This window comes from Pholcus phalangioides, unplaced genomic scaffold (genome assembly GCF_987345545.1).
Source record: "Pholcus phalangioides strain wild (caught in Gottingen) unplaced genomic scaffold, Ppha-v1.0 ptg000015l_1, whole genome shotgun sequence".
Classification (NCBI taxonomy): domain Eukaryota; kingdom Metazoa; phylum Arthropoda; class Arachnida; order Araneae; family Pholcidae; genus Pholcus; species Pholcus phalangioides.
The window spans coordinates 99,167,059-99,451,108 of record NW_028301608.1 but is presented as its reverse complement, the minus strand read 5'-3'; the positions used below and the strand labels follow the sequence as shown (position 1 = coordinate 99,451,108).

The 284,050-nt window shown below is 37.6% G+C and overlaps 9 protein-coding genes across 11 annotated transcripts; 5 read left to right on the top strand and 4 right to left on the bottom strand.

Annotated features, from left to right (window-relative positions):
* Positions 1-4,727: 4,727 nt before the first annotated feature.
* LOC149077175 (sodium- and chloride-dependent glycine transporter 2-like) lies at positions 4,728-49,184 on the top strand. Of its 2 annotated transcripts, none has more exons than XM_089244909.1 (15): positions 4,728-5,035; positions 10,858-11,002; positions 13,611-13,745; positions 15,416-15,559; positions 18,704-18,914; positions 19,543-19,675; positions 19,793-19,927; positions 20,761-20,864; positions 21,374-21,498; positions 25,302-25,414; positions 33,438-33,566; positions 46,065-46,164; positions 47,957-48,057; positions 48,612-48,776; positions 48,913-49,184. In XM_089244909.1, the coding sequence occupies exons 1-15, from the start codon at positions 4,943-4,945 to the stop codon at positions 49,072-49,074; spliced, it is 1,995 nt and encodes a 664-aa protein (XP_089101035.1). In that variant the 5' UTR covers positions 4,728-4,942; the 3' UTR covers positions 49,075-49,184. The 2 variants fall into 2 exon arrangements, with proteins under 2 accessions (XP_089101035.1, XP_089101036.1); XM_089244910.1 differs by lacking the exon at positions 4,728-5,035 and adding an exon at positions 8,127-8,249.
* Positions 49,185-58,847: 9,663 nt separating this feature from the next.
* LOC149077174 (enoyl-CoA hydratase, mitochondrial-like) lies at positions 58,848-68,005 on the top strand. Its single transcript, XM_089244908.1, has 8 exons — positions 58,848-59,196; positions 60,058-60,255; positions 61,109-61,236; positions 63,878-63,977; positions 64,075-64,179; positions 66,292-66,411; positions 67,660-67,727; positions 67,840-68,005. Exons 1-8 carry the CDS (start codon positions 59,088-59,090, stop codon positions 67,903-67,905), a joined length of 894 nt encoding a protein of 297 aa, XP_089101034.1. The 5' UTR covers positions 58,848-59,087; the 3' UTR covers positions 67,906-68,005.
* Positions 68,006-72,572: 4,567 nt separating this feature from the next.
* Positions 72,573-91,176, bottom strand: LOC149077173 (calcium-activated chloride channel regulator 2-like). The gene is made up of 14 exons (XM_089244907.1): positions 90,609-91,176; positions 88,607-88,901; positions 86,180-86,345; positions 85,659-85,806; positions 85,082-85,212; positions 84,881-84,995; positions 84,540-84,782; positions 80,429-80,728; positions 80,116-80,325; positions 79,859-79,987; positions 77,784-77,937; positions 74,345-74,473; positions 74,024-74,245; positions 72,573-73,932 (listed from the first exon to the last, which is right to left on the bottom strand). The coding sequence occupies exons 1-14, from the start codon at positions 90,774-90,776 to the stop codon at positions 73,112-73,114; spliced, it is 3,231 nt and encodes a 1,076-aa protein (XP_089101033.1). The 5' UTR covers positions 90,777-91,176; the 3' UTR covers positions 72,573-73,111.
* A 1,806-nt stretch (positions 91,177-92,982) lies between these two features.
* On the top strand, positions 92,983-114,283 carry LOC149077172 (calcium-activated chloride channel regulator 4-like). The gene is made up of 14 exons (XM_089244906.1): positions 92,983-93,375; positions 96,005-96,296; positions 97,440-97,605; positions 100,793-100,907; positions 101,110-101,231; positions 101,334-101,442; positions 105,509-105,727; positions 105,814-106,137; positions 107,572-107,808; positions 108,155-108,283; positions 110,510-110,657; positions 111,871-111,999; positions 112,139-112,378; positions 112,482-114,283. Exons 1-14 carry the CDS (start codon positions 93,199-93,201, stop codon positions 113,393-113,395), a joined length of 3,321 nt encoding a protein of 1,106 aa, XP_089101032.1. The 5' UTR covers positions 92,983-93,198; the 3' UTR covers positions 113,396-114,283.
* Positions 114,284-119,434: 5,151 nt separating this feature from the next.
* On the bottom strand, positions 119,435-122,053 carry LOC149077171 (uncharacterized). The gene has a single exon (XM_089244903.1). The coding sequence runs from the start codon at positions 121,941-121,943 to the stop codon at positions 120,900-120,902; it is 1,044 nt and encodes a 347-aa protein (XP_089101029.1). The 5' UTR covers positions 121,944-122,053; the 3' UTR covers positions 119,435-120,899.
* Positions 122,054-122,278: 225 nt separating this feature from the next.
* Positions 122,279-140,566, top strand: escl (embryonic ectoderm development protein escl). Its single transcript, XM_089244904.1, has 12 exons — positions 122,279-122,507; positions 124,808-124,960; positions 125,480-125,569; positions 127,162-127,224; positions 129,970-130,095; positions 130,947-131,028; positions 132,501-132,592; positions 134,087-134,220; positions 135,271-135,376; positions 135,477-135,629; positions 138,318-138,391; positions 140,028-140,566. The coding sequence occupies exons 1-12, from the start codon at positions 122,403-122,405 to the stop codon at positions 140,158-140,160; spliced, it is 1,311 nt and encodes a 436-aa protein (XP_089101030.1). The 5' UTR covers positions 122,279-122,402; the 3' UTR covers positions 140,161-140,566.
* A 4,041-nt stretch (positions 140,567-144,607) lies between these two features.
* LOC149077169 (uncharacterized) lies at positions 144,608-217,155 on the top strand. The gene is made up of 7 exons (XM_089244902.1): positions 144,608-144,798; positions 150,697-151,647; positions 205,560-205,665; positions 207,420-210,341; positions 212,336-212,518; positions 213,297-213,406; positions 216,553-217,155. The coding sequence occupies exons 2-7, from the start codon at positions 151,039-151,041 to the stop codon at positions 216,997-216,999; spliced, it is 4,377 nt and encodes a 1,458-aa protein (XP_089101028.1). The 5' UTR covers positions 144,608-144,798; positions 150,697-151,038; the 3' UTR covers positions 217,000-217,155.
* Positions 217,156-227,819: 10,664 nt separating this feature from the next.
* Positions 227,820-279,604, bottom strand: LOC149077167 (xaa-Pro aminopeptidase ApepP-like). 2 transcript variants are annotated; one of them, XM_089244900.1, is made up of 20 exons: positions 279,482-279,604; positions 261,817-261,914; positions 251,635-251,742; positions 251,484-251,547; positions 249,739-249,941; positions 249,440-249,587; positions 248,517-248,612; positions 248,316-248,397; positions 245,787-245,874; positions 245,501-245,614; positions 245,033-245,125; positions 244,091-244,203; positions 241,399-241,548; positions 241,196-241,256; positions 238,159-238,228; positions 237,928-238,032; positions 236,794-236,868; positions 236,034-236,110; positions 235,011-235,109; positions 227,820-231,538 (listed from the first exon to the last, which is right to left on the bottom strand). In XM_089244900.1, the coding sequence occupies exons 1-20, from the start codon at positions 279,537-279,539 to the stop codon at positions 231,320-231,322; spliced, it is 2,121 nt and encodes a 706-aa protein (XP_089101026.1). In that variant the 5' UTR covers positions 279,540-279,604; the 3' UTR covers positions 227,820-231,319. The 2 variants fall into 2 exon arrangements, with proteins under 2 accessions (XP_089101026.1, XP_089101027.1); XM_089244901.1 differs by lacking the exon at positions 261,817-261,914.
* LOC149077168 (vezatin-like) lies at positions 254,041-258,615 on the bottom strand. Its single transcript, XM_089244899.1, has one exon. It carries the CDS (start codon positions 258,044-258,046, stop codon positions 255,857-255,859), a length of 2,190 nt encoding a protein of 729 aa, XP_089101025.1. The 5' UTR covers positions 258,047-258,615; the 3' UTR covers positions 254,041-255,856.
* Positions 279,605-284,050: the final 4,446 nt, after the last annotated feature.

Below are 284,050 nucleotides of genomic sequence, written 5' to 3'. Positions count from 1 at the left end.
TGTATATATTTTACGCCTGTGTAAAGAGATGATAATCTTTTTTTTCAGTACTCGGTATCTTATTCGCAAACAATGTAACTGAAATAGAATGATGCTCTCTTAAATCATTGGAGACTTTGGCACTGTTATTCACAGCCTTCATGAAAATTTTATGCAAATAACGTTTTTTCCGTATTCATATGGTTTGATTTTTCCAAAAAAAAGGTAGACGAAAAAATAAAAAAAGACAAAACCCTATTTCTATGGGTGATAGTTTATGTTAGTTATGTTATGAAGGGAGGACTTGACAAGTTCTTAGATAACCTGAGATTTGAAAGCACCTACTTTACTCAATTGGGGGTGGAGATAAAAAGTGAAACGATAATTTCTAGGCATATTTTGATCTGCCGCTGGGAAGACAACCACACGTGCAGCTCGTGAACATCATTCCATATGTCTATGTGTATTATTTAATGTATTTATGTGTCCGAGAAGTGCATTCTTCATGCGTTCGAAATATGTTTTTCTGCAATATATCTTCCAAATGGAAAGTGAAAGCGACGGGTATATGACGTACAGCGATCTCAAAAGCGTGATCTCCTGCGCCGGTCCGTAACAAGGGTTTTTGATCTCTGTAAAATTCCGTAGTTCCAAATACAAATATAAAAGGCCACAACAGGCAAATTGCCCAACGAGGTGACTGAGAAAAGATGCCCATAAAATTATAAATGTCAAATATAACCAAAATACAGCAACCAAATACAAAAGCATATACGTAATCACGCGAAAACAACTATTTAATACTATATTCACTGCCTGTAAAAAAAGATTATGGCTGTCTTATCTAAGTATAGATAGATTCTCGATTTATTTTTATATGTTTGTCGAACTTCTTTTCAAGGGTATCAATTAAGTTAGAATTCACGAAACCCGGTGGTGAGCTATTCCATTTATAAACAACCATATTAGAGAAAAACTCCCTCCGACACCATATATGTGGAAATGTCTCTTACTGGTGTCTCCTTGTCTAAGCAGTTGATTGACGGTGGATTAATAATTCATGGTGCATCCTATCCATCCCGTTGAAAACTTTGAACACTTCGATCATATCCCCCCCCCCCGACACCTGCGTTCCTCCATTGTAAACATACTTAAGAAATCGTCTTTCTTTATAGCCCAAACCTTGTGTGCCAACAAGGGCACACACAGCTCTTTTCTCCACCCCCTCAACCAAAGTGCGCGACGCACGCTTTGAAAAACACTGCTTTAAGAAAACCGAAAAGACCTTTTTAAGAATGAACCCGAGCATTCTATTTGTTTTGTCTGGCCACTTCTGAACAATGCTTAGAAAACCTAAGCCGCTTGTCAGTGAGAACAATCAGATCGGTGACCCTATTTGCATCCGGAATAGTAATGCCATTCAACTCGTAAGTGGGTTGTAAACATGGGTTGCTTCGAATCAAAATGAGCGACCATGCTCTATTCATTAATTAAGCCATGCTGCAATAATATTCAAGTTCCTCTGGAGCATCTGTCCCTGTCGCTTGGATTCCCGACTACCCCCATTAGCTTCACGACATCTGCGAATTTGCTAACAATCCCATCGGTACCCTGATCGAGTTTATCGATATAAAGTGAAAACTATTGGCCCAAGTAAGGTGACTTGATAAGGAGGCTGTAGGCCCAAGAACTCTATTTATCTTGCTTTTTGTGTCTTGCATATTATTAATTATAATAATCTAGAGCAGTGGTTCTCAACCTGGGGCCATATGGTCCCCTTGCTGTCCTGGGATATTCTAACGGGCCATGGGAGAAAATAAGAAGAAAGGTCCCTACTCATCTGCAGAAATACGACTTCAAGGGATAACTTAAATACATAACCCAAATTAGGGTACCAGAAATTCTAAGGAATTTCAAATAAATTTTTACCAACCATATGGCATAAATTGCACTACTGTCTCGGATAGGCAGAGTCATGACCCAGGGGATATGCACTGTATTGAATTATAGTTGGCACCCCGATACCACCAATCAAGGTTCCCAGGCTCCCCCAATTCAACACCCAATATCATGTAAGCACTTCAAGAGTTTTTACTATGTTGGACCCGATCGAATGCCTTCTGGATATCAAGATTAACAACTTCGACGTTTTTGCTTTTTGCCAAAGCCTTAGTCACACGTGATCGTAGACGCAAAGGAGGTTGGTTACACATGATTTCCCTTCCCGGGATCCCTTCCAGGGGGCCTACCATCCCCTCATGGTTGTAAAGGTTTCCCAAAATAACACGTTATTTTCGTCTATCCACTTCCTATCACCTACACCAATTCAGTTGACAAACAGAATTGGTTTCGTAACAGCGTTTTTTTTTGCACTATACTTATAAACTGAAATAATTTTTTTACAGTTTTTAATCCCTAATTTTTCCATCCTTGCCCCCTCTCCCCGCCAGTTTTGGATCAAGTCCTGCGTACAGACCAGTTCACGGATTATAAGGGTTACTTACAGGTTTCTTAGTGAGGATTACAGACCAATCCTTAGGTATCAGCAGCGTCGTTTTTCCTGAAAAGTAATAATAAAAAATAATATTTTCAATAGAATTTTTAAATTTTAATTTTTAAAAATAATTCACAAAAATATTTTTATTAAAACAACGGAAGGCGTAAAACAAAAAAAATATTTTTTTTTAATGTGAAAAAAGGCGTGGCTAACAACCCCATAATTTAATATTTCATTATTAGTGACAAAGGTAGCAACACAAAAAGTTTCCAAAAGCAAATTATAATCAGGAAATCGAAGTAATTTTGTGTGACATGAACGGGTGCTCACGACCGAAAAAAGGTTGAAGGCTAAGGTTGGGAAAAGGGGGGCCACTGATATATGTATATATATATATATATATATATATATTTTATTTTTTTGCAAAGTATGAGCACCACAACAACTGAATTCAGGACACTCAGGTTTGGTGTCATCAAAACTACAATGTGATTGAATGCATGTGTGAGACATTTCTTGCAATTTCGCGCGAACGCATCTTTTAATTTTACAAACATTTCATCATTTTTGTCGCACCAGGGTCATTTTCTTCACACTAGGGCTAATTAGACCGGGACCTACAATTTATTGCCGATTTCGAACGGCAGGCTTGTTTTTTATACTCATCGAGAGGTTGGTGCGCTAACCCCTCGGTGTGGACTCACTGCGGTAGCAATTTTTTGTTGTACCCCTGTGTCAGGAAAGTTTTCTGACAAGGACGAACCGGGTATCGAACTCGCGACACCTCTAAACATCCTTTGGTACTTTAGGCGAGTATCTTATCGACCTGGGCTACCGCGCCCCAATTTTACATATCAGAAAGTCGTCAATGTCGAAGCTTCGAAAAGCCACATAAGCATACAATGAAATACTTCGTGTCAGTATTTCTTCTTTATATTTTTTTGAAAGCGAGCTTTAAATGATTTTACTTCAGAAATGACTTTACAGGTACTTTTTTATTTATTTGTTATGTATTTATTTTCTTTCACGAATTCAGTGACCTTCAAGGACTGAAGAACAATACCTCGTGTGTGGTGTGAAGCAATGCACACAAGATACACGTATTACTTCCCATTCATACATTGACCATACGCCCTGTGTTTAGCATTTTTTTTGTTCGTTCCAACTCTTGGCTAAAATATCTCGTTTTGTGTACGCGTATTTTCAACGAGAAAAGCTTGAATTAATTATCTTCACGGCAATCAGCTAATAGACAAATTGCAAGACTTTATAAAACTACACTTTATTGACTCTCTCTCTCTCTCTTTCTCTTTCAACTTTTCTATCTCAAGAAATACTTTCTAATTCACTACATATTTGTGTCGGGATTTTTTCTGTCGGGTCGGTTTGAAATCAAATAGAGTTTATCTTTTTATTTCATGAAGATTGGCAATTTTTCATAATGATTAGCAAATTTTGAAAGTTACAACAACAACTAATTATCATTTTGGTTTAATTGATAACGTCGTTTATTTTTCCCTCATTGCGTACCCCATTGTTTCGTATTTGTTTATATAAAATAATGCTATTCCCCCCCCCCCCCACCCCATAAACCTGTATTTCACACGAACTTATTTTTTGGTGATGATTCGGTGCAATTTTTAGCGATTTTCAGCAACAAATATCAAATAATTTTGCACATGAGTGGGGATATATCGTAATTTTTCGTTTTCAACGAAATATGGTCACCACTACTGCTCCATAAACAAAGGAATGTGCCTTTTCCGCTTCAAAAATAAAGTTTGACATCCATAAAAAATATTTTTTAAAAATGAAACATTATAGCATTCCATTTGCGAAAATGTATAATGTTCGAAAAGAAAACTGGTATTATAAGCATTAGAAATACATAAATGATTCATGCTCTTGTTGATTACTATTATGAGAGCAAAACTGAAGCATTCGCAGGTGAGCATTGGATGATCATAAGAATATTTTATTTCTCATATGCGTATGTGAGAATTGCGAAATTATAATAGGGCGAAAGTTGTTAGTGTATGTATAATGATGTCTTTTTGAGAAAAATAACATACAGCAAGGTCGACAATAGATGATAAAAAATAACAGATTTGAATACCGTAAAAGAGATGAAAAGAAAACGTAAAACAGCTGCTCATCATTTTGTAATGACCGCACTTTTCTATTGTCAAGCATGAATTCGTCGTTTGCAGCATCGCCGCAGTCATCATTTAAAACCATTGAAAGGAAAAATACTTCATGCAGAGAAAGAGAGGGTTGCGTAGTGTACACCCAACAGGTGATCAATCTGTTCATACGCTCGTAACCGATCACATCCCGGTTCTAGTAGAGCGCTACTGGAAATAACATTTATAAGCACCGTCAGCTTCTTGCAATGTGTCGCATCCATATCCGTTTTTTTAACTTATTTTAGTGAATAAATGCGCGTGTACATCATGAAATGCTATCATGACGTCGTTTCTGATATTGGGCTCTAGTTGGAAGAATCCGGCGATGCCTATTTCGGTGGATTTCCCGCCACCCAGTTCTCCCGACAGTCACGTAAGTGTGCACAGATATACGTAATATGTCCGTAATATCATTAATTTTTACCAGTGTTGTCTTTTTTGTTGAACACACGCAGTCACTGACAATAAGGTACCCATCTCGCGTACTTCCATATGTTTCAAAGTGAGAAGAAATTATCAAGTAATGACTAAAAGTATATTATATTGCAGTTTATTATGATATACTTATTGTATAAGAAAGATTTAAAGTAATCTTAATAACATATTAAAAACTGCATCCGCATTACCCAGAAAATAAATATCAAAGCACTTTCCGAGAATATTCCGAAATATATACATCTCGTCAAAAAAGCGTAGCTAAAAATGTTTTAAAGAGCTTCGCGTTGAAGACAGCATGCATTGTTCAAAACAGCATCCTTCAAGTCGCATCGTTTAGAAGTGAAACGTTGTCGAGAATAGCATTGTTTAAAAACAAATCGCTACCGAAAAATACGTGGTTCAAAATGAACGTTTTTTATAAAACATCATTTTTAAAAAGAAAATTGTTGTGAACACCATTTAAAATTGACGTAGTTGAAGACACCATTGTTAAAAAACAACGTTGTTAAAAGAATATTGGTGAAGACAGCATTGTTAAAAACGAAAACTGATGAAGACAACACTTAAAAATGAATGTCATTGAAGAGAGCATTATTTAAAACGAACGTTGTTGGAAACACCCTCGTTAAAAAATTAAACACTGTTTAAAAGAATATTGTTGAAAACAACGGTATTTAAAATGAACGTTGTCGACAACGCATTGTTAAAAGAACAGTGTTTAAGATAGCATTGTTTCAAAAGAACATTGTTGAAGATAGCATTGTCCAAAAGAACATTATTAAAGACAATTGTTTGAGCGAAAGAGTACATTGAAAAGTTAAAAAGAAAATTTTTGAAGACAATGCTGTTTAGAATTGCATTGTTGCAGTCTTGTGCACATTGTAGAAATTTGCAACACAACAGTGTTTCAGCGTTGTTTAGAAGCAAATTGCTTCAAAAAAAATCATTGTTTAAGATGGCCGTCGCCGGCGAAAAGAAACATTGTTTATTAGAAAAAGCGATGCTAAAAACAACGTTCTTAACAATGAATGTAATAAATAAAGTTTAAGTTCACTGAAATCAGCGTCATTCAGAAGAGCATATCGTTTTTTGGAAATACGTGAGCATTATTCAAGACATTATTAAAAAAAGCATTGTTAAACAGACCGTTGTTTAAAAGGTATTTATTATTACCCAAAAACATAATTGTTTTCCAAAAAGACATAGTCAACTAGTGGCGTATTTACGGGGGAGGGGGCTGGAGAGCTTAGCGGACTATAGATCCGGGTGACAAGTTCGGAGGGGGCGGCAGATGTGATCAAGAAAATTAGCGGAATGGGCGGAAAGCGGAAAAATTTGTACTGCCATAAATCCACTTCTGCCTAAGCGTCTAAAGGATGAGGAACAAGAACAATGAGTGACCAAAAGAGTGACTTAGAACGTGTGCAAACATGTGAGCAACCAAAGGAGTGACTTAGAGACAGGCGGGTATACAAGAGCAGAAGCTAAGCGGGTCTAGAGTGGAAAATTGGATAATGAGGGATCCAGAAAATTATTAGAATGCGGAAATGGCGACAAAATTTGAGCAGCTATTTCTGGCTAGAGAGCGAGGGACTAGTTTAGTGAGAGAGATGAAAAGAGTGACTTAGACCGTGGACCCCACAGTCTGCAGCAGGATCCCTAGGCTGGATGGGATCTTAGGCGGGTGGCAGTCCATATTTTCCCATTGGCCCCTGCATAGTGAATTTACAGTGAAAAAAAAGGGAAAAAAATTTCCTGGGCCACGGGCTGGAACCCTGTCAGTACACTCTTGTGGGGGGGGGGGCATGCCCATTTGTGAGTATGGCAATGATCAAAAGAGTGATCTAGAGATTGAGGGACAAGGACGGTGAGTGACTAAAAGAGTCAAAGAAAAGTATGCTAAATGACCAAAAGAGTCAAAGAAAAGTATGCTAAATGACCAAAAGAGTCAAAGAAGAGTATGCTAAATGACCAAAAGAGTGACCTACAGCGTGTAGAAGCATGTGAGTGACCTACAGCGTGTACAAGCATGTGAGTGACCTACAGCGTGTAGAAGCATGTGAGTGACCTACAGCGTGTAGAAGCATGTGAGTGACCTACAGCGTGTAGAAGCATGTGAGTGACCTACAGCGTGTAGAAGCATGTGAGTGACCTACAGCGTGTAGAAGCATGTGAGTGACCTACAGCATGTGCAAACATGTGAGTGACCTACAGCATGTGCAAACATGTGAATGACAAAAACTGTGCAAGCATGGGCGTTACAAAAGCAGTGTGCAAGTATGGGAGTTACAAAAACAGTGTGCAAGCATTTGCGCGACAAAAACAGCGGGCAAGCATGTGAATGACAAAAACAGTGTGCAAACATGTGAGCGACAAAAACAGTGTGCAAACATGTGAGTGACCAAAGAAGTAATCTAGAGAGGGAAGAACCAAGTTGATGAGTGACCTAGAAAGTGTGTGTGAGCGAGTAAAAGAGTAACTTAGAGACAGGCGGGGGCTATACACACGGAAAATTCGGGGAATGACTGTTTATGAAAATTGGCAAGAAATGGAGACAGGTGCAAAATCTGTGCAGTCCACAGGCGGCAAACCCCATAAATACGCTTCTGTGCCAACACACACACACACACTCACACACAAAAAGTTACTACCATAATATTTATTCACGACAAAATATTATTTTCGATTTGCATTTTAGAGAGTTTAAATAAATGTCTCGCCGAGGGAATCGGAAGTATTCGGTTCAATAGTCAATTAAGAATAGATACGAGAAAACGAGCAAGTACTGTAACGAAACAAGGAAATACATTTCCATTGCCACACCGAAACCGAAAATACACACACTCACCATTCATGGAATACTACTTGCCCATATTGACACACATACGCAAAGATGCATGCAATGCAACGCAACGCAAACAGGGCGAAAAGAAAAACGAGTTTTATTCCCAAAAAAAGAAAACGTCACTGACGACATTTTCTTTTCTTAAATCATAGTTTAAAGAAAAGCTTCAAATAAAGGAACGAAACACAAAAATCCAGTTTCATTTTCCTCTTCTCTTTTGCTTCACATTATATTTGTTTCTTTGAACGGATGGGAAATTGTTCAACACGCTATTTTTTGATCAGATCAATCACACGCAAGAATGGTGAGTATTCACGAATTAATTATCATGAGCAATTAGTCTCGAAATTTTGTTCATTTACACAGTTTCACTTCCCATATAATTAATCGGTTCTTATGATTTGTAATTTTTGTGGTTATAATTATTCATATGTTACGGTCGATAACGAAATAACTTGCACAGTTCACGCCGCTTTATGCGATCACATTGGAACTCGGGGTTTGGGGCCGTTCAAGTAATACGTAAGCAAATTTTTAGCCATGTTTGACCCCCTTCCCCCCCCCCCTGTCAGCAAAAGTCAGAAAAACGCTGACCCCCCTTGTCAGCAAAATTTCGTCATCAGCTCTGTCCCACTGAATCCTAATTCATATTTTCATAAAGGGTGGTTGCTGACGTAAGCATTATCCAAACCCCCCCTCCCCCCTTGTAATCAAAAGTCAGCGAATCAGAACCCCCCCCCCCCCATCGATGATGACGTAATACTTGAACGGTCCCTTTCTGATTTAAAAAAACTGAATGATAACTATATAAGAAAAAAAGTCCTGTTTGCAAGTACGGTGACTATACATCCCGTTTGGTCGAACGGGATGTATTTCAAAGCGGGACAACTATATTTTTCTTTCCACATGATTCCTCTTATGTGGGATTACTTAATACAAATTATTCAGTATTTGCACTAAGTAATTATTTGTCATTCATATTGTAAGACAACATAATCGGAAGTTCTGATAACTATTAACGATTTTTTCCCATGTTATGATATTGGTCTGTTCCGTTCTTTGCTGAAGTAATAACAATACCCAAATGATTATATTATCCGTGATTATAATAAGCGGTGTAGGCTTCATTTCGAATAATTATAACTCATATATTGTGGCCGAAAATGAAATAACTGTTTTCAAATAATTATTTTTACCGTTGCTGATAGCGAAATATTATTATATCGATTATTTATCATTCATACGGTGAATAGTGAAATAAGTATTCGAATAGTATAATTACTGTGTAATTTTTCTTCGTGCCGGTAATGGGATAACTATCTCGAACAGTTACATTTAAAATTTACATATAGTACATAAGTTGCGGTCTATAGTGAGCTAATTATATCAAACAAATAATTTTCTTTGATGTTAATAATAAAATAACTACCTCCACCAATTACTGTTACAATTCATATATTGCGGCCGATAATGAAAAAAAGAGTCTCGAATAGTTACAATTATAATTCCTATGTTGTGAAAGATGAAACAATCTCGAATTATTACGAACACAATTCATATATCAGCCGATAATTAAATCTCCAATAGCAACAATTACAGGATGATTCAGAAAAGACGGGAAAAACTTTAAGAGTACACACCAATACAAATAATTGTCATCGAAGAATGTATGGTCTAACATGAAGCGCAAACGCGATAACGCGTTTCGAAACGGTCGCTCCGCAAACGTTAAAACGGCATTCCTGTTGAAATTTATCGGTGAAAAAAGAACACCATGCATGCAAATAATGGGTGAATGATGAATACTTCCGTTTGCAGCTCCGTAAATGAAATGCACATCTACTTTCTTAGTATTACTGAAGTGCGCCATCATCCCGTACGTTACCACTGTTAGAACGGTTGCACGCTGGAATAACTTCACAGAGCTGGCGTCCGCGCCTTTTATTCACTGTGACGCAGATTTGCATACGGTTTCTTCTTCTTGTCCAGGTTACGTTTGCATTCATGGTGTTGTTTCTCTCCATATAAATTTCAACAGGAATGCCGTTTTAACGTTTACGGAGCGGCCGTTTCGAAACGCGGTAGCGCGTTTGCGCTTCATGTTAGACTATGCATTCTCTGATGACAATTGTTTGTATTGGTGTGTACCATCACCTCTTAAAATTTTTCCCGTCTTTTCTGAATCACCCTGCATAACTTTTCCTTATGCCGGTAATGAAATTACAACCTCGAATAGTTATAATTTATGTGTCGCAGAAAATGATGAGAAATAACTAAGAATAATTACAATTATAATATTGATATGAGAAAGATGAAAGAAAACGATTATAACTCAAAATACAAAATTTCGTATTTTGAGTTATAATCTTGGTTTTCATTTTTCTCACTGTGTTCAAAAGGTGTTTCTTTTATATAGTTGATATATTGCAGTTGATAATGGAATAATTATCCAATAATTATGGTTTTCTCTCCCTATGCCTATCCTCTTTATCTTTCCCTATCAAATAACTACCTTGAATAGTTACAATTATAATTCTGTTGTGGAACTTTTATAATAATTGCAATCGATATATTGTCTGATAATGGGATGACTATTTAGAATAATTACAATTGTAATTTTTCATGTCGATTAATGAAATAAGTATTTCGCATCCAACAACTATAATCGTTATATCACGGCTGATGATGGAATTTTACTACAAGTATCTGGAATTTCATAGGAATACGTAACATGATGTATTGCAATCCCTTAGTATTTAAAATAAAGAAAATATATGATTTTTTTTTTTATGATAAAATTTTTTCCACTTTATTTATTTAACAGGAGCTTTTTTTCCACGAGTTCTCAATTGTTAAATAATTCATTTTTAATTGTATTTTGAACTTGTAATTTTCATGTGATTTTTTTGAAGGGTAATCACGACACGAATAAAGTGGCCGTTGTCCAGAGAGAGCAATGGAGCCGAAAAATAGATTTCCTGCTGTCCTGTTTGGGATATGCTGTAGGTTTGGGAAATATCTGGAGATTTCCTTACCTATGCTATCGTCATGGAGGAGGTAGTATCTTCTTTCAACCGAATTCTTGTATAAATTTACATGGAAATCGGAAAATAACATATATTTTTCGACATTATTTATACGAATAAAGCAGGGATGGCCAACTTCTCGCCGTTCAAGGGCCAGCATAATAGTCGGTTGCAGCGTTGCGGGCCTCACCAGAGGTACCACGCAGGCGTATGAGCCGCACCTGGAAAACTCGAATATTTCTGTACCCCCATAGGTAATATGGTGAAACACGGGCAATTTTCAGTCGTTTAACATTCACCCAGAGCTTTATGAAGAAAGGGAGAAATAAAAACTTTACATTTATGTGGTTGCGTTCTCAGCTAGATGCAATGCATCAAAAATCGCAGTTTCTTCCTAAAATTTATTTCATTCAATACATTCATCGCTTAAATTTTACAGGCAAAACCAGATGTATTTGTATGTGATGGGTGTATTCTTTTTTACGAGAGCAGGGCGTCGGAAGTGTTTCTGTGAGTACTCGTCTTGAGCTTTATGTTAGAAATTTCGATTTTTGAATCAGTTGGCACAAATTAACGCCGGTACTCGAGCACCAACAGAACCCCCGGCTCCGCTGCCACTGCACGTGAGTTACCTTCTTTTACCAGAATATCTGATTCGGTTTAAAGAAGTACCAATCTGATGCAACGAGGAATGTCACCAACCTGTCAATTCGAAATTCAGAAGATGAATGCGACCCTATTTTCAGAAGTCATAGTTCCCCTTTGTGGAAGTTCTTTAATCACTGGTACAATATCAACCCACTATCAAATACAGCACATTTTTTTTTGCCCAGAATCTGCGTAGTCAGCTTAAATTTCAAGGTGCCATTGTGACTTGGTGTGCAGTCCCAAAAAGGTTTTGTTGCCGTGAGCAGAACACCGAATATGTATTCAAATACAACAGGCAACTTGCCCAACGAGAGAGAGAGAAAATTATAGGAAAAAAAATTCCCTATAGCAAGAACTTCATGAGCAATTTGTATGAAAAGGTGAGATTAGAGTAAATTACGAGACACAGTAAATTATTTCTGTCACTAGAAATAATGAATGTTTGTTAACCAGGAAGTCTGCGGTTGGAACCAATAGCTCAAATAATGATCACAAATTCAATATGATACACAATATTTTTTCATTGTCGGGGTCACACAAAATCACCTTGTGGGCAGCATGCGGCCCAACTGTTGCCCACCCCTGGTATAAAGCACACAGTGTGTTTCATTAATGAACTTATAATTCGGTTTAGTTGGTTTGTTTCTTTTAGCCAACTTCTGGTTAGGGGTATTAAACTACCTAAGATATTCTAATTGCTTGTGTTGATGGTCTGAAAAGCTTTCCTGCAGCTATAAACAGCGTATTTCCTAAAGCAGAAGTACAAAATTGTGTATCAGATAAGAAATTCTCTGAAATACGTGTCCAGCAAATATGCGAAGATTTTCATGAATGACACCTGAAGAAAGTATATCGTGCTTCAAGTGAAGAAATTGCTGAAAATTACTGAATTATGAATTGGAGGAAAAAGTGATTAAAAATTTTCTTATTTATTTTTTCACTTACAGTTGAATGATAACAGTGAATTTGACGTTGCTACCTTTAATACTGAATTTATAAAGTACAGTCGGCCCTCGGTATTCACGGTCCCTTTCCCAGTTTTTGGGAAAGACACAGTTGCAGTGTCAATTCTCGTACCGGAACAACCTATAAATTCTATGTGGTAAACAAACGTTTTATAAAAGCCCATCCTAAAGTTTTTCTAGTGCTTCTGTAAATGTTTCTAAGGCCGGGATTACACTATAAAAGTCTGATAAAAGTTCTTTCATCAAACTTGAAAATGCAGCCAATAAACGCATTGGTTGTTTTTCGTTTTGTAAAAGATTTTTTATCAAACTTTTATAGTGTAATCCTGGCCTTATAAAGACTGTTTATTTAAATTTTTCTGAACGTGAAAACTTTGAAAGAAAAATTCGAAATTTTGACAGTGGTCAGCTCCCCCGTTGATCCGGCATCAGCGAGTAATACGGTAAGAGCGTACAATAAGATCCATCAAGAAAAAAAGCTGTTCAAATTTGATCAGCCGTTGTTGATCTACAGCTTCTACTACAGTATATAGCCCTGAATCCACATGTCTTTCAAGTAGAAAGTTTCTGAGGGTGCGATAAATAAAAGGTAAGCAAGTATGCAATACATAACTTGGATATTATAACCGTAATTATTAAACCTGCAAATTCGTGAACATTGAAAGGAAAGATTAAGTTCACAGTAAAAGAGAACAAGTTTTCTGTGCGAACAATAGAAAAAAAAGGTTATATTACGTTTTTCCCAAGTAGAAAAATTGGTAGAGCAAGCCTTGTTACCATACTCTAACAAATTGACTGAAATAAAGAAGAAATGGCTGACGGAAATATTATGTTCTTTCAGAAAACATCACCAAAAATCAAAGGACTCCCCCTTCTACTTCTGTCACACAAATCAGATACAATCGAGATGCTTAAAAAAGTTTATGGGGCTTGCGTTATTCACGGATTTACCGTATTTGCGGTAACCCCCCGTGAATATCGAGTGACGACTGTATATTTAATTATATTTTATTATTATTATTTAAGGTGCATTCTTAATTCCTTACGGGATCGTGATGGTGATTTGTGCGCTGCCAATATTTTTCCTGGAACTATCATTAGGACAATACCATGGTAAAGGTCCAGTTTTCATCTTCAAGAACATCGCACCAGCATTTCGGGGTAAGTGTCGAATTTCGAGATAAGACTGTTTCGAATAAAATAGATGATGGTCATTAGTCGAGATTTGTCGGAGGTATTCTATCGCGCAAGAGGCATTTGAGAATTACGTACAGTAACCCTTAGTAGGTCACATTCAAACTTCCAGCGTATACAAATTGTTATTAAATTAGAAAATTTAGAATATACCACCAAAAGCACTGAATTAACAGAATTAATCAAAAGCATCGGAATTAACAGAAACTGGTTAATATGGCATGTAAAGGGTACTTTCTTTCGATATTAATTATTTCACCGAAATATTGTATTTTTTTATAATTTTCGGTCGGCTTACGGAGGGGGGGAGGGCACACGGGTTCCCTGAGCACCCCCCCCCCTGCGTACGCCTCTGGATGCTATAGCTATTTATGAGGCAGGCATGCGGTCTTCTTATCCGATCTTCCAGTCGCGATCATCGATCCATGAACATCGTCATAATCAGAAGAGGAGAACCCAAAAGGCAATTCGCGCATAACTCAAATCCAAATTAATTTTGAATGCAACTTGTATGTATGTAGTATCTACTTGTGGGGTGTCCATCCACACCACGCGAAAAAGAAACCGGACATAAGCAGGGGTGGTCATGCCCCCCCCCCCCCCACAATGGTCGGTACTGACAAGGAGCGGCACAATTCTCATAATTTTTTCGTTTTATCGCGCTATAAATTCACTATAGGGGGGGGGCGTGAAAAGTTGGGACTGGGGGCTCACCGAAAGTCCCAACCCAGGAGCCCTGCTATAGAGTGAGGGACCGGGGGGGGGGGGTGGCTCGAGCTTACCTGCCGCCCAGGTACAAAGCCTCGTGGGACGCCCCTAAAGACGACTCGTGCTGGAGTCTGACCGGGCTTAGCCTAAGCGACCGTGGGATGAACCAATTTTTTTTAGTGCAATGCCGCTCACAATTGTTTAGTAAGCAAAATATTCATGTCCCTATGTCCCCTTTTAGAGAAACTGCCTCACTCCTTGGTCTGGATTATTTTATTATTCTCGATTACGCCAGATAACCTCTTCCCCATTACAGCTCTTATTGATGAACTATCATTATTAGGGGCGGCTCGAGAAAAAAATGTCTACTCGTACGGAACCAATTTTTGGCACCCGCTGTCCACGTTCTTTTTTTTGGGTCGACAAAGCTTTTTTTTCACCCAATCAACTGGAATTTTGCATCCCTCCTAGAAGGGTGTCCCGTGTGTCCAGACGGGTCGCACGGCTTAAGAGCCGACCCTGATCATTACTTACACTTGTTCTATTCCGCCTAGGTGAATCGCACCCCTCGCTCAAGCCGCCCTTGGACATGGGCACCAAACACTCGTGATTTACACTGTTTTCCCCTCGAGCAACAGGTTAAGGATGCTTTCGGTTGATTTGGAGGCCATTTTCATGATAAATATAGTTTTTTTTTAATGTTATTGAATTGAATTGTGAATTTTGTAATACCAAGCATTTCCGATAGAATTTTAAATACAACGTACTTCCTGCGTTTAATGCACCGAACACGCATCTTATTCTCGGGAATGGAAAAATAGTATTATTTATCAATTTTTATTGCCATTAATTTTGATAAAATATTATGGTGATGAGAAAAAATCATTTCAAACTCTCAGTTTTATGATCCATTCCTTCCCTTTCGAAAGGTATCGGCGTAGCCATGCTAGTGGTGACATTTTTCATCACCGTGTATTATAACATGGTGATGGCTTGGGGAGCATTCTACATGTTCGCGTCTTTCAGCAGTTCTCTCGAATGGGAAAGTTGCAGTCACACGTGGAATTCTCCCGGTAAGTAATAATTTAAGAGTTCCAGATCTTTCTACACATAAAACAATAACAAAAGATACGAGTGTATGCTTTTATACAGTAGAACCTTTCGATGACGGCCACTCACGGGGCCGAAAATTCTGCACTCCAAATAGGGGCGTCCGTTAATGTGCAGCGGTTCTCAACCGGTGCTCCACGGAGCCCTACGGGCTCCTTGGAGAATGCTCCTTTGGTGAATAAATAAAAAATAGGCCTTTGGGGCTCCGCCATAGAAATTGCATACCAGGAATGTCTCCGCGAGTCAAAAAAGGTTGAGAACCACTGCGTTAATGAATAGTAAAATACGTTGAGACCCCTTGACGTAATTTAAAAAAAAATGTCCATTAACGGGAGTTGTTCGCTAACGGGATCCGGTATGGGAAGTTCCACTATAATAGCTTTGCATTCGCAAACAAAAATGTTGTGGTGATAATTCTACAAATAATGAAATTGACTGACACTGCTGCGTTATACAGGGTGTCCTGTAAGTCCTTTCGGCCTTTATTCTCATCACCCGTTTGTCGTGGAGAGGTATGGTTCTAGTTTAAAAAATGCTCAAAATATATTTCTTGTAAGGGTTTTGAGAGTAGAAAATTGATCCTTTTCATCCTTTTAGAGCTTTGAGAGTAGAAAATTGATCATTTTCATCCTTTTAGAGCTTTGAGAGTAGAAAATTGATCATTTTCATTGCACACAGGTCATTTTCTGCACAAGAGGGCTAATTTAGACCAGGACCTACAATTTATTGCCGATTCCAAACGGCCGCCTTTTTTGTTATGCTCATCGAGAGGTTGGTGCGCTAACCCCTCGGTGTGGACTCACTGAGGTACTAATCTTTTTCTGTGATTATGTCGTCGTTTCTGTTGTACCCCTGTGTCGGGGAAGTTTCTGGCAAGTACGAACCGGGTATCGAACTCGCGACACCTCTAGCTCTTTAGCATCCTTTAGCACATCCTTTAGCACTTTAGTCGAGTCATTGGATCCTCAGGCATATGAACGAAAAATAAAGAGTTGGTCATCCCACCCGTCAGTCGGGCTGCGGAACAGCCAAATACGTTTTGACGAACCAGAAAACGAAGGTGAGCTGCTTCAGTCATCCACACTTATATACTACACGGATGGATCAAAGTCGGAAAAAGGGACTGGAGCAGCATACGTTAAGACTAAAGGTAAACAAGTAATAGCCCGATGGTCGGTCAAGCTAAAGGATGATAACTCAGTGTTTAAGGCTGAGCTTTTCGCCATCTGCAACGCAGTCTTAGATGCTTCTTTACATCGAAAAGCTGCCCTAATTAGATCTGACAGTCGCTCCAGCATACTGGCGGTCTCTAATCCTCAGTCTAGTCCTGAAATGGCTAGGACAATAAGAAAGCTTCTCTGCAATCACACCAGAATAAGCCTCTCTTGGGTAAAAGCACATATAGGCCAATGGGGTAATGAATTGGCGGATACCACGGCGAAGGAAGCTACCGAATGCAAAATCATTACAGGTGATCTGCTGCTTCCCGCATCACACGCCAAAGCAATCCTATGGAAGGATCTAATGAATAAATGGCAACCGAGGTGGGATGACAACACAGAACCCGGTCGATCAACTCATAGGATCCTGCGACATGTAATGCCTCGGAACCATAAATGGTCACGTGAGATGATTATGTTCGTAACGGGCCATGGTCCATTTCCGGCTAACCTTCATAGGTTCAAATCAATCCCCAGTGATAAATGCTCATGTTTGGCCATAGGCACGCCTCTTCACTACGCAACTCTATGCCCCAAGACAACGGCTTTCCACTTCAGAGAGCCAGCTGAACATTTGCGAATACCTTGGTTTGAGTGCATCCTGAAGCGGGAAGATTCGAAAAGTGAAATACGTAAACTGGTCCGCTTTCTAGAGCAGCACCCTGAGGATATCATAACTACAGTCCCGGAGCCAGAACCAGATAGAGAGCCACCTATGCCAGTGAGGAGATCCACTAGACTACGACGTCAACTACACCCAGACAGCGATCTCGTACATCTGTTTAGAGAAGAGGAAGAAGAAGAGGAGCCTGAGTAGTCGAGAATAGTTTGATCCATGCTGGCTTATCGAAAAGCTGGATACAGGCAGCAATTACTAACGAATGTCTTTGGACCAAATCAAACTACACGGTGCAGCGATTAGATCAACCCAACAGTAGATTGACAACTTTCATTGATGTGATAGTTACAGATCCAATGAAAATCCCTGAAGAGAAGCAGATCAAATTTTATCAAGAACTATTCCCAATTATGACGATTATTATGAGATTTATAACCTGTGATTTACAATTGTGATTTATTTACAGAATCACCATTTTTCGATTACAAATTTTATACTTGTTTACTGGCGAGGTGCGTAATGGCACCTGCCCATGTATGTAATATATCTTTCTCAAGATCAATAAATGGTTAGGTTTCCCCGGAGGCACCCGAGTCCCCAGGGACAATGTGCTTATATCACTGAGTGTGACAGAGCCTGGGTGTCTCTCGGTTCCTATCACTATCACTTTAGTCGAGTACCTTATCGACCTGAGCTACCACACCCTTGAGAGTAGAAAATAGAATGTGTCATAAAATAAAAAAATCTGAATTTTTTGACGTTCCCCCCGTCCTCTAACTTCCGATAAGAATGTTGTTGCCCTATCTCTTCTAAACCCAAAAAACACATGTTTTGAACTCATATTTGAATTCAAAAATCGGGGGAAAGTGGGGAAATAACAGTAAAAACTAACGGACAAAGCTCCTTTCCCCCATTTATGTTGTTCTTTCCCAAATTTTCACAGATTTTTGAATTCGAATATCTCATCGTAAAAATATAGGATTGCTTTTGTTTGACTCAGAAACTACAGGGCAACAACTTTCTAACAGGAAGTTAGAAAACAGGAACGAACCGTATAAAATTTAGATTTTGTTATTTTATGACGCACTGTATTTTCACTCTTGAAACTGGTACAGAATAATTCCTGAACACATTTTGAACATTTTTTAAACTGAAATCATACCTCTATGACGAACGGTTGATGAGATAAAAGCTGAATTAGGACTTGCAGGGCACCCTGTATAGTGAATTCACTCTGTCGTGCCGTCTTCGTTTTTTATTTCTCCCAGGTTGTCATACCAAAGATATGGAAATTCATTGCCAAGCATCGAACCTCACTTTCTGGAATGGCACTTGCAGGGAGGTGAGCGATGTCTGTAAGAGCCTTGGACAATTGGACGGCAATTTTATGGGCGGAGGTCACTGCCTGAACGCCTCTGGATCCAACGTTCCCGTATCAGACGTAGCCCAATATCTCTCGGCGAGTGAAGATTATTATTTGTAAGCAAGTACGAACATATTGCCAAAAGAAGTCGTTATAGAATAGAAACATTTTAATAACTGCAGGGGTTTTAAACCCTTTTTTTTTCGAGTCGTGAGCACCGTCCATGACCAGGGCCGTTTTAAGAGTGTCATGGGCCCCCCCGGGCCAGGTGATTTTTGTGAGGTCCCTCTTCTGTTCAGGCCCCGGGCCATGCCCAGGTAGGCCCATACGTTAAGATGGCACTGTCCATGACCATCGTTATCAAATTACAATGGCCAGTGGGGTCTGAACCGGTGGTGCTCAAGCATCCACGGTAATTTGTGGCACAGGTCAGCAACCAAAATTTCTTACACAAAGCTCAAGACAAGCACCCTCAGGTTCAAAACAATTCCGACGCTTCTGCACACGACAGACTCAAATCAGCAGAATGATTGTTAATCGCAACCCCGTTTGGTTGCTTAGAGTCGATGGAGCGAGCACGAAGTTATCGGATGCAGCTCAGTCTTTGGTGCTACAGCGAGAACCATGGTGCTCACGAACAACAGATTGAAGATGCCTGTACCATTATGTAATACTGAACTTTCAATTTGTGTAGGAAAATATCATATGAACTAATTTTTTTTTCCCAATTTGCATCTGATACAGGCATTACATGCTAGATAAATCATCAGGACTCGATAATTTTGGTAACTTGCGATGGCAGCTCGCGCTGTGCCTATTGTTCAGCTGGACTATCGTTGCGATTTGTATGATTAAAGGAGTGCGGTCCTCCGGAAAGGTATTATAACATTCTTCTAAGTTGCAAATGTTGACGAGCGCTCCCAACGATGCATTTGAGTTAGGTAGTTAAATTTCGATTGTGTGCATCCTAACGTTTGTGTGATATAATCCATAGGTCGTTTACTTCACGGCGCTATTCCCTTATGTTCTCCTCGTGTTCATGTTTATCCGTGCCCTGACACTAGATGGAGCATCAGATGGCATCTATTTTTACTTGGTTCCCGAATGGGAGAAACTCTTATCTGCTCAGGTACGTATCGGCGTTTGTGACGTTCTGTGAACATCTCGTATACATTCGGTTCCCGATCTGGAACCAATATCAGATTTTTTTATCTATTTCGTACCCTTTTAGATTATGCATTTTATTTATTACTAGCTGTAATACCCGCGCTGTGTCCGGGTTTTCTTCAATTAATGTGACAAACCAACGTATAGAAATAAATTATTTTACATACTGGCAGCATTAAAGAAGTGACAAACCATTTCAAAGGCATATACATGCTGAAACGCATCGTTAGGGAACCACGGAAACCAAAGTAAACATTCCAAAAGTCATTGTTGAGGCCTTGGAACCATTGTTGCCCGACAGTTTTTCGCCCATTTCGGGCATTTGCTCAGCTCTGACAAACGTAGAGCTTCTTTTTAAGTAGCCTATCATTCAAGTCGGGCCCCGTTTGGTATATTTGCAAAATTTGGCGACGACCAGTCTAAAATTGTGAATTTGTATAGCGCGCAAAATGCCGGTTAGAAGGTTATGACTGCCCTGTATACAAGTGCGTTATGTACCACGCAGGGGTTTGTGAAAAAATAATGACGATTGATGACCATTACAATTCAAGATACTTACGTTTCTGATATTACTCATCGTTTTTTTACACCATGACTATTATTAATAAATTGTATTATTTGATGCAAAATACAAGATGCATCAGAATTTTCATTATTTCAATAATTATGAAATTAATTATATTTAGTAAGAGAAAAGTTTCTAATAAGTCAAGTTTTTCTTTTAAGTTTCTAATTTAGTTATAAATAAGCGGTTGAGGTTCTGCACAACACATTCACGTGCATTTTTTTTTCCAGGCCTGGGGTGACGCAGCAACCCAAATATTCTTTTCTATTGGTGTCGGGCTTGGTTCCTGGCATACACTGGCAAGCTACAATAAATTCGAAAACAACTGCTGCAAGTAATTTTTCTTCAATATCTTATCCCGCATAGTGACCGCATGTTTCCGATTCCGCAAGTCAGCGACGTTACAGATTGGTTGAAAAACCATCTATAACGTTGGTTACCATCCTAACGTCAAAACCATCTGTAAATTCAGGTACTTTTCAACCGATTATAACGGTGCCAACTTGCAGAATCTGAAACCAGTGTGCACTATGTTCGTACCCTATTGCTAGAACTTTTTCTTTACCTGAATACACTGTAAATAAAAAAAAAATGAAACCTGTTTTCAGTTTTAAAACTCCTCAATAAATTAACAAATCTATTCTAAAAATTATCAGTCAAAGGGGCTAAGAAAAATCGCCAATATGTACTATTTTCTAACCCCTTTCATGACGAAGTTCCGGCAAAATATCAGAATGATAGCCACGTCTTAGCCAAAAGCAATAGGTATTCCCATACAGGAGATGATGAAAATTAGATATTATTGTAGATAGTGTTTCAAATTGTTTTTTTTTTGTTTTCTAGAGATGCAGTGCTGATCGGTATTTTGAATAGCGCCACAAGTATTTTGTCAGGGTTCGTCGTGTTTTCGGCTCTTGGCGTCATGGCACACAGTTTAGGAGTTTCCGTAGACGCAGTTGTCGGATCCGGTGAGTTCTCATTTGTTTTTATGTAAAATTATTTCTTATATGCATATGTCATGAGTCGACATACGTCAAAAATTCGTCCGAAGTGGCCGGCGATTTCGCAAACTGGCCAAGCATTGGACATGAACTTTTACAGTTTAACCCTTTAAGCAGCACAGCAGAAATCACTAAACCCCCTTGAAAAAATGTCACATACTTTTAACCTTTTACAGGCCGAATTCAGATTTATATTGATTTTCATAATTTTTTCCTTTTATGTATTACTCCTTCTGATCCTTTAGTGTAGAGATATCAACCGTAAATTCATGGGGGGGGGGGGAAATCCGGTATTGTTTCTGGACTTGCCCACATGTCCATACAAACATTAAAATTTAAAAAAAAATTAAATTACATTTTTCCGAAATTCGGGCATTGGCAGGCCAGTTCGCGAAGTGGTCGATGATCCCTGGCCAAAGTCTGATAACAAAAGACATGATTCGGGATCATCATCAAGTTGGAGTATTTTATCGAGATAATTATGTCCACGTTAGTTATGGCAACCCATCAAACCATAGTCATAAAGCGTTAATGATTTTTTTCTCTCCAAAATTTGGCAAAAAAAAAAAAAAAAAATATATATATATATATATGTAATTATTTTTATGGTTTTTTTCCTTCAAATTTTAAATTTTTTTCTCTCGTCACATGGAGCTAATCTAATACAGCTGCTATACATAGACATGTATCACGCGTTAGCGGTTTAAAAAATGGATTTGTTCTACCGGGCCGTCTTACATCAGCCGCAAAGCGAGAAATGGCTTACCGAATTCCGAATAATTTTTGCAATTCGGACTTTGGCCAAAACTCTTGGCCAATTCTATCGTTCCAACTGTCCCTTTTCATCCATGACTTTTCCAAAGCCATTGACAGGAAGGTACAAACTGATATCTTCTTGGATTTCTCTAAAGCTACGATACGTCAAAGCTTCTCGATACGTCAGGTATTTTGTCTAGGCCTTCCTATGTTTCCAATAGACTTGACCACCCCAAAAAATTAAAACCTATTTTTTTGCCTCTATAGATTGTTTTAAATTCAGTTTCTTTCCCACGATAAAGTTCCACACAATAGACTCCTCCTTAAACTTTCAAATCTTTGTCTTAATGTACAATTACTCAAATGGTTAGAAGCTTTCCTAAAAAATCGTAAACAATTCGTTCACATTTTGAAGATCATGACTCACCTTTTCCCACTATCAATTCAGGTACTCCTCCTCTCGCCTTTACTGTTTTTAATATAATTATATAAACGACCTCCCTGCACCACTAGATTTTTTTGCTGATGATTGTGTAATCTACCGCGCAATTAATGACAGATCTGATCAAGAAATTCTCCACCGTAATCTTGTTTCCATCTCAGATTGGTGCTCATGTTGGCACATGCCTATTAACCTATCTAAAACAGTTTTCATGTTACACGTAAAACTCTTCCCCTCGAATTTTCGTACTCGATCAATAACGTAACCATATCCCAAGTTTCTCAATTTAAATATCTGAGAGTCATAATCTCGGCTGATCTCCGTTAGAATAATCATATCGATTATGTCTACCAGAGAAATGCCTCAACAAATTTTTTTTCCTTCGCCGCAACCTCAAACATTCTACTCGTGACGTCCGACTTCACTGCTACCAAACTTATATTTCTCCCGTTCTTTCTTATGCAGCTGAGGTCTGCGACCCCCACACCTCTAGTAACATCGACAAACTTGAATCTATCCAAAATAAATCCGCTCGCTTTATTCACAACTGCTGGTCATCCTTTAGTTCAGTTTCCGATCTTTAACTCGAACTTAATCTCCACCTACTCCCTACTCACCGACTTATCTCCCGCTTAGCCATGCTTTACAAAATTGTTCATGGTATTTTAAATTTCGATACGTCAGGTATTTTGTCTAGGCCTTCCTATGTTTCCAATAGACCACCCCAAAAAATTAAAACCTATTTTTTTGCCTCTATAGATTGTTTTAAATTCAGTTTCTTTCCCAATACCATAGTTGAATGGAACAAACTTTCCTCTACTATTGTTAACTCCCTCACGATCTCCGATTTCTTGTCAAATGTTTCAAAGCATATGTGTAATCTACCGCGTCCTCTTGTATAGGCCTTGGGTCAACAATATTGTATAAATAAATAAATAAATGAAATTCGCGAATCTCGGCCGCATTTCAGGCTTTGGCAATAGCATTGGTATAAGTGATTTAGAAAAAATTAAATTTATATGCTGAAATGAATGTGGAATTTTTTCTTTGTATTCAAGTTTGAAATCTCACACATTCAGGGAAAAAATTGGGAACATGGGCTTGGAACATCAAATGGGCGATGAAGCAGTGCCGTCTTAACGCATGGGCACACCCGGGCACGGCCCGTGGCCTAAGGAGAAGAGGGCCTTACAAAAGTGAGGTCCGATTGAAATTTTCTAGAATTTGCATGGTACGGCCTCAGAAAAACCAGTTGACCCGGAGGGGGGGGGCATGATGCTCTTAAGACGGCCCTGCGATGAAGTACGCTTTGTTCCGATATTTTGTATTTTTTTTACTCAAAATTAAGTGTTCCTTACTCTTCCACGAAGCTGGGCTGGAAGAGATCATACTTCAACGGGATAAGTTCAGTTTGCCAAGTTCTGGCATTTCATTCATTCAGCAGGTGAAAACTTGAAGAGGTACACAATATTGGGAAAAGTGTTCCATTGAGAAATCACCTTTACAAAATATCTGGGCTTGGCAATTCATAAATAACAGGCTTTTAAGCAGGTGAGATATCTCGCCAATCACAGCCGCCATTTAGGGTTGTGCGATAGGTGCGGTCTCACCGGGCCCCGCGGTGAAAGAAGTGAAAAAATATACATTTTTCACATTTAAAAAAAAAAAACCAAACATTTTTCCGAAGAAAGCAAAGTGTCTGAGATTCAACTAATTTGAATCTGGAATTTTAGTCAATCTTGGAATTACTTCTCTCATCAATTTTAGAATTATTTCTCTCATTAATTCTGAGTTTCCATCAGTTCTGGGAATTATTTTTCACTAATTCTAAATTTTCATTGGTGATACATATTTTTTAGCATTCCTGCATGTTCTGCGATAGGGCGCGGTATCCCGGTCGATAAGATACTCGCCTAAAGCACCAAAGGATGTTTAGAGGTGTCGCGAGTTCGATACCCGGTCCTTCTTTGTCAGAAAACTTTCCTGACACGGGGGGGTACAACAGAAACGGCGACATGACTGAAAAAAAAATTGCTACCGCAGGGATTTCCCCCATCGAGGGGTTAGCGCACCAACCTCTCGATGAGTATAAAAAACAAGCCTGCCGTTCGGAATCGGCAATGAAATGCAGGTTCCGGTCTGATTAGCCCTCGTGTGCAGAAAATGACCGTGGTGCAGCAAAAATGATCAACATGATATTCTGTGATAATGCATGAAAACTTTTGGATGCCCAACTTTCCTTCCCCTACAAAATACATATATGAAATCATGGCAAAGGAGCCCCCGAAATCATATACTCGCACCGGGCCTCGCGTCTAATAAGGGCGGCTCTGTCGTCAATACCGCTTAAAGAGTTAACACAGTATTTGAGGAATTGAAAATTCACAATATTTTGTAGCATGAACTGTTTCATTTTTTAATTTAAAAATTTGTCTGAAAGAGTATCTCATATGTTTATAATAATACCAGTTACAGTATTTCAAAGTTAAAGTAAATATCATATTATGAGGTACCTAACAATTCACCTTTGTCTTTTTGAGTCCTAATTTTTCTTTTTCTTCGATATAATTAGGTCCTGGATTGATATTCATCGTCTTTCCCGAAGCGATAACAAAAATGCCGTTATCCCCAATGTGGTCTTTCCTTTTCTTTTTCATGATTATCCTTCTCGGCCTGGATACTATGGTGAGTGCAATCATTACTAAAAGTTCGGAGCAACTTTAGTGGCTAAAAAAATTAGTACGTAGTGGCAGGAGGTCGGAAAAATTTTATAACCTCGAATCCACCTCTGCCCAGAGAGCGAGAGACTGGGAGGCAACACCTTCTGTAACAGAAAGCCTCCGCGCGAAGCTTCGACGTCAATGAAGTCGTCCATTTTACCTTTAGCCATTGGATATAACAGGCCGCGACGTATGCGAAATCTTTACCTTTTTTTGTTGTATATTCATTGACTATAGGTGAAATGGACGACTTCAGTGACGTCACGAGATTCGCTTTCTGCTATAGACGGTGTTGGACTGGGTCAGTGAGTGACCTAGAGAGTTTGCAAGCACGTGAGTGAGCAAAAGAGTGTGCAAGCACGTGAGTGAGCAGAAGAGTGACCTAGACCATGTGTAAGCATGTGAATGACGGAAAGAGTGACCTAGACAAACATGTGAATGGCTTAAAGAATGACGCAAAGTGTGTGTGTAAGCATATAAATGGCTGAAAGAGTGACCTAAAGAGCGTGTGCAAGCATGTGAATGGCTGAATGAGTGACACAAAGCGTGTGAAAGCATATGAATGACCAAAACGGTGTGCAATCATGTGGGTGACTGAAACAGTGTGAAAGCATGTGAATGACCAAAACAGCTTGCTACGTACGTGTCAATGGCCAAAAAAGTGACCTAGATAGTGTGTGAACATGGGAGTGACCGAAAGAGGGACTTAGAGACACTGGCATAATTACAGGGGGGGGGGGGACCAAAGCGGGTTATGACACGGGGCGGCGAAGTCGAGGAATGAGTGGTCAGGAAAAATGAAGTAGGAGGGCGGCAAAATTCGGGTATCAAAATCGTAAATACGCCTCTGTGATCATTATTCATTACACCACTATATTCTGAATTTTTTTTGTCCTCATTCAATGAACTAGCTTAAACCAGGGCTGGACAAAACCCAGGTGCCAGGTGACTAAAAAAATTGGTATTGGTAGCTAAATTTTTAAAATTTTTTTTTATTTGCGTGTAGTTACTAAATTGCAGACTGAGAGCAGTACAAAATGTTTGGAATTTGTGTCAGCATATTTGCCAACATGAAATTGGATCGCTATACCCTCATAAGAAATCAAAACAAGCATGTAAAAATTGTTTTGGCGCCTAAAAATTTTTTTCTGGCACGTAGATTTTTTTTTGTGATTATCCACTCCTGGCTTTAATTGTGAATTGTAATCTCTTGTTAAATTGTAATTTTTTGGAAACATCCTCAATCCAGTGGTTCTCAAAAATTTATCTTCCGCGGCTCACTCGCCCAAGTGGACATGTATCTGCGGCTCTCAAAAATAATCTAACAAAGAATTATTTCGTGGTATTGAATAGGTGCACATTAATACGGACAACTCACCGTGGCGCCCCGACAAAGGTTAGTAGCAACGCACACTTGGAGAACCACTGCCTTAATCCAAGCAAATATTGTATAACAGGTTATATGCAATAATCACCGGTTATTATGCATAGTCACGATCATCTCTGTAAGCTTGATAAATTTCAATTGATGATTATGCATAATAACCAAGTGTCATTGGTAAATTTGATAAATACTTGAAATTCATCACATTTATCTGTGATTGTTTATAATACCCAAGTGTAATTGGTGAATTTGATAAATATGAAAAAAATTCCAAATGAATGTAGTACGTGTGATGAATATAGTCGGATCCCGATACAATGACAAAAAATTTTACGATCGTACCCCGATATAATGACAAAAAATTTTACGATCGTACCCCGATATAATGACAAAAAATTTTACGATCGTACCCCGATATAATGACACAATACATGTACGAATTATTATGCATAGTATATCATATAGCACGATCTATCATGTTTACCAAAGACACTACGCTTGGGCAGGGCCATCTTAAGAGCATAATGGGCCCCCGGGCCAAGTGATTTTTCTGAGGCCATACCTGACAAATTTTCGTAAATTTCAACCGGTTCTAATTTCTCTGAGGCTCGGTTGGGCCCATGCGTTAAGACAGCATTGCGCTTGGGTATTATATATAATCGCAGGTAAAAGTGATAATTTTTTATTACTTATTAAATTTACCAACAGCGCTTGGATACTGTTCATAATCGCCTGTAAAAGTGATAAATTTAAGGAAATTGATCAAACATACCAAAATGCTCAGCGATTATGCATAATAATCGTTTATTATGTATAATAACCGCATTTATCACATTAAACGTAACACGTGTAGTACATATATTTTGCCGTAAATATTAAATTAAATGAAAATTATTATTTAAAGGATAAAACCAAATAATTAATATCAGTCTCGCAATTTTAGTTTTTCCTCACATGTGTCAACCAACTGAAGTTAACGCGCACAATTCTGGTGAATTTAAGTTCTTTCTTACGTGATAAACCGTATTTGTTCATCACGTTTACCAATACGATCTGGGGATTACACATAATTACCAGCGAATGCGATATACAGTAGAACCTCGAGGTAACGATACTCTGCGGACCAAGAAAAAACATCGTTGTAGAAGGATTATTGTTATATCGAGAGGCAACATTATCATCAAATTTACGCAATAGTTGTCATCTTTGTAAATCGGATCAGTAAATGTGCTTTTATGCATTTATTCGCCGTGAGGAATTGCATTTGATCAGTTGATCAATAAAATTCAGTTCTGTTGAGGCTTTACTACGATTGAAAAATAATCATAACCTTTTCAATTCGACAATTACAATTTATATTTTATTCATTAAAATTGAAAATACTTCGACACCGTGAATATTACTCGATACAATTTACATGAAACATTGGACACTCTCACTCCACCAAATTAAACACACAATAATTATTTATATAATTTGAATCACTCACCGTCATCTCGGGGCAAGGTTTCCTGCGTCCCCTACATTGAGGGATCTCGACCCGGGGTTAGGAGGGGGGAGAAAGAGTAACTTCACGACTCTTCAAGCGCGACATGTTGGTCGTCCAACCTCCCGCAATACTTCTCTCTCTCTGTCTCTCTGTGTAAAAGCCTCGCGTTTTCCAAACCAAGTTGAAGACCCTCTGCTATTGGTCAAAGGCAATCGCCTGATTTCTGTAATTGGGTTTTCATTGGCCCAGAGGCACAATGTGTGTGTCTGCAGAGTTGTGATGTTATGTAATACGTACTTATTCGGTGCTCAAGTGCGTCTTAGAAATACCTGGTGAGGGAAAGGAGAGCACACGTGTTGCATCCCATGTATGTATGTATGATGTGTGGTTTGTGGTTTCTCTAAGAGAAGACGAGAGGGTGAGAGAGTGTGTGTAAGATGCAATCGTAACATATTACCTACGGGAAGGGGGGAAAAATTTTACGAAGTAAAATTTTTCAATATGAGACAGGTGAGAGACCCCTACATATGGCACGAGAGAAAAGGTGAGAGTGAATCGCATACATGACAACCATAATGTAACACTGTAACCATAATGTGTACAACAAACACACAAAAAACATGAAATGTTATGCAACAAACAGAGTTCAACAACAAAAAAAAAAAACGTGGTGTATGTGCGTGTATATGTATGCATGTTACAACTGAGCATCAGAATACGTCAGGAAGAAAAACAAAATATATGGCAATAGTATCATAAGTTGTGCAATACATAATCAACAGTGTTATACCAAATAAAATATACAAAGGAAAATTTGAAACAAACTTGTGCTTCGCAGTTGCCAATGAAGATATAATCAATTAGAAATGTCCATCTATGTACATTATCTCTGCTCCAGGAAAAAAAAACAATTTGACATTTCTCTTTTTTTTACAAAAGAATGAATCACAATTCAACATCACAACTATATATCAACAACTTCAAAAAAATAAATCAAAACTACGATAACAAACTTCAGCATCTGGCGCCAAGAATCTAAACTTCCAGCCTAAAAGAAATATGCTTCACAATATGACATCAACACTAGAACTACTTTTCACATGAAAACCCAAAAAAAATTTCACCTTCAACCAGGAGCAGTATGCACAAACACATATCATCAATGACATAACCTCAATGTTGAGAAAGAACAAGGATTCACTGGAAAGAAAAACTAGGAAAAAAAATTAAGAACATGCACACACATACAGCAATATCCGAGACATACACACAATACTTAATTATATATAAACATGGGGGAAGGTGTAGGAGATGACGAGTGAGTGACCCAAAAGGTGAGTGAGAGCGCCTGTAACAACTTAATGATATACCAAAGTGTTAGAGACAATTTAACGTATACATCATAAATGTGTAAAGGAAACCTCAATGCTGAAAAAAGTAAATTCAAAAGCAATTAAAAAAAAACACGTTGAGTGAGGGGGAAAAAATGCAATGACAGATAAACTTTAAATGCAGAATTCAATAGTTTATGGTGGAAAAGGAACAATGGCAGCGACAAAATTAGATTTGCTGACCTGAAATGACATTGAATACTGTTAATTCAGAACAATAACCTCATGATAAGCGAACACCCCTATCAGTCTCCAGATGTACCATAACACATATAAAACATCAACGGGATCAGTCACCATTATCAGAATGGCCCGGTAACCCAACCATAATAAATCAAGGGCGACGACAGAATCTGTACTTTTTTACGCCAATTATAAATTCTCAAAATATTCATCAATAAATCTCAAAGACAACACAAGGTACAAGGGAGAAACTGATTTGTCACAGATGAGTCGACACACGAAAAATCATTGATCTTAACAAACATCAAATCATGGGAGATAGCACTGAGAAAAGAACATACAGTGGAACATAGCAAAAGTCTAATGCGGTCTGACGGACGAGTAGTATGCCTACCGAAGTAGTATGCCTGCTAGCGACAGGTGACAGTTCGACGTAGTGCGGATCCAACGTAAAGTTCTGAAGATAAGTGAACGAAGATGACAGTTCAGGAAAAATGATGACAGAATAGCACTGAGTTCAAGTTAAAGCAATGAAGAAACAGTTACGATGACCATTCGTGATTCACTCTTTAGCGTCATGAAGAACAACAGCAGCAACAGGAGGAAAACCGAAAAATATTTCGAGTGTGAGCATGTTGTAACATATCATCGGCAACGAGGCAGGCATCGCGGCTATGTTGACAAACAAAATCGATGACATTGAGACGGCTCTGACCACGATCCAACAGAGAAAACTAATTCCCTTTTTTCCACAAGTTCCAAGAGAAGATGATGAGCACACGACGAGACGAAGATTTCCCATAAGGCAGTGCGAGCAAGAGGCAAAAAAAATTTTTTTTTTTCTCTGACGACGTGAGCAAAGGAAAATATTTTTTTTCCCACATAAAATCATGAAAATGGCTATCCGGCTTTGTTATACACAATCAACATACTATGAACTCGAAATCACACCGTCGACAATAATCGGAATTCAACATGAGAGAAACACAAATTATACGTTCAAAATATGACTCAAATCACACTCAATAAAAGGAAATATTTTAACAAACGATAGAAACACAATCACATTAGGTTTTTTTTTGTTTTTTTTTAATTATGAGAACTATGGAAAAATACGCTAACACAACTACGTTACAACGATTGAAAAATAATAATTACGACAGTTCAGTATAGTTACGCCAAGTTACCACAGATTCGCCGGTCGACGGCACCACTATATGTTGGAGCTTTACTACGATTGAAAAATAATCATAACCTTTTCAATTCGACAATTACAATTTATATTTTATTCATTAAAATTGAAAATACTTCGACACCGTGAATATTACTCGATACAATTTACATGAAACATTGGACACTCTCACTCCACCAAATTAAACACACAATAATTATTTATATAATTTGAATCACTCACCGTCATCTCGGGGCAAGGTTTCCTGCGTCCCCTACATTGAGGGATCTCGACCCGGGGTTAGGAGGGGGGAGAAAGAGTAACTTCACGACTCTTCAAGCGCGACATGTTGGTCGTCCAACCTCCCGCAATACTTCTCTCTCTCTGTCTCTCTGTGTAAAAGCCTCGCGTTTTCCAAACCAAGTTGAAGACCCTCTGCTATTGGTCAAAGGCAATCGCCTGATTTCTGTAATTGGGTTTTCATTGGCCCAGAGGCACAATGTGTGTGTCTGCAGAGTTGTGATGTTATGTAATACGTACTTATTCGGTGCTCAAGTGCGTCTTAGAAATACCTGGTGAGGGAAAGGAGAGCACACGTGTTGCATCCCATGTATGTATGTATGATGTGTGGTTTGTGGTTTCTCTAAGAGAAGACGAGAGGGTGAGAGAGTGTGTGTAAGATGCAATCGTAACAGTTCCATGCATTGCCCCTATAAAGTTGTTTACCGCATTGCACTTTTTATTGTTCAAGGCCGGCATTACACTGTAAATGTTTGATAAAATCCCTTTTATAAAACTCGAAAAATTCAACCAATAAAGCTTATAGGTTACATTCGAGAAAATGCAACCGATAATCTTATTGGTTGAATTTTTCAAGTTTTATTCGTTATATAAAGGATTATTGATATAAAGGATTTTTAGAAAACGTTTATAGTGTAATACCGGCCTAACACGCAGAAAGTAGCAATAGCAATAACTTCTTCAGCGCTTTCGAGAAATTTCACACATGATTTGAAAAAGTATCGTTACAGAGGGATTTATCGTTATATCGGGTATCGTTGTAGCGATGTTTTACAGTATCAACAAAATTTTTCAAACTTATGGTCGGCGAATATGCAGTCATTGGATTTATCACATTTAATTTAACATAGCAACAATTAAAAGGAAAACAAAGAGCAATATTAAGCAATGTTGGCGCAATCAAGCTGAAAATTAGCACACAAGCTGAACTTACCTTCAAACACAAAACGTATTTTTGGAGATTTTCACACCATGGCCGTCTTAAGAGCATCATGGGGGGGGGGGGGGTCATATTGGAAAAACTGTGCCTCTTCACCCCCTCCTCACCCCCTAGCTGACTAGAAATGATTGCTCACCAATTTACATGCTCAAATATCGAAAATCTTAACGAGAGCTCATTATCATGAGGCTCCCTTTGCACTTGAGGATCCGGGTGGGGCCCATACGTTAAGACAGCACTGTTTCACGCACACCGTTTCACCAGAAAATACTTAAATATTGATTTATAACCTAGGCGCTTCATAAATGAGGCTTCTTACTATGTACGTATAATAGCACCCAATCACTTAATTATCCAAACCGATATTTACACAACACTGAGATCGATCCACTATCACAAGTAACGGTATTTCAACCGAGCTCTCTTTAACGTGGTCTAAACCGACTCTGTCAAGTTAGTGTATAGAAATGGCTCTTCTCTTTGGGAAAAGAAAATCAACGCGTAACTACTCTCTCACAGGGATTTCATCGTAAACAATCGGCACAGCCAAAAAAAAAAAAACCATCTACGACTACAACCTACACGTATATGGTCATTATTTGAAAGGAAAAAGAAGAAATAAATGAAAAAAAAGAGAAAATCCATTGTTACCCGTAGCATTGTTCACGGGGAAAAAAACCCATTGTTATATGTGGCGCATTGTTTATGAAACCGGATAATAATAATAACAACTCTTCGAGAGCATTCTATACGTGCTTGTTGGTTTCCTCATTATTGACCCTCGACGAGTTCACGGACGCAAGACGGGCGGAGGATATTTGGATATAACATAACACAGGTACGAAATGACAAAGGGGAAAAAGGTGAATGGTCATTCAAGTATGATGATGATGAATCGGACAGAAGAAAGTAATACACAAAAATATATATTTTGATTTCTTTAAAATAGGACTCGTTAAAAAAAATAAGTAAACGTATGTGGCTTTGAACATATATAACAGTCTCGCCGTATTTGTTGGTTTTTTTTTCCAATTATTGGGACGTACGTGTAGTGTGTGTTGTCGTTTTATATTGTTGTGCCTATGTATTTTTTATTTATTTCCCAATGTATTTGTCTATAATTTTTCCAGTTCAGTCTCTGTGAAGCTTTGGTAACGGCTGTTAAAGACTTGCGGCCGGAGCTGAGAAAATACACTCCTCAAGTGACAGTTCTGCTTTGTGCGGTTTGTTTCTTGTTCGGATTGCCCTTCTGTGCTCAGGTATATGAAAGAAAGACAGAGGTTCGAAAATTAGATGTAGCTACTGAAAGGTGGCACTTGCGGATGTTCAATTCAGACACGGATTCGGGGTGGGGGGCTATCGCCCGTCCCAAGAGTTGAATAATATGAGGAAAATTGGCCTGTCTCATAAAATAAGGGGACAGTATAATCTACATACACAATAAACCACCCGGTATAACACATCGCTCTGGATCCAAGCCCGGTCAACATTTCTTCGCTTTGACACGTTTCTCCCCCTTCACTCTAAAATAATTGAAACTGTGAGGGCTCTTGTCCACAGAAAATTTTTCTTGACCGCCATCAGCGGAAGATTTCACAGATTCGAAAAATCACGAAATTTAATGTTTTATCTTCCAAAACAAAACCTTATAATTTTTAGTACCTGATACAAAAACAAGACACAGCTCTGGATTCAAATACAGCCAACCCTCGGTTTAAGAACTTAATTAGTTCCTGAGGTCTGTTCGTAAACCGAATTGTTCGCATATTGAAGTAATTTTTCCCATAAAAGCCAATGTGAAATGAATTAATCCGTTCCTGGGACTCCGGAGATTTTCAGAGTGCTAACTTTTAATGCTGCTCCTGTGCATGACCAATATGGTTATTATTAAACCAATGCTGAAAAAATTACCATAATTAGAAAGAGATGAAATGCAATGAAAACGATTCCAGGGCAAAGTCTGGTTTCATGAATGTGTACCATCTATAATCTCAGTGTCTAAGCCAGTGTTTCCCAAAGTGGGCAATATCGTCCCTTGGGAGCGATGGAAAAGTCAGGGGGCGATAGAAGATCTGGGTTTAGTATAGAATCCTATGGATTGGTGTGGATTAGGGGCGATGAGAAGAAAAAATTTTAAATTAGGCGATGGATGGTCTAAGCCAGTGTTTCCCAAAGTGGGCAATATTGCCCCCTGGTGGGCGATGGAATGGTCCAAGGATGCGATAGAACCTACTGATTTAGCATAGGATCCTATGGGTTTACTTGAGTTGGGGGGCGATGAGAGGAAAAAATTTCTGATGAAGGAGGCGATGGAACAAAAAGTTTGGGAGACTATGGTCTAAGCCCTCAAAATCTCCGCTTGCAATGCTATCTGGCCACAAAATATACTCTAGGCCGAACACATACTGGGGATGTGAGCGGAGAGGTACGAAATAGCGGTGAAAACAAATGTACTGTTTTGTTCTGCGCCTCACATACTCGGGCAGCGAGACGAGGAGGAGAAAGAGGCGGCTCAAGAGGTACGCGATTCTTTCAAGCCGGTTTGTTTTCATCGCGAGGTAAAATCAGACGCTATTTGGGGATTGGTCAGTTTTCTCCCCCTTTTTTTTTTCCTCACTCTCTTGGAAAAAAAAGAGAACTTCTGAGGGGGGATCATCATCATCACCACCCATTTGGTTTGGAGGGAGTGCTTCGGATGTTTTTCCACTTTTGGCGCTCTCTCTTCTTTTCGATTCCCATTTTTTGTGCTTAATTTAAATCCTAATTAATTTTGTCCTTAATTTTCTATCCTAATTTAAAAGTTTGACGATTGTTGTGGTAGCATTTTACGGATTAATTCCCCCCGTCATTTTTTTAGACGTGAATATTTTTCAAAATTTTACTGGACTAACGAGATAGATATTTCTCAAATTTCCGCCCATCCCATTGCGCTTTTTGCATGGAAAACTACACTATGTGCAAGAGAACTAACTTCCTTCTGATGAACGGACAGTGCTGCAACTAGGGGGTGGGGTTGGTCTGGTTTCCTGGGCGTAGTATCAGGAGGGGCGCAAATTCCATCTTTTCAATTGTCTCTGAATAGCTTTTAATAAGAAACGTACTGCCGTACTGCCATGGGACGTAGGCACCAAAACATGGCGGGGGGGGGGGGCTATTTCAACCCCCCCCCAATAAATTTTGTGTTGGGGGGCTGAGAACCCCCTTCCCCAATTAATGAATAAATAAAGCGGGGCACTGCATCATTCTACATACGGGCTCGAGGCTCGTCACGGGACGACTGGAAACTTTCAGCCCTCTCAATGTTTTTTCATGCCCACGCCTTTGCTCTGGGCTGCAAAATGTAAAGGGTGGCAAATTTCTGTTGGAAACTGGAAAACCACTATAAAATCATAAGTTATATATCACTATACATCATTATGCAGTCGCTGGGGCGGAAAAAACCTGTCCTCCCCACAAACACATCAAAAATCTTTTAGAAAGAAAACTTTATCTATGTACTGTCTACACCAGCGGTTCTCAACCAGTGCTCCACGTGCACTGGTTGAGGGTGCTCCACGTTCACTCAATTGAAGTAAAGTGAATCAGTAAATTTTATGACCAAATGAAAAAAAAAAACGTGGCGTACGGGGCTCCGTCGTAGAAATTATATTCTAAAAAGGGCTCCGTGACGCAGAAAAAAGGTTGAGAATTGCTGGTCGACATTAATTTTCTACTCAATACTGAACATGTTCTTAGAATTTCAACGAAAATTTGTAGAGATTTTTCCAGGAACGTCATTTCAACGTTTTCCAGGGAAGGGGGCAGGCAAAGAACATGAACTCAATTTATGTATATCTACTCTATAATATAAAATCACAAACTCGAAAAGGGCCTGTTTCTAAGCAACCGAAATTAGTGACGATTTTATGTTACGGAAGTGAGTGACGTTTTTTGAGTGATGGAAATCGGTTACGATTTTAGGTCAAGTATTCATTTAACTCTAGCATATTCGGGACCCATTTAACCCATCGGGACCAAGTTACGTGCATGTACTGAGAGGCTCCCACATCCTACAGCAGGGCCCCTAGACTGGAATAGATGGCGAGCCCCCAAACCAGCTTTTCGGGGGCCCTCTGTGGTTAATTTATAGTGTGAAAAATCAAAAAGTGATAAGAATCGTTCCGGCCCCTGTCAGCCCTGCCCTTGTGGGGGAAGGGGGGGGGGTCATGCTGAGAGGTATGTATATGTATCATATACATATAACACCAGTGCTCCCAACACACAGGGTCGGGGTACCCGGGGGGATTGCACATATACCTTAATGGGGAAGTTAAAAGGTTTGATTTCCAGGGCCCTTGATGGATCTCGTTGTTTTCTTGCTGCTTTAACATTGAAAAATTTGCGATAGCGGAAGCTCAAGCTATATCCAGTCTGGGGACCCCATAAAATTTGCGAATTCGGTCACGGGTAATTGGGGGGGGGGGCTGGAATTTATTCGTTGGTAAAATGAATACAAATGAACATTTGCCGTGGCACTCACAGGGGGGATGTCGGATATTGGGTCCCTGCTGCTGAATGGGGGCCTTGGATTTCATTCGTTGTAAAATTGATAAAAATTTAAAATTTTCGTAGCTCCTCACCGGGGAGATATCCGACAAGTCTCCAGGTCGGGGCCCCATGGAAATGTTGACAGGTTTCATTTTGGGTGTCCCTTGATGAATCTCATTGATTTTTGTTGTTTAACAATGTAAAATTTGCAACACATCGGTAGCCCGAGATAAATCCAGTTTGGGCCCCACTAAAATTCAGCGAATTGGAGTCTGGGGACCCCCATGGGCAAGTTTTCTGGGGGTACTTGATGAATCACATTTGTTTTTTGTTGTTTTCTTATTATAAAATTCGCTTCTTCAGTAAGCTGGTGCTTTCACATGTCCCTTTCCATAGTACGCTGATGAAGTGGGACGAAATAAACAAGATATGTTGTGATGAGAAAAGGGGGTTGGGGGTTGGTTGCCAAAGGCGACAGGGGGGGGGCAGAGCCCCCCTAGTATATATATATATTTGTATGTATATATACCATTTTTAGTGTATTTTCCAAAGCCCCCCCCCCCCCCTCGAATGACGGCCCCGTATTTGTCAACACGTTGATGGATTAGCAGGGGTTCTCAAACTGTGCGCACCAACCTTTGTCAGGGGTGCAGTTTCGCAGTGGTCTTGACAAAGGTTTTTCAAAGAAATGCTTTTCTTAAAACTGCTCTTCACGTAGACGTACGCAGAATTTTCTCGGGGGGTGGGGGTTCAGATTTGTTTTTCCTTCTGGGGGGGTTTACGTTTTTTCCGGCAAAATAACACTATAATCTTGGCTTAAGGGGGGGGAGTGTTAGAACCCCAAATCCCCCCTTTGCGTACGCCAATGGCTCTTCATAAGAGAAATGGGCGGCGCGGGTGGAAAATGTTTGAGATTGAGAACCCGTTTTTTAGGAAAACGGATAAAACACCGTGATGATTGCTCATCGCTTACTAACATTGTCGAAACACGGTTTCTGTTTTTTTCTCTTTTATTTTATTGTACTGAATATCTGTTATTTCCGTGGATTTTAATTGGAATGTCGTGTGTTATGAAAGAGGCACAAGATTTTTTCTGATGCAAATAATGAACATCTTACACGCAATACATATTTCTGTATTTCTTAAAAAATCGAAACCAGTTGATTGCAGCATCCGTGCGTTCATTGAAATTGGTTATGCACAGAACATGGCAGTTATAAGCAGTGCCGTCGTAAGGCATGAGCCCACCAGGGCAAGGACCGTGGGACCTAAAGATAAAAAAGGCTTCACAAAAGTGAGATGTGGTTGAGATTTTCGGGAATTTGCCTGGTAGGGCCTCAGAAAAATCATTTGGCCCTTGGGCCCATGATGCTCTTAAGACAAGACAGCCCTGCATATAGGAGGAATCTGTAATTCTGGGATTTCATAAATAATGGATCCACACTGATAATTTGTGCTTAACGACCACGTATACATTTATCGCTAATAACAATCATTTTCATAATGATACGGTGGCCATAAAAAAATTACGGTTTCATCATCGAGGAGGGGTGTATGGATAACTTCTCACTTCATCTCATTAACGGTGATATTTTGTTTAGAAAGTATCGAAATTATCTTCTGCGGATTATAGGCATGTATTTTTATTCAGTGTCTAACTAATTCTGTTGTCTCTATCTTGATTGAAGTGTAATTATTTAAATCGTTATGCAATAATATTATAATATAATAACATTATGCAATAATAATATTCGAAACAACGGTTTGATACAAGAAGTCATTAAAAACATATATAAACAGGACTTGTAGTCTTTTGAGGATTAATGGGTTTATTGCAGCGCTTCTCAACCTTTTTTGACCCACGGAGCCCTTTTCCGGTATGTAATTTCTATGGCGGAGCCCCAGACGCCTATTTTTTTGTATTTATTCATCAAAGTTTCTGACTTATTTTTATTATTCAAAAATATTAATTATTTTTTTCAAATTTACTGTTTTTTTTTATTTATTTTCCTCGAGTGGCCACGGAGCCCCTGGGAGTTCACACGGGGCCATAAGGGCTCTACGGAGCACTGGTTGAGAACCGCTGGTTTATTGGAATCCTCCAATATTGCCAAACTGATTGATTTGGCATGAACAGGCTGGTAGGGTTACTAGTTGGCGGGATGTCACTTTTCCCGCTCAAAGGGTTCTCTTCTTTACCCTTCGGAACGCCTGCGGTCATTTTCGCTCTCTCCGTCTCGTCAGTATGTGAGGGGACATCGAGATAAGCATCGATGTATTTTCTCTTTTGAAATCGCTCTCTTTGTCGTCTCCCCAGTATGTGTTCGGCCTAAGGCCGAACACATACTGGGGATGTGAGCGGAGAGGTACGAAATAGCGGCGAAAACAAATGTACTGTTTTGTTCTGCGCCTCACATACTCGGGCAGCGAGACGAGAAGGAGAAAGAGGCGGCTCAAGAGGTACGCGATTCTTTCAAGCCGGTTTGTTTTCATCGCGAGGTAAAATCAGACGCTATTTGGGGATTGGTCAGTTTTCTCCCCCTTTTTTTTTTCCTCACTCTCTTGGAAAAAAAAGAGAACTTCTGAGGGGGGATCATCATCATCACCACCCATTTGGTTTGGAGGGGGTTTTCGGATGTTTTTTCACTTTTGGCGCTCTCTCTTCTTTTCGATTCCCATTTTTTGTGCTTAATTTAAATCCTAATTAATTTTGTCCTTAATTTTCTATCCTAATTTAAAAGTTTGACGATTGTTGTGGTAGCATTTTACGGATTAATTCCCCCCGTCATTTTTTTAGACGTGAATATTTTTCAAAATTTTACTGGACTAACGAGATAGATATTTCTCAAATTTCCGCCCATCCCATTGCGCTTTTTGCATGGAAAACTACACTATGTGCAAGAGAACTTCCTTCTGACGAACGGACAGTGCTGCAACTAGGGGGTGGGGTTGGTCTGGTTTCCTGGGCGTAGTATCAGGAGGGGCGCAAATTCCATCTTTTCAATTGTCTCTGAATAGCTTTTAATAAGAAACGTACTGCCGTACTGCCATGGGACGTAGGCACCAAAACATGGCGGGGTGCCATGGGACGTAGGCACCAAAACATGGCGGGGGGGGGGGCTATTTCAACCCCCCCCCCCCAATAAATTTTGTGTTGGGGGGCTGAGAACCCCCTTCCCCAATTAATGAATAAATAAAGCGGGGCACTGCATCATTCTACATACGGGCTCGAGGCTCGTCACGGGACGACTGGAAACTTTCAGCCCTCTCAATGTTTTTTCATGCCCACGCCTTTGCTCTGGGCTGCAAAATGTAAAGGGTGGCAAATTTCTGTTGGAAACTGGAAAACCACTATAAAATCATAAGTTATATATCACTATACATCATTATGCAGTCGCTGGGGCGGAAAAAACCTGTCCTCCCCACAAACACATCAAAAATCTTTTAGAAAGAAAACTTTATCTATGTACTGTCTACACCAGCGGTTCTCAACCAGTGCTCCACGTGCACTGGTTGAGGGTGCTCCACGTTCACTCAATTGAAGTAAAGTGAATCAGTAAATTTTATGACCAAATGAAAAAAAAAAACGTGGCGTACGGGGCTCCGTCGTAGAAATTATATTCTAAAAAGGGCTCCGTGACGCAGAAAAAAGGTTGAGAATTGCTGGTCGACATTAATTTTCTACTCAATACTGAACATGTTCTTAGAATTTCAACGAAAATTTGTAGAGATTTTTCCAGGAACGTCATTTCAACGTTTTCCAGGGAAGGGGGCAGGCAAAGAACATGAACTCAATTTATGTATATCTACTCTATAATATAAAATCACAAACTCGAAAAGTGCCTGTTTCTAAGCAACCGAAATTAGTGACGATTTTATGTTACGGAAGTGAGTGACGTTTTTTGAGTGATGGAAATCGGTTACGATTTTAGGTCAAGTATTCATTTAACTCTAGCATATTCGGGACCCATTTAACCCATCGGGACCAAGTTACGTGCATGTACTGAGAGGCTCCCACATCCTACAGCAGGGCCCCTAGACTGGAATAGATGGCGAGCCCCCAAACCAGCTTTTCGGGGGCCCTCTGTGGTTAATTTATAGTGTGAAAAATCAAAAAGTGATAAGAATCGTTCCGGCCCCTGTCAGCCCTGCCCTTGTGGGGGAAGGGGGGGGGTCATGCTGAGAGGTATGTATATGTATCATATACATATAACACCAGTGCTCCCAACACACAGGGTCGGGGTACCCGGGGGGATTGCACATATACCTTAATGGGGAAGTTAAAAGGTTTGATTTCCAGGGCCCTTGATGGATCTCGTTGTTTTCTTGCTGCTTTAACATTGAAAAATTTGCGATAGCGGAAGCTCAAGCTATATCCAGTCTGGGGACCCCATAAAATTTGCGAATTCGGTCACGGGTAATTGGGGGGGGGGGGCTGGAATTTATTCGTTGGTAAAATGAATACAAATGAACATTTGCCGTGGCACTCACAGGGGGGATGTCGGATATTGGGTCCCTGCTGCTGAATGGGGGCCTTGGATTTCATTCGTTGTAAAATTGATAAAAATTTAAAATTTTCGTAGCTCCTCACCGGGGAGATATCCGACAAGTCTCCAGGTCGGGGCCCCATGGAAATGTTGACAGGTTTCATTTTGGGTGTCCCTTGATGAATCTCATTGATTTTTGTTGTTTAACAATGTAAAATTTGCAACACATCGGTAGCCCGAGATAAATCCAGTCTGGGCCCCACTAAAATTCAGCGAATTGGAGTCTGGGGACCCCCATGGGCAAGTTTTCTGGGGGTACTTGATGAATCACATTTGTTTTTTGTTGTTTTCTTATTATAAAATTCGCTTCTTCAGTAAGCTGGTGCTTTCACATGTCCCTTTCCATAGTACGCTGATGAAGTGGGACGAAATAAACAAGATATGTTGTGATGAGAAAAGGGGGTTGGGGGTTGGTTGCCAAAGGCGACAGGGGGGGGGGCAGAGCCCCCCTAGTATATATATATATTTGTATGTATATATACCATTTTTAGTGTATTTTCCAAAGCCCCCCCCCCTCCCTCGAATGACGGCCCCGTATTTGTCAACACGTTGATGGATTAGCAGGGGTTCTCAAACTGTGCGCACCAACCTTTGTCAGGGGTGCAGTTTCGCAGTGGTCTTGACAAAGGTTTTTCAAAGAAATGCTTTTCTTACAACTGCTCTTCACGTAGACGTACGCAGAATTTTCTCGGGGGGTGGGGGTTCAGATTTGTTTTTCCTTCTGGGGGGGTTTACGTTTTTTCCGGCAAAATAACACTATAATCTTGGCTTAAGGGGGGGGAGTGTTAGAACCCCAAATCCCCCCTTTGCGTACGCCAATGGCTCTTCATAAGAGAAATGGGCGGTGCGGGTGGAAAATGTTTGAGATTGAGAACCCGTTTTTTAGGAAAACGGATAAAACACCGTGATGATTGCTCATCGCTTACTAACATTGTCGAAACACGGTTTCTGTTTTTTTCTCTTTTATTTTATTGTACTGAATATCTGTTATTTCCGTGGATTTGAATTGGAATGTCGTGTGTTATGAAAGAGGCACAAGATTTTTTCTGATGCAAATAATGAACATCTCACACGCAATACATATTTCTGTATTTCTTAAAAAATCGAAACCAGTTGATTGCAGCATCCGTGCGTTCATTGAAATTGGTTATGCACAGAACATGGCAGTTATAAGCAGTGCCGTCGTAAGGCATGAGCCCACCAGGGCAAGGACCGTGGGACCTAAAGATAAAAAAGGCTTCACAAAAGTGAGATGTGGTTGAGATTTTCGGGAATTTGCCTGGTAGGGCCTCAGAAAAATCATTTGGCCCTTGGGCCCATGATGCTCTTAAGACAAGACAGCCCTGCATATAGGAGGAATCTGTAATTCTGGGATTTCATAAATAATGGATCCACACTGATAATTTGTGCTTAACGACCACGTATACATTTATCGCTAATAACAATCATTTTCATAATGATACGGTGGCCATAAAAAAATTACGGTTTCATCATCGAGGAGGGGTGTATGGATAACTTCTCACTTCATCTCATTAACGGTGATATTTTGTTTAGAAAGTATCGAAATTATCTTCTGCGGATTATAGGCATGTATTTTTATTCAGTGTCTAACTAATTCTGTTGTCTCTATCTTGATTGAAGTGTAATTATTTAAATCGTTATGCAATAATATTATAATATAATAACATTATGCAATAATAATATTCGAAACAACGGTTTGATACAAGAAGTCATTAAAAACATATATAAACAGGACTTGTAGTCTTTTGAGGATTAATGGGTTTATTGCAGCGCTTCTCAACCTTTTTTGACCCACGGAGCCCTTTTCCGGTATGTAATTTCTATGGCGGAGCCCCAGACGCCTATTTTTTGTATTTATTCATCAAAGTTTCTGACTTATTTTTATTATTCAAAAATATTAATTATTTTTTTCAAATTTACTGTTTTTTTTTATTTATTTTCCTCGAGTGGCCACGGAGCCCCTGGGAGTTCACACGGGGCCATAAGGGCTCTACGGAGCACTGGTTGAGAACCGCTGGTTTATTGGAATCCTCCAATATTGCCAAACTGATTGATTTGGCATGAACAGGCTGGTAGGGTTACTAGTTGGCGGGATGTCACTTTTCCCGCTCAAAGGGTTCTCTTCTTTACCCTTCGGAACGCCTGCGGTCATTTTCGCTCTCTCCGCCTCGTCAGTATGTGAGGGGACATCGAGATAAGCATCGATGTATTTTCTCTTTTGAAATCGCTCTCTTTGTCGTCTCCCCAGTATGTGTTCGGCCTAAGCCAAATTGATGGTTCTGCGTGAAACTTGCTGCCAAGCTTCGTAAATAAGAAATTATATTCGCAATTGTAGGGTAATAAAATAATTTTTACAGAAGCTACTGCACGTGTTAGGTCTATGTCAGATATTATTACAAAACACCTTTGAAAAAGTTCTTTGCAGAGCTTCATAAATTTTGAAATGACCTGCTGATAAATGGGCTAAGTGAGAGGGGGAGGGGCGTATTTAATGGCAGGAATTTTTACTCCGATGAAAAATTCCGCAACCAATATTCCTTCAACCAATTTCTATATCGAAAAAAGAATTGTATAATCTCAGACTTCTGAAATATATTTCTTCCGGGATTTAGACCGTTTTCGTGTGTTCGTAAGCTGCGACTATTCCGTAAGCAGAATTGTTTGCAAACCGTATATACAGTTAGAGTATGATTAGAGTATAGTAAGTTAGAGCTGATTGCTTGCCAAATGCAGAAATTCGGTGAAATAAGTCACTGTCTGATATACTGTATTTTCTTTTTTTTTAAGACGTTTATTTTCGTTTCGTTAAAAATTATAAAAAAATATTCTCTAGTTCTTGTCCCGTAAACTTCAATTTTATGTGAATGCGGTCGCTCGTTAACCCCGCTTTTAGTGAGGCAGCTTAGCTCAGATAAATGCTAGAAGTCTGCACATCTGGCTACCAGCATGAAACTTGGCATGTTTATTGCTTATGATGTAGTGAATGGAAAAAATGCCGGGAGCCAAACTGTGTGAGACTAACTGGGATGGCGTAATTCAAGATGGCGTCCTAGATGGTGGCTAAAATTAAAATATTCGTTATTTGATGTCTTTGGGATAAATTTTAATGTTTGTTGGGTGCATTGATTTGAAAAAAAAAATTAATAACAGGTTTAGTGGATATCAGAAGGTTTTAATTGAAGTTACATCACCGAAAATGTAATTTAATATCAATGAAATGAAACTTTCTCCATCAAAAGCAACACATTGGATTTGATAACAATTTTCTTTATATTCTAATAATAAATACATAGACATAAGATTAACTGGTCATATTATATCTACGAGTAAATATCAGTTAGTCAGAATTGTATTGTAATTCCTCATAAAAGCAGAAACTTCATTGTGCTTTATCACATACACTAACCATCACAGGTACAGGGAATTGTACAGTCCAGGTTTAGATGCGAGCATTTATAAATCTTTACGCACATGGTCTTGCATCGGCAACTAAGTAACTCTTAGCAATCTGAAGAAGCTTCAGGCAGGGTTGTCCTTGCAGCAAGGTTCAACTAGAGCCAGGAGCGTCGGAAGTGTTTTGAATTTGTGGGTGCTCGTCTTCATCTTTACGTAGGAAATTTTGATTTCTGCATCAATTCTGGGGGGTGCTCAGACCCCATGCCATAACCATTACCGTGGGTGCTTGAGCACCCACAACACTTCCGGCTCCGACGCCACTGACTAGAGCAGCGGTTCTCAACCTTTTCTGACTCGCGGAGCAGGCCCGTCATTTAGGGGGGAAGCTTTTGAAAATACACTAAAAATGGTATATATATACACAAATATATATATACATACATTGAGTACATGGTACATGTGCTTTGCCCCCAAGGAAAAAGGTGAAATGACTGCCCTGCCGCTTTTCTGTGTATAATTTCTATGACGGAGCCCTTTTTAGTATATTATTTATGCGGCGGTATCCTTTAGGCCTTTTTTTTGTTTGTTTATCAAGTTTACTGATTTATTTTATTACCCTCGAATAGCTTGGTATGGTTATACCTCGAATGGTTGAGAACCAGAGAATCAGAAACACGTTTCCATCCCCCAACTAGTAATATCTGGGATTGCCATCTGTTTCTGAAGACAATTCTTCCAAATATTTGCTCGCAGAACTGATCGTTTGACTTGCTGACGTAAGGCTTCCAACGTGTTTTCAACTGCCCAAAATTTTTCTTACTGAAGTGAACTTTCAAGCACTCATCAATAGATGTTGCGTTGCTTGTAGAATCGTACATAAATAACAGTGAACTGTTCAATAGTCACTAAATTCAATAGTCGAAGTCACTACTGGAAATTTGTTGACAACCGTATGAAAATTTCTGACAAAAGCGTCAGTTTTTTCCCATGCATGTCATGCTTTCATTTTACCGATTGCACATAAAAGGATGAAACCGTGTTGCAGTCTGTGAGAGCATGGAAAAACGGTAGCGCACTACACACACACATCAGATTATTTGAGATAAAACAAATGTCAAATTCAAGAAAGTTGTCCGCAAGTGCCCCTGTCCGAAAATAGTCGAAACTGCACATGAATTTCGCATGCGTATTTCTCCTTCCATTTTATTTTATAAAACTGACACTATTTATATTCTGAGAGTGTTTTAAGAATTTTCTATTATACAGGGAGGGATTTATCTTTTCCAACTGATGGAATGGTATTCCGCGACATGGTCGCTGCTGATTATCTGCTTGTTTCAACTCGGTGCTGTTGCCTGGTGCTATGGTAAGGATGCATTATTTCTCGCATTAAATAATTAATAAATCATTACTGGCCTTCTAATTCCTATGACATCTCCGGGGAGGAAAAACATCTTATTTTTTTAGTTTTGCAATGAGAAATCTGAATAGTTTCAAGTATCAAAGACGGATTCCAACTCGATTACGTCTGAAGAGTAGCCATTTGGTTAGCAAGTAGATTTTACTAGCTGGTGATTGCAAAGTAATAATACGATGCTCTTATAATAATACGATAAGAGACCATAATACTTGAAGGGACCATTCAAGTATTACGTAAGCAGATTTTTAGCCATTTTTGACCCCACCCCCCTTTTGTCAGCAGCTTAGAATATTTCATATCTTCAAAAAGGGTAGTTTATGACGTAAGCAACCTTCAAATTCCCCTCCCCCCTTGTCATCAAAAGCCAGCAAATCCCAACCCCCCCCCGATGCTGACATAATACTTGAATGACCCCTAACTAAAAGCATCGAGCAAGCTCCTGAGCCGCAAGTGCGATCCGTCAACTCGGCTTATAAGACTTTCTGTAAATAGACACGCCATGATGATGTTTCGCTGCGAGGGACTTACAGTTGAAAGCCGAGTGAGTCTAGACAGCCACAAAGATTATCTCCATATTCCCTAGCTGGAATTGAAGCCCAAGTCTGTTGTGTATGCTAACCACGAGTTTTTTCGGATCATGATATTTTCCTTCACAAAGATCAGCTTTAAGGACACACAAACCGCATCAATATGGCGACTTCAATCAATACCACCTATAGAAGAATGCCTCCGCACGAAGCTTGTGACGTCACTGAAGAAGGCCATTAGATATACTGCAAGAAAAAGGTAAAGATATTGCATGCGTCGACCTGCTATATCCAATGGCCTTCTTCAGTGAGGTCATGAGCTTCGCGCGACCTTCTTCTATAGGGGTCATTCAAGTATTACGTCAGCATCGGGGGGGGGTGGTTATGGATTTGCTGACTTTTGATGACAAGGGGGGAGGGGGGGGGTTTTGAAGGTTGCTTACGTCATCAACCACCCTTTTTGAAGATATGAAATAATCTAAGGTGCTGACGAAATTTTGCTGACAAGGGGAGGGGGATGCGGGGTCAGTGTTTTGATGACTTTTGCTGACAAGGGGGAGAGGGGGGGGGGGGTCAAAAATGGCTAAAACTCTGCTTACGTAAAACTTGAATGACCCCATAGGTGGTGTTGCATTAACAGGGAAAAAAATTTCAAAGCTGAATTGCTTCGACCCATACAATTCCATATTCAAAAAAATGCTTCGGCCGAGGTTGAAGACTTTCCTCGATGTAACCTATGGACACTTGGAAATTATCTGGTTTGCGGAACGTCAACGTAGACATTTAAAGACTTCGACGATTACAAAAGTTTGGAAGAAAAGGCTATCAGGAGGTCCTTGCCAATGTCTGCAGGGGTCCCCGTGACAGATTAACATTCAGAAAACTCTGATATTAATCTTTCCATATCTAATTTGCTCACACCAGGGCATTGCATTTGTTGACCCTGCGTACTTATGGCACTGCTTCCAGGCACAGCTCAAGCATTTACGGATGCTTGTTTCCAGAGACGCAACTAGATGCTTGTTCAGCCGGGGCAAGCATGCATTTTGGCGCCCCCACATATTGTTGAAGGAGAGATTAAACAGTGAAATTTGCGCCCGCTCTAGTACGGCGCCCGGGGCACCAGATTCGCCTGCAACCCCCTAGTTGCGGCCTTGGTTCTTTCATCGTCAGCTTCTACAAATTGTCTTATTATATTTTCTCACACACAGGTACCGAGCGGTTTTCTCTCGACGTGAAAGACATGATCGGAAGCAAACCAAACGTCTACTGGAAGTTTTGCTGGAGATATTTGTCACCGGTCGTTTTACTGGTAGGTCACAATAACATATTTTGTATGTCACCTATAAAATAACTGCTGAGATCAACTCTAACCTTTATAACTGCTGCCGCCACAATTCAATCAGACCGTAGAGGGTAAATGCAGTGCCGTAACTAGCCATTGCTGTACAAGAATTTGCATTTAGACCCATTCTGAGCCCCTCTTCCAAGTGGGCCCTGTGCGGGTACACCTGTTGCACCTGCCTAGTTACGGCACATTTACCCGGCTTCATTACCCGTACTCCTGTTTTGTTTTTTCTACCTCCCCTAAAAGTTTGTACGTGGAGCTTTGAATCACCCTGTATATTTACGTATATCTGTATGTGATTGACAAAAAATTTGTCAATATTATTTCTGGTCATTGAGCTCAAGAAATATCGAAAAAACGGTATTTAGAGCTGTTTTTCTTCAAAAAAATACCGTATTTGGCTCCTTAGAAATTTGGCTGGTCCGTAGTTATCATTATTTTTTTTTAATTGTTGAGTCCCGTTGTACATGGAATTTTTCTCTAAATTTAAATTTAAAAAAAACACTTTTTTTTTTCAGGGTGTTCTGCTCTTCAATATCTACAGTTACACTCCAGCAAGTCTAGGTAATTACGTATTTTCCTACAAAGCCAATGCTATTGGATGGTTGCTGTCTTTATCATCAGTTCTAATAATTCCCATACTAGGCATCTACGAATTTTACAAGGTCCTCCGGGGAAAAAACGTAAGTTAAAGGACAGTATGTTTTTGAAAAGATATGGACAAGATTATTTTATACATAGTCGAGAAAATTTTATACAGATTAATTGTGGGAATTACATGAAACCGCAAATAATGAGTCTGAACTAATTCTTTCCCAGGGAATATCTGCAGTTTTCAGACCTACAGATGATTGGGGGCCAGCAACATCCAGTCTGCCCATGTCCACAGAACTCAAAGATGCTCCCATTATATGGATTACTGATGGACCCACGAACACTGCAAAATATAATCCATGTTTTGTGGATGAGTTAAGGACTTGAAAATTGTGCAAGAAATAGTCTCAAATATTTCAAAATGTTGGCGGAAATTGTATATTTTTAAAGTGCATTCCATTTTATTTTTTACATACAGTATTAAAAAAATTTACTGTCCTAAAGAGAAGTTTTATTAGTGGTTATTGTCTGAGCCTATCTCCCCATTGAAAAGTCTCGCCACAGAGAGTAACAGGCCTACAACGGTACAAATGGCCAATCATTTACACTTCACTCATAGTTTGAAAAACAGATGGCAGCACTATAACAAGCATTACACAGAAACTAACTTCATGTTATGTTCACAACACATACACGTCCATTTGTTAGAGGTTCCATAGAGGGAATATAAACGACGTGCATGTATGATTTAGCAGTAGTTAGTACTAGTGGTTATTATCCAATTTTCATCACTTCTTAAATTTACATTTCTAATCCATTGTATAGGATATTAATTACAGGATTCCATGAAATATCTATGCATACCTTAAAAAAAAGGGTTTGGGGAATCCCAGGAGAAGGTCACCATAGCAACTAAAAGCATTGGTGCATAAATTTTTTCATGTATGATAACTGACTCAGACATGTCAGCACAGCATTTTCGGAAATTATGTGAGCATGTCTGCTGGCATGGGAAAAGGGGTAACAAAAGTAGATTTGATATATTACTTCTAATTGTAAATATTTTTGACTTTAAAAGAAGGATGTGAGGTTTGGGTTTTGGAATCACTGCGTAATTTGAAGGCTTTGGGGGGGGGGGCGTCTTAAAAGCATCATGAGCCCCACACCAAGTGATTTTTCAGAGGCCAAACTGGATGAATTCCCAAAAACTTGAACCTGTTCTCATTTTTGTGAGGCCCCTCTTTTCTTGAAGTGCCCGGGTGGGCCCATGAATTAAGACGGCACTGGAGTGGGGAAGGTCGCTTGAGGTTCTTTTTTGGCAGCTCTCTGATTTTCCAGATTCACCCATCCTCTGCAATACAAGGAGGGAACTGCAATACAAGTTCATTCTCCTGTGTGTAGCCCCCATATACTAGAGCTGGACTCCTAGGCGAACACCTTTGCCTTCAAACCTCTTTACCAGAGGACATGGATTGCTGCTCTATCTCAAGGAAGAGATATGAGCAGGTGGTGAAAGAAGAGACTTGGGCCATACTACTACTACTAAAAACTACACATATACCTCATCCACATTCCTCTGCGGAACTTATAATGAATTAGTACATGTTGGAATGTGTGTGTATGTGTTGTGAACCTAACGTGAAGTCTGTTTCTGTGCAATGCTTGTTATGTGTAGTGTTGCCATGCTGGAAAAATGGTCCTCATACCAGGATTTTTCACAGGTCTCTCTATTGTAAATTTATGTGAAAAAATATATACATTTGTCCCATAACCCGTGTCAGTCCCCGACCCCTGTGGGAGGCCATGTTCTCCTGTATCTCAAGGGTGGAATTTTAATTGTCCTAATTACTTCTAAGTAAAATTCTGAACAAATAATGAATAAATTTGACGATATACTCTTAAATTTAAATTTAATCGGGTTCATTATGCATGTATAGGGTTACATAGAACAGACACTGATTCTGAGTCATCGTCAGAAGCCTATTTGAACACAGACCCCCACAAGAAATTCGATATTTATATATCAACCATTTGCTTAAAAAAGGAAGTAAAATACTGTATATTCTTCAGAAATCACAAATGTTTAAAGTTTAAATGGTACAAATAGAAAAGAATTTTATTAAATTGAATACTAATTCAGGATTATTCAAACACACAATTGATCTGCATCTGGAATTTTTAAAATTTACAAAACATCTATCTCCGCATTTACATCCAAAAATAAAACAAAGAAAAACCACTTTTTTTCCTGCTAGTTTATAAAGAGAAAACTCCATTGCTAACATTAATCTGGAAACCGCTGCATCGGTCATCAGTGACTAATACATTGACTACAATAAATAAGCGCAGACATTTGCCAAAAAAGGATAAGCACAGTACAGTCAATTCGAACAAGTCAAACTCTAATATCTGTTTAAGTCAAAATTTTCACTCAGCCCTAGAAATTCTTCCATATTTTAGTATTAGAATTTTCTCCTAACTCAAAGTTTTCATCTTTCAAGTCAAATTTCAGAAGTGAGAGAGACTTAAAAAATAACATATACAAGTCGAATCCCATTGTAATGAACTCCAAGAGATCGGAGAAATCACTTCGTTATAATCAAATTTTGTTATGAAGGAATTCCAGATTTTTGCATTGTTCCTATGTAAGCAACTCATCTGATGAGGGATTAGAAAGTGTTCGTTAAAACAAGATTTTCACTATAACGGTATTTGACTGTAGTAATAGAATTCAGCATTTAGCAATAGAATTTAGTAAATCCATTAGTCTGCTTGAAAAAAGTGAATGACTTCCTCACAAAAGAATGTCAAAAGAGAGACAGTGAAAAATCACTACTTTTTTGACAGAAATAATCTTGTGTAGGCTACACTTTATTTATAATGTTTCCTTTATACACAAGTATCATGTATATGTCCATTTCCGTAATATAGTATGTGTGTACATCTAGTTCAGGGTTTCAGTTCATTGCTTGGCACTTATGAAATTTTGCTGGAGCCAGGGGCGTCGAAAGTGTTTCGAACCTGTGGGTGCCCGTCTGGAGATTTATTAAGGAAATTTCGATTTTTGAATCAGTTCTGTGGGTGCTCGGACCCGTTCTACAAACTTCCGTGGGGGCTCGAGCACCCACAGCTCCGACGCCACTGGCTGGAGCTAAATATTTTTCAATTTGTCCTGGTCCAAAAAAAATTTAATTAAATTTCTAAATATTCTCATTCAATAATTAAATACAATTAAATTAGAATAATTGTTTTGAATTTCTTCATCTCTAGTAGTTTAACATGTTTTACTGATACGATATTCACAAATAGAGCTGTTATTTTTTATAAATATTCCTCCCCCCCCCCCCCCCCACCTTAAGATTTCCAATGAGTTGAGCTAACAATAACTCAAAAGTTTTTTCCTGGCCGCTGCACAAACGGCATATTGAGATTTAACTAACTATAGTTACAAAGGAAAAAAAAATTTCCTCACCTTTTTACCGATATTTCTTTGACTCTTGTCCCCTTCATCTACCGCCTGCATAAAAGATTCGCCAATATGCTTGAGGGTCAATTTTTTTTTTGTGAGAGAGGGTTTCATACATCCAAGCCAAAACAACAACTGCTCAGCCCTTAACGTGTCGATAGTGTGCAAAAAGAAAATAATGCAAGAAATTATTTTATGGTGCAACAAATAAGTTAGAATTATTTGTCCGGAAATCGTCTAGAATAGCAGAAATTGCTAAACAAAAAATACAAACAGAGTGACAAACACTAACATGTACAGTAGAGCCTCTTCATAACAAAATTTTCTATATAATGAAGACTTCAGCACAAAGAGCAGCCAAAAGCGAAAGTAAAATAAAATCTAGGAATCCTAACATGGTTTGACATAGGCCTACGTATGTTGCATTGTGCTAAGATTCCGGTTTTGTTTTTAAATTTTCTTTTAGCGCTGGTTCTTTTTCTTAACATCAGGCAAAGTATCCTAATTTTCTCTACTAATTGTTTTTTTATGATAATGCTTGCATTTTCTTCACATTGAAAGTTGAGCTTATTTTCAAAAGAGAATATCTCCACTTTTTTTCGAAACACAGTTTTCAACGGTTTCCTCAATCTTTGGGATGATGAATCTCTGACAGATTATGCAACAAGGTTTATTCAAATGGGAATATTTTTGGTCAAAATTACAATGTAAAATATGTCGTTTTCTACCAAAAGGAAACATAACTAAGCAGTTGTCCTATTGGCATTGGGGGATTTTTTTTTCAAACCAGTATATTTTCGGCAGCACTTTCAAAGTCGCATTCCTTAAAGCAGAATGTTTTGTATTGTTCTGCAACGAGCCCTCGGCTGACTAGAAACATTTCTGCAGTAAAAACCCCATAATAGTGTTTCCAGCACTTTTTTTTGTTAATTCTTCCAGATTGTTCTGCAGTAGCACTGATTGTTCTGCGATGTACACCACAGATTTTGTCATTCTGCTTTGGGGATCACATTCTACAGTAAAACTTCTCTATAACAAACTCCCATGGGACAGAAAATTTTGTCTGTTAATGAGGATTGTCCATTAAAGGGTAGTAAAATACATTGAGTTCGGTCAACGTAATTCAAAGTGTCCGTTGGTGGAGGCCCCAAAGCAGAATGTTTAGCACTGTTCTGCGACGAGCCCTCCTGACTGGAAATGTTCTGCGGTAAAAATTCCCATGCATGTAATAGTGGTTTTTTTTGCAATTTTTCTTAAATTCTGCAAAATTGTTCTGCAGTAGCGCTAATTGTTCTGCGACATACATCACAGATTTTAGCACATTCTGCTTTGAGGGGGTGGAGGTGTCCGCTAAAGGGAATGTCCAATATGGGAGGTTCCACTCTAGAATGATTGTGTATCTTATATGCTATTCATGAGAGAGTAGTAAGGATACCCCTTTCCTTGGCTAGGTGAAACCTTATGGAATCAACAGGTAGGGTATAAACTTCCAACTTTTCAGACTTGAACTAGCTCCAATTTTAACAAAAAGTTAACATTCCCACTTATTTACTTTCAAAACGGAACATTTCCAAAATTTAAATGCACATAACTCCCTTGAATGTTGATCAAGAAACATAATATTTGAATATTCTTACACCGCTCCCTTACGCTACCTGTTGGGCAATTTTCTACTTTTGTAAAAGCAGCCTATTCCAAAAAAAAAAAAGGTTTTTACTTTTACTGTAAATTTAGCAAAAGTGAAAAGCTGTCTTTTGAAAATGAGTTCCTCAGTTATACCTTTATAAGAAAATTTTGTGCATAACAAACTATTACACCGAACTAAGGGACTTTGCTATGCAATCAACCCGGTTAACGAAGAGCTGTTTCCAAAAAACTTGGTTTGCGAATACACAAGCCTTAACATGCAAAATGAACAACTATCATCTTTTGACGTATATAAGAAACAGCCTGATTTTTTTGGGCTTACAGTTTGGAAAAAAGGTTTTCAAAGTTTCACATATCAAACTTTGGCCAGGGATCTCTGGCCAAAGTCAGAATCATTTCTGAAAATTGGACTTTGGCTAAATCTCTTGGCCATTTCACAAATTGGCTGCACTTCAGGCTTTGGCAGTAACATGTACAGTAAATCAGAAGTCTGCAGGATGGCGATTTTTTTTTTCTCATTTGACAGAAAAAAAAGTTGAAGAATTGAATTTCATTAGAGTAAAGTTTCTGCCACCAGATCCAACTCCTCTTATTCAGCCCATTTGGATCAGCAAGTCATTTCAAACTAACCAAAGAACTTGGAAGATGTTTTGCAATAATTTTCAAAAAAGAAATACCACCCAATGACTAAGAAAACATTCTAATACCCTAAGTAGCATAGTTGTTATTAACAGAGCTTGGGAAGTGTCTTAACCATGTGAATTAGGTTCGGAGGATATTGTGGCCAGATTGTGTTGTGAGCAGATATTTTTTTTGGGGGGGGGGGGTGACTGCATATATGGGCTCTGCTGAATATAAATAAAATTTACATTGAGTTACAGAGCACGTGCCATATATTTTTATGATAATTAATGAATGAAAACATAGCATTTATGACAAGGAATATTAATAGCAAAAAAATCAAAATCATTTATTTTTTGGGAACATTCGCAGTACCATTCACGATTTTGCAATGTTTTGATATACGTCATATACTTCTCTTTCTCGAAAACCCTATATGTTGAAAAATGCAAAAACCCTTGCATTTACTGTACCAAATCACTGCATTTTCATCTTTCTCAAAATATAATTTTCGAAAAACTATCTCAAAGGTCAAGCTCTGATGATAACAAAAGGGGAAAACTCGGACATTCCTTTTCTTTTCTGTAATATTTTTTTCCCCAGAGGTGAAAGTGACTGATAAAAAAAGACTGTGTTATAACTGACTGTGTTGATGGATGTCAATCTAACGTAACTACCTCTAATACGATCTGGCTTTTTAAAGGCCTTCCTTTGCATTGCTCATATTCACTTGTCATATTTCTCTTCCCCCATTTTACAGATTATTTCATTGAGATAACACCGCCATAGTAAATTTAACTTAAATTTCAACATTCAATCATAACTAACTTTTAAACCTTTATTATCAATCTTGTCAATCATAGGCAGGTTCTATGATTGACGGGAAGGAGTAAATGCCATGTTCAGCATGGCAAGAAGTCCGCCAACAGACAATTCAAAATTGCGTCAAAAAAGCTGGGTTTGGAATCAGTCATCTCGATGGTAAAGGATCAGATCTGGTAGTTCACCCCCCAATTTCAATGATTCCCTCAACAATGCTGAAGATGAAATTTCAGAACATTAAAAAAAACACTTGAATTTCAAAATTTCATTTTCCACTTTTTTTTTTTAGAAATGGACGACAAACATTCACTACAAACTTATGAGGCATCTAAACTGATACCGAAATTGTTGAATGTATGACAGACTTGGGTGACGAAAATATAGGAGATGTTCCAGAGGAATGAGTAAAAAGTACTAGTGACAAATGCTGCCAGACAGTTCCTCAATGTATGGCGGAACAAGAAATGCGTCCATTCTGAGAGCACATACACTTTAGTGACAAATGAAGGTTCAAGGATTAATTAAATTAGGACTCTGGCTAGCATCTGCCACTGGTCCAGGTTGTAGAACTGGTAGTACAAAAGTTGGTGGCTCGAATCCTAATCATAACTTCTGTTTTTTTTCATCTTTGATTTTTTGGGTGATTACCGATTTCTTTGTTTTCACTTTTATTCAAAGCTGATATTAAGCGTCCAGCCATTCCTCAAGGCTCACCTCGGCACAACCTTTTGTGGAAATTGATTCATTTTTAATAACTTATATTCCGGGGTGGAGGGTCATGATGAGCTTGGTGCATGGGGTGCTAGATCACCGAGAGAAGCATGCCCACCGGCCCGCATGAGCCATCATGGCCAAATAATATTGAGATCACATTGTGCTCACGATGTGATAATTGCGTTTTTTCACAGCGACATAACTAAATTAAATCTGTCATCATTGAAATAGATGTCTGGTGTCACCAGTCCCAAAGCCAAATTTGCCACATACATCACAAAATAATCAGTGCTACTGCAGAACAATCTGAAAGAATTTTAACCCTTTAAGCAGTTTTTAGAACTTTCCTGATCCACATTAAAACTGTCACATGGAAATAAAATGATGGTAAGAACCCGATACATTTCGGGATGACTGAAATGAAGCAGATCAAGTTTGACGAGACATCTCAGGATCGCCGTTGAAAGGGTTAAGAGAAATGTAGAAAACACTATTATATGAGAAATTTTTACCACAGAACATTTCCAGTTAGCCCGGGGGAGAAGGGGGGGAGGGGACCCATTGCAGAACAATGCAAAACATTCTGTTTGGGGGGGGGGGTCGGATGTGCCTAAAGAATCTGACAGGGAATGTCACGTCACTTTCAGCAAGTCTTCCGCCGAAGGAATAAACGTTGTGCAGTATAGCCTACGTATCCTTTGCCTAAAGGAAAAACGTTTCGAGAAAAAAAAGAGAGAAACTATAGTTCACAATAGTATTTTCATTGCAGTTATTTTCCCAATAAATAGAGCCTACAGTCAAACTTACTCAAATTTCTGAACATCTTAAATTAATTTTAAATTATTGTGCAATATATTTTTCATAATTAAAATTTTCTGACTCAAAATAACATAAATTTGTTAGTCCATTAGCATTATTTGGCAGTATCTCGTAGTATATTGAATCTAAGTCCTCATAATGCATTTGTGTATTTAAAAAAAAAGACAATTCTAGACCAACTGAAAATGTTCACACAGAAAAACAATTTACAATGTTCCAGACCAAACGTCAAAAATTCTAAATGCTTCATGTACAACACAAATTCAACATTCACATAAAATATATATATTACACTTGGTTGGTGGGAGAAGGTTTGAGGTAGATACTTGCAATGTCGCTGAAAGTACCGATGCGATAATAGATATCCATGGCACGAATAGCAAAATGATACCGTCGGCCCTCAGCAAACTGCGTCAGAGTACATGCCATGGGCAAGGGTAACGCTTTTACTTCACCCACTTTCTTCCACATGCTGGTATCAGCAGGACCATTGGTTTCTTCATACCCATAGAGCTGGTAAGTCTTTATCGGCGCATGATTTCTGGTGATTGCTAAATTCCACGATAAAACAATGCCAGCTACTGGCTTTGATATCTTTAGAGTAGGCTTAGGTGGTATATCAAAGGCAACGGCCCGGCAGCGTGAAGGAGGTTTTGGCTGTTCAGGTAAAGGAGCCGGATGGTTGCTCATATTTGACGGCATAGGCAGTACGACTCTCTGCTCCATTAGATTTTGTGGGGGCAAAATACTCCCCGGTATCTTTGATCTGACGATTATAGCACCACTAGGAGGTGCAACACCCCTAGTCGCATTTATAACCATTGGATTACTGACAGGTACTCTTGTATTAGCTACTGCAGTGGGCACAGTATTCGGTCTTGTTGCTTGAGACGTGCCTTGAGGAGGGAAACCAACACTAGACTGAACCAGATAAGTAAAATGTTGACCCGCCGGAACATTTCTAGCAACAGTTTTGGGAATGTTTGCTTGGGGCTGCGCGATGACATTACCGCTAGATAGCGTGTTCAACTGAGATGGGGTTAACTGGAACACTTGCGGTAGGGCTGATGTTGGAGGCAGAGTAGAGACTGGTACTGCGGTGAATTTCGAGGGGAACGCTGTGTTATCCTGGATGAGAACTGGCTGAGACTTGCTGTTGATAGGTTCTCTAGTTAAAGCACCAAATAACCTAGTGCAGGCTTTATCGACAGCAGCGAAAGTCTTCAGCTGCTTGGGGTTGGCTTTTTCATCCTCTGTCAAATCGACCACATCAACAGCACTGCGTTTAACACTTGGCGTATTTGTCTTGGTAATTGGCGCGGGAGCAGCAGTAGTAGCAGTGGCAACATCTGGCTCGCTTTTAACTTGTACTGGAGCGGGATTACTCTGAAGAGCTTGAATTATAATGGGGGTAGGTTTGACGTTGGTTTTGGTGTCAGGTGTCGAGCCGTTACTGACCACTCGCGGCACGATATTGACATTTACACCGACTGTTCTCTTTGGGAGGACGTTGGCTCTGTGCAGGAAACTCTCTTGGTGTCTTATAATCACGTCAGCGGCTCGGTTTAACGTCGACGTCTGTTCTTGAGCCTCGTCGATCATCGAGTCCAATTCTTTCATTTTTTTCTCCAGATCCTCTATCGGGCCTTCCATCCTCTTCAAAGCCGCTTCCATCTTTTCATATAGAAGAGCACGGAAAGCATCTTTGGACAACATCTTGTAGCGTTTATCTGTCTTTGACTCGACCATCTCTACTTTCATATTGATTTCCTCACAGCTGTTTGACAATAAAGAGTACGTTACGGGGACGTACTGTACACAAAACACAACATGGATGCGACGGTATTATGATGATTACGTTGCCACTCCTGTCTAGCTTAATTTTTTTAAATCAAAAGTACAATTGAAAGTATGTTCATATCTTGATTATAAATTTTGGTTTTAATAATATTTTCATGTTTAATATTCCATTCTTGTTATTAATCCATTTTTGAATTGAAGCATAGGATAAAAAAAAAATCATGTCGATATCATGATGTCATAAAATGTGATCAATCGTCAATCCCCAACCGATTTCGTAATCAGAGTTCAGCCTGCGATGGCCAATCACTTCACAGGGATTTTTCTTGAAACCCTTGAATTCATCGAGGTTATATTACCGAGTAATTATCGAGTAATATAGGCTCGATGTTTGAAATATTACATTTTAGACCACGCCCATATATTGACGTCACAAAAGTAGTAAATATATCACGGCTAAAAAACCGTTCGACTCTGATCCGACATAATTATTGGGCAACAGTAAACAATCATGGCTCGTACAATTACCGCCGGCGTCTCTTTATTGAAAAATTTATGTCTACCATCCATTTATCAATCCAACAAATATTTCATCGGAAGTGTGAGATTATGCTCATCGGGTAAAAACTTTTTGTTTACATTAAGATATTTGCATTTTCTTTAAAAAAAAATTAAGTTGAAATGTACCATGATGGGAAGAGGATAATGAGATAAGACCTCAGAACTTCCTTTTAATATTTACCTTTTTAATCAGTGCCGTCTTAACGCATGGGCCCACCCGGGCACTGCCCCGGGGGCCTCGAAAGGAGAGGGGCCTCACAAAAATGAGAAGCGGTTGAAATCTACAAGAATTTTCCAGGTAGGGCCTCAAAAACATCACTTGGCCCGGGGGGCCCATGATGCTATTAAGACCGTCCTGTTTTTAATATATACCTTTTTCTAGTTGTGAGCACTGTCTGTGCCTGTCATCAAAAGAAGAACACTTTTATGACACGTTTGACTTTCGAATGCATGAAATCAGAATGATTTTGATCCTTGAATATAAGTTTTAGGAGGAGGTGCTTAATTAGAATGTTTATCAAGTGCGCGAGAACCAAATCGGACCGAAGCAATTAGCTCTCAGGGTGACTCGGAGCACCATGGTGCTTTCGAGCAACGTGTTGAAGATGCCCGCACCAGGGTGGTGATTAAAGGGTTATGCATTTGTTTTCATTCTAGAAGCATGAGCAGTGCCGAAAATTCATTTCAAAACTATTTTGAAATAGTTAAATATATCAATCAACTATTAATAACTATTAAATATGTTCGTTCAGAAGTGAAGGTGTAATGTTGATGGTTGATTTCTTTTTCTAACAGTTTTATTCGATTGGTATTTCAAAAAAATCTTTTGACACATTTTCATTATTAGGTACTTTTTTAACGTTTAATCATTGCTTTTTACCCAAAAAAGTTTCCTAAAAGTTGTTCTTATGTTTTATTAGCGAGTGGTTATGAGCACATCAAGTCGGAAACAAAAGGAGAGAAAGGGAATGTTGGGTTGATTACTCTCAATCGGCGTAAAGCATTGAATGCTTTATGTGAGGGCTTGATGTCTGAAGTTGAAGCTGCATTGAATAAGTTCGATAGTGACAAGAGCATAGGAGCAGTCGTTATAACAGGAAGTGAGAAAGCATTCGCGGGTAAGTAAATTTGAATTTTTGAATTTGATAAAGAAATTTGTCATTATATCAACTCAAATAACGTATTTTATCAACTTATTCATCTGACTATTGAGTCATCAATGTAATAACTGCTTTAATGTCAGTGGTTTTCCCACATTTTCAGGGCAGATTGGAATACACTATCAGCAAAGCATTTGGGATGTAAGGGTATGGTTAATGAGATATTTCTCTACTGTACAAAAATATATCTTCGAAATCTTATGAGATCAAATCTCACTCAGTCCTTCTCAACACCATGCCCCCTCCTCCCAATAGAGGTAGGGCTCCACCCAGGGGGCACACAGGATTATTATCTTTATTTTTTGCATTATAAATTCACTATAGCGGGCCCGCCAAAGATCATAGCTTAGGGGAACTGATACATTTTCACAAACTAGGATTCCAGTCCCAAAAAAACATGACATTTTTTTTTTTTTTTAAATCTCCCACTTTTGATTTGATGACAAATTCATTGTTCAAGTACATAAAAATGGTCATTGACTGTATGATTGACACTTATGGAAAAGAGATGTGACTCAGGTGGCCGCACAGCATATTGTTATTGCAACAATTTCCAAAACTAAGTGGTCAATTTATAGTGTGTCTAATTAGTGTGTCAACTTCTCTGTCAGAAAAATTGAAAGAAACACTATTTAGAATTCTGAGGACCATTTTTGCAGGGCCGTAACTAAGACTTTTGCTGCCCCATAACTTTAAAATTTGATCATTTTATAACTGTTGTTTGTATTTATAGATTTTTCAAAAATATTCAGTTAATTATTTGAAATTGGTTTTTTTTTTGTTCCATTAACAAATGTAATTTTTTTAATAGCTGGTGCAGATATTAAAGAGATGCAGCATAAAACTTTCTCAGATTGTTTCTCTGGAAAATTTCTAAGTTCATGGGATTGTGTAAGTCGAACTATAAAGCCAGTTATTGCTGCAGTGAATGGATATGCCGTAAGTACATATAGTGATGTTATAAATCAAATGTTTGTTGATATATTTATCAGAAATTAATGAGTTTGTACCCTCAAAGCAGAATGTTTTGCATTGTTCTGCAAATCATCTCTCAGCTAACTGGAAATATTCTGGGGTAAAAATTCCCGTAATATTGTTTTCTACACTTTTCTTAAAATTCTTGCAGATTGTTTTGCAGTAGCACTGATTGCTCAATGATGTGCGCAGGGCTCCCACTCGTCCTACTTTTTGGTAAAATGTCCTACTTTTGTCCTATTTTCTCGGTTTTGTCCTACTTTTTTACCAAATCCTGTCGACAAAATTTGTGTAATTGATTTTAATTGAGCAGGAAATTATTGATATATTGCCAAATATTACAAATGTTGGAGAACGCAATTAATGATTCTGCCAAAGCAGAAATTGTATCATTTTTAAGGTAATTTATAGGGGGGGGGGGGTGTATGTGGACCATTTGATTTTATTTTTCATTTGCTTAGTTTGAGGGTTCAACAAGTATAGTAGTTATTAAAAACTTATGTCGGGATGGAAATTTTTTTTTTATTTATTACTTCATGGTCTTGGACAGTAACTTTCATCATTGAAAATTATGGTGCAAATAGGTGAAACAACAGTTTGCATTTCAAAGCAGTTGGATACATAGGCCTATTCTAGGCTTGGTGATTCTGATGCTACCTAATAGCATTCAGTTGTCTTCTGTATTTTTAAGGCATGAAGAGGCATAAACAATATTTACAATGCTCAGCAAAGAGCTAGAAATGGAAGTGCTTCATTTGTCAAAAATGATTACACTGGCATTGAACAGTAAAATGTGAACAAAACAGTAAAATTTAAAAAATGATGAACAATGCAGTAAAACTATCTGGTTCACCTTGCTTTTTTTACGTCGGATCTTGTAATTCACACATTGTGCTTTCGAAAGTGGTCTCGCAGGTGCCTCATTCTTAAAAAAACGTACGTCTTCGAAATTTGCTGTGCCTTGTCGAAGAGAGTTGACAAGCTCTTCACTTTGGAAGACTCCAAAAAAGAATGTAATATATATGAGGAGAGACAGCAAAGAATTATCTGTGGTTGTGCACTGTTTTGGCCAAAAATTGGTTTTGTAACCAAGTCATCTGTCATTTTGTTTTGGCTTGACTGAAATAGTGCTAGGGAAAAAAAAAGTTAATTCAAAATTAAAAAAATTTTTTTTTTTGCAAAAAAGAATTATTTTAGGGATTTTTTTCCAATATTCTGTGATTATGTTGTCTAAGGGGGGTTACCCTCCCCCATCCTACTTTTTAGTCCTGTGTTTTCCTACTTTTTCTCATTTTTTGAGTGGGATCCCTGCGTGCGTCACACCTTTTGGCATATTCCGCTTTGGGGGTTTGTATGTGAATTGTAAATTATGAAAATATGAAGCAAGTCATAAGTACGGCAATTTGTTGGTTTTTTTTTCCATTTCAAAAAATGCTTACAAGTTTCACTATGGACAGTTTCGTGTGAGAGTTCAACCATATTGTGATTTAACCAGTGTTTCCAGTACCAGACACATTCTCTATTTATTCCGTGGAATAGTATGCTATCCTTCAAGTTCTCCATCATATACGACGCAAACGTCACAGACAATGCATAATCTATAGTTACTCTCTAAGCACATCACGAGCACTGTGTTCCTTAACATTTCACTCTCATCCATTTATTCATGCCATTTTTCATGAAATACATTATCTTACACATCATGGTACCACAATAAGATTTTACTGGGTACTAGGTCATGTTGGAATACCAGGATAAAGCAGACACTGCAGCTCGAACAACATCTAGCCTTGACAATAACATTTTGATTAGCCAGTGACCACCTCTCAATCCTCCAAGAAGTGATGCATTGCCACTTGTAGGATCCTTGGAATAATCAAACTAATAATAAATTACATTCCATGAAGCCCATAATCGGCCATTAACGTTTGAGCTGCAGAACCAACCTCAAACAGAAAGTCTGCTTGCCTGTTTGCATCTAGGCCACAATCGCCTCACACAATCATACCTTCTATTATGAGAGAGTCAACCGTAATGTCCTCATTGCCAAAGTCCATTGTACATATTTTTAGTTGTACACATCGTCGTCATCATTTTACGACCACTTTTGGTCATAGTCATCTTTCATTTCATGACATTATAAATTACCAGTGCGATGCGTTTCACATTTTTAATTTCATCAAAGCCAGTGGTTTATACGACAGATTATTGGTTCTTGCAATCTCTATGTCATTGTTTTACATTTTATGCATCATTGTTTTTTTTATCAAACATGTTTTTTCTTTTCTGACATGGCAAGAACAAATTTTATCTCATTTTTAATTGATCATTTGTCTTTGCACAGTTTTATTTAATGGGTCCTTGCACCAAAATCAGGATTCTGCTATGTTTGATGTTGTAATGTTGGCTGAATTTTAACATTCATATAATAAACAGTGCAAAATGTCCAAGTTTGTATTTTAATGAGATACAGGGTAACAAGGAGCCAACTATATTTTAATATGCAAATGTCTTCAACTCTTTATCAAATTATTCATGAATTTTTTTTTAGTTTGAATAGACTTTTTCCTTTTCGTATTTTGTCTGAATATTTATTTTATTGCAGCTGGGTGGTGGCTGTGAATTGGCCATGATGTGTGACATAATCTACGCTGGAGAAGGTGCAAAATTTGGTCAACCAGAAATAGCTCTAGGAACTATACCAGGTTAGTTTTTGTGAAAAGTGTTAGACTTGCATTGTATCATAAGAGACAAGACTCCTGTTAACATCATGTTAATTATTTTCAATTTTTGCTTATGCAGGTGCTGGAGGTACTCAACGTTTAACTCGTGTTGTGGGAAAATCTAAAGCCATGGAAATCGTACTCACCGGTAATCAGTTTACTGCAGCTGAAGCTGAACGCTGGGGTATGATAGCTTCCATAATTGTGATATATCTTTTTCTATGCCATTTCTTGTATAGTTTTGGCAAAGTGGTGGTGTGGTCTTTGTTAATCAGAAGCGAAATTGAATAGTATATCATAATAGTTCATACAAAATATGATTTGTTGTACCAAGATTCTATTTATTAACATATTTGTGCTCTTTTTTCTGTAAAGTTTACATTTATCACTTTAATATTGCATAGCTGCCAAGGCTCCAGAATTTTTACTCTTCCCGGACTCATGAGAAATTAGTATATCTCCAGAATTTCAACCGTGATTGTAAAACATCCCTGCTTTTAGTTGGGGGAGAAGAAATTATTCCCAAACAAGTTACCCTGAAAAACGGCTGTCGTCTTTGTTTTAAATCCACAAAATCTTACCAATGTAATGTAAATTGTCCCCATTGCGTCAGATCATGAAAAAATATTTTATTTTCAGGAGGGTGGGGAGACAGAATTTGTCAAACAGCTAGCATTAATTCTGCCTTTCTGAAATTGGCAGGATGACTTGCATTTTCTTTGACCATATGTCCTGTTAAGTCAATGTCCTGTTTCGGGCCAAATGATGATTTTTTCTTTTGGGAGTGATTTGTCATGACGAGAGTAGTAATGACAGTTAATTGAACCTAGTGGTTGGCGATAATTGGTGACTTTGAGCTAATCAGCAATGGCTTGCAGATGTCATTGTTTTGCCGATGGGAAAATCTCTACAATTTTACTTTCTTTAATGAAAAATCCCTACATTGTTTTCTTAAAAAAAATCCCTTTCATATTTATTTTTGTATAGAGTTTTGATCTGTGCGAAAACCTCCCCAATTCTCATTCTTCAAAGAGTTGACAGCCATAGGCGTACAGAGAATTTTCTGGGAGGGGGGGGGGTGTTCTGATTTTTTCCCTTTCTGAGGGGGGGGGGTTAAGTTCTTTTCCTGCAAATAACACTTTAAGCTTGGCTCAAGGGTGGGGGGGGGGGGGGGGTTATAACCCCAAAAAGCCCCCTTTGCGTACGCAAATGTTGACAGCTGTGATATTTTTCTTTACTGTTTGAATTATTCTATATGAAATCCAAGCCCCTTGAGTGTTCTGAAAATCCTGTTTTTTTTAAGGTATACATTCCTGGGGGGGAAGGAGTCAGTGCATCTGGTTTTTACTTTTCCTTATTTTTTGCCCTGCACTCACACACAACTAGTTGCAACTGTATCACCAGTCTTATGCCCATGGGCATATCATAAGTCTCTTCAAATATACTCACTCTGACAGGAAAAGAATCAACATGAGTTATTTCATTGCTTATCTCTTAAATAGTAATCTGTCATTCCATTAACATTGTACAGAAGCTCAACAAATAACCATAGTCCTCACGAGAATGGGCCTGATAGGGTTCCAGCCCGTGGGCCTGGGATGATTCTTTTTCTTTTTTGTTACTATAAATTCATCCCACCAAAAAAATCCCAGCCTATGGACCCTGCTGCAGGATGCGGGGAAGCATGCAAATAACTCAAGGATAATAATTTATCCTACATCATATGTGATGTAGCATAGCAATTTCACAAAGACATTAGAATTTTTGTGTAATGTTAAATCTTAAAAACATGAAATTTTAAAATGCTCTTCTTTTCTTTGGAAGTCATACAACAATTGGGCGTAGTAGCCCAGGTATATAAGATACTCGCCTAAAGTACCAAAGGGTGTTTAGAGGTGTTGCGAGTTCAATACCTGGTTTGTCCTCGTCAGAAACTTTCCTGACACGGGTACAACAGAAACGGTGAAAGCATGACCACAGAAAAAAGATTGTTACCACAAGGAGTCCCACATCGAGCGGTTAGCGCATTAACCTATCGATGAGTATAAAAAAATCTGCCATTCAGAATCGGCAATAAATTGTATGTTCTGGGATTTAATCAGCCCTCGTGTGCGGAAAATGACAGTAGTGTGACAAAAATTATCATAGAACAGTTTCTGTCATCAGTTAGCTCAGTATCATTGAAATCTTAATGCAAGTGCTTTTGTTTTGAAGCTGTTATTTATTTGTAAATAATCGGCTGATTCTCTGTTAAGTTTAATCAATTAAGTAACACTTTTGCTTTCAATAAATTTAGGTTTAGTGAGTAAAGTTTTCCCTGCTGATAAAGTTGTAGATGAAGCTATAAAACTAGCCGAAAAAATTTCTTCTCACTCCAGCTTAGTGGTGGCTATATGCAAGGACTCTGTTAAACATGGCAAGTTCTTATATTCATGGTTTTTTGATTGAATCTTCCATTTTCAGGTTATCATGAGATTTAACCAGTCCTCTAGCCAGTTAATTTCTTTTTTTTCCCTTTTTTAAAAGTTTGAAGTTGATAAAATATATTTTCCTGATTAAAAATTTTTATGAATACATTGAAACTGACTTTCACACACATATGTTCTTACTGTGTTTTTAAATCGTCAACAAAAAAGATAATTTAAATAATTACTAATTTTTAAAAATTGACATAATTATATTGAAAATTTGTACGTCCTATGCTATCATAGCCAGATAACTAATTAATGATTTATGTATTTTCATTAAGATTATGATTATGGATTTATGTACATATTTCTACTGTTAATTTAAAATTTTGAAACTAATCTTTCTTAAAATATTTATTTTCTATTAAAAAAAACAATTATTTAAAAAGAAAAAAGAATTTATATAGGGGTTCAGAGCCCCTACTCTTAAACTATTTTAAATTTTTTCACACTTTGAGCATAAATGAAAGTTTGCAAAGTTATCAAAATAATAATAGTAATCTAACATATCTATAAATCTGATAATGATGTCAGTGGGTAAAGGAATGTTCCAGACTCTGCCATGAAGCTGGGCTGAAAGAGATCTCGGCAACGGGATAAGTCCAGTGGCAAAGTCTGGTGTTCATTCATTCATTCAGTGGGTAAAAGAACCAAATCAAAGTTTGAAAATTATTACAATAACCTAATAAATGTAATTACAGTACTTGGAAACTAATTTATCATTTCTTTAAAATAACAATTCGTTGAAAAAAGGAAGGAAAATTGTCAAATGTGGACTCTGAAAAATATTGTTGCTGAAAAAATTAATTATATTGTATAAATCTTTTTTTAATAAGTAATATGACGCAGGAGATGAGGGATTCACCCCGGTCGGCATTTAGACATAAGATTTTGAGTCCGCGATTGAATGCTGGAATGACCAGTTCCAGCATGCATTCCTAACTACAATTTTTTGCCTTTACACACACACTCTTGAAGACAGTTTTGAATTTGTTTACAGCTGTCGTGTGCGCAAAAGCATATGTGTAAAGGGGCCTTTAGTAGCATGTGTACTACGGGCTGAAAATTTATGTTTTGACAATAATTATCTTCTGTGTTCTTTTAATCTCACATGAAAAAAAAATTAAGCCATATTCAATTTCTGTATTTGTTTTTTCATTGAAAGCTTCGTTTTATATTTTCTGATTTACTTTCAGCTTATGAAACAAATCTTAGCGAAGGATTGGAAGTGGAAAAGAGGCTTTTCTACTCTACTTTTGCAACAGTAAGTGGTTGTTAAAGCTATAGGTTAGGATCATTATCCACCTTGATTTATTTTAAGTGGTTCTCATAAGACCTTTCTATAAAAACTTTTTGTGTTTTCCCTGTAATTACAGAGTGATCGTATGGAAGGCATGTCAGCATTCGTAGAGAAAAGAAAACCAAATTTTACAGGCAACTAAGAACTTTAAAGTGAAAAACCAGTGGAGAATATTATATGTTACCATGCATAAAAAAATTTTTTAGTAATAAAATTCCTATATTTTTGTTTGAAAAGTGAAATATTTGGTAGCATTGATATGCTTGTTTTAAAATGTGTATCATTTTTAATTTTATATTTTTATGGCGAATTTGAACATTTTTCATGGAGCATTGTTTAGAATATATCTAATGATCATTTAGATTTGATGCTATTGAAAATCAAACAAAAGTAAATTAATATCAGTTTAAAATAAAATTTTAAAGCCTTAATATTCAAAACCGGGTTGGGAGTTTGGACAGGACACGGAAAAACTGTCTAAAAGTGTCAGAAACCAAAATCCAAAACCTTGCAAGTTTCAAAATGTTGTGTAGAAACCTTTGGTCCCCCCCAGCCAACTCATATATAAGCCGACCTCTTCAGGACCACCAAAACTGCAATAAATTGAAAACCCGTGTATAAACCGACCCCAAAAAAATCTGTGCATTTCAGAGAAATAAAAAATTTTACATTTTCATGCAAAATGAATAGTTTATGGAAATTTACAATAGAAAGTGATTCAAACTTTTTAATCCATTTCTTCTGAGTCTCCAAGCTCATCGTAATCCATCAGATCATCATAGGGGGTGCGGCATCTTCGTTTTTATCTTCATTTGGGCTGTCATCGCCATTGCATTTTCAAAGAGAAAATAATCTTCATTTCCTTCCATCGCATTGCTGACGCAACACTTTTTGAAGGATCGGCAGAAACAGAATTCCACGCCCCATGTATCCATTGGCGCACTAGGCCAATGTCAGGTTTCTTCAAGGCAACACTTTTTTGTACTTTCTTTATCATCGAAACTCATCCATTCGATCCACAAATCCCTCAAATAGCTTTGAAAGGCTTGTCGATGCTCATATCTAAAGGCTGTACAATCAATGTTAGCCCACCTGGTATCAAAGTCAATGATGTTTTTGATTTCTTTTCCTTGGCTTTAACATTATCGGTTCTGTGGGGTTTGAACATATCTCATACCAATGATACCGGTTTCTAGAACACTGCTACAAAAATTACTACTGATTGTTGGGGGGGGGGGGGGGTTGATATTTCCTCATCAAAAACTGACCCGAGTATAAGCCGACCCCCCCCCCCCCCCCCACTTGAACAAATTTTTCCACAAAAAACTCAGCTTATACATGAGTATATATACGGTAAATCAAAAATATTTAAAAAAGGTGTAATTTGGTTTTTTTCTAAGTTAATTGTTTCACCAAATTTGTGGTTTTAGGCTGGAAATCTGATAGTAAATTAATATCACTCATATAACTGTTTAAATAAATACTGTTTTCAATTTTTTAGTTTGTTGTAAATGTTATTTTTACTTCACATCTTATTTTTCATGTATGATAATGAAGCAAGTACTGCATTTAGGACAGTGCTTGTTCAAAACCCTGCCGAATCTGTTCAAACATTTATCTTTAAAAAATACATTATATTGAAGGTACCAAATGCACAGTCAGTTATAATCATTGCATTATTGTGAAACTAAACAAATATTTTTATTAGATACCAATATAATGATGTGAATAAATATCAATGGTGTAGTGTTTATTTAATGCAAATTGTTCTATTTTAACTTTTCAAACTTTTTTCTTTAAATTTTCGAGAACTTCCTATTTTACGTTCTCAATTTTTAAAAACTAATTATAAATAAAGGAAAATATCTGAAGAAAATGAGGCACTATGTAGCACCTACACATGACTAACAGAACACAATTTCACAAACACTGATTACGCCTACATGATAAGACTTCAAGACCCAAAATTTTTGTTAAATTTAAATTGTTGCTCTTATGAGGCTAGAAGCTAATATTTCCCCAAATAAATTCAAGCTATATTTACGATTCTATCACATGAGGAGGGGGTGGGGAGGCTTGCAGCAATAAGAAAAGCACAGGAAGATGGCTTATCAAAAGACTGTATTTAGCATTTTTTTTTATTTTTGTGTCTCCCAAGTTATGCATCAATTGAAAGAATATTTTCAAATTTTATCTTTTCTAAGGCACTTATTTATCTTTTCTAATTATCTTGGCACAGATAAGGCTGCTTAATTAGTTATGTGTTATCAAATGTTAAAAGGTGCAGCTGCGCTTGATTATTAGGGTTCGATTATTACTTAAGTTTAATTTCATTCTGTAGTCATATCTATTGCTTTTTTCTAATTTTCATGTGACAAATTTTTATCCCATTCTTGTATCTTTCCATAAATCTAATATTTAACCTCAAGTCAAGTCAGCTTTGCACATATTATTTTGAATTTCAAAATTTTATTATATTTAATGTAATTTTAATATAATTTATATAATATAAAGTTTATTATTTGATTATAGAAGTTACCTCTTCATCAAATTGCAAAGTTTTTCACTTATAGTTATAAATAGGAGGTTTTAGACAGTTTAGGACAGTACAGTACCATGGTTTTTACCGTACTGTCCAAAACCTTGCCAACCCTGATTCAAAATATGTATACAGTTGATTTTTTAAAATAATTTGAACATTTTTTTAAAATCAAAGTTCATAAATGGGAAAGCCGTTTAAAAAAAATAGCATATTTTTCAAACTAGTTTTGCAAAAATATGCCAGTATAAACTGGAGGTTTGTAAAATATAGTGAATGTGGTTATAAATTTGGTAGAACTAGGTTTATCAAGCAAATGAGCTAGAATCAATCATATCTGTTGCGATTCTTCAATAAGGTTAGAGCATAGTTCTTTTTCACCAAGAAATACTTTAAATCCACATCTTGCTGTTGTACATCAAGGCCTTTCCAATCAAGAATGTATATTGCTTAGATTCAGGGTTAATGGATACTTTATGCATTATAAGGCCAAGATTACACTATAAAAATTAGGTAAAAGATCTTTTACAAAACTTGAATATAACCAATAGGATTATTGGCTTTTTTTCCAAGTTTTGTAGAAAAACTTTCACCAAACTTTTATAGTGTAATCCCAGTCCAACAATGATTTATTGATGAATCCAAAGCAGAATGTTTTGTTCTGCAGCGAGCCCTCAGTTGACTGGAAATGTTCTGCAGTAAAAATTCCAATAATAGTGTTTTATGCATAGAAGAGTTTTTCCTCCTTTTCTCAAAATTCTTCCAGAGATAGTTTGGAACATTATTAAATGTTCAAAAATCATTATTTTTGGTATATTGTTCATCTTTTTGGGGTTGATGAAGCTGAAATCTAAATTCTCTCAATCTTGTAGAAAATTTATTTTTCATTCCCCGCCAAAAAAATTCTTAAATGCAGTCATGGATCAATGGTAAGCATCCATCACAATATACAGGGTGTCCCAGAAGTCCTGATCTTTCTTGAAAATTTTTTTTTTAAAGTTATTAAAGATAGAAACAAACAGCTTAACAAATTTGAAAGAAAAGATTTCAAAGCTTTTTTTACGTACAACAAAATTTCTAAATGTGCACCTCTTAGTGATGCTGGGGATTTCAAGCCTACATATTTTTTGCCAGGTTATTTGTAACGAATGTTGCAAAAAATAGAAAAACTTTTCTATCTATATATTTATCATACATAAGTAAAACAGTTTTTTTTTACTTCCATTCTTTGTAACATGCATGTTTCAAATAACGTGACAAAAAATGATATGTAAGCTTGAAATCCTCCGCATCACTAGAGGTATGTATATAGAAATTTTGTAGTAAGTAGGAAAAAATTGTTGAAACATTATTTTTCAAATTCGTTAAGCCGTTTGTTTTAATCGCTTTTTTTTTTTTTTTTTCAAAACAGGTCTTCTGGACTACCTTGTATATCTGTAGAATCGTATCTTTGTATTGATGCGCTTATATATGTTCTTCACTGTTGACATAGCTCTGTAATAGTTGATCTATTTTAGTATGCCATCATTGGTACCATGTACATAATTTTAGCAAAAAAGCCTTCTTAGGCGATTAGTGCTTGACATGTCTAAAATAAAATTGGTACTCTGGAAATAAGAATTTAGAAATGAGAAAAAGCACAACAGGGTCCATTGTGCATACAATCCTAGCAGCTTTTATAAATTCAAATTGATTGATTTGTTCATATAATTACTACTACTAAACCACACATGCACCTCGTCTATATTCCTCTGCGGAACCTCTAACGAATTGGTGCATGTTGGAATGTGTGTGTACGTGTAGTGAAACCTGACGTTAAGTTTGTTTCTGTGTAATGTTTGTTATGTGTAGTGCTGCCAACTGTGGACATCAAGGTCTAAACTTGAAATGTTCGCTAAAAATGCAGCATTGGGTAAGTTTCTCTGTTTTATTTTCTTTGACCCATTGGCAAGAATTGAAATATCCATCCAAAATATCCAAATGATTTACATAAATTTGAATAGTATGAAAATGTGTCATTTATTATTTACTAACTTACTTTTTTTTTTAACATTGTCTAAGAATGCACAGCAATGTCTCCTTCACACATGGTATTTCCCTCCAAAATGCAAGGGTCAAAAATCATTCTTGCTTGGCTTGTCAAGAAATAGGAGACATGTAACTTACCAGCCATCTTGCTGATAATTATTGGAACCTGATGAACAGTTCACAAGTAAAAATAGAACGTTTAGGAGTTGCTTAGAAGAGCATCAAATGCCAAAACACAAGTTATAAATATACAATGCCTTTATTTGAAAAATACAAGAAACTCATGTGTTGCTTGAGAGCAACACGACTAAATAAAGGGTTAACACCCAAATTAAAAATTCAGTGACTTTCAGAGGGATTAAACATGCTATCATTTGTATATCATAATTATCAAAAGTCATCTGGCAGTCCAGTGGTTGGGGAGCTAGTTTCTGACTATGCAGGTCTGGGTTCGAATCCTGATTCGAGCATGGATGTCTACTAACACACTAACAAATTTCCTGGACAGATCTTAAAGATCTCTTGGGAATACGTGTGTGTGATGATCACGTTATTTATTAAATACACACAAAAAATATACATATTTATTTATGAAATTAGCTTTATATATTAAACCTACATAAAAAATGACTAGGATTACAAGACAGGCGAAATTTTTTTTACAAATGTTTGAAACATGTAAAAGTTTGAAATTTTGTAAAAATGAGACACGAAAGTGTCTTATTGAAAAAAAAATTACATCATATAAATTTAGTTTGTGATAACATCTGAAAATTTTCAATCACACACTTGTTATTTGTCTCTTGAATTCCAAGTAATTTTTTTGCTGAACATTAACATTTTCTGCTGCTGCTGAATTATTTGATATGATCAAAGCATTTGGTGGCACATGCTTTTGCAATTTTGGACTAGATGCCAGAGCAACAACTCCATCTATTGTCACTTTTGGTTCTGTCGGCTCTTGGAAGTTTTCCAGGGTGAACAATGGAGGATCCCTGTTGTTCCTTTTGGCATCTTGGACCTGTTCATGATGTTGCATAAGTACAGCGGCTGGTACTGAGCTGATTGGACTGATTGGTTCAAGGTGCCAATCGCTTGCAGCAATGCTGCCATCATTTCTGTTGTTGAGAGGCTTGTTTTCAGTCTTGGTTATTTTCACGATTGGCTTGTCTGTGTCACTATGTTTGGAGTTTTTGGGTTCCCTACGTCTGACATGAATACAAAATATTGCACAAATAATTATGATCAACAAAATAGCTACAGAACAAATGATTATGATAGTAGTTAATGTTGGCCCCATTGAACCACCTTTGATGTCATTCGTGGATGGTGTAGTAGTTTTTCCTGTGATAATGTCTGTTATAGGTGAGATGTATATCTCTGCAATATTCGATATGCTAAACTTGTTTTTGCTGTTAGTAGCTTTTAAAATGAAATAGTAAGATGTGTTATATTTTTTCAAATTTATTGTCACATCCATAGACTGTGTCATACCATACTCTGCAGGCAGAACATTTTGACTCTCAATATCTGTGATGCCATTGCTTTCACCATTAACAGCTGCTTCATGGGATTTGAATGCTTTGAGAATATACCTTGAAGCTGGATTGAAAAAAAAGTTACATTTAGAGACTGAAATAGATCAATAACAACATGGCAATATTTAAAATTCATGTCAGAGTATGTAATTTACCTTTGCCATCATTCTTTTCTCCACCTGGAGCAGACCATTGCAATGTGAACTTGAATGTTCCTCTAACAGCAGATACACGAAGGTCATTAATGGTTGAAGGTGGATAACCATGATTCGATGCTGCACTGATTGAGGTAAAACTGAGCTTAATATTTCTGGAAAATGGTTCAATGTTAAACTCTATACCCTTAGGACCTTTGCTTCCACAGCAAGTGTTTCGACCTGATGAGAAATGAGAAAAATATTTTCCTCAACTTCCACGTATTTGGTTTATCATTGATAAGTTAATGAGCACCAGTAAGACTAAAATGTCATAATTACCATCTGATTTGATTATTCGTGCACTTTTGCTGTTGTCATCAATTTGCATGTTGATTTCATATTCTCCAACTTGTTGGAATTTTATAAAGTAGATGCTGTAAATGCCATCATTCTGGGTGATGTCTGGATCTTGAATGAAATACAATGAATAGCGAATCAATTCGAGGGATTTCAAATTGCAGTTCCTCTAAACTCATTTTTTCAAAAAAAATCGAAAAAACTTTGATCAACCTTCCCTTAAATATTTACTTAACATTTTTAATGTGTGTAGTGCCAACTTTCACGACCATAAAATTAATAGCCTGAGACTTGAGAAAACTTGATAGAGCGTAACGCCTTGTTGTGTCCTTATAGAAGTTGCAGACTGACCGAAGATTGAAATTAACATCTTCAAAATCGGATGAATGAGGATTTACAAGAACGTGAGAAACTGAAGATCTTTTTATTTTACACTGTACACAAGGAGAATGTCCAGATTTCAGTTTGATGCCTAAAGAGTCTTGCACTGAAAGAAAGCGCACTCTGCACATGGATAGCCTTTTTTTCAATGCATATTCTACACTGCTGGCCACCGAAATTGCAACACCAAGAAAGACAAGAGATATCGCAACAATATTTATTTTGTAGATAGCATGTTGACCAAGCATCAAATGATTAAATTTATAGACTTCTGTGAAATGTGGTTCCTGCCAAAATCAGTAGCCAGAGTAGCCGCCATTGTTGGAGATCACCGCTGCCACACGCCTCGGCATTGATTCAAAGAGACTTTGGATGTGTTCTTGGGGTACAGCAGACCAAGCAGCTTCCACGCGTTGCCAAAGTTGATCTGGTGTGGCAGCTGGGGATGTAATCTGGGTCAATCGTTGAGCAACCATGGACCACATGTTTTCTATCGGCGAAAGATCGGGAGAGCGAGCTTTGCCAGGGAAGCAATTCAATCTGGCGATTGACGAAGAACCTTTGGACAATGCGTGCCACGTGTGGTCGCGCATTATCCTGTTGAAATATGGCTGTGGGCAAGCCCTGAAGGTAAGGAAGGACAACTGGCTCCAACACCTCGGAGATGTCGCGCTTGCTTTTTAAAGTACCGGCAACGCGTACTAGAGGAGTGCGAGAGTGATATCCAATACCGCCCCATACCATAATACCCGGTGCAGGACCAGTGTGGCGGTGCATAACGCAGCTGTTCAGCATCCTCTCTCTACGGTGTCTCCAGACTCGAATCCGACCATCGTGGTGTTGCAGACAGAAGCGTGACTCGTCAGTAAAGACAATTTCATTCCATTGTGCCGTCCACATCCTTCTTTCATCGCACCATTGGCGGCGGAGACGTCTGTGGTTCTGCGTCAAGGGTAGACGAAGCAATGGACGTCTTGCGGACAGACCACTCTGCTGTAAACGGCGTCGAATGGTACGCGCAGACACTGGATGATGCGGTACAGACTGAATGTGCTGTGCTATGGTTCGTGATGTGGCTGAGCGATCCGTCACTGCCATACGCACAATACGCCTGTCATCACGTGAAGTGGTGCACTGAGGTGGACGCGATCGAACACGTCGGTCCGTCGTACCCTCCTGCATCAAACGATCACATATCCGGATTACAGTTGTTTGGTTTCGTCCAACACGACTACCGATTTCCCTGAAAGATAATCCACAATCTCGGTAGGACACTATCCTTCCTCTGTCGAACTCGGATACTTGATCAAAAGATGATCGCTGTTTTCTACGAGGCATAATTGATCGTCTTTTTGAAAAAACCACAAGAAAAACACAATTGCCGTACTTCAAATCGTCGAAATCTCCAAGCCTTAAATAGCGCTTTGAAGTGGCGCCACAGGCGCGCGTGATGTGCGTCTGCGCTGAAATTCTAATCATTTGCATATCTCACCTCCGCTAATGCATGTTGTAAATTTCATATTATTTGCATGCTTCCTTCAGGGTGTTGCATTTACGGTGGCCAGCAGTGTATTAGCTGAATCTTTCATTTTGCATGAAATGGTTCAAAAACTTTCAGAAATAGAAGTGTAGGCACAAATGGGAAAAGGTTCCGAGGTGGACATGAATTAATCGGGCTCTAATGACAGTAATTTTGATGTGTGATGATTGGTGCTAAAATTCATCACACGACGTGGCTGTTTTATGTTGGCGCATAAATCTATAGCTAAAAATGTTCGTTAGCCGCAAAATTCGTAAACCGAGTCGTTCGTTGGCCGAGGTATCGTGGTATTTAGTGTTTTGTGCGTTTTTTTTATCACTGCGGTCTACATTTCGAATTGTGAGTGAAGCGTAATGATTGAATATTTGTACCATTGTTGGAGATGCGCACGCGGTTGGTGGAGGGAGCGATCAAATTGAACAACTTTGTATAATGTTTTAACCGATTTCTGTTAATTTAAAATACATTTTGAAGGCTAGTAACAAAATTTCTCTATAAGAGATTTTGTGCCCCCTTTCCTCCACCCAAAAGGTTGATCCTGCGTATGAATGTGTGTAAAATATGGAAGCTTCAAAGTGTGAACCGTGGTCTCACAATATAGATTAATGTAATTTTACATCGGAATTACGAGATTGAAAGGAGCGAAAATTTTAATTATTCTGAAGAAAATAATTTATTATTCCCCCGAGTTGTTTTCCATCAAAGCAAAGACTTAACAAGGGATGAAATAAATATTCGACTTAAGAATTAATGAATTAACAGCATAAATAGTACAGCACCATATAGGACGAGATCGTATTAGCTCGTAGTTACAGCATCTGATACCCTCGGACATTCAGATGTATAACGATATGATCCAGATATATTGTATTATGTCGTTGTGCTGTGCTACTGGGGTTACTACCGAGTGAGTTATGCCAGAAGTGTGTGTACCTACAAGTCTGAGTATGTATTTAGTGTTGTGTGAATTTTTTTTTTTTTTGTTTTTGTTTTAAGTGCTGCGGTCTATATTTCGAATTGTGAGTGAAGCATAATGATTGAATATTTGTACCATTGTAGGCCTGTTGCTCTCAGTGGCCGGACTTTTTAACGCGAAAATCGGTTCGCATTCGAGCATCGAAGGTGGGAATCACATACACAAAACTTCAGTCGACCAGTGCTGCTGCAGGAATCGAAGTCGTGTCCTTACAATGCAAGTCTATCACAATCCGCACAGTGGCAAGGTTCAAACACAAACACTGTTCCATCGTCGGCTGAAAACGTTTTTCTTTTGTTTTGTGGCGGAGTTATTTTTTAAGGCCCTCCTTTACCTGGCTAAAATTTCTTGCCAACCAATTTACATACTTCCGAAAATTGTGATCCAGATCTTATTGTGTCATGAAGCCTGAGCTTTAACACGGCACTTCATATATGTCTAATATAATATAGTGTATTAAGAGAAATTACATGAAGAATATTCTAGTAGAATTAATAGTGTAGATAATGTAAGTTGGGCCTTACCACCCAGGCCATTGTCCAGCAGCTTTAAACTGATTCGTTCCCTTCCATCTGGTAAAGTAACTTGCGCTGTTACATTTGCATTTATAACTGGGTTGTTGTCTCGGAAAACGCTTGCATACAGTATGATGGGCATTTGAATCGAAGTGTCTTTTTCCTTCAAATAAAACGATAGCGTGTTTTAAATAGCTTATAATATACAGGGTGTTCTGTTAATGGACAAACCCTCAGAGGGTTGTTAGTAGGCATCAAGAGGAACGAAAATTGCAATGGAACATGGTGTCGCAAATCACGGTGAGAGAATGAAAATCGCAGGCTCAGTCCAGAGGAGACGAAAAATGGATATCAGTTGATGGCTGACTGCGTTCGCTCACCATATATGACGTAAGCAGAGTCGCGAAACGCATGCGCTCGGGTAGGATCACGCGCTTCGGAAGACGTAAAAATAACGCTATTGCGGTAGTAAGCACGTGCAGCAGTTAGTTGTCTGCTTCGAGCGCGTCCGGGAACCGTTTTTACGTCGTTGTAGACTGTGCAATGACGTCAGCGGCCGCCACTTCCAACAAATCTCGTTTTTGCAGTTATTATTGTACTTTTTGTCGTTCCAGCGTGACGTCGAAACCTGCACGCATTTTTCGCCCTCTCAACGTGGTTTGCGACACCATGTTCCATTGTAATTTTTGTTCCTTTTGATGTCTACTTCACCAAACACCAACTCTGGCCATATCGCTATAGTGCAATTTACTGCCATTAGTGAGATGGGTTGGAAGTGAAGGCGCTGTCTATCGGTGGTCGCCTCGAGTTCGTTCGGGAAAATATCTTATCAATATCCTCCCTTGGGTTCGAACCCGGGACCCTGACAACAACCTTCACGATGGTAGACGAGCATCTTACCACCAGGCCACTCGGACACTTTGATGTCTATTAACAACCCTCTGAGTTTGTCAGTCCATTAACAGAAACCCCTTTATATATGCACTTAGAAAAAATTTTAACCAAGCCATATTTGACTTCATTCGAGACATGAGAGGAAATAAAATTCTAAGTTCATTTTTAGACTTGATTCAGCTCATGTTAATTTTTTTTTTCAAACTGATAATTTTTCTCCGTAGTTGATTAGAGGTATAAAATGTGTGAAAAATCATTTCAAAAAATCTATTTCAATTGTATTGCTTATTTTTTTTCTTTTTCAGTAGAACCTCACATTTGCGGACACCGGCGGTACAAAAAAATTCGTTCCTGAAAAGAAAGGGTGACCGTTAATCAGGGGTTTGAAATGCATACTTTTATTATACAAGAGGAAATTATTATTTGGCCGTGAAAGAGGGGTTTTACTATACAGTTTCTTATTGAAGACTTACCAATTCTCAAAAATCGCACATGAATTGAAAGTACATTTGTTTTTTTAAATATATAACTACCTTCTGCGTAACTCAAACTATAGTAAGGAAAGAAATTGGAGTTGCAAACTTCAAAAAATGCGAAAAAAAATGCAAACAAAACATTTTGACAAATTAGCGAAATCACAGCCACTGCAACAAACAGAGTTGTTGTCTTTAATTGGGACATCTACCAGCAAATCCAAGGTATAGAATGGGAAGAAAATGACCTCAGTTTATGTGCAAAATCGATTCTGAATTTTTATCTTCAAACTGGCTGCGGTAATGAACGCTTAAAGTATGCATCTTCAACCCGTTGCTCGCGAGCACACACCATGGTGCTCCCTAAATCATCCAGAGAGCTCGATGGTCGTATCCGATTTCGTGCGCGCGAGCACTTGATCAGCGTTCCAATTAAATACCTTGTACAAATCGCATTCAAGGATTGAAATCATCGGGATTCTATGCATTCGTATGTCAAACTTGCCATATATTGCTCTTTTTATGATGGGTACAGGGAGTGCTCGTGACTAGAAGAAGGTTGAAGACCTTTGGTTTAAAGGACCCTTTTGCATATATGAAAAGCTACGCACATCTAAGGGTTAAGTTCATTTAGATTCATTAGACTTCAAACTTCAAATATTAAACTCACTTAATCAAGACAATTCATGTATTTATTTTGGTGACATTTGAACTTACGTTCCTCGTGGTATCCTCGAACCAAGCATTAACGTCTAAGATGTCTCTCTGCTTTTCGAAAGCCATCACTTTCAGAAGAACGGAGTCGAAATCTCTCGACGGACGGAGTGAAAATGTCCATTTTGATGGCTGAAAATCCAATCGTTAACGTAAAAACTTGTTGATAGTTGGAATTAAAACGAATAAAAATACCATTTAACTATTAGAGATATATTAGTTTAAATTAATGTGAATATTTTCATGAGATGAGCGCTCACCTGTGCATCCCATATCTGTACAACATAGAAATTGAAAGCAGTGGTGACTCTTTGTTGTTGGAACGATCCTTCAGACGTTATGTCTATAGATCCACCTATACGGAATATGTCCACCGTAGTATGCCGTGATACCCATATGGTGAAATTTTCGTAGCTCTGGTCTACGGTGAAAGTGACGGGATTTTCGACGTCAACTTCTGCCAATTTCAGCTGAAAAAATATAACTAAACATCAAAATTCCCCTTTTTTTTCCCCTCGTTCTCACAAGGAAGTCAGCCAGCGATTATTTCTCCTGAAATAAGTTCGCACTTACCATGACATTTCTTTGCCCGACGAAAGATCCGCTGCTTGCAACATTGTTTATAGCTTCGAAAAGCAACTTCATCGTCTCGAGCGTCGCTCCTTCGGGTACTGAGATGGCTTTGCTGCAACCATCGGTGCCATCTAGGATGTCTCTGAAGCCGTCGGAACTCGCTCCGGGAAACGTTATCGCAGTCAAACAGAGCTGCGAATTTCGCATGGTCATTAGCAACTCCTTTCCGACATTTGTGGGGTCATTGGCTGTCATCAAGATTATATTCCCCGGATTTGGTGAATTACTTGGAGCTAGTATCTAATGAGACAGACAACAATTATGTTATAAGCAAACCTAAGATTGTATACTATATCCATGCCTCCCACGGACCGGAACTAGATTGGGCGGGGGGGGGGGGGGGCAACTGCCCCTTGCGGCAAAATTTAGGGGGCGGCAGTTTTAGATGGGAACAAAGAACACCTTTACAAAATTATCGAATTTCAAAGTTGTGGAGGCAGCAAAATAATTTTTGCCCACGCTGCCAAAAAACCCTAGTTACGGCCCCTCCTCCCCATGAAGGGGAGGCGTTAAAATTCGCTTAACCTGGGGACCCAGAGGAATCAACCGTTAGTAAATGTAGTCACCTACAACATTTGTATGCCCTGTAGCCCCGGTGATCTACCTCCTTAATGTCCAGCAATTTTATAAATAAATTGCAATTCTATAAATAGATTTCTGGAACTCCCCACAGACTAGAGACTCGTTAATCTTTCTTTTGTAGGCGGGGGGTCTGTTGAATTTTAATAAGTAACCACACTTTTTCCGACAATATTTCTATTAGATGCCTCACATCTCTTATTTCACAGGTCTATGTTGGTTCCCTTAATTACTAGTCATTGCTCACTTGTTATTTGTTTCCCACCCCATTAGAATATAGCACGGCCTCAAGGGAAAAGGGCTTATGGCCTCTTGTTCAGAACCACTAGTCTATGGAAAATCAATTGGGGGGGGGGGGAAGATGAAGGCCTGACACTCATATTTTATACGAGATATTTTAAATTTATGGAATTTAGTATATATATATATAAGTATTTTTTAATGTTTATTTTAGTATACAGGGTGTCTTGTAAGTCCTAACTCGGCCTTCACCTCATCAACCGTTCGCCGTAAAGAAAGAGTTCCAGTTCAAAAACTGCTCAAAATGTATTGTGTCCTGTACCAATTTTGAGAGTGAAAATGCAGTGTGTCGCAAAATAAAAAAAAAATCTAAATTTTGTATGGCAATGTTTGTAATTGCAATATTCGTTTAGATATTCGAATTAAAAAACCAAGAGAGTTTGTAAAGAACAGCATAAATGAAGGGAAGATGCATGGTTCGTTAGTTTATGCTGTTCTTTCCCAACTTTTCAGCATTTTTGAATTCAAATATCTCAACGGATCTTCACGTGGAAACGTGAATTTTTTTTTTGGCCTCAGAAAATATTCTGAGGGCAACAATTTCCTGATTGGTTTTTTTAGGAAAGGGTGCCCATAGAAAAATTTGTATTATTTCCTTTGTGACACACTGTATTTTCACTCTCAAAACTTGTATGGTGGTTTTCGAACACATTTTTTGAGCATTTTTAAATTGGAACCATTTACCCCCAACGAACGGTTCATGAGATATAAAGGCCGAGTTAGGACTTACAGGACATATTACACTGTTCAACAATTTTTCATTTTTTGTTTTGTTATCAAAATGAAAGTAGTCGTGTCGGAGAACAGGATAAATAATGGGCTCCCTACAGTTGTTGTACGACTTGTTCATCCACCCTGAATGCTTGCGTGCTTGGGAGGAAAAAAAATTTCCATGCATTTTGTTGTGTTCGCCGTTTGGCGTGAACCAATAAACCATAACACCGATTGCTATTTCTGCATGGTACCGTGCTTGAAGAAAGGAATTAATACGAAGAAGAAGAAAAAGATCGAATATATCATATCATCTGTCATTCGCCCGGTGGTCTATGGAGAAGGATTGCCAGTCCCCGATCGCCCCGCTAACATTTCGACAGACAGTGATATGGAGGATGATCGAGGTAAACTTGATGTGTTAGAAAGTGTTCCAAGTACCAATGATGCAGATCCAACATTTTCACCGACAAGTACCTCCTGTATCGTACACTGTATCACACAATGTGAACTTCTTGACCTGATTAGGGATTTAGAACTGCCAAAGAATAAAGCTAAACTCAGCATTCTGATTGCAGCAGTGGTACCTCCTGGTGGATGCAGTTAGAGTGTCTGCACTTTGCGATCTTCAAAAAAGAACTGTCAACATTTTTCAGCAGTGACGACGACTTCGTATCTTGCAATGACGTTGAAGGTTTGATGCTGAAACTGAACATTCCGTACAAAGCAGACGATTGGAGACTGTTTATAAAAGATGATAGATACCTCAAAAACAAGGCTGTGATATTGCGTAATAGTAATGAAATATCATCATCAATCCTTGTTGCTTATGCAGCTCTAGGTAAAGAAAGTTATCCCATGGGTCGACGCCTTCTGGATCTTATAAATTACAATCAACGTAAGTGGTTAGTATGTGGTGATTTCAAAATGATAGCCGCGCCTTTTATTTACTGTGACGCAGATTTGCATACGGTTTCTTCTTCCCCAGGTTACATTTGCATGCATGGTGTTCTTTTTGTCCCGATAAATTTAAACAGGAATGCCGTTTTAGCGTTTGCAGAGCGGCCGTTTCGAAACGTGGTAGCGCGTTCGCGTTTCATGTTAGACCACGCATTCTGTGCTGAAAATTGTTTGTATTGGTGTGTACTATCACCTCTTAAAGTTTTTCCCATCTTTTCTGAATCACCCTGTATATGTCAGTGGAATAGCTGCGCGAGGCATGCCCATTACGAACAGAAAGAATGGCCTCTACGAACAGCTTTGGCGCCAGACACTAAAAACGTTTCATACGAACCTCTAGTGAACCCTAACAACATTGTCCTACCACCGTTGCACATAAAACAGGGACTTCTGAAGGCATTTGACAAGGCTGTTAACAAAAATAAACGTTCATTTGAATACTTATGCCAAACGTTTTTACGTCTAAGTACGGGAAGATAAAACGGGGGGGGGGGTGGGGAGGGGGATATTTATAGGCTCCGAGATACGCAAGCTTTTGCAAGGCAAACAGTTTGAATACTATCTCAATCCTGGTGAGCTAGCTACATGCCTGGCATTGTTTCCGGAATGTTATTACACAATTTTTGGGCAACCTTCGTGCTGAAAATTACAAAGACCTAGTGGAAGAACTTATATGTGCCTACGATAAAATTGGATGCAACATGTCACCAGTGCTGTCTTAACGCATGGGCCCACTCAGGCACGGCCCGGGGGCTTCAAGAGAAGAGGGGAGGCCTCGCAAAAATGAGATCTGGTTGAAATTTTTGAGGGTAAACGAAAATTTGTCAGGGAGGGCCTCCGAAAAATTATTTGGTCCGGGGGGGGGGGGCCCATGATGCTCTTAAGACGGCCCTGCATGTCACTAAAAATGTACTTCTTGCATTCGCATATTGATGTCTTCCCAGCGAATTGTAGCGCTTTCAGTGACGAAAAAATAAAGTGATTCCATCAGGACATTTCTACAGTGGAACAGCATTACAAAGGAAAGTGGTCAGTTTCAATGTTAGCAGATTTCTGCTGGATGATCCAGAGAGATGCTCCGGACGTTCCCCACAAGCGACAGGCAAAAAGACGGCGTATATAAAAAGGAAAGTTTGTTAACTGTTATTCGTACTATTGTGTTCCCATCGCGTTATATGTAAAATTTAAACAATGAAATCACTCAGAAACCTGAGCCAGGAGGCAATTTTAAGTGTGATTTTCGTGTTCAGCGACCCGAGATCTATGAAGGATGGATATTTTCACTTCTGTAAAATTTTCACTGTTGAACAGTGTTATTTATATTTTAAAGTGTAAGCTTTGTTAGCAGTTTGTTAAAATCGAATATTTAAAATATTTTGACCAACTTCTACGGCATTTTATATTTTGTGGTTGGATTTGGTGAGACTATTTGCTCCTGCCAAAACCGACCCTCGGATCGTCCTTACGATACTTTCGACGACGTACAATCTAAAATCCTCACCTGCATAGCTTTGAGAAGAGCGCATTTGACGCAAGCGTCGGCACTCTCGTTGCGGCTGTCCGGCCTCATTTTCAACACCAACTTGTTCCTCTCATCGATATCATGTGGTATACTTAGAAGATCGTCGTTGCTGTTCTCGATCACGCGTATAACCTTTGCCGTCTGTTGGAACATGAGATATCCAAATTCGGATCCGGGAGGTAAAGAATAAATTAGATCAGCCGCAGCGTTGTATAAGATATCCTACGGATGGTAACGAAAACAAAATTTTATTGCCACCTAGAACAGAATATCAAACAAAACTCACTAAAGCGTCTGAAATTTTTTTTTTAACAGTTTACCTGAAGATGATTCATCTTGTTCGAGTAGTCTATTGCTAAAACGACTCTTGGCGGTCTTTCTTGTACGTAATGAAAGACGGGCGTGTCCGCCAAGTTCGTGCCGTCTAATTCGTTACTGAAAGAAGATCAATTATTTAAATAAGTTTCTAAAAAATACTGCAACTCCTCATTTCTCGAGTGATTCGAAACTTTTCGTATTACTTGTTCATCTGACGGAAGTCATTGTGCTGCTCCAAAACCTCGAGTATGCTCTTAGTTCTACAGAGCGTATTTTGTTTATTTGGAGATTTCACATTGTGTCCGTGACTTGCATCTCCGCAGACAAACTGCACCTGGAAAATATGAAAAGCTTAAATTATGAATGCTGAATTCATAACTGAATAAATTCTGAAAATTTTGAATGCTATAACAGGATTCTCATTGATCTGAAAAGTGAGGGAGACGAAAATATTTGGCAAAAGTCAGCGATGTATGTAAACATATGATGAGGTAAATGCTTGCATGTATTCCCGACTTTTGCCGAGTAGACTGCCCCTGCCTTTTGCCTTACTTATACTGCTAAGTATAAGGGACACATAAGTATAACAGGTACACATATATATGTATATGCCAAGTATAAGAAACATGTCGAAATAATTCTGTGAAGGAACTAAACTGAAACTCAACAAACATTTGGAAAGGTTGAGATTTTGCATTATAGTTCTTTCTTTGGGAATTTAGGTCAGGAAGATGGATCAAGCAAATTTTGTTGGTAACTCTGCATAAACGCTTTCCTTACCGAAGACAGAAAGTTGTGAGAAGATAACAAGGAGGAAGTTACACCACTGTTGGCTTGAGGATCGGGTAGCATTCTGCATTGTGTACCAGTCGTTGGGCGGCCCTTATTCATATCAACTTCGGGTTCGCAGCTACTGCCGTCTTCGCTCCTAGAAACAAATATCATCTTTTAATGGTACAAAAAACCATCGAAAAAATCATTTATTTAAATTAAATAAAACGTTATGAAAAATTTGACGAAACATGTACGACATAATACGAAGTGAAGTAGACTATGGGTCTTGAACCATTTTACGCGTCTCGAGCACCGTCTATATCCATCATCGGGAGGAATGCATTTGCACGACAGCTCTAACACATGCTCAAATTCAAATCAGCATAACGTTAATTCTTGAATGTGTATTGTATAAGGTTTTAGTCAAGGAGTTTATTAATAGGAAGTGAGAAGGAGTGTGAAGTTTTTAATGAGCACCACAGTGCTTGCCCTATTTCAGATAAAAAATACAGTTTATCATAACTCACTGGTTCTTGTAAGCAACGGGCACATCAGCGCAATCTGTTACATGTATGTTTTTCTCTGCATCTCCAGGCACGCTGTAGAATAATGGATACAAAGGATCATCTGGAAAACCACCTTCGCTAAAAACGCCATACCTGTATTTCATCCATTCGACCGCCATGATTTTAGCTGCAATGTAAGCCAAAGGATGGGAAAATAAAACATGAATTCTCAGATAATTATAAAAATGTTTTTACTAAGAAGAACGGCAAAAAAGAAAAACTTGGCCCAAAGCACAGTACTCTCAATTTTTCATGTTGAGCGACATTTTTTTTCAACTCAGCTTGAAAGCAAAATTCAAAAGAGAGACCCAAAATTTCAAAGAATTTGCATCCGGAAGTGTTTTATGTAAGAGCTAGGCACCGAAACCAAGATCAAAATCTACATAAAGAGGATGGTCCCGTAGGTGTGAACCAGAGGAAAATCCGGTTTCAATGACTTTCACTATAGGCAGGGGCGTAGCCAGAAATTTCGTTCGGGGGGGGACCACTTTCATTTCGGGGGGGGACCAAAGTGACAGAACAATAGATTTGGCCATCTTTTTCCCTTTTTTTCGGTCATTTTCTCACATTTCGGGGGGGGGGGACCAGACCCCCAAGTCCCCTCCCCCGGCTACGCCCTTGACTATAGGCGTAAACTTGCATCGGCCCCAGCCCCCCTCCAACACACAATATTTACCGAAATCTACATAATATCTACGGTATAAAAATATTATGTTTCAGCTCCCATAATATATTATTGAGCCCTAACGATATTTTAAATAACTTTACGCGTGTGCCCCTGCTCGCTCTCTCCCCTCCCTCCCTTTCTGTCTTAAAAGTAGATGAATTTCTTTATTATGTGAAATCCTTCATAGGACTGAATGATTCAAACCCATGCAACGTCCTGAAGCTCTCGTGCTTGTGGCAGCATTCGATTCCATAATTGTGCGAAAGACTGTTCCGAAAGCTCTGGAACATTTTGTCCGGCTTACATAATACCCGCTTGCACCGAACCGGTGAACACACTTGAAATTCGGAGATTAGATAGTTGTCTAGTCACAAGTCGAACATCATACAACCAGGACCGTTTCAAGGGCATCATGGGCCATCACGGACAAGTGATGCTCTGAGAACCCATATCTGACTTGACTTACCAGCGTGCGTTTCTTGCTCTCGAGTACGCAACATACTTGCTCTCGAAAATCGTAGTACCAGCAACCAGATCTGATTTCCCCCCTTTTGTGCACCTGAGGCCCCCAGGCTGTTTCTTGGTGTATGTGTTAAGAAAGCACTCTACAGTAGTGGTTCTTAACCGGGGCGGGGGAGAGAATTCTTGGGGGTGCGAGATAGAAAAAAAAATTACAACATGTTTGACTGATTATTCAGGAAAAATTGAAATGATAATAAAAATTGAATGTTTCGATTCTTAAAAAAAGATGAATGAAACCGATATATTTTGACACTTCGTCTTTTAACTTTCGTTTGTACAAATGTTTTTTTTTTTTTGATTAGCGTTCGTACTTGTTTTCCAATTCTGATTGGGAAAAACACCATTAATATTAAAATATTTCTTAATTTTGCTGTACCTCATGGTATTGGCATGCTGTGCTTAGATTTGATACTGTCCTTAGCATGACGCAGGAAATACGTCAGAAAATTTTATCAAGTGCTGAAGAAACATATATACAGGATGTCGTGTAAGTCATAACTCGACCTTTGTCTCATCAACCGTTCACCGTAGAGGAATAGTTTCAAAAGTATCGAAATGTGTTCAAAAATCACCCTGTACCAGTTTTGAAAATGAAAATACAGTGTGTCATAAAATAAGAAACCTAATTTTTTATACGATCCCCTTGTCCTCTAACTTCCAATTAGAAAGTTGTTGCCCTGTCTCTCCTGGAGCCAACAAAAAAAAATTTCACGTTTCCAAGTGCAATATTCGCTGAGATATATTTGAATTCAAAAATTTTAAAGAACAGCATAAATGAGGGAAAGGAGCATTGTCCGTCAGTTTATGTTGTTCTTGATAACTTTTCTCTGATTTGTGAATTCAGATATCTATACAACGTCGTATTGAACTGTGGGTGCGGGAGAGAAAAAAAGGGTTAAGAACCACACTGCTCTACAGCTTTGAGCATCTCTCTCCACATAAATCAGATTCATTTAGTTCAAAATTCGTTTAGCAATGCATGTGGTTGAAAGTCTGAGAGGCGAGCAACCGAAATACCGCTTTCTACCACCCGGGATGCAGCATTCCTGAATGCAAATTATTTGAAAAGAAACAAACAAATTTACATTCCCCCCCCCGTCATAAAATTTTGCCATCATTATGCTGTAATTTATAAGTATTTTAGACACATTATGCTTAATGAAGCTCTCTTTGGATCTCAAAAAGCACATGCAACTTACCATTATCTCTGGAGGCACCCTCATTATCCAGCAAAAACTGAGCAGGTACAGTTATTTTATAGCCTTTTTTCCCGCATCCATTATGCTGCAGGGCGTGAGGCCCGTTACTAAACGCAGTCCCACGTGCAGTCACTTGAAAATCCGCGGACGAAGCTGTTTCAAAAGCATTCGGATCTCTGACTTCACCTGGAAACATCCTGGTTAGGTCCCACGACTTTGGAAACAGGAAAGTGACCCCCTTCATGTACTTTCCGATAGCTCTGTTCAATTTCTTCGATGTTTCTTTGAGTAAGTCCTGAGAACAATTCACGACAAAAAAAAGTAATAATAATAATAACACGATTAAATCCCGGTACTCTCAAACCATCGAAATTACAAAATTTCAGACTTAGCAACGCCATGGGTTCTCGAGAAATGAGATTTTCTGAGGGAGAGGGGGTGTCTTTTCCATCCCAGACCCAAATGTCAGACACCCTAGTTGAAAATTTCATATGACACATTAGAATTTTTTTTGCATATATAGTCTCGTTAACATGAGACTCCCTATCTGTCTACACACTACCTAATACGCCCGAACTACCCTACCCTTAAAAAGGCTTTTTGACGGACGCCAGAGTTAAGAGTTTTAGCGGCACACGAAAATGATTAATGTATTTTTATTCCAAATAAAAATGTTTAAGGAAACAGTTATTTTCCGGATATTATGCTGAGTTGAACTCGGAAAGAAAAGTCATCACGTCTCCGCCGGGACACGAGCCCAGGCCTCTTACATACCGGGCAAGCATGCTACTATCTACACCACAAGTTTCTGGCAAGGACGAACCGGGTATTGAACTCGTGACATCTCTAAACACCATTTGGTACTTTATCCTAGTATCTTATCGACTTGGGCTACCGCACCCTTTGAGTTAGAAATATTGTGAATATGAACTTTGGGGGCTTTCATCAGAGGGCAGCACTTGAAGTTGAACTTTCAGAGGCTTTTTAAAATGCCTTCCAGTAGAAACTGCCTCCAGGAAAAGAGTCAATGCAGAAACATCCTGAAAATTCCAAAAATGAATGCTCGGGTCTAAACGGGCTACACGCTATAGTGCTAGTTATTAAGCTTGTGCCGTATCTTAAATTAAACCTTTTCAATTGAGTAACAAAGACGAAGATAAGGGCTACAATTCTCGATGCTTCGCAACCACGATTAACGGTAACGGTAAAGCAAAGTGATATATATTTTGGGAAATGTCGTAAGCGCGCATTTTTTCTAGTAGTATTCGTAATATCTTCTAATGAATCAATAGAATCGAGCATTTCTTTTGTCTTTGCTCTCTTTTACGGATCCGTGGTGGCTTGTCTTTGTTTCTTATCTTTGGCGAAGGTCTTTTGAAGCTTCACAAACCAAACTGTTGTGTTTTAACTTTGACACCTCCATCAAAATCATAAACTTTATCTTCAGTCAAGTAGCTCGCACAGAATTTTTTCAGGGGGGGGGGGGTTCACAAACTTACAAAATTACAGAAGTAATCAACATGATCGCTTTTGGCTAATTATTAGAAAGAAGAACAGTATAATCTAGGTGTGGGCCTTACACTTTTTTGGCTGGAGCGTATAGATTGGGAGGTCCAGCCGGTGAGAGCCGATAATATTGGCCTGTATTAACCGGCCAGAGGTTATTGTTCCTCTTTGTTATTGGTTAAAAGTCGTCATGTGACTACTTCTGGTATTTTTTGGAAGTTTGTGAACGAGACAGAAGAGTATGAAAGTGTTTATGATATGACGGCTCTCTAGTAAAAACACAACAGTTTGGTATGGGGAATTTCAAAAAGTTGGGGGGGAGGGGCCCATGCATCGAGACGGCCCTGGGCACAAGTGCGTTTTTTATCCGGTCTGCGTATCGCTTTATTCAGTTCTGCCTTAACCATTCCGTCTGTTCTAAAAAAATTACCCTCGAACGCGTTTCATTTTTCGACCCTTATAAATAATTAAAAGAAGAATTAAATGTTCTACTCACCCGCGTTGCTAGTACGGTGGGCAGACGGTTTTCAGTGGCAATGTCCGGTTCGAAGGCCACCACTATACCCATGTATCCATTTCCGTCCATCAGGACATCACCCGCGATAGGACAGCATCGTGCGACGATGGTGATGACGAAGAGACATGCCAAAACGGGACGTAACATTACTGTTCGTTCGAGTTATTATTTTGGCGTGGTCGAGCGTTCAAAAAAAAAAGAAGAGTGACATCACACAAAGGCTTTTCTTTTTGTCTTCTCTATATCCACGGCTACCTTTACTCTCTATAGATTCATTTTTTTCCCCCTTTCTCATTCCAATGCTGCGGTCAGGTTACAGACCCTGGTCAAATCTCATTGCCACGGAAGTGATCCTTCACACTTCCACACAATACTTACACGGGGTTTCGAGTTTCAAAAAAGCCGGTCACATACAAAAATGGTGTTTCCGATGCGAGATTGAAGGAGACGAGATGGATTTCATTTTGTGTTGTATATATAATGTTTTATCTGGATTTTCTACACCTTGTCCGACCGACCCTGTACGAGACTGAAATCTCTTCTTGATATATTTCAACGGTTGCGCAGGGCTTTTTTTTCTGTTATCTTCGTTGCTGTTAGTAACAAAAACCTGAGATAATAAGAGTCGTATCTCTCAGAAATAAATAAAAAGAGAGAGGAAAAATGTCAGGAAATGGTAATAGGTTGCCCTATAGAAAAAAAGTTTTCTCCTATTTTTCACTCACATTCATTTCAATTGAAGCTTCCATGTGGGAATTTGTCAGACGTGGAGTTGATAGCAAAATTTACAAACAGGCAGGGCCGCAACTAGATGCTTGGTCAGCCGGGACAAGCACGCATTTGAGCACTCCCTTGGAATATTGAAGGAGCGGTTAAAGCGAGAAATTTTCGCCTACTCTGGTCCGGCGCCCGGGCACCAGAGCTGCCTGCTCCCAGTTGTGGTGCAAACAGGAGTGTATTAACAGCATCATTTGGCTAAAAGGACGCTCGGGGGCTAAACCTTACGACACCCGAAATATACCAGCGACACCAATCTTGTATTGTTGAACGTTACTTTTTCCTGCATTTTCATTTACGCTAGAAGCAGGTGCGGATCCAGGACGATATTATGGAATGGGCTGGTTAGGCTATATAAGTTCGTTCGTCACCCGTATTTTGCGTGGACAAATTATCCATATTATTCGGCTCTTGGGAGGGGCGGTCGTTTCCATCCCCCCCGGATCCGCGCCTGAGCAAAGACAGTCATTTTCCGCTACGATCAGAGTGGACGCAGGCATCTTCAAATTCGAATGGAGTAAAGATGAATATCCTCAGCTGCGATTGAGCCGAGGCTGATATCCTCAGCTGCGATTGAGCCGAGGCAGATATCTTCAGCTGCGAATGAAACCGAGGCAGGTATCTTCAGTTGCGGATGAAGATGAGGTAAACGTCTTCAGCCATAGGCCTAAAGTTATTGGAAGGGCTTAGCATTATTATTGGAGTGAGGGGGGGGGGCGGCGGCTCAAAACGAATATTTTCATAGGTTACCATGGATATTGTGACAAAGGTTGGGGGGTGGGGGCTTTCGGGCCCACAGGCCAGATACAAGTTTAAGCCTATGTCTTCAGCTAAGAATGAAGTGGAAGCAGATATCTTCAGTTACGAATGGAGGGGAGACGAACATTTTCAGCTGCGAATAGAGCGGAAGCAGACATCTTCAGCTGAAAATGAAGTGGAGGCAGGCTGATCCAGGGATCCAAGACGATGTGTCGGAAAAAAGACCAATTGTGTAGGTGCATTGAATCATTCCGCATTTTGCGGGACAGAAACATTTTCCGCCATATTATTTGGCTCTTGGCTCACTCCCATCGCCCTTTTCCGTATCCGCGATTGGTTAGAATAGTCTTTCAAAAACTGACGATATAAGTGGAGTGACGTTGAAAGTTTTTGATGTTATACCGAGGTCTTACTTTATTTCCCCCACCCAAATGATTCCGAAGAAAGAGAAATGTGCTCGTTATTAGGTGCTAAAAAACCTTCGCGACCGTCCACATGAATTTTACGACAGACGTTATCTCCTCCAGTAACTTTTGGCCCGAACACCTGAATAATCAGTCTTGTTCAATAATATTGAACTTGGCCTGTACCAGCTGAAAGTTATAAAAAGCGATGTTTTCTTGGTAAGGAAACGAAATAGGTTTCTCGTACATTTCTCCTCTGTTGTTTTGTACTGATTTTTTGTTCCGGGACGCAGTGTATGTTTGTTTTTACTTTTTCCCCCTCGGCCCTCCCTTATTACCTACAGAAAGCGAAAGAATCAGTGAGATAAAAATTTTCGAGTCCGAAGTTCAGCACGTGATAACCGGGCGAAATTACTGAAGACATAATCTTCGTCACAGCCTTTGAGTCATTCGTGGACGTGGAAATGACACTGGAGTGAGTAGACCGCGTTCGGACTCCACGAGCTGCTAATTACTGTTGTCACTTCCGGACGTGTGACATTTATGACAAGGTGAGACATGCCAAGAAAAACGTGACACGGAATTAATCGGACTGTAATCGATTCTGAGGAATACTAAAAAAAAACAAAATGGCTTCTTCCTTGACAAAAGAAACTCTCTTTGTATTGACTGTAATATTCATCAGTTTCCATCCTTCGTCGAATGCGATCAGCATCGACCAGAGAGGAGGATATACAGACATCGTGGTCGCGATCTCACCGAAGATCGACCAATCGGAGATCAATGATATACTCACGAAACTTGAAGTAAGTGATAGTATGTTCAGTGCAGTGATCTAGATGCGTGTTGACGCTATAGATGCGCATCTAAATCCAATTCTACTACTCCAAATTTCGTTGAGAAGTGAAAATATTTCTTTAAATTTTAGATTTTTTTACACTTAGAACTAAGACTTAGTTCTCTGTTTTTAATTTTTTTTTTTAAACGAAAACGTATTTTTTTACAAATTACTCCTTTAAATTTTGGAGAGGAGTGAAATTACTATTCAAAATTACTTTTTCTGATAACTCCTGTGAATTGTATCATATTCCAGAGCTGCGGTTCTCATAAAAGGGGTAAGTAGACTTCCAGAGACCCCGCTTTGCTAAGAAAGTCCGAGGGATTTGTTTCAGGATAAACCAGAAATTGAGAATAAATTAAAAAAAATTAAAATAATGTAAAAAAATCAGGAAAACCCTTGGCTTTTTTTCGAAACTATGAGAGTGCTGAGGGAGTCTTTGGTACTCTTTACCGTCCGGGCAGGGCTGTCTCAAGAGCATCATGACATGACCTCCCGGGCAAGAAAGCCCATGTCCAGTTGAAATTACCAACTTGCCAGTAGTGCCTATTTCTCGCATAGACAACCGGGGTATGTGCCCAGGGCTCACAAATCTTCAAGGTCTCGAAATTGGCCACCTTTTTGTATTTCAGGCACGAGCATATCTAGCCAGCCTACCTCCCACTTCATACGCCTCTACCTCTATGTGTAAGGGACGAACTTACAGGCACTGCTTGTCAGTTTACATACTTACTTTCGAAAATCATTAAACCAGATTATGGGGCCCTCTTATGTATCCGAATTCCCCGGAGTGAACCATTAGCTCCTAGATACACTAGAACCTCTCTGGGAAGTAATGGCTCGGGTTGGTCCATGCGTTAAGATGGCACTGGATCAAGAGTGCTCTCGGATGAGTGTTTATTGAAAACACTACTTTTTATCAATGTAACTTTTTTTTTTTTTTTTCGTTGAATTCATTCTCGCTTGATGTCTGCGACATTCAAGCAATTGAAATACAGCAAATAAGGGTGGGGGAAGAGTCGGGGCTGTAAAAAAAAAACCCCAATTTTTAATGTCCGGAGAATTTATTTCTTATATCGTCTCTATTCAAATGCCACCTCTCCGAAGAATTATTTCGAGACATGATGCCATCTGTCTTCCGTGTTGGAGGATAGATCAACAGATGCTTGAATTTTCATTTTTGTGTAAGTATCGTGTTGAAGGCCTGCATGTTCTCTACTGAGTTTTTTTTTAAGGGGAGACCGGATCAATACGACTGCAGACGTTCAACGCACAAATCTAACCCTCACAGCACCATGATGGCAGTGACATCGGAGTAACCTCATCGAACCATAGCATTATGTAGCACGGGACCGAGCACACATTAGATTTAATTAAGAGATCGAATTCTGTCACATGAAGCTCAACCTAGGTAGGGTTTCATAATGTTACATTTTTCTCAGACTCTGACTAATGTATTAAATGAGAAAAGATATTGAAATGGATACACATGACAGTTATTCGAATGAATTATTATTGAAGTGAAACTTCTATAGCGACATAGAGGGAATTCCTGTGAGGGAAAGGAGGTTCATCACAAACAGTGAAACACTTTTTTCCCCTCAAAAACTCAACTTCAACTTTCTTTTTCCTCTAACTGATTGTGCGATGAAGATCCGAGAAGCAGATTGGTTGTGGTGGTGGGATGTCAATTGAAGTTCGGCAGTCTGAAAAAAATAAAGTTGGGTGTGGAAGGATTGGTTTGTATTGGACAAAGATAGTATTCCTATACCTTCCCCTACTCCCCCCCCCCCCGGTCACTCGAGCATATATTTCGTAGGCGAATGTGCCAGCCTAATTGGCTGCGAAGTCATAACGCAATTTCTTCTATTTAGAATAATAACTTTCATTCAATTAAATTGATGTCGGATTATTTTATCATGCGTGCAAGCTGTTTTTAATACATTTTTTAAACTTTATTTGACATAATTTATATTATATATTCACATATTTATAATAATTAAAAATTTTCGAAAATTCGTGAATGTAGTCCTGTCAAACCGAGAAGTTTATGAATTTAATTTTCCGTTTCATCAGGAAATTACAAGTAGTAAAAACGATGTTTGTTTTGGAAATTTTCTATCTACTAGAAGTGAGGATTATTGGATGGCGGAATTTGCGTGTACTCTACGGGACACCCAGGCCAATCTCAACACATGAGTTCCACCCGGGCACGGCACGGGCGGGGACCTCATTTGCATAGGGGCTTCCACGATAAGAATCTGACATCATGATTTATGACAGCAAATATGTTAATTAAGAGGTGATGCCTAAGCCCTCTTTCATTTTGCCCTGGAACTATGATACTGTTGAGACGGCAGTTGGGAACAAACTGTTTTTTTGAATAAATATTCGAAAATTTGGTTGAGTTCCATAGAATAGCCTCATTATCATCAAGGGTTCCGCGGAACAGTCTCATAACTGTGAAGGGTTCCGCGAGAAGTTTTACGTTGGAAACCCCTGATCTCTACATTACATCGGATCAATTCACATGTTTTCTTATGAGACTACCTATTTCTGATTAACCCTAAGTTATTTATGTTTCATCATGCAATCAGGAAATATTTATGGCGTCATCAAGTCTCTTACATATTGCTACAAGGAACACATCTTATTTTGAAGAAATCATATTCTTGCTTCCGAGAGGCATCAGTGGAGATATCTTAGTGGGTCGAGATTTATCAAACAAGTCCGCCAACCACAAGCCGGACATGATTGTTCTCCACGACGAAGGAATGTTCCACGGTGAGCCCTACACCATACAACACTCCAATTGCATGGCTCCTGGGCTTAGGATCAACATTCCTTTGGACTTCTTGAAGAAGGAGAACTATGACTTAAACATCAAAGGTAAGTTTCATCGCTTGGATATTGTTCGCTTTTCCATGTGTAATGAGTCTTATTTGTTGTTGTGTTTTTTTTTTTGCTCATGAACGCGTGGAGGGGGAAAAGTGGGAAGTGGGGTGGTTAAAAAGCGTTGATTGCTCCTCTCCGCCTAATCTGAAAAGAGGGGCAAGAGAGCATGATGTTCTTATGGTTTCGATTATCATCTGTCACTCAATAACTCTTTATCGTCTCAAGATATCTTTCATATCTCATATCTGTATTTTTAGCGTTAGGTAAACAAAAAAAGGTTGAGAATATGTTAGAGGCCTTTACGGGTTTCCACTCCCTTGCCCTTTTCTTAATTTTTGACTCCTTCCTCAACCATTTCCGAATTTCAGACCTATTTCTCGCTCCTTGCGGAATTTCAGACCAATGCGTCACATTTTCCTGAATTTCAGGCCCCATTCCTCACCTTTTTTTTTTTAAATTTCTGACTCATTCCTCAGCATTGTCGGAATTTTAAACCCATTCCCAGGCATTGTTTGAATTTTAAACCCATTTCTTGTCCCCTTCTGAACTCATACCCCTTCTTTTTTGAATTTCTAACTCGTTTCTCGCTCTAAAATTTGAATTTCAGATATCCCTTTCCTCTTTTTGAATTCATGCCCTTCTTTCTTTTTTAATTTACACCGGAGAAGTGAGTTTATACAAAGGTTTTTAACAGCTGGCTGAGAGAGATGAGAAGATATATTTTGTAAAGAGAGAAAATTCAACTGCCCCTGCGGGGAATCGAACCCACGTCCTTTCACTTTCCGGGTGAACGCCCTAGCAGAGGCAATGAATATCTCAATCTTTCCTAGGAGCTCGTGTGCACTGAACGGGACCGTACATGGACGGTCGGACCTAACTCAGGCCAAAGCTCACAATGCCACCAGATGGTGACTTATCCGAGGATGATTTCACTCTCCCGCAGGGGCAGTTGAATTTTCTCTTTCCAAAATATATCTTCGCATCAGCCAGCTGTTAGAAACCTTTGTATGAATAGGGTAGAGTGGCATCATCCTCGGAGAAGTGAGTGTATTTCAATCAAATGAACGTCTATTGGAAATAAATACGTAGGATGAATGGAAAAGGGAAAATGATATTTTTCGTATTTTGTCTCTTTAGCGAAGATGATGGTCCACGAATGGGCTCATTACCATTACGGAGTGTTTGACGAGCATGGCTTCGCAAATGATGAGCTTTATCCGTTGATTTATTCGATACCCGGGATGAATAAAAGTTCCCGTACAGTGACCGGATGCACTGACAAGGTTGCCAAGTATGAATTCAAGTAAGTAAGCGGAACTCACATTTTTACATAAGTATTTTGTTTTTTTTATTCGTTCAATCCCAACTATGCACGTGAGAAAGCTGAAGAGCTGAATTTTTTCTCTTGTGATTTCCCGAATCGGAGCCAGTCTAGAATTGAAAAAAGAAAGAAAAACTCTCACCATAGGGGGTACCAGACCCTCAATAATAATACAGTAATTACAACCTTTCTGAATCCAAGGAACAGTAAAATATCTGAGACAATTCGACGAACCTCCAACTAACAGCATTAGTAACGTGACCATACGCCTCACATTTTACGGGACATTCCTGTTCTTTTGTCCGTTTCGATTTCATACAATTTTTTATACCAGTTTTTTTTTCAACTTTCGCAACATAAATTATGATGTGGTAATTATGACGAAAAAATATAAATACAGTAAAACCTGGATAAGTCGCCACTCACGTTCTCGAAAAAATATGACGGGTTAAGCGGAGTGACGACTTAACCGAAATTTCAATATACCGTGTTTCCCCGAAAGTAAGACCTACCCCAAAAATAAGCCCTAGCTTAAAATCGTCAATGAGACGCATTTAGCATGTCGTTGCAACACGATAATAAATAAATGATATTATTGAAATTTATTCTTGAAATAAGTTATAATATAAACAAAAATTAAATTTTCGTTAACACCCAAGCAGGCTTCTTTGGACGATGACGACATCTACGCAAACAGATATATTTGAGACTTTCACTTTTATCAAAGAAAACGAAGAAAATTACTACTCACAAAGTTTCTGATGATAGATATGGCCGTCTTGCACTATAAAAGTTCTTGTGTAAAACAAAAAAGGCAACCAATATGCGTATTGGTTACATTCGAGCAACCATATAGGCTTATTGATTGTTTTTAAAGTTTTAAAAGTTTTATATAAACGAACTTTTCTAAAACTTTTATAGTGTAATCCCAGCCTATGACGTATTCCGCCTATCCAATGAATGCAGTTGTCATAAGCCGGAAATGCACTACAAAAGTTTTGTGAAAGCTTCTGATAAAACTTGAAAAAATGTAACCAATAGGCTTATAAACCTATTACATTTTTTTCAAGTTATTAAAGAGCTTTTTATTAAAATTTTACAGTTTAATCCCGACCATAAGTAAACAGCCGGTACAGTCTTTTATTTCAAGACTCTTCAGCAATTTTAGCAAATTTGTCATAAATTGTAATTTTTTAGTTACAATTTCGATTGTAACTAAAGAATCGCAATATTAAATATGAAGTAAATTTACTTCATATTTAATATTGCGATTTTCAGTATTTTCTTCGATTAGATGTGGTTACCCTAAGTGTGAAGGTCAAATTTTTTATTTGAATCCATAAGAATATCAATAAAATCATTTAGTTAGAATAATCAAGTCTACCTGCCGACCACCTGTACCATCGTCGTGGACGATGGTCTGCGGACCATAGGTTGAGAAACGCTGCATTACAATCACTAAACATTTGTGATACAGATTGCAGCATTCCCCATGGCACCTCTTCCTATACATCTCGATTAGGCGTAGATCTGAGTAGAACAATAGTTTTTTTTTTTTTGAAAGTGGTCCATGGAACCCTCGGGAGGGAATGGGCTTACAACCTAATAAAAATTAGGGTAAAAATATGGCCAGAAATATATGGTGCAGAGACAGCCGAGGGGGAACCTTGTTGGTTTCTCCGTTGTTTGACCAAGCGGGGTCTTCGGGTAAATGCTAATTGAAAAACCACTGGTCTAAAGTAGGTGCTGCCGTCTACCTTTCGAATCAGCAGCAAAATCAAACAGTGCCGTCTTGACGCATGAGCCCACCTGGTGAGGGCTGGGGGGGGGGCAAGTATAGAGATGTCTCATGAAAATGAGATCTGGTTAAAATTTTCGAGTGTAAGCATGTAAATTGGAAGGAAAATTTTTTTTACCTGGCAGAGAGGGTCTCAGAAAAATCACTTTGCTTTGCCTGAGGGACCTTACGACGCCCCTGGAGTAAATGTGTGTAACTAACGTTACGAATGAACGAGGTATTTCTAAACTAGTACATTCGTAGCGCCTTTGGGAATTTTAAATATCTCATGAGACTTCCCGCATGATCTCGAAACTCTTTCGTGGCACTGTAACTTATCGCTAGAGCCCGGATTATATGCAAATGCATATGTGCATATGCATTTTCATATTTTGGCCTTTTTTAGTATTAATGCATATAAATGCATAAAATCAAAGAATTTCCAGTATAAGTGCATATTTTTGAAGGTTTACTTAAACTCACTTTTTTTTTATAATTTTCCAAATAAATATTGTTCGTAATATTTTCATAACATCGATTTTTTTTCCCGGTATGTGAAATTTAGTGAATTAATACATATTTATAAAGTATTTTACGACTACTAACAGTTTTATTGTAAGGCTATTTCTAGAGATGTGTCAAAATGTTAATTTTGTTTTTAGAAATAGTGTCGAAATTCTTTTATTACTGCTATTTTCGTTATTGAGCAGCTACAACAAACTGAAAACTAAAAAAATGCCTGAATAAAAAATATGTAGAAGTTATTTGCATATGCTGTATACATATATATGAGGGGATATTTTTTGGTAAAAATGAAATACATATGCACCAATAGAAAACATGTATTTTAAAAACACATTCGCTTTTTTTGCATGGTGTATTTTTTAATGCATATTTTCTCTTTTTTAATGCATATTTTCCCTTTTTTTATACATATTTCGGAATTTTTGACTTTTTCAAGATTTCTAATGCATATTCTGGGGTGTTTAATGCATATTTTGGAATTTTCAGTGCACATTTTTTATTTTAAGTGCACATTTTGTATTTTAAGTGCTTATTTTTGCATTTATAAGTGCATATTTTTGCATTTTTAAGTGCATATTTTCGCATTTTTAAGTGCATATTTGCATATTTTTAGAGCATATTTTGCCACTTTTTTAGTGCATATAATCCGGGCTCTACGTTATCGCTAACTGGAAATCACAGTGTTCTACATCAATCATGGTTTCAATCTTTAAAATATCTCACGGTATCTCTTACCGATTTCATGACATCCTACGGCGGTCTGTGATAAACCGTTTAAGAAACATTGCTGCAATGTTTCTACGTTCACCACATAATTTAGACCCTGTGGATAATGAACTAAGGTTAATGAACCTCTCTACGATCCAGGAACGAATATGGCGAAGAGTGCAAAGAAGAAGAGACGAACTCTGGGAGTTGTTTTCCATTTCCCTCGGACTCAGAAATATCCTCATCTCTGATGCACAAACCATTCTTTACGAAGGTAAGGCGCTATCTCAAAGCAGCTTTCTTGTATGAGCTTAGTATTCATTTAAAGATCTCTCCTAAGAAAGTCTTTAAATCTTCGATAAGCGAAAAAGACAGATTCTCTTTATGATTAAATATCATGTCAATATCCTCGATTGTATCATTGGACGAAGCTTCGTCAATAGTTATGCGTACATCGCTGTTTCTTTCGATTACAGATGGACCAGTTTTGCAATGAAAGCACTTTCGTTCACGACCGGAACTCACCAACAAAGCAGAACGCCCTTTGCAGTGAGTTGAGCACTTGGAATGTCATCGCTCGTCATTTCATCTACGAAAAGTAAGAAAGGAAGATAAATATTAAGTGTTTAATATCTTTGTAATTGAATCTTAACCTTCATGTTGCATGATTTGTCAATCTCTGTTTGTATTACATTTTCAGAATCTACGAAAGAAAAGTTACACCAAAAGCGTTGCGGTTCAAATACGTTGTTGAATCGCATCCACAAATGATACTTGCACTCGAGACAACGGGAAAAATGGCTTTCAAAGTAAGCACGACGTGAAATTAACCCTTAAATGCTCAATTTTCTACTTTTTCTTGAGCTGATAATTTTTTTCACACTTGATGACACATATAGAAAGCTGGGAAAATATCATTGATTCCGAATTTTACTGCTTGGGGGGGGGGGGGGGGGTTATTCAAGTATAGCGTCAGCATCGATGGGGGGATTCTGGGTTTGCTGTCTTTTGATGGCAAGGAGGAAAGGGGGGGTTGTTTGAATGATGGCTACGTCATCAACCACCCCTTTATAAAATTATGAGATATTCTTAATGGCATCTTACTGGGAGTGCCAAATAAGGAAAAAAACTTTTCCCTGGTTTGTGAGCACCTGAATTAACGTTCTCCCTATAGATATTGATAAGTCCTCTATATATAGAATCAATTCAGTGATCTCTAAATGTCCCGCTGATTCTTCAAGTGATCTGGAAATGTGTCAGATCCGCTCAAGTGTTCTAGAAATGTGTAGTCGGCCGCTTAAGTGCTGTGGAACTGCGCCGCATAAGCAATCTCTAAATGTGCCGCCATAGACTTCTTAAGTGTTCCGGAACTGTGCCGTGGGTTACTCAAGTGATGTGTAAATGCGTCGGAGGTCACTTAAGTGATCTGTGAACATACCACGGGCTTACTTGAGTGATCTGAAAATGTGCCAGGGCCTACTTGAACGATTTGAAAATATGCCACAGACCGCTTAAATGCTCTGGTATTGTGCCACGGGGGATTTAAGCGATCTGTAAATGTGCCGCTTAATTCATTTTCGCTTAGTTCATTTTTACAAAATTAAGTTTCAGGTGACAGTCCACATCACATAACCCCGAGGGCTACATTTGGCCAGTTGGCCACACGTTTAGCATATATGGCTTAAAGGGTGGGTCGTAATGAAATTTTTAAAGAAAAACTTTGGGTTCTTAGCCAATGAATTTAACATAAATTGGTTATATAACATATAAAGCTACATTATTTTCTTCCGAAATATCAATGACGGGGGGGGGGGGGAAGAGCAGGGCTGTCTTAAGAGCATTTTGTGAGGCCCCTTTTTCTCTTTAGGCCCCCGGATGGGCCCATGCTTTAAGAAGACACTGGACGAGGCCCAAAAATCTGCTGACGTAATACTGGAACGGCTACGGCTCTTGATACGGGGCTTCAAAGAAGCCGTATAGAGCCTCAAAAATCGCCCATGAAATAAATGTATTAAAGTAATATTGCATACAAATATATAACTACCTTTTTTGTGATTCAAACCATAGTAAGAAAAAAAATTCAAGTTGCAAACTTCAAGGTAAAAGAAATGCAAACAAAACATTTTAACAAATTATCGAAATAAGACACGCATGTTCTGCAACAAAAAAAAGCGTTGTTGTTTTTAATTGGGACATCTACCAGCAAATTTAAAACTTAAAATGGAAAGAAAATGACCTCACGTTATGTGCAAAAATGGTTCTGAATTTCTATCTTTAAACTGGCTGCAGTGATGAACGTCTAAAGCAGTGATTCTTAACCTTTTTTTGCCCGTGGCCCCCTTTGGATAATTTTTTTTTCTCGTGGCTCCCCTGTATTACCCTGAGTTTTCGACCCTCATCTAGAAGCAAGATCCTTTATACGTATTGAATTGATTTTTTAGTGAATTTATACTGAACGAAAATTTTTCAAATAAGGTTGACCTCCAGACCACTGGCCTAGAGTTTATTGAGCTCCCCGCTAGTCCGAGTTCTATTCAGGGCCGTCTCAACATCATGGGCGTCCTAGGCAAAGTGATGCTATGGTAGTCCCATACTTAGCTGGAAATAAACAGCCTTTACATATTTCCTACTTATTTTCAAAATTTATCGTACTATACAAAATATCATAAGGTGGGGTATTAATATGTGGTATCAACCCTATCCTTATGGACATGAGACTTCCGGGCATGACCCCTCACAAGAGTAGGACTGACAGAGCTGCAGCCCGGAGCCTGATATGGTTTTCATCATTTTTTTGTTTTTCACACTATAAATTTAATATAGAGAAGGGGTCTGTGAAAAATCCCATCCTTAGGGAACTTATTGCAAAATGTAGGCGGTGAGGCCCGGGTGGGTCCATGCCCTAAGACGGCCCTGGTTTTATGGGTGGTTTTGTTTTATTATGTATAGTAACTAATATAAAAGCTTTATTTCTTCACACCTTAATTTTTCTTTTCAACTCTCTGTAGCCCTCCAAACCACCTGTCATGGTCCCATGGCCCCCACATAGGGGGGGGGGCTGACAGGGCTCTAGCCCTGGGGCCCGGGACGATTATCATTTTTTTTTGCTTTTTCACGCTATAAATTAGCTACAGAAGGGGCCCGTTAAAAGCCTGACCAAGGGGCCCGCAAAAGATCCCAGCCTAGGGGCCCCGCTACAGGATGTGGGGGCCATGCATGGTCCCTTTTTCCATTTTCTTCCGTGGCCCCCTTGAAGTATCCCAATACCACTAGGGGGCCATATGGCCCCAGGTTGAGAACCACTGGTCTAAAGGACCCTTTGCGTATATGCAAGGTATGCATTTAAAGGTTAATTTCGTAGCTAGTTGCTTTGTCATATCATCAAGAAAATATATGACAAAGCAAGCAACTGCAACGATTCGTTTGGATAAAGGAAAGGCAAAAATTAAACTCGGGAAAGGAGTCAGACAGGGCGATACTATCTCACCAAAACTCTTTACCGCTGTTTTAGAAGTATTATTCAGAAAACTGGATTTGGATTAAAAAAAGAATTATAATAAATGGAGAATTTCTCAACCATTTGCGTTTTGCAGACGACATTATCAGCAATAATCCAGACGAACTAGAAGAAATGATACAAGAACTGGCGAAGGCAAGTATTCAGGTGGGCTTGAAAAATGAATCTGCAAAAGACTAAAGTTATGTTCAACCCCTTTGCGTTGAAGAGGACAATCTTGTTCAACAACACACAGAGATAGAAGCAGTAGAAAGCTATGTATACCAGAGACAAGAAATTACCATGGGCAATGGAATCATTAATGAAATAAACAGAAGCATCAGGATTGGATGGAGAACTTTGGGCAAAAACTGTGTAATTCTGAAGAGTCACATGCTATTATGCCTGAAAAGAAAAGTGTTTAACCAGTGTGTGTGCTACCAGCACTGACTTATGGGGCTGAAATATGGACACTCACAAGCAGGACGATACAAAGGCTACAGACAACACAAAGGGGCATGGAAAGATGTATGTTAGGTACCACAAGGAGAGACAGAGAACGAATCACTTGGATAAGGAACCACACAAAGGTATATGATATCATGGAAAGAATTAAACGTTTGAAATGGAAATGGACTGGACATATTGCAAGAAGACAGGACAACAGATGGATCACATGTATTCTAGACTGGTACCCCCGTGGTGTTAAACGTCCGAGAAGGCGTTCCCACGCAAGATGGATTGGCGAGATCAGGAAAGTGGCTGGAGTCAACTGGATGGCTAAAGCATCAGACAGAGCAGAATGGAAAAATTTAGAAACCTTCATCCAGCAGTGCATTGAAAATGGTTGTTGATGATGATTGTATCTCTGTGGTTCAATCAGGCAGAGGCGTACGCACAGGGGGAGGGGATCTTAAGAGGGCTGGTGCACCCCCTCCCCAAGCCAACCAAAAATTGAGAAAAAAATTAATATTTGGGTAAAAAAAAAGGTTGAGAAAATCCAAAGAAAATACCTTTCATATGTTGTTTTAACCAATTTCCGTTAATTTGACTGCCTTTTGAGAGGTGGTAACTCAAAGTTTCTCGGGAAGAAAATTTTTGTGCCCCTCCAAAGGTCGATTCCGCATACGCTCCTGCAACCAGGTGCTCTCGTTTTTTTATTGCCAAAACTGATTGACAAGTTGCGATGTAACAGTGATTGAAATACAATTTTTGGCAATAAATTTGGACATTTGCGTCCTTGTGGAAAAAATACACATGTAGGAAATAAATACACTACCCCTACGCACAGGAAGGTTGGGAACCACTATATGTACCTACTGAAATGCGCTATATGTATCTCGATGATGAAACACATTAAACATAGTGAAATTTCATAGGGTCGCATGAATTTGGTGCGTAATGCATTCAGTTACTTCCTGCTGTACGACGCTCGAGATGGTTCCCAAATAGGTTTGACGGACCTGAAAGCGAACAGTCCTCTTCCACAACTCATTGGTCTCTCGCCATCGTCTCACCAGCGAGTCTTGAATCTATTCCCAGAAGCGTATGGAGCGGATGAAGTTTGCGTGCACTGCGCAATACTGAGAGCGACTGAAGTAAGATCCTACCTAAAGCGCATTCTATATTACTATTTTTGTATGTCCTTATCTTGGAAATTCATTCCGAGTTCGAAACTTTCCAGGTTTTCAGCGGAGATAACGGCAGCGGATGCATAGTAATTGTGACGACGCAAGACATAGATTTCGACCGATTCAGATTCGTGCAGAAATCGATGGCAGAAGTGGGTGCAAAGCTATTTGTGATTTTCTTTCAAAGTCCGGATGATCACCAAGAGCCACTGAACGCGTTAACTCGTCTAGAACGACTGGCGGCGAGCAGCGGTGGGAAATTTTTCATGATAATGGAAGATTCCGTACACAGGCAACTCTTTTCTCGGGCCGATCTGTTCGAAATATTCAGGTTGATCTACAAATCATTTTCTTGGACTGACAGAAACAACGTTCTGGTAAGCGAATCATATGCGCGTAAGTACAAACACCTTTCGACTTCAATGAATTATAATGCATCGTTTTTCTGTTACAGATACAACTGTTCGCAATATACTGTATATGTTACGGAATGGGTTCTCAAACATTTTCCACCCGCGCGGTGTCCCTTTCCCCTAATCAAAGCTTATTCGCGATTCACCATAGCAGTTTAGCAAACAATCTCTTCGAAAAACCATTGTCAGGGCCGCCTTACCGCGGCACCCCTGGCAAAGGTTGGAGGCGCACCCCTGAGTTTGAGAACCCCTGTGTTAAGGTAAATGCCCGAAGACTCGTAAGACCTAGGTTTTACCAAGGCGAGTTGGTTAAAGGCTGAAATACGCTTTTTCATTTCGGGCTTCAATCATAAAGAACTTATTCGTTCTTGACGCTTATCAATTCATTAATAATAATTATACTTATTTAATAATTAAAATTAATTAATAATTAACTAATTACCGACTGAGCACTTATCACTTACTGATGCTAAGTAGCTAATAATTAATTGACTAATAATAATTAATAATTAAAAATATCATTAATGGTATTAATAATTAATTGATCAACATTGATTTAGTAATAATTAGTTCATTGATTTTGAAGTTAATACTGTTTGGAGTAAATTAATTAATTAACAGCAAAAGCCCGTTATTAATGAATCAATTGGTCATCGTGAATTTATTAGTTCCTGACGCTTAAAAAAATAATTATAATTATTCATTAAGTATAATAAATTAACAATGAACTGATGAATTAATTAACTACAATGAACTTATTATTTCCTGATGTTAATTAAGTAGGTGTGGGGGATGATGCACTTGCTGCTCGGGATTATTATAATAAAAATTAATTATAATTCAACTATTAAATATTTGTAATTACTAATTACTTCAAATTATTAAATAATTATAATTATTAATTTATTAATAAGCATTGGAAACTAATAAGTTAGTGATGGTAAATTGATTCATTAAAAACGGGCGTTAGGGGTAAATCAGTTAATTAATAATTGCTTGATCATCAGGTGGTTTATTAATTCATGGTGGTTAATTAGTTAATTTGTAAGTTATTAATTAGTTATAATTATGAAATATAATTATCATTATTTAACAATTACTAAGTGGTTAGATTGATTCATTAAAAACGGACTTTGACTTAGGAATGAAAGCGTGTTTCGGACTTTTCCCCAACTCTCCTTGGTAAAACTCAGGCCTTACCATTCTTCGGGCTTTTACCGTAACAGATATATTGTCAGACCTTTGTCAACATTCTTGCCCGAACGAAAAAAAAAAAAAATGATAATTTGTGCCCAAAAAACAAACATGAGAATATTTTTTCAACATCATTAATTTTTTCACGCTTCCGTGCTTCAGCGATGGCTCTAATCTCAGCTCTTTTCCACTTCTTTATCACAGATCGATCAGAGGATATTCTATAATGATTCAAACACCGCAGTGTTATCTTTCGACGTGGACGATACTGTAGAAAACCTGAGGGTCATATTGACTGGACTGAATTTTAATAACAGACCTCCGGTAGTGAAACATTCGATCTCACTTCACAGTCCTAATGATACATACTCGTTCTTGCATGAATCATTTTCGCACAGGATGGAGATATCAGCTTATGTATTTTCTATCGACGAACCACAGGTTAGTCCAAAATATATTTTCCATACAAAAAAAACAATAAAAACGATTATTAGGAGTAAAATGTATACATATATATGTATGTATATACGGTGAATCTCTTTCAACTCGAATAAATGAAAAATAACGAAAATCCAAAAAACTGATCAATTAATATTAATCGGTTATTAAATTATCATGTTAGTTATATCTCTGGTGTTTTTTTGTTTTTCATAGAGTATAATATTTATTTTAGACGTTTATTTGTGTAATTTCGTAAATGCACGCACATGGTTCTTGCTCCTGCTAAAAATGAACTGTTCTCGTAGGACCGAGGCTTCATTTATTGTACTCTTTTTTTTTTTTGCAGGTTGGGAAATGGAACCTGACGTTTCAGAGGAAACTGGACAACGATACACCTGTGGTGGCAATAATTCGTGGAAAGTGTTCCAGTGAAAATGAAACTATTAATATTGACACCTATTTAACAAGGGAAAGTGTAAGGGCACAGCATATTTTCTTTCTTCTTTTCTACTTTCCTCTTGCATTTATTCCGTTTTTCCTCATAGATATAATATATAGTAGAACCTCTTGGTAATGGACACCCATGGGACCAAAAATTTTGTCCGCTAAAGGGGGGGGGGGTGTCTGCTAATGGGGAGGTACGATTTACAGTACAGTGAAGCCTTGTGTTTATGCGACTTCCACATTTATACGACGTTTGGCTTTGGTCGCAATTAGTTCGTATGAATATTAATGTTAAAATGTATATGCTACCGCGTGCTAGTGTAAAAGTGTACACCGGTTCGGTAATTATACATAATCACCAATTGCTTCAATAAAGAAAGCTTGATTTGAAATTCCACTGCATTCATCACTTTCGCCTGCGATTATGCATGATTCCCGAATAAAAATGGAAAGTTTGGTAAATACGGAAAAATTTATAACCTTTCTTCTCTACATTGAACCAATCAATTATTTCTACCCGTATATGATACGTTCATTACACATATTTTGCAATAAAAATGAAATTAAAATAAGATGGAAAAAGATAAAACATTCATAACAACATTATCAGTCTTGTAATGTTGGCTTTCTTCACATGTATCAACATGTACAAACAAAACTAACATTATACCATTCAGAATCACCAACCAGGACCATAGTTCATTCTTCAGTTAATCAAGTAATTTATTGCCGGATAATCATATTTACCAATACGAGCTTGGGATTATACATTATCACCGGTGAATATGATAAATTCTCGATTTATGAACACAAATTAATAAATTAGAGTATGGAAAAAAATCTGATTTTACTGTCCGCTATAGAGAGTGTCTGCTAATGGGGAGTGAAATACATTAAAGCCCTATTCCACTGGACTGGGGATAAGAACAGTGTCCGCTAACGGGAGGTTCCCCCTGTAATAACACCTAATGTCATGTCTATGGTTTTTCTATTTTCTTATTTTTCGTCTTAATTTTCTCTGTGATATTTTTATACGTTCCTCTTTTTTTTCAAACTTTGCTCTGCTCTTTCCAGTTTTTGTCTGTTTCTTTTTCTCTTTTACGCTGTTTTCGTTTCTTCCTTTATCCTTTTTCTTCCTATACTTTCCTGTTCCTTTTCTTCCTCCTTTTTCTCGTTTTTATCTTTTTCTTCATATATTTTCTCTCATTTATTTTTTCCTTAGTGTCACATTTCTTACTCTTCCCCGCTTTTCCCAAAATTTATCAATTATTTATATGCTAGTTTTTTATTCCAAGAAACTAGATTATCTTGCACTTACAGTAAGGAATTTTGTAAATTTAATGTTGGTTTAATTTTTTTTTTGGTAATCACCCCCCCCCCCCGTCCATTATTATCGTTTTATTATGCTCGCAATATCAAAAACGATTTCTTTTATTCATGTCAGGGCTGCAATTAGATGTTTGGTCAGCCGAGACAAGCTCGAATTTCGGCACCCCCTTGCAATGTTGAAGGAGCGGTGTTGAAGAGTGAATTTGCGCCCGCTCCTGTTCGGTGCCAGGGGTATCAGACCCCGCCTGCTCCCCCTCCCCCTATTTGCGGCCCCGATTCATGTAATCCTCTTTTCATTGGTCATTTTCTGCACACGAGGGCTAATTAGACCGGGACCTACAATTTATTGCCGATTCCGAACGGCAGGCTTGTTTTTTATACTCATCGAGAGGTTGGTGCGCTAACCCCTCGATTGGGGACTCCCTGCGGTAGCAATTTTTTGCTGCGGCCAAGTCGCCGTTTTTTGTTGTACCCCTGTGTCACACAGGAAAGTTTTCTGACAAGGACGAACTCGCAACACCTCTAAACATCCTTTAGTACTTTAGGCGATCATCTTATCGACCGGGCTACCGCACCCAATCCTCTTTTCAAAGAAGGCGCTTGAACACATAGCCAATTATATAAAAATATAATTGGTATATAATTTACCAATATTGGTATATAAAATAAACAAATAAAAATATATATCGGTAGGTTAGTATTTCGAGCCAGGCGGGGAGGGGGGCTCAGAACATCAATTGTCCTGTCACAACAAAGAGTGCTGTTGAGACAGAACTGAATAATCAACTTCATGTTGATTTGAATAGTTTCAAATTAAGCAAGTGTAATAACAGAAATCAATGAATTGCGCATTTATTCCAGAAAAATTTCCATAAATAAAATTAATGCTTTTCCAATTAATTTCTAGTATTTTTTTAAATCACTGCAGGGGAGCTGGAACAAAGGAAACGTAATTTATGCGGAAATACTGAAAAACAACGGCCATCCATTACGGGGTGCTGATGTGAAGGCCATTTTCCACCATCATTCAACGGGAAATGAGGTTTCGCTGGAGCTTTTCGATCACGGAGAAGGAGGTGAGTGCGATATTGCTCACATAGAAAACCTGAATACGCTTTGATGTGCATGATGAGACATCTCTCTTATATAGTCAACTCTCTGTTTTACTAACGGCTCGGTTTGCGAACTGGTTTTGGTTTACGAACATTCAAGAAGGTGAAACGCAAGCCTTACAAACATCTAGAGCTAAATAGACTTTCTCTAGCAAAATAGACTAAATCCCGAAAAAGCATATTTTATATTTCTGTGGCCACATGTCGATTATTTTTATTTAGCAGAAGAGTTTTGATTAAATAATTTAATTTCATCAGAGCAAATTCCCCCCCCCCCCTAAATATGAGTCCTGTTCTCCACCTATGGATCTCTACGGGTCATTTTAAACTCCAAGAAGCTCTACACGAATTTTTTCAAAGATGTTTTGCAATATGTAGTATAGAATTAACTAACACTCAAGAAATTCTGAAAACAATTATTTAAATACCCTGCATTGCATAATTCTTATTGACAAAGCTTGACAGCAGAACCAGGAATTTGGCTGGCAGAGATTTTGAGTGCTTTTTTCGTTACTGAGATTATAAATGACAACCAACATGCCCTGTCATATAATTTTCATTTCATTTATTTCATACCTATAGTTATTTTTTCAGTGTTAGTTTAATGATTTTCAGTGGTTTAAACGTTATACCCAGGAACTGGTGTCAAAATTTACACTAGAGATTTTTGGGGTCCAAGGAACGGATTAATTTAATTTAATTAATTCATTTTATAAGGGAACATCGTGTCGGAGGTGCGTCTCTTTTCCGGGATGTGGCGGAATATCCCTAGACACTTGATATTGGAGGGGTGTCCAATTTATACACGAAACAACGGAACTTAACGAAAAAGACTTTATTTCGAAACACACTCAAAACAGACAACCTTCCAGGACGGAAGCCACATCACGTTCTCCTCTCTTGGAAGATAGATTTTCTCTTCTCACCTTCTTTTAACAACGTATAAACAAACAAAACGCATTATGTGCTGTAAGGCCACAGAGAGTTAGTAAAAATGTCCATACTGGAAAAATAGATTCGTTACAATTTTACATTGATTCCTGTAAGAGAAATTGTTTTGGTTTGCGAACAATTCGTTTTACGAACGGACTTCGGGAACGAATTAAGCTCATAAACGGAGGGTTGACTATGTATAATACGCATTTCAATAACGATATATAACTTCACCTTTTTTTAGATCCGGATATTACAAAAAATGATGGCGTCTACTCGAGATACTTGACAGGGTTGAATTTATCTGGCTACTATACAGTCGCTATCAAAGCTCGCAGTGATCCCGAGAACGCTTTGTCGACTGAATTACACAGTAAATATAGATACCATTATGTTTGTAGTTTTTTGAAAGCTGAGGGAGAATGAGTGTTTCCTTACAGCTATTTCAGTTTTAATTCTTTGATAATTGATGGAAAAGATTTACATAGCAATGATTTTACAACCCTTTCTAGGACAATGGTCTCACTGCTGTGGCAGCGTTATCAACTCTGAATACGAACACCCAAATATGTCTCTAACAAGAATGGAGATGGTAGGCACTATCTTCATTACAGAAGAATTCGCCAAGAAGGATTTTCCTCCAAGAAGAATCGTAGACCTACGAATAACTGATGTTCAAGTTACTACACAAGGAATCAGTCTTTACACGTTAAAGTGGACTGCACCTGGGGATGATTTGGATAGAGGAATAGGTAGCCTACTGGGGGAAAAAAAGCTCAATTGCAATTCATTTTGTTTTAAATGTGAATGTTCGTTGTCCACAACCTAATTTTACATTTATTTCTTTATTTCCAGTCGCTGAATATGAAATAAAGATCTTCAGAACTCGGCAAGAAGCTCTAAGAAACTTTGACACGGATCACTTGCTGCTGATTGATTATCGTAAGATTCATGGACCATTAATACAACCGAAACAAGCAGGCTCTATTCAATCAGTAATAATCGAGCTGAAAAACCTGACAACCGGTGTTTATTATTTAGCTATCAAGACTACAGACTCGAATAACATCTCTGCCGATGCGTCGAACGTTGTCGAATTTTATTACAACGAGCATGCATACCCTCCAGATGATGGGACATCGTCGTCGAAGAGCTTCACTATCTCTGTCAGTGAATCCGTTCCGACAGAAGGAGTCGAAGTGACAACGAAACAGTCATCGTCGGGACTCGAGGCAGATATCGGTTTCATAATCGGTTTGAGTTTCGTTGGCCTGTTTTTTCTCTTTCTAATCGGTGTATTTCTCTTCGTTTTTCTAAATAGGCACAAGAAGCTCCATAAAAACAGATCAGCCGATATTTCCACGCCAAGTATCATTCAAAGGAGCCCTTTTTCAAACAGCACAGCTCATATATACTCGGAGTCGGGCACCCTTGATGTGAACAATGGGGAAGCAGCAAATAAGGATCCAAGCCATGTGCAAACGGATCACAAGAAAGCTATAGCTCCTCCAAACGATACCACTCAAGGGTATGGTTTCGTTTTCAAGACGGGGAGTAGAAACAATCTACCCGTTGTTTCTTCAAGTAATACTTCATCGATATACACAATAGGGAATGCCGCTTACGAAAATGACGATTCGTTATACGACATTCCTTACGCCCATCAACATCAGTATAATATGAACAACTTCTCATTCAATCCTTCATATACTTCATCACTCGGAAGATCACGAGAAAATAATCGTTCTAAACTTGGTACTGATGTATGAATGTTACTCAACTAATACCGTATTTTCCTGCGTATAATACATAAAAAAAGAGACTTCTCTGGTGTGGATTATGTAGGTTGATTCTAAATTCATGGGACAAACTTTAAGAGGTGATACAAGACTCCTAAACAACCCTATTTGGTCATAGAATGTGCTGTCGAATCGCAATAGTAAAGGTGGTAGAGGGTGTTTTTAGAGTGCATAACAGCACTTAACCAAAAGCAAATATCATATTTTTCTGACGGATTTGCTACAATATAAGTGCAATCAACCATTCGAGGTGAGCAGAATATTGTAATGTGGCAGGCCTCCTCGTGGTGCAATCTGGGTAACGCAAATTCTACCACAAGCCATTATACAGCTTAATCATTGTTGGCGCAGTATAATCCTGATGGTTCTTGCTTCAATAAAAAAAAAAACAAATTCCAATCCAAGATAGCACATATCGCAGCAAATCCGTCAGGAAAATATGATACGTATTTCGTTTTGGTGAAATGCAGTTGAGCATTCTCTAAAAGCACCCTCTACCGTCTTCGTTATTGCGATTCCACCGCACATTCTATGATCAAAATTCTTCTTCATGTATCTTATATCACCTCTAAAAGTTTGTCCCATGACATGAATTTAGAATCACCCTGTATACCACTGCGTCGATCAGGGACGAAGTACCTCGGCCCTGCGTCAAAAGAAGAGGTACATTCGAGCTCTCTCTCCTTTCCTTCAAAACTCTTCATTGTAACCCCTACCCCTATGAAAGGACTCTTCCCCTCTTTCACCAATAATAAACTTTTATCTGCGGATTTTGCTCAGGAAATCTACGGTGAATACATATTTCTTTGTACCGCGTACGTAAATTATTTATTTCTCAATAAAGTAATTCAAATCTCTTTACTTTTCATTCTTGTTAACACTGCACTAAATGTCTACACCAGGGGTCTTCAACCTTACTCGAGTCGAGAGCACTATCTATGTCTATCATCAAACGAAAAGTAACCCCCCCCCCCCCCATTACAACAACTTCGACACATTGTTATTCATGAAATCTGCATAACTGCAATCCTTGAAAGCAATTTTTACACGGTGTTTAATTGAAGTAATCCAGTGCTCGTGAGCACGAAATAGGACTCGAGCAGTGGACTCTTGGTGCTTCGAAGAGAACCATGGTGCTCGCGAGCAACAGGTTGAAGATGACTGGTCTGATGAATGCTGTCAAAATTGAAATTTTTATACAGCTCAGTGTCTCCCATAAATGATACTGTATTTCGTAAAAATTATATATACACAGGGTGTTGAAGTGGCGACAAACTCAGAAGGATGATATTAGGGATCAAGAGGAACAAAAAATCGCCATAGAACATGGTATCACAAACCACGTTTCGGCGGCGAGAATCGCAAAAGTACTTATGAAGGGGGTGTGACGTCGAGTGAGACAAAAAGGCCAATAATAAGTAGAAAAAACATTTGTTTGACAGCATGATTATATAGCATTCACTGGTGTACAAAATAAAGAAAGCACAACAATAAAATAAAAACCATTTACTTGACAGCATGAATTTTGTACTTATTTTGCATTTATTATTGTGCTTTATTTTGTACATCACAGGCTGTGTTGTAATCATGCGGTCAAATAACGGTCAATGATAGACATACGGTTTTTTCTACTTATTATTGGCCTTTCTGTCTCACTCGACGTCACATCCCCTTCATAAGTATTTTTGCGATTGTCACCGACTGAGCGTGGTTTGCGATATCACGTTCTATGGTGATTCTTGTTCCTCTTGCCGCTTAGTACCACCCCTCTGAGTTTGTCGTCACTTCAAGGCAACAGCCTGTATATATTTAATGCATTGGAGTGTTAAAAATGTGAAAAAAAAAATTCCTTTATTCTGCAACAGAAGCTGAAGTCGAAAAATCTGTTTTGATGAGAAACTGTTTATAACTGGGTAGATAATCGGTTGTCTAGCCCTGAGAGCCCCTAAACCTTCAAATGCCTGGGGACGCACTCGCAATTTTTTCACTGGAAAGTGAACACTTGTTCATATTTATTGCCAAATGACAATTCTTTATGACTACGAAGTAGTTTTACACTCGTTCTCGAGTACCAGAGTACTCATTTACACCCTGGGGTATGCATTTTCAGATAACGAATATGTCTAAAATTTAGTGTTTCATAACTCGGTCAATTCACCCTTTAACTGCTTTTTCTGCATTGGACAAAGTATCTAGATGTGACCTTGCTCATATACAGAGGCGTATTTACTCGTATATGGTTTTACCGCCCTTCTAACATGCTGTGTGTGTGTGTGTGTGTGTGTGTGAGAGAGAGAGAGAGAGAGAGAGAGAGAGAGAGAGAGAGAGAGAGAGAGAGAGAGAGAGAGAATATATATGACGTGTGTGATTGTTCATTCATATATACATATACACTCACATATAAGATCAGTTGGCTCAGTTACTGACGTTAGGAGCGCCAATGCCTCCCCCCTCCGTATCTCCGCCCATGGCCACCCCGCGCTATAACCCACTTGGCCTACCCCTCCCCCCTCCCTCCTGCAAGTACGTCTGTGCCTCTAAAGTCACTTTATGGTCTTAGTCACTCACATACTTGCACACGCTCTAGGTCACTCACTAACCTAGTCCATTGCTGTCTGGGCAGAGGCGGATTTATTGAGCGTTATACAAATTTCGCCGACCTTCTCTCATTCTATTAATTTCCGCCTATCTGAACTTGCCATCCTAGGCCCGCTATATAAGACCCCTCCCCCCCGTAAATACGCCACTGTTCATATAGGCCTACAACATATCGACTAAGTCTTTCCACAGATTTTCTTCTTCGCAACCGTCAATCATAGACTTCAATTGAAAATGAATGTTGAACAAAACATTTGTTTTGTGGCACTTTTGCATGAACAAATTAATTTCTTCAAAAGATTGCAAAATCTAACTTTTTACACTTATTCCAAGGTGTAGACATGTATAGAATTTTTTCTTCTCTGTATCACCATTTGATAATCATATAATCACCATTTCGACCAAAAATTTTAATTCCAAGCTTTGCGATTCTTTTGCTGCTTAGGAGCAGGGCCGCAACTAGATAGCCTACTTTGTCATCCAAGGCAACCCGGCATTTTGGCGCCCCTTGTAATGTAGAAGTAGTTAAAGGGTGAATTCGGCGCCCCCTTCTGGTTCAGAGTCCGGGGCACCAGAACTGCCTGCTCACCCCCCCCCCCCAGTTGCGGTCCTACTTAGGAGCATGGACAAAGGCGGATTTATCCTAGATAAATTTTGCTGCTTTTTTCACATTCTTATCTAATTTTCTTGACCACATTCTTCAGATTTTCTACCCTAAGCCTGCTTAGTGCCCCCCCCCCCCGCTCCCAGTAAACACGCGCCTGTCTCCAAGTCACTCTTATGGTCACTCACATGCTTGCACACTGTTCTGCTTACTCGCATGCTTGTACGCTCTAAATTATTGTTTCCTCAACTGCCGGGCCGCCACGGTCCAGTACTAGACAATGACATCAGTGAAACCGAGTCGTAAATTTTCTGGTATCGTTTCATTTTCCGCCATTTATTTCCCATTAATCGTGTTTATAAGATCCGAGCTTTCATTTAAAAAAGTACTCAACTCTAGGTTGAGAACCACTGATCTGAATCGCTCTTTTGGTCACTTATCGACATAGGCGTAAGCAGAATTTTCTCGAGGCTGAGGGGTTTCAATTGTTTTCCTTCTCGGGGGGGGGGGGGGGGTTACTTTTTTTCCTGTAAAATAACACGATAATCTTGTCTTGAAGGGGGTTAGAACCCCAAACACCCCCCCCCCTCCTTCCCAATGTTCGCCGACATCGTCCCTCGATTTCTAGCTCACACCCATGCTCAAACACTCTATAGGTCTTTCTTTTGGTTGCTCACTGACTTAATCTTACTCTCTAAGGTCACTCACATGCTTGCAAACTCTGTAAGTCACTCGTTTCGTCTCTCACTGACCAAGTCCAACGGAAGGCACTTATTAATGGTTTTACCGCCATTGATTTTGCCACCCTTATTCCATTCTACTCTAATTTCCTTAACCGCTCCTTCCTCAAATTCCTCGCCCCCTCCAAACTTGCTGCCCTGGGCTATAGCCCACAGTAACCCCATTCTCGTAAATACATCTCTGAGCATGGGCGGAGATGGGGGTGGCGGCTCAACATTAAAAAGATGTGTACTTGTCATAAATATGTGCGAGATCATAATCAAATCATATGTGAGTGTGCAGTAGAAATCGCTTATATTCATGCACAATAATATAACGAATAACATAATATAACTACCAGGGCCGCAACTAGGGCAGAGCAGGTGGGTCTAGCGCCCCGGGCAGAGGGGGCGTAAATTTAACCCTATAACTTATTTTTCAACATTACAAGGAGGCGCCAAAATGCATGCTTGTCTCGGTTCACCAAGCATCCAGTTGCGGCCCGAATAGCTAGAATGATATTCGAAATAACAATAAGTCCCTCAACAACGATATTCTTTTAATGTATTAACATCATTATCATCATCGCGCTTCCTCCCCCCCCCCCCCAGACCTTCATTTGGCAATTTTTCAGAGATTTTTCTCGTAATCGGCAATTTTGTTCATCTTTGGCATCATTGCTGGTGACAATTGGCATGAAAGAATTTGGCAATCGCCCATGTTTTCATGTATTACATCCTCACTAACAGAATGCACTTCATTTAAATGTTCTCTGTAATCACTTAGTGTTCTAAACTTTGCAGAACAGTTCTCTTCAATGCAAGAAATGGACCCTTCACATAAAATTTTATGAACATTTCTTAAGTGTTTCCTTAATTGGAATTTGTTTTTGAAATCTTTTTTGCACACCCCACAAATTTCTCTCGCCTTTATGTCACCAAAGCAGGACAAGTCACCGTAAAGCGAGGAAGAAGGGTTGGGGCGGGGGGGGGGGAGGGGAACATCCCTCTTGGTGACGTCATAAAATGCTGCTTTCTCATTGGTTTCTGGTTTTGGGTCTACCGCAGGCTAAGACGCCTTCATATATTGTGTATTAAGGAGTTCTACCGCAGGCTCTAGACGCACGTCATGTTTTCCCTTATTTTGATCACCAAATTTTCTTGCGTTCCGGGAACATATGGCCAGCCCAATACAAATGAATAGAATTTGAAATATCGCAGCTCTTGCTGCCATCTATTCAAAAGATTGAGAACTGCATTAATGAATCAAAACAGAGAAGTAGGACTTATGCTGTCCTCTATCATTCAGAAAGCAAACTAAAAACGTACAACTAGTACCATTTCTGAATCATAGATGACACTAAATCCATGCATTAAGGTATTGCAACTAACTTTCCCATGAGTTACCATCATTGTGTGAATCTCATTTTCTTTTGTTATAAATACTAGATGGCAGCAGTTGCTGTATGATTGGTTTCATTTCACCAGATGCAGTTTTAACATCTGCCGATAGATGACACTACAGGGTCCGTATGTTTAAATTAGCCGTTCTTAACCTTTTTAGACTCGCGAAGCCTTTTGTTGCATATAATTTCTATGGCGGAGCCCCGTAGACCTATTTTTCAGCAAAATTACTGATTTATTTTTTATTCTAAAGTAATTATAATTATTTTTCCAAATTGATTTATTTTATTTTCCTCGAGCGGCCGCGGAGCCCCTGGGGAGCGCACAAGGACTCCGCGGAGCACCGTTTGAGAACCGCTGGTTTAACGGATGAATTTATATCACAAATACAACGCCACAACAGGCAAAATGCCCAACGAGGTGGCTGATATTCTAGAACTGTGCGAAAAGAGATTGGTACAAACCCCCCCTTCCCCAATAATTTAGTGGCCTTAAGTTTAAACACATATTCAAGGGTGACTAACCAAACATTTTGAGCTCTATAATGTGGGAATCTGCTTTCTCCGCGCCAGAAAGATGAGCCTTAAAGGCCTACACACCCAGGCTCAAAATTTTTTAACCCTCTGTATAAAAGATTCTCATGCCTTTCACTTGTTTGTAATGATTTTTTTTGACATCGGCAGAAATACTGGGAGGGTAGTATCAAAGATGTAGCGAGTGATCTTTTCTTTTAATGTATACGGTAGGGCAAGGGTGCTCAACTTTCCAAAGAATGCGAGGCCACTTCACTGGTTGAGAAACTTCATCTGGTCATGGCTCCAGTCCAGTATCTGGATGATTCTTGTCATTTTGTTTTTCCATATTATACTGGACCCTTTCAAAAATGCTACCCTAGGGACCATGCTGCAAGCCACTTAAGAGCTCTGAAAGTTCTCAAGTCGTGGGTAACTCAAGTTAACTTTAAATGTGCTGTGGGTCACTTGAATGATCTCAGTACCTGTAAATATGCCACTTAATGGTGATCTGTAAATGCACAGCTTAGTTAATTTTTGCAAAATTAATGTTGAAGTTGCGGGCCACATGTTGAGCATGAAATACAGCATATTAACACATGCAGGATTTTCTCAAAAAGGGGCGAGAGTCTACTTTTTTTTTCTTTCCTGGAAGGTACACATTTTTTACTCCAAGAATACATCTTGCCCCCCTCCTCAACAGCATCAATAAGGAAGCCGACTGATCTAAATGTCAATGCATATGTAATAGACTCAGTAATTTGACCGTGTGCTAGTCTGACTTGTCCAGTAATTCAGTGTTTTTAGGTGGGTTTTCTTTGAGCATAGGAGAGGAATGCATGTGTCGCTGCATTTCTGTGAATAGACGTTTATATTATTTAAATAGGCTGCTCAATTAACTTCCAGTAATCTGGAAATCTTTTCATAGTACGGCACACCCTGGTCTGATATGTGCCAGATTAGCAGAACATCATAATGCCCCCACCCTTCAAGTAGTATTCAGGGGTGATCATCCTTCCAAGAGTTGAATGATACAGAAAAAATTTGTACTTTCCATAAATATGAGATTATCCAATGCACCTACACAATAAGTCACTCTTCTGAGATATCACCCTGGATCTGCATGTCTCCGCTCCATTCACAGCTGAAGATGCCTGCCTTTGCTTCATTCAAGCTGAAGATATCTGCTTAGGCTCATCTGCAGCTGAAGATGCCTGCATCTACTCAAATCGCAGCTGAAGATGGTTGCCTCTACTTTGTTTGCAGTTCTTCACTTAGACATGGATCTAGAAAGGGGCAATGGGAACGACCATCTCTCCTAAAGCCGGGTGTTCCTAGGAATAAAATTTCAGCGCCGCATGCAGCGTGAAGGAGGGGATTGGTTAAAAACCTGAAAATCAGGTTTTTTAACCAATCAACGTTTTCATGCTGCACATGTCCTAAGAGCCAAATAATATGGGAAAATTTTCTGTCTATACGGAACAATCAAATTAACTCTCACAATTTGTTACTCCCACCACATTGCCTGGGTCTGTGCATGCCAGCCTTTTCAGTTTATTTTCGCCCAGATTAAAAACCTTTGGTATAAATGCCTTTCAGCTAAGAAACATTGCTAGTTCTTTATAAAGATTTTAATCTTAACATTCTAATGCTTCTTTCATATCTTGTACAATATTTGATTCAGTTTCAGTTGTAGATGATTCAAAAGGCACCAGATTGTTCTCACAGTTTGATTTAAAATTAGATTTCGACCCGTCTTTCAGAACAGCACCTTTCCTCTTTGGAATCACTTCGAGGAACGCTTCCTCCCATGACTTCCCTTCCGAAACTTTCAACAGAATAAGATAAACTTGATCGATGGTGAGCACTTTGCGACTGTCCATTTTTATATACTCGTCCAATGGAAGTTTAGCATGATTCACTCCCAATTTCGTAGCTTTCTTGTGACACACACCTTTGAGTCTGTTATGATCAACGAGGGCACCGATAACATAAGCTTTATCTTCGTCAAGAGTCCGAAGAGTATTTGAAGATTCGCTGCTCAAATAAATCACTGAGTCATTCTGCAAAACTTTTTCGAAGGGGTCCTTGATCACGTTGGCGTCCCAGTTTAAGATGCCCAATTCACTCATGGTGCTCTGAGACACATCTGAATAACCTGTGATGTGTATTTGTAGAGGAGCAGGTGCTCTCCTGTTGAAAGAGTAGCACCGGTTCAATTGCTTGAAGGTTTTTGAAAGTTCAAATTCAGTCATCACCGAGTCAAATGATAGATCGAATACAACTCTTATTTTGCATGGCGAGTCAGCCATTTTCTTAATTTTTAGCATTTTTCGGGAAGGGCCCAAGGAGCTCTTGCCAGTTAATTTGGCCTCTTGAACTTTTTGACGGCGCTTTTCCTTATCTTTGGCTTTTCTCAGGGGTTTCATCTCCAACCATTTTTGTTTTCTCGCCAATTTCTTCCGTTGGTTTTTTGAAAGAGCACCGTCTCCGACGTCAATCCTCTTGCTTTGAGCACCGTTTCCATCGTCCAATTCGATAATCTGGCTTTGAGCACCACATCCATCGTCCAATTTGATTCTCTTGCTTTGAGCACCGTCCAGTGGTACACTGTTGGTTTGAGCACCGTCAAGTTTGAACCTCTTGTTTTGAGTACAGTTTTCAGGATTCGAGTCATCCATTTATAATTTTCCAGTTTTGACAATAAATCCGTTAACTATAAAAAAAACAAAGATAATAACTATAAAAAGCTCACTTTCGTTAGCACCGTGCGACACGTTTTACCTCGGCCACAACCAAAACAATAATAAACGTGCTAACTGGAGGTCGTAGTAGTAGTAGTCGATTAACAATTAATTATTTCCAACAATAATACAATAATTTAGTAATTAATAAAACAAAAGCCAAAATTTTCATTTCGACAAGTAAATATTCTGAATATATATTGAGATAAGTATAGTAAATTTCTTTCCTCTTTTTTTTTTTTGTAAATTTTTACTTCTGCGGTGAAAAGACCGTTTCATCTTTGGCTGTCTAAAATATCTGAACGAAATTAGGCGCCCGATGAATCTATTGTTTATTGCGATAATTTGACTGATGTTGGTGTTTTATTTGTGTTTGATCACAAAAAATATAGAGAGATGTCCGATTTAGAAAACAGCTTCCACGTGCTCCGGAAGACCAGAGTCGCTCAACACATTCAACAGTCCGATCAATCTAATCACGAGGAATCCGGTGATGATATTGTAAGCGTTTTGTGTATGTGTGATAGACAGTATATTATTAGTTTAAAACTGTGTGTGATACGTGAGTTTTTTATTTAATTAATAAAAGAAAACTCAAGTTCGTAAAGTCTTTGTGGAATTGCTTTGTGATGCATATCAATGAGAATTGGACGATATATTATAATAATAATATAAAGGATTTTTTTTTTCTCTCAGCTATTTATTATGTTATGCTATTGAATGAGATACAGTGAAACATCTAGTTTCTATCACTGTGGCATTAGTTTAAAAAACTGCAGAACAACTATAGCATAATCCCTTTTGGCGATTATTTTTTCTTTTTCGAGAAAATGCCTAAAAGCACTGCGAGAAGTTGCCAAGAAAGAAACAGATTCATGCTTTCAGACGTCTTTCTTGCTAATGGAAAAATATCGTCAAAAAGGGATAACACCATGACTGTTAAAAGATAACATTAGATTAAATAAGGGATCCAGACACATTCCATGAAAAAAGGGGGAATAACACTATGGCTGTTAAGCTATAGAATAAAAGCCAGAAGAATAAAAATTAAAAAATTGTGACAACACACCTCTCTGACTCTACCCTTTCATGTTGGCAGATATGCTGCTATAAATTCCAAACACTTTTCGCTGCTTTCTGCTTGCAATTTTAACTACACAAAGAAAATTTTACGCACCGATATCAATTTTTTAGTTGACATGGAGACCTGGTGCTTGGGATTTGTCCAGTCCTGGGCAGGGCGAAAGAAGCTCTCTGGTTGTGGTGAAAAACAGTCTCTGGGCTCAAAAAAACATGATTGCAATATAAAAGCTAAACATGGTAGTATGCAAACAATTAATAAAAATGTAAATATGAAATGTGCAACCTGACAAAATGGGATATTCCAACAAGAAAAACAATGTAACATGCTAGAAAAACGATATTTACGATACAATGAATAAATGAACCAAAAAACCTTTGAAATGCTAATAGATTCTAATTGAATGCAGGCGCGCCGCTCTATACAAAAACTTATTACAAAGCTGAGTTAAAGTCAAAACTGCTTTGGCCTATTGTTAGTATCGTCCTCTAATGGTGAAGTCACCTTCAGATGATAACCAACAGCAAAAAAGGAAATGGCAAGCCAGAAGAATAGGCTAATAATGATAGCCGACAGAAGAAGAAAAATGCCAACAGAGGAAAATGGCGATTATCCCTGACCAGGAAGAAAAGTGCCAACAGACTAGAGAGAAAATCGCCAAAGAAGAAAAAGGTTTATACTATAGCTTTTCCCGCGGATAATATTACCATTCGGGTATTGTTATAGCTACATACCTACTCAAGTTTATGTAATCTATTTTTTTTCTTTCGTTAAAGATTTTTTCCCCTTTTTGCATATTAGAAGCTAAGATTGAACCAGTCTCTTTTCATCTCTGTAAGTTATCGTTATCAATGTGCAAGACTTTGTGGAAGGTGCTTTGAGTAGGTGCCCTCTCCCTTGTTAACAAAGATTTCCATACTCAGTTCCCATAATCAGACCACTATTATCCATGTACGTTTAAAGCTGCTTTACATACAATAGTCTCAATAATCCGAGATAGAGACTGAGGCCACCTGGGATTTTCAAAAAACTCAAATTATCTGAAACAAAAAAACACACACACAAGCAAAAGCAGTATTAGCATACTTTCTTAAATAAGGTAGCTATAGATGAGAATTTTTATTGCTTGAACAAAATTGTTTTTTTTTTTTTTCGAAACGATGCTTCTTTTGTTAGCAGCAACGTCTAACAATCCTTCAAACTTAGCTAACACAGAAACAAACTTTCTTTTATATGTATTTCTTAATCTTTTAGTAATTTTGCATCATCTCGTGCAGATCACAAACAGAGTAGAATGACATGATAATTTTAAAAAAGAAACAAATATGAAAAATGTGCAAAGAGATGAAAGAGTGCTTGAGAAGAATTGGGGGTGGGATTGATGGCGAACGATGCAAAGACATTGATGACTTTCAGCTGCCTTTTCAATGATTTTGCATAAGCAATTGGGGGGGGGGGAAACTTGAATGGCTGAAAGTTAAAAGACTCTATTCAAGGTAGTCTAATGTTTGTTTATACCAGCTACCCATTATAAGGCTGCCCAGTTCCTTTTGAACTGAAATTATTGTATAATACATATGTACTATGTAGCCTAGTATTACTGGGGAAAAATAAAGAATTCTTTGAGGAAAAAAAGAGCAAAAGATCTCAAGAAGGTGTGCCTGAAAACTATTTGAAATTCTTGTGTTTTTAGTTATTAAATATTTCATTGTTTTTTCAGGATGAAGTGTCGAGTGTAGGTAGTGCATCCACAGCAGATAACACTTCCCGTAGTGATACGCCTACATTTAGAGGTCGTAGGAGAGGAAAGGGAAGATGGAAATTGAAATACGGAGCCTGTAAGTTGCAGTACAAGTTCACAGACTACCTCAAGGTAAAGAAAACCCATTTGCTACTTGATATGAAGTTTCAAAGTAAAATTTTATAATTATTATCAATATATGATGATTGAGATGTATGGATATTTTGTTATATATAATTTCTTTGTTTGTTATAACTGTTGCTGTTGGCACTCCTCACACGTGGGCACCATCTTTATTAGTGATTCTCAACAGGGGGGGGGGGGTGAAAGTAAAGTGGAAGAGGAGTCACAAAAATTTCTGAATAAAATTTTTGAATGTGAAAGAATAAAGCTTAAAATTTTGAGGCTACTTACCTTGATAAAAAAAAAAAAAAATTATAGAGCATGGAAAAAATTAAAAATCTTGAATGCAAAAAGTTTTGAATCTCCTTGACCTAAATGACAGCCAAATATGAACAACCGTAACTTTGACTGATCGTTAAATCAAATTTCAATTTCAGTATGATAAAAATGTCTCAACATTTTGAAATGTGTATTATGTAATGATTATCGTAGAATATATTTATTCAATTTCCTTTTTTTTAAATACAGGAAGATCATGGCTCACCACTCTTTGGAGTCCAGTTCAATCCGTATATGCCTGAGGGTGTTAGTATTTTCGCTACTGTTGGAAGTAATAGAGTACGTTTTTTTTTATTGCTGTCATTATTAACTCTTTACTGATTTCAGAAAATAAAATGCTTAAAGAAAAATTTTTCATCATGTTTTCCAGTAATATTTGCTGCTAATTTTTCACTAATGTTTCCAAGAACCTGAATCTTAAGTCAGTAATGGACTGTCTCAAGCACAACTGATCTGGACAGTGTGAATCAGCCGCACACATCCACATATATTTTTTGGTTTTGAAAACACTGAGTCACACTTGAGTGTGAATATTACAGTGATACCTCAGCTAACAAATGTTTCAGTTCACAAATTTTTCAACTAACAAGGATTTATTTCATGATTTTTCTACCTCAGCCAACAAACATTTTCGTTGATATGTACTTATGCATAGGCTAGCTTAAAATTTTTGAATTTTAGTGCCAATCATCATCAGAATTACATTCACTCAAGCTCGATTCAACTCATTTCCACCTCGGAATCTTTTTCAGACATACCTTCCCTTTCTGAAAATTTTCAAATCATTTAATGTAAAAGATTCAGCTGATAAAAAATGTATCGGATAAAAAAGTTTTCGGAGTATGTGTTATTTCAGTGTAAGAATCTTAGCATCAAACTGAACAGTCTGATTATTCTAGGAGTATATCGTTTCCATCTGCATGTGTTGCTGACAGTATAAGTCATTACTTTTGAATATGCTGCTCTTTCAGACCATACATACCAACCTTGGGACCAGGCCTCTCTGTAGTGGTAATGTTTGTAGATGAAGGAGCTCCCCCTCCATTCTTCCCCCTCATGACTATTTTAAAAGTTCAAATAAATTTTCTTATTTTTATTTTCAGTTTGACCATATTGGGCATTTACTCAGCTCTGACAAACATTTTAGGTAGCCTTTTGTTTAATTTTAGGCCTGTTTCTGTGAATATTCCTCACAAAATCAATGAAAGTTTAACTTTTCTGAGCAAGACGCTATCATTGCTTCGTCGTCATTGACATTCCTCTTCTGCTTTCTGTGTAGAAACTTATCCATGAAGAAACTTGATAAATTATTAAACTTCTGCTCATTCATTTTTTTCCCCTTCGATTCAGCAGTTAAAACGTTTTCATATAAGGGCCCGCCTGGGAATTGAACTTGTGGATGTGCTGACAGCAAACAAAGCAAACCATTACAGCGGCTATACAAATACAACGCCACAACAGGCAAAATGCCCAACGAGGTGGCTGAGAAAAAGATGCCCATAAAAATATGGATGTCATATATTTCAAAAATATAGCAACCTAATTAAAAATACTATCAACAATGAGGTTACTTCACTTCATTTCAAATTCGGCTCGATATCCATTCTTTGGAGTATGACATCAGGTCTTTGCGTGACATCATTTTGTACCCGATAAGATTGTAGAATTAGAGAAATTTCCAATCTAAAACAAATACTTTTGAAAAAAAAATAGGTTTCCATAGTTTTTGTGATTCACTGTGATTCTATATTTTATTGTAGACATTTGTAGAAACTATAAAGGTTCCGTAGTGGTTGGCAAATAAACTCAGACATCCCATCTTTATGAATATTGTTATAATATTCAATCTGATTGTTTTTCTAATGTTTCAGGTTACAGTTTATGAGTGCAATAAAGAGAAGACAGAGTTGGTCCAAGCTTATTCAGATCCCGATGTATCCTTTTTTTTTAAATAATGGCATGAACTTATTTTTAGTATGAGTTACTTCTAATATAATCAATACAAATGCACATATTTCTGTCAGTTTTTGTTATACAGTAAAATCTCCCTACAACGCCCACTAATGGGACTGTGAAAATATGGCCACTATTGGAAGAGGTGGTTTTATTCCTGCAAAAACAAAACAACTAAAATTTGTGATCCATATTCATAGCATGTGAAATGACAATCCATTCTGTAACTGATTACGATAGTTATATAATTGATTATAATATAAAATATATTATATTTTGATATATAATAACTGATTAATCTATCTACAGCACTATTATGACATTCTAAAATTCAGGCTTGCATAGCTGCCAAGTCTCCCGAATTTTATCTTCATCGCTCGATCTCCCGAAAAGATCTTAAATCTCCAGAATTTTTACAAAAATCACAAAAATCCCTAATTGTCCCTAAAAATTCCATACTTCATTAAAAAAATCCCCACTTATGAAAATAATCCCTAAGGAATTTCTTGTGGGGCATGAAGCCTCTTTTTTTTCCCTTTCGAAATGACGTCACACGTCGTAAATGGGGAAATTCCCTTTTTAAGGAAGTTTTACAAACCCTCTGATGGTAAAAAGAAAGTTGTTTGTCTTATCGTGCAGGGAAATGGCTTAGCAGCCAATAGTCCTGGATAATAATTGAAGATTATGGTGATGCACATGTGGTCAAAATTTTTTTTTGTTGAAGTTATGTACGTGCGATATAACAAAGCATGAATAATGATAAGCAAAAACATATTTAATCAATTTTAAAGATACTTATTCCGATGAATTTCCTTTCATCAAACGTTCCAAAAGAGGGCTGACTTTTCCTTTTTGTACAAGTTGTGTTACGGACATAAACATCGGTCATGGAAAGACTGCCATCATCAGTCGTGAAGTGAAAAAAAAACATCAAGCAAGTGTCACAAAAAGTCAGTGTTCTTCAAAAATTGACGGTGTTTTCCTTCATCTTCCGATGATTTTGGGGTCATTGCGAAGAATGTTTGTTCACAGCGTTTCTGATTGAACACAATATTTATTTTTACATCATTGAAGTTTTGGCCTCCAATTTCACTTGTTTTTTGCTTAGGAATTTTATTCCCAAGGGTTTAACTTCCATGTGTGTAAAATCCCTATTTTAATTTGACTTCAGTTTTTGAGTAGGGATTTTATTCCCTACGCTTCAACTTTTATGTTTGGAAAATCCCTATTTTATTTGGAAAAATCCCTATTGTATTTATTAGGGAGTGGTTTTAGCATAAAATACGGGTGTGCGCGAAAATCTCCAGAATTTTCATTTTCAAAAGTTGGCAGCTATGGGCTTGCAGCCCTCAGGTAGAACACAACAAGCGGGAAAAACTGATATGGACCTTGACGATGTATCATCAACGTCAAATAAAGTTCTTTGTTCACACTGGACCTTTAATTAGACCGGTGTTCCCAAAGTGGGCAATATCACCCCCTGGGGGTGATGGAATGATCCAAGAGGCAGTAGAAGCTATGGGTTTAGTATGGGATCCTATGGGTTAGCTTGAGTCGGGGTGATGACAGCAAAAAAATTTTGATTGGGGAGATTGAACAAAAAGCTTAGGAAACTGAACTAGACCTTTCCAGGGCATTTCCGAGTCCAATCCAATAGCTGAAGACATAGGGTCTGACATATGTTCCTGTTAGAAAAAAGATTGACACATCCCTGTCAAAGAATTAATACCCTGCACATTTCTATTCCTATTTGTGAGCACCATTTTTTTGGATGGCGCCATCCCTTGGACTAGGGAGTGCTGTGAACTTGCATATCCCTCCCCCATTAGAGCTGACAACAGGTCTCTTCCGTTATCCCCTATATTATCTCTTCAAGATTTTTTCCTCTCCACTACCTTCAATATACTCATCTGGCATTTGTACCCATGAAAAGAAAGCATACATAATCTCTTCTCTTTCCCCCTCCCCCCATAAAGCTCGAGGAATGGAAAAATCTCTTAAAAATCAGCTTGAAAATTATTTTTCTCATAGCAATATACATATTTTTTCCCCGACTCCATGCCCAAAGTGCCCGTTATTCTGAGATCATTCTGATGTTTCTTGTAATTTTACTGCATATGTTCTCACTGAAACGCCTAAATTCAGATCTTGACAAATCCAAAAAGTACTTAGGTGCCAGCCTGATGCATAGTTTTTGCTTGAGATAAACGGTCCTAAATAATTTTTTTTTAACTTTTCAAGGACTTAACTCTTTCCAATGTCAAAAGACGTGCTGTAAGTTTTGTTTCAACCTCAGACTACAATTTAGCAATCACTTGTTGAAAATTTTAGACACATATACAAATTTTCCGGTCGCCATGGAGACCTTGCACCTGGGATTTGTCATGCTATGCTTTAATTGAAATTTTTCCCAATTACAAGAACACACATTATTAACCTCAAACCAGCGTGAAGCATTTGACCTTAATCTATTTAGGCTCCATTTTCTATGACAAAGTTTAAAAGTGAAATATATGGTCAAAATTGTTACATAAGTTGGAAAAAAACATTGTTTCCATTTTTAGAGTCAGAAAAATGACACACCAACGCGTTTCTAATCAATGGTAGAAGTGAGCATGACTACTTGAACATTTAAGTATCAAAATATACCTAACTATAATAGTTTGTGTATGAACTATGTACTTGTTTTTTATTGTCTATCAGTTGAGGTACTTGACACAGCATAGGCAGATGAAAACTTTTATACTTGTGCATGGTCATATGATGACAACAATGGCCACCCGCTGCTAGCAGCTGCTGGAACGAGAGGGATCATACGTATCATTGGCCCTGCTGTTCAGAAATGTCTAAAAGTTAGTTTCAAAAATACTTTGTTATAATATGCAGTTGATGCTCATTTATACAAACTCGTCTGGACTTAAACCAATTAGTTTGTTAAAATGGAAGTTTGTAAATCAGAAAGACATTTAGAGAAATGGTATATTGTTTGGGACTAAAAAAGACTAGCTCATAAAATTGAGCGTTGACTGTATCAATTTGTTTGTAAATGTAAATTTTAAAAATTGGCTTCATTTTTAAGAATATGTTTGTCCACCTTTGTGCGTGTTTTTTTTTTCTCCCCTCCCCCCTTTTTTCAGAAAACCTTTTGAATTTCTCTCTTGTTAAAATTTTCTTATGAATTAGGTCCAAAAACATTTTTTTTTCATTAATAAATGATGGCTTCAGCATTTATTTCAAATCAATCTTTTTGTTGCAGATGAAGTTTCCCAGTTAAAAAGAAAAAAGATAATATTTATTTACGGGAATCTCAAATGCAACTTTTTTCTCCTTATAAAATACATAGTTCATAACATTAGATTCAAGTATAGTTCATCAGAATGTAGTTAATCTCAAGTATTTTATCAAGTGCATCAAATTAAATTTCAGTAGAGAATCAGTGAAACACTTGCAAATTTGTTTCGTTGTTTTGTTTAAAATTCTATCCTATTTCTTAAAGGTGTATTAATTCTAAAATTATTGAAATGAAATTTTCAATGATTTGGTATATACTGATGAGATTATGATTCAATGCTTGGATTACAAAATGGCTTATGAATATTTTTTTGAACAGAAGTACATCTTTTTCTCCAATGAAGTGTTTCTTATTATTAGAAGTGTTATTTTCATTGCATGTATGATTATTTTTTATTTTTTTAATTTCCAGCATTATGCAGGGCATGGGAATGCTGTTAATGAATTGAAATTTCATCCATTAAATTGTCATTTACTACTCTCTGGTAGCAAAGGTAAACAAGTGTCCATATGTTCATTTTTTATAATGTTCAGTTTATGCTAATTTGAGAGGAGGTTCTCTTAGTTGAACATGAAGGGAATTTAGGACCACCTTGTGTTATGCAACAGCATATTGTGATATGAAAGTGTTTGAATATGCAATACATTCTGTAAAAGAATGATGTTTCTTGGTCTAAAATTTAAATCTATATATATAAAATTGATTTTCTGTCTGTGTGTGTGTGTATCTTCTCTATACAAATCTACAATTTTAGATCGATCGTCACCAAATTTTGCATATATACCAAATGGGACCCGACTTGAACGATTGGCTACTTTAAAATTTCATCAGAGCAGGGCAAGTGCCCCAAATGGGCAAAAAACTGTCGGGCAACAATGGTTTTTGGGCCTCAACAATCACTTTCCGAACGTTTACTTTGGTTACCGTGGTTTCCTAGCCATGCGTTTCAGACGTGTATATGCCTTTACAACGGTTTGTCACTTCTTTAATCCTGTTAGTATATGTATAATAGTTTATGCCTTTATAATGGTTTGCCACAGTTTCAATACTCCCAGTAATGAGGCTTTTTGAATAGACATCACAATCATCATCAGCATTGCTTTTGGGGGTCAGGAAAAGGGTGATCCTCATAAAAATCAGTGTTAAAATTGCAGATTTTACTGTAGAAATGCGGAAATTTGGTGGGGTTTTCCGCCCCCATCAATAATTTTAAAAATTGTATTGAATTCTAGATTTTTGAAATATTCAGTTCACTTAGAGATATACGAAGCCCGGGAGATTAAATATTAAGTAATTAGTCGGACCTACTATTGAGTTGGATATTCATGCAATAACATTGATTTCAACTTTTTATTTATATCTTCTCAAGCATGAAAATTAATGTCTCCGTATTGTCTTTTAATATTCAACTGCATAAATTCATGTGGGTTAAGAGATTTTAAATTTAGTTATGAGCCCGTAAAAAGTGGATCGAAAAAATTCCACAGCTTTAATTAAGCATTTTTTGAAAGCTGAAACAGGCAGATGGGTAACTTGAAGTTCAGGGGGTGGAGGTTTATCGAAATACCTAGCGCCCCTTAAAAAAGGAAAAATATATATTCATTTCTACGTTTCTGTAAATCTAAATTTGTTTATTTCATGAATCACGCAGGAAGTCGCCATATTGGTTAACTTGGACACGGTTTGTATGTCCCTCAAGAAAAAGAGAGGGAGATACGTGATCCAAAAAAGCTTCATTGAAGAAAACCCAGGCAGCGCCGGGTATTACAGCTAGTTGCCTATATTGCTGAAATATATTGTTAATATTAGATTAATCGTTTATTTTACATTGACAATATTGTGTCCATATTGCCAATATAAAATGTATTACTAATCCAGTTATAAGGTCACCATGCCCATATTGCACACTATAAGAAAGTTAAGTATTTTGACAGCAGATTATTAAAATGTTTTTCCCGATTTCAGATCATGCAATTCGCTTATGGAACTTGAAAACAGACCAATGTATTGCAATGTTTGGTGGTGTTGAAGGCCACAGAGATGAAGTCTTGAGTGCAGTAAGCTACAATTATATTAAAATCAAAATGTTAACAGAAATGTGGTTATATGCTGGATGCTTGTGACCATGCTGTACTGCGACTGGTACAATCAGTCCCAAATGTTTTCCTATCCATTCTATGTATTTTTCATCTAATATAATGAACCTACAAAGACCGAACGCTGCTCTGTCCCACCTTTTTTGCAAAGAAATATTTAAAATTCATTTTTTATTTTTCCAAAATTGTGTTCAATCTTGATTCTTGATATTGGAGAATTTGGTGCACAGGAATGTACATATGCATTTTCACTGCAACTGCTTACATTACAGTAAAGCTTATCTTAAATGGAATCGTGAGGGACCAGGATTTTTTTTTCGTTGAACACAGGTTCCACTTAATAAAGGCTTAACTGAGTAAAGTGTAAAATTAGGTTTCCTAGCATCTGTATAAAACTTCACTCCACACTGTTCTTCTGAATTGACATTCAGAAGAACAGTACATACTGACAGTATTATAAATGTAAGCATACTGACATGTTCATTATTTTTGATTTTCTCTGAAATATTTTCAATGAGGATGTCAATATCTGTCAGATTCAGTTGTACATTTTTTTCTATGTTTATGTATTCTTTAGCACCAGGGCTATAACTAGGATTTTCGTGGGGTGGGCGACATGATTTTACTGCCCTCTATCACTGAAAAATTCAATGATTTTATAATAGTGTTTCTGTTCCCACCTAAACTTTCCACCCCCTCCCAATTTTGCCACCTGCGCAGTTGCGCCCCCCCCCCCCCCCCGTTCTGGCCCTGTTCAGCACTGTGATAACAGGCATTAGACAGGGGTTCCATTTAATCCAGGTTTTTTTTTTTTGCCTTGAGAAGCTAATTTTTTTTCAAATGTTTGATATAATATCTATTTTTTGTGGAATTAGGAGAGTCATTAAAATGAACATTGACTGTACTTGAAGTTTGGAAAAAAGAAAAACAATTTAGAATCATAATTTTTGTACTATAGGCTTTTAAAGTGAAAATATCAATAGAAATGTTAGATAATGTTTTCAAAATTTGGCACATCTTTTATTCTCAATATATGTGTGTGTTTGCTCTTGTCTTTAAACAATAAATCCTGTCATTACCATCTTAGAATTTTTGACTTCCTAAAGCTGTAAAAGAACTCTTGAGCGTAGTCCTTGGTTCATAAATTTCTAATTTATGTGCATGTTTCTATGCTTTACTCTGTCAAGCATCAATAAACTATATTTTTCTAATTGTAATTTTCCATGTGCATTGCAAAATGTCTTATTATATTTCATCCACACAAAAATGTAATTTTGTGTGCTGATGCAAAACAGATTAGTTTATTTGTTACATTTACCAAATCTATTCATAGTTATCAGTGCTTGTGTGTGTGTGTGCGCTCGTGCATGCGCTAATTTCTTACTTTCTGAGAAATTTCATTTTCTTACATTTTGCTTAAAATTGTCAGTTTGAAAGTTTCTATATCACATTTAGGATTTTGACATGTTTGGAGAAAAAGTGGTGTCATGCGGTATGGATCATTCCCTGAAAGTATGGGATTTGAAAAATGAGAAAGTTCAAACTGCTATCAAAGAGTCATATGAGTACAACCCAAACAAAACTAACAAGTAATATAATAGTTTTCTTTAATTTCAAATCATGCTTATTGCTTATTTTTTTGAATACTTGAAAATTTTTTGAACTAATACTTATACACGCACACTCTAACTTTCATCCATTTAAAGTTATAACATTCAAAGTAATTTGTTAAAGAACTCTGAATCTGTTGATTTGATACTCGTGTGTTAAAGCAGCCTTTGTGAATCTTATTACAACTACATTACATTGCAGTTTTGTTTCATATTATTTTATTGTATTACAAAACAAAATTTTTTCACATACTGTTCTTTCTTTTGTTACCATTATTGGCATTGATTTTCTTGCAATACAACATAGTTTAGTATGTGATACCTGTGTTTAATTTTGTTACTCGCTTCACTGTATTACTGATTAAGACAGCATTCAGGCAGATGCATCATAATGCCCTGTCCTAACTCCTTCTGAGAATCTTTGCATTGGGAATTGACAGCATAAGTAAGCAAGACAGTGTAAGCAGCTCCAAAAGTCAATAGACCTTGTTTCAACCATCAAATCACATATTTAATCTTTCTTTCAACCATCAATTTTTCTGACTATGATTGAATAATTGTACTGTTGTAAACCTGTTGCTCTCTGTGGCAAGACTTTTTAATTGGGAGATCAGCTTGCATTTGCACCTCAAAGTTGGGAACCACAGAAAAGCAACTTCAGCAGATCACCACTGTGGCGATGGTTGGGTTGGTTGCTTAGTAGGCTGTGAAATTGCTGATCAATGATTTGCAATATGGGAAGAAAGAATATGTTTTCTCTTGTGCTTAGACTATTAGTTTCATATTTTGAGAATTCAGCCTCACAGACTTACATCACGTTAACATATTTAATCGTGCATAACCTTAAGCTACACGAAAATGTCTCTGATTATTTAATAAGATTAAATTATTTAGTAACTGTGTGTGTGCATGCATGCTAGGAAATTGAATGAAATCAAAATTTTTCTGACTATTTTAGTCTTGGTTTCTAATAACATGAATTTGTGAAATTTTCAAATTATATTCAGTTTAGCTGTTTATCTTCAACAGACCTTTCAATACATTAAAACAACATTTCCCGGTGTTCACAACCAGAGACATACACAGAAACTATGTTGACTGTGTCAGATGGATGGGAAAGTTTGTACTTTCAAAGGTATTCAATTTGATTTTAATAGTGTGAATTTTTCATTTTTTAGATTTGTTTCAATATTAAAGATTAATACTAAAAATTTTATTGTATTTTTTTCTTCCAGTCTTGTGAAAACTGTATAGTATGTTGGAAGCCAGAAACACTAGATCAAGGCTCAGTCATATCTAATGATAGTTCCGTCACAATTATTCAACAATTTGAATTTAAAGAATGTGACATTTGGTTCATGCGTTTTTCTCTTGATGCAGGACAGAAAGTTAGTTTTTTTTTTTTGTTTGTTTGCTAGTGAAACATTTACAGAATATACGTTTTTCATAATAGTAAAATGAGATAAGTGATTATACATTTTATGGATGTTACTCATATGTGGTTTTCAATTTTGATTCTTAACTTCTTTGGCCTATTTAATATTGTGACAGTAAGTGCATCAGCCAGCATACAATTTAACATAAACATATATATAAATATTTAACAATTGAGACCAGAAATGTTTAACATCACCTGTCTTTGAAGGAAAGAAAAAAGTAATTGAAATAGTAAATTATCATTCATTTAAACATAAATGAAGTTATCTTGGTGGGTCTATGGCTTCATAAAATCCTTAATAACTCGTCTAAGGTCACAATTCCTATTGTTTTTCTTGAAAAATAAACCTACTGAAAGAAATGTTATGTGCAGTAAAACATTGATTATCCGAATACAGATCAACCAAAACATTGATTAACTGAAAGCGTTCCGATCTGCAAAATCAAATTTGCATGCTATGTAGAACTTCCGCTAGCAGTCGCTAATGCTTTCCTCCTCCCCTGCAACCTAACTCTTTTTCCTATACTCTTTTCTTAAATTGTAGTAATAGCCATTTCGAACTTGTCAAACTAGGCTAGTCAGTTCTCTGTATTATTTGTAAGATGTGTGATACAAAATATATAAAATTTTGTTCTTAATATCACAGCTTCCTTGTTTCTTTACATTGCTCCTATAGCACGGTATAATTTTTTTCCGTGAATGATCGGTTATCCGAACATCCCCTGTACCCAATTGTTTTGGATAATCGATACTCTACTGTATATAGCAAGCTTTTACTGATTTTATAACATTTTGATCCATCAAAAAAAAATAAGTTGCTTTTGTTTGGAGACAAGAAATCAACTCTCACCTGTTGATCAAAATCAGAGTGGTTGACAGGTAACTAAAAGCATTCTCGATAAGGAGTATCACTGTGAATAGAACTTCTTTTAAGACTGGTAATAATGTTTAACTTCCGTATGCACTGATGACCAGATCACACTAGACTTCAAAAATATGTAAGTTGTTACCAAAACTTTCAAATTTCATTTCCAGATTACTGAGAAAAATTGCATCTTTATCTGCTTATCCAGCAGCTCTGAAAAATTTGCTTTGCGTGGTTATTGACGGTATTCTCATTCATCTACGCTAGTGATTCTTTTCAACCTTTTTATACCTGTCGGTTAAAAATTTTGAATAATTTCACATCTGGGCTGGAATTGAGTAAACAATTCATAGTCCTGCTGATGGCCAAATAAACGAAACTGATATAGAGATGTGTTTTATTTGTTAAATCTGAAATTATGCAGCAGCTATCAGGGCTGTCTTAAGAGCATCATGGGCCCTGGGCCAAGTGGTTTTTTGAGGCCCTACCAGGTAAGTTTTAGAACATTTCAACCAAATCTAAATATTGTGAGGCCCTCTTCTCTTGAGGTCCCAGGCCATGTCTGGGTGGGCCCATGTGTTAAGACGGCACTGGCAGCTACATACGTTGGATGAAATGTTTGACTGACTGGGCGTCAATTGTCTAGTATAGTACAAAGACCACTGTGCTTGATTGTGACACTAACTGCCTTCCTCTCAGCAATAATCTTATGATGCTTACAAATTATGCTTGAATTCTAGGACTGTGCATTTCTCATAGGTAATTGTGCATAAGTCTGGGTTTGCGTACATTAGGATATTGCTATAATTTTATCATTTCTGTGATTTGATTCAATACCTACCTGAGGCATTACCATCTATCTTAACATCAGAGGCCTTTAGGCAAAGTGGGGTCCTGAGCTTCTACCTAGCTGGAAGTACAAACCTACCAATTTTCATATTTACCCTCTTGAAAATCATGCCATCATGTCTCATTATCAGACTCGTATGGGCCCCTGTGTGCCAAGACATTATGCCTATATATATGTGTGTCTCCTTTGGAGATTACTTATAGCTTGGTGTATCATGTCCTGTCAGTTCTCTGCATTATATATAACACATCAAAATCCAATCGAGGCTTCATCATAATTGTCAGTGTCATTAATAGTTTGTGCTTTCCTTTACAATCATATTTTTCTTGTTACTATGAATTGAGGTTTCATTATTATGTATTCAGAGTTACGAACTTTCTGGATTTAGCCCGATAATGCTGGATTTCAAGATATTTTCAGGGCTTCTTGATTATGAATTTATATTGTCTGTTTTTCAATTATTGCCATCTTCTTAAAAAATAAAAACATGAAAAAAAAGGTAGAAATACATATTGAGTTGAGTCGATGAGTGGGAAGGTCTTGAGGGTTTCTACAAATCTCGGCCAATTATAATGTTTTCAGGAGATAAAAAAATGTTTAACATAGTGAAAATCTCCAGTAAATACCAGAAATTCATGGAAGCATTATTGAGAAAACTGGACATTGCCTTAGAAAGTCAGATACCAAATAATAATGACAAATACGGCTATGTATCCATATAAAATATGGGTAATATGGTCGCCTTAAGTATTGCTACTTATTTTGATTCTTATTATTGCCCATAAAAATTCTAAACATTCAAAGATACCTTTGCTAGATTTTTAAGTCAATTTCTGGATTTTTTTAATAAAGTTATAGGATTTTCACCTTTTGGAGGTTAGCAGTCTGTGTATTGATATTCATTTTTATTTTGTTGAAAACAGATTCTTGCTCTTGGGAATCAAGTGGGAAAGACATTTGTTTGGGATTTAGATGTTGATGATCCATCGTCAACTAAGTATGTATAATTATTGTTGATTCAGAAGTTTCATAAACTATTTTTATATTTATTTTTTCCAGTACATTCATATATTCCGTCATCATTTTTTTTTACTGCTCAAAAAATTAAAAAGTTGAAAGCACCACCTTAAATCTGATATAATATTGCTTCGTTAGTTTTAATGAATTACTGATTGAATATACTTTAATTTAAACTTTTGGAAACCAATTTTTTGATCAAGGTATAACTACACAGAATCCTTTATGCAGCACGCTTCATTCTAAGTCATTATGCTTGGTTTCAATTTGGAAACATCTATTTTCCTGCTTGGTGTTACTACATACTACTTTTGTAAAAAAAAATTCAAACTGGTGGACCACTTTAAAGAAAGGATATCTAACAATGGTGGGGGGGGGGGGAAGTCATAATGATTGACAAAAAAACAATAGGCCCACTAGTGAACATTTTTTTCTCTTTAATGGTGAGCCAAAAACTCCACCCATTAATGTGTTAAAAAAAAAGGTTTGCTACAGACTATATTTAATGTATCAATGTCTTCTAATGCGTTGTGTTAAATAATCATTTCCTCTTGCTCCAAGAAATCTTGAATTAATAATATTGAAGAGGAAAAAAGTAGGACACGTGCATTTATATTGATTAATTTATTGATTTCTTTTTCACATCGAAGAAGCATAAATAGTTTGAATGTATAAGCCATTTAGAGTCAGGAAGATGAATTTCTGGACTTATATGGTGCAATGCACATTAAAACCTCTATTATTCAACCTTTGTTTATTCAGAACTCTGTTAACCAGTGTCAACTCCACTGTGATAATTTTTTTTTTGGGGTGAGAAAATCATTTAAAACACTCGGGGGAGGGGGGATGAAAATGAAGATTCCACTAAAGGTGGAGAGATTTCAGAAGTGCAAATTAGAGACAGTGACTTTTTTAGTGGTTCTTTATTTCACACTGGAGGCATTAGAGTAGCAAAGGGGTGGATGCAGCAATCATTAATAATATTGCTGAAAAAAAAGTGGTACATATGCAAAGCAGAGTATTACCAAATATTAATATGTTAATTGAATGTAAATTTAGTTACAATCAGTGTAGATACTACTACTAATAAACAGTACGTGCACCCGGTACACATTCGCCTGTGGAATTTCTAATGAATTGGCGCATGTTGGAACATGTGGTGTGAGTATATGTATATGCATGGCCCTATCACATTTATGTTGTCAGAGTTGTGCTTGTTTCATGTTCTTGCTGATGCTGCCATCTGTTTTCCATATTTTGAAGTGAAAGTGGTAAATGCTTGAATTTTCATGTTATATAAGTATCTTGTTGAAGGTCTGCTTGCTCTCTGCAGAGAGACTTTTTCAAATGGGAGACAGCTCACATTCACTTCTGAATGTTGGGAACACAGCAGAAAACTTCAGCTGTCCACTGCTGTGCTGCAACAAATCGGTGTAGATACTGGACCTTTCAATTGGTGCATATTCAATTATCTCGGAACTTCATTTCACTGATTTTGGCTCAACCCAATTAAGGATAATTGAGGTTCTACTGTTTGAAAATATAATTTTGCTTTTCTAAGAAAAAATCAATATTGTACTGTTTGATCTAAGATTTCCTTTTTTTTCCCCTCACAGACCATTAGTGCTTACTCATCCAAAATGTGCAGCACCCATTCGTCAAACCAGTTTGAACAGAGATGGTTCCATTCTTTTGTGTGTTTGTGATGATGGAACACTTTGGAGGTGGGATCTCATTAGCCGATCGTGAAGGACTTTGTATCATATATTGTACCATAAACTGTTGTACTTTATGTCTCATTTCATCATTACATTGTGTGAGATGGTGGCATGCGAATGCAGACCACTGATGTAATCATTGTATAGATTGGTAGAACTTGAGAAGTCTGACCTTTTATGCATAATCACCCTTTACTAAGGGCATCGATTCCACTTGTGAATTTTTCTCACAGAGTTTACCAATTTTTTTAAGGTCAGTTTCGAATACAACACAATATGTTTGTGCATATCAAATCAACATTTTATCGGAACAAAACCAAATGCCACTTTTTAATTTGTAAAAATACAGTATTATATTCTATAAAATGGTGAAAGTGATTTCTCACATCTTTTTGTGCCGATCTCATCCAAATAAAACTCATAGAATTGACTCATCATTTATTAGAGCTTATTCGTGGTATCATAGTACATGAAATTACTTTAAATCTTAGATATGGAAATAAAATTTAATGTGGGGCAGGGAAGTATTTTGTAATGAATTAAAAATTTGTGAATATAAGAGGCAAGTTTCTGTTGAAGCTCATTTTGATTCATATTTACGTTTTCATATTCATTGGTAAGCTATTTAGGCTAAGTTTTTATCTTGATTGAGACTTTTGATTTTTGTTAAAGTATTTTGTTTTATGTGTATTTTTGAAATTTTCTTAAACCTAGTTTTTTTTGCTGATAACAAATAAAATTAGGTATGATCACTAATTACTTTGATATTTGCTATACTATACATATAGTGTATATGCTCCTGAAACAATTTTTTTTGTTCAAAAAATGTGTTTCAAAATTGGGGAAGTGGTGGGCGAAGGTTGACTAATGTACAGGTCAGTTTTTGCAGAGGAAAAATCTTGACCAACATTGCAGTTTTAGTGGTTCTCTAGTGTGGAGTGGAGAAGTTGGTCAGCTTATATACTAGTGTTTACGGTATATGTATTTTCAGTGAAAATTTGGTAGAATTATAAAAGAAGAAAGTGAGAGAGAGAGTAGGCACATTTATTGTCAGAGTATTTAAAACTATCATATCTTTCCGGGTTGCTATGCTGTGGTCTATTTGCTGTTTTGGTTGGCATTTCAACCTTCTACCGTGATGGACATCCTGTACTGCTGCAGTAGTGGTGGGACCCTAACTACATGCGGGCAACACAGACAATGCCCTAAGCTTCAGGGACCACTGAGGTAAGTTAATCAGCTGTACAAAGATTGAAATCAGCGACTGAGTTTAATCTACTCTGGGGCAATCTGTGATACGGTTCTGAGTAGCAGACGAAATTTCTGCTACTGACAGAGGCGTATGCTGGGAAGAACACAGGGAACCTATGTCCCCCCCCCCCCTCAAGATGATCAAAAATTAATAAAATTTCAATTTTTTTTTTTTTAATATCAAAATAAAGTACCTTTATATGCTCTAATCAGTCCCTGTTAATTTAAAATACTCTTTGAAGGATATAGTAACTCACTTTCTCTGGGACACATTTTTCATGCCCCATACCAGGTGTGCCTCCTCCAAAGGCTCACCCTATACAATTTGATGTATGAACAATAACCTGGAAGGATACAATAATGCCCGAAGTAAAATTCAAATGCATTATTACAGTTATGATCCTGTAATCAAAAACAAGTTATTCTGTATATTTATTACCTATGAAAAACCTACTTATAAAGGAAGAAGGCACACTGGTGTGGATTAGAGGCTTATAGGAGTGGGGGGGGGGGGCATATGAAATCTCTTCTAAAGAGGTTTTGAGTTACGTTCTAAAAATGCATATGTTTGCAAATTAACAAATTAGATTAGAACAACACGTGGAAGCTTTTCTTACAATATAAATCTTTTTAAAATGAGACCGCCTTAGGTATGCGACAGGTGCGATCACACCAGGCCCTATGCTTTGTGAGGTCCTGGTCTCACAGTAAATTAATAAAGGCTTTCACAATCCTTAAATTATTATTATTATTATTATTTTTATGTTAATTTATATTTAATTGTTTAAAATTTTTTGTAGGGATGTTTCTCAGCGATGCTGTATATTCCGGAATAATGAATGTCGATATTCTCTGCCACAAAATATATAAAATCAGCATAAAGAGAAGCCTGAAATGTTTGTTGAGATGCACCGGCCCTTACGTCTGATAAGGGTGTCCCTGTTTAATACAAAAATATTTTTACCTTTTAGATAATGCGGGGGGGGGCTCATTACCCCTCCGTACCCCAGGCACCTCTGATGTGGAGTTTATATTTTCATAAAGTCAGAGGCGTGTATTTTGATTTTGCTGCCCTTCTAATTTTCTCGAGTACTCATTCCTCTGGTTTGCTGCCATGGGCCATAGCCTGCTTAGCTCACACCCTTTAAGTGTCTCTGAAATTGGCAGATTTACAGAATGCCAATTATTTATTTATGCCCTGTAAATATGCCTCTATCTCTGAGTCACTCTTTTGGTCACTCACATGCTTGTGTACTCTTTTGGTTTTTCCCATGTGCACACACTCTTAAGGTCACTCGTTTGGTAATTCACATATGTATACAGTACTTTAGGCACTCACGTTATTGTACACTTTTTTGGTCACCACACTCCAGTGCTCTAGCATTCTCTGGGTCACTCATATGGTCATTTACATACCTGTTCACTCTTTTGATCACTCTCATGCGCCTACACTCTCTCTCAGTCACTCATTTACCTGATACCTTGCTCTCTCAAGGTCACTTTTTTTTTTTGGTCATTCACTTGCACACGCTTTTATCCACTCACATGCTTACAAGCTCTCTATTGGTCTTATTCAGGGCTTTCAAGGCTGGTGTTCAATGAGTTACTAGCAGTTTCCGGGAAATTAGGCCATGGTTTGAGATAGCGGTTCTCAACCTTTTTTGACTTGCGGAGCCCTTTTTGGTACATAATTTCTATGGTGGAGCCCCGTAGGCCTATTTTTTATTTATTCATCGAAGTTACTGATTTATTTTTATTACTCAAAAATATTTATAATCCATTTTTTTTTCGAATTTCTGGGTTACTTTTATTTTCCTTGAGTGCTCGTGGAGCCCCTGGAAGTTCGCATGGAGCCCCAAGGGCTCCGCAGATTACCTGTTGAGAACCACTGGTTTAAGACATTGTCTCTATAAGTCATTCTTTCATCATTCATTAACCTAGTTCCTTGCTGGGGGGCAGAGGCAAATTTATGGTTTTACCACCTACTACTACTACTACTAGTCAGACATGCACCTCGTCCATATTCCTCTGCGGAACTTCTAACAAATTGGTAAATGTTGAAATGTGTGGTGAAGATAACGTGAAATTTGTTTCTTTGCAATGCTTGTTATGTGTAGTACAAGTATGTTGCCATAATTTTTCTAACTATGACTGAGGTATGATGATTTAATATAGTTGCCATAATTTTTCTAACTATGACTGAGGTGTGATGATTTAATAATTATCATTGTAGGCCTGTTGCTTTCTGTGGCGAGACTTTTTAATGGGTAGATCAGCCAGCACCTCCTAGAGATAGAAGGCCTCCGCATGGGTTGCCAAGTTCATCTGTAAAGTCATTAAGACTACCTAGCAAGTTTGCCACATTTTGAACCACAGCATCCTATTTCGTTTCTTATTTTGGCGTAGAATCTTCCTGGTTGGCGCATGGTGATTTGATGTGGGGCATAGGAATCACCAAATTCTGAGCCCAATCGTTTCTTTTTCGCACAACGATGATACTGTCACGAGCAGCGGAATTCCCCTTTCCCCCCCCCCCCCCCCGAATATAAATTCCCTGATCGTGCCAGTATCATCGTTGTGAGGAAAAAGAAATGATCGGGCTCAGAATTGACGATTTCTGCCTCACATCCAATCACCATGCAGTGTTTGTGAACCAACCACCAGAAAGATTCTACGCCAAAATAAGAAACGAAATAGGATGCTGTGGTTCAAAATGTGGCAAACTTGCTAGGTAGTCTGAATGACGTTTATGGCAAACACTACCGAGGCCTTCGTGCTGGATCAGCACTCATTTGTTTTGCCACATGTGGGGGAAGAGCGGCTGCACAAATTTTGCTACCACCTCCCCACAAATACACCACTGGATATAGGTAAAAAGCAAATATTTGAGAAGCGCCGATATTCGCTACGCCAATCATCCTTATTTAAAAGCTTTCAATATCGCCACTAGAGGCGTGTTAAACAGTAAGTTTTCATTCATTTTTTTTTTTCCGAATCGCATCGAAATTTTACATGATAGTGAGAATAAAATCTGCTTCATAATTATTACGTGAATGTAGAAATACAGTTGAAAAATTAATTTGAAATTATTACTATTATTTTCAATGATAAACACGTAGTGCAAGGACGGGGCATTTTAGGATCAACATTCTTTCGTGCGTTTCGTGGAATGGCAACGGTCGAAAGAATGCTGTTTTTATTTCTGCTGTGTAGTATTTGGGCCCAATGGCAGTTCAGTGAAGGTTGAGTTGCTTGAGTGTTGTTGAGTGCCTCCTCCTCTTTGTGGTGGTGATGAATCGAGGAAATAAAATTAACAGGGGGCGCCAAAATTATATTGCTAGCTTCTCCGTCGGTATTATGGGATCGCCATCTATTTGGAATAATTATAATATCACCGAAAGGCAAATGAAGATTCAAGGTAAGGTCGTATTTCTAGTCTTGGCGGCTGAAGATGACATTTAAAAAAAAAAAAGTATTTTTATTTATATTTTGTGTTTCTAATCAAATAATCGGAAAATATTTAGTTTTCTTTTAAAATATTCCGTTATAATTTTAGTTTGTAGTGCATTTCAATGTGTCCACACAAAAACGGTGTCCTAAGGAAAATCATAAACAAAATTTCATGTCAATAAACGGTGGGGTTTTTTTTTTCCCGTACTCCGTGAAATTTCGATATAACGATAAACTGCGGACCGAGGAAAAAAATATCGTTGCAGAGGGATTATCGTTATATCGAGTGGCAGCAGTTCAGCATCACAATATAGGCATTTCCAACACGGCAAAAAATATCGTTATAGATGGATTTATCGTTATATCCAGTATCGTTGTAGCGAGATTTTGCTGCATCTTAATGGGGGGAAAATATATATAATGTATTTCCTAACTTATTTTTTTTTAAATTGCTCACTAATAAAAACAAAACTAATATTTTGTGTGTAGTTACTGGTCAGTGATACTAGTGTTGAGGCAGCTACACATTCCTCTGGTGTGATGGGGGAATCATGTCACATCAGAGTAGTGTGTAGCCAGCATTTGCATATATGAGGTCCTTTATTTAAATGTTTAATTTGGGAGTAATATTTAGAGCAAGCATGGTGAACTCCTTGCGTGATTGAAATTAAGATTATGGACCACTTTTTTGGATAAATATTCAATATATTATTTAAAATGGAGCTTACAGACCCTTCTCCCCCTGAATTTGTTTCGAGGACTGCAAGAGGTCTATGAACCGTTGGCTAAGAACCACTGATTTCATCAAGTATTCAAAATCTCAGAAAAGGACACTTAAGCATTTAATTTATAAATCTTACAGTGTGCTTTGCTGGGCATTGTGCTGCAGTGTTATAGTAAAGATCCAGGTTCAAATCTTGTTGACGGTACAGCAGTTGAAGGCTGAAGTGTTGATTTTCAATGGTTTTCCAACTTGGAGGTGTAAGTCACAAGCTAGTCCCCCATTTGAAAAAATCTCTCAGCAGAGAGCAGGCAGACCTTCAACATGATACTTACATAGCATGAAATTTCAAGCATTTACCATAAAATATAGAAGATACAGACATGACTGTTGACCGTTCAGAGACACTATCTTGGAATGGTTTGCACTCTTTCCTAAAGGGTTGGACGTCTTGGAGAGTACTATAGAAGACAGATGTCAGTATGAGTAATAGCTGGAAAAACTGGTGTCAGTATGAGTAATAGCTGGAAAAACTGGTGTCAGTATGAGTAATAGCTGGAAAAACTGGTGTCAGATGGCAGCACTACACATAACAAGCATTACACAGAAATAAACTTCACACCAGGTTTTACTACATGTACTCGCATATTCCAACATGTACTAATTCATTAGAAGTTCCGCAGAGGAATATGGACGAGGTGCATGTCTGGTTTAGTAGTAGTAGTATGAGCAATAGCTGCTGTGGTAGTCGAGTGGCCACATTGATGAATTCACCTGGCAAGGAACAAGGTTCGAACCACACTGTTGTCACGGCGGTTGGCTGAAGTTGGTTTTCTGTGGCTCCCAACTTCAAGGCGCCAATGCAAGCCTATCTGCCTGTTAGACAGTTTCTCCACAGAGAACAACAGGCCTGCAATGGTAAAATCTTCAAGCATTAGACAGTAACAAATTTCACGTTAGGTTCACAACACTCACACGCACATCCACATATGTACCAGTTCATTAGAAGTTCCACAAAGAAATATTGACGAGGTTCATGTATGGTTTAGTAGTAGTACAAGGAATAACACGAAACAAGAACAACTCTGACAACATAAATATATTAGGGATCAAACTTACACTCAGTTCACATATTTTTTGTATGGTTAAGTAGTAGTAGTGTGTTTTACTTGTTGAGAATCAAGGTTCTCTCTTCTATGATGGATACTGAGGATCTGTAATAGCTTTAAAGTGATGCCACTGAGAGATACGTTTCTTTGTAAATTTTGCATTGAATCATGGACTTGAAACAATTTTTTATTGTAAGTCAGAAGGTTATAGGCATCCATATCTTCAGTAATATGAAATCATTTGTAAAATTCTTTTTTAACCACGATTTGTAGTTCACAGGGCAGCAACTAAGGAAGAGCAGGCAGGTATGGTGTGCCGGACCAGAGGGAGGAGCATCTGGTACACTCTTCTTCAACATTACAAGGGGGGTATCAAAATGCCAGCTTGCTTGCCCCTGCATCTAGTTGGGGCCCTAGTAGTTCATTCCACTTCAAATCACAAATCAAATTCAGAGCTTACAACATTGACTTCTTGAACTGACTAGGAATAACGATTCTTCATTCTAGTGTTTATAATGCTGTAAAAACCAACATTTATTGCTGTGTAATAAATTTTTTTTTAAATTTACTGTACCAGAACACTCTTCTATTTGTAGTTTTCTGTATTGTATCCAATTTTGAAAAACATTATTCCCAAAACAAACATCTTTGAGATACACCACTTTTTTTGACATGCGGCAGTTTTATTATAAATTCTATAGAGGTGTATGTGCGCTTGCAACCTAGTTATAATGTCTTAATTTTAAATGTGCTCTATTATTTAAAATATGCATAACTTCGCCATTATGAATACAGCAAGATCACATGTATACATGCACACACGACTCTCTCCTAATGCATCAATAATTAGAAATTTCCCAGAAGAATGTTTATGAGGTATGTGAACGATTTAGTAGTAGTTGTGTACCAGCTGAAGTTGGTTTTGTACGGTTTTTCAACTTTGAAGCATGAATGCGAGCCATGTCCTATTTGAAAAAGTCTTCCTGCTGGGAACAGGAAAAAAAGTTGTAGCCAAATGAGAGATACCTTAGCCAAATTGATGTGTCAAAGATTCCAAAACAACGTATTTCAAGTTTAAGATAGAAAAAGAAATCAAAACGCAAATCATGTACAAATAAAATTTTTTTCATAAATGTAAATTGCAGTATAAAAAATATTTTAATTCTCGAGAATCTGCCACGATTTTTTTGCTGGCCACAATTCACAATAGCATTTTCAAAATTGAATTGTTGCCTGCTGGGATCATTAACAAAAATACTGGTATTTATATTTTTTACATCTATTCCGTTCCGCGATGGTTTTTTAATGAGATTCATAATACTGAGAGAAAAAATTTTTGGGGTAGTAAAAAAGGTTCAAATAATGGGCTGTTTTCAGCATGTAGGTTCTAGAGGAGTGTGGCCAATTAGTCGTGGTTCCAGACAAAGTTGGTCTCCCCTGTCAACCCTCCCCTCTTGAACTCCACAAAAAGTCGCTGAATATTGTTCACTATTGGCCTATGAAAATTCCACTTCCAGATTTTTGTGCACACGTCAAATGGCTGATTCGGCCATCAAGAACCAAATGGGTGAACACGATTTGGTTAATTCAATCTTTTATTTATTCCTCAAATGAGATATTTTATCACTCAATGGCGAATGGCAGCACGAATCCTATAGGTACATGTTATTAGAAGTGATGTATGTTTAATAAAAGTGTTCATGTGTGTGTGTGCTATGAACCGAATGTGAAGTTTGCTTCTGCATAATGCTGGTTATATGCAGTGCTGCCATCTGTCTTTTGGACTATGAGTAAAGCATAATGATTGATATTTGTGTCATTGTATGCCTGTTGCTCTCTGTGGTGAGACTTTTTAACGGGGAGATGGGCTCACATTTGCACCCATTGGAAGTCAGGAGCCACAGAAAACCAACTTCAGCCTAACCAGCAGTGAGCACTGGGTATTTTGCTTTAATAACACTAAGGTGAAAATTGCTGGTTAACAAGTAGCTGTTCTGTGAAATGCAGAAGTGCATATAATTTAAGGTCCATAAATAATAAGAACCTATATTTGCTCCCGAAATTTTCTATCTGCCAGTGTAACTTTTGTTTATAGATATTAAAAGAAAATAATAAAGAAGACGTACATTTTTATATGAAAATTCAAGAATAGGTTTTGAATGTTACCGCTTAATCGTGTATCATCGGTGAATCATCTTGAATGCAAATTTTTCTTTTAAGGCAATTACGATAATTAGCTGAAAATTAACCTATATGTACATCAAGACTTGCAAATCAAAAAAAATTTAGGTGCTAGCCAGGTTTATTAGGAGCCATGCATGGCTTTTACTCAGATGTGGATTTAACGGCAGGCACACTGGGCTCTCGACTTCTGAAGGGCCCCAAAAACTCAACTTTACACTTTTTTCTAATTCAAGGGGATCAATGTTGTCTCTTGTACCCGGGGTCTTAACGGACTAAAATCTCTGCTTCAGCTTTTACTTAAGAAAAACTGCTCTGAATTACGTTTTCTTAAATTATTCTGCGAGTTGATATACCCATTGGTGCTAATGCTTCCAATTCTTCAGCCTTATTGAAATCTTTCAGTTAGAAATAATATTCTTCCGATTTTTCGTATCTTCATAGACAAATCCCTAAAAGTACTCAAATTGTGCTTTGTTTGAATGGAAAATCCCTAAAGGAAATGCTCTTTCAGTCCTTGCAATTCCAGGCTGACCACATTTTCTCAGGAAAAATATGGGGAATCAGGATTTCAAGTACAAAAAATTTGTAATTGTCACTCGGTATGATGCTAAAAGCAAGCAGAGTGGCCAGTTATTGCTAAAAAAATCAGGACAGCAAAAAATGCATCCTGGGAAAAAGGATTTATATATGGTCACCCTCTTTGACTTCTAAGAAAAATCCCAGAGTTCTCCCTTTTATTTGTGACATGTTTTCTTTGATGCGGAAGATTTCATCACGTGATAAACTAGTCTGTGAATTGACACCTATGTATCCCCCTTTCCATGTTAAAAATTGCAGTAATGAAATCAGAAAATTTCATATCGTCCTTAGACTCTAATTCAGCAATCACATGTAAGAAAATTCTGTGGGCGCCAATGCAGATTTTCTAGTCGCCATGGTGACCTGGCGCCTGGGATTTGTTGAGCCCTGATGTACATGATATGCGAAGGCTGCCAGGGCTCTCTCTATTTTTAAAGGGAAAGTTTTCGTTTATATCACATTTCTTGTTTTTGAAGTCAAATATACATTGTACTTCTATGAATCTGACAGTCAATGCATCCCCCATAATTGATTTCTGAAATGAGTATGAAGATAAGCAAAATAAAGCATTAGTTTAATTTTGAGTTTGCTGAGCTATTGAAATTGTAAATTTTTGGATGACGTTAGTGATTTTCAGTCCTTTTCACCTCATAGTAAACTTAAACTTATTGAAAAAATTCTGTGAAACACCTCATAGAATTTTGAAGTTTTTAATGTATATAGTAAGTTATGAAATATTTTATTTTTATGCTTACCTCTGTGGACACCACTTAAAAATCAATGCATCGCATCAGAGCTCGACAAATAATTTAGGCGCCAGCCTTTGAAAATCTTTCCATAGTAATCTTTATTTTGATTTTTCTGGGACTTGGTGACCCCATTTCTGAGGTCGGTATTCGTCAACATGCATTCTGAGAATTCTTTGTGCCCTCAGACATACAAAACTTGACCAATAACCAATTTTTCAAGTTGTCACGATCACCTGAGATTTGTCATGCTCTTTGTGATGTCTTAATGAAAATTTACCATTGATAACCTAAAAGAAGTTTCGTTGCTGCGTGTTGTCTTTTACAATAATTCGTGTTTAGACATTTTAGGTTACGTTTTAAGGTTTTTAAAAATTCTTTGTCGAAATTGAGAGCATTTATGAAATTTTTAGTTTAATTTACTTTTATACAACTATAGTTTTCTTTGATCACGTTTTTTTTGTTCAGATTCATGCATTAGTTTTTTTTTAATTTGGTCTGGAATAACCTTTTCTTCTTTATTGCAGGTGTTCTGACCAGTTGAGGTTCATCTTTGTGGAAAATATTTTGTGATATTTCATTTTGTGCCTGTGATTTTGGCTTCAACTGTGAGCGGAAAAAATGTGCAGAAAAAATCATTATAGTTGATAAATATTTTGTAAAGGAAAGAGACATGTCTTTCCCCTATATGTTTAGAGATGTGAAATTTAAAAAAGTGCCTAATTCAGCAATGATTTTATTTTCATATTTCTTGAAGCAAAGCATTGTGTCGAATGACAACTTGGTGGGCAACTTTGAATGTTGCTTTGTTTACTCATACTGCACAGGCTAAAAAGTGTGCAGTTCCGTTGAGACTGGGTTGTTGACCTATGATACATCACGAGGAGGATACGAAGACGAAATTCCTCAACCAGAATGTTGCTGCTCACCACAACGGAGCCCATATTCAAAACGTCGTCCCCCATCAAATGATACGTGACATTGGCGGCCATAATCATCGCAGAGATGTCGGTGCTCCAGTCTCGTGTGCGCGTGTGACCACAGAATTAGGTGTGTCAGTCGTATCGGCGACAAGTGCATCTGTGAAACGTGCTGAATCTCTCCACCGCAAAGCGGAGTGCAATGGTTTCCCAAGTTCACAACCGATCGGTGTCAGTGGTGTTGGTGTTACGACTGCAGCAAACAATAGTGGGGGTGTTTCGTCTTCCGCGGTAAAGTCCTCCCGAGATGGATATCGAGAAAAAGCTCTAGAAGAAATACGGAATAGCCTCAAACCATATGCAACTTCCGATGCACATGGTGAAGGCATTTATGATTTCAGCAGTGCTAGCAGTAGCACCAGTGGTGAATCCAGTAGTGGTGTAAGCCAAAATGTTGGCAACTGGGTGAACGTCCATCCCCAAGGTCCTAATGGATTATCCAAAAATTTAAATATACAGCAAGCTTTGCAGCATTTAGCTGCCATTGGACATAATGAGGTAAGAGCCTTGTTCTTTAAGAAATGTAAATTTTTAATTGTGTATATGATGGTTGTTTTCTTCCAGTTTGGTGAGTAATGTTAGATTGATTGTTTAGAATTTCATGCCCATTAGTTGGGTGGAAAATAATTATTCTTTTGTTTTGTTTGAGTTGATTTTGGTAAATATGGGATGCTTGTGCTAACTGATTATTCTTATAACACGAAAAGAAGATGCATTCATTCCTCAATATGAACTAGCTGTTGCTATACAAAGTATTTTATTGGTCAAATTGTATTTGGTTATTTTGATTTGGTAGTAAAATTACTTATCAGTTTCTGGTATCAAAATTTTCAAATCGCTTGTGATTCGTGCTGATGAAATTTATGTAGAATTGTGAGAAGTATAGGCCTATCTACTCTTTCACCTCCATATCATTTAACTTATATATGTTACTAAATGCCACGTTTAGCTGAATTAGGAATGTACAGACAATGTGTCAGCTGTGTTGTTCGATAAAAGTGTGATGTATGTAATGTGCAGCACGGAGGTTAAAAAGATTGTGTGAGAATTGGTATTTAATTTTTCCTTGTTCAGTTTCTAGCTGGATCAAACCATGCAGATGAAGTTTTTGTGTTTTCACTTAAATTTCTAACATTCTGTAGCAGAGTTTTGCTGTTTGTTTTAGCATCTCCTCCAAACTTTGTAGTTTACATGCATAAGGTTATGACCAAGTAGTTTTTTTGGAGGTACAGTTGTCACTTCACTGTTTGAAAACTACTGCCTTATCCTATGCAGGACTGAATTGATTGAATTAGAAAATTCAGGCTCCAGTCCAGTAGGAGCCAAGTATTAATGAAATGGAATTTACTTGCTTTGCCCGAGGAAAATACCAACAAGCTTAATCTGTCATGTGATTATCATTAATAAGACAATATTACATTATATGCTGGATGAAATTCCACTGTTTCGAGTATTAAAATTTCGGGTAGTTATATAGTTTAATTGCTATTGGAGGGGAATTCTGCATCTGGAACTTCGTCTATCCCCAGCACGACTGAGATATAAATAAAAATTTAGGCACCCTCCAAATTTCTTTGGAGCCAAATATGTATATTTTTTTTGCAAAACATTGTCTAAGATAGCCTATTGGTTTTTCTACTTTTCTGGAGCTTCTCTCTATGTTGCAGACATGTTAACAAAAATTCTGTAAATTTTCTGCTTTTCATAAACTTCAGCTGAGAAATTACACATAGAAAATATCGGGCACCAACTCCAGTTTTGTAATTGTCATGCTGATCTGAAGCCTGACAAGTCTGTCAACCCTTGATTAATGCCAATCACATTATTATATGAATCGCTTGATATCATAGAGGAGGAATATGGGAATAATATATCTCATCTTTAGGTTGATATGCAATCACAAAGAAAATGAAATAGTCTGGTTTTTCGAACAGAAAGCTTAAAAAAATACATTTCAAAATATTTGGGGTGTAAGAGTTATCCATTCATTTTGCTAGTAAAATTTTTTTTTTATTTTGTGTTATGATATTATTAATTTGCATATTTTTTCACTTTACCTTCAATTATGAGAAAAAAATCTTCTTTGACGAGAGAATTTGGTTCTGTGTTTTTATCTGTATATTTTTAAAACCAGAAATTTAATTCAATTTTTCAGTTTGCCTAGCATATTATTTAATTGGAACATTCTGGTATTATGATATTACATAAGGGAATGTTCTTTATATCAACCTTTATTTTCCGGCAGTGAATATACAAATTTCTAGTTGCAGTTGCTATGTATAAAGTTTTTAAATGTGATTTGCTCTTGATGAAATATATTCCCCTTTTATTCTAGACTTCATGTCCGCGTGAAAAGATGATTCGTTACTTAGTTATAGTAGTAAGAATATTAAGGAAACAGTTATTTTCCGGATATTATGCTGAGGTGAGCTCGGAAAGAAAAGTCATCACGTCTCCGCCGGGACTCGAACCCAGGCCCTCTTGCATACCGGGCAAGCATGCTACCATCTACACCACTGGAGACACATGAATCTGCCTTCCAAATTTCACGCACTGTGTCGTGAGGCGCTGAAGTAGAGGCATTAGTAGCCTCTCTTAACTTCAGGAAATGGCCCCCGGGTGGGACGGTTTAGAGAGATATAGATGGCTTTTTTCTCAGCCAGAGATATCAAGGAAACAGTTATTTTCCGGATATTATGCTGAGGTGAGCTCGGAAAGAAAAGTCATCACGTCTCCGCCGGGACTCGAACCCAGGCCCTCTTGCATACCGGGCAAGCATGCTACCATCTACACCACTGGAGACACATGAATCTGCCTTCCAAATTTCACGCACTGTGTCGTGAGGCGCTGAAGTTAAGAGAGGCTACTAATGCCTCTACTTCAGCGCCTCACGACACAGTGCGTGAAATTTGGAAGGCAGATTCATGTGTCTCCAGTGGTGTAGATGGTAGCATGCTTGCCCGGTATGCAAGAGGGCCTGGGTTCGAGTCCCGGCGGAGACGTGATGACTTTTCTTTCCGAGCTCACCTCAGCATAATATCCGGAAAATAACTGTTTCCTTGATATCTCTGGCTGAGAAAAAAGCCATCTATATCTCAGTAAGAATATTGTTTGCTTTTTTTTCTATATGGTGGTTAGCTATCACAGATCTGTAGTGTAGGCTACTTGTGATGTATTCAGATTATAAGATGACTAATTTTTGGGTATTTGATTTTGGAGGTCTGAATTCTATCTCTTTGTTCTTGAAATCGTTTTATGACGTGTATTGATTCAAATTGAAAAAAATTTGCGATGTCTGTTTTTTTCTTCTTTTCCTGCCTTCCTTCTTAATCATTTCTGGCATGGAGAGAACCTCTCTCTCAGCTCAGTGAGAGAGAGAGGTCTCCTTCAGAAGCTAAGTTTAGCCTTCCCAGACATTCCAGGCATTCCAAGAATGTTTTCATTCCTTCTCTTCCCCCCCCCCCTCCCCTGCTCTTCAGATTAGCTCATTCCAGCTGACTATTTCAAATTCCAGTGAACTCTTAAATCCTCATACGTCAATAATTAGAGACGAAAGCATTTAAATTGTTTGCTTGATGATTTCGTTGCTATGTTAAAAAAAATTACCTCTAGTTGAACTCTCGAGGAAAATCGGAGCAGCAATTTAAAATAACATGATGATATATATATATATATATATATATATATATATATTTTTGCTGCGTAATACTTTCAAAAATTTCCATCGTTAAAAATTGGGCTGTAAGGCCGAAACAGTTTGAAGAAATTCGAGGGATTTTGAATCAGTGAATGAACGCAATTAAAAAAAACGGGATGGGTGTCAATTTCAACTCGTGTTCTAATGTATTCGTGTTTTTCCTCTTGCATAAGTTATCTTAAAAAGGCATCTCTGATGAAAATTCGAAAATGATTGCTTGAAATATATGAGAGCTACATCGTAAATCGATTCCTATTTCTTGTTTTAGTAAGTCATAAGTTGTTTGTATGGGCCAGATAGCCTATTACTTGCTTGTAGGTGAGCTTTACTTGCAGACCGTTCAAAGTATTAAATGTGAATTGTGCGTAAAAGTTCAAAGATTTAATAACTGTGTTACGTGATATTTAGGCTTGAATCTCCAACTCGTGAACTCAGCGTATTAAAGAGATTGGGAGATGCTGATACGCGTGTTTTGATCTGCGAAAAACGTTAGTTAAATAGACCTCTTGCTCATGATAGTGAGCTTTGCTGCGTAGCTAAGTTTTTTTTTGCATATAATTCTTTTATGCCGTAGTAATGTAACCTTGCATGTTAAATGATGCAATGTGCATTTTTCTTTTCTTCTGCTCAAGAATTCCCAAAGCGTACGCATATCGTATTGGTTTATTCCCTTCCACCCCCAGTCGCTTTCATTCTTTCCTTATCAGCTTTTCTTGTTCTTCATTCTTTGTATGATAAGCTTGGAAAAAAATTCCTACGGTGTTTTTTTTTCCTCGTAGCGTATTACTTGGCAAATCGCCACCGAATTCCTTTCCAGTCATTGTGTCGGTTACCCCCGTCGAGAGTATGGCTCTTTGTTAGTGATCAACCTTTTAATCTGTCGGTATTTTCTCTGGTCAGAATGACCTTGAATACATACAAGTATACATGTATGAAATTATAATTACTCTTTAGATCTGCAGATTTTTCAGCGCTACAAAAACCAAACCAAATTATGAAGGATGCTAATTTGTGGGAAATTCCATTATAGTCGTAATACAAGGGTGAATTTCACAATCAGTTACTGTGTATGTGTGTTTTTTTAAAGATTTTTCGTGAGTTATTGTTCAGAAATGCGATGTGTTGCACTCGCCGAAAGTTTTTTTTCGTTCTTCTCTAACAGTAAGCTTATCGCAACGTTATCGTTAACGTGAATGTGTTTATTGGAAAATAATTAAGATTCCAACAAAACCCACTCTTATTTGAAGAAAAACAAGATCAACAATTTCAAGAGGTGTCTTTCCTCACCGCAATGTTAGTTTTAACCATTTATAATTGGAACTACGGAAATGGGGCGGGGAGGAAGATATCTCTTGGGATAATCAGTTCGGCGAGTGAAATTGACCATATGTCTCTAAAATTATCTTTTTTTTCGAAATTTTCTCTACTTTTAGTTGATATATAGTTTATTTTCAATGATGGCAGCAGATGACTTTGCAGATATTTTGGTAATAAATCAAAATTTGCGCGAGTAAAACTCCCACATTTTATCCCCTCTGCTTTTCGAAAAATATGGGTGGGAAAATAATTTTTTTTATGTACCACTATACATGCGTGGTCGTGAAATATATAGTAACGATTCCTGGCACAAAGGAAAACGATTACTGTAATTGACGGGGGAAAATCCGTCCAAACGTATTGAGAAAGACATTAAGAAAAAAGTTTCGTAGAAACACTGTCTTCGAAAAAGCCGTGCATAATTTTCATTCAAGAATTTAAAAAAAAAAAACACTTTTGAGTATAACACTAAATTTTGAACGTTTAATTTACTTTATTTTTTCGTATAATTAATCTGATCTTGAAATCTGGTTGGGGTTTTTTTTTCCAGCTTTTTAAACAAGTGGCCTACTACTGGTACACTTGCCTTAATTGATTCTCGACTGTCATTATTCTGGAGTGAAAAATTTAATTTTTTTAACAGGATCAATAAGAAATGCTGATGAAAATTCATTAGGATCCCTTGAAGTCAGAACGTCTTAAAAAAATTGATTGGATGATAGGTGGCTTTGATTTTGCCGCACAAGAGCTAAAAATTAACTTTTACAAATACAAAAAAAGCTATATTTTAAAGCTATATAAGTTCGCGGCTTTTTATTACGGTAATTGCATTCTCGGAAAGGGGGGGGGGGTGGAAAAAAGTGATTATTCATATTCAGTGTGTACGAACCCGTGATTTCTACAGCTTCCCGGGTGCTCTAAAAACCCATTCTTTTCTTTTGGAACCGGGCTGTGAATTTCGCGAACTATGGTCGGAATTTTTAGAGAGATATAGATGGCTTTTTTCTCAGCCAGAGATATCAAGGAAACAGTTATTTTCCGGATATTATGCTGAGGTGAGCTCGGAAAGAAAAGTCATCACGTCTCCGCCGGGACTCGAACCCAGGCCCTCTTGCATACCGGGCAAGCATGCTACCATCTACACCACTGGAGACACATGAATCTGCCTTCCAAATTTCACGCACTGTGTCGTGAGGCGCTGAAGTAGAGGCATTAGTAGCCTCTCTTAACTTCAGGAAATGGCCCCCGGGTGGGACGGTTTTTAGAGAGATATAGATGGCTTTTTTCTCAGCCAGAGATATCAAGGAAACAGTTATTTTCCGGATATTATGCTGAGGTGAGCTCGGAAAGAAAAGTCATCACGTCTCCGCCGGGACTCGAACCCAGGCCCTCTTGCATACCGGGCAAGATACCGGTCTTGCCCGGTATGCAAGAGGGCCTGGGTTCGAGTCCCGGCGGAGACGTGATGACTTTTCTTTCCGAGCTCACCTCAGCATAATATCCGGAAAATAACTGTTTCCTTGATATGGTCGGAATGTTTGGAATTCCACTGGTAAAATGGGCCTCCGGTATTAAAAAAAAGTAGCAGTGTCCAAGTAATTGTGTGAAATACGAAAGAATCCCTCTATCCCTTCTGATGGCCTCCTCCCTCTTTTGTTGTTGAGCAGTGCTTGAATGATGAGGGTTGGCGTTAGTAGTTATCTGAAAAAAAAAAGTTTTTTTTATATTCTTTTTGACCTTCCTCCCTCTCTACACATAAGCGCTAAAGCACACGCGCGCGCTCTCTTATACAAAAGCTTTGTCAATTTTCACCATTGAAATTGGATTTCAGTTTTACTCAGGCTCTCTATTTGTCCCCCCCCCCCCATCTTTCCCGAAATGATTGTCAGTGTATTGGCTCTTTTTTTTTTTTATTCCAATAACATTATCATCAACCATAAAGTATGCTCAAGCTTTGGGGTGATAATATAAAAAGATAAGGCAAGTAGTTCCGATGTAAAGGCAGCATTTGAAAAAAAAAGAAAGCAATCTATTTTTTACTCGCTGCTGTTAATGGGAGGAATTCCAGAGTTATGACTACGACGCAAAATTTCTGAAATATTTCCGTCTCCAAATGGTGTTTGAGGAATGTGGGATTTTTTAGTACTTTAGCACGTTTTATTTGTGTTAATATGTATTGAATATTTCTCATGAATTCTGCTTCTTGTTTGGTTTTTGTTTTGTAATGATGAGATAGGACGAATATTCAGTATTCGGCCAAATATCTGTAATTCTAAGCACAATAAAGTAGGTTACATAAATTAAAAATTAACTGATTACATTTTATTGTGTGGTGTATCCTCCTGTGAAAAGGCTTATATCAGGATGAATTTCTGGGATAAGTAAACCATGAAACTGAAAATAGAATCCTACTGCAATTATACAAGTTCACAAACTGGAGGATGTACCTAACAAGAAACGTATTGAGCTAATGAAAGAGGTAAAGAACATCTAGAGAGGAAAAAATAAGGCAATGAGTTGTAAATTTTATATATATATACTAGCTATAATACCCGGCGTTGCCCGGGTTTTCTTCAATGAGGCTTTTTTGGATCACGTGATATCGGCCTCTTTCTTTGAGGGACATGCAAACCGTGTCTAAGTTAACCAATATGGCGACTTCCTGCGCGACTTCATGAAATAAACAAATCTAGATTTAAAGGAACATAGAAACGAATATATATTTTTTTCTTTTTTAAGGGGTGCTAGGTATTTCGATCCCCCCCCCCCCCGAACTTTAAGTTCTCCATCTGCCTGTTTCAGCTTTCAAAAATGCTTAATTGAAGCTGTGGAATTTCTTCGATGTACTTTACGGGCCCATAATTAATTTTAAAACATCCTAAACTATGAATTTATGCAGTTGAATATCAAAAGACAATACGGAGACATTAATTTTTGCTTGAGAAGATATAAATAAAAAGTTGAAATCAATGTTATTGCATGAATGTCCAACTCAAAAGTAGGTCCGGCTAATTACTTCATATTTGATCTCCTGGGCTTCGTATATCTCTAATCGAACTCAATATTTCAGAAATCTAGAATTCAATACAATTTTTAAAATTATGTATGTGACAGAAAACTCCACAAAATTTCAGCATTTCTACAGTAAAATCGGCAATTTTAACACTGATTTCTATGGGGCATCATCCTTTGCCTTACCCTCAAAGTGATGCTGATGATGGTGTCTATTCAAAAAGCTCTCATTACTGGGAGGATTGAATAAAGTGGCAAACCATTATAAAGGCATAAATATTATACATATACGTACAGCATTAAAGAAACGACAAACCATTGTAAAGGCATATACACGTCTTAAACGCATTGCTAGGGAACCACGGTAACCAAAGTAAACGTTCGGAAAGTGATTGTTGAGGCCCAAAAACCATTGTTGCCCTACGGTTTTTTGCCCATTCGGGGCATTTGCCCTGGTCTGACGAAATTTTAAAGTAGCCTATCGTTCAAGTCGGGTCCCATTTGGTATATATGCAAAATTTGGCGACGATCGATCTAAAATTGTAGATTTGTATAGAGAACACACACACACACACACACACACACAGAAAATCAATTTTATATATATAGATGATGTATTACTAGTTCACAGTAAATAATGGTTGACATTTTCTTAATTATGTAAAATTGGTAACAAGTGTTGAAAAATAAATTAATTCCGTAAGCAATAGTAAAATACAATATATCATTAAATTTGATTGTCAGTATCATGACAATAAAAATCTTTCAATTACCAGTTTTTATAATATTTATTTAAATAAATTGCATAATTAAAATTATTTTTAATTAATAATAATTTTATTTTCAATTAAAAACAACAATTTTATTTATAGTTATGATGAATTTTAAGAAGATTGATATTCGGCCGCCGAATATTTTGTATTCGACTAAATCACTATTCGTCCCATCCCTAATGGCAGCCTGATGTGACGTTTGAATTCTTTCTTTCAAAAATATAAAATGAGGTGCAGAGAAGGAATGAAGTCATATTTTAATTTCTTTTGGATATATTTAGGGTTTCCTCCTTCAATATTTATGATTAAGTTATGTTCGACTTTTGAGAAAACTCAAAATGCAGAACTTCTTGAACTTATTCCGTGATTTAATTTCTCTTTCTTTAAGACTTCAACCTATAGTAAAATCTCTCATACACAGTGAAACTTAATGAGGGGCATTCAAGAGACCAGACTTTTTGTTCCTGTAGAGATGTCCCTTATTTAGAGGTAAATGAGTTCTTGACATGAATCAGGACACCAGTCCCTTAAGTAGAGGTTTGATTGACGTGAGGGTTGAGAGGATGTACGCGGGTTGTGACCAAAGAAATTATACAAATAATTTGTGGGTGATGGTATATGCTAATGAATTTATAAAAAAAAATGCTTAACTGAAACGAGTTTCTTTTTTCCTACAATATTTAGGTCTACAGATTTTTATTTTTAGCCCCCTTTGCTCTATGATGGTAATTGATCATATCTGAAACAGGTTCAGCATCCCCGTCCTTATAGAATACACGTGGGTACAGGGGGAGTTACTAATCGTAATTTGACTCATAATTTTACGAGATTTTTTTTATAATTCTTCATAGAAAAATTGCAAGAGTCTCACTGGGACTCTGCCAAGATACTTAGGCTACGTTTGGCAGTACTGAAGATTTTGGAGATTTTTTTTAATGAGATTTTTGTGAAAATTACTTTATTATTCTCGATGCAGCATTACTTGGTGCAGTGAGTCAGGCAAATTTACTTCATGAGATCATCTTTTATTATCGCTAACTTGCCTTGTTTATCTGATACGAGATTCGCCAGATTCTTATCGAAGCAGTCACTGTGACAGATGGATTGCCGAAACTGGGAATGTCTGTCTCATCATCAGTACAACCGAGTTTCACCTAAACTAGCTTTTAGGGGAAAAACGATAATTTTGCTGCCTTCTCCCTCCAATCAAAAACACAAAGAAAAGAATTGAAAAAATAGGAGCCACCATTGTGTCTGAGAAAGGACATGATTAATATAAAAATAAGTGAGTTGTCTGGTGGTCCAATAAAAATTTCTTGATACATCGCAACTGGGATATTGTATCGCAGGTGTGTTTTTAGTGCGAGATGTAACCGATGAGAAGTTTTTGGATTTTATGGAGATTAGTATGTTTGTGTTTTTAAGAAAATGTGATTATTATAAGTGTTTGAATTTCCCGTTTTTTTTATTTTATTTTTTCGTCGTTCAATCCATCAGTGAATCAGAATAAGGTGGGGAGGAAAAAGCAAAGAGTTGGGATATAGGGAATCATCCTAATTGTGTTAAGTGGGGGAAAAATCTTTTCCCTGCGTATTCGCGGTTTGCTCACTGCGGGAAAGGAGCGAGCACAAGCAGCAGCAACCAGCAATATGATGATGTTGCAGCCGCTGCCTGCCGCCGGTTTGGCTGTCTTGCTTGCTTTTTTAACATGTCTTGCTGGACCACATTCCACAGCTGACACGAACACTTCGCCGATGGGGGAAAACTGACGGTGGAAAGCGTGCTGCAAAGCCCAGGGAGGGAGGAGTGTGCTAAGAAAGAGAGGTTTGGAACTTATATCGTCGACTCACACGCCCTTCAGCTCTCTCTCTTCCCTACTTCTTTTTCCTTCCCTCATTTTTTTTAGTGACTTCATTCCGATGCATCCATATCAATGATACATCAGTAGAGAAGATGTGCTTGCATGTTTTTCTAGTTATTGGAGTGTTTTATAGTAGAGAATTTGCAAGTTCTTGCTGAGGGGCGTGTTTGCGTGTGTATTCTTCACCCATTGAGTCCTTTGCTTCTGTTTTTTTCTTCAATGTAATTGTTGGAGCCAGGATTTCTGTGACTGCATATTTTTTTTAATGATTTTGCATGTTCCCCTGTTTTCACGCGATGGAGCATTTTATATGATTTTTAGGCATATTTTTCACATTTTTTGAGCATTTTCCTGCATATTTTGTTTTTCTAGCCATCTCAATTTCTTACTGAAAGACATGCATTATTCAGATTAAAAGTGGTAGATCTTGGTGTTCAAGACATATTTTGTGTATTCATCCTATGATATTACAGATTCCTTCTCTCATACTTTGTTTTTCAAGTTAGAAATCAAATGTTCAAGAACGGACTTGTTGCAAGTTATAGTCTTGTACTCTACTCAAGGCTGCCTACTACTGAACCATACATGCACCTCGTCCATATTCCTCTGTGGAACTTCTGACGAATTGGTACATGTTGGAATGCGCATGTACGTGTTGTGAACCTAACGCTAAGTGTGTTTCTGTGTAATGCTTGTTATGTGTAGTGCTGCCATTCGCCATCAATTTTTTTAACTATGAGTGAAGTGTAATGGTTGAATATAATTGTATCGTTGTGATCCTGTTGCTCTCTGTGGCGAGACTTTTCAACGGGAAGATCAGCTCGCATTCGCGCCTCATAGTTGGGAACCACGGGAAACCAGTTTCAGCCGACCACCACTGTGGCGACGGTGGGGTTTGAACCCGGATCGTCGCCACAGGCTTGAGGCTGCCTGGTAGTATTCGAGGTTCCTTCTTCCCACTGTCCTCTTCCCCTGAATGTGCGCTGTAAATTGATTCATCATTTAATCGATTCTGGGTGGGTCACGTAGCCACCTTCCCCCCCCCCCCCGCCGGTTACTTACTGGTTCTGGTAGTTAAATAGTTGAAACTGAAGAGGTTGTGTCCAAGCAACACAATTGATTTTTTTTAAATAGTATGAATACATAAATATTTCTCTTTCTCATGTCAATTTTCTCAAATTTTGTTATCAGAAATGGAAAAGGAAAATTTTCGCTTTTTTGGCTTTACCAGGCATATTTTTTGGTTTTTATAGGGCATAAGTGCATTTTTTACCAGTTCTTAGGGCGTAAAATCTTAGCCATAATTATTTCAGATCAGGTTTTTTTTTTTAAAATTTAAATATTTTTCAGTGTCTATGGTCGAAGATATTTTAATATTGAGAGATGCTTCAGAGAAACTCATCGTTTTTTTCCCCCGAAATTGAAGGAAAGAGTTTATAAAAAAAAGGGCAAAATATATGGAGTAATAAAATAAATAATTTGTCGTTCCACACATCAAACTGATGACACCACACCATTATAGACTAATAGCAATTCATCCACATTAGTTGTATGTGAATTTGTGTGATTACCAAATACAACAGTTCAGTGTTATATATGAAGGAAAACGAAAAAAAAAAATTTTTTGAGGGCATAATTTTTTATCATGCAGTATTTGTCTTTAAAATTTAAGGCGGAAACATTCTGTAAGTATTTCACATTACACCTTTTGCTTTTTTTATGGAGCATTGGAAAGACGTTTACCAAAGAGACGACAAGCTCGAATATCTTTGTAATGCAAATGTAAAAATTATTTGGTTGCTCTGTACCAGGGCCGTAACTAGGATTTTTGCCGCCCCCAGAACTTTAAAATTCGATAATTTTATAACGGTGTTCCTTGTTCGCATCTAAAACTTCCGCCCCTTAAATTTTGCCGCCCGGGGCAGTTGCCCCTCCCTCCCAGTTCGGGCCCTTCTCTGTATATATAAATACTGCATTTTTTCCCTCAAACTATTCGCAGTCGCGGCTCTTTTGCCCCCGCCCTTTGTGATCATAGTTGTCTCACTAGAATTGCTGGCCATATAATAGCTAAATTATTTCTTCGCAAAACCTGTGAAAGTGAATCAATGAACAATACTAATACAGTCAATTTGAACATGTTTAATGTTGAGGTACGATAGGCCTACTTGATGCATAGCTATCACTGCAACAAAATCATCATAATACCATGTGATTCTATTTCGCATTCATATTTTATTATAAAAGAGCCAATATTTCTCTAAAGAATATTTTGAAATAATGATACAATTTTTGACATTACTTTACGGGCCGTAATTTGTGCACCCATGTTTTAAAATATCGACTGAACGCATATCTACAGTGCATACTAGACTAGGTACGGCGCCCTTGACAAATTTTGTGGATGCCTCCTAAGAGCCACGATGCACGCTTTGAGAACCACTACTTTTGTTTTTATTATTACCGTGCTGGTGATCTTGTTCTTATCCCGAGAGATTTTTAAAAGATCACCCCTTGAGAGAGAGTGTATGTACCGTCAGTGCCTCTCCCAAGAGCCCTGGACCAGACTCAAAAACTATGCCCAAGCCCATCCATCATCTTCCCAGCGCGGACGAAAGCCACTTTTAGATGGATATCTCCTGTACTATCCCGCGATTGACCAGAATAGGGCTCACAATCTACTGGTCGATCGCAGACCATTGGTTTGCATTATTTGTAAGTTGGAATGATGTGTCTTCCAGATACGATCGTCAGTGTGTCTTGCGAGTTTTTTTTAAACATTTAATCTTTTTTTACCTGAAATTCCCTAAACACAGTGCCATTCTTTTGATTCCGTGAGGTGTTTTGTGAAATATTAATTCGTTTTTAATTATTTTCCCGTGTGAGACCAACTAAAATGGTTTAATTTATTTTTCTAATTTCCGTAATTCCATTCAAACGAAAGAAAAAAGTCTCGATGAAGTTTTAGAGAAAAGTCTATACAGATATTAAAATTATTTCATTAAAATTTCTCCTCACTTGGAGCAAAAAAAAAAAATTTCAATTAGACGTTTACACAATGTTTATGTTATAATGCAGTACGGTATAACAGACTATACGTTAAGTAAAATAAAATATTCGATACGGAATCTCTTTCATTTAGTATTTTGAGAGAGATTCCGTGTAGCGGGAAAAAGAAGCTATTCGTTCATTGCATAACTCGTTTTAATTTGAACTGGTTTTTTTTTCTTTTCCTTCTTCATCAAGTGAGTAAGAAGCAACATTGCTAGTAATGAAATGGAAGTATATGTATATATTATACAAAAGAAATGGTTTTTTTTTTTCACCTTTTCCTTTTCCAGAAATGTAACGGTAGGAGGTTGTCAGCCTTTTTTTCGCGAGTTCTCTACTTTTTAATCATTTATTTGAATAGATCTCTTCTTTCTTTTTTTTTAATGCTCTCGTGGCTCCCTTATTTGAACGACAAAGGAAGAAGAAAAGATTAAAAAGTTCAAATAAAGATTGTAACTGTGGAAAAGAAAGAAGCTATGCGTATATTCCTCTCTATATGGTTATTTTGTTTATTTTTGCTATTCGGGTCACAAAACAAGAGGACACGCACGTTTGTTCGTGAGTAATTTTGAGATTGGTGTTTTTTTTCCTTTTATTTCCTGTCGCTTTTGTGCGTGTATGTGTGACTTTGTGAGGACGAATATAAAGTAAGAAGTGGTGCGAAAGGAACGTTTCTGGAATGTCAAAAAAAAACAGAGCATTTGTTCCTCACAGAACAGCTACGTAATGATGATAATGGTCGTCCCGTGCTAACGGTTTTTATTATTATTATTTTTCTTTGAAGGACTTTTATCTCTCATGGTCGTATACATACTACGTATATGCAGCATTACGGCCCCAGTCTTTTCTTATTCCGTCATTAAGCATTGCTGAACGGGGGGCGTACAGAGACGCAAAGGTTGTGACTTCAGTGTCATTACGCCGCGTTCATTTTTTTTCCAAGTGACAGACCCGTGATTTTATAACCGTTTTAATTGATATAATTCGAGTTTCCCTCCCCCCCCCCCCGCCAAATCGTTAACCTCGTGTAGCCAAACATGGCTGGGTCGAGGTGATTTCTTGCGATTTCCTCATTATTCGAAACGTCAACTAAAAAAGAAAAGCCAAAAAAAAAACCCCGGTGTATAGAAAAAGTAATGGAATATTTTAGACGTAGACCTAATGTCAACGTGTAAAATACAATGTTTTATATATTATTTAAATATATTTTTGAATTGTTTGCAAAGATGATGCACAAGAAATAAAATGTATTTATTAAGCACGTTATTTCTCCATGTTCAGATAAATGTTTTCAAAGTAACATCACTACTAATTTTATACAGTGCATAATTTTTTGCTGTATACGGACTTATAATATTATATTCGAAATTATATCATAGGAAATATGTATGGTAAGATGTTCTTAGGTTCTTAGTTGTCCTTCCCCCCCCCCCCCCCCCCCAAAGGAGAATGTTTTACATTTTTCTGCAACAAGCTCTCGGTTGACTGAAAAAAAATCCCCATAATTGTGTAACACAGAAGTTTTTTTTCTTAAAATTCTTACTGAGATTGTTATATTCTGCTGTGGGGGTTGCTTTAGTTAAGTGATTTACGAAAAGTACCTCGATACATGGGACGTCGAGCTTTTCTTATTAAAAAAAAAATGCGATCCCCCCCCCCTGGTTGTCCATTATTTAGATACATGAAAATTATGAGGGTTGTGTTCGGGTGATATGCCTACCACAATTTAAGCAGTCTCAGTGGTTCTCAAACTTATGTACCCCGCGGCTGCCTTGTTTCAATTTATGGTTCATCTGCCAAAATAACCACTTTAAAGCACATACAGGCTCATAAATCAATATTAAAATTAATTATTAAGAAGGTGCTACCTAGGAAAAAGTATCTTTTTTGCAATGATAAACAATAAAGTAGTTTAAAATTTATGTTTTTTCCGAAATAATTTGTTTCATAAAGGGACTGTATGGTTAATATTGCCATTTGTTGTGGATATTATTTTCTTTTCGGCTGGCTTATTGGGAAATTTTATCATTGAATTTGTATTTGTTGGAGATGAGTCTAATGTAATGATTTCCTTTTTAAAAAAAATACTTGATTTTTTTTTTTTCTTTGAAATTTGCAACTTCCTTTTTTATTTTGATTTGTTATTCAACTGTGACCGGTAGCTGCCAAGTCTCCCAGATTTATACTCTGTCTCCCGGACTCCTGAAAAAAATTTCTTATCTCCCGAATTTCGCTCGTGATTGTGAAAAATCCCTACATTTAGGGGAAAAAATTATCCTCGAAGAATTTACCCGAAAAAAAAAAAGAAACTGTTGCTTCATAAACGTTGTGTAAACTGTCGCTATTTCGTCAAATCACAAAAAAAAATTTCATTTTTGGGAGAAAACAAAATTTGCCAATCATCGAGCGTCGATCCGGCCTTTCGAAATTCTGAATTGGCATGATCGCGTGTATCTGCTTTATCCATATGTGCCGTTTCGGGCTTTCGACGGAGATTTTTTTGGTTTCCGATATTTGATTTTTGAGAGGTAATTTAAATTTAACCCAAGGACTTTAACCTACTGGTTGGCCATGATTAGCAATGGCTCGCGCGGTGTCACAGTTTTTTCAACGAGAAAAATTCCTAAAATTTCCCTTTTGCTAATGAAAAACCCCTAAAATATTTTAAAAGATGCCTTTTACATTTATTTTTGTACGGAATTTGGATCTGCGCGGAAAACCTCCCGGATTCGCATTCTCCAAAGTTGGCAGCTCAATACCGATTTGCGTTCAACTTCCTAACTGGAAAGCTTGATATTTGCCTCATTTGTCCGGATATGTTTCAACGTGTGTCACATTTCGTGGGAAAAAGTTTTTTTGCTGGCTTTTGTACTTTTTTTCCAATTTCCTCTTGTTGGTTGGCCTTTTCCCGAGAATTTTCCGCACTCGAAGCGGTAGTGAGATTGAGTAAAAGCCGCCTTGTGTGTTACCTATACTTTACATACTACACTCGAATAATAGGAAAAAGAAACACATGGTTGCATTTTTACGGGGAAAAGCAACCATGCGATCCCAAGAATTCGAGAGAAGGTCGCGTCTACCATTCTTGACGAATTATACAGGGGAGAAATTTTCCCCACGAGGTTTCTTTGTATGTTTTTGTTTTTTGGAAAGGCCGTCACCTGATGTTGAGGAAAAGGAAATGATTTTTTTTTTCTTTTTGCACCCATTGCTGAAAGGTATTTAATTTTTTTCCATGGAAATTCCCTTTCTTTCTTCGAAGACACTTTTTTTTTTCTGCATTTCTAGACTTGTGTTCAACTCCCATTAAGCATGTGTGAACCAGGTTTGTTTTAACTGCCTTGTTTCCGCTTATGTTGCTAATAAAGGTATGATCAAACTCATAATTATCTGAATGCCTATTTTGTTTTTTGTTGAGGTCAAATTCTTTGGTCTTTGAATTCACTTTGTCTTTTCCCCCTTGAAAATTTTATTTCTTAAAATTTTTGGAAGTATATTAAGCTTATAATTCGAAGAATAATTATACAGTGTGTTGCGGATACATTGATTTCTGAAAAAGCTGTTTTGAGCTGAAAATAGTTGATTACACCGTGTTTCTTGGAATGAGCACTGAAGTGTTTACGTTTTTTTTTTTTTTAAATAATATTTTCAGGTGTGTTCAATACGTTAATTTTTATTTTGGAAAACAAAATTTTTAAGGAATTGGTTGTGAACATTATCATGTAACTTTTAAATGTCAACTAATCAGATTGCACCTATTCAAAATTTGTTCTGAGCATTTCACAAATATTTTCCAACCAATATTTACTTGCAAGAATACAAGAAAACATTAGCTATATAAAAATTAGAATTCATTTCATTCCGGAAAGATAATCTTACGTTAACTCCACTAATATATTTTTTATACTTTTTAAACATTGCGGGGCTTTATTTCGGTAGTGTTTATAACAGAAGCTAGTTCTACATTGGCGTACGCAAAGGGGGCGGGTTGGGATTCTAACCCCCCCCCCCCCAAGCCGAGATTATAGTGTTATTTTGCAGGAAAAAATGCAACCCCCCTCCCCCGAGAAAAAAAAAAAATTGAACACCCCCCCCCCCCCCTCAGAGAAAATGCTGCGTGCGAATATGTAGTTCTAGGAATCTTATTTTTTTGTCACTAATTTCCTAAATATTGGAAGCTTATTCGTATGATATTATTGATTTATTATATTATTATTCGTGTTCTGAATATTATACTGAATATTATTGATATTCTTGCATCAAAATAATTCAACGCATTCTCCATTACCTAGTTTAAACCACAACTTGCTTTGCGAAGTATCCACACTTCATTGAGACTTTTCTCCCCCTTCTTCTTTGGGCAGTTTTTAATTTACTTCATGGATGAAACAGCTCTTCCTGGGGGCAAAAGTAATCATGTCGTTGATGTCCTCTGGGTGGTGCCCCTTAAGTGCCCCCCGACGCTTTCCCCCCTCCACCTCTTTGGTTGATGTCCCCAGTTGCACAATTTCTCTGTGAGAGCTATAATAACGTGGAGAGATGAATTGGCAGGAGAGATGCCCCGAGCGGTGTCACCTTGTCTACTGCTGCATTCCTGTGGAGAGTCAGTCCATCTACATATAGCCACTACTACCACCAGCTCTATTGATGTGTATTAGCTAGAGCTCAGGGGAAGGCGTCTTTTTTTTTTCATTGAGTGTACGCAGGGGGTCGCAACGAACATCCTCCCTTCCAACTTTAATTGAATAGCTCTGTATGAAGTAGGTGAGGCATAGTATGTCCCCTTGTTGTCCGTGATTCTTGATACATCTCTCCTTCATAGCGCTGGAGGGAATTTGGCTTGTCCATTGCCTTCTACGCACAACCGAAGTTTATTAGGAATGCGTGGCCTTGAACTTTTTTTTCGAATGTATATACTGTATGTTTTCGTCGTTAAAGGTTTACAGTTTTCCCGAGAAGAAGGTAATGGTGTGTGTGTGTGGAAAGGTCAGAATAAATTTTCATTCAGATTTTCGTGTTACCATCGTGTCTTTATTTATTTTTTTTCGTTTCTTGCTGGGAGAGGTTTTCCCTTCCCTCCCGAACCCATGCATGTCCTTGAAAAGTGGTAAGTGAAAAAAAGAAAATGATGACAAGTTATACAACGGTGATTCGCGGAATCGTTTGGGGGAAATGTGAAGAAATACTAGATAACCTCAACGAAAGTATTTGAAAGTAATGATTCAGTGTATACAACTTTACTGTACTCTCTTCGTAATTGAGTTTACTCCATAAAAATTGGATATACCGTAATCTTTCCTATGACTCCGATAATCGAACGATAGCATAAAAAATATCTTAGCGTCACGTCGAAGAATTTAAATAAGCACAATTTCTAATCTAATGAAAGTCACCGATTCATGGTCTCGAAACAGTGCGGTTTCTTGCCTTTGTAAGATGTGTGTTCATTCGCACGGAGCTAACAGGTAGCGAGATCGGCAGCGCAGTTATAGATCTGATCTTAAAAAGGATCAAAATACCTATTAGGTTATTTCTCTCTCTGTCTCCTATTTTTCTTCTCCCGACAACCTCGTTGCTCTGTTGTCGGTTTCCTGTCGGACAGGTTTTCCAACAGCTTGTTCAGTTTTAGTTATCGTCGCCGCGATCGCTATCGTGCCGTTCGCATTATTAACTAACATAGCAGTGGCTTCGATTGAGATACAAGATCTCTGTCTATTGCAGCCACAGTCGACCTCGTAACAGCGCAGCGGTTTTTTTATTTTTTACTTTTATGCAGTAGCCTTTGTTCGTGCACACATTTATTTGTTTAGAACCCAGATTCCACAACTTTAGCAAGTTCAAGGTGATTCGTATGTGTACGAGCTTGTGTTTATAGCTTTGTTTGTGTGTATAGGCCTATATAAACAGAATGGATTTTTTTTTAAAGATATTTCAGTGTACGGTTTGAAGGGAATGTTATGACCCTTCGTGTAATAAGAAATCGAAATTCGAAATATTCTTATTATTCTGTCTCTTACATTTTTAGATATGATCATACTCAGAAAGTTTTTCCGTCTTGAGAAGTTAAATTATATTATTTTCATAATGTTACACAATACAGCGTTGACCCACTTTTTTTTGCAGTTCGCATAAATTCGGAAAAATTTCTTGGTGTTCAGTAATTTCTCTGTTGCCGTGTGATGATCAGAGAAAACGTGATTTTTTTTTTTTTTTTTTTAATTTCTTCCTTTGATAAACGTCTGTTTCCACCTCATGGCATGCGGAATAGTAATTGAAAACATCGTTGCAAAAAGTTAATTATAGGTGTCGCTATCGGTGTGTCATCTCATGTGGAATTTTTTTTTTCTTTTTACTTGAATTCATAATAAGAAAAATGGCAGGTAACATACTTTTGCATAGAAAAATTCCGGATTTTTTTTTTCCCCATGCGGCAGGTTCCTCGCAAAACTCGGACACTAGCAGGTGCATGCATGCATTATTGAAAATAACTGGTTAATTGCATGCAATGCATGGGTCTTTAGATTAGGCGAACACGTGAGAGTTGGAAAAAATAAAACTGACTGGTTTTTTCCCTTCGCTGCTTTGATCAGCTTCATGGCTGGTGTGTTCTTGGAAATTCGTTTCAAAAAATTGAGTCCTTGCTCAAATCGAAAGCTCATGCGACTTCAAGAACAAACAAATGCATTAAAATGAGATAAGAAACGGCAGGCATGGATGATGTTTCTCCCCTTGTTTCACTCCTCACCCCTCTTATGACGAACGACTTTTCTTCCGTTAACAAGGATGTTCAATCGTGTTGGAAAAATTACAGCTGCTATCTGTTTGGTAATAAATTCATAGCGGCTTGTTGGCTTTGATTTGGTATCTTCCTCCTTGAAAGATCAGAACCGAAAAGGTTCTTTTATTTCTCGCGAATTAAATAACTTATTCTCATTCCTATCTCCCCCCTCCTTTCCTTTTTCCTCTCGATTCGCGCAAATGTTGCTCAGCGATATATTCCAAAGAAGGGAAAATCGTCAGTTTTCTTTAACGTCGGCCTTGGATTTTAAGACAAAGAAATGCTGCTCAATTAATGAGCGGGTTGAAAAATGTAGTTCGCAACTCAGGCGCCACCTCCCCCCACTCCCCCAAGTAGGGTTTCTCAATTTTCGGACAATGTTTTTATCGATGCATTAACGAGTGTGAGCCTTCGACCTCATTCGTGCCATATGAGGCGTTCATTTTTTTTAAATTTCAATATACGACGGGCATTTATGGAAAATGACACGTGACGAGTAAAACATGCATTGTCAAAGGTTATTACGCTTACTGATACTGAATGTGCATCACTTTACGTGATACTGAATGTGCATTTATTTGCTTATGAGAGAGCGTGGTATAAAGAAGATGGGGGGGGGGGCTATATTTGTGAATCGTAATTAATTATTTATAAAAATTGAGTATGTTAGAGTTTGTTTTTATGCCGTAGGTAAATGGCGCCATGTCACAAAAGGGAAATTTTACAAGGGAGCAGTTGTGAGAAGGTTTTTTTTACTGTGTGTGTGTGTTTTTTTATAAAGTAGATATCTCTTACTCTGTTTACTGAAATAGGACTTGGGATTAGTACACTCTGTAGTGCAGTTGGTTCTCAAATTTTTATCTCCCGGGGCTCCATTCATGATACATCTGCAACTCTCCAGAATAGTTGGGAGCGAGAGTAGATATTTTCACTTATAAAAGAACCACTTCAAAGCATAAGTAAGCGCACAAATCAATATCTCCAGCTCGCCGCGACGGCCGATTTGAGAAATACTGATGTAATGTACGGAAGTACAGCAAATTAATAACGTTATAGCGTTATTCTAATATTGACAAAAATGGGTTTTGTGCCGTTTACCTCGGGCATACAGCCGAGATTTAGCCTAGTTTTAAAAAACAAAAAAGATATCTATAAAATTGACTCATTCGTTGGCATTGTGTATTACTGAGCAATAAAAGATTGACTTTTGGGAGACAAAATTCATGTTTCTATAACTGTGGGGTTTATTTTTCAAAATAATTCTTTATCAGTGAGGATATATAGAATGATGATAATATTTAATTAGAATCTTAGAATCTTTTAGTTGTGAAGTTTATGTAGATAAAAAAAGATGGTGAGATCCGTTCATCAATCATTCAAAAGTTTTAGACGTGAAAAGAAAAACAAACAATGCATCGTACAATGCAATTAAGGGATTGTCTTGTATTTCAAGCCAGGGTTGTTACGCGCTCCATTTAATCCGGGAATAAAAATAAACGCACACGCACCACATACGCTTGATGGATGTATCAGCTTAATAAAAATGATGGTTGGAGATGCTGAGTTCAGATCGCACATTTTCTAAAAGCAACTCGAAGAACGCCGGGAATGCTACTGACACTTTTCTTTTTTTGATGATTTCGCTCATCCATCAACAAGTAGGTGGATCAGGACATGAGAAAATTGAAAAACAAAAATTCCTCTTATTAAATGATGAATATTGTAATATTTATATACTAAATATGAATGGGTGAAACTTGAGATCGTTTAGTTTTTAATATTAATTTTTTGCCATTAAAAATTTTTGGATGCAAGATTCAGATTATAAAAATTCCAACTCCCTTTTCTGTGAGGATTTTGGGCCGTGAAATCATTTGATGTTTATAACGGCTTGAAAAGTTCAAAAAATTATTTAGGTGTCAGTCAAATTTTTTAGGAGCCAGGCATGGTTTTTGTTTAAGAAAAATGGTCCCAAATAATGTTATTTTCGACTTCTCTGGAACTTAACTTCTTCCCATATTACGAGGCGTACTGTAAGGAAATCCAAAAATTTTCATTTTCAGACACCAATTTAGTAATCACTAGGGTTCGGATTTTTTTGACTGGAAGACAAAATGTCGTTGCGGATAAGTTAAAAAAACCTGAATTATTAGCCTACATATGTAGAAAATTTTAGGCTCCAATGTCGATTTTCTAGGTCTTGACTTGGCGCCTTGGATTTGTCAAGACCTAGTTTATGATAAATAGTCAATTGTTCATAATGAAATCCAAACAATATTGAGAAGTAGATAATGATCTACCCCAAGTAGGCTTGATAAATCTCAGGCGCTTGATCACCATGGCGACTAGAAAATCTGTATTGGCGCCTAAAATTTTCTATTTTCAGGAGTCTGTCCAACCAAAATTTGGGTCCGACAAAATTCTGGATCCAAAAAACGGGCCTTTCAGAAAATGAAAATTAATAAAACCATAAAAGAGCCAGCACACACACACACACACACACACAAAAAGAACCTAATCTAAATGCAAATTGTTGAATACAAAGATGTTTTTTTTTTGTAATTTCTCATTTCTTTTGTGATACATTAATTAGATTGCTTTTCCTCCCATAAAATTACTTATTTTTCACAAAATTAATGATCATTTTCACAAAAACGACCCTACAAAAAAAAAAGTGTGGTCTGGACAGACCCCAGATTGCTATATCGAAATCAAGGATGACAGAAGTTTTTGATTTCATAACTTCCCATGTTAAAAGGAGTAATTAAGTCCTGGAAAAGTCTAAAAACTTTATCTAAGACTGTTTTTTTTCTCGAGCGAAAACAATGATTGGCTCTTAAAAATTTTGGCTGGCTTCTGGATTTTTTTTCCAATTGTCAAGCCCTGATCCCAAGTTTTTATAAGATAGTTGGCTATCCATTACTGCTCCGTTGAAAATCCGTGATAACTGAAATTCATAATTTTTCCTACAGTACTAAATTTTTTATTAAATTTTGTTGAGAAAGTGCTATGAAAATTCCTGCATAGAGAATGGAATGTTTTGTTTACTGCTTTGTTTTTATTCATTTTGTAACAGTCGTTTACGCAGCTCGACGGTAATGATATTCGCCTCTGCAAATATCTAAGACAGGGAGACACAATGTGCAAATATTTGTAGGAGGAATAAGAACAACGGCGATGCGGCAGCTTGGTGCTCGCGAAATAAAACGGGAACGTAGGCAGTAGCAGAATTCAAAAAAAAAAAAAAATTATTCCTATATGTGTACTATAGTTTTTTTTTTTTCCTTTTGCTTGTGGGCGTCGTGCGCTTTCTGTTGTTCTTTCTTTATGTTTTTGCTTATGCAATGCGGCTGTTCCGCCTTCGTGGGAACTGCTACTTTTTTCCACGAAATGAAGACCCCGGCATGTTTTTTTTTTCTCTTTATATGGGGGCATATATGTGAAGGAGTAACGTTTCTTAATGATTATTCTCGAATTTTAAAATTGCGTTGAACAAGTAAGGTACACAGTGCGCGAGTTTTTTTTTTTATCCTCGAGTAATTTTTCTTTGTCCTTGACATATTACGAATTTTCACGTAAGGGGGCGTCACTACTCCATCATGCGATTTTTCAAAAATTATTTTGAAAAGTACTCCATTTTGACGCGAACCAAAATGCGAAAAAAATTCGTATCAATCCGTTAATTTTTTCGTCTAAAATCGGTGAGAAAAGATATGAAATATAGTGTAAATGTATTAAATCGTCATTATGGGTACTTAACCAATCGGCTTGGTACGCTTGATGAATTTATAACTGTTACCAGCGATTATGCATAATACCCTAGTACATGCATAGTTTCCCAAACTTTTTGTTCCATCACCCTCTTTGCAGAAATTTTATTCTCTCATCGCCCCCCCCCCCCCGGCCATTCCATCGCTCGAGAAACAGTGCCCTAGAGTAATTAAAGAATTTGATAAATATTAAAAAATTCCAATGAGTCTCATATGTGTGAAGAATATAGTCTGATCCCGATATAACGATAACAAATTTTACGATCGTACCTCAATATAATGATACAATACATGTGTAAATTATCATCTATATTATTATAATCGTGTGTGCATATATATTATTATGTCTCGCAGTACGATTTATCGTGTTTACCAACGACGAAATGCTTGGATATTATGCGTAATCGCTGGTAAAAGTGATATGTTTAGGGATATATTAGGTGATAAATTTAGGGAAATTTATCAAACTTACTAAAATGCTCTGCGCTCATGCATGCAAACCCCCATGAACGTGATTTTCTCAGATTGCAGTTTTTGATTTTGTCCGTAAGATTAAAGAAAGAAAAACAAAACAAGTGCACTAAAAAAATTTCTGAAATTTTGTATGAATATTTATACGACATAAAACCTGAAAAGTCGATTATTCGTTAGAATTTAATGAATTTTTTAAAGTTCATAAAAAAAAAAGATGAATGAAGAAAAAAATGTGGTGTTTTTTGGATACATTTTATACCAGTTATTTCTTACTAAGTTCATACGTAAGAAAACATTTTTCATGGTTTCAAACGTGGAAATAACTTCAAAAATTCAAGATAAAAAATTATATATATTTAAAAGTCTATAAAATGCTTTGGATGTTAGGATGCACGTTACGTTCTTTTTTGTTGTTGATATATGCATAATATACATCTTGCATACTGTAAAATCCCCTCTTTGCGGACAACGATGGGACGAAAAAATTCGTCCGTAAAAGAAGGGTGACCGTTAATCCGGGGTGTGAAATGCATACTTTATTATACAAGGTATATTCATCATTTAGCCGGATTAGAGGGGGTGACCGTGAAGAGTGGTGGTCTCTACTAAGCTTCCACAAATCCAAAAAACTTTAGGTATTAGTTCTATCAACCGAATTTCTTGGGATATATATATATTTGTTTAATTGATAATAACGATTAAAAAAAATAACTGGTTTTATTTTCATTCTGAAACTTAATGATCCCTTTCAATGTTGGTAGACGTGGAAATAATTTCTGACAATTTCGTGTTGTCCTCCACTCCAATAATTACACATAGAAAATTTTAGAAATCAATGCCAATTTATATATATATATTTTTTTGGATCAGCATGGCTTCCTGGCGCCTGGAATTTGTCAAGCCTTGGTGTATACTGAGTATGCTCCTATACCTGTCAAGTTGTTATAAATCAATAAAGAAAATTCGTTCCTTCCGGTTGGATGATTGTTGAAGGTGAAAATTATTATTTTTCATTTTTTTTTTCCGTTATGTTACGAGGGCCCTTGAAAAGAAGGAAAGTTCTACTTGTATGTAAGAAAAGAAAAAAGAATGAATCTCTTCCATGTGTAGTGTCGAATTTGTTTTTTAGTATAATGTCATATATTATATAACTTCAAGACAGAATACCAGTTTTTCTACACTGTTGGGGGGAAGGGGGAGTTGGACTAAGACGGTTAAGGTTGGGGAAGAAAAAAATTACGAATGGAAAACACATTAAATTGTAAGTGGGTAGGTATTGCCGAAATATGTATAGGAAATTCACGTAATGAGCATTTGGTAATGTTTTCTGCGAATTGAGTAGACAGTAAAGGAAAATCAGGAATAGAACACAAGTGATTTTTGCTTTCGCCGGAGTCTAGTTCAAACCACCATGTTCGTGATGCTGAATGTTAAATAAACTTTTTTCCGTAGTTTTAGTTAGGGATATGATCACTTAGATTTCGCTGAGAACCCTGGACTCAGAATTGTTGAATTTTTCTTCCAAAATGGCCTCGGAAGCCACTCTCTCTGAAAGATTCAATTATCTTGATATGATGAAAAGTAGATTCCACAACAGCCAGCTAGCAAGACAATGCAACCAAAGGAAATTCTACTGGAGAAGATGGAATCAACTGACAGTCAAAAAATAAAAAAGTGATCCGAAATGTATTTCTTAAATAGCCCGTAAGAATACTATTCTACGTTTATGATTTCTTAGCAGCTGACCAGCACCCGCCCAGACGCTGTTGAAATACTTGGCAACAAAATTTGGATATTTCTGGAAAACAACACAAAAATAGGAGATTTATACTGGGTGTTCTATAAGTCCTGATGCGGCCGTTATCTCATCAACCGTCTGTCGCAGAGGTATGATTCCAATTTAAAAAATGCTCAAAAAGCATTAAAAAAATTTCCCTGTATTTTTAGAGTGAAAAATACAGTGTCTCAAAATAAAAAAATCTAATTTTTTATACGGTCCCCTTGTCTTTCAACTTCCAATTAGAAAGTTGCTGCTTTGCTTTTTCTGAGCCCAACAAAAAAAAAATCCTTTGCTTTTAACTGCAATATTCCCTGATATATCTTATTTCAAAAATCGGAGAAAAGTTGGGAAAGGAGAGCATAAATGAGAGGAAAGAGCGTTGTCCGTTAGTTTTTTGCTATTATTTCCAAACTTTTCTCCTATTTTTGAAATAAAATATCTCGGTGAATATTGCAGTTAAAAGCATAGGATTTTTTTTGTTGGGCTCAGAAAAGGCAGAGCAAAAACTTTCTAACTGGAAGTTAGAGGACAAGGGGACCGTATAAAAATTTAGATTCTGTATTTTCTGACACACAATATTTTCACTCTAAAAACTGGTGCAGGGCAATTTTTTTAACGCCTTTTGAGCATTTTTTAAATTGGAATCGTACCTCTACGACAGACGGTTGATGAGATAAAGGCCGCGTTAGCACTTATATGACACCCTGTATATTTTTTTTTCATGCGACACGTGATCGTCTTTTAAACAATCGAAATCCGTTTCTTTCGGGCCCGCCGGAGCCCAAGTACCCGAAGAACGTGTAGTAAATTCTTTTGCACTTTTTATTTGTCGAAACCGAAAAGAGTGAAACGTGTATAAACTAATATAAGAATCTCTCCCTCCCATATTCTTTCTGTAATTCCATTTAAAAGAGAAGAAAATTCCTCAGTGTCATTTCAGATCGTGGAGACGACGCATCAGAATATTTGATTAGTCTGTCGCCATTCTGGGGCAGGTGCTCTTGTGTTTTCTGCGAAACACGCCGCTTGTATACGTATTTTATCTTGGCCTTTATTCTATACTGTTTCATGCAGACTTGTGTGATTAGGTGTGTGAATATTTTCTTCTCTCTTGTCTGCGTATCCGTTTTGAGGAAGTTTTTTGCGTTTTTATTTTTCCAACCTGTCCCTGGAGAAGAGATTGGCGTCCGCCCAGGGATGCATCTCTCAAGAAGGATGCAAGGTGCTTCCCCACAAGTTCCCAGAGGGGGTTTGTTTTTCCTGCAACTTCCGACAGGTGTTGCAGTAGTTCTCGAAAGGAACCTTCTATCGACCTCCAACTGTCCCCTCTATTTTTGTTAGCAAGTATATATTTTTTCCACCTTTTCATTTCTTTGGACATAACCCGAGGTTCTCTCTCTCTCGGGAACGCGACCTTGATCGATCGTTGGCCGCCTTTTTTTTTTTTTTATCATCTCTTCCTTTCTTCAAGTTCGTCTTTGTGTATCCACCCGGTTTTGACCGCGGATTTCCGTTTTCACTAGTGAAGGGTTCTCATCAACAGAGACATGTGAATGAATAAGTCTATAAATGCGTCCACATTATTCCCGTGTCCAAGTTTGAGGTGGCCATTTTTAACTCTCAGCAATTAAGAGAGAGAAAAACATCTGGCGACGCATAAAAAGTACGATTCTTTGGGGAATTCGATGTCCATTCAGCTGTCGTTCTTAAGAAAGTGAATTGCATGTGACGTGATTATATTAGGTGCTATAGCCATTCCAATTATGAGTCATTGCCAGGGCCCACAAATATTCAGTTCCCCAAAATTGGTTTTATTTTTGTGTGTGTTTTAGGCCACGTGCCCTCTTTCTCTACATACGCCTCTGCCTTAAAGCACAGTATATACAGTCGATTCCGCTTACAACGTCACCACTTAGAACAGGAGTCTTAAACGCATGACCCGCCGATTACTTTTTAGAAAATGGCTGAAACATTAAAAAACGATTAATTCTAGGAAATTATAAAATTTCTGAATTTCGATGAAAAAAATAATTCTAGAATAAATAAGAGAAATAAAATTCCAAATTGAATTGACGAAAACGCGGAATTAATGAAAGAAATAATTCCAGAATTGATAAAAATTCAGAATTACTGAAGAAAAATAATTTTATCAACAAATAATTTCAGAATTAGTGAAAAAAACAAAAGAGTAATCACATAATTATTGAAATTATTTCAAGATAGATTGAGGAGGAAAATAATTTCAGAATTGCACCGAAGTAAATAATTAAAAAAACATGATTTCAGATTAAAATCTCAAAATAAAATTAATTCTACCAGTTATTAATCAAAAACTTTCTCATAATTTTGTGAAAAAAATTACTTCAGAACTAAACAAAATTGATAATTAATAACAATTTCAGAATAAATAAAAGTCTGACCCCTTCTATTAAGAAGTTACTGAGTTACAGGAGTTGGTGGTCCACGGTCTTCTTGAGGAGTTTCAATTTGGTCCCCGTCGTGTCCGAAAGGTTGAAGACCCCTGACTTGGAACGTTTTCCCGCTTAGTACGACTCATTTTCATGGTCCCAATTATAATTCGCATTGAGATTTCCCGTTTAAAGCTTTTCCCCCGCATACAATGCTTTTCATGACGGTTTTTTGAAAAACGTTATAAACGGAATCCGTTGTATGGGGGGGGGGGGGAACAAAAATTCATATCTGTCTAGGATGCGAACTAATGAAAAACAGAGACGTGGGGGGGGGGGGTCGATTTTTTTTCACCAGAGACTACATTTCGGAATGTGGACTGACCAAACTAGAAAAGCATGAATGAAGCAATGATATCGATATGAGACAGCTGGGGGTTCTTTAGTTCAAGAGAGATCCATGCTTTTGAAACTGTAACCCACCATGATTGACCCTTTTATCGATGTTCCATTTCTTTCGAAATTAATTTTTTTGTCCATTTCTTAAATTCTTCATGGAGGTACTATATAAAATGTCATGAATCACATGTAAGATTTCGCAATAAAATATATCAACAAAAACTGGAATTAACGAACGTTTGACTTGATAAGACAGCATTTGTTTTTTTCTTTTTAAACTGCCTAATTTTTAGTTTTTAAATATGTATTGTTCTTTGCAACATTAATCGGTTCGCTGAACTTTTCTTTCTCATCCGGTTCAAATATGCAAAAAAATAACATTTGAACTGAAATACGCGTACCTATGTCTCCTTATTTCGATTATTTCATCGATCATTGAATTCTGATAGCTTCACTTTAGGGAAGTCTGGGAAATATTAAAATATTTGATAAATGTCAGAGAAATTCTGTGAAGGGAAAAACAAATTTAAAAAAAAAAAAATCTTACGGTTAAGATCAGGGTTTGTAAATATCAAAAATATACGATATTTTGATGTATACCCGATATTTTCGATAGAATAGTCAATATATTGTTGATAATGAACATTTTCAGGCTTGATATAAACTAATAATTAGAACATATCCCTTAACCTAAGAAACATTCATCTGATATTTTTGAATAATGTGTGTGAGTAATGTTTTTTACATAACTTCTCGCATTCAGTGTAAAAATTGTGATCTGATATTTTCGGCAGAATAGCCAATCTAATATAGATTATAAATATTTTCACAAATGATGTAAACTATAAAATGTAGAACATTTCTAACTCGACATCAAGATTTACATTTCATAATCATTAATAAAATATTTAAAAATTTTCACATTTAACTGAAGTATCAGGCAAAATATGATATTTTTTGAAAATATATGTACTTTTTCCTCTCTCTTCACTCAAAGTACCAGTTGATTCTTGACTGAAAATGTCAGACCATTTACAACTGAAAACATGAGATTGAAAATATCCCATTCGTAGCTGAAAATGCCAAACCATTATGACTGAAAATATCAAAACACCCTAAATTAAAAATATCAAACCATTCTCGATTGAAAATATCGGCTTATTTACGACTGAAAATATCAGCCCATTCGTGGCTGAAAATATTAAACCATCTTCAACTGAAAATATCAAACCATTTTTTCTTGGACGAAAAATATCAACCCATTCTCGACGGAAAAAGTCGGCCTAGTTTTGACTGAAAATATCAGTCCATTTACAACTGAAGGTACCAACCCATTCTCAACTGAATATTTTTATGTTCGGCAAATCTGTTTATTTACATGATGAAGTAATTTATGATTGAAAAACCCGTGAAAATATAAAATCATTTTCTTCTGAAAATATCTATGATAATATATTATATTTTTAAAATAATTATCGGATGTATAATCAACGAGCCCTATGTGTGTCTGTGTGGTGTTAAGATTTGGGGATTATTGTTCTTTTTTCAGGAGTTTTAGTCAGGGCAGGATAGAACAAATTTGGCTAGAAACCTTGTTGCTTACAGTAAAGCAGGCAAGCCTACAGAATCTTCCATTGGATCACCATTAAAAATATACCGCTCCCTGGTAGGCTACAGCCTCTTCCTGTCGTTGATCATGACTTCAGCAACACACTGCACAGGTTTTTGAAAGTCAATTTTTTAATCACGTTTAACTCCCCGTTCCCTTAAAACAGCCATCTTCGACCTGTTACTTGCGAGCACTATGGTGCTCCCCGAGCTCTTGAGTTCTTGCCTAGTTTATTGTGTACCAGTTTTATCTTGTTCTGTGAATGCTTCCAGTATTATTGATATTTTGATCCCTACTGCTTATTTTGTGGATACGTGATGAGTGTGCTGATAAATTTTCGTTCTAAATTTCCAGCGATGTGCAAAATTTTAATAAAAGTTGTAGTTTTTGATACTCAAAGACTAATGTGAATTCTTCCCCCCCTCCCCCCCCAAAGGTGCATGGAGTACTTACGCTCAGTGCAGTGTGTGGTGAATGCGCGTTTTGTGTTTTTTTTTTTATGGGAAAGGCTTGTTTTGTATATCATGATACGTTTTCACGAGTGTCTGGAAAATCGTTCCCTTGACTTAATAGAATTTGGAAAAGAGAAACTTTGACTGTTTCACGAGGGGTGCAGCAGAAGTTGAAGCTGGCTCTCAGAGGCGCTCCTCCATCAAGGGAGACGGGGCTGACAGCAACTTGGCAATGAAAGTATATTTCGTGTAACAGCGAAGGCGGCTTTCGTCTCCTTTGATCTTCTTAGCGGCGCATCTCGAGAATCCAGCCAGGCTTCCCTTCGGTACCTCTCTGCTCCTCCCAGCCCATATGTGCGGTAGACAAACTATACTCAGCAGCCACACGACCCTATTTTGTCAGGCAGGTCTTGTTGCTCGTGTTTGGTTCAGGGAAGAGAAGAAATATGTGCAACTTTGCCTTGATGGCTATTCGCGACGGACGAATCTGAGCCGCGGGAGGTTTTCCTATGATGTGTTTGTGTGTGTGTGTGTTTTTTTTATAGCTCACTTTTTATATCGTCCCTTTCCGCCTGTTGCGCGCGCGCGTGTCTCTGTCACTTGATTGTTGTTGGTCGCTCCCGGCCTTGAACGGGTGAAACGTCTCCCTGCTCCAAGAATTTCAAGTGAAGAAGATGAAGGACTCTTCTTACTTTGCTTTCCCTCCCCCCCCCCTTCGCCTTAAGTACAAACCAGGAGGGGGGGGGGGTGATACCTTCCAGTGTGATTGCCGCCGATTTCGCAACTTACGAGTGCCTTCCTTTTTTTTCCGCGTACGTCAATGCGCTCTTCTCTTTATAAATTACATGAACGCGTAAGAAAACGTTTACGAGCGACGCGACGTCCAATTTTTTTTCGCATCTTTCGTCCGCCGTGTTAGTAACATTTCCACATACGTATAAGTTTTTTGAAAATTTTTCTATCACGAGAGCTTAAATGAATGCCGATCTTTTGATCGATGATGAATGTATAAAGTTTCTGCCATCACTCATTTGAAATTTTTGCGCGCGTTTTTTTTTTCTCTGCTTTTCTTGTAACTGAAATTACAGGACGTGTTATTTACCCGGATATAGCAGTTGGAATTTCTTATGCGTGACATTTGAGGTCCATTTATTGCACTTCTTTCAGATTTTTCTGTAGCCCGTTCAATGTTTTTCTTTCCTTTCTTAGAAGATACATATGGACAGCTTTCACACACACAGGCCTCTAAAAAAACCGTCGTGATAGATTGATTCAGCTGTATAAATTTACTTGGTTACTGTTGATACATTAGGGTTGTCATGTTCGACCCGCACTTATTGGTAATGTCAGTAATTCTGAAACTGTGCGTCATGGCAGCTGTGGATGTTGCGAACGAAGGCGTTGTTTAGCACATTGTCTTCAAAAAAATAAATCGGAGCGCTTTTTTTCCAAGTAAGCAAGCTTAGGCTAGGATTACACTATCAAAGTTATAGAAAAGTTATTTTTCATAAAACTTGCAACCAATAAGATCATCAGTTGCATTTGCTGGAGTGTAATCGATGTACTTATTGGTTGGATTTTACAAGTTTTATAAATGAGCTTTTATCAAACTGTTATAGTGCAATCCCGGCCTTAGCTCTATATGTTCGTGCACTTTTTAAAGATGAATGTTCAGAAAGTTCTGGCATCGATTTTTCAAATTGAACAATTAATGACAGTGGAGCAAGTTCAAGAACCACTGGGTTAGGCTATTTGAGTGAATTAGTAGAGTAATTGCAGAATGTTTTGCATTGTTCTGCAACGAGCTCTCGGTTGATTGGAAATGCTCTGCAGTAAAAATTCTCACAATAGTGTTTTCTACACTTTTTTAAAATTCTTCCAGATTTTTCTGCAGTAGCACTATTCACTTTGGGGATTGCTACGTCACTGACCATTCTTGAAATTAAATAGAGGAATTCATGCGTATTACGTATAGCCAATTTTTTTGCTTCCGACTTTGTAAGACAGCAGCACTTTTCGAATACATAGCACATACTAAAAAAATCGCCTTTACGTCACGTAGACCGTTACATAACACTTTTTGGCATGCGCCGATTCGTTAGAAATTCTTCAAAAGAATGTTTACGTGGTGTATGTGAGCGTTCACAATAGTACTGCAGTAAAATCTGCCGGTTTTGACGCCGTCTATATCCTGGGCAACTCCTTACATTGTGAGATTTTGAATGGAACCGGCCATAACCTTTTTTTTTTTCACAATGTTCACAATACTGTGCCTTTATATCTTGGACAACTCTCCAACTTGGAAAGATTTTAAATTGAACGATAGATGTCCAACTTAGGTGTTACTGTGATAGTCAAATGATGGAGTGTTCCAATTTGTAAACTCCTATTGAATACCCCTTAAGCCAACTTGTAGATAATTTTTCTGTATTTTTTCAAAATTCAAGTGTTCCTAGTTTTGTGTTGACGTTTTAGTGTTCCAGTGGAGGAGTTGGAAGAGCCATTAACCAGCCAGCGGGTAGGTCACAGGGAACTTTCAATAATAAGTATGCCTTCTCTGGCGTTGCTCTTTTATTTTTTTTTTCCTCCCCCGTCTTTTCGTCGCCCTTCATGGAAAAACGCATACAAAAACATCGAGATTGAGCCAGACGCGCCTTCTCCCTGGTTTTTTTTTCTTCTGGTGTGATTGCCCTCTGCTGGATAACTCTGCTAACTAGCTTGACGCACGCTGTCGGTAAAGTGCCTTGCTGTTTCGACCATCCCCGCTGCTGTGTTCCAGATTTCTCGTCTGTTGAGCTATTTTCTGCTAAAACCGTGGGAGGGAGAGAGATTCCCTTCACTCATATGTACTACACACACGTATTCATGGATATTTCTCCTACTTCACTGTCTCTCTGTGTGCGCGTATGGGTTGCTCCGAATGAGGCAAAAATTGGGAAAGAAAATTAACTATAGGATTGCAAATACCTTCAATATAAGTGTGACTTATTATTTCGTGTCGATTGCAAATTTTAAGTTTCGGCCGTTGTAAATTACACCATAGTAATTATCATTACGATCACATGCAAAAGTGTTTCGTACAGTGTGATTTTATGTTATTCAACCCAGGAAGCGGAATAGTCACTTGCATAGTCATTTTGGTGTATTTATGGTTTTGCCGCCTGTGGACGATACAAATTTCGTCTCCCTTCTCCCATTCAAGTCTAATTTCGCTGACTCATACTCACGGTCCTGAGCCGTAATCCTCTTGGCCCTCGTCACTGTAAACACACCTCTGTCTCTAGGTCACTCATATGCTCACACACTGTTTTAGTCACTTTACATGCTCACACAAATTCTAAGTTATTCTTTGTTTTTGTTTTCAAATTTCTTGGTCGCTCGTTTTCTAGGTCACTCTGTTGGTTATTCACATGCTTTCAAAACGTTTTGGTCGCTCATTAACCTGGTCCCTTGATCTCTAGATCACTCTTTTGGTCACTGAAATAATACCTCGCTTTCCTGGTAACTCTTTTGGTCATTAACATGCTTGCACACTATTTTAGTCACTCACTGACCTAGTTCCTTGATCTCAAGGTCACTCACGCCCAGACACTGTTTTTGGTCTGTCATTGACCTCGTCCCTCGCTCCCTCTTTTGATCCTTCAAGTGCTTGCATACTTTTTAAGAATAAAATATAACAACCATACTCCTTTGCTCACTCGCTTGCAAATCCTGCAGTTGGTCACTTACTGACCTAGTGTCTCGCTCTATATTTTTTTACAGGTAGAGGCAGACTTATGGCGTTTATCGCTTGTGCACTATAAAACTTTTTACCACGTTTCTCTCATAATTTTCTTCACCGCTCATTCCTCAAATTTTCCGCCCCTCCAAACTTTCCGCCTTTGGCTATAGCCCCCCCCCCCCCCCGTGTCTGTGCATAGTCGGCCTACGTGAAAAATCGTTTCTTTTCAGACTGCAGACGAAAAATACATGAAGTGCGTCTGAGCGCATGGGCACAGCCCAGGTTCTTCTGGAACAGTGGGGGGGGAGGGCATGATCATAAGATCTTTCCCAGATTTTCGAGATTAAACATGCAAATTCGTAAGCAGACGAGGGGGGGAGGGGCGCTAAGAAAAATCATTTCTTACGAGGGCCTAGGATGCTATTAAGACGACTCTGTGTAGGACGGGCCTATTCTGTTGCATTTCATGTTCTTTTGCGTACTTATTGTGTCAGTATGGGACCGTTGGCTAATTTAAGTGGAGAATGCAAATGGTTTAGGCAGGGCCGTAACTAGGATTTTTGCCGCCCCCACAACTTGCAAATTCGATACTTTTGTAATTGTGTTCTTTGTTCCCACCTTTGTTCTGTGCCCCCCCCCCCCTAAATTTTTCCTCCCGGAGCAATTGCCTCCTCTAGTTACGGCCCTGATTTAGGCAGTGGTTCTCAAAACCTTTGTCACCCGGCGGCTCTCTTTCCCAGTTCGTGATATAACTGCGGCACAAAATAGTTTAGCAGCTATTTTCACACTTATAAAAGAATCACTTCAAAGCCACAAATAGGCATACAAATCGAAATCTCTAGCTCGTCGCTACTCCCCGACAAAGGTTGACGACGCTCCTAAGAGCCGCGACGCACACTTTGAGAAATACTGGTTTAGGTGTATGGGTCGCGATTTTGATCGTAGGAGTTCCCGGCATGGATTGCACAAAACCCACTTTGTCCTGTCGTAAATACACTCGTTGCGCATCCGGTTCCACCAGTTTTGAAAACGAAACAGACACATAGGTTCCAAAATTTATTATTTCTTTGATTCTGAAAAGCATATAAAAAAGGTTTAGTCCCTGGTTTAAATGGAGCTAAAACCCATTGATATCCCTGGATATCCCCCCCCGCCCCTTTTTCTTTTTGTTACACCTTATACGTCACGTTCGTGATCCAAGCGTTGGAAAGCGCCGTGTTCGTACAAATTTCCAGATTATGACCGGGTAATTTAAGTGATGTGTATTGCGCGCACTACAACGATTATAATGCTGGCCGGATGCTGCGGCAGGGTATTCCTCCCTCTTTTCCTAAAAATGCGGATATCCTAGGCTCAATCAGTTCTTTTTATATTACAGTGAGTTGTGGTTGTTGCATTGTTTTTGCGGTTGCAAAAGGAATTTTTCGGTTGCTCGACAAACTATTTCAGACATTTTTTCTCTGAATGCGAAACCGTCATTCCGAGACTTCTTTGGATCTTTGGAGCATCTACTTCCATAACTTCTTAAAAGGGAACTTGGGGGAGAATCCGTAATTTATCAAATTGATGCTTGTAATTTGTTATGGGCATTTTTTTTTTCAGCCACTTCGTTGGACATTTTTCCTGTTATGGCCTTGTATTTGTATTAAATATTATACATGGGTTGTTTCATGGCTCTCACATCTTGCAGCTGGGACCCCCTAGCTTGATATATTTTGCTGGTCCCAAGCCAGAATATTTCGTGGGGGGAGGGGTGTGATTTCTGAAATAAGTTTATAGTGTTTTCGGAAAGCAAAAAATAGGATTGATCCTGGACCCCTGTCAGCTTCCCATATGCGTATATAGTTTCGAGAAATGTTATTCGCATGGCTCACCTTATAAACAAAAGAGAAAAAAAATGGTCCATGCTGACGAGGTTCCCAGCGACCTAGAATGTCAGGGAATTGTGCAAATATTTTGATGGAAGTCAGCGGGAGAATTTCTGTACGGGGGGGGGGGGGAGGGACATTTGGAAGGGTAAGATTTTATGAGTTATACACGTTGGACGAGAAGTGATGGATACATTTTAGAATATTTATTATGGTCTAGATTTTTTTGATAAATTTAAAAAAAGTTCAAATTTTACTCACGGGTGGCGCTGTAAAATGAAAAACTCGACGTAATACATAAGATGCAACACAAACAGTGCATAATTTAATTTTTGCGGCACATAAAGCCACCACATTTCAACATGAGCACCTTTTCACTCCTTTATATGTAACCTAAGCTAAAAAAAAGTGCTCATATTAAAATGTGATAGTTTTATGCAACGCAAACTGTCATAACATTAAATATGCACTACTTTGTTGAATTTTATGTGTTACGTCGAGTTTTTCGTTTTATAGTGCCACCTATGAGTGAAGTTTGAAGTTTTATTTTTAGTCTATCAAAAAAAAAAAAAACTATTCCATGATAAGTATTTCAATGCAAACCGAACCCTTTTGTGTCAATTTGTTGATTTGTCATTTTCTAAAATGTGTCCAGAACTTCTCGTCCACCTTGTATTTCTTTCTTCAGGAATTTCGGTCAAAAAGCAATCAAATAGATTTTACTCAGCATCCCTTTTTGAAGTACTTATTGCGGTTTATGATAAGATTCCGGCGTTTCGAAAAATATCGTGCCATGAAAAAAATTCTCACAAGATATTCAGTTAATTGAATTTTAATTATGTTTGATATATATGATAATTCTGATGGGAATAAGTGAAATCGAAAATGGGTGGGGGGGGGGGGTAAATCGGCTGCATCGTCATCTCGTTATTTTCATTAATTTTTGAGTTAAATGCATGCAGCCATGTCTTCTATTCGGACATGTTTCTTTTAGTGAAGGATTCTTTTCTTTGCTTCGAAATCGGACTGACACTGCACAGCTTTATGTTAAAATTCATTTCTTTTGCTAACCCCGAGACTGTGTGCTACATTTGATTTGATGTATTTGTACATTCGATCAAATATTTGTTATTTTTGACAAACTCGTCATCTGCAGAAAATGGCCGGATTTTTTTTCCTTTTTCATGGTTATTGGCGCGCACTTCAACGTTTTTCTCGGACTGTGGATATAGATTCCCCCCTTGTTTTAGTAAATTTCCGGATATCCTGTTTGCCATTTTGTTGCTGCGATTGTGTGTAGCAGTGGGCGTTCTTATCTCCGAACTGTTGTTTGTTAGTGAAATTTGCGGAACTTCCGGTTGTTCATTCCGGTGATTCATTTGGAGAGGGTTTGTAGCAACCGCTCTCACTTTCCGAGAGAAATGCCGCCCTCATTTCTGACTAGAAGAATGTAACAGTGTCCTATAATCACACCATACGCTGAAGAATTTTACATTTTTTCAGATCTGGGGGAGTTTATCTGGAATGATGCACGCGCGGATGTTAGAAACGGTAAACCGATCGGCTGAAGAACAGCCGTAAATATTATTTCTTTCGTTGATTGCTTTCTTTCTCTGCATAACGTTTTAAATGATAGAAAGTGACAGGCGTTATACCAGTGTATGACGCCAGTTTTGCCTCATAATTCTTTATTAATTTGTTTCCATATCAGTGTATAGAAAAAAGATTGATTCGGTGTCAGACCCTCACTTCATGTACCCTGCTGTAGAGTGTAATAAATACCGTAATACAGTACTGTATTCATTTTGAATACTTTAATACCCTGCAGTGCTCAAGGTCATTTTGAATTTTACGTTTTTCGCTTTTATTTTTAACTGTGAAACTACCAACAATTATTTTCTATCATCAGATTGAGTGGATAAGTTACTACCAAATGTTTATAATTTAAAACTAATTTTGAGGTCTCAATGACAAGCAACACGTGTGTCTCCCACAAGCGACACGGGGATTGAGGAGGATATATTTCCCAACACACTAAATTCCAAAATACACTACTAACCGTACACGAACCCAATTTAAAAACTTCAGCCGACCACCACTGGGGTTCGAATCCGGGCTTGTTAGTGACGCGAAACCACGACAAAGCCACTTCCAAAATTTTTCTGTGGACTGTACGAGGCATGTAAAGTACAGTTTGTTGATTCTAAAATACAGTCGAGTACTCTCATAAGATACCACGGATGTTAAATACGGTTTCGTAATCCCCGAATTTTGTCCCATTTCAATACATATTCATTTCTATTATAACATACACTGTGGTTATAATATGCGGATTAAATATAAGGGAAAGCTAGAACCCTTAAGCTACCCTTAAGCTAGAAAATAATTCGAATGTAACATACTGCATGGGGAAAAAAAGCAAAACAAAAACAAACCGAAGGCTAAAAAATGTAGTAAACAACATACGACTTCATAAGAACAAAATACGCATTTTCTGTGGGCTATCCTTTGAGCCCAGGGGCAGTGGTTCAACTTTTTAAACCGTGAACCTCCTTTTGACAGGAAATTTATCGGCCACCCCTATACACAGGGTGACCATATGTCCTGGTTTTTTGTTAACAAATGTACTGCCTCAAAAGCATTTTTCGGAACGCCTTTTTCCTCTCGGTTCTAATTTGTGCAATTAGTGATGAATGCAGTCGAATTATTTTCGATATTTAGTTGACAGTTCCGTTTTATTATGAAACTGTAAGTGTAGTTCCTGTAACTGTAAATGTGTATGTTCCCGGATTTTGATAAACAGTGTGATTCAAATGAAAAGGAATCATCTTATTTCAAAATAATGATTCTGCGCTTGAAATCGACCATTAACAATTATTGTTCATAATACGTAGACATTTCCCTCTTCCTAATAGCATATTAATTGTTATTGTTTTTTCGATTTTAAAAAATACCTTTTATAATTTTAAAATCGGATGATTCTATCTCAGTCACTCTGTACAAGTATTAACTTTTGATACGTATAAAGATTAAAAATAGAATTTGATAAAATTACATTAGTTGATTTTATCAAAGCGTTGAATTGATCAATTGAGTCGTCGTTAATTTTAGCGTTGACAAGTGCAAGGTTGCTCATTTTGGTTCGAACAACCCGATTATATGAATAGAAACAAATTAATGTGTACCTATAATTTGCAGTATATTGTAGAATAACATATGTTTTCGAAATTTTTGAGACGGTATCGAATAAATATTTTATATATGTTACTATCGGTCATAAGCGGATATAAGCTCTTCGAGCGGGAAGGCTGGTTGTATTGTGGGGAGGGGTGTATATAAAACGGTTGATCCGCATTTAATCCTTCCCCCAACTTTCCTCCATTTTTCTAATTCGAATATCTCAGCGAATATTGCACTTAGAAACGTGGAATTTTTTTATTTGTCATAAGAAAAGACAGGACAACAAATTTCTAACTGGGTTTTTGGGCACACGGCGGGTTTTGTTGACAGCATAAAAAGTTAATTTTTTATTTTTATAACTAAACAACCCCTTGCAGCATGAGTGACATATCTGAGTACTACACGTTATTTGGATAATTTTTTTAATTAGAAGTATGGCTGCAGGACCAACGGTCCCCCGGTGAAATGTCATATGCCCTGAGCCCTGTTACCTATGCACCCTGTATGTATGTGTATATGAGGAACAAGCACCAACGCATTGATAAGAAATGACATTCAAGAGTGAAATGCAGTCCCGAGTGCCGACTTGCTTGACGTTAGATTCTGAAACAAAACTGCCCGGGCAAAAGGGCTGGACTAGAGGCAACTAGAGGTGCGAGGTGTTAATAATATAACCAAAGTGGCGTGGTGGTAAGATGCTCGTCTACCACCGTGAAGGTTGCTGTCACGGTGCCGGGTTCGAATCCAAGGGAGAATATAGGTAAGATATTTTCCCTAACGAACTTGAGGCAACCACTGATAGACAGCGCCTTCATTTCCAACCCATTTCATTAATGGCAGTAAATTGCAATATAGTGATATGGCCAGAGTTGGTGTTTGGTGAAGTAGAGGCAACTAGAAGAAAATCTGTATTGGTGCCTAAAATTCTCTACATGTGATACCTAAATCAGAGTTTGAGGATGAAACAAGATTTTATTATTGCATTTTTATCTTCTAACATGGGGGGAGGGAGTCCCGGAAAAGTAAAAAAAAAAAAAAAAAAAATCTTTAGATTTTCTAATTTTCTACGAAAATATACTAGGCTTGGCTCTTAAATTTGACTGGCGCCTAAATTTTTCTGATTTGTCAACACTGGTTTATCCCTACCAATGGAGTAAGCGCCCCCCGCCCTTGAGAAAGTCACACATACTCTACTGATCCCAGTGGTCCGAAATCTGGGCCCGCCACGCTTTTCTATGACGCCTGGAAAGGACCAAACAAAATTGTCATGTTGCAACTAAGGAAGTAGCATATTTGCGCAACAAATTTGAATATTTGCTTAAGCACCCACCCACCCCCTTCCTTCTTAACACGCGCCCTTGAGCACGCAAAGTTTGGGAATGCCCAAAAGATTTTGAAATGAGTGGATGTTGACCAATTTGAGCTCCCGTTGAGATATTTGACTTTGCTCGGTTTTTTTCCCCCCCTCCTTTTGGAAAAGTTGATATATGAACGTGATTAGGCATGCGTTGTGGCGCCGTAGGCGGAGGGAACGGGGCACTCGGCACGTGAGGAATTCCGACCTCTCTCTCTCGTCCCTCCCGCTATCAAATTACAGTGATCGTCTCGAAGAAGGACGACGCCACGTGAACAACGTGCCAGACGGTCCACTTCACTACGGCAGGTGGCCACCGTCCTGCGTTCTTGAATTTAGTTGGTGTGGGGAGGGGAATAGCTTAACATTATTGTGGCGGGGGAAGACCTCTTGATCGTGTGTATCCTCCTCCCTTTAATTTTTTTTTCCTTCTCCATATATTTCTTGAGATGAGGGAAGAAGGCTGGATCTTTTCCTGCAGAGGGTGGGGTCACTATATTCTGTTCTTCTTCGATGATGATAACAGCTGCCCTCTTGCTTCCTTCACTAACCTTTTTTATTTATTTTATTTTTTCCTTGCTTGTGTATGAAAAAGGCGCGATCTACCTCCCTCTCTACACCCTGAGCCGATGGAATGCCGGATAACATGTGGAGACATAGACGTCCTCAATTTCTTCTCCTCACCCTCCATTTTTTTTTCTCTCCGTAAGAATCACGTTCTCATTTAATTGGCAACTATTCGTGATTTTGGCGGTCATTTTATTTTGCCAATTTCGGATCTGTTGTTTTACTTGGATGCAAGCAAACTGTACTTAATATACAGCAGAACGATGATTGGTGGGGGGGGGGGAGAGTAACTCAAGTATTGCGTAAGCAGAATTTCGTCCATTTTCGACCCACTTCCCTCCCTTTGGCAGTAAAAGTATGCAGTGCTCTGGGCCCCCTCACCCCGCCCCATTTGCCACCAAAGTTAAGTAAGCTGGATCAAAGCCTCCTTAACTGGTACGGATCCCAACCAAGAAAGCTTCCGCTGTGCACTCCCCCCCCCCCTCGCTCCCAGAGGAGGACGTGGGGGGGGGGAATATAGGAACCCCGTGCTCCACAACAAATTTTGAAATAAACTTCGAAAAATTTCCTTAAATTGTATTTTTGATGAAAAATTCCTTTACGTGATGTTTCAATTATTTTCTGTGAATCTTAATATATATATATATTGAAAGCTAGTAACTAGCTTATCCCATTAAATGGAAGCATCATCCAAGGAGAATGGATTAGGCGAATCTTGATGAGAAGGGGGGTGTGTGTCTGTATGGTTCTATAATAGCGTGAGGGCTCAATTAACAGAAAATTTTAGATAATTACGTGTTTGGCTCTACCTATGAGGTATTAGAACTTCTTGAAAATGAATAAAGCTATATATGTTCCGAGATCCGACTGATGCTAAATTTTTTTTTTTCCAATTCTGATTTAAATAAAATTACTTCATATTGCCACATCCTATTGATTACGTAATCATCATTCAAAACCCTCGCCTTGTCATCGAAAGTTAGCGAAGGTGAAACCCCTCCCCCTTTTCACCCATCGGTGTTTACGTAGCTGCCTCTCGTCTGGTTAACTACCGGCCTGAGTAATAAGACTGGATCAAATCAGCCAGTTTAGAGAAAAACTTTGTAATAGTGTTTTATTGAAGTTGTTACGCATGTGTATTGCGCTTCATAGGGGATTGGCGCGTGATCAAAAATCAATATTCAAGCTAATTATTGCTATTAAGAATTGTTATTAAAGATTGCATTCTATAGAGTCTATTGGAGACTTCTTACAAATCCTTGCACTTATACCAGGGCTGGAGAAATCGCAAAACAATCCAGACGGCAAAACAATTTTTTAGTCGCCAAAAAACTTTTTACCCGAAGAAAAAGGTCCAAAATAATGCTTCTTTTGACTTTTTCAGGGTAGTGACCCTCTTTCATGTTGGCATATATGCTACTACAAATTACAAAAAAATTTTGTTGCTCTCAGCATGCAATTTAGTAACTACACAAAGACAATTTTAGCCGCCAATACCAATTTTCCAGTCACCATGGCGCCTGCGATTTGTCTAGCCCTGAAATATACGAACTATAGTAATATAATCAGGCCATTTATATAAAACATCGATCCACTTAAAAAAACTGATTAATACGGGGTTTTTTTTTCAAAGCTTTTGTAGGGAGAGATTTGGTTATAAAATGGTCGGTTATTAGAGAGATTCTGCTATATATCTAAGCATCTTTTAAACTGTTGTTCTTTAGAGCCACAAAGCGCACTTACACTATATTGTGCCCGATTACCTGGAAAACCGGAGAAACGAAAAATAGTCAGGGAAATATTAAAATATTTGATAAAAGTCAAGAGAAAAATTCTTTGAAGTGGAAACAAACTCGAAAACATTTGGGAGGTTAAGATTTTGAATTTTATTTCTTTCTTCAAGAGTTTTGGTCTGGAAAGTAACCAAGCAGAGATATTGCTGTGGGAACCCGCACTTACCCGTGAGGAATTTACATATCGATCTCTCTCATTCAAGCCAGACATTTTTTTTTTTACTTTTTTTTCAACTTCTTTAGAATGCGATTATAATTTTAAGTGTCACTCGTGACATCGCTAGATCGATCTCAAAGCTTTCCGGCGGAACTTCAAGGGCGGTTACACACTCGGCCAATACGATATGCAATACGACCGGCAACGCGAGACGGACTCTATCTCACGGCACAACGTTTGGAAATCACTGATTTGTATTATGATAATTTTCATTTGCTCAGGTGTCAGTTGCTGTATGAGTCTGGTTCTGATGAGATACGTAGAGGCGGTGTTTGCTATTCGAAAAAAGTGGAAGACCTCTGACATGATCGGTCGAGCCCTCTAAAACCGGGGGGGGGGGGGGGGAAAGGGTTTCTTCAACGCTTGGCCTGCCGTGCTCCTTGGTAACGTGTGTAGTATAGCATGATGGCCCGTGGATCGAATGAAAACGTGAAATATGTCCCACGCAGCGTCAACGGTTAACCCCGGCATTGATGGAATATCGCGCCTTAAGAGGCTTTCATTTTAGCAATCACAAGCCCAGATGTTTTGTAAAGCTGATTTCTCAATTGGAACACATTTGCCAATCTCCGTCTTTGTACTTGCTAAAAATCGGAAAAAATCACACTTAAAGAAATATATGCCGTTTTACGGGGAGGAAGGGCCTAGTGATTTCTGATAAGCCTGTTAAAGGCTGTAAAACAATTCGATTTTGTCATGAATTTCTCCCAATAGATGATCTAAGATGATAAGTGTTGTTTTTCTGTACTAAGGTAGGCCTATTTACTAACTACAACTGCAAACGATGCCAGTTTATGCGAAATACCGAGCACTGAGCTCTCGTCTTCATCTTGGTTTCTCTACTTGTTGGTAGATATATATTGATCTGTCAGTCATTGGCAAGATTGGTTGCTAGGAACAGCCATCGGTGATTTTTATTATTTAAAAAAAAACTCCAGTTTACTCGAACCTTAAAAATAGGAGTTTTGGGTGAATTTTTTTTCTATTTTTGCACTCTCATCTTAATCAATTAAATTTTAATTTCCAGCGTCCAGCTGTGTCTGTCCACAGTTGTGCACTTTTGCATATGTGCTTGCTTGATCCATTTGTTTATTTATGACAAATTGATTTAGCTTTAAATACAACTACATAGAATCCCGTTATACGGTGTCAATTAGATATGTTGCGGTCATCATGTTCCCCGTAATCCACTTTTATGTACCTCTTTATAGCTTTGTTGAAGAAAACTATGTTAAGTTTGCCTATTAATGTTATAGATATAAAAACGTAAATTAACTATATTCACCCAGAGATTTGAAAATGTGGGCAGTTTTCAAAAATCGATCTTATATGAATGTATGGGATGGCAATAGTATATAAAATTTTGTATCGGTTTGCGATTCTAATCCGTAATTTTCATGAGCGTGGATACTTCTCTTTTTTTTGCTCCAAATCGATCCCAACTGATTTACCTATGATTCATTTGGCACGGTCTGTGATTCGCTTTCATACAGCCCATATTGTGCTTGATCTAATAAAAATCGATGGCCTATATTGATGAAGCCGGGCAGCAAAGAATTTATGAAAATGGGGGCTCTTCGTGCGTCCGTTACATCCGCACGTTCTTCATCCAAGAACCTCTATGCTGCATTTCTGTTTCCTGTATATGCGTTCGCCCCTCTTCCTCCAACTGCTTTGGAATTTAGCCCCCCCCCCACGCCCCTTGTGCATTTGCCATGTGTGCGTATGTGCTAGTGCTGTAGAGGAAAAGCAGATGGCAGCATTCCAAAGTGAGCGAAACGTTCCTCTCTTGTTCGTTGTGTGAATGTGTCCGTCCACATACACACACGTCTCTCTTCCTCCTATGTGTGAGCAGCTGTTCTCTTTTTTCAGCTGCTACTCCTGAGTTTTTGTTATGTCTTGAACTTTAGGATTCGAACCAGAGACATACAAGCAAGATAAGAGATATGTTCCGCTTTTTTAACCAAACTATTATTTTGACCATGAAAAATTTTATCTCTTTCCCCCCTCCCCCCAGCTCTGACCAACGATAAAAATAGGGTATTTGGTGTGTGTCGCTTACATTAGCTGTGACATTTGATGACGTTTTCTTTAGGGAATGTGACGTTGATTCTTGGACCTTTGTTTTCTTTTTTCACAATGAAAGTTCATAATTTGGACTTACTGAATTATATTTATTTATAATATTCACATGCAATTAATAATAAGGATAGGATGTCCTGCAAATTCGCGAACAAGTTTAAAAATTCATTAAAATTGAAGAAATTGGTATATTTGAATGCCGTTTGTGAAAAAGTTATACAGGAAAAAGTTCAGATTTTTGTTGAAAGAGGGTACAAGATAATACACGGAAGAAAATCACAAAATATTCACATCAGAGTCCTATAAAATGCTAGGTGTACGATTAAACATGGGGTTTACATTGGCATGTTGACATTGGTGTTATCCAACATTTAAACGATCCGTGACACATTTAGAGATCCCTTGAGTGACATGTGGCACAGTTTTAGAGCACTTAAGCGCCCCCCCCCCCCCCAGTGTGGTTCTACATCACTCAAGTTACCCGCGGAACATCACCAGATTACGTAAAATGATCCGTGACACATTTTCTGAGCACTTGAAGGATCCGTGAAACATTTAGAGATCACTAAAGTGGCTCTGTAGGGGACTTATCAATAGGGAGAATGTTAATTCAGGTGCTCAATAACTATCGAAAGGTTTTTTTTCCCGTTTTTGGTGCGCCGAATAAGATGCCATTAAGAATATTTCATATCTCCGTAAAGGGTGGTTGATGACGTAAGCATCATCCAATCCTCCCCTTCCCCCCTTGTCATCAAAAGTCAGCAAATCGGAACCCCCATCGATGCTGACGCAATACTTGAATGACCCCTTAGTATGCTCACGCCCATGCTAGAAAATACTGTGGGTGCTCGAGCACCCATAACACTCCCACCCCCGGATCCCCCCCCCCTCCAATATCAAAAGCTACAAAACGTTTCATTGATGGTGATATGAAAAAATAATCCATGTGTTTATTTAGGTTCCTCCAGTAATAGTCTCGTAACCATCAAAGGCTCCACGCAAAACTATAAACGTTGAAAACGTCGGACATACCATCTCTCTCTCCTTCTATCCATAGTACTGTATATACGAGTGCGCGTGTGTTGTTACCTTTTTCTTTTTACGCCTTCAAGAAGTTGGCCTTTTGGATGAACTTTGCCCCTTTCTGATGTTAGACCTCTTTTATCTCTAGAGATGTGGCGCGTGCTTTTCTCTCTCTCTCTCTCTCTCTTGTTCTAGAGGCGCTGCGCCCTTTTTGCCATTCCCACTTGTTTCGACGTAAGTATTATATAATATACGCATGGGAAGGCGAAATTCCACAGCTTGAACTCGCGTGCGTGCTCACGTTTCCCCCACTCCCCGGGCAGTTCCATATTCTATGTTTTATTTATTACTATTATTTTTTTCTTGAGTTTGATCAGGTACATACATGAGATGATGGAAGTGCCGTGTGCTTTTTTTTTTCCACCCCATGGTGTTGAAAGGAGTGGTTATTCCTACAAGGGAGTGCCGGTTTTTTTTTTCTGAATCCATTCCTTTTGAATTTTTTTTTCGTAATAAAAAGAATAATATTGATAAACGTATTTGCGGAATTTTATTTCTTTCCCCCCCCCCCTCCTCCCATCTTTTTCCGCGATTGGTAATTATTGTGTCGTGGAAGCGATTTTCTCGAGGGGAAAGCGTGAATTTCTGCGAAAAATATGAATTTATTTTAGATTGAACTTCGATTTAGAATCGGATTACACTGTCCTGTTTTTTTTTCTTCCTAAATTGGATGATCATCTTAGCTATTTGTTAGAAGGCTGATAAAACGAGTTTCCCCCCCCCTCTTCTGATCAATATCAATTACTATGTTGACTTTCAACTCAAACAACGAATCAATGTAAAAATGCCGAAATGAAATGATTAAATCACAAATGGGATTTAATTTTTTTAAAACTAAATTTACCTGTTCAATATATACAGTACAAAGTGCATAGGAAAGTCCCCTTTCTCTGCACCAAAACCCAATTAGAAAGTTGTTGCCCAGTCTCTTCTGTTGCCAACTGAAAAAAAATTCCACATTTGGGGTTCATTCAAGTATTACGTAAGCAGATTTTCAGCCATTTTTGAACTCCCTTTGTCAGCAGCTTAGAATATTTCATACCTTCAAAAAGGGGTGGTTGATGACGACATAAGCAGCCTTCAAACCTCCCTCCCCCCTCCATAAAATGTCAGCAAATCCGAAACCCCCTCCCGATGCTGACGTAATACTTGAATGACCCCTTTCTAAGTGCAATATTCAGAGAGATTCGAATTCGGAGACATGTGGGAAGAACAGCATAAGCTTACGGAAAAGCTCATTCTTGCTGTTCTTTCCTTCATTTTTCAGCTTTCCGTGTTAGCGTTTGATTTCCGATTGCATACGTATTTTGTGATCTTGCAACTGATTTTATCCGTAGATTATGATCTTATACTCGTTGTATGATTCATTTTTTTGTATTTTTCATCACATTTGTATTCATTCAATTTTTCATTCAATATGATTAGGTAAATTATACTAACATCTTTTCGAATTTCATCTCCAATAGCTTGACATGTTTTACCAAGGGTTCCGCCCGCTCTACTAAGCTTTTGTTAATTTACCAGAATTTAGCACATTTTATATGCAACGTTATGTGGAGAGTCGGAGGAACCATCTTCGCCCTCCCTTACGTTTCACTTGTACTTTTTCACTCATCAAAAAGTTTTGTTTAACATTTTCTGTGTGGATGGCATTGTAAATGTATAATGTTCAGGAAAAATTCCCGAAATGCACAGTCATGAAATTTCGGAAGAGAAGGCACACTAGTTAGCTGCGAAAACCAGAGCCGTCGTGCTGAAACATGTTTTAAAAATAAAAATTATGAGGCGATAAATATAGGATGACCGTCTTAAAGGTTGCGTCTCATCACCTCACGATTTCTGGCTTCAGCCGTGTTTTTGTCATTTCGCTGTTACCTGGCCCTCAGCGAAGGAAGTGAATCTTAGGTATCTCTGGATTTGCTGACCCTGCTTCTGGCAATCCTCCCAGTATTTGGGAAAAGCACGCAGTATGTATACGGGTGGTGGCTCTCTAGCTTCATTTTTTTTTAAAGGGAATAGAATCCATCAGGAACCCATGAGATCGCGCTCCTCCATCGAAATGAATCGCACAAGCAGAAAAGAAAACGCAGCCACCATATGACGTGGCGCGTTGCGTAGGCTATCCCCCTCACCTCACTTCTCTTGATGTTTTCCTTTCCTCCTTTTTTTTCCCAATGGCATTGCATGCTGGTTGTATGTACGCAGCCTGCTGCTTGTCATGTTTTTTTTTTTTTTTTTTCTTTCTTTCTTTCTTTCCTCTGAGCTCTTGTAGTACTTCTCTCCAACGGCCCTACGGTCAGAGAATGGCCTGAATTCCTGGCATTCCTCCATTTTCCCACTCGCTCTGCCTCCTTTTTCTTCCTCGTTATTACCAGCTCGCGTTCGTCTCTCTGCTGGGCTCTCTTATATAGATTATAGACTTCTTTTCTTCTCCTTCTGGGAATCGACTACGAAAATCAACCAGCATCGGCAGAGAAAGAGTTCAAAGTTCTGAAAATCGTATTTCGCAAAATGCTTCTTCTCGCGGTCGTGCGTCCAGAGGAGAAAAGGAAATCGCTAGCGAGCAGAGTATTCTCTCTCTGTACGCATTCTAATTTACAATAAGTTCTTGATTCATCTCATATATATGTTATACGCTTTTTTTGCAATGTTTTATCCGTGACCGTGAGATTAAAACCCTAGCAGAATCCTCGTTACTATCGCGTATTTGCAATGAAATGACATTCGGGTTATCATTCACAGTGAAACCTCGCTGCAACGATACCGCATATAACTGTAAATCCCTCTACAACAATAGAAGTATTTTTTTCAAATCTTGTTTGGAATTGCATGTAGTCTAATGCAGGACTGGACAAATCCCAGTCGTCAGGTAGCCATAACGACTAAGAACCACTATGTGTGGTTTTTAGAAAATTTTGTAACCTGAGGACAATAAAAAAAAAATTGGAATTGATATCAGCGTATCTATCAATAATCAAGGCTCACCATGTACTGGAAAAGTCGAAAGAAATACTATTTTTTACCTGTTTTTCGTGGGGAAGAAATGTTTGGTGCCAAAAAATTGTTGGGGCGCCCAGAGCTTTTTGTAATTTGTCAATTACGTGTCTTTTTGTTTTTTGTATATTGCGCTATCCACCCTCTGAAAGTTACAATGATAAAGTGTTGCCGTGAGGCTACTTTCTATGTATTACACAAAAGTGTTGTACAGTAAACTACTTTACAGGGTGAAACAACCAACAGAATCTTATCCATCAACTAATCAATTAAAAAAATTTGCCGTGAATAAACACTAAATGCATTTTATGGGCATACTAACAACGCCAATTCAGTAGAGATGCCAACAGCAGCATAAATATGGCGGTGTCTGGTGATAATGCTACCTCTAGATATAACGATAAACTCTCTACAACGATATTTTTGATATTTTTTTTTATTGGTTCGCAGAGTATCGTTATGTCAAGGTTTCACTGTATATGTGGACGTTTTTTTTGTTTTTGCAATGCTTTATCCGGGACCGTGAGATTAGTTAGAACTCCTGCAGAATCCTGATTACTATCGCGTGTTTACAATAAAATGACATTCGGGTTATCGTTTTATTAAGTCTTGACTGAGGTGAGTTTTTCTCGGGCCCGCGTTTGTGCGTGCATGCGTGTCTAAATGCGGGTCATTTTGGCACTTTGGGAAATCCTCGGGGGAAATTATCTTTGTAGGTATTTTTTTTTTTGTTCGAACGCCTTACTTTTTTTTCACTAGAACGAGATGTAGGAGATGGAAAATTAACTATCATGTTTTTGTTGGAAATGGGCACGAGCGTTGGTGTTTGAACTTTCGTAAATTTTGGTGCTCCAGATCGGAAATCTGAATATAAAGTCTCATTTAATCATAATCTCAAAATGTGTTTGGGTCAAAGTGACGAAGTTTGTATAAATGTTAAATAACCGATTTTTTTCTCTGCCAAGAAATGATCAACTCCCGCCGTAATAGTATAATTTAATATGAGCGTAAATAATTACGTAGTAATAAGTGCGAGCATTCACCAAGCCGTGTTTGGTTCGCCTTGTAATAGCAATACAAATTTCACGCTTTTTAAGAGCGCTCAAAATAAGTTCAGGAAAAAAATACGAGAATTTTTTTCCCGGTATGAGCAAATTTTTATTTAAAACTCTTATTGTTATGCGTATTATTATAATAAGCAATTACGTATTTTGTGCACGTGTTATTACAAAAATTCTTGCATTACCATTTATTTCAAGTGTCTAACAGAATCCACTTAGATATTTTTGTTACCACGCCAATATGACAAATTTTACAGCAGCTGATACTGTAGGACCGTTGAAAAGCTGTAGCAAAACCCAGAGTTCCGCAGAACATCATTTGCAAACCTATGCTCATGTCAGTACTTCCCAAATGTATTTAGATTCGATTTTTCAGGGGATAAAATTATATTGAACGTAATAAAGAACTGGCTTTCAACCAGTGTGTCACGGCAATTTATGATGACACAGAGTGCCTAGAATATCCTGGGGATAAAATTATATTGAACGTAGTGAAAAAGACTGAGGGCGCTAAAAGTATAATGGTTTGCACTGATCTGCAAGAAATGTTCTGCATTCAAAATTCCATAGTAGTGTTTGGAACAGGCATCTTCAACCCATTGCTCGCGAGCACCACGATGCTCCCTGAAGCCCTCGGAGCAATCAAGTGCTCGCGAGTACTTGTTCAACGTTCCAATTAAACACCTGGTACAAATTGCATTCAAGGCCCGCGCATTCGTATGTCAAACTTTGCCGTAAGGGTGCTCTTCTATTGATGATGGGGAACAGGCAGTGCTCGCGACTGGAGAAAGGTTGAAGATCTCTGGTTTGGAATAATTCTTTGAATTCCTGAAGAATGAAAAACTTTTCTTAAAGTTTTTACCAAGATTGTTCTGCGAAGTACCTCGCAATTTTCGGCATATTCTGCTTTTGTGGTACTGAGATCTCAACTCGTGTGTGACAGCAATTGATGATGATACCGAGGTGTATAGCGTCTAAAGATACGTACAGGCTCATCAAGCGATAATGCTGATGTCACAGCCAGTGCTCGGTAATGGCGGATATGATGGCTACGCATCCGCTGTTGTTATACATAAGCTATTTTAAACCATTATCTCTTAAAGTTTTCGATTTATTATTTTCTGTTCTTAATATTAGTGCGTGGACGCCTACTAGATGTTCTCGTTTGTGTGAAGTAAGCGAAATTTTAACCATTTTTTTGTACGATTTCTGAGGCATCATCGGCCATTACCGGACTCACAAGGGTTGCCACTCTTAATGATGAGCCCGTTAGTATTTTTAGGCTTCCTACCGAGGTGCTCCTAGAAATTGCGTAGGAGTGTCGCGAGATATATGAAATTCCCAAGGGTGCCGTGACTAAAAAAAGTTTGAAAATCCCTGTTCGGAGTTGTTAGCCCTCGAAATCCGTTTATTTCTTTCTCGCTCTCATAGTAGATGTATTTTCAATACTTAAGATTCTTAGATGTTTCCGATGAAAAAAAAAAACCAAGTGGATTAATAGAATGTCATATGCATTAGATAAATACAATTTTGTATTGTCTACAACGCTTTAAATTTGAATACGTCTTCATCAATTACTGTCTGTTGGGAAGGAAAACGCCAACTGTTGGTGTTGTCATTAAACCCTGTCTTTCCATTCTTTTTTCAAGACAGGCTTTTGATAATTCTTCATTTTGGACGCATTCTATCCGTTGCAGTGATTCTCAACCTTTTGTGCTTCGGCGACCGACTATAAATGCTTGTGTGATTCGATTGTTAACCGATTGGATCCTTACTTAACGCTTTGCTTTTTTTTGCTTGCCTTTCTTCCATCATTGATTATTTTTATTCTGTCCTTCAGATGCCCATCACGTACTATAGGGGTATGCGTACTACAAGATGGGAGCTATTTCTCAAATGCTTTAAAAATATCTTTTTTCGTTAAAAATTAACCTCTAGTTGTTGGTTTGATTCCGCGCCTCAATTCTCTCTCTCTCTCAATATAACAAATTATACTGTGCATTGAATTGGGGATTCGCCTTTTCCAATGAGTTTTATTTACATCTAGGACAGTGCATCTGAACCACATATTTTTGCATAGCAAAGGGACATTTATACTTCAAAGATCCCTAATTGATCGAAAAAACCTCAATAAAATATTCATAATACTGCCAAAGACTGCCAGGAGTTTATTTATTGGTTTACAAATGCAACTATTCATGTCCCTGTAATGGTAACGAATTAATTACTAGCCATGTCGAATCCTTATTTTATTATGTACAAATCACACGCGAGTGTTTCAAAATCTGATGAAGATAAGTGAACGTAATTGGATGTCGTTGAGTTGATATCGACAAAAAGCCATGGATTTATTACAAAAAAGAATATCTATCACTTGCCTACAATTATGGAGTTATCGATTTGTTAATCGCATTTCAATTACTCAGTGATCCAAGCATAACTTTATTTTTCTTTTTTTTGCAACTGAATTAATATTTACTTATCCATTTACGACAAATTTTTCCTCATTTTTTTGTGCCTTTCCTCAGTTCTTGGTTTATGTATATTATTACTTTTGTCTCCTCCTCTCTTCTGTTTTTCGGAGCATTAATTGCTTCTCATGGATGGAAAAAAAATAGATTCTTTGAAGCGTAAATAAACTTTACAGCCTTCTCCTTACAGGAGGCGTGACACTCTTTCCTTCATTTTTATGTATCTTTTTTTATTCATTAAATCGCCTTTTTTCCCCTTCCTCACACATACACTATATCATGGCCCCCACAGGGTGGAGCGAACGGGTTCTCCAGCCTGGGACAATTCTGTTCATTTTTAACACTGTAAATTCACCGTGTAGGGGCCCGTTAAAAGTGTGGCTAGTGACCCCCCCCCCTCCAAAAATCTCGGTCCTGGGAGCCCTACTGCAGGGTGTGGAGGGGACTTGCATGATATTTCTCAAAACATAGATAAGCATCTATGTTCTTTCTCCTTGAGATCCCAAGAAATATTGCTTAATTTTTTTTCTCTCTCAAATGAGTTATGCGCATATCACTGAAACTTTTTTCATTTGCTTTGCAGTATGAGATTCTCATCACAGTCAAATCACTAATTATTAATATTGATATCTTATTTGTAGGAGCTGAGCTCTTACTTGCTGAAAGTGCCTGAAAAATGCTCGAAAGACCCATCAGAAGAATCCAAGAGTGAACTTCACAATGGTGCTGCTAAAATTTCCCATGCCAGTGAGTATTGTTTTCATCTAACAAATTCATGGTAAACCAGGGCTGGACAAATGAAAAAAAAAAAAAAATCTAGGTGCGGGAGGAAAATTTTTTAACTGAAGAAAAAGGTCAAAAGTAATGCTTCTTTTTACTTTTTCAGGGCATAGTGACCCTCTTTTGCATTGGCAGATATACTGCTATAAATTCCAAACATTTTGTAAAACCCTCAGCCTGCAATTTAGTAACTACACAAAGAAATTTTTATGCGACCTTGCGCCTAGGATTTGTCCAGTCTTGTGATAAACGTAAAAATAACTTGCTTCATTAAATATGTGAATACCATTCGTGAGTATCTACACAATATCCAATATTGAGCATAACTAAAGCAATTTTTTAGGCCCATGTTCGAACAGGAGCCACCATCTACAACATTTATTGTAGATAATGCTAATGCTTCCTTTAATGAATTCATTTATCAAGATTATATAGACGTTATAGTGACGGACTCGCGATGCGAGGATCCGGGTTCGAACCCCACAGTGGTGGTCGACTGAAGTTGGTTTTCTGTGGTTCCCAACTTCAAGGCGCAAATGCTAGCCGATCTCCCCGTTAAAAAGTCTCGCCACAGAGAGCAACAGTCCTACAACGATAAATCATTCAATCATAACACTTCACTCATTGTTAGAAAAACTGGTGGCAGATGGCAGCACTACACATAACAAACATTACACAGAAACAAACTTTACGTCAGGTTGCACTACACGTACACGCACATTCCCGCATGTACTGATTCGTTGGGGGAGTGCATTTGTGGTGTAGCAGTAGTAGGTAGGGCCTCCAAAAAATGGCTCGGGGATCCATGATGATCTTAAGTCAGCCAACTCGTTGGGCAATTTGCCTGTTGTGGCGTTGTATTTGTATTACTTCAGAGTGATCCATTTCTATCTTTTTCAAACTGGAAATGACTTTAAATATTTATATTGCTTTGTTTCGCGTTGAGCTCTTAACGCATATTGAAATCCTGTTTATTGGATGTAATTGATGAACTTAAACTTAGTTATCCTAATGATTTTCACTACTATTACTTAACTGTGCTTTTACTACTACTTAAGTTGCCTCATAAAATTATATTTATTGATTATCTCATTTTTCCTCTATTTTATTCCTCTATGTATATTTTGTACCTATTAGAACCACTGTTAGAAATTTAATTGATTAATAAATTAAAATTAAATTAAATAAAATTAAAATTAATCAAAATTAATTGAAAAGCTATCCATTCTTAAATGAAGAAAACCACTGTTTATGGGCAGTGCATTTATATTTTTCTTGTGGTTTTTAGTTTTTCACGAAAATTACTCTTATTTTGGGTTGTCGTATTCCACATCCATATTTTTATGGGCATTTTTTTCCTTCTTTTCTCAGCAACTTCTTTGGGCATTTTGCCTGTTGTCACCCTTGAATTTGAAAAAGGAAATATATGTTGAGAGGGTATCATCAATACATATGGAGATATGGATGGATGACTATGTACATTGCTACATGTTACATAGATGAAAGTGATTGCAAATTAATGCAACTTATTAATGTTTATATGATGGATAGAATGATCATAATAGTCCAGAATTTTTCTCTCATTTTGGTTATCTCCATTGTGTGACACAAGTATAGTTCGGGAATCTTATCAATTTTCAGTTTGAAATGAATTTTTACAATTGTTATACCTGAAAAAATTGTGAACTAATTATGATATTAATTTTTTAAAATTGTTTCAGATTCCTTCAAGTACAGATGTCAACAAAAAATTTTAGATGCACATGAAGGTCTTAATTCAGAGAGCTATGCCTCACAGAATGGGTTCCGTACGTTGGATGGATCTCGACAGGACACCTCAAATGTGTGCATCACTGGCCTTAGACATAAGATCTTTCCAGATCCTCCAAAGTTGATATATGGGAGCTCCTTAGCGAACTGTGAAGTGACTTCAAACTATGGACACAATTCATCAAAACTACAACAGCCTGTGCTTGATTATGCAAACAGTGATGTGCCTCCTCCTCTCCCTCCACCAAGAGGCACAGTACAACCACCCCCAACGCCACCAAGGGGAACTCCCCCTTTGTCTGTTGGAAATACTGTCATTCAGCAACAGGATATGCCAGCAAGTAATTCCGTTGCCGGGGCAATGCAGAGCAAATACCTTAGAAGAATGTCACCAGTGCCAGCATCATCTAGACAAGTTCTAAACTATACATCTTCAGCTAGTTCTACACCTCAACGTGGTACAAGTCCTATCACTTCAGGAAGAACCCCATTAATAGCTTCCAGTAACGCTCAGCTGCTAGCACAGCAACTTCAGGCACTGTCTGTAAACTCTAACAGTTCCTCTGTTTCTTCATCATCCAGGAATGAAAACATCTATGCAACTAACTCGCAGAATGGAAATCCATCTTGGTATTCTTCACCTCAACCATCTTATGCTTCTTCCAGCTCTGGACGACACAGCCCAACGCCTACCATCAGCAGCAGTGAATATTCTGTACCCCCAGTTTTTCAGGTAAAGCGTACTCCACCACCTGCTTACACTCCTCCATCTTCTTATTCGTCTTCTCCCCAGACTGTTCCGCCTCATCATTCACCATCTCCTGCTTCTATGATGACTTCTGTGCTTCCTCGCCCTGCACCTCTGCAAGCTTGGAGTTCGAGGCAAGCAAAGTCACAATCTCCTATAATAATGCAGTCAGTGAAAAGCACCCAGGTTCAGAAACCAGTTTTGCAAACTGCAGTGGCACCCACGTCGCCTCAAACTCCATGCACTGTATCTCCTGCTACCTGTCAGCAGCAAACTGTTGTCTCCAGTCCACCACCTCCACCTCCTTATCCTGTTCAGAAAAACCCATTAGCTGCAGCAAAGAGTAATGAAACAGCAACTTCAAATGCTGTGCCATCTCATATCAGGACTGTTGATGCTCCGTCTAATCCTCCTCCATTGTATCCAAGGAATCAGAGCAAGCCGCCGTCTCCTATGACACCTGCTCTTCCTTCTGATCCTCCTCCTTATCCTATGTCTTCTAATATTGTGCAGCCTACTGTTCCTTCTTCGCCTCCACCTCCTCCTTACAATACTAATACTGCTTGGCAAGGATTACAGAGCACTTCACAAAATAACAATAGTACTCCTGTATCTTTTGGTACTTCTTACAACCAGAAACCTATCCAAGAAGTTGTCGTAAAGGAATCTTCTTCCTCCATACTTTCACCCACTGATTCTAATCAGAATAAATGGCAAGCAAGTTCACATCATTTGCCTTCTAATTCTGAAGTATCTCGTGTGGAATGCTGCACACAGTCTTCTGTACCAACCACAGATCCTCCAAGCTATGCTTCTAGTGTTGCTGCTATGATGACAGCTCAAAGAGCGGCTGCCCTCATTACTAGGCTGAACAATAATAACAATAATAACAACAACAATGTGCCAACTGTTATGAATAATGCTCCGACTTGTACATCTTCATCCATGATGCGAAACTATGCTGAACCAACAGAAAGCAGTAGTGTTGTTACAAAAGCATCTTCTTTAGTTAACACTGTGGAAAGTATTTGTACGTCACAAATTACTGCTTTACCTGGTCCATGTATGAATCCTAGCAACACAAACATCAATGGTATGCTAGAGGATCCATTCTCCTTTCACGGCCCTCACAATCACAACACTGTCATTCGTAAACCTTCTCCTGTTGCCATGGATACAGCAAGTTCTGCCTCACAGTCAGCTTCTCGTTCTGAGTCACCAGTGTCCAGAGCCATCAATCAGTCACCTGTCTCATTCATGTCCACTACTTCAACTTCTTCGCCATCCACACAATCCGATTCTACCCACGACTCCAACAAGCAGCTTGTCCTACAGAAAATTACTCACCAATCACCACCACCACCTAGAAAGATTTTGTCTAAGGAAAAGGAAAACGAACGGAGGGAAAGCAAAGTCAGAAATTATTCTCCAGCAGCTTTCAAGTTTTACATGGAGCAACATGTTGAGAATGTCTTGAAATCCCATCAACAACGAGAAAGGAGAAGGCAGCAGCTTGAAACCGAAATGGCGAAAGTTGGACTGTCTAAAGAAGCTCAATGTGAAATTCGGAAGATGCTGCACCAAAAAGAATCCAATTATATTCGACTGAAAAGAGCTAAAATGGACAAATCGATGTTCGCTAAAATTAAAGTCATCGGAGTAGGAGCATTTGGCGAAGTAGCCCTAGTTAGGAAAAAAGATATCCATCCTCCAAAATACTATGCTATGAAAATACTTCGTAAATCTGATGTTCTGAAGAGGAATCAAGTGGCACATGTGAAAGCAGAACGTGACATCTTGGCAGAAGCGGATAATGAATGGGTAGTGAAACTCTATTATTCTTTCCAGGATGACGATAATCTATATTTTGTTATGGATTATATCCCAGGTGGTGATTTGATGTCTCTTCTGATTAAACGCCAGATTTTCGAAGAACCACTCGCTAGGTTCTACATTGCCGAGTTGGTGCTTGCTGTGGAGAGTGTCCATAAAATGGGATTCATCCACAGGGACATAAAACCAGATAACATTCTCATAGATAGAAATGGACACATCAAACTGACTGATTTTGGTCTTTGTACAGGCTTTAGGTGGACTCATAACTCCAAATATTACCAAAGAAATGGTGAGTGTTACGGATGGGCTACTACTTTCTTTCATACATTTTTTGTTGTACAAAGTTGATAAGTTAATTACCATAATACCCTGATTTACTTCCTCTTGACTTTAATCACCCATCATCTTATCCTAAAAATGTTTTTTTTAATTAGACACGCTTTGAACAAAACTTGAGATGTTTTATTCATAAGGCAATAGAAAAATCCTCCTTCATGGTACAAAATTAACTGCAGTGCACACGAATCAGAATTATGCAAAAGTTTGCCTTCATCAAGTTCTTAAACGCTACCACTAATGGAAATCAAAAATAAATACATACATTTGGAGTTATTATCACTCACATTAAGTTATCTTTGAAAGATAGCTAGCAATGTCTGACTCATGGCTCTGTCAGGGCTAGCCTGTCACTTCTCCACAGGTTGCTCAACAGAAAGAATGATGATGCATCAGATCAAACCAGACTTAGTATCATTAAGTGTAAGGTCCACCTTAGTGTCCAACTTGATTAGATGCGCTATTATTATGTCTTAATAATAGATTTAAAAAGTTAGGATGGATTAAGAAAAATTTTTGGTAATATATTTCGTAATTTCTTGTTTATAATTTGCTCGTGTAAGTTTCTGATAGCTATCAGTATGACCACTAATGAAATCCTAAATAATGTCCGAGGGGAAAGGGGGGGGTCATTTTTTTTTTAGTCAACATATTCTGATCCTACTAAATTGCATCTGTGCACCACCTGATTCCTTTCAAAAATATTTATTTTTATTCCAACCTTTGTCAAAAAAAAACCGTGCAGATAATGTACAGCAGTCTATAATCTGTAATTAAGATTTTTTAATGTATTGTGGGACTATTTCATTGTGCAACGCTATTGTAGTAATTTTTACCACATAACATTTTCAGTCAACTGAAAAGCTCTTTGCAGAACAATGCAAAATATTCTGCTTTAGGGTTAAGTAGTAGTAGTAATTTATATGAAGAAAAATGGATAATATGTGTGTGTAAAAGTGATATAAATTCAAGGGATTAATTTGAGAGCTTTCTTTGAAAAAAAAAAGTGTTCTTATTGACCAAGATATGCTTAAACTTTTCAATTGAAGTAAAAGTAACCTGGTATGGTGTGTATGTTACTGATATGTGGTAAAGTTTGTGATTAAAAGAAGTATAGATCTTTTTGGGAGTAAATATAGACTTGAACTTAATTCCTAGATACAGTGCAGGAAGAAAGCTGCTCCATTTCTAGATTTTGTGCATGGAAAAAAAATTGCAGAAAATATAGGGAGTTGAACTAAGCACTTAGTTAACCTGTACTAAGTATTTTCAGTGAATTAGAATGCATCACTAGGGTTGCACTGATTAAAAAACAGAAGAATTATTTTTTGTATAAAGCCTTGCATTCTATGCCCTAATTGCTAGATGTTGTACCATCATGAATATCATTGGGCTTTCGACTTTACTTTTCGTATTAAAATTTTGAGTTTACTCGTTTTTTTTCACCAAAATTCATTATATCTGTGAAAGAATAAAAATGTGTAAACTATTAAGCAACATCATGCAACTTGGAAACATCCATTTATTATGCAAGAAACAATCTTGCCAATGGAATTTGTTTTATTTAGTTGATACTGGATGGCCCTTTGGCTGTACATCTAGTGAATTGACATGTCTGCACCAGATGTGTGATACTGAGTTGCCACCACTCATTCACTTTAATGGAGGGTGGAAATGTCTTTGCACCCCTGGTTTACATAATTCATGATCTCTGCTGACCACAAACTAGTGTGACCATACTCATTGTGTTTGGTGCATTGATATTTCTCTCTATGAAACTCTTTGCAGGTAGATTGTGTATCCCTGATATAAGCCAGTGTCATTTGATGACTTTTTGTATTCAATTTACAATTTTTATGAAAAATCAAAATTCTCTTCCTGTTATAAATTTATCATTGCTTTATTAGATTTTTATATTAATGTAATTTTCTGATGGCGTCGTTTCAGGAGAGCATAACAGGCAAGATTCCATGGATTTGGATGATCAGTGGAGTAATGAGTGTCACTGCAAATCAAGTGCCAATCTGAAGCCACTGGAAAGGCGCAGACGAAGGGAACACCAGAGGTGCTTGGCTCATTCTCTTGTAGGAACTCCCAATTACATCGCTCCAGAAGTACTGCTCAAAACTGGTAATTGATAGTTCTACTGAATATGATAAATGATTTTTTATATATCACAAGAATTCAAATGAGATGATGTTAATATCTTTACAAATATACTTTTCAAATGTATTTGAATTTAAATTATTAAAATGTATTTTAATAATTTATTAAAATGTATTTTGCCTATCAAAATCAAGGTATCAAGGTAGCACACTTAATTTGGAAAACTTAGTTTGAAAACTGTAAATGATACTTAAATTAATGCTATCATGTTCAATAAAGCATTAAACAAAGTATACTATAAATAATTTATCTTCTGCTAACACCCCATCAATTGATGCAACAGCTCTGCGATCACAAGTATTGGAACCATTAAAAATTAATGTAGCTATGGACTCTGACTGATATCACATTGTGCAAGGCAGTGTTGGGTTTTTCAGTTTCTTAGAAGTGTATGACAAAAGAAAAAGCAAATAGTGCTCTTGTACAAAATTGTGAAGCAAGGAACCTCGAAAATATTTTTTCCTTCTGCAAAATGCTATGATATAAGGTTAATAAATGCCTTCAAAATAATAAAAAAAACACATTCGCAGAGGATAAAGCAGCTTGAGAAAATTCCAGATGATGAGTAGTGTCATCATTCTGGCTGGCTGGTATGATAGAGATACTTGTGGAACAAATGACATTTGAGTTTCCAGTATTTCTTGTGGTAAAGTTTACTTTTTGTCATGTATCGTATGAAAAATGTGTATTTTGACTTAATGTATTAGTTCCTTATTAATTTATGTTAATTTGATTTTCTTAGGTTACACACAACTTTGTGATTGGTGGAGCGTTGGTGTTATCTTGTATGAAATGCTGATAGGCCAGCCACCTTTCTACTCTCCTCTTTCACCAGCTGAAATACAGTATAAGGTATGTGTTCATAATATTATGTTTGATCATTAAATAACTTGTATACAATCATGCAGATTTGTTTTTGTATGAGTGCTAGTGAAGGTTTTTCGATCATTCAGATCATATTAAGAACCCAGTATTTTGATTCCTGAAAAAAAGTTTCCTTTTTTGTGGTAGGGCAGTTGTACTCACTATTTTCTCATGATTGAACAGTGTCATTCACACGAAAAGGAGAAATGATCATACATACATTGAATAATTAAACTCCTGCATTAATAAATGTAAAATTACTTTTGTCATTTGAAATAAGTAGTTCGTTAAATCAGGAAATCTGCTGCTGGAACCTTAGCTCAAATAATTACCACAAATTTAATTTTATACACATACTTTTATGTTGCCCAGGCAGCACAAAATCACTTCACGGCCCGTAGGCCAGTTGTTGGCCACCCCTGACCTTGAGCATCTTCTATGAGTCTTTCATTTATCTGCATGGGATTTTGCAACTTATGATCTTATTGTGCCTCTTTTTTTCACTTTGAAACTTGTAGACAATTTACTTTATATGCTTTTCTGACACTCTGAGTAAATTGTGACCATAGGTTCCACTGTAAATATTGTTCGTCTTGATGCTCACCCCTTGAATTTTTTCTAAATAGTTTACAAACACCCTGAATGTAAGCTAATAAGTTTCTGGTTGTGTTAAGAAAATGATCACACTCAGGTCCGAGGCATGACAAAAACCTTAAAGCCTTGTAAAGAGAGTAACTCTAAAGGCAAAGATGGGGGAAAAAGTGCATTGATACAGAGTTTGTTCACTTTTTGAAAATCCTTGGGAAAAAAAGTTCATTTTCAAGACTTTGAAAATCCTTGAAAAATCTTTGCAGTCCTTGAAAAACAAAATTATAATAATTTTCAAGTACTTGTGTAAGTGTTGTGCAAAATGTTTTTACGTAAATTTCTTCCACTAATTTTTCTCTTTCCGTCCCCCACACTATGTTCCGCTGAGACGAAGATGAGCAGAACAACAACAATGAGTTACAGGACAATATTCAAAACAAAACATATGTTCATGCATATTTGAGGTGTTTCTGTGTTTAAAAAGGTGTTGCCTGAATCTGGCAGCGAAATGCTGCACTTGGAAATATTGCTTCAAAATATAGTTCAATCTATTAAATTATAATGAATGTCAGAGAGTTGCAGCCTTTATCACATCAGCCATTCATTGTAGAGGTATGATTTCAATTCAAACATTGCTCAAAGTGCGTTCAGAAATTAATCTGTAGCAGTTTTGAGACTGGAAATGCAGTGTGTCACAAGATAAAAAAAAATTAACTTTTTATACTGCTTCCCCCCTCCCCCATCCTCTTACTTCCAATTTATGCAATTGTTGTGTTATTTTTTTTCGAGCCGAAAAAAAAAACCCCATGTTTTTAACTGCAATACTCACCAAGATATTTGAATTCAAAAATCGGAGAGAATTTAGGAAACAAAAGCCAAAACTAAAAGACAATGGTCCTTTCCCTCCTTTATGCTGTCCTCTCCCAACTTTTCTCTGATTTTTTGAATTTGAATATCTCAGCGAATATTGCACTTATGAAGTTGGAAATATATATATATATTTTTTTTTTGTTTGGCCTCAAGAGATACAGAGCACAGAAGTTAGAGGACAAGAGGAACATATAAATATTTAGATTTTTTTATTATGGGACACACTGTATTTTTATTCTAAAAACTGTTACAGAGCAATTTTTTAACGCCTTTTGAGCATTTTTTAAATTGGAATCATACCTCTATGACAGAGGGTTGATGAGATGAAGGCCGCATTAGCACTTACAGGACACCCTGTATGACTGTGCTGCTTTCTGATTTACTTTTAGAGTTTGAATTTCAATACTGTTTCAAACATTAAATGATTTCTGCTTTGATGTCACTTGTACGCTAAACTGTGATGACTTTTTTTAAAAGCAAGACGTTTAGAACTTTCATATTGTCTACAACAGCGGTTCTCAACCGATTGTCCGCGACTATGACGTAGGGGTCAGCAGGTAGACTTGATAATTCAATTCTAACTGGATAGAAAATTAATTAATTATTGTAATTGATGTTATAGTAATATCCATTATTGATTCATAAATAAAAATTGTACCTTCATTCTAGGTTCATGATGCCTTGTCAAGGAAAAAGCAAGAAATCATGATCTTAAACACAGGATATCACTAATTTTTGCAGCCCATAAATGCAATTAATGACAAATTTGCTAGTTACTGCAGAAAGAGAAGGGTAAGGGAGGGGGAAATAAAAGATTGCTACAAATCGCAGTAAACAAAGCTTTAATGGAAAAAACATTCAAATGACCCAGTTACTATATAAAATGTGGGACGCCACCAGTTGTCTTTAAAAACATTTCCCATAAGTCAGCAAAATCCCCAATTGTAGTTAAAATTGCTGAAAAATTGAAAAAACAGTTTAACTTGAAAATGTGAGATGAATATTTGTATTTATACCTAAAATTATCATAAGTTATAAAAACGCTGTTTATCAATGATTTTAGTGAACATTATAAATTTAAATAAACATAATTGAAAAAAACGGGACAAATGTATAGAAGAAATTCAGAACCTCTATGTCCTTGGGTTCAGAAAGGTTGAGAAACACTGGTCTACAACAAGGGCTGAGCTCTACAGAACCCTTACGTCATTTGTGCATTTCTCGGGTGCTCTGCATCTGCTCCAGGACAGTAAAATAAATAGGTAAATTGGATGAATAAGGAAAAGAGATCCTACAGGTCTCTGCCATAGAAATTATAGGCTAAAAAGGACTTCATGAGTCAAAAAAAGGTTGAGAACTGCTGGTCTGTGGCCCCGTTCACATTGTAGCTATAACTGTTTTAAAATTTACGAATCTTTAATAAACTAGCATTTCAAACTCAAAATAAAAAAAGGGAAATTAATTTGATTTTTTGAAAAAAAATTGCAGTTTTTATTGACAACAATGAAAATGAATTTTTAAAGAGTTGATCCTTAAAGTGCTTGAATACAATTTGAATTTTTTTTTTTTCTTTCAAAGGGTCGGAAGCATGTTATATAGTTTAATGCATGTTGTCTTTTCTCCATAAATGTGTTCTCATCTTTGTATTATTAAATTTTTTTTTTATTTTGCTTCAGATCATAAATTGGGAAACAACGTTACGCATACCTAAGAAGCCAGAAATATCAGTGGAGGCAGCGGACCTGATACTGAAACTATGTTGCGGTTCCGAATTGAGGCTGGGAAGAAATGGGTGTGACGAAATAAAAAGGCATCCATTCTTCAGGGAGATGGACTTCACTAGTGATTTGAGGAGGCAGCCAGCGCCGTATGTTCCACAGATACGCCACGATACCGATACGTCGAACTTTGATGAAGTCGATTCCGACAAGTTACGCAGCAGCAACTCTGAATCGAGTGATGAAGGTAACATGGACGATCCGAATGATAATAAGCATCCGGAGCATGCTTTTCTTGAGTTCACGTTCAGGCGATTCTTCGATGATGGTGGCCATGTTTATCCGATTAGGACTAATAATAATAATGATGAACCTGAAAAACAGAGTTCGCCGGTATATGTCTAGTTTTTTTTCTAATTTGTTTTTTTTTTTCTAAATTTTACTGTGCCGCAGTTTTAACGCCGCAAACTTTCTCTAGTAATATGTTTTATAGTAAGTGTTTTTGTATATATATATTTGTATGTATGTATATGCTTCAACCCGAGTCTTTTGTTTCTTTGGAAAAAAAATAGATGTACATTACATCAGTCAAAAAAATCGCCTCAATTTTGGGGGAATATTAGAAATTCTACGACGAAGAACGTAATATATGTATGTTCGTGTGTGTGTGTGTTCTTTGCTTTTAGGTGGTAACAATTTATAGCCAATTTCTTAAGCCTTTGTACAAACTGGGAACACAGCTGTCTCCATGGAACGATACAGGCACTAACCATTGTTCTTTATTATTTTATTGTGTGTGTGTGTGTGCGTATGAACAGAAAGAGGGAGCGAAAGAGACATATTTAAGCTTGAAGGAACGTTCACAGCCATTAAAAGCGATTTTCCCGGTGACATCATCTGGCACCACCATCACCCCCATAAAAGATAAGCACCCCTTTAATTTCTCTCCTATTTTTATACATTATATCATAAGTAAAATCTTCTAAAATAATTGATATTGATGTTGTAAATCAATATGATCGCACTCATGGTGATCCTTAAAAGATTTATATACATATCAGTGTTTTTCATCAGGAGATATCATTAGTTTTCCCAATATAAAAATAGTAGTGGCACGTATTTTCATTACTGTTTTGGAGCAGTACTCTTTCCTCTACCCTCACATTTTTTTCTAGTGGTGTACCCTCCCTAGGTTGTCTTGACTGGGGGGGGGGGGGTTGTTGCTCACATCTAGGAGCTTGATAGTGTGTACTTATTAGATTGATATTAAAATAAATTTATATATGTGGGGGTGGGGGGGTATGTGACAGTTTTAACAAATTGGCGGATACAAGGGGGGATTGATGTGCCCTCCCTTCAGGGAAAAAATTGTATTATTGACATAGGCAGAAGGGCCAAGGTGGACATTCCACCCCCCTCCATTCACTATATACACCCTCAATGATTTGCCTCCTCCATTTGAGGAGCCTGTAACCACTTATGAATTTTAGAAATGAAGGGTGAATCTCTGGACCCTCGGGCTGGAGATTTTTCAGTGTCTTGGAATTCCCATTTCAGAATGAGAATTTTAAGAATTGTTAAACGCAGCGCCCATATTTTTACTATGTTTTTTTTTTTTTTTTTTTTTTTTTTTTTTTGTAATATCAGTTTCTTCCCCCCCCCCCCTTTGTAAAGCTGCCAGTGGCTTTTTTAATGTCTTGCTGTGCCTCCAACCCTTTATAATGTCCCAAACAGGTCACGTAGACCCAGGTAAAACCATCATTCTAAAGAAACCCCTTCAGTGCAAAAGTACCTTGGAACTTTAATTTTATATGACGGAAAAAAGGTTGAAAAATGCTGATATTTATATATGTATTTAGAACCAAATGAAATCAGTATGCGGTGAAACCTGTCCAAGACAGACACTGTAAGAGACGCAAACACTGAATGAAATCAAAAGATAGTTTCATCAATTATTAGTGCTTAGACATGACCTTTATAGAACAGTAACCTGTCTGAAACAGAATATTATTTCTCTCTCTTGACATTCTCTTTCATACAAGTTACACGTTTGTGCTTAAAATACAGTCGGACCCTGCCATAAGCGAATTTTCAGATATACCGAACATCATTTTTTCTCCCTTCGTATTTCTTATGCTTACAATGTTATTTAGCCAAATCTCAAAAGGTATGGAAATGGATGTAACAAATTTTATTCATGTCTGCAATTACAAGTTTATTCAATTTTCTGTAAGTTTTCCTTGGATTTTTACTAAAATTGTTATTTTTACATAACATGGAATACAAATATTTTACTTCCCCAAATTCCCGCATTCTTGAAGAATACTGCTCTATCGGCTAGAATGTATTATCAATGACCACAAAATAAGACCCAAATGTATATAATCATAATTGCAATCAACCCGTAACATCATTAGGTTTTTCATGATTTTGCATGATATTCTCCATGTTTCTTATGAGGTTGGTTATAGCAAACCAAATTTTTGGCCCCTGGAAGTTCATTATGGAGAGTTCGACTATAATTGGCTTGTTTATTTAATGGTAATGAAGAGTCTCGTGAAGAAAACTTATCAAAAATATGCACAGGGCACTTCAGCAGGTCTGTTTGTATCAAACATGTGAATTTCAGATGTACAATGGAAATACTGGGTGAAAACATGACCTGTTCTGCCAAACGAAAGGGTGCGATAGACGAGTCCAAGTGGAGCATGAAACACCATACCAACCCGGTCCTATTTCGTACCATTTTCGAGTTATGGTGGATAATTGATTATGGGGGGGAAAAATGTGTCGATACTGAAGAAACCCAAATTTATGAAGTTTCTGAGAGACTTACACGCAAACTAAGCGCATAGTTGGAAAGAGCAGAAAAGTCTTATAAGGTGACACCACCGAATTTCACAGAAATGTCTGGATCAGCGCTCGGGCAAGCCACGAGTGCTGAAAGATTGGCGAAGTTTGAAATTTAATTTTTGCCAAAATTTTGAATCTGCAATTCTTTGCAAACAGCCTTCTAGCTACAATCAATGAAACTCACCAAAAACTTGTCCATTTCACCAGTTTTTGAAAGAGCCTACGGTAATCTGGTTCAGAAGAAATTTAGTCTTTTGTTTGCAATATATAACAGAAATATGCGTTTGTGAAAATTCGGAATTGGTGGATAAAGATTTTGGTTAAAATTTGATTTTGCAGAAAAAATCCTGTAAAGTGACATTACTTCTATCTATACGATTTTAATGGCGAGCTGCAAGTGCTGAGAGAGATCAGTGAAAAATCTAACATTGTCACCAAAACGTACTAAAATGACTTCAACAAATGCAGATTTCAATGATGTATTCATTGCAAACAAAGGACTATATTTCTACCGAACTACATCACCGATATGGTTTATTGCAAGCTCTTTCGAAAGCTGGTGCAATGGACAAGTTTTTGGTGAATTTGACCAATTGTAGTAAGAAGAGCGTTTTTGCAGACTCTGCAATTAAAAAATTTTGGTGACAAGAATTTCGCCAATCTTCCAGCACTTGTAGCTTGCCATTAAATCCAGATATTCTAATGAAATTGGTGTTACTTTATAAGATTTTTTTCTGCTCTTTCTCCAAGTATGTGCGTAGTTTATATGTAGGTCTCTCAGAAACTTCATAAATTTGGGCTTTTTTTCAGTCTTAACACCTTAATCGATTATCCACCATAACTCAAATGGTTGAAGATAGGACTGGATTGGTAGGGCGTTTCATGTTCCACACTTGGGCTTGTCTATCACCCCCTTTTGTTTGGCACAACAGGTCACATTCACCCTTTATATTTTGTCTTTTCTTTCTCCACAGTGTATTAGTACTTATCTTATAATGATGGCTCCTGTAAAAGCGTTATTCTTCTGATGTGGTTTTTAAATGCTTTATAATCAGATTGATGTGAAAAAAAAATGTTCTGTGCATCTCGAAGAGTTTTGATTTAGAATGAAATTGAATATTTTTGCTAGAAATATTTGTGGGTAAATGAGCATTGATAATTCGCCTTGACATAAGTAACTAATCAAACTTTACAGAAATCTCTGATGCATTTAACATTTTAAATGTTCGATCGAATAATTGCATGTACAGTGAAACCTGCCCCGAGATGGAAACCTGACTTAAACTGAATCAAAATAGTCTGTTCAATGATTAGTGCTTTTATTTGCACCTTTATAAAACAGAAATGTGTCTGAAATGAATATTATTTGAGTCTATTGACGTTCTGTTTCATACAGGTTTCACTGTACTAATAGGTTTGTAAGTCACTCAATAATTGGCTTTCAACATTCAGTGCCTTTAACAAGATTCAGATTATTTCTTTTCACATTGATCGCCTTAACACCTGTGCCTTTCATATGATACTTATACTATTGATAATGAATGTTTGAAATAATATAACATTCTGGAATATTAGTTTTATAAAATTTTATATAACATTTTATGTAACTCCCCTATATTTAAAAATATATTTTGTCGATAAAATTCGAATAGAAGCAATTATATTCTCATAATTTTTTTTTTTTCGATTCCAAAGCTAAATAATTTTGAAATTTATGTCGGGCAGAAAGTCAGTAAAAACTAAGGAATGGAAAAATTATTGTATTGAGGACAAAAAGAGTTGGCAGTATCGTCAGTGCAAAGAATTTTTCATGATACAAAAGAAAAAATAACTACAAATATTACCAGTAGGTGGCATTGCCTTAGAAAGGACAAGTGATAAATATAACAGTCAACAATGAAAAATTGATGGCTCATGTTTCGTCATCAAGAGTTCTTGCTTTTATTGTTCTCATTTATGGTGGTTGCATCACCTGTTGGCGATTTCATCAAAAAATACTGGGTGAGCGAAAAGTCCTAGACATATTTTAAAATTTATTAAAAAAAATATACCAATCAACAGAAATAGGTGTGGTGTGCACTAAAATACTTATGGCCTAAGTTTCTCTTTCTTTTTTTTTTAATAACTCGAAAAACATTTAAAACTCACAGATGGCACAGTGTAATGAAAAACTTTCATAACACAGAAAATGCAGCACAAACTGTGCATAATTAATCTTTATGAAAATGCATGTTACATAAAAATGCCATATTTCCTCAATATAAGCAATATACCTCTTCTAGCTTGGATTATATCTAAACGAGTGAAAGGGTGCTCTTGTTCAGAGAGAAATATTGGAGTTTCGTGTAATGCAAATTGTCTTAAACATTAATTGTGCACTTCTTGTGTTGCATTATATGCGTTATGTTAAGCTTCTTGTTTTACAGCGCCACCTGTGAGTGAAAATTTTGAACCTTTTTTTCCAATTTATCAAAACAAACTCTAGGCCATGGTAAATATTTGAGTACCAAATGCACCCTTCTTTATGTCAATCGGTTGATTTGTTATTAATTTTTAAAATGTGTTTGGAACTTTTCTTCCACCCTGTATATCCCAGTGCTAACAGTACCAAATCCTTAGTTTTTACTGACTTCACCCCCCAATATATCACGATACTGTTTTTTTGCCATCACACATGTTGCATTCTCTTGAAAACAAAAACTTATTATTAGAAAAGCTGACGATTGATAAACGTTTATATTATCCGTATTGTCTTCCCCACCCCACCCTTCGTTAAGAAATAAATCATGTGCAGTACCGGAACTCATTTCATATGTGTTTGTACAGGTTATTTATTTGATATTTTTAAAAAAAACCATTTCGAAATAAAGCTACTATGTAGCGTAGGGGAAAAAAAGATATACGAACCTGTTATAATCGAATGAGTGTATAACGTTTCTTTTACAAAAAATATTAATATTCCTTCACGATATATATATTTATTTGCATTTTTTTTTTTTTTTGCTCATTTGTGCAGGTATTTAATTGATTAATCGATTGATTAATTAATTATTTTTAATGCACTGTTACTTGTTCTGTGTAACGCAAGTGATTTTTGTTTCCGCTAGGTGCCAGTTTGAAGACGCTTGATTGTGAAAATTTAATTTTTTTTTCTCTGTTTTTTTTTGTACATAAAGTTTTCTCCGTACTGTCGTCTTTCTTTGAGCCTTGTATAGCGAGAGCCTTTCTTTTTATTTTTTTCATTGATGAATGTGAAAAAAAGAAACATTAAAAAAAAAACAACAAATGTACATAACGATAAGTTCGAGAAAAAAAAGAGATAGGTACGAAATTGTTGATAGTTTTTTTTTTCGAAGGGCATTTGATTACCCTTTTTTCTTGTATAGGTTTCGAATAAAAAAAAAACGTTTGTTTTTATGATTTTTGTGTACGTGTACTTTGATGTTCGGTTATTCAGTCTATAACACTGTGTAACACGATTTCTGTCCTTCATTAGCAGACCATATTTCCGTGACTTACAACTAAAAAAAGAAACAGAATACAGCAATTTTATGCTTTAAACCAGGGGGTGGGCGGTAGGGCCATAACTAGGATTTTTGCCGTCCGGGGCAAACATTATTTTTGAGCCCCCCACAACTTCAAAATTCAATAATTTTATACTCTTCCTGCTGCCTAAATTTTGCCACCCGGGGCAGTTGCCACGGTATCATTATCGGCTCGCGAACTCTTTCCAAAAATGAAACTATTTCATTTCTTAAAATCAAAAAGATTCTCACGAACTTTTAAACAATCTTTATCTTATAAATGATGGTCTTGTATAGGATGCCAAACCTACTCTTAAAATAATAACTGTGATGACTTTCTATTCAGTGTTTCTGTTAGTTTTTTCATCTTTGGGTTATACTTGCTGTATGGATCATCCACACGGGGGACATGCACTGTATAATACAATTACATTATATATCCATGATTGCTTGGGGGGATGGCTAACCCCTCTTACAAAATTTATTGGAGAGGGTGCCAGAGTCGTCAGGTTCTGGATGTCTCTGCCCGACATGGTGTAAGTAAGGTGAACTTCTATTGATATACAGAGCACATCCATAAGTAAAAGACCTTATTTTAAAAAGTTGCCTACAGGCAAAATTCAGTCATCAGAAAAGTGTGAAATTTTATAGAGGACTTCATGAAGTGATGAGAATTGGTTTCAGGGGGAAAAATTAGTTGCACATGTCGCCTCCAGAAGCCGTTTCACTTTGAATACCTGTAGTAAATTTGTGATGTCATGCAGCAGCTGTTATAAAAAATAGAAGCATTTGTGCAGATCTTGTTTCTCAATGTGTTTGCTGCTCACAATGACAAGTTTACAAGATCTCATACTTTCTTGGTGAAATTGTTTTACCAAAACAGCAATTCCGCAGTAACTGCTCTTCCGAAATATCAGACTTGGAAGCGGATTCAAAGAGGTCCACACAATGAATGTTAAAAACCTTCAGAGTATGCTAACGAAAAATTTTAAACCACAGGTTCGTTGACCGTTCGTCCTGGAAGAGGAAGAAAACCCATTTATATAGATGTAGTACAGGAAGTTTCGCTTCAGGTGGAAGAGGACAGAGCTTTAAATTCTCATGGTAGTGTCAAGCGTGTAGCACAGGCGTTGGATAGGCCACGTTCAACTGTCCATAAAATCATGGGAAAATCCTCCGATATTATCCATATAAACTTTCACAGGTTGCTTAGGGGAATGGTCATAGTAGCCAAAAAAAGGCCTGTATAATTATTATTGCAGCGGTTGCTTTTCGACATGATTATGATGCACTCCGATTCTCACTGCAATTTTTAACTCGCGTTGAGGTCGATTCAAAATGGCCTTGGAATATCCTTTGGAGAGACGAAGCGCATTTTCAATTGGACGGGGCAGTCAATACTCACAACTACCAAATTTGGGAACCAGAAAATCTGCACGCTATCTTTAGAGATTCCATTGCATTTACCAAAAGTGATGGCATGGTGTGGATTTATACTGCATCATTTATCGTCTGTCCCTACTTCTACGAGGAGTTACGTTCCGCAGGTCCAGTGACATGTTCAATCACTGGGAAGCGATATGCATTGCTGTTACAGAACGAAATTGTTCTGGCTTTGCAAGCATGTCATTGTCTTGCAGACACAATCTTTATGCAAGACAGAGCTCCTCCACACATTGCAATTTGTGTAAGAATGTTCTTAAAACACATTTTAAAGAAGAATATGTCATCAGCCGGCACTTCCCTACTCCATGGCCTCCTCGATCCCCGGAACTTAATCCATATGATTTTTGGCTTTGGGGGCATTTGAAATGTCTGGTAAGTCGCGACAATCGAAGAACTTTACCTGACCTTGAAGGCAGCATTTTACGCCACATGCTGAACTGAACATTTCCCCGCACACACTTCGGCCAGTTGTGGAACATGCCATCTTGCGATTTCACATGGTATCTGAAAATGCCCATAATGTGGAACATGTTTTGTTGCAGTAACAATTGTAAAAGTGTTTAACAATTGTTAAAATTGTGAACGTTTGCCTTAATGTGTCATTTCTTAATAAAATGCCCTCTGATGGCAACATGTGCAACTATTTTTTCCCCCAAAATACACAAATTCATTACTTCATGAAGTCCTCCATAAAATTTCACAATTTTCTGATGACTGGTTCCACCTGTAGGCTATTTTAAAATAAGGTTCTTGATAAGGCTTCAAAAGGCTATACTTTAAAGTAGGGTCTTTTAATTATGGATACCCTGGCAAGCTGAACATTTTCAAAAAAATAAAAGGACATCGGAACAATATTTTGCAGCAACGGAAAGAATCTTGTGACCTGTATAAACCGGACGTATGGTTGGCATGTTAAAGTTCGCAGAGCGACACACACATCAAAACAGGGACAGAACTAGGGTGGAGCAGGAAGGTCTCGTGTCCCGGGCTGTAAACCCGAGGGGGGGGCGCAAATTTCATTCTGAAACCTCTCCTTCATTACAAGGGGTTGTCAAAATGTGTGCAAGACACAGGTGACCAAGCATCTAGTTGCGGCCACGATAAAAATAATCTAGGTTATGGTATGACTTGGAAAAATGTTGGCCACCCCCCGGCCCCCCACTCTTTTTGCTTTTGCGGATCAGGAGGGTGAATTTTTCGTTATCTTGTAAGAGGGGGTGAAATACCCGAAAAGCAGGACTAGTGAGTTGTAAAGAAATACAGTAGAACCTCTATATAACGTTAAATAGACAGAGGCATATAATAAATATGAAGTCGAATAACAGACTTTTTTTTTTTTAATTGCTTTCTCCTCCCCACCGACCTATATACAAAATATTATAAAATTCAATGCATTTAATTGCATCTCCAATTCCGTTACAAAAAATATTTCAATTATACATGAAGGGGGAAATTAATGCCATCTGGTTACCAAATTAAAAAGCAATAAATCATTGGTTTATTATTTTGCCTGTAAATATGTATATATTACTCCGAAATTTTAAATATTTTTTGACCCGATTGCTGTCCATAGAAGACTAGCTCACACATTCACACCTCAAAGTCGTAAACATGCTTTATTTTTTTTATAATTTTATACGAAAATATTTGTTAATTTAAAATACATACACAGTTGTATACATATTCTGATAGCAAATACCATGGCAGTCTCACTCTATTAAGAAGGAAAAGGTTTATTTGCTAGAAAAATGACTAGATATGACACAAGTAGCAAATACACGCAGGAATCTCAATGTCACGCATGAAAAAACAAATGCTCTTGACATCGTTCAAAAACAGTACAGTGATACCTCGGCTAACAAAGATAATTCATTCCAGAGAATCACAAGTTTGTAAGCGAAAACACATTATTTCCCATAGGTTTCTATGAAAAATTGTTTAATTTCCAGATACTGCCCAAAATTAAAAAATAAGTTTTTTGAACCACAGAGGAGCGCTGTAAAAAATAAATAAAAATTAAGAGAAGGCTAAAATTTTACATTTTCAAAATTGGGCGAATGAGAATTCACAGGAAGATGAGGTATTGAACATCTTTTTATTTCACACTATGTTGCACAATCAAAACCAGCTTTAGTCTGCTAAAGGGCTGGTGCTGACAGAAATCAATCGAGTTTTAGTTGTACCCCATTCATTTTTGTTTTAGTAGGCTCATTTCTGTGTCTCATACATGCAGATGAAAAAAGATAAGCTCCTAGAATGTCTAAATCAGTGATGGAATTTAATTAATTAATAATTAAGGCTTGGAATTTTTCAGAGCTCCCACCTTTTGTAGATCAGTTGAAATTTCACAGAGAAAATTCACTGACAAACAATTCATCGACATAATGATTGTACTATTTTAACAATTTCTTGATGATTTCTTTGTTATATTTTTCCTCTTCCTCGGAAGGGGTTTGACCAAGTGTTCTTAATGTTTTCTGTTCCACAGACAGTTTCTGTCAAAAAAAATTAAATTAATAAAAATTAAAGCCACGGACCTATTTACAAAATAATATTTTGTATATAGCAATGTGAATAATTCTTTCTTCCCAGCTCACAGACCCCCTTCCCCCCTGTAGTCTCTTCAAGGACCCTCATGTGTGGAAAATTCATCGCTAACAATTCACTGCCACACAATTTAACGAAAGCAAAAAAATTTACCACTGAAAATTCATTGGCATGACAATTCACTGACAAACAATTCATTGGCATGACAATTCACTGACAAACAATTCATTGACATAGTGATTGACACAGCAAGTGGGTCAGGGAATTAGTGAGTGAGCAAGTGAGAACGAAAAAGAGTAGGTGAGTGAGTGACTGTCACTAATACGGTCCCTCACTCAATCGTTTAATCACTCAATTTCTCAATCGTTTAATCACTCAATTTCTCAATCACACATTCACTCACTTGCTCAAGAGTAGCTCGGTCACTCATTTACTGGGAACAAACTGTTGTCTGTGAATTTTCGTAGTAGTGATTTTTCTACCTGTGAGTTGGTGGTTGTGAATTTTGCGTAAATCGAAGACCTCTGGTAAGGCAAAACAGCTTTTGACAAGGCGAATGACTTATGGCTCCCTTAACGTGAATAGAGTTTACTTTTTGAATAAAAAGAATTGTAAGTAATACGACACTGAAATTCAGAGAAAAGGGGGCAAAACCCCTGGGTTAAAAAATTTAAGGACGCAAAACAGAAAATGATTTTATATATCAACAAAAGAAGGCGTTGTTGAAATATTGAAGTTTCACGGGGGAGGGGGTACCTCACCTGACAAAAGTTATACTGACGGGGGGGAGGGACATCGTGTTTTTAGAGATGCTTTGGTGGGGCATGGCGTAAAAAAGGTTGGGAACCACTGGTCTAGACTGTTCAGCTTGATGCTGATAATGTTGGCTTCTTTTTTTTAAATGCATTTTATATTGGCTGAATCTTTCATTTCACATAAAATGATTCAAAATATTTCTGAAAGAGAAGTGGAGGGGTACGTCTGGAAAAAAAGATATGAAGTAGGACATGAGTAAATCGGGCAAGAGTGACAGTAATTTTCTGATGATGTTCCGTGCAAAAATTCCGCTCACGTGCAGCTGTTTTATGCTAGAGCATGCATCCATGTCAATGGAAATGTCCTTTGGCTGAGGCAGAAAAATGGCAAAAAAAAAATCTTTGTTAGCCGAAGAGTTTGTTAGCTGAGGTTCACTGTACTTGGAAATGATAAATGAGGGGAACGACAACAATATGATGACCAAAAATATGGATGTAGCGATACATGGGCACTGATATTAACTGAACAGAATTAAAGCACAGTGTGGTGCCTCACAATTTAATGCTCAAATTCTTTGGGGCCATACATACTCAAAATTGCTGGATAGACTTACTATATGGGAAATAATGTTGCACAACTGACTATTTCGCATATGGCAATAGATTAGTGTCGAATACATCACTTAACAAGTTACACAGAGAAAAAATCCCAGTCGCAGCTGTTCAAACATTAAAATTTTAATACACATTACAATGAAGTTTCCCAACACAGTAAACTATAAGAGTTGATTGAACATTTTACTAATTTTTGCAACCAATCAGAATAATATCTGAGAAATATTGTTATCAAACTTTTACAACTGAACTAAAAAAAATATGATATAATTCTAGCATTAGCTAATACTTTAATTGGATAACAGTGAGTCGAAACAAAATTTAAAATAGCATGTCCACAAATGGTTGGAGCAGTTTCAAGATTTTTATTACAGCTGTGATCCAAAAAAGACCCATTACTACAAAATTTTATGGTTACATTAAGAAAAAACTTTCTACATGCAGAGGCGGATTTATGGTTTTCCTGTGTGTGGGCTACACAAATTTTGCCACCCTCCTCCTATTATAGTCCTATTTTCTTCACCACTGATTCTTCCAATTTTCTGCCCTGGTCTATAGCCCACTCACCCCCCCCCCCTTCTTGGAAATACGGCTCTGTCTCCAAGTTACTCCTTTAGTAAATTCCATGTTTGAACACTTTCTTGGCCATTTTTGGTTACTCTTTGTTCTTTCAGTGACCTGGTTCCTCACTCTAGGTCACTCTTTTAGTTACTTACTGAACTGGTCATACTCTAAGCCAATCTTTTAATTATGCACATGCTCTATGTCATTCTTTTGGTCACTCACATGATTGCCCATATTCTAGGTCACTCTCTTCATCACTCATACACTTGCACATTTTCTTGGTCACACTTTTAATTATTCATAGCTTGGTATCCTCACTCTCTAGGTCACCCCTATGCTTACACATTCTTTCAGCTACTCCAATACTCACACTCTCTTCAAGTCACCTATTTTGTCACTCACTGGTCTGGTCCCTCACTCTCCAGGTCACTCACATCACCACAGACTGTTTTTGTTGTCCACATGCTTGCACACACTCTACATCACTCTTTTTGGCTGCTGATTGACATACCCCTTTGCTCTCAAGGTCACTCACATGCTTGCACACTGTTTTGGTTACTCACATGCTTGCACAATTTCTCTGTCACTCTTTTGGTCAATCACTCTCTAGGCAGAGGAGGATTTGTGGTTTTACCACCTGTGATATAGTCTGCTATCCCCCCCCCCCCGCCCCATAAATATGCTTCTGTTCATTCTGATATCATTCTTCAAAAATACTGATATATATATTTTACAATATGGTATTCATGAATGTCATGATGGAAACTGCATAAAGCACCATTCTGTTGGCACATGAAGTCTATGCTGTCAATCTCCAACTACAGCTAATTTTCCAACACCTCTAGATACATTTGTCCCATAGTGAGGACAAAACAAAAAGGAGAAATTGCTTTCTAGCTGCTGGATGGCATACTACCAACTATAAAACAACTGCTGTCGTCTTGTGGCCACAAAAAGAAACAAAATAAAACTTCACATCATTGTTATTTTGTAACATCAAATTCAACCGCAATGTGTCGCTAATAATACAGCCATTAAAAATCATTAATTACTTCAATTGTTTGCAGACATTATTTTAGATTACTGGTTCATAAACTTTCTGCAGCGACAACTACCCTGATATTTCAAAACCTGCATAACCTGTGTTGAAACAGTGCTTTAAATAAGCTAATTGTTCTATAATTTTAGAAATTTGAAAGTTCTCATCATGGGCAAAGATAAGGGGGGGACATTGCCTTCAGTGTCAATGGCGGAGTTGACTGATCTAATGTATATATGAATTTACATCATCATCATCATGCCTCCCCCCAGCAATAATGACTGCCCCTCCAGACTTCCAAGTCTATCTCCGCCTATGGTTCTCATGTGCCTTCCGAAGGAATTTCTCTGAAGAAAGACCACTGCATTATAGGTTGAAAACAGAGCCTTTCTACAAATGATTCTTTCTAAGCCAAGGGACTGTTGCGAGTCTGAATATTGACTCAAATTTTCTCAAGCATCAGTGATTTACATCATTGGGAGATATTTTATCTGTGTTCAGAATGTATGTGTCAAGGGGATGAATGCCAGAACTCTCCCACCGGACTAATTCCATTGCTGAGATCTCTTCCAACCCAGATTTGTAGCAGAGTCCTATGTGTCAAAGTAGGAAATAACATCATCTTCAGACCAAGGAGTATTACAAAACATCAAACAGGTGTAATTTTCTTTCCTGGATTTATTTTCGCATCAGCCAGCCGTACAACAGAGGGTGACATCATCTTCGGATAAATTGCCATCTGGCGGCAGTGTCAACAGGGCTAGCTTTGGCTTGAGTTAGATCTGGTTGTCCATGACCCTGTCCAGCACCACATATGAGCTTTAAGGGAAGAGAATTCATTGCCTTTGTAGTCTAGTGGTCTAAGGGCGCTCACAACACGAGTGAGAGGATGTGGGTCAGATTCCCTGCAAGTTTAGTTGAATTTTCTTTCCTGGATTCGCCTCAGCAAGCAATCAAAAACTTTGTAGGAAGTAATAATTCTGATTGTGAGTGTTTTGCTCATTTCAATATGCCAATCACTGGTGCAAGCGAAATGACAAGTCAATATTCTAACTAATGACAGTCCTTTGGCCTGAAGTCCTGTTATAGTTGTGCCTTTTAACATAGTTAAAAGCGCTAATCAGCTAAATCCCTCTAAATTTGGACCCAAGAACATAAAATGAATGTTGATTTTGACTTCAACTGCATTGATACATAACACTGTTTTCACTAGCGGGACTAGATAACCAATCTCTTCTTTTGAGACATGACACATACAACAGAACATACAGAATTTATACATAATACTGAATTTGAATGTCATTTTTCATGCGATAATGACTCATAGCTTATTTTTTCAGAATTCATATAATGTGGCTGCACCACATGTCCGTTTTGGTCAATCAAAAAATGAGTAACGACATGTACAAAGACATCAGTAAAGAGACAACAAAATACAACGGCGATGTCCAATGCTGCATGCTAGAATTAACACATACGTCCAAGGGAATATATTCAGTTTTTGACAGAAGCCACATCAACCCGCTCTCACGCTTCTGCCTGCGAAGTGCTACACCGACTGTATTTCTTATTTTTGCATTGTAGTCATTCAACCAGTTCTTCTGTGGGAGAAAAAAAAAACGGCCATATATACAATCCTGGTACAGAATTATATGCACAAAAAAAAGGCTTTTAAAACACCTCTAAGTAGTACCCATCATAACAATAATTTCATTTTATCCTGAAGGATCCACATGCACAATTATTATGATATTGTAATTTCCAGTTGGCAACACCATCCTTGCGGGGGGGGGGGGGGGGGTTTAACAGCCGGCTGATGCGAAGATATATTTTGGAAAGAGAGAAAAGTGAACATGGAAAGTGAAAGTATATGGGTTCGATTCCTTGCAGGGGCAGTTGAATTTTCTCTTTCCAAAATATATCTTTGCATCAACCAGCTGTTAAAAACCTTTGTTTTTGAGCAAAGAGTATATCCATATAAAAGATTACTTTTTCTTTATTTCAATAACTATACAGCCCCTTGAAATATGAAGAACTTATCTGAGTTCTACACGTTATTTAAATACTTTTTTCTAATTAGAAGTATGCCTCTAGAATCAATGGTTCGCCAGTAGAATGCGGGGGGGGGGGGGGGGGAATTAAGCAATCATCCTGTATATAGGCCTAATCAGCTCAAGGAATCCGGAGCATTGCCAGGAGCATCAGAAGGGTTTTAAAGTTGTGGGTGCCTGGCCTGAGCTTTTTTTGATCCCTTAATTAAATTCCTATGGTTACTCTGCCATTTACGACAAATACTCTGGGTGCTTGAGCATCTAACGAAAAAGTCCAAGTCTAATGTGGTTCAAATTCATTCAAGACAACGACTATTGTATGTTGTATGTGTATATCTTGACTGTTGTATTAGGAACTATTGTTTAGGAAATATACACTGGTTTTTGTGCGGTTGTATGAAATTCAACAGTTTGTCTAAGTTGGCAATATGGAAACTTTGGAATGGACTAGGGGAGTGAAGATACTGTAGATCCTGGTTTCCTAAAATATCTTGTTCATCCCCTTACACCCCCCCCCCCATTCTAAATTTTTTTTCTCATTACCCCTCCCCTATCCCACACGATCACATACAATCCCATATTGTAGAGGTACATAACCTCTAGCCTGCCAAGGTATTCCATCCCCACCACGAGAGGCGAATTGCAAAAAAAAAAATTATCAAATACAAAGTAAAGTTTGCCAATAACAGCCAAAGAAATTGTGGAAGGCATGTAAGGTTGACACTTATAGTCAAAAGAAAAATTGTCAAAGGTGTTAATTTATTAGTCATGAGAACAATTTCAATTTAATTATTTCAAAAATTCATGTCAACTTTTTTGAAAATAAGGGAAAAATGGGACATTTTATGAAAAAGTTGGGACATTCAAAATTATGGGAATGTTCCGTAAAATACAGATCATAGGTCACCCTATATATGCAATTTTCCGGCCTGTGGACTGAAAAGGTTGTGCACGCCTGCCATGTTGTATCCACAACTATTATTTTCCTCCCAATGGGCAATATTGCCCACTTTGAGAAACACTCTTTTTGTTTGCCAGACTCCTAGAACAGGGGGGGTGTGCGAACTTTTCAGTCCACGGGCCAGATATACGGTATTTATGCCATTCGCAGGCCAGATATACGGTATTTATGCCATTCGCAGGCCAGAAACTTGTGTGGATAGTGTGACCTGTGTTTTATGGGACATTTCTGTAATTTTGGACATCTCAACTTTTTTACAAAATTTTTTCTCTCGTATTTTTAATAAGGCTTACTTGAAATTTCTAAACCAAGAATAAAGATTTTTTTTTTCATGAGATTTAATTATAATTATATATATCATAATTAATTATAGTCATATATATACAAGTCGTTGCCTTGAAGTGGAGACAAACTCAGAGAGGTGATATTAGGCATGAAGAGGAACAAAAATTGCCATAGAACATGGCATATTGCAAAAATGCTTATGAACGGTGTGAAATCGAGTGTGACAAAAAGGTGAATAATAAGTAGAAAAAACATTTATTTGACAGCGTGAATATAACACAGCCTGTGCATCACAGTTCAATGTCAAAAAATAGACAAAGAGAAATGATTACAGGAATTGTTTGAAGTTGCTGCCACAAAGGCGATTGCACAGCTAACAGTGATAGAGCAACGATTGTCAGATGCACTCAAAGATACTAAGTTTGCTGATAGTCTCTTTCCCTGTCCTTTTGACATCTATTTTTGCAATTTTGACCGACTAACGATGGTTTGCGATACCTTGTTCTATGGCAATTTTTGTTCCTCTCGATACCTAATATCAACCCCCCTCTGAGTTTGTCACCACTTCAAAGAAACCGTGTATATAAACATATTCATCTCATATATTTGTCAAATGGGCCATTCAAGTATTAAGCAGATTTTTAGGCATTTTTGACCCCCCCCCCCCCCCACTGTCAGCAAAACACTGACCCCCACCCCTTGTCAGCAAAATTTCGTCAGCAGCTTAGGATATATCATATCTTCAAAAAGGGTGGTTGTTGATGACGTAAGCAACCTTCAACCCCCCCCCCCCCGTCATCCAAAAGTCAGCAAATCTGATAAACCCCTCCCCTCCTCGATGCTGACGTAATACTTGAATGACCCCAAACATATATGTTTTGTTCGGTGAATTATAAACTTTCACTCATTGCATCTTTTGTGAAAGCTCCCTACTTCTCGCTATTGGTGATTTTTCAGCAATTTTAGTGATAGTTGGCAATTTTGCTTGCCTACTATCAAAAGCAATTAATAAGCAACTTCATTTGGTTTAAAAAATTTTCAAAGGCAACTTAACTTGGGTTGACAGATTGTTTTGGCGATAATTTGTGATATCCTATAATAGATCCTGATTTTCTATTTTCCGTGTTTTTTATGAAGGAAATATGGTCAGTTTAGGTATTTGTTATGTGTCCATATTGATACTTTTCTACCAGAACAACTTTGGCGTGTTGTAGTTTGCCCATCACTGCCCTAGCTGTTTCTGGCATGGGCTGTATCATTTCCCTTTTCTGTCCATTTCTCTAATATGATTTTTTTTTGCCATACAAATGGAAAAACACAAGGGTGGGGGGGGGGGGAAGGAGACTTGGAGGTCTGGTCCCCCCGAAATGTGAGAAAATGGCAGAAAAAAGGGAATAAGATGGCCAAATCTATTGTTCTATCACTTTGGTTCCCCCCCCCCCCCAGATGAAAGTGGTCACCCATGAACGAAATTTCTTACTATGCCCCTGGAAAAACATAAATTATATGATGAGGCATGAGCTCTAAACTGGTGATGTCTAAGCGAGGACAAGAAACCAGAAACGGAGCTGTTACAAATGCTGATTTTTTTTTTAGTTCTAGAATGAAAATTATGTGCAGCATAAGAATAGCTACAACATTTATATGAAAATTGTTTCATCCAATCATTTTCCCATGTGCTGTTTATTACCTGAAACTATGGTATTTCTTGAAAGAAAAAAAACTTGTGCAAATAATTTCAAAATCAAATAAATGTGATGAAAATTGTGAAATTACCTGTTTATTTGATAGTAGCTCAAATTTGATGAGTTTTGGTTCAAATGGCAGGAAGGTAACAGGTTCAAAGGTGTAGTAATCAAGATCATTAAATTTGTGCTAAACAAAGAAATTCAATCATGAAATCAGACATTCCATCAAAATATTCAAAGGAAAGCACTAGTCCAGTGGTTTCCAAACTTTAGGATTTCACGACACCCTTTGTTCATTAAAATTTTTCTACAGAGCGCAATTCCGGGGGGGGGGGGGAAATGAAAATTTGGTTTTTGTAGCAGCATTTATCAGTTTTGCAGCACTTTAAAATTTTGGCAGTAAATAAAATACACACAGTTTTTAAATACATATATGCAGTAGCGTACACACGATTACTTTTTACTTTAAAAAAAACAGTGTTATCTAAGCACAGAAGAAGGGGGTGCCCCTCCCCACGGCCCGAAATACATAAAGATTTCCTTTAGAAAAAATAATTTATTTATTTTTAATTATAAAAAATTGAGAGATTTCTTGATATTTATATTTTAATATCTATATTTATCAATTTATATTGGATAATTTGAATTTTCTTCCTGTGACTTTGAACTTCAAATTAACCACACACACAAATTCGACTGCATCTATTTTATAAGCCTTAGTGTCACACATCGTGTCTTGATTTCGGCCTTCCCTTTTTCCTCAGCACATCTTTTCCAAAGTGGTTTGGGACTGACTTACTTCAACCATTGGCCATTCTTGACATTTTATTCCAATCCAATCCATACCAAGGGGCAGAGATTACACACTGTGCTCCATATGATTGGATTCAGACATTTCAGTGTATCACAAAATGAATATTTACATGTTCATGTTTTCCATCATCTCTATGTTTAGTCTTATTTTAATTTCAAAATGATGTATGAGGTGGTGCTATTAGGATTTTCATTCTTTCACAAATTAGTAACCATGAATTTGGCTACCACAAGCAAATGTTATTTATGCTTCTCGTATTAATTGAGCTCAACTGAATTCTGAAAGAATATTACTTACAGGGGTATGAGCTTCGGTAACCATCATAACAGTCTCCAATCTGATCCCAAATTCTCCATCTTGATAATATCCAGGCTCTAGACAGTAAAAAAACCATTTAAATGGGAAAAAAGGTGAAGTAATTTATCAATTATAAAATTATTCGCAATAAGACAATTAATGTTTTCACTGCTGTCATGTTCAAAAACTATTACAAAAAAGAGCTTTGAGAAGCTTATGAATGTAATTGATACAAAAATGAAATTTGTGTAAATTAAGCAGGATGAAAATAAATGTGCATAGAAAATAACTAAATTTTTTCTTCTTTTTTTTTTTGTAAACACGACAGGACAGATGGTCCATTGCATAGTCCGATTCATGCTCTTGAAGAAGGAGCATTAGCGCTCCTATAGTGTAGGTAATAAATAGCAGTTCTGTTTAGTTGAAATGATATCGTTGTGTTTTCATAAGTGGCATCATCTGCTGAAAACACAGGTAGGTGAGTCTTTGATAAGAAGGCAGAAGAGTACATCCTCATTTCAGAGTTTCGGAATCTTGTAACCCTAGATTGTATGTGTCAGTAAGTGCAGACATCTATTTTTTATGTTGACAGCTTGTAAAAAAAGCAGTGTCCCACATTTTAATTTCTGAAATGTAGCAACCATAGATGCAACTTTAGAGAAAGTACTGAAGCTACTATGTCTCTCTAACCCCAGCCAAAAAAAAAAGTCATTTTCAGTGTATTGAATATATATTTAAGAAAGTGCATATAGCATTATACCATCGGACATGAACATTCCTGGCTTGAGAGGATATCCACTCTTAATACCTCCGGGTGTCCCAATTAGGATAGGACCTGAGAAGATAACAAATAAAAAATGTTAAAGCAGTTGTTTTTCCTCATAACATAATCCAAATTTTAATGCTTTATGTGCAGCAGGGCGTGTTGTTATAGAGCAGTTGTTTTTCCTCATAACATAATCCAAATTTTAATGCTTTATGTGCAGCAGGGCGTGTTGTTATAGAGCAGGGCTGCAGCTGAATATTTACTCTATTGTTCAGAGTCAATACTCATTTTGGTACCCCCTTTCACATTATTTTGAATAGAAAAATAGTAAACCTGGTCCAGCATCCGGGGCACTATATCCCACTGCCCTCCCTTAGTTGTGGCCCTGCATAAGTGCACAAATCTCAATCACAAACACACTAGAACCCTGCTAATCCACACAGCTCATAAAAGGTAAGTTAAAAAGAATGAAAGACAGGACTCATATTGGACATTGTAGACCCCCCCTCCCCACAAGCTTGCTACAATTGAAGTTAGTTGCAATTTAAGTTGAACATGTGTCTCATGCACCACAAAACATTGAGGTTGCGTCCTTGACATGAGTGTTTTTGCTCACTAAATTCAAACCATGTAGTGTGTTTCTGAGGAGGATGGAACTAAAGGTAATAGTTATTATTACTATAAAAGGAAAGTGGGAGAAAAGCAGGCACCAAGCTCTATTGGCTCTTGATCTTTGTCAAATGTAATAATCCCCCTCACCCCAAATCATTGAAGATTTTTATTCCTTCTGAATTTTGTTCACATATTTAATTTTATTTTGTTATTCGCAATTTGATTCAATGTTTAATCGCTGAAAGGCATTTTGTACAAAAGTTGAAAAAAGACCTCAAATATTTTTGGGACCTGGAACCGCAAATTCATTAGAACTGCCCTCGTCACAGAACTATTTCTGTAACTCTCATCTGACACAACTTTGATACCTATCATCATTAAATGTTTACAAGACTCCTGAACCAAATGAGCCTCAGCCCCAATTAGTTTGGCTTAGCAAGGTTATACAATATATCCTCCTCTCTTTTTTCGGTACCATCAATATTAATATTCTTACATGGGGGAAAAAAATCATACCTTCATGAACCCCTAAAAATGTTCCGATTCCATGACCTGTACCATGCAAGTAATTCAAGCCAGCATCGAAAAGAGATACTCTGGCTAATATGTCCAAGTCCACATCTATAAGAAAACCAGTATAACAATAACATATGTAGTGAATATCAGACTCCCAATAAATGATCATTCATCGAAAAACATAAAACTTATTCAATATTATTTTGCTTTTATAATAATAATAACTATTACCTTTAGTTCCGTCTGGGAAGATGGTAGTCATCAACTTTATGGCACCCATTAGAACTCTGGTATATGCTTCCTGAAATAAAAATGAAAATTTATAATTCTTTTTAAAGATCAAGGTTGCTCAAACTTTAAGACAGTGCATGGCACTTCATTGTTTTGAAAACGTGTCACATGCCACTTAAGTGATCTGGAAATGTACTGCGGGCCACTTGAGTGATATGGAGCTGTGCTGCAGGTAACGTAAGTGATGTACCAAAGGACACTTAAATGTTCTGAAGCTGTGCTGCTAGTCATTTAAGTGATCTTTAAATGTGACATGAGTAACTGAGGCTGCTTCATTGCTTTGTAACTATGTCATGTGTTACTCAAGTGATCTGTAAATATACCACAGGTCACTTAAATGATCTGCAGGACACTTAAGTGATGTGAAACTGTCCCATGGATCACTTAAGAGATCTGTAAATGTGAAGTGGGCTGAGGCAGGAGGCTCCGATACTAATGACTAGATACCAAAAAGAGATGAAGATGAAGTTTGGACAGTGGTCTGGAATTATGCCAGGGTGGGGGTCGCTCAAGTGATCTGTAAATATGTTGTGGGTCCCTTAAGTAATCTGTAAATGTGCCACTTGGATCATTTTCACGAAATTAGGTTTGAGATTGCGAGCCACATCAGATGAATTTGAGAATGATAAATTCATGGTGATACTCGTTATTTTGGAAACATACTGAGTCATGACTTCTTTTTTTTTAAGTCATTAAATAGAAGAGAGAGAGAGATTTTTGGTACATGTTCGGTCGACAGCTGGAGCCAGACTGAACTCCAATACAAGACACTTTTTTTTTTTAAGCCGAGCACAACTCAGGTCTATCACCATGGGCAATTTACTACCTAGTGAGTTGTGCCGGAAATGTAAGTATGTGTACCTAACAGTATGAGTGCGTATTTAGTGTTGTGTATGATTTTAAAGTGCTGCCATCTATATCTCAGAAGTGAAGTGTAATGACTGAATATTTGTACTGTTTGTAGGACTGTTGATCTCTGTGGCGAGACTTTCTAACTGGGAGATCGGCTCGCATTTGTGCCTTGAAGCTGGGAACCACAGAAAACCAACTTCAGCCGACCACCACTGTGGTGACAGTGGGGCTCGAGCCCCGGTCCCCGCGATGTGAGTCCGTCACTATGACCATTCGACTACCACAGCGATACAAGAAGACACTAGATAATGCCTAGCTAGTGGGTGGCATAAAAAAAAACATAATAAAAATATAGAAATTGCACAAGACAAGCAGTGCCATAAATTCATTTGGCTACTAGGCCATGGGTTAAGCATTGTATGTTGTAGATCAGTCTTTCTCAGCCACTGAGCTGCAGTCTGGTACAGGGCCCTGATATAATTCATACCGGGCCGCAAGTGATTAGCCGTTTCATTTTTCCTCATTCAAACTTCCCATTGGCACCAGGTCTTCAACTCACAAAAATGAATGAAACCAGTTTGTGGGCTTGAAAAGGTTGAGAACCACTGTTATAGATCATATGTTAGTAATTATGAGGATATCACTACCAATGGATCCTATGGATTACCATACAATGGATCCTGTTTTAAAATCTCAGCTTAAGAGGCGTTTTCACATTCAATAAGTCTTATCTACATACAAAGTTTTTTCCCCCATCCCAAAATATACCCCATTTGAGAAATTTTTCACTTATATCACATGGTTTGATGGCAATGTAAGCCAGATCTGCTATACTGGGATGCAAGAAGTAATCAGCAACAGCAGGGAAAAAAATGAGTAAAGTTATAAAAAAAGTATGTTTAATTTTCTGAATACAGTTGACACTCGTTTTTACAGATATGAAAAATAGTTTATAAAAATCAAATTTTCCTAAATGGGAAATACGTTCAAAAGAATAGTATATTTGTGTGACCAGACGATTAGTTCATAAAAACATGCAGTTTGTAAATTGGAAGTTCATAAAATCGAGTGTCGACTGATAGTTAAAGCATAATATACAAAAAGGGTTATACAAGATTGCTAAATATATCTAGAGGTAAACAATCATTCTACGCCTTTCAAGGAAATACACAAGCTTTTATTGCATTTCCAGAGGTATGCAAAGGACGCCTCATACATATTTTTAGGAGTTAGCAAACCTCCTATGCTTTTCTTGTGGGTACTTAAAGCATGAATGATCGGTAATAATTGGCCTAGTCCTTAAATTGTGATTGCCCTCATCACAGAAAATGATATAGTCTGCTTACGCCAATGGTTGCTTTGCACCAAAAGTAAAACAATTTTTGAGTGCTCCTGGAGGTAAAGAAAAATACTTGGCAGTTACAATTCGGCTGGATTCAAACAACTTTGAATACTTCAAACAATAAACTTTCTGGATATTATTCAGAGGTGAGCTTGAAGAGACATTGTAGCCTCTCTACTCAGCAAGTCATGCTACTGTATGTATTTTAAGAGGGGAGGAATCTAGTCTCTTATGTGTAAAATAGTCAGTGTACTTGCCTGGTTTGCAAGAGGTCCCGGGTTCGATTTTCAGCAAAAACGACAACTTTTTTTCCCAAGTTCACCTAAGCATAATATCTAGAAAGTCTATTGATTTGATGTATGGTGGGCCAAGAAAAAATCATTAACCATCTCAACTTTGAATTCTGTTTTGTGACCGTATTCAATTATTTTGTCCTTTTCTTTGCCAAATAGCCCCCTGGTCAATATAGTATTGGTATGTAAAAACCAGTTTCATTATCCATGAATTTATACATTTATACAGACTGACTGACTGTGTTTACCACAGCTCATTTATGAAGTGAAAAGCATTTTTAGAGCCATAATGCAAACATGTTACTTGGTTTTGTCAGTTAAATATTTTCTGTATGTTGCCTTTGTTAATTTTTATTCAAAAAATACTGTTTCTATGTTTATAAGCCATTATAGACCACTTTTGAAACCCACATCATTCTGTATTCACAGAAACAATAACTACTATTGGTTAAAAATGGAAATATATGGGAAATGAATGAAAAAAGTTCACCTTTTGAAAATCTGTGGGATCACCAAAATGAAATGTTCTAGTGATATCAGTTGTACCGTCTCTAAATAATGACAAAATTTTCAACGATTAATTCATGATAACAATTATGCCGAAAGCTAGCTAATAATACAAAATATGCATTAAAAATTTAAGGTTAAGTCAAAATCAATTCAAAATTCAAGAGAATGGCATGTCATTCTTACAGATATTGTGCTCCAGAATCTACCAAATACATTTCCCTGTTTGTAATATTCTTATTAGTTGACAAGGTAGGTATGTAATGAACTATTGCACCATTCGAGCCAGAGGATGATATCGTTGCAAAGCTGTCACCAATGTATAGGGGTTGTTGGCTGGAAAAAAAAAATTACACAAAAAAAAAGGACAAAAATATGACTTTAGTTTCTTTAGGCCGAGAAAAAAGCACTTTTAATGTTGATTATTGATGGTTTTTATATCATGATATAATGCTCTAAAAACTGATATGAAATATGGCAACAACAATATTACAATTAACAGAAGCACCTTTCAAAGAAAAAATCAAATGAGTACAGTGATACCTTGACTAACGAACACCTCTGATTGTAATTTTCTTTTGCTAGTGAAGATTTTTTTTGACAATTTTCTGACTTGGCTAATGAAGATTTTAGTTGATATGGATTCACACAGGCTAAAATGACAGCCACATATAATAAGCTGAATTTTCATGAAAATCAAAATGAATCCACTGAGTTACTTGAGTTGATTAATTAATTTTCACCTCGGAATAGCTTTTCAAATATACCTCAATTTCTGTTTCAGAAAGATTTTGAGCCACTTCATTTAAGATGAATTATTAAATTGGGAGAAAATTCTTTTAGAAAATAGAAAAAAATAATATCTAGATTTCAGAAGATACAATGTCTTTTAATACAAAAATTTAATCGTCTGGACATTCTAGGAACTTATCTTTTTCATCTGCATGTGTGTGTGAGAGAGAAATGAGCTAACTGTATCACATAGCACATACACTTTTTTCATCATGGCTCTCGAATCTGACTGCACAGTCTACATCAAAGGTTCTTAACCTGTGGGTAGCAGGGGCCTGCCGAGATGGGTTGTTGTTCAAATCCAAACAGTCCAAATATACTATCAACCAGGGACACTTTGCTATAGGTCCCGACTCAAGCTTGATTTGCACAGATTTCCAAGATGGGTCTTGCGAATCTCCTTTCAGCAAGCCAGTGATTCTTGAGCTATAGATCACGACCCAACCCTCAATCATAGGGGATTCCGAGATAGGTAATAAAAATTCAATAACAGACAGGGACTCAAGCTATGGCTCATGACCCAGACTTGATTGTCAGGAGCTTCCGAGATTGGTCATAAAATTCCACTAACTGCCAGGTGATCTTGAGCTATGGGTCACGGCCAGAATTTGATCAGCAGGGGCTTCCAAGATGGGTCATACAAATTCACTCACAGCTAGGGATTCTTTAGCTATGGTTGAATACTAACCAAACTTGAATCAGAGGGTTTTCGAGATAGATTGTAAAAATCCACTGGTTTCATCAATTTCAAAAAAACAAAGTCCCACGGGTCGCAAAGCAGATATTGTTGCTGACTTTGGGTCGTGGCTGAAAAAGGATAAGAACCTCTTGCCTACATAGTGTAAAGTGAAATATATGTTCAATTTTTCATCTTCCTTTAAATTGGTGTTTCCCGAAGTTGGCCATATCAACCCTGGGAATGTAATGGAATGGTCCGAGGAGGGGGGGGGGGCATGATAGAAGCCACAGATACAACAAAGGACCCTACTATAGGTTTGCTTGAGTTGGAGGGCAATGAGAAAAAAAATTCTGAAGAAGGGGGCAGTGGAACAAAAAGTTTGGGAAACTATGCTTTAAATTATCTTTCATCCAATTGGGAATTACCCATTTGGATGAAGAGAATGTGGACCACTCTCTTACATCCAATTGTTTATCTCAAACTCGTATTTTTTACAGTGCTTGTAAGTGATTCATGAGACTGTTCAAATTTGGGTCGTTTCTGGAACAAATCTGAAGATTTTTCATAGAAGTCTATGGAAAATTGAGTTTTGGCTAATGACGATTTCATCTCACGAATGTGATTCCAAAGCGAATTATCTTTGTTAGCCAAGGTACCACTATATATGTATTACAGTAGAGCCTTGATTGACAGGGGGCAATGGGTTTGAAGTTATCACATCAGATAAGGAGATACTCATGTTAAAATATTTTTAAACCACCTGCTTGTCTAGATTTCTTCTCCCATCATGCACTGCACCTTAGCTGGATTTTGGATTTTACTGCCACAGAACAAAGGTCTTTAACCTTTTTCCAGTCGCAAGCACTGCCTGTACCCATCATCAAAAGAAGAGCACTCTTACGAATTTGTATAATACACTGTTACATTTGGCATACGAATGCATGAAATGATGATTTCAATTCTTGAATGCAATTCCTCTAAGGTGTTTGATTGGAACATTAATCAAGTGCTCGTGAGCATGAAATTGGATTTGAGCATTGAGCACTCTGGATACTTCAGAAAGCACTGTGGTGCACGTAAGAAACGGGTTGAAGATGCCTGCCATAGAGAAGTCTAAGGTCAGGTTGAATCAGGTTAACCTTTGTCTGGTCATGTGACTGGTTGGTATAGGGTCAGTAAATTGAGGTTCTACTACATAACAGCTGAACTGTTCTAAGATGGACCAAAATAAAATTTATGTAACATTACTAAGAAGAGATATCTTATTCAATGAATAATTGTATTTATTTCATGTTGGTTTTGAAAATAATTTGTTTCTTAGAAGATTTTTATTCATGCAAAATAACTTCAAATTTTAAAAAGTTTCTTAGGGTAATGTTTCTCTCTAGTAAATGTATGAAGACTTACGATCTAAACTTAGATAGTGTTTTAGCAGCTTTTATTTCATCCCAATGAATGCCACGATTTACTTCCTGGTCAAGCCTTGCTATAAAATCTGTGATTGCAACTGCGTCTTTCAGCTGAAATGAGATGGCGAAACATGAGTAATTATGAAAAAAAAATTCCCATCTTCAATATGGCACATCCATCTGCATGTTCTATGAAAAAAAAATTTAAAACCGGAAAACAAATATTCTCATTAGCAACAATTTTTTGGCTGAATAGAATAAAAACATTTTTATACAGTGAAACGCCGATACAATGATACCATGGACCAAGAAAAATATTGTTGTAGAAGGATTATCGTTACATATATCAACAGGTAGCATTATTATCAGGCACTGCCAAATTCATGCTGTTGTTTTTTGGCATGTTTTTTGATTTTCATTGTTAGTACCACCATAAAATACATTTATAAGCATTTATTCAGCAGCAAAAAATTGATTGCAAATGTAATTGATTATTTGATGAATAAAATTCAGTTGGTTGTTTCACCATGTAAAGTAGCTTCCCTTGTATTACTTTTGTGTAATACACAGAAAGTAGCTTCACTGAAACTTCATTAACACTTTTGGAGGGTAGATAGTGCAAAATACTAGTTATTAATCATCCTTGAAAGAACAAAAACTGGTGAAAAACTTTGAAATATATCAAAAGTGATTCTGAATGAGATATAAAAATTATTGTTATAGCAGTTTTACAATCTATTCAAAAAATATCTTTATAGAGGGATTTATCATAGTAAAGGATATCATTGCATCGACAGGAGTTTAACATAAGACTAAAGGCAATTCCAAACAAGATTTAAAAAAATATCATTGTAGAGGGATTTATTGTTATATCATGTATCGTTGTAATGAGGTTTCTCTATCTCTCTCTCACTGCATTATAAATAAATAATGAACGTACATTTGCTTTTTTCATCCCCTTAATTTCAGTTGGATTTTTCACAGATCTCAATATACTGACAAGAGATGGGCCATCATGAATTTTTCTCTGCTCCTAAAAAAAGAAAGAAAATGAATATACAGTTGAAACTTGATATAACAAACTTCAATAATCTTTAGAGGACATTCAAATACAAACACAAATACTGCTTAGATGGTGATGTTATTGTTCAGATGGTGGTGTTGAATTGTTTATCTTGGTGGACGGGGCAGCCAATTTTTTTTTTGGGGGGGGGGGAGGAACAAAAAATACAACAAAAAATTGATTTTTATAAATCAAAATGATAAAGCCACTGACTTTTACAATGAATGGGCAGCAAAATTGTGTTTGCTCCCCACCCTAAAATCCTAGTTACAGCCTACGTGGTTGATTCAAATATTTCACAACATATTATTTTCATAAATTTAATAATTATAAGAATCATCTCACTTCTGGTATCAGAGAAACAACACCATAGCTTGAAAGTGATGAAACCAATATCTTTCCTGGAATCTCAGTAGACAATTCTTTGATGTCATAGAGAGCTTCTTTATAATCTTTAACCTGTGAATGATTTTTAACCAAAATTAAATTGAGCTAAACTCGAAGCTCAAGCTAAAAATTTTGGAAGACTAAAAAAAAAAAAAAAAACAATGATTCACATAATAAAATTTTTTTAATACAGTTAATATCACATGGAAATAAAAATTGGTCAGAAAAACTTTCTGTGACTTACAACAATACAATCTGTTGATGAATTACAAGTTTTAGGGTTCAAATATTTTCTGACATCATCAGTTAATTTCAAAGGATTTACATACAACCTGAAAGTATAGAAAAAGCACTCACATTAGTTAAAAAATGTACTATCTCTTCACTTGGAAGACTGTTCAAAATAAGCATACAATGGGGTAAAAATATCTATAGCTTGCTGAATAATACTTTCAGTAAGTTTTAAAATATTAATATACAGGCAACAACAAACAAAATGTCCAATGAAAAAAGATGCCCATAAAAGTGTGGTGGTCGAATATACAGGGTGCATAGGTAACAGAGCATATTGCATTTTACTGGTGAACCACTGATCCTTGAGGCATACTTCCAACTAAAAAAAGTATTTAAATAATATGTAGAACACAGATAAGTTGTTCATACTGCAAGGGGTTGTATAGTTATTAAAATAAAAAAATTAACTTTTTATTGTCCCTAAAACCCAATTAGAAAGTTGTTGCCCTGTCTCTCCTGATGCTCTCTCAGCTCTGGCCCCTGCCTCCTAACACATATTTGTGGGATCAGAGACGTATGCAGGAAGAGGGAGCCTCGTGAGCCCCCCCCCTTCCCACGATAAAAAATTTATTTTTTTATGCAAAAATATTTTTTTTAATTAAAATTTAAGAAAATACCTTTATATGCTATTATGATCAATTTCTGTTAATTTCTGCTATTTGAAGAACTCAAAAAATTTATTTTTAAGAAATTCATTGCGACCCCACCCTCTAAGCCATATATGAGAAACCCTTGGCCCGCGGACCAAATATGGCCCTGGGGGTTATCTGATGTGGCTTGCCCCCTCAAACATAATTTTTTAAAAATGAACTAAGCGGCACACTTACAGATTGCTTCAGTGACCTGTTGCACAATTCCAGATCACTTAATTGATCTGTGACACAATTCCAGAACACTTAAGTAATTTGTGGCACATTTAGAGAGAGCCCTTGAGTGACATGTGGCACATTTAGAGAGCCCTTGAGTGACATGTGGCACATTTAGAGAGCCCTTGAGTGACATGTGGCACAGTTTTAGAGCACTTAAGCGGCACCCAGTGCAGTTCTACATCACTCAAGTTAACCATGGCCCATTCTCAGCTTATTTATGTGATCTGTGGCATAATTACGGATCCATTGAGTAATACGTGATGCAGTTCCAGCGCACTTAAGTGACCCGGACACATAGGGAACTTATCAATAGGGAAAATGTTAGTTCAGGTTTCCACAAACCCTTGAAAGGTTTTTCGTTTTTGACGCAAAGAACAAGTTGCTATTAAGAATATTTCATATTTTCATAAAGGGTGGTTGATGACGTAAGCATCATCCAAACCCCCCCCCCCCCCTCATTAAAAGTCAGCAAATCAGAACCACCCCCATCGATGATGCTAACATAATACTCGAATGACCCCATAGCAGTGGATTGGTGATGCATGCTTAATAACTTGTGATCTATTTTATCCATCCCATTGAAAATTTTAAACACTTCGATCATATCTCCCCCCCCCCCCCCTGCCACCTAACACCTGCACTCTTCCAATGTTAACATATTCAAAAAAAAATGTCTCTCTTCTTAGCTTAAGCTCTATGTCCTGTCAAGAGCGCGTGTGGCTTTTCTCTGCACTCCCTCCCGACTAAGTCAATGTTCCTTTGTAGGTATGGTCTCCAAAACCTGATTAAACCTCCAAAACCTCCTCCAATACTCCAATTCAGGATGAACTAAGCCCCAGAAAAGTGGAAGGATCACTTTGGGAGAACATGAAGACCTTTTTTGAGAATGAAACCGAGCATTCTGTATGCTTTTTTAACCACTGCTGAACAATGTTCAGAAAACCTAAGCTGCTTATCAATAAGGATTCCCAGATCAGTTATCCTAGTTACATCCGGGATAGTGACACCATTAAACTTGTAACTGAAATGTGGGCATGCACTTGTAAATGCTAAAAGTCATGGTCCAATTCCATAATATAATATTGATCCTTCATCAGTTTTAAATACACAAACTATGCTAACAATGTTAAACAGGAACTGAATAGTTAAAATCAAATGATCGAATACCTTGCTTAATCAGATATTGTGTGCTAGAACCATTATGTCTGTTTAAGCTGGGTCGACTTTATCTTACAAATATACATTACAAAGCCTTGACAATGCGAGATTTCTTCCATTCATTTATATCATTTATATTTATATTATTATATATAATGATTAATATCAACTTCTAAATGGAACATTCAAAACACAAACGTCCATACTAAATATGGGCAACTGATATCACTGTCTAAAACCCAATAAGTTGATCACTTGACTAATGCAATGGTTATAGAGACACCATTCTTCCTTTTTAAACTAACCCAACTAAACCTGGCGACCTAGTTTAGCAAAACCTTACTTAAAAACAACAGAATCAATCTATTTCTGTCAAAATTTAATTTCTTCCTGCAAATTAAGCATTATCAAACAATAAAATGATTGAAAAGAAAGAGAAAAACAAAAAGTACCTAACATGATCCAGAGAAACAAATGAATATGCTTTAAAAACTGGAGTATAAGGAACGTCATCACCACGAAGATTGAAAAGCCCTGAAGTAATGGCAAAATAAGTTATAATAAATAATTAAATGAATACATTGAAAAAAATACTATGATACAAATGACATTAACAATTCTACTTTTATACATAATTATAAATATATGCATACATGCTGTTTCATCTAAACTTGTGATAATAATACCATCGACTTCTTTTTCAAGCAACTTCGTCCTCAGTTCTTCAATTTTGTCTTGATATGACTTACCTGAAATCAACAATGGGGGTAAAACATAAGGTATGCTATATGTTATGGCTAATGTTTAAAATTCTAGGCTCTTTATAAAGTAACTAGGTCACGTCATGGAGTGACAAAATTTTTTACCTTTACTACAGCATACAATCGAACAAAACCACCATTTTATTCGTTAAATTGAGATCTGATACAACTTTTTTTTTAAATTTAAAAAAAAAGTATTAGGTTGATATTAACACAAATATATGCAATGCAAAGAGACATTTTTTTTTTTTGTTGAATCGAAGAACGATTTAAATCAGAGTTCATTATATTAGACAGATAACTGCATGACCTTTGACATTAACTTATGACCAATTTACATTAGTCGTTATTAAATACCTATAGAACAGGTCTTAAAACTAAAATTTTTTGGTGTAGTGGCTTCCCTAAGCCTCCACAATTTGCATGTCCCTTTCCTTGCCACATTTTTTTAAATCAAGGTTGTACTTAAGAGTGGGGGGGGGGGGCCTGACTGAGTAGTTTTCTGAATATCCTGTGTCTCCCTGTAGAAGCTTCTGCAACTTCAAGTCCTACAAGGTATTTTGAAATAATTATGTGTTTCCCTTGTTTTGAAGGTCAGATAAAATTAATTCTCAAATATGCCAGATTGACCCTTGGGCGCGAGTTTCTGCACCTATGGTTTGAAGAGACATGATTTTTTTAAATTTAAGAGAAAATGTGCGGTATCTCTCAGAGTCGCCAAGGGAAGTTCAGCACAATGTTTTGCCATATGAGCACTCCTAGGATTATAAACAATACGCATAAGAAATGAAATTATTTTTTACATATTAAATTACCAGAATAAATGATATCATGAATGAAAATATACGACAGTGATTCTGGAGCACGTCCAAGGGGAATACTCCATATGTCATCAATCAGATTACTAGGACTTCCAACCAAATCCAAGGCTACGCTCTTCAACTTTGCATCCCAATCCACAAACTGAAATCAATGAAGAGAGAAATCTGTCATTAGAATGCTGAAAAAAAGAAGACTTTGTCTTTATATTTATTTTATTAAATCATTTGTTAAATTTATTAATCATTTTATTAAATCATTTTTAATACTACCCTAAAATTTTCATTCGACAAACCTTCTTATATGATATAAGTTTGGGATCAATTCCGATTTGAGCACCCGGAGCTAGACTGTGAGATAACCATTCAGAGACTGTTGGGACATTCTTCTGACGATCTTTCATGAGAAACCAGTTGCAGTCGAGCTGTGATTCGGCCTGCAGGAAATATCGTCCATCAGTCCATAATGCAGCTGAATTCTGAAGAATTACTGCAACACCTGCAATTAAATAATTCCCTTAAGAAAATGTTCCATGAGTGCATGGGCTAGGTCTCACAGATCAAACACACCAATCTAGCTATTACATAAAATATTGACACATTTATTATTATATATACATTATTTTAGCTACCATATGAGCACAAAATGAATGTACTATACTATCGTATAGTAAACCTCAAATTAATAGTTTTGGACTACTCATAAAACCATAATAAGGCAGAAACTTCAATGATAAAAACAACAAAATGATTTTTTTAACACTAGAACGACGCAAGCAGTCATTTTGACCATAGAGCTCCTTTGACACGCAATTACACCCAAATGGTTTATCTCAGTGTTAAAATTCCATGACTTTTCTCATCTTAAGGCTCTTAAATTCATAAAATATAAATGTTCTAGGCTTCTTAGTTCTACCTAGAACAAACAATAGCAGTCATTTTGACCGGTATAAAGATATTTAACCAATATGATTGGGAAAACAAGCTGAAATAGACAGTCTTCTTATGAGACAATTAATATTGAGGAAACAGGTCCTATAATTTTTTTTGCTTTTCTCTGGTTCCTATTTTGTACCATTCATATTATGGCTGGCCCATAAATAGAGGTAAAAACTTTAGGATGAGGTAGAGAACATCAAAAGAATTGCATAGGAACCCATGAATAGAAACGTCAGTGCATATCACTAGATAGCACTGTTCATGGTAGTGCTAGAGGGGAAACACACACACACATGTACTTTTTCCTATTTTTTTTTTCTGCTAGCTGCCTGTTTGTATACACTTGCATGCTCCTCCTATGTCAGCTACCACTCGAATGAGGAAAAATCACATACTTCCTTTCCAAAACTGTCATGAACAGTGTCGCCAAGCAACATATGATGTTTCAGGTAATGGGTGCTTATGCAATTCTCAATCTTTTTGATATTCTGTACCTTCCCTTAAAAAAAGTTTGTACCTCTATTTATAAGACAACCTGTATAAACATTTGTAATCAAATTTTTATAGTATTCATTTTGAAAAAACCTGCGTGATTAAATCTTGCTTCACTATATAGGTTGAGTCATACACATAAATCTCCCAACAGTTCGGAAAAAAAATAGCTACAGCGACAGAAGTTGGTACAGTAGATAAATGAATCCAAATAAAATTGGTGACACCCTCATAGAACTTTTTCCTGCCACTTGTCTGTAAATGAGAGAAATGCATGTGTATGAGTCTCACAGACCCAACCCATACACTCGAGGGTTAATACAGTTGAACCTCCCAATAACAGACACCACTGGGACTGAAAATTGTCCGCTAATGAGAAGTGTCTATTAATACATTGAGGCTGTTGACTTAATTTTAAAAAGTGTCTGTAAATGAAAAATCTACTAACAAGGAGTGTCTGACATGGGAGATTCCACTGTATTGGTAATAAAACACATTTTTACAACCATGTGATGATTTTGACGAGAAACTTCATAGATAAAAAATTTGAATTGATGATGAGCAGTAGAACAGCATTACAACAAATGGAAGATGGCATGATCGCCATTACCTGCTGATCCAGAGAATCCAGTAATAAACTCCCGTCTTTTATCATGATTGGAAATATATTCACTCTGAAACAAGATTAAAAATAACAATAGTTACTTATTCTGATTTGATTTCAACAAAAAAACTTAACACAAATACCAGAAAAAACTTACTTGGTGTTCGTCATCAGTTGGCACAATATAAGCATCATAAGAGCTGGCTTTCATACGTAATCGTAAGCGTCTTAACCTATCGGTAGTGTCAACAGCATGTCTCGAAGCCTTCAATATCATTCAAGGTAATTGAATTAAAATTAAGGTACAAAAAATAGCAATTAGAGCGATATTATATAATAAACACTGTATAGTACCCACCACTTTGTTGTCTGTTGAATCATGTGGCACTTGTTCTCAAGGGTTTCATTCAGCATAATAAGTAAAACGAGTACCTATGTATGTTATTGTTGACCATTTTGGAGTTAGAGCATTAGGGGTTACCACATAACCAAGGCGAAAATTGTATGAATGTGTTGTGGCAGCACTACCATTCGTGCAAAATCACACCATTTAGCAGCATAAAAAATGGTCAACCATTTATAAAAAATGGTCAACCATTTTTTGCTTATGGTTGTAAGTACCGTAAAATGATATGGGCCTATTATTTAAAGAAAAGTGGAGTGAAAAGACCTGGTGCAGGTATACACGTAAGCAAAGTCACAAAATAATTAGAAAGAATTATTTTAAAACATACAGATGACAGACAGCAGCAAAACAAAGCTTTGCTAATAGCTTGGATATTGTCCGCTTGGGGGAAAAAATAATATGTTTTAAATCTTAAAATTTTTTTGTTTTCAAAGGTCAAAGTTTATTTAGATGGAGGGAAAGAAAAATACAAAATAAGTTTTACTTCCACCCATTGGAAAATAAAGTAGGTTCATGACAAGCGAAATTGTTCTTGAAATTCCACTTTTGTTTGCAGAAATTTGCAACAGTTGTTCTACCGCAATGAGTAGCATTTTAGTGATGCACAAATTTTAAAAGGAATTGACTGTCAATACTTTGACCTACTCAAGTAGAGTTATAAGTACTATAACTACTTGATCAGTCTGGTTAACCTTCTCTTCATTGATAAAAGAGCGGACAAATAAAAAACAAAGGACAAATTCAGCACCATGGGGGGGGGGGGCGGTGTAAGACTTCTTTGTCCTTAACAAAGGATCTAGTCCTTAAGACTTTTATGCAGAAAAGAAACTTTACATGAATTTTGTATTTCCCTTCGTGGATAACAAAGCAGTATTGGGCGTGGCACATCTTATCTTCATTGGGAAGGCAAGGCTTCACAATGGTGGATGGGAGAGAAAGTCGGGTCCTAGGAATTTTTTCAGAAATTTTGGGTACTACTGACCACAGTCATCTTAAGAGCATCACAGGCTCTCGGAAAAAGTGATTTTTCTGAGGTGTCCCTCTACCTGGCTGGAACTGTCTGCTCTGCCCATGAGTTTACATACTTAACTCCTTGTCAAAACACTCCAACATACAGCTTTGCTGGTTTTTATACCGCAAGAATTGGCAGTTGTCCTTATATCTGACTAGTAACAAATTTTGACTGATTATTCTTCAAAAAGTGGCATTTCAAATTGACAGAAATCTATTGAAAAAACAAAACTTTCATTTTCAAATTTTTTATCAATTAACCCCTTAACTGCCACGGGCATATATATATATATGCCTTAGGTAGTCTGTGCATTAATTGCCACGTATATATATATATATATGCCTTAGGTAGTCTGTGCATTAATTGCCACGTATATATATATATGTCTTTACTCTTTGTGATAGCAAAAGGGTGGCACTGGGGAGCGGATCGTGTAAGATTTCCTCGGCAGTTAAGGAACATGGGCCTCTTATGCCTCCTCCTGTATATGGCTTTGAAGGAAACCAGTCCTAACTTCAAACCAAACACTCTCAGTAGAGGAAAAGGTGGTACATCCAGTGCCGTCTTAACACATGGGGCCCACCCGGGCACGGCCCGGGGGTCTCAAGAGAAGAGGGCCTCACAAAAATGAGATCCGATTGAAATTTTCTAGGATTTACCAAGTAGGGCCTCAGAAAAACCACTTGGCCCGGGGGCCCATGATACTCTTAAGACGGCCCTGGGTACATCCCACAGCGTTAATAGTGGTCCTGTACCCAAGCACCAAAACAGCCAACTCTATGGTGACACATAAACATGGCTTGACAAATCATAAGAAAGTCCAAGTGCCAGAAAACTTTTTTTTAGAAAACCGAGTAAAAACATAATGTTGCTTTCAATTTTTCTGGAACTTAGCAACCCACTTTCCATGTTGGTAAAAACACTGATATGAATTCCAAAAATGATGTGTTGTTCTGGCTTAAATTAAGTAAACACATGTAGAAGAGACTTCCAGTGCTAATCCCAATTTTTCAGTCGCCATGGTGACCTGGTGCCTGGGATTTGTCAAGCCTTGCATATAGTTGGCTTCATTATCTTTATAACACAAAATGTGAATGTTAATGTGTCTAAGAATTTGGTGAAATAAATTATCGAAAATATACAGGTAACAAAGAAATAAAATAATAATTTAATGGTAAATTATCTGATACTGATCTGAAAAAATTATATAATACTTATATCTCAGCAAATGAGTGAATGGACCAAATACTTTGGTCAGGGCTTGACGAATCAAGAATTTTGACTCAAATTTCCAAAGAGTCAAAAATATTAGTTTTTGAAGAAGAATGGCCAAAACTATGGTTGATGTTCATAACAACAACCATGTGTTATAGTGACTGATATGATATCTTGTATGTTTCCATGTGATGGGTGGCCATCGTATGTAATCGCCTCTAGATATAACGTCCATATTCGACGGAATGATGGAGAGGGAAGAATCATTATAACAAACATAAATTGTATACAGTCCTCATTCATTATAATGACCTCCCACTTGTTCCACAGAAAATAGACGTTATAGTTGGAGGTCATTATATCAAACATTTTGGGAGAAACATTCTCTTCTTAAGATCATAATTTGGATGAATTAAAAAAATTATATTATTAAACTTTGTTACAATGTAAGAAGCTGCAGTGAAAATGAGTGAAGTAGGAGAATAATAAAATCATAATAATTAGTTACATGTACAGAATTCTCCGATGCCAAGGTCAAACACAACTTTTGCAAATGAAAACCTCAGGTTTTGTACATTTTACTGCAAAAAAGAGGCAGGGCTGAGTTTAGACGTTGTATTGGATTGAATAGAACTTTGTAAGTCATTATATTTGATGAGAAATAATACAAGATAAATGAATAAAAATGGACATATCGTACCAAAAAATTATAATGGGATGGTCGCAATAACACATGGTCTTTATCATGAGCGCACAGATATTTTACTTTTTTTTGAGACTTGGTGACCAATATTTACACAAGGACAAAAAATTCTGAAAATTGTGCTATACTCCCTCAAATTTAGTAACCACATGCATAGAAAATATAAATTTTTTTTGCCGTCAATATCTATTTCTTTGTCCACTAGGAGCCAAGCATGGGTTTTTGTTCAAAGAAAAATGGTCCTAAATAATTTTTTTTTCTCTGGAACCTGAAGTCCCCAGGAATCAGGTGGAAGGTCAGTAGAAAATAGACATTGGATCATTTTTATCGCACCACTGTCATTTTATGCACAAGAGGGATTAGACTGGGACCTACAATTTATTGTAGATTCCAAACAGCGCAGCCTTCTTTTTTTATACTCACCGAGAGGTTGGTGTGGGGCTCCCTGTGGTAGCAATCTTTTTCTGTGGTCTTGCTGCCATTTCTGTTGTAGCCCAGCGTCACGAAATTTTCTGACAAGGATGAACCGGGTATCAAATTCTCGACACTTTTACACATCCTTCGGTACTTTAGGCGAGTACTACCTTATTGACCTGGGCTACCATGCCGCAAATCGACATTGGAGCCTATATAAAATTTTTTATGTGTGATTGTTAATTAGAGTCTGATGGTGTCACAAAATCTTCTAATTTCCAGAAAAAGTCGTAAACACCTTATTTAGGGCTGCTTTTCTTGAGCAAAAACCATGCTGGGCTCCTGAAGAATTTGGCTAGTGGCTAAACATTTTTTTAGATTTCTCAAGTCTTGTTTTAGTCACCATGGACACCTGGGATTTGTCAAGCTATGAATTTGGTAATAATCCTTAAAGATATAGCAAATGTAAGCAATCACTCATAACAACATTAACTTGCATTTCTACAGCAAAAAAAACAAAACATATTTGTTACATTATTCTCATAACGAAGTCTTTCATGTTCATAACATTCTTTTCCTGAGTTTAAAATCGTGGAAATGAGATTTCATTTTTTTCTGACAGAAAAATTTCAGAGTTCACCGTCTTCTTCTCCCTCTGAAATATAATCAGCTTCACACTCGAATGTACATGTTTCTGTATTAAATTTCTTCTGTCTTTGTGCTGCAAGAGCTGCGATTGATGTAGCGAAACCACCGGATCCCATGGGATTAAAAGAAAATGATGGCTCGGAATTTCCTTGAGTTTCTCGATCATCAGTGCCGTCCATCGGTTCATTTGGCAGAACAATCTTATCGAAGTCGAGACCTGAAACTAACTCAATTTCATCTATATCTTGATTAGATTGCGTGTCTTCATCATTCTGAATAGGATCGGCAGCTGCTTTGGCCATTTCTCCTTCGTCATCATTTCGAACGGAGCCGTCTTTTACTGCTTTGGCTTTTAACGCTTTTTCTTCACGGGCACGATGTTCTTTTGCTTTAACCACAAGAACAGTCTTTAGTTCTTTCATCAAGTTTGCAGATGTTTTTTGTTCGAGTTCGCTCTTTGTATTGCTGCTATCACCATTACCACAAGAATCGTTCGAGTAATCTTTAATGTCGGACTCTTTTATTACTGCTTCAAAAACTTCATCCTCGACAACTGGGTCAGCATCTTTTATCAGTATATGTCTTGGAGATCTGTCAGGTTCGGCACGTATTTCTGAAGCGATTACGTTAGTCATGCTTTTCTGATTTTTACTTTGAGAAAGATCTATAGAATTGTAACAATCTTGGAGACAATTCTCACAAGAAGCTAACTCTTCCTTCAACTCGTCTAAAGATATTTTGAATTCACTAGTTAATTTGTGCATTTCATCACTTGACTTGGAAGCTTTCCGTTCGCACAATAATTCTTCTATTGCAATGCCTTTTCTCAAAATTGCTTTCACATGCAAATTAAAGTTGTGCAATTCGGAACCAAAATTTCCAAGTGCAGAATATTTGTCATACTTAGAAGGAGATATGTTAGAGATTTCCAGCTCTTCACCACTTCGAAAAAATTTAATATTTTCTTTCAAGGTTGTCAAAATATGAGTATCGTGATAGGTTAGTTCTTCGATGCTTTGAATAAGAAAGTCCAGTCTTTGGAACGTTAAGCAATAATTTACGGCATCCTGATCCAGTTCCCCATATAAACTTAGACAAAAACGCCTCATGAATTCTGAGACTTGCACAAGAGCAAGCTGATAGATAGATTTTAGAGCGGAAAGAGAAAGGTTATCGGAAATCTCTAACAGTTCACGCTCGTTACTCGAATTCACATCCAGTTCAAGCAGCTTTCCAAATTCTTTCAGGCTCATAGTAGAAAAATAACATGAAACACAATCTATAGTCAGCGGGAAACATTTAATGAGATCTTTGGTGAAGTTACGGTACTGGATGAAGGTATTCTTCGACCACAAGAATACAATCTTGCGGAATGCTGGAAGCTGCCTTTCGGGCGAAGCAACGGGTAAACCTTTTGCTAGTTCAAGTCTCTGAACAGATCCGATAACTGTAGCAGTCGAGAAACCTCTCGCGACGAGTTCAGCTTCCTGAATAATCTTGAAACACTGCCTAAAAGAATCCATCATATCTTTTGAGGTATAACACAAGTGATCAAGTTTCTTCGAAAGGGAACGGAACTTCAGACGATGGTTTACTGACAGTGCTAGATACGAAATAAAGAAAGTGAGTACGAAGGACGCTCCGAAGAATATTATTTTCCGACCAAAGACCCACAAAACATTGTTCTTAAACACCAATTCGTAATCATCACTGTTACCACAGAAACAAAACGCTAGCAGTACTGCCACCGCAAGAGACGGCAGGGAGAACCACAACAAGATGTTAGTCACACACATGACACTGGTGCTAGGGAGCTCCATCGAAAAGGCTTTCAAAAATGCCATGTCCTCGGGTATCATGATGTCTTTGGACGTCAACATGTTTAGAACGTGATTATAATATTTCAACTGGACACCATTATGCTGACACCGGAACAAATTATAGACAGGAACCGTGAAATATTTTATCACTCGCACTATCATGTTCATGATGGAAATTGAAAAGTTCTGAGCCAATACTCGAACAGTAACACGGGGATGGTCATGCACTTTCGATGATGAATGATCTGGTGAACTTGCAATATTGCTGGAAGAAGGCAAATTGTCATTGAAATAGTCGTAAAGTGGCGAATTGGGCAATATTATGTCTTCATCATAATCATCTGATGCCATAGCTTTGCTTTTAGGAACTCTATCTCTACAAAAAATATTCTTATCTCATGATTCATATATTATTTCATAATTTCATTCAAAGATGTAAAAATAAAATCCATACTTGATATTTGACTCAGTGATATATGTAAACATAGTCGCACGAGAGAACGTGATTGTATCATTCTAACTGGACAACGTTATACTGACACCGGAATGAATTATTGACAGGAACTGTCAAATATTTTATTACTGCAACAATCACGTTGTTGAGAAGAGAAGTTCCGGGATAATGCTCAAATAGTAACACATGGTTGAGATAAAGCACGTGATCGTCCAGTGAATCAGCTCCAGTTGACTCGGGTGAACTTGCAACATCCATTGTATGGCGAGCTGTCATTGAAGTTTTTGCGCAGTGGCGAATTCGGCAACATTATATCTTGATGATTCTTCATAATCATTTCCGAAGCCATGTCTTTATTCTTAGGAACTCTATATTTAAAAAAATATTCCCTATATTCTAATAGTTTCATTCAAAAAGGAAAACTACAAAAATCAATCCTTTAAATGCGATTCTTCTGAGATATGTAAATAGAGACGGCGCTGACCAAAAAGATATAACTTGCGTCAGAGTTGCCACCAGATCTTTACAAAATTCCAGCTGAAAAATCCATCCTCAAAAGTAGCTAAAATATTTTTACTTGTGCTGCTATCTATAAAACAACATAGCAATTGCAGTTTAACAATAATCTAGCCTAGGGTAGGGTTACCCGATTCGGAAACCGAGGAAGGAGGACGCTTGCGCGAATACAATCCGTAAGGTCACTTTTCTAATTTCCACAATAGATGCCGCCACTATACTAGCAAAAAAAAAAAAAAAAAACACACACACACACACACAAACAAACAAACAACAACAACAAACATCCATCCCTGGTCGTTCCAATCATTTTTTAACACTGAGCTTTACTTATAGCTCAGTGTTTTTTAATGGTTACGGCGCAGGGCCGTAACTAGAGGGGGTGAAGGGGGAAACTGCCCCGGGCGTCAAAATTTAGGGGGGGGGGCAGCAGTTTTAGGCGGGAACAAAGAACATCGTTATACAATTATCGAATTTTAAATTTGTAGTGTGTGTGTGTCGGGCGGCAAAAATCCTAGTTACGACCCTGCCTGTCCGTGTGTAACGTCATTTTTCCCCATTTTCGCATTAGATGGCGCCACTATTCTGACCAATAAAACCAGATACAACAGTAATTATTCCCCACTAACGGCTTAGAAAAAAGCAGAAAATAATTCTGTGAATTTCTCGACGGCTGTTACCCAATGTGTGTTGAAAAAAAACCCACTCATGTCAATGAAGAGATATAATTCAACGTGGGAAAAAAGAAAGAAAAACAATTCCTGAAACCCGAAAAGCAGGACAAAAGGACGAATTTTCTGAAAAGTAGGTGGACGCTTGAAATGACATTAAAAAGGTGGACGTCTGGTAACCCTATTCTAACTGAAACAGAACTTCTAAAAAAAAGACAAAAAAAAAAAAAAGAGGAAGAACAAATAACGATCCATATTCCCTCTCTGTTAATTAATTGTTCCCACAGTCTGGTCAGTTTTATTACTTTGCCTGAAGCAAGGCGAGAAGTTTTCCTTCTCTATCCTCAGGAGGCTCTTTTTTTTTAATTTTGAGAGCGTCATTTTTCTTTGCCAGAGGCTAGTTCGTCATAGGACTCAGATTTTGTTGTTTGTGCTTGCTATACATAGTTTCTTCATTTTTCAATGGAAGAGGCAACACCATGGCCCCCACATGAAAGGGGGGGCCGACAGGGCTCCAGCCCTTGGGCCCGGGACGATTATCATCATTTTTTTGCTTTTTCACAATCAACTAATAGCTCGTGAATGACAAAGGCCAACCAGATTCGATGAATCTTGTATTGACAAGTGGAGAGGACGTTTCTATATGCATACCTTGGTATTCTTGAAATGGATGTTACGGTTTTATTCTTCCAGATCAGTTTTTAGGACTGTCTTTTCCATATTATCCTGAAGTAAGCTGACTCATGGTTAAAATAGCGTGCTCTGCTTGGGTGCAACTTGGGTTCCTATATTCTGGGAATTCCGACAGCGACTGGTCAAGGGACGGCGTGTAAAAGGAGTAGAAAAAAAACGAGATATACAGAGTGAAAAAAAAAACCCAATTCCTTCAGGAAAAAAAATTCTTGAAACCTGTAAAGGAGGACGAAAAATCTAATTTTTTTAAAACGTAGGAGGACGCTTGAAATGACATAAAAAAAAAGAATGTCTGGTAACCGTAGTCCAGTGTGTCCGGAAAAATAACTTTGAAGGGAAACTGAACTCCTCTCCAAAATTCTAAGGGTAACTACTCCTCCAACTCAGGAACCAACTATAAATTTTCATTTTAGTGTTTGTGATAACTTGGGCATTAATTTTTAGCATATTGTCCTTTGTATAATTTGTGTAAATTTCCAATTTATTAACGCTTTAGTTAATTTAAATTTATCAATTTATTTTAATTAATAATCATTTGTAGTTATTGTTTTTGAAATCCTCATGCACACATGCCTTCCCACAAGGGTGGGGCTGATAGGGCTCTAGCCCAAGGGGCCTGGGACAATTATCAACATTTTTTTATTCTTTATGCTATAAATTTACTTTAGAAGAGCCCGTAAAAAGTTTGGCTTGACGGGACCAGCTGAAGATCTCAGCCTAGGGACTCCGCTCCAGGATGTGGGGAATATGGTACGATGTGATAAAAAAAAAATTGAAGGGAAAAAACACAATTTTTTTTATATTTTCAACAAAAAAATTATTTCTGTTCTTAATCATGGGGAAAAAAAATTTCAAGATCGAAAATTGGGATAAAATTTCCAAAAAATTTCATTTTTGAAAAGGCATAAAGAATATTTTCGTAAACAAATTTTTAAAAAATGCTGTGGCACACATTAAACCTTTTAATTTCCACGAATGTTAATGTCATACAAAATTAGCCCCCAGGTGCTAGTTTCGTTACACGCTGTTGCTGAGTTAGGAGGATGTCTACAGAGCAGTGCCGTTCAGTCCTAAAGAACAATAGTGTTCTTAGGTTGGAAAACCTCTGTAGCTCATTACTAGCAACACCTGAGTGCGAGATTGGTGGTTCGACTCCTTACAGAGGAATGCGGCTTTTCTATCCTAATTATCTTTACTTGGTACCCAGTCATTGCTCTTCGTAAAATCTACTTGCGTCCGTCCCTTGAACAGATCGAGCCACTTTAATAAATCATCTTTCACTGCTCTTCAAGAAATTATTTTTTTTACTTGAATATCATTTCTTTTTAGTTAAATAGCAGAAATTTTGAATTTTTTTTTATAAATGTTTCTTTAAATTTGAAGTATGTCCGTCGTCGTGGTGGTCGAGTGATCATAGTGACGGACTCGCATCGTGAGGTCCCGGGTTTGAACCCCATCAGTGCCACACTAGTGGTCGGCTGAAATTTATTTTATGTGGTTCTCAACTTCGAGGAGCGAATGCGACCAGATCTTCCCGTTAAAAAGTCTCGCTACAGAGAGCAACAGGCCTACAAACGGTATGAATAACCAATTGTTGCACTTCACTCATTTCACTTCTTAAATATAGATGGCAGCTCTGAAAAATCAAGCACAACACTAGATACGCAGTGCATATCAGACTATAAGGTACTCACGCTTCCAGCACAACTCATTAAGGGAGGAGGGGTGTTGCTGAGGAAATGGGGGAGGGGGAGAAAACTTAAACTAGATACAGTAATGACTCTTACCTGACCATTCTTACAAGATTTTCGTTCGTATTCAAAGCCTCTCAATTTTTTCGGACTATTTTTACGACCATCCACTGCGGTTGCGCTGTCAAATGCATCTATTAATGGAGTAGAAGAATAATTATTGAAGAATTGTTGAAATTAAAAAGCTTTCACTGAAATCATCAAAAGAACAATATAGGTGGACCCTATACAAAAGACATAGCAAAGTTGACAAATTTTGGTAGAGCCATGGCCACACTCGTGTCTAGGCTGACCCAATACGTTTCATGGGCAAGTAGTATGGCCGCTCCCACTATTGCCAATGATCGTCAAATGTTGTAGGTTGGAAGGTATTGGATGGCTGAAATAGGCGGGGGTAGATATGAAAAGCTGAAGGTGGCATGCCAATTCATACATTCGCCTCTTTCATTGACGCTGGGTATACCCGCCCCCCACGTATCTCCGCCGACGAAGGCTGGCTGAGTACCTTCCAACTTCTAACCCAAGTCAAAGGTACAGACTTCCTTCACGATCTTCCATCTTCCAATCTGTCTGCCGCCAAGTCACAACCATGGAGGTATTATGGGGATACTGAATAATACCTTCATGGTCACAACACGAAGAGTGTTCTGGGAAAACTGGTTCTGTTCTTGCTCTTAGCAAATATTCGCCAAGGAATATTGGGCCAAGCTGGGACAGTATGTAGCCAGCCTATGCCGCCGCCTCTTCTTTGCATCAGGTAAAGGCTAATATTGGAAGCAAAATATTTGCTTATGACTATCGGACCAGCCTTGACACGAGTGTGGCCCTGATTTTATTTGTGGTCAAGAACATAAAATTCCGCGGCGTCGGAGCCGGAGGTGCTGTAGGTGCTCGGCATCCATGGTAATTTGTAGCATGGATCCGAACACCCTCACAATTGATTTAGAAATGAAAATTTCCTACACATCGCTGAAGATGAGCACCCACTGTTTTAAGAACATTTCCCACGCCCCTGCAGATGATGGTAGGCAAGGGAACGATGTAATCCCTCGGGAGATTACTGGTGCTGTTGGTTGACATGACGCTCTCGATTGGTTTGGGTTCAGAGGCTTCTAATTTGTACGAGAGATCAGAATTCGAAGGTGTTGATTATTAATACGCTTTGGTCTGCATTACTGACTCTCTCTGTTTAAATTCACACTCCTTCTTCCGTCTTATTGAAATTTCCTTTGCGTTTATGAATCTATAATCACCCCCCCCCCCCATCCACACACACACATTCTGGAGCAGAGCACCTAGGCTGAGATATAATCTAATCCAGACTTTTCACGGACACTTCTATAAGGAATTTATAGCATAAAAAAAGGAAAAATAATGATAATCATCCAGGGCCCCCAGGCAGTTCCGGATTAACGCATGGGGCTCACCTGGTCACGGCCCGGGGCTCTCAAGAGAAAAGAGGCCTCAGAAAAATGAAAAGTAGTTGAATTTTTCAAAAATTTGTCAGGTAAGGCCTCAAAAATCATAGGCCTTGGTCCTGCGGCCCATGACGCTCTTAAGACGGCCCTGGTCTTAGGGCTGGAGCTTCGTCAGCCCACCCTTGTGGAGCCCACATATCTATTACTTCGTGGTTCAAAAGGGAGTACAAGTATATCGTGAGGGCGTTTTCTTTCCGATATGTGAATCCTATTTGGTCGATGATATTTCTGGTTTCAATGGAATGACAGATGTAATTTTTCGAATATTGGTAAATTATTCAGATGGAGAACCCTAATATGCATTGAATCTTAAGGACATCTGTTGGAGGAATGGTGGTTGTGGAAACCCTTCAGGTATCTCCTCTAAGAAGAAAGGGTTAAATTATCTATCATTTCTATAATGAAACGAAGAGGAGAGCTCAAGAAAGAAAGTTGCCAGTTCGGGAGACGAACAATTTGACTAAAACGAGGGACAATTTGACTAAAACGGGACATTTCTGTTGAAATCAGAACGTATGGTCATGAAATATATCAAAACGCAACTTTTAGGTGCAAACCTCTCGAGCAACATCAATAATTTTTGACTTCCGACATCTTTGGTGACTGACCTAGTTCCTCACTTTCTGTTCAGAGGAGGACTTACGGTAGGCCAGCAGTTCTCAAATACTTTTAGTCGTGAACCTCCTGAAAGATTGGTGTCTGCCATGAACCCACATTTTTAGCCGTGGACCCACGGAAGTCTTGGATTCGGCCATGAACCCATATTTATAGCAGCAGAGACCCAGCTATCTATCGCCGAGAAAATCCTCAAACAATTTAGGATATTTTATCCTAGTGCTAGTAAATATGATGCTATAGCAATACAATCTACTGGACCGTAAAAAGAACTAAAACAACGTGTCGTACTCCTATCGAGAGATGTTGCCACAAGTAGGCCTACAACTTTTGTCAAATCGCGAGACAATATTACAGATGGAGTCTACCAACGTTGTGCTTTTACGCGTATTAAACTTTTTGAGTAATTTATATACATGTATATATATAGGATAAAAATACAAGAGAAATGAAGATAAAAAATGAAGAGGTAGTGAAAAAATATCTTTTGAATGACAAAAGCGTTAGTGCTGCTCACTTGTTCTTTCAAAATAATATGTGTATACAAAAAAGAATTATTAAAGAAAAAAATTGAATTTCATGAGAGTGAAATAGACCTATGCAGTGGGTCTTCATCAGGGGGAACCCCATGCATGGTTCGAAAAGTGTAGGCGTTCCTGAAGGGTGGCTATGCCTGAACGCATTAAAAATGCCAACCCTTGTTCCCCAACGCCTGCCTTCTCAAAAACATGTTGGACGAAAAAAGACAATGAAAAAAATGTTAAAAATACAATAGTAGAAAAAAAATATACAGAGCTTCATATTATGAGCTCAAGGAAGCTTGAGTATGATATATTTCTTCTCATGCTTCCTGGGTGCACCCAGCACCACTGTGGTAAGCTATGCAAATTTTGCCGCATTTCTCTCATTCTACTCATTTTCTTGGTCACTTATCACTCCAATTTGTCGCCTATACGAACTCCACCCTGGGCTATATCCCCCGCTTAAGCCCCCCCCCCCCCATTCCCGGGAATATGCGACTGTTTGTAAACCAAATCATTTTTTTTTTGTTCGTAAACCGTTCAGAGTTGACTGTATAATTATTACCGGATATACATTTTTCCGAGCAAGTTTCAAGCATCCAGAAAAGTAAATGTTGCCACGCGAACAGGCATTAGTTTCGCTGTTTTATTGTGATTTTTTGTTCCCTTTCGCCAGAAACGTGTGAATGTTCAGTCGGAACAAATTAACTGGTTTTTTTTTCCTTTCGTTCTTTTACGCGAATGTCAACATCTGTTTCTGGATGTCATTCCGTTTTTTTTCTTCTCACGAATGCCTCATAAAACACTCACACAAGAAAATTGCAGTTTTGTTTTCTTTAATTACAGCCGTTTTGAGAAGGAAGCTGTCGTAAGCTTCTCTGTTTTTTCTTTGCTCTCTTTCTTTCTATTCCACTTGCGTATAAATGATCATCTTGGAAAGAAGAAAAAAATTCATTTTACCCGCAAAACTGTCTATAGCGTTTATTTTTTTCTTCTTGCTTCACCCATACTCACAAGATCCGTTGATTATGTAAAAAAAAATGTACGGCAGCGTGAAAATGTTATTAGTCATTAGCACATTTCAGTTCCCACCTCACAATCGACAGCGGTGACAAACATAAATGGCATCTCATATAATGGTTGTATGATTCTCTCTTTTTATGAAGGTGACGTCATAAGGACCTTGCAAAAGTCATTCACGAGTATCCAACGGAAAATTTCGCATTTTTTTATTCGCATTATGAAATTTACAAGATCGTTTTTCCTGCGGAAATCGTTGCGGTAACTTGCACGAATATTCTACTGAGACTGGGAAACAATTCCATAGTGTTGTTTGGCATTATGTTGCACAATCTCCGGCCCACGAAAGGTAGGGTTACCAGACGTCCTCCTTTTTTGATGTTCTCTCAAGTGCCCTTCCACGTTTTAGAAAATTCACCCCTTTGTCTTCCTTCTCAGGTTTCCGGAATTATTTTTTGTATTTTTCCTAAAGAATTTTTTTCTTCACTCTGAATAATTTAAATATATATCTTATTTCCTACCCAATTTTTACACACTTTGACCAATCACCATCGACAATTTTTGAGAATAAGAACCTAAGTTGCCTCCAAGTACGACAGATACTACTTTAACCATGGCACAGCTTGCTCAAGGACAATATGAAAAAGACAGTCCGAAAAACAGCTCTTTAAAAACAAAACCGCCACGTACTTTTTGGGAATACGATTGCTTGCTCACCCAACAGCTAATGCCGTGTACTGAAGTGAGGTGGCAGGTGTTACTTTCGGGTGTTCTCCCGAAAAAAAAACCTGAGGGTGAGACAAATCCTTTTGCCCTGCTTCAGTCAAAGTAATTAAACTGACCAGATTGAAAAATTCATTAAAAGCGAGGGAAGACGTATCGTTATTGTCATAGGCGGAGATTGACTTGGAAGTCTGGGGGGGGGGGCAAGGTCATTATTGCTGGGGGGGCACGATGATGATGTCAATTCATCTATACATATATACATTAAATCAGTCGACTCCATGTTTGACTCTGGGGGAGGGGCAATGCCCCCCCCCCCGTATCTCCACCCATGGTTATTGTTCTTTTATTATTTTTTATTTATTTATTATAGTTTTTTTTCTCGGTTCTGTTTTAGTTGGGAAAAATAATCGTGTTGGTGGGTGGGGTATTTTTGTTACTGCAGTGGCGCCATCTGTATTGTGGAAATTGGGGAAAGTTACGTTAACAACTGCGCCCTCGCAAGCGTTCTTCTTTCTCAGTTTTCGAACCTGGTAACCCTAACGAAAGGTATTCCACCGAAAAAAGGAAGTATAAGTAGTTAATTGGCCAGCCGTTAACCAGCCTTGATACTTTTTGTTCCTTGCTTCTGTTACTTTTATAAAGGAAATATATTTTGTGACCATATTTCCTTCATAAAAGTACGAGGAAATCATACGGATCCATACGGGCCATCGCAGAATTATATTATCTCCAAAAGAAAATAAGTAAGTAAACTAAAGTTGCCAATTATAGGCAAAAAAATTGCCAAAGAGATGGAAAGCTGCTAATTTTAGCCAAAAAATTATCAGAAAAGTAGAGTTGCTAATTGGGCTAAGCCAAAAATGTTGTCAAAGGTGAGTATAGTTGCCAATATTAAAATTGCTGAAAAAATCACCAATGGTAGGAAATTCACCAATGGTCTATTGCAACTCCCACTTGATTAAAATGTAATTCATAAAAAAAAACCGAACATACATTATATGTGTGTGTGAAACAACCAATATATTTATTTGACTATAATTGATTATGGCAATTATGATTAATAATAATTATCTATAATTATGATTGAAATAATAATTATATGATTGAAATAATAATTATATGATTGAAATAATAATTATATGATTGAAATAATAATTATATGATTGAAATAATAATTATATGATTAAAATACTTATCTGTAATTACAATTATATATATAGGTATAGAGTGATAATTATATCATCATATAAAAAAAAAATCTCAATCTTTGATTTCAGTATAAAATAGAAATTCAAGATCCATTGAAAATTGGGGGAAAAAAACTGGACACACACAGAAATGTCGAGACGGCCAAATTTACGGGAATGTAAAATACGGGTCATGTATGTAGGTTTATCTTTGTTTGTTCACAAAAAAAGGGTTGAATTTTTCAATCCATCAACACCACCAGAAGGCTTTACTGAAGCTGATGTCGAGTCCATTGAGGCAAATCCCAAAATGACCCAAGGATTTTAATGCGATCATACCTGAATCTATTCACCGGATTTGATTAGACAATGACCAGTTGCTTTCAGAAAAGTATGTCATTTGGAAGTCACGATAGCTGTCGGCTTTTTGATTAAAACGATTAAATAATTTTCTTTTAAGGTCAGATTATATACGAACAAAAAGCATTTGTAAAATTTTTTATACCACGATTTATTACAGGACAATAATAATATATATATATATATATTTTTTAAATCGTCATAGTATTAATGTATGTAGAGCAAGGAAGCCATGCCTGAAACAACAGTTCGGTCATTGTGATTTTTTTTTAAATTTAGCTAATGAAAGTGAAGAATTCATTTTTGTCACGCTTGATCTGGAATACCGTGTGATTACTGTTTCTTTCTTTTTCATTTTTTGGAATCGATTCGGGTGAGAAAGCCGTAAAAATCTGGTACAGAAGTTTCAAAATTAGTTACGAAGGTGTTGCCGAAAGGTAGTGCTGTACGCTGTAGTCGCAGTACGGAGTCCGAGAAATAGGCTATAAATCAAGGGTGGCCAACCAATACCTCCTAAATACCTAGGAGGTATTGGGCCAACCCGCGGCATGCATGCCAGCTTTTCAAAAAGTAAAGAAATTCTATATATATATATATATATATATATATATATATATATATATTTTATATATATATATATACACCATTTTTCAATCAAATAAATTTTCCCCAACTTTCAAACAATCCTTTTCCTAGGCCGGCATTACACTATAAAATTTTTAGAAAAGTTATTTTATAAAACTTGAAAAATGAAACTAATAAACACATTACTAGTTACATTCGAGCGAATTTATTGCGCTTATTGGTTGGTTTTTTTCAAGTTTTATAAAAGGTATTTTATCAAACATTTATAGTGTAATCTCGGTGTTTTAGGCCGTGTCAAATGCGGCACCAAAACTGAGCAACGTTTCCAACTTTTGCTAAAATCTCCAAAAAAAAAAATTGCCAATGGCGGGAAATGAAATGCCGCTGCAAATCAGTGGATTAAAATGAATTTAGTGGGAAAAAAAAATTAACATGACTAGTATGTGAGATAAATATTCATATAATCCGCTTGATTACAGTGAGAATATAAAAATTCAAGTAGCTTTCGTTGAAAACACGAGAAGAAACGGGTTAATTGAAAAAAAAAGAGAAGAAGCTGTCATTGCCTTGCTAAAATTACAGAAAAGGACGGTAATGAACCAGAAAAACGGTTCATATGGTCACCTTGAAAAATTTCCAATTTTCCCTTTTATTTTTATGGCATGTTTTCTTCGGCAGCGAAATGCTTCGTCACGTGACGAAAGAAACTGTAAAGTTTTCAAGTCTGCGTATTTTGCAGCAAGAGGCTGAGCTCCAACAGAACTAATTCAGAAATAAAGTTCGATCACTAGATACTTTTTTTTTTAATTTGGCCAATAAAAGTGAAGAATTCATTTTTGTCATGTTTTATCTGGAATCACAGGGTACCGTTAACTGGGAAATCCTACATAGATTTCGAATACTGATGAAGCTGCGCACTCACAGGTCTAGACCACTTCAGATTTATTCATATGTGTGTTTGGGCTCCATGGAACAGTGTCGTAACTATAATAAAGTGTACCTCGGAAACAAAAAGGTTGAGAACCTTTGTGGAATCCCAAAAAAAAGGAAAATATCCTATACCCCCTCAGATATCTCTATTGCAACACCAATAGAAGATTTCACACTTTTTGATACCATGGAACCTCAAGAAAGCTCTCGCGTGACCCGTGGGGGGAAGGGGGTTAACTGAACCCCGGTCGGAAACCTGTGTTCTAGGTCACACATGCTCAACCAATGCCCCGCGGGCCAATTGTGGCTCTCGGAGTCATTTAATGCAAACCTCGACCTCAAACCGAATTTTGGTAAAAAATGAACTAAGTAACACATTCCCAGATCACTTCATAAGTTCCTAACATAGGTGGAGACAGACTTGAAAGTCTGGGGGGCGCACGATGATGATGATGTCTGCAGGGGCATAATGTGATGATGATGTTAATTCATATATATATATATATATATATGAATTAATGTACATATTTAATTTACATTTAATGTACATTAAATCATCATTCGATTCCACCATTGACGCTGCCCCTCCCTCCTTCCCCCCAGCGGCAGCATGCAAGAGTCCTCGATGCTTGAGCCTAATTTCGTGCTCAATTCGCCCAGATTAAACCATTCCATTCAAATCACATTCAATTACGTTGGTCTTTGTTTAAGTATCTGATGTTGGGCATAAGGCTGGTCGCCCACTGGAAGCTACCACGAGTGAAAACAAGTTGCGTGTATGCGCAAGATTACAGCCGATGGTCGATTGAAAGCGACAACATGCAGCAATCAACGCGAGTGACAACAGCCGACATTAAATCAGATGACTAGGGGCGTCTGCCGTCGTCCACTGAAAGCGACCTCTACAAGCTACTGAATTCACAACTGCATTCCATGCAGACGAGTGTGTCCGTTAATGATCTTGAAATATCGGAAAACTGATTTTTTTTAGAAATATATCCGAAGGACCTGTATTTATTAAGTACATCGATTAATAATATATATAATTAATCGATTACTATACTTACCATCACACATCCAAACCAGGATGTCCTTAGGGACCGACCAGGGGGGTGCAAAAACCATACATTACTATCACAACCCATGAGCGTAAATTATCAAATTTCAGTTTCAATTTCACGCGGGAAAGGAGCAAGAGAGAGACTCACCAAAGGAGGGGAAAAAACGGAACAAGTGTCGCGAAAAAAAAATAAACAATCGCACTGCGCCTGCGTAGATAAGGCAAGACGCGTGTAATCTCATTTCATTCGGATTTGGTCGGTCATCTGAATCTGACGCGCAACCGCACCAATTAGGCAACTGGTTGCAAGCGACTTGTTTTCACTCATAGTAGCTTCCCTCTGTGCTCTGAACCATACTTTACCTGCTCATATTAATGCTCTTCACGAGCTGGAGCCAATCAATCGGATTCACAGATGTAAAACGCGGCTTGTCCTTTCAAAGACTTTCTTTCGAAAGCGACGGCTGGAAGGGCAATTATGTACTACTAAACAACACCAAAAAGAAAAAGAAATCGATTATAAGCAATGATTTCACGTCAGTTTTTCCCATGATACCAGAAAGAGGGTAAAAGTACGTGTTATCATGTCCATCCCCCTCCGTTTAAAAAATAAAAAAATTCTAGCGAATCTAATTTTAGCACAATGGAGATCCTTTACTTTGCGCCTCCCCCTTCACGAATGTAAGCATTCTTCCTGCCTCGTGTTGTGTTTTTTTTTTATATGGAGTCATTTCAGCAATTTTATTGCTTCAAAGCTGCTGCTGTTGCTACTACTAAAATACCGATGTGAATGAATATCCGTCGCTGACGTCTTTTAAGATGAGTGAGTGAGTGTGCTTAGTGAATGCTTGTTTTAGAGTAAGTAAGGTGCCATTTTCACTCCTAAGGATTTTCCGCTCTAAAACTGACACCCAGGATCCTTCCAACGCCCCAGGGGGTGATATTGCCCACTTTAAGAAACATTCATCTAGCACAGTGTTTCTCAACCTTTTTGAAAACAAGGAACCAGTAAAATGTCTGAAACAATTTGACGGACCACTTGTGTCCCGTATTACGGAAATACTGTACGTGAAATAACTGTACATTTTTGTTAACTGATATGTAGCAGCACTTTATGTCCACACCCTTCAGCAATTTTAGCAGTAGTTGGCGAATTGCATTTGAAGCAATAAATTTTTTTTTAATTTTGGCAAAATTTAGTGATATCCCCTGATTGAAGATCGCAGTTTTCTGCATTCTCCTCGATAATGTATGATGAACATAAGTATAGACCTAAGCCATAATTTTAATTGAACCCACATGGACATTACAAATATCAACTGCAACGAGTGAATAATTTTATCAAATCTGCTTGCGTACAACCTATGCCATCGTCGCGGACAACCTCTGGTCCGCGGACCACAGGTTGAGAAACGCTGATCTAGCATATGGACGTTTATTGTATTTTCTTGCTGAAAATTAACATAAAAAATTTGAAACATGCTTTTTGATAATAAAACTCGTCCAATTTCTGCCTATAGTTTCGAACTCGGGTAAGAACGGTGGTGAGACGAAGCAAAGCTCAATACGAATCTCATTACAAGCATTTTATCCTTCTTGGGAGAAGTTAATGATCGTCATTACAACTACTACAAGGCATACTACATAGTCGAGACTATATAAGAGAATTCTTCCACTTGAGTCTAGTTTCCGGGCTGTTCTTCCGTGTTGAGAATAACCATATGCATAAGTACTGACAGGAGTTATCTGTCGAAACAATCACGAAACACTTAAGCGCACTTGGGCTGTAAGACAGACTAAAGTTTGCAAGTGGATTAGATGATGGAGATTCAATGCATCTCCTTGAAGAGAAAGCATCTTCCTACAACGGAAATACTCTTTTCAATGTCGATCTCTTTCGTAAACAGCAAAAAAGCACTAACAACACTCAATAGCCATTGGGGAAAATGGACAAAAAGAGTGTTTCTGTCTCTGTTCTTCAGCATAAACACCATCGAGTTGACGGTCCCGAATCTCTCAAGTTACCACTTTCAGCGTGAGAAGCGTTTTCAGACTCGATTGCTATGTAATAGCGAAATGGTTATCCCAACACGTCAGACGTGTTGCCAACATTTAAGGGCTTAACACTACACTAATGATGGAAATGCATAGATAATTTTTAATTCCTTGACATTTAAGGGTGATTAGTGAATTAAGTGAAGATGCGGCATTTTATTTTGGATCAACGGTTTACAACCTTGTCCGAGTAGCGAGCACCATTCGGGTCGAGAACCAAAAGAGCACCCATCGGGTGAATTTGATATATGCTTAATTTAGACCACGGTGTAAATTGGGGAGGGGGCTTATTTTTTAAACGAAAAGCTTACTTAAATTCGTAATTTTTACTCAAACCATAGATAAAAGTAATTTGCATAACTTATAACTACGATAATTATGATTATAAACGCATAAATCGGTTTTTTCGGGAAATACATTCACTGCAAGGTCCCTTTTATAGTGAATACTTTTTAAAGTTTCCTTTACTTTCTCCTCTCGTTGGATAATTTTATTACGTTTCAGCGATGCTTGGCAACATTGCAGACGATTGGCTGGCGATATACTGCATTTTCCTACATGAAATATGGTCAGCTCAAACAGGATGTGGGTACTTGAATGCAACTTTTATGATGACTCTCCTCACACGGGGATACTGATGTTGCACAGATATCACAAGACTCTATATCCAGGCGACCCAACACGTGTACATACATATTTTCATGACCCCACTCAGATATTGGCGAATTGGTATATGTTGGAATGTGTGTGTGCTCGTAGGGAACCTTCCGTGAAGTTTATTTCTGTGTAATGTTTGTTATGTGTAGTCCTGCCATCTGCCACCAATTTTTCTAACTATGCATGAAGTGTAATAATTGAATAGTATGCCATTGTAGTCCTGTTGCTCTCTGCGGCGATACTTTTTAACGGGGAGATCGGCTCACATTTGTGTCTCGAAGTTGGGAACCACAGAAAACCAACTTCAGCCGAACACCATTGTGGCGATGGTGGTGATCGAAACTATGCTGACTATCATACCGAGAGAAAAAAATATAATTGTGTTCATCTTGGTGGGGTGCGTGGTTTCCCCAGATACTCCCAAACGCACATGTGTGCGTGACCCATAATTACATTACACGCATTCCATTCGAGAGGGATTTGGATTGCATCAGAGAACATTTCTGTAGCAAAAATACAAATTGTGTACAGTATAAAGTACTGTATAGCTGTGTTAATCTTTTTACAAAATTCCATCGTAGAAACTCGACCGACGAAAATATGAAGAAATATTTCAAGAGTCGCGTTACTTTTGTTGCGCTCGACTAGCATACAATATCAGTAACGCATATATATATATACGGCCTCGCCCACTGAAGTGTTTTAAGACGGCTCTTTTCTTGTGATCGTGTTAAGGTCGTGAAGTTACAATTGCGCCAATTCTCTTGAGTTTTGAAGTTTTCATAGAGTAGCACCGTGTGAGGGAAAACTGCCAACTGGAGTCGTCCAGTTCCTAGTCTCCTGGCTACTGGAGATGGATTTGAGTTCCCGTGTGAGGAGGGCCTGAGAGTATCAATCAAGACCTAGTGAGCACAAAATCCAGGTACAAGAATCGAGCACCTTTCTTCGCTTCAAAGTGAGCACCGAGGTGTTAGCGATCAATAGGTTGAAGATGGCTACCATAGATGATGTGATGTGGAAAGGAGTCGGAGGGGAGTCATCGGACGCGACGGGGGACTAAAAGAGTCCAAACATCTCTCATTTCATAACTTATAATTTGTTTCAGGAGAATGTTAAAAGTCTTTTATTTACAAATTATTAGAGCCCAGATTATATGCAAATGTACATGTGCATACGCATTTGCACACACTTTGGCCTTTTTTTTTAGCATTAATGCAAAAAATCAAAGAATTTTCAGAACGAGTGCATATTTTTGAAGTATTTAAGTTCATTCCCTTTTTTTCATAATTTTTCAAATAAATACAAATACAACGCCACAACAGGCAAAATGCCAAACGAGGTGGCTGAGAAAAAGATGCCCATAAAAATATGGATGTCATATATTTCAAAAATACAGCAACCCAATTAAAAATGCAATTAACACAAATTATAAACAATATATACACATGATAAAATATTATACAATGCCCCATAAGGAATATATTGTGGTTGTCTTATTCTAAGTATGGATAGCTTCTCGATTTACCCCAACATGTTTATCGAATTTCTTTTTAAACGTGTCACTTGTGTTACAATTTACTACCTCCGGAGGTAAGCTATTCCATTTATTAACAACCCTATTAGAGAAAAATTCCCTGCGACACCATAACCTTGCATTGTCCCATTATTGTTCATAATATTTTTATAACATCGGTTTCTTCCCCCGCAGGTGTTTCATTGTAAGGCTGTTTTTAGAGATCGCGTCAAAAGTGTTCAATTTTTTTTTTAGTTATGTTGTTGAAATTCTATTGTTACATGTATTTCGTAACTAAGCACCCACGACTAACCAGAAATTAAAAATGTCTAAATAAAAAATAAAAGTAGAAGTTTTCTGCATATGCAGGGTGTATGCATATGTGGGGATATTTTTTTGTGAATAAATATGGTATGCAAAGTATAAAATATGCATTTTGAAAACATATCTGCTTTTTTTTTTGCATGGTGATTTTTTTAACGCATTTTTCTCTTTTTTGGTACATATCTCGGGACTTTTAACTTTTTCAGGACTATTTAGTGTAAGTTTTGGCATTTTCATATTTCGCCACTTTTTAGTGCATATAAAACGGGTGAAACAAATTAGGGGTCTTTCAAATGTTAAGTCTGCATCAATGGGGGGGGGGGGGGGGGAAGGGGTTCCCGATTTACCGACTTTTGATGACAAGGGGGGGGGGTGTTTGGATGATGCTTACGTCATCAACCATCCTTTATGAAGATATGAAATATTCTTAATGGCATCTTATTCAGTGCGCCAAAAACAAGAACAACAGAGTTTTGCTGACAAGAGACGGGGTCAAAAAATGAGTAAAAATATGCTGACGTAACACTTGAACGCCCCCTATACACTATTAGCTATAAATTGTTTTGTCTGGGTTAGTAATTAAAACTGTATCTTTGTAAGATCTCAATTGAAGTGTGTCGCGCTAGCTAATTATGGCTTCGAGTGTGCCATGGTAGCGCAGGTCTATAAGATATTCGCCTAAAGCACCAAAAGATGTTTGGAGGTGTCGCGAGTTCGATACCGGTTCTTCCTAGTCACAAGGAAACTTTCTTGACACAGGGGGTACAACAGAAACGGCATGATACACAGAAAATGATTGCTACCGCAGGGAGTCCCACACCGAGGGGTTAGCGCACCAACCTCTCGGTTAGAATAAAAAAAATGATATCGTTCGGAATCGGCAATAAATTGTAGGCCCCGGTCTAATTAGCCCTCGTGTGCAGAAAATGACCGTGGTGCAACAAAAATGATCAAATGATTCAAGTGTGCCGCGAGTTGGGGGCGTCGGAAGAGTTTGAAACCTGTGGTTGCTCGTCTTGAGCTTTACGTAGGGAACTTTGATTTCTGAATCATTCTGGGGTGCTCGGACCCTTGTCACAAATTACCGTTGGTTCTCGAGCTCCCGCGGCTTCGACGCCACTGCCACGAGATAAGAAAGGTTGGAAGAACACACTGTGTGTGGGGTAAACCCACGGTCGAACGCGAAAATCACCAAAAAGTTTCATTTCCTCACGACTTTCCACGTTTCGTTTCGGTAATTTGCGCTAATATTATGTAATCAAAGTGCGCATCACACACACACATATTTCTACCGCTGTAATGACGGTAGATCCCGTGCAAAATGCTTGTTTTAGCGAAAGAGAAGATACGTCAAGGTCATCGGGTATCATGACAAGGACTCATCACCGTGATATGATGAGATGAGAAAAAGGTCAGGTTACAATAGATTTTTATTTCCCAATTCTCGTGGTTTTTTTGGCGAGAAGAATAGCTCATCGGTTCTCTCTGTCCATAGTGTGGAGAGGAAGAGAATGGCGGACACACAGATGGATAACTTTTCCCGGCATGATGACTTATAATAAGCTGACCTGTCAGTGGACAAGTTGGTATCACGATATGCTTCAACGCAATCTCATTGTTTTTACATACTTTATGGCTAGCGATGGAATGAGTAATTGCACGTAAGCCATATATTTCTTGAAGGATGGAGTAATACTGGAGGGTTTCTTACATAATCTCACGAACCGGTTGTAATCTCTATGGACTCGACTCTCTCTTGCTTGGGTTTTTATTCTTTTTTTCAAATATGCAATGATGATTTCGTGCCAAACAGCTTTGTTTTAAGAAAAGCTGTTATATTGATTTCTTTTTTTAAATTATAGTGTTGACCAAAACCTAGAGGGGGGGGGGGGCAATTTTTTTATTTGTAAATAAACATCACAGACATCTAGTGGTGGCTTTTCCGCCTGTGAGCTAGATAAATTTTGCCGCCCTTCTTCTATTCTAGTCTGATTTTCTTGACCCACTAACTTCTCGAATTTACCACCTTAGCCCCCTCCCCTCCTCCTGCCCTTGTAAATACGCATCTGTCTTTAAGTCACGCTTTTCGTCCCTCACATGCTTGCACAATTTCTTGGTCAATCTTTTGGTCGTGAAGGGTCTACTGGCCCTTCACTCTCTAGGTTACTCCTATGCTTGCATACTCTCAAGGTAACTCTTTTGATCGATCACGTTTGCACGGTTTTGGTAATTCACGTGCACTTGCACACTTTTTTGGTAACTCCTCTGCTCACACACCCTCTAGGTCACTCTTTTGGTCGTTCACTGACTTGATCTATAGACATGTTTTATAATCGCATTTATCCTGTTATCATTGATATAATAAACTGAAGAATTTTGTGCAGAGATTGCAAATGTGTGAGTATTTAATTGAATTTTGTTTCTGAACATATAGTAAGAAGTAGTGAATGATATAGAATAATATGTATGTTTTTGCTGATTAAGGACGGGAGAGGGTAAATACCATTATTTATAATTTTTAATATTTCAAGATGCAATAAGATATCTACCTTTTATAGACAAAATATATTATTTTTCTTTTTATTCTGGATCATCAAAAAAAAATTGTGAAGAAGAGTAATGCATAACATTGTATAATATGCAGAAGAATGATAGAGGTGAATCTGGGAAAATTCCCTGAACAATTGCTTATTATAAAATACTATGAAAAAAAGAGGGGGGGGGGAGTGAGAATGAAATTGGAAGATTGGGGTGGGGGGAACGGTCACCTCTCCTAAGAGCCAAATAACAGGGAAAATATGGTCTTCTAGAGCAGGGGTTATTAATTTTATGTGTTCCATGGACTTTATTACAATAAGCTGTAGGCCACAGGACCCTTAACGCTTAAGCGGCATTGACATCATGTTTCACCTCCTTAAAGGTCGCTCATTTCAGCATTGAAAATCAACACATATAAATTTTGTAAAGTTGATTTCTCAATGGACCCTTTGACGTAATTTAATTTGATATAAATTCAAAACGAACCCCCGTAAACAACGGAGTTGAAGGATTCCACAGACTAAATTATAATATCTTGAACCCGGAAAGGGTTTTATATCTAACCTCTCAGCTTAAACGTTCTCTCTTAACATTAGTAAGTTCTTACCCGAAGCACTTACGGGGTTTTCGTTTCCGCGAAGTTCTATCCAAAAATAGCTTTTGCATTAGATTTATTCTTTTTTCTAGCCAATACGGATTCGACCTATTTCGATACATAGTATTACAACGCGATTGGTTACAAAATCCTCACAAGTTCCGAATTTTCAATATTTTTCCCTTAAAAAAAAGCAGTGAATTTAAATTCAATTAATTTCTTTTTATATTATGGAACTAATCTTTGAAACATAAGCTTCTAGTGAGACTATTTTATAGATATTACTGAATTATTGATATAAATTATAGAAAATTTCGTACAAATAGAAATGGAGAAATATATTTCATAGAAGGAGGAGGCTGATAGGGCTCTGAAGGGTCCAGGGATCAATCTTACATAGAAAAACAGTAAATGTTTTCAATCTTTTTACACTGAAAACTAAATACAAAGAAACCGACCAAAAATCTTTGCCTTGGAGGTCACGCTCAGGAATGTGGAGTCATGATAAAAACTGTCCAGAAACATGATAAAACTGTCTGGAATAAAACCATTAAAATACAAAACTGGCAACCTCCCCCCCCCCCTCCAAATCTTGAAATGGCCTGCTGGATCAGGTTTTTTGGCAGGCCAATGCCATAACTGCTATAGCCCTGTATATTGATTTAAAAAAAAAACAAATTTACAGCGAAAAACTGAAAAAAAAGGAATGTGAACACTGAGAATTTTCCATCAGTCCGACCGGGGAACCTGCTTCGTCCCTTAGGACAGTTGTTCTTAATCAGGGGTCCTTGGAGAGGTTTAAGGGAGACCGTGCGTTTACTTGAGAAGACAATCAAATTATCGTTTTTACATTATCATGTGCTGAATATTATCCGTTAAATGTGTCCGGCCTTACCGACAAGGGATCAACTCTTTTTTTTTTTTTTAAAGTATTGTAGAGTTATATAGCCGTATTTTTGTACTGAAATGACACTAGAAGATGTAGTTTCTAAAATACAAAAAAAGAAAAGAAAAAGGACATGGGCTCTCCATGCCCACCCCTTCTACGCCATGTACCATGAATGGTGATTGTAAGGTTCCAACTGCAATCAGATATAGTGCATAACCCCCCCCCCCCCCCCCAGTCTTGACTGCTCATAAGAGACAGTAACGTAACTAGTGCCATATGGTTGGAAAAATTATTTGTGAAATTACTTAAATTCCTGATACCCTGGACGGGTTTATTATTCTTTTGCAAAACCTCCTGAGGATGAGCAAAATCCCTCTACTCCTGACTGACTCAAAGAATGATAGGACCCTTCGTGTATAGATATATATACGAAGGGTCCCGATAAGTCATGTTTGCCCAAGGCAAAAGCAGGCCCTGGATATAACTACATATTTTCTCTTAAAAAAAGACAAAAAATATTGATAACATCTTTCGAAGCATCTGAAGAAATATTTATAGCATCATGTCATTTTCGAGAGTAAAGGAGGAGGGGAAAAAGAATATATATATATATATACATATAAAATAAAAATGAGAAAACAAACTCACTGACAGCCATTAACACGAGAAACACCAAAGAGCATGCACGTGACACTCTCATCATCATCCGCTCTTGAGAAAACTATATAGGAGAAAAAGAACAGAGAACTCTCGATCCCTGGGACCGACGGAAACTCGTATAATAAGAGACGATATTTCAAAAAGACTAGTGCTCGGATTTTTATTTATATAAGCACTTTCTCTACTCTTTTTCCTCCCCTTTCTCAGCATCACGTCACAGCTAATGGCCACGCCCAATCATTTTACAAATCACCACACACATCGAAGGAATAGTATTTAGTTGGTTTAAAGACCTTTTCCTTGAGGCGACTCACAGAGGGTGGGTGATCTTTACCCATGAGAAATCGAAAATGGATCTTACATAACACATATCAAGCATCATTTCTGACCACAATTGAAAACCGAAACCGCATATAACATCGCTATAATACCCTCATTAAATTCCTACCCCTTGTGATCGCTATTATTTATAAAGGCTTTGGTTTTTTTCTTCTTGGAAGTTTTGTTCGGAAAAATTGATCGATAGACTCACGTTTTCATACTATATCATAGTCGTGTAATTTCACTCAATTTTTTTTAATTGTTCATTCATACCACGTGTCTGATGGAGCTCAAGATAAAGCATGTGCAATTAGATGAATTTATAGTTTCTTGGAAGTGATGGTTTCATGGGTTTCTTCAGGGGAAAGCTCTGAAAGATTTCTCTTGAGTGTAGAAACGATATACACGGTATATTCTCCTAATATTCAACTTGTACAACAAACTATATGGTCATCTTTACCTGCCGGAATGAATATGACAACACACACACATAACACCCGATCTCGTTTTTTAACCCTCTAAGCGAGGTGGGCGATGGAACGGTCCGTGAGGGTGATAGAAGCTACGAGTATAACATAGGATCCTATGGGTTCGCTTGAGTTAGGGGGCGATTGGAGAAAAAAAATTCTGAAGGGGCCGATGTGGAACAAAAAGTTTGGGAAACTATGCTCTAAGCGCACGGCAGAAATAACCGAACTTCTGCAAAATGCCATATATTTTTTTTAATGAAGTGGCTATTTTCCGATTATCAGCAGGTGTTAACTAATGGGCACAGGGGAAAGTGTTCCGTAGAGAAATCAACTTTACAAAATATTTGGGCTTGCCAATGCTAGTAAGAGGCTTTTAAGGAGGCGATATCGTGTCAACGCCGCTTGAAGAGTTGAATGAGTTCGACACGTTAGCTGGGACTTAAATCCAAACATAATTGGGTGTCTGGTGTTATTTAAGCACTGCCATACACCAGGGAGACTTCCATCTTTTCAGACAGCGGAGGCTTAAACGAAACTTACCATGATACTATTGGATTCCCAACGTGGGCGTTAACGCCCACTGGGGGGCGGTAGAAGCTACGGGTGTAACACAGGATCATATAAAAGTTTAAGTATTTTATAGTACTTGAAAAATGCTAACATAAGGGGCCGTTCAAGTATTACGTCATCATCGATAGGGGGGGGGGGTTGGATAATGCTTACGTCATCAACCACCCTTTATGAAAATATGAGTTGGGACTCAGAGGGGCAGAGCTGATGACGAAATTTTGCTGACAAGGGGGGGGGGGGTCAAAAATGGCTAAAAATTTGCTTACGTAATACTTGAACGGCCCCTAACCGTAACCGTCATTGGATTTTCTTTTCCGAAATATATAGAATCAAACTCTATAATAGGGCTCGTGATGAACACTCATGTCCATAAATTAAGGATAATGCCAGCTCCGGCAAATAAAGGTTCAGAAACAAAACAAACGTTACTTATTCATAAATAAGTAACGCCCATTTATTAAACGAAAGATAAAGAACAAAACGATGGTGTATGTATGATACCATTCATAAAAACTACGATTTTTGCTCCCTGGAGCAATTGTAAAAAATATCACCTTTACAAAAACTTACTATTACATGGTTGGTATGATGGTTAATACATTGTATGTCTCCCATGCGATGAAATACAGTCCGTACAACGCCTAGGCATGCTGAGTATCAAATTATCGATCTGATCTTCGGGAAGATCACTCCACTCAGCAAGCAATGCTCTCCGAAGTTCCGGTACACATGTAGGAGGTGGTTGACGAGCTGCAACTCGTCGGTCAAGCATGTCCCACACATGCTCTATCGGATTCAAGTCAGGTGAGAATGCTGGCCATTCTATACGGGCTATATCCTCAGATTCAAGGCATTCGTTTACGATGTTTGCTCGGTGAGGACGGGCGTTGTCATCCATAAACACAAATTCTGTGCCCATGGCACTCCTAAACAAACGTACATGTGTGAATGTAACGTTTAACGAGCGAAGGTGTGCATTATAGGTTTGTTTTGGATATGAAAAAGCTGTTGTTCCAGAATGATGTCCCGATAAATTCGGTTTGAACATGCAGATCTGTTCTGGAACCCAGTATAATTCCACCCAAAACGAGCAATGCTGCACCACCGTAACGGTGTCGTTCAATGATGTTGTCTTGGTGGTAACGGGTACCTGGCGTTCTCCATATGAAAGTCCGACGTGAATCAGACTGCAAGCTAAACCTGGACTCGTCGGAAAACATCACACAAGCCCACTGTGACGATGTCCACATTGCATGTTCTCTACGCCAGGCTAACCGCTGCCGACAGCGAGTTGCAGTGAGCGGAACACATCTAACAGGCCTGCGAGCATATAGACCAATATCTCCCAAACGTCTGTACACGGTTTGCCTTGAAACTGTGGTACCCGTGGCTGCAGATAACTGACGAGACAGGTCAGATGCTGTGCTCCGTCTGCTTCTTTTGGCAGTTACTGCCAAATACCGGTCTTCATTCGGCGTTGTAACTCGGGGGCGACCTGTACTGTAACGTCTACTGACATTTCCGTTATCTTGGAATCGTTGCCAAAGCCTAGAGATGACACTTTTGGGCAATTCCTCGGTTACTTCCATCTGAGTACACTCACATTCCAGGCGGCCGATAATTCTACCACGTAAAAAATCATCCACATGCGTCCTCTGTGTCATAACTATTCGCTTATGGCCCTGAGCGCCTTACAGAACTCTTGTGAACAATTTCACTTTGCCACCATTCCTTAACCCCCCTCTTGCACTCTCGTCATTGTGACGTACTATCGGCATCATCTGGTGGCTTCCTGAAATTTGCATATCATTCTTGCAGATGTGTGTGATTCTACAGGTGAAATTTTTACTTTAGATTTCGATTTCCGTGAGATTCTGAATTATCCTTAATTTATGGACATGAGTGTATTAAATACACAGCGGAACAGGGAATTCGAGTAGCTATCAGGGCCTGCTCACTAGTTGATTTTCTGCAGCAGACGAGGGCTAACTAGACCTCAATTTATTGTAGATTCTTTTTTATACTCACCAAGAGATTGGTGCTCTAACCCCTCAACGTGGTACACCTTACGGTAGCAATATTTTTCCATGGTCATGTCGCTGTTTCTGATGTACCCCCAAGTTAGGGAATTTTCTGACAAGGACGAACGCGCGAGTATCGAACTTGCAACACCCAGGGGTGGGAAGTGACCAAGTCCATTTCGGAGCAGCAAAATTCAGGATTCGGAGCAGCAAATTCGGGATTCGGAGCAAGTTTTGAGCAGCAAAATATGGGATTCGGAGCAGATATTTATAAATTGGAGCAATGAAATTAGCAAGAATATTTTCATTAACCCTCAACCCTTTTCAAAATAAAACTGCACTGTCTTTTGTTATCAAACATCTTTTGGTCAGCTTGATTTTTGTTTTTGGTGTTTTAGGCTTTTGACACCTTGTTTGAAAGAGCGGCTGTCATAAAATTTTTTGCACTCGTCTATTTAAGATGATTTTTGCTTACTGAGGGCACTATTTGCTGCCTTGAACAGCAGCACTTTAAATGAGCTAAAAAAAATTTATGTTTTTAATTTTTTTATACTTGGAAAGAAATTGTTGCAAAATGGGAGAATTTCGGATCAACTCGATGTTTGGCGATTCAGCACTCATTATCTGGCGAGATTGGCGATCTTACACTTGTTGTTTGGCGATATTGACGATTTAATGCTCGTTATTCGGTAACATTGGCGATATTCGGCAAAGTTTCTAAACTAACATTCGTAATTCGGCGGACATGCGCTTTTTACTCCCGGAATGAAAATTTTTTTCACGAAACATCGGAATTTAACACAATGACAATCGACTACAGTAATTTCTGCTGCTTCCAGTGACGACTTTTTTAAACGGAAACACTCGAATTTGCACTTTAAAGCTGAAAGGCATTGCAAACCATCTTCAGTTCCATGATCACGGACAATATCGGGGTTTCGCGATGGAAAGCCCGATCAGGGGCCGATAGTTTAAGGCGATATTTTAAGTATAGTGGAATAAAACACGCTCTTCTCGTAAAGAAACGTTTCGTGGCTAGCAAGAACAAAAACTTTTTGGCGTCCTTTCCGAAATTCCGGGCATACTGAAGCACAATTCGCTATTTAGCGCAGAAAAATGCGAAAATACGCTATTGGAGCAGGATGGCGCAAGATATTAGTTTTGGCGCAGCGCGG

What these genes read in the sequence shown, in the direction of transcription:
- LOC149077175 (XM_089244909.1), top strand. Translation starts at nt 4,943, where the DNA reads ATGACGTCGTTTCTGATATTGGGCTCTAGTTGGAAGAATCCGGCGATG. An exon ending in AGAAACTCTTATCTGCTCAG is followed by an intron (nt 19,928 to 20,760) that starts GTACGTATCGGC and finishes TTTTTTTTCCAG; the next exon opens with GCCTGGGGTGACGCAGCAAC. An exon ending in TTCGAAAACAACTGCTGCAA is followed by an intron (nt 20,865 to 21,373) that starts GTAATTTTTCTT and finishes TTTGTTTTCTAG; the next exon opens with AGATGCAGTGCTGATCGGTA.
- LOC149077174 (XM_089244908.1), top strand. Translation starts at nt 59,088, where the DNA reads ATGGCTCGTACAATTACCGCCGGCGTCTCTTTATTGAAAAATTTATGT. An exon ending in AGCTGAAGCTGAACGCTGGG is followed by an intron (nt 64,180 to 66,291) that starts GTATGATAGCTT and finishes CAATAAATTTAG; the next exon opens with GTTTAGTGAGTAAAGTTTTC. An exon ending in TCTACTCTACTTTTGCAACA is followed by an intron (nt 67,728 to 67,839) that starts GTAAGTGGTTGT and finishes CTGTAATTACAG; the next exon opens with AGTGATCGTATGGAAGGCAT.
- LOC149077173 (XM_089244907.1), bottom strand. Translation starts at nt 90,776, where the DNA reads ATGTTACGTCCCGTTTTGGCATGTCTCTTCGTCATCACCATCGTCGCA. An exon ending in CCACCGTACTAGCAACGCGG is followed by an intron (nt 88,902 to 90,608) that starts GTGAGTAGAACA and finishes AATTGTTCTCAG; the next exon opens with GACTTACTCAAAGAAACATC. An exon ending in ACGAATAATCAAATCAGATG is followed by an intron (nt 74,246 to 74,344) that starts GTAATTATGACA and finishes ATTTCTCATCAG; the next exon opens with GTCGAAACACTTGCTGTGGA.
- LOC149077172 (XM_089244906.1), top strand. Translation starts at nt 93,199, where the DNA reads ATGGCTTCTTCCTTGACAAAAGAAACTCTCTTTGTATTGACTGTAATA. An exon ending in ACAAACCATTCTTTACGAAG is followed by an intron (nt 100,908 to 101,109) that starts GTAAGGCGCTAT and finishes TTTCGATTACAG; the next exon opens with ATGGACCAGTTTTGCAATGA. An exon ending in TTTGTCGACTGAATTACACA is followed by an intron (nt 112,000 to 112,138) that starts GTAAATATAGAT and finishes AACCCTTTCTAG; the next exon opens with GACAATGGTCTCACTGCTGT.
- LOC149077171 (XM_089244903.1), bottom strand. Translation starts at nt 121,943, where the DNA reads ATGGATGACTCGAATCCTGAAAACTGTACTCAAAACAAGAGGTTCAAA.
- escl (XM_089244904.1), top strand. Translation starts at nt 122,403, where the DNA reads ATGTCCGATTTAGAAAACAGCTTCCACGTGCTCCGGAAGACCAGAGTC. An exon ending in GAAAGTTTGTACTTTCAAAG is followed by an intron (nt 135,377 to 135,476) that starts GTATTCAATTTG and finishes TTTTTCTTCCAG; the next exon opens with TCTTGTGAAAACTGTATAGT. An exon ending in CTCTTGATGCAGGACAGAAA is followed by an intron (nt 135,630 to 138,317) that starts GTTAGTTTTTTT and finishes TGTTGAAAACAG; the next exon opens with ATTCTTGCTCTTGGGAATCA.
- LOC149077169 (XM_089244902.1), top strand. Translation starts at nt 151,039, where the DNA reads ATGATACATCACGAGGAGGATACGAAGACGAAATTCCTCAACCAGAAT. An exon ending in CAAATATTACCAAAGAAATG is followed by an intron (nt 210,342 to 212,335) that starts GTGAGTGTTACG and finishes GCGTCGTTTCAG; the next exon opens with GAGAGCATAACAGGCAAGAT. An exon ending in CAGCTGAAATACAGTATAAG is followed by an intron (nt 213,407 to 216,552) that starts GTATGTGTTCAT and finishes ATTTTGCTTCAG; the next exon opens with ATCATAAATTGGGAAACAAC.
- LOC149077168 (XM_089244899.1), bottom strand. Translation starts at nt 258,046, where the DNA reads ATGGCATCAGATGATTATGATGAAGACATAATATTGCCCAATTCGCCA.
- LOC149077167 (XM_089244900.1), bottom strand. Translation starts at nt 279,539, where the DNA reads ATGATGATGAGAGTGTCACGTGCATGCTCTTTGGTGTTTCTCGTGTTA. An exon ending in TCTCGTGTTAATGGCTGTCA is followed by an intron (nt 261,915 to 279,481) that starts GTGAGTTTGTTT and finishes CTCCATTAATAG; the next exon opens with ATGCATTTGACAGCGCAACC. An exon ending in TTACCGAAGCTCATACCCCT is followed by an intron (nt 235,110 to 236,033) that starts GTAAGTAATATT and finishes TTCTTTGTTTAG; the next exon opens with CACAAATTTAATGATCTTGA.